Consider the following 235423-nt stretch of genomic DNA (forward strand, 5'->3'; position numbering starts at 1 on the left):
ACACACACACACACTCCACTTCTTCCTAGCCGGCGGTGTCTGTGGGCACGGGGTGAGGGAGCACTATTTGCCAGCGATGTGATGTGTTTGAACAGCTCTCACCTCCAGGGGATGAGACAATGAGGTGAGGTAGTGGTGTGAGAGAAAGAGGAAGATAAAGAGAAGTATTTGCCCCCAGAGAACATAGTGCACACCGATGTTACACAAAAACAACGTCCAAATCCAGTGGGACGCTAAATGATGGCGTCTCCTCAATAGGACAAAGGCGGTATTGGTTTCATGATGTCATCGTGGAATTTTACCTCACACAATCAAGTAACATCTCTCCTCAAACAACACATCATTCCCAAAGCTCCAGCATTTGGTACCATCTAGAACAACCACTGTGTTGTTCTAGATGGACAAAACACACAGACACACACACACACACACACACACACAATCACATGATCCTTTTTTGGTAGGCACAATGCTGTCTTAATGAGCAGAGCCCAATAGAAGTGTGTGTGGGGGGGGGGGGGGTGTAACCCTTTCTGGTATAAACACTAACCTTATCAGGACCTCTGGTCCTCATGCAGTACAAAGTAATTTATGAGTTCTTGGTTAAAGTTTCAGTAAAATGTGAATTGAGGTTAGGTTAGGGTTCAGCATTAATTGGTTAAGATTATGTTTAGGACTAGGACTTGGGTTAGACTGTCCTCATAAATGGAAGTCAATGGAATGTCCTAATAAGGATTAAGGATAGCTGCACAAAGCTGTTTGTGTGTGTGTGTGTGTGTGTGTGTGTGTGTGTGTGTGTGTGTGTGTGTGTGTGTGTGTGTGTGTGTGTGTGAGAGAGACTTTATTTTAAGGCTATCATGGGAATTCCCTCTACACTGTATTCTATTACAGGCTTTCCCTCCTTCACTCTGCCCAGCACACTGCTGCACGGGTTTTTCACCTGGACCATGATGGATAATCCTGGCACAATATGCTTCCCCTGAGTGTGTGCTTGTGTGTGTTTGTTATTCAAGGTGCCCTCACATTGTACATGGATCTGCATCTCTGATACCTGATATCTCCTCTACGTTGGGCAGGTTTCCTGTTGCTATCATTCAGAAATAGAAGTGTCTTGTCATAATATTATATCCCACCTTGCTTCAGTGCCTGTAAAAATCCATTAAGCTTAAAAAATAAATGGCATGTTAAAAAAATGTATTGCAGTCAGACCAACACCCCTGACACACAGGTCTAATCTTTAGGCGGAGGACGGTGAGTAAAAATGGCAGCAACTACTTGGCTGCATCTAATCTGCCAGTAACTCCAATAAGATTTCAACCTCTAAAGCTGGAGATCTTCTTATTTGTTCACGTTTACAAAATTCTATTTGGATTGAAATCTTTGAAGTGCTTCCAAATGAAAACTGATAAATGCGATTCATTTTGAATTTATTACAAAATGTAATTAAGTAGATTCATAGACTTGATTAAATGGGCGTGTGACCCTCGTGGCTTTAAGTCATATTTTCATCAGTTTCCAGCAGGAACTTGTGCTCTGTTCACGAAAACGAATGTGGTCCATGATGTTTACAGTCAGTGGCCTGATGTCAGTGTGTATAGAGAGGAAACTCGAGGCCACACACTTGCTCTGCAACTAAGTAAATGTTTGTGTACGGATACAAGATTTGTGTGTGTGTGTGTGTGTGTGTGTGTGTGTGTGTGTGTGTGTGTGTGTGTGTGTGTGTGTGGGAGCTACATTTAGATGTTTGTACCGTAGCGCACACGTGTGACGTATGTCTGCCTTCGTGTGAATATGAGCGCGTGCTTCAGGAGGCTCACGAAGAAAGAAGCAAAGTGAAATGCCTTTGAACGCGGCAGCAAAGAGAAGCCTATGAATGTATGGTAGTCAACATTCTACTGGGAGGGGACGGACACGGTTCCTCAAAAGGAGCCTTCTCGTTTCTTGTTTTGATGATGATGAGAATGATGATGGCGTTTCATTCACTTTCATTCCCATAGCTTCTTCGTTTCATCTTATAATGTCTCCAATGCAATAAATCTACATCTGCACATTTGTATGAAAGCTGTCTGTACAGACATGATACATTTGATATTGTCACCTTTAAATGATTGCCTGAGTCATTTTTTGACACTTTTTTTTTTTGCTTACAACAGCAGCTCGTGATGTTTTGTCTCAAGTTTTTCTGTGTTTTCTGAAAAACTTGGAAAAAAATGACTTAGGCGATTATTTTAAGAAGGCGACGATATGCAACATTGAGTGTTTCATGCTGATGAAGCTCCTTTACATGATGCATTTGTATGCTCCTGAGTGTGTTGCATATGCGTGCGTGCATGGGAGTGCATCCTCCCTCTCACTCAGGCTGATGGCTACCAGACGAAGCCACTCTGAGGGGCTGCCTGGCGCCTGGTCCTTCTATATGGAAATGGTTAGGAACTGTTACGTCAGCACGCTGCAGCACTTCCAGCTTTTCCACTTGCGCACATGTGTGCATTTGACACACGCAAACCTATTTTTACAGAGCATTCCCACTTTTTCTCTCTTCTGTACTGCCCATTTTGGCACACTTTAATCTCAAACACACACCCCTCACAATGGGTTGCTGCTCAAAAGTTGCGTCAGCACAGAATTCCACACTTTTCCATGCGTCACCAAGCATGACTGACTCCATACAACATTTTTTTGCCCTTTTTATTCCATGGAAAACTCTTGTCCTTATATAACCCTGAATTTGGCAGCTTGCTTGTCCTACTATTTCTCTCTGTCCGTCTCTCTCACTCCCTCTCACTTCCTTCTCATCCCTTTCCATCTCTCAGGAAACAAACTGGTTTTGGAGGGCCGTGATAGTTTCCCCTGCACTGGTACGAGCACATCCATTCCTGCTGGGGCAAGCGTGTTCATTAGTCTGCTGTCTTCTCTGAAATGAGCTAAATGAAAACAGGGAGGGAGACCTTGTGTGTGTGTGTGTGTGTGTGTGTGTGTGTGTGTGTGTGTGTGTGTGTGTGTGTGTGTGTGTGTGTGTGTGTGCGTGTGTGTGTGTGTGGTGAGGATGACTCCCTGGTTGGCTCAGCCCAGTAAGCTTCAGGTAATCCATTTTAAAGCAGTTAGCGTTGTCACAGCCACCTGTGTATTACAACACTGCAGCATTACCACAAGACTGGAGGGGGTGTCTCGACGAGCAAATGACTGGAAAACAAAAAGTGGTTGTGAGGGGCTCACGTTCTGTCTAGAGCTGTTAATATCAGCAGAAATGATTCAGTCAGAGCTCCATATCATTTCTACAAGGCGATAAAGTGTGTTTGGTTGAGGATTTGTGCTTAGAACAGCAACATAGAAGCATTTTGATGATCAGGCAGCTAACTGACTGCTGCCACCTAGTGTCAACTCTCTGTTAAACTCAGCAGTTTGTCCCCTGACAGGAAGGTGAGAGGCGATCAATGGATTTGTTCCATCAGCGAAGGCAGCAGGAGGCTGAAAGAGCATCAGGACTTAGGTTTCATCTCTCTGCAGCAGTCAAACTAAATGAATGATCAAAAAGACAATGTGCATCTGTGTATTCATACATGATGGAGGCACTCCCTCTACGCTGTCACTGTGTGTGTGTGTGTGTGTGTGTGTGTGTGTGTGTGTGTGTGCGTGTGTGTGTGCGTGCATATGAGTGTGTGCATGTATATTCAAAGTGCTGACTAAAGCAGCTGCTGGTGCTGACATCTGTCTCTGTCTTTCTAATGGTGGAACAAACAGCATCTCTCTCTCTCTCTCTCTCTCGCTCTCTCCCCCCCTTTCTCCCTCTCAGTATCAACTCCATCACCGGTCAAAACCCCACCAATGCATCTCTCTCTCGCTTTCTCTCTCTCGCTTTCTCTCTCTCTCACACACACACACACGCACACACGCACACACACACACACACACACACACACACACACACTGTTTCTGCTACTGTAGTCAGCATTACACAGCACACAGCAGTACGTATCCTATATCTCAGCATCGGCACCTCCTAAACCACATCCTGGACCACCATGAAAGAGGACATCACTTCAGGTGGATGACACAAGGTCAGAAATTGGCTCATCTCTCTGGATGAACAGAAAAGAAAGAGGACCATGATCTTGAGTTTGATGTTGACACATGTGTTCTTCTCAGATTGTAGCAGTAAATAACTTTGGAGCCAACTGGTTTAACCAAAATCCAAGATTTTATTCCAGTAGGTCTGTTTAATCTGTGTGTGTCAAGTCGCACAACACTATTCCAGTCCATCAGCAGTGGGATGCTGACACACTGTCTTTATTTATTGTCCATCTCTACTTTGCATTTTTAACACAATATTTCTGGAACAGTGTTGAGGAATTTCTCCAAAATTGCCACAGTAGTCCACCGAGACCCAAGGATGACTCAAAAATATGTTGGTGGTCAAAGGTCAGGGTCACAACCTGTGACCGCAATATTTCAGGAAAGGCCTTGCGAAAATTTCTTCAATTATGGTACAAACAAATATTAGGTCACTACAATCAGTTATGGTGTTCCACAAGGGTCTGTGCTTGGACTAGTCTTCTTCACTCTATACCTGCTTCCTCTAGATCACATTATTGGGAAACACTCGATTAATTTTCACTTCTATGCAGACGATACGCAGCTGTACTTATCAATGCATCCACATGAAACAGATCACCTGACTAAACTGGAGGCCTGTCTAAAGGAAATAAAAACATGGATGACCCATAATTTCCTTTTATTAAACGCTGACAAAACTGGTCATTGTGCTGGGCCCAAAACACCTTGGGAACACCTTATCTGATGGATAGGTCCCCTGGATGGCATCACCCTGGCCCCCAGCACCATGGTAAGGAACCTGAGAGTTCTCTTTGGTCAGGATCTGTCTTTTAACTCCCACATTAAGCAAAACTGCAGGTCTGCCTTCTTTCATTTACATAACATTGCTAAGATCAGGCACATCCTGTCTTAAAAAGGTGAAAAAAACTAATCCATGCTTTTGTCACTTCCAAGCTGGATGACTACCCTCCTATCAGGCTGCTCCAATAAGTCCCTAAAGACTCTCCAGCTGGTCTAAAATGCTGCCACCTGTATGTTGACTGGAACTGGTAGAAGAGACCATGTCTCTCCTGTACTGGCTTCTCTGCATTGGCTCCCTGACAAATTCAGAATAGAATTTAAAATTCTCCTTCTAAAGTCCTCAACAGTCAGGCACTTTCATATTTGACAGAGCTCATAGTCCCCTATTATCCAGCTAGAACCCTTCGCTCCCAGGTTGCAGGGTTACTGGTTCCTACAGTTTCTAAAAGTAGAATGGGAGCCAGAGCCTTCAGCTATCAAGCTCCCCTCCTGTAGATCCATCTACCGGTTCCAGTCTGGGAGGCAGACAACCTCTCTATGTTTAAGAGCAGACTTAAGACCTTCCTTTTTGATAAAGCTTATATCAGGGCTGCTGAGGCTGGCCCTTAGATATGCTGCTATAGGCTCAGACTGCCGGGGGATCTCCCATGGTGCACTGGGCTCTCATCCTCTCTCTCCTCTTTGTCCTCTTAAATTCATATCTGTTACTAACTCATCTTCGTCTCTGGAGCCTTTGTGCTTCCCCACTTGCCAGATCCCTGACTGAAGCTGCTGCTGGAGGAGGCTACAGACCTGAAGAGGCTCAAGCTGCCACCCATAGCCCCACCTGCTCACGTCCCCGTCTGTCCACCAGTCTCTTCTCTTTATCTCTGTCCCTCTCTTTCCTTCTGTATATCTGTCTTCCTCCATTATCTGTCTTTGTCTCTGCCCCGCTCTCCTGCTCTCTTCCCCCCAACCAGTCAAAGCAGAGGGCCGTCCCCACTGAGCCTGGATCTGCTCGACGTTCCTGCCTGTTAAAAGGAAGGTTTTCCAGATCTGTATCCACGTAGCCTCCTTGGTGGAGGTATGCTCTCTTGTGTTTCCCATTTCCAAAGTCATATGTGTCATACTGGCGATGTTCTCATCTGAGGAATTACACATAAGATATCAAAAGATATAACCTGCCATTTTTCTTTCCTTGTTCTTTGTACATTTTCATCCAGCAGCATCAGGAAAACAACACATTTCTTTGTGTTAGCCTGCCTCATCACAAGTACTTATATTAAAATGCATATAATGTGTAGTAATTAAAACACATGCTACTGTTTTTTTTACAGCCTTTTAGATCAAATCCTGTCAGATTCCTGTCGTCTTTTTGGTGAAACAAATCAACATTTGGTTGAAGCATTCTCGCATCTGTCAGCTCATCGTGTTTGTCCGCTCGCTCTATTCTCACCACATCTGCTCCATTTGCCAATTTAGTGATGACTACATTGGGGGTTTTCACATTTAAAAAAAAAACACAAAAAAAAACCCTGTAAATGCTATTCAACAGCTGAGGCTGGTGTTTGTGGAGTGTTGGTTTAGCAGACACACCATCAGGGTGACTTGTAGCTTGCTGAGATGAGGGCAGAATCTCTCAAATGCAGCCGACTGCCTGCTGCTGACACACAGTGTCTGTGGCTGCTCTTCTGTTATCATTTCTCTGCCCATGAGCTCACAGCCACATGTAAGCTATTTCTGTTGTCTTGCTTCTGGCTGAAAATGACTTCATGTCTGATTTGTTTGTAAGCGAGAGAAGGGGGAGGAGGTCTGTATCACTGTGATCATGGAAAATGTAATGCATTAAACTAGCATGCTCTGTCTCTTCCGCTTGTTTGTGGGATGGTGTTTGATGCACCAGAGGCCCTCTTCTCTCAACTTCCCTCATGGTTCACCAATCTTTTTGGTTTCACTTCCCTCTTTTCTTAAATTTATTACATCCCCTCTTTGTTTCCCCTCTTCTCTCTCCTTCATGCCTACGGAAACTCAGTTTTCTTAACTGCACCAACACATTCCGTCTCCATCCTCCTCCTCCTCCTCCTCCTCCTCCTCCTGCTCCTCCTCTTCCCTCCACCTCTCTTCTTCTAACCAGGATGAGAGTGCTGGAGCCAGGTAGATCTGCAGACATGAGTAATGTGGCTAAGACTGACTCATACGCCAAGACATCAGCCGTCAGTGTGGAGCCAGCAATGACACAATAACAAACACACACACACACACTCACACACTCTAGAGCAGCGACATGGAGGCGGACAGACTCGGCGGTGCCGACAATCTGAAACCCAGTCATGCAAGTGGCCATTAATATCATCACCTTATATGATGTGATCGTTACTGAGAAACTGCAAATGAATCCATCAAAGATGAGATCAGGCTGCTAACAGTAAATATCACACAAACACACACACACACACACACACAACCCTACCTGTGTGAAGCTGGTTATATTCAAATGGTTATGTAAAATATCAAAGAACATAATGTACACAAATTAGTTGAATGCTTTCTGCTATACAGTAATAATGATTCAATATTCATGAACCGTTGTCTGGAACAAAGCTTTTACTTTATTTTTCCTTGAAGATGTGTCACCTGAATATTAGTGTATTCTAAAAAAGCTGAAAAGTTTTGTTTTTCAAAATGAACAATTACAATGAAAGCTCTATTGTGGGTTCCTGAAATCATACAAATGGTTATTTTAAAGCTACAAACAAATGTCAGAACAAGCAATTGAGTAATTTATGTGGATTCAATACAGGCATGCACACACACACACACACACACACACACACACACACACACACACACACACACACACACACACACACTCCTCATTACATCTATTAAACATTTATTACTCAAGCAAGAGTAATGTGAGGTGTCTCCATTTTAATGCCTCCTAATGGCTTTTTGAGTTACTGCTGCCAGCAATGAATAAATCATATAAGTCAGGCCACAGTTGATACATCAGCCCCGTACAAGTGATCTGATCTATAGGTATGTTATCATCAATGTGTGTGTGTGTGTGTGTGTGTGTGTGTGTGTGTGTGTGTGTGTGTGTGTGTGTGTGTGTGTGTGTGTGTTATCATTTGTTTTTGGAGGTCACTACAACTGGGGACATTAAGGGACACAAGCCAAAAAAAAAGGTGTAGAAGTGATGAATGATCAAATTTATGTAGATTCAGGATTTTTTGAGGATCCTTGACCATCGGGAGATCGGTCAAACGTTTTAGTCACTTGGAGTCGGCACAGTTGGCCTTATTTCCTGTTCTCCTGCACACATTTGTTCTTACATATTAAGGACTTTTTTTTTTAGCCCTCTGTCGTATCTTATGTCTCATGTCTTGCCCGGTGGCTATTTGTAACTAATTGCTCCTTACATCTATTGTGTACCTCTTGTTACATTAAAGTCTCTGCGAGCCTGAAACAAGACTTTCACAACAAATGTCAAAAGAAAAGAATTACAAATAGCCATCAGGCTTTTGCTTCCTGTCTGTAAGCGAGGGGGGAAAAGTCCAAATGTGTGTAATTTCTCTGTACGAAAATTACATCAATGAGGCCTAAGGTCTTAATGATATCCAGTAAATATCACAGACTGGTTCCAGCCCTCAATTTATGTGAAGTCTGGAGGCACATTTATACGTCGTGTACAGTATGACACCATTGTCAAGGAATTAGTTGAATGTTTTCTGCTTCCCGTATGGTGCTGACAGACCAGTGCAGGTCTCTTAGTGTCTACTCAGTGGCCTTTATGCTCTGCGTCACCTTGTTGTTGTGTCTACCAGTATTACAAACGCAGGTCAAAAGAACTTCCAGTCCTCTAAAAGTGAAAACAATGGCACGCTGAACTGCATTCCACTTTGGGGGATTTTTCAACCATGGCGGATGGCTGTGCAGTTTTCTACTGTTCTAAATTGGATGCTTTCATTTCCTACCAGTGTCCTGTAAATGTTATGCAATTTGTGACAATTTAAGATGACACCAATGTCCAACAAAGAAGAAGCTATTCAGCATATTCCAACCCACTGGGTTTTTTTGGGTTTTTTTTTTTTTGAGCCAGTATACCACATTGGGACCAAATTTTATATTTGTAAATACAGTTTTTACAGGCCCATTAAAATGATAAATAACTCTTTCATTACCGACACGATGATTTGGTATAGTGGAAATGTTGATGCCATTATCAGTACTAAAGCAGGAGTTCAGGGTGGTCCTCACGGAAGGGTTAGAGGCACAAGCCACCGTTAGTTAATATCATCCACTCTTCTCCTGTGGTATTGACTGCACTTATAGTTTAAGCGTAAAATTGTATCTTTCTGTTCTCAGCAGCCTTCTATACCTACATGATCTCTCTCAGTAGCTGCAGCGGGATGGAAGTTGTGGAATGGGAGCATATCGACCTCTGCACGGCGCGTTATTGACAGGTGGATGGATTTCAGGAAGTGACCTTGGCTAACTCAGACGAGCACCTGATGAGAGCCCAGCTCATTTTCCCACAGAGCACATCTCTGGCACCAGCTGCCTCTCTGTAAGCAGACTGTAGGTTATCATTGTGAGACGTAAATACTGCTGATGTACTACTACTTATATACTGCAGTAATAGGAGTTAGTCATAAACATCGGTTGTTCGCGGAGAAGATTAAGGGACTGAGACTGTAACTGAAGTATCTAGATGATCAATATCTTTCACTGCTGGGAGATTCATGACAGCTAGTGATTAAAAAAAAAAGTTTGCTTCACTTAAATGAAAACAAAAAAAGTGTAAGTTTTTCCTAAAACAGTGCCCGAACTGTTCGGAAGGATCCACACAGCATCATGTCAACAGTTTTCCAAGGGACAGTGTCTTTGCTGGAGAGGATCAGCCACAATAACAGGGACATTAGAAATATTGCTGCAGGCTCTTTGTTTTTAATAATTAAATGCTATGAGCTCCACAAACAGAATTCCATCATCTCTATTAGATTTCAATGACATCAGAAATCTCAGGGACAGATTCTGTCGACCTGCTAACGTAAACCCGAACTGACTGCTGATACTGTTGAAGAAAATGTGAAGCCTTAACATTCACCGTTGCAGCTCATTTCTATTTGTGCATAAACAGTGATTCAAAAGATACCTCAGGTGGAATCTGGAGGTGGAATCTATATAGAATCTGTATTCACCTCTGTCCTCTTACTGGGAATAAAAATATTAAAATCGCTGTACACATCTTTACAGGCCTGTTATCAACAAGGATCCCACACTGCCACTGTGTGGATTTTTATAGTATTACATCCTATTTGAGCATTTTCACCATCATCTTTTCAATCATTTCTGTAACTCCACCCCTCATAGAATGATTGGTAGTCAGCAAGGCGCTGGAGTGTCAAGGAGCCAATCATGAGACTCTGCCTCCTGTTCACAGGGCTCCTATTCTCAGTGCCCCCTATATACCACTGTTATTTATAGAAGCCTGGGGATGCAGGATGGAGCTTTACAGAGGAGGGGTGGAAAGAGGAAGAAAGGAAGGAAGGAAGAAAGGAGGAAGAAAGGAAGGAAGGAAGGAAGGAGGAGAGGCTTTGACAGACAAAAGGAGTGTTTGGACTTGAGGACGACCGCATGTCTTCCTCTAATGGTCCTTCAGATACCCTTTCACACTGGACAGAAAAATCCCAGTCACATGTGGCTTTTGTCTGCGGTAAGAATGGGATAGTAGGATTGACACTCGAGGCGTTTATTGGCTCCACCTCTGATTAACAGTGAGGTAAACACTCCAAAAAAACACCAGCAGGAACTGCTTCCCTTTCCGGTCCAATGCTTGCCCACAAAAATCATGAACATACCTGTCACCTTTCCATCACTGTGCTGTTCAACCAGAGACCACACTTTACTTTTATATTATTCTACTGGGCACCTACAGCGTGGCACAATAGTGCTAAAGATGCTTGCTTGCCGGCACGCAGGGGTTCCTGCAGGAGCTGCAAGAGTGAACGCAGCCAGGAAATAACCTTTAAAAGCACATGTGCACTGACCAAAGTGTCTAACAAGGATGCTCAGACGCTGAGGAGCACCAAGCTGGGGAGAAAGAGTCAAGAAGCAGTGTGACTCATGAGGGACTATGTCTGTTGACACTGAGATAAAACTCAGTGATTTATAACCAGTGGGTTTATTTGGATATAAAATGGTAAGAGAGGCAGGAAGTGGAAAAGGAGCCCATTCAAAACAAAGCAGATCTCATCATGGCTAACTGGACCTGTCTGATGGGTGGTTTCCTTGAAGACGGTTAGCATTTTCTTGTTTCATACAAAATGGTTGGACACCACAGCTCTGCTAATGTACCCGGTAATTTGATGTTGTCAATACTACGTATTGTACCTTCAGAAGGAAAACAGGTGAAAGGAAAACAGGGAGTCAAACAAAGAAAACTACTTAATAAAACTATAAGGGTTTAAATAAATGATCAGATTAAGGATATTTCTTTACAAATAGAATCCAAAAGTTTAATAAAATGATAAAGGGTGAGAGGTCCATATGATCACTTGCAAAGTTGGATTTATTTTGCACACATCGTCGTCCATCGTTGTCTTCCGCTTATTCCTTACTAGTAAGGGTCGCGGGGGGCTGGAGCCTATCCCAGCAGCCTTCAGCGAGAGGCGAGGTTCACCCTAGACAGGTCACCAGTCCATCACAGGACCAACACATAGAGACAGACAACCATTCACACTCACAGTCACACCTACAGTCAATTTAGAGTATCAATCAGCCTCGTCCCCTCTTGATGTCTTTGGACTGTGGGAGGAAGCTGGAGTACCAGAGAGAACCCACACAGGAACAGGGAGAACATGCAGACTCCACACAGAAAGATCCCGCGCCTGAGCTGGGACTCGAACCCGGAACCTTCTTGCTGTGAGGCCACAGTTATTTTGCACACATATTTGATTTTTTTTTTTTGTAATGCATTGCGACAAAAATTCTTCTGTTGATTTCTTGTGATGAATCATATGTTTCAATTGTCCAAAAATAGTGCAAAATTAGTTCAACAAAACTATACTCTATTTTCACTGCAGACAGACAAAATTGGACAAGTTTCCACACTGACTACTTGGATCACCTCTATTTGTACCTGTATTAACTGGTTGTCTGAATGGCTGAATGAGGACATAAAGCATACTTTGCTCTGCTGGAGGACAGACGGTATCTGAGATCGAGCAGAACTGTAGTTGGTAGTGTAAAATCATTTAAGTGATACATTGTCCATTACTGGAACTGCTGTGCAGCCTGCTCCAGTTCACAGTCAGAGGTCAGTGCACACGAATGCCTTCTAACGGAGAAATATGGCCCCCAATGACATTTCTCTGGATCTCGTTTGAATGATACTTCTTCTTTGCACTATGGGAGGTGGGCCCAGGGCCAAAGATTTGGTGTTGAGTGGGGCTGCTGTATATTTTGTCATCTACAAGTTACCATCAAGTGCACTTGCACGGTACATCAGGCAACATATGGCAGCTTCTTTACAACCTCAGACTCAAAAGAAATGGAGTGGATGAAAATGTTTGGGAGTTCCACTTTGCGTGAGGATATTATTGGACTGGAGGTAGCTTTGAAAATGTATTAATTCAATTACAATTCAAAAAACTTTGAAAAGTTGATATTGGCGAGGGTCGGCACGGTTTGGGGGTAGAGTGGCTGTCTAGCAACCGAAGGGTTGCTTGTTTGATCCTCATTTCCCCTGGTGACCATGTCCAAGTACCCTTGAGCAAGATATCAAACTCCTAATTACTCCTGATGTCCCCGCGACAGACTGTCAACCCGTCCAGGGTGAACCCTGCCTCTCGCCCAATGTCAGTTGGCATAGGCTCCAGAATCCCCACCCTGTGACCCTTAACAGATAAGTGGTATAGAAAATGGATGGGTGGATGGATTGATGGAGGTTGATGTTGGCACATTTCACCTCTACAAATACAACTGATTGTTTAGCTATGTAGAAACGTTTAAAACCATGCTACAGCTCAGATAGCAAAGGATAGAAAAAGGTGTCAGTTTATGCAATTTCTTGGCTGCCGATGAGCAGTTGGGTCACATGGGAAAAGATATTTGTAGGTGACTGGTGATTCCTCAGATTCGCCTCTGCGTTCCTTCCTTCACAAATACGATTTTTAGTTTTCATAAACCAGGTCCAGGTCGAGTTTGGTCAGAACTCAGTGGATGTAACCATCCTCCCATTCATTGTTGAGTAAAATTCCCTGCCTGGACCTTTTTCAAACTGATAATTACATATTTTATTTTGCTTGTTCTAGTTGAAACGAAAGTGGGGTTAAAAAAAAAACAACAAACACGATTAAACCACGCAATGTTGAAAAGACTGCATAAACCTATGAATGGGAGGAAGTAATTTAATTTTTGATGAAATATGTTGAATTATAGCAGTAAGTAAATACATGAGTTTTAAACCACCAAACACGAAACTCACTCGTGTTTGTATCGTTGCATCCATCCATGCATGAGACGCATGCACAGGAGAGGCAGAGTGGGTCGGATCTGTGTTTACTTCCGGACTCCAATGAGACACTTGCTCAGAAAGCAGCAGCTTCAGTGGTGGCTCCGGCTGTCAGCTAGCGCGGTAGCCATACAAGGCTTCCTGACAGAGGTTACCGGGTTGACCAGCGGTATCCCAACAGTCAAGCCTCGCTCGGCGCCACTGCACCCCGGACACCGCGGCTCCAGGCAGAAACGTGCCGCTGCCCCGCTCGCCTTCGTGCTCAAAGTCACTTAATGCTTCCCTCCCGTTACCAGCCAGCACACTGATCTGTCTGTGTTGATGCCACTTCATGATCCGCGCTAACCGAGGAGCAAAACAAGGACAATCGCTCAAAGTTTAAGCGGCGTTTCTATCTCACCGACTAGAATCCAGCAGCTGGGAGAGACACTGACCACCGGGAGAGCAACGGCACTCGGGGGCAAGACAGCCCGGGCAGCGAGGGTGGTGGCTGGATAAAGTAGGGGGTCGCCTCCGACTCCTGGTGATATTATCCCCTGCCAGCTAACATTAGCTAAGCTAGCTACAAACACCATGGACTGGTTAATGGGGTGAGTACACACGGCTAACTTGCCAAGCTAGCTTACTCTCCAATGACAGGTCAACTGCGCAGTCTTTCCGAGGCTGGCAGAAAAACTACCGCTCGGTGGCTGACACCACCAGAGTCAGCATTAAACAGGTGCACTGTCCATTAATGCGCTTACATTTTCACTTCAACACATTAATCTACCTGTAAGCGGGTAGCTTGTTCACTAGCTTAGCCTAGCTCTACGGGGCTAGCATGGTAGCAAAGCTGGCAACGGTCTCCACCTGCAACGGTAAACCGACCTAATGTCGGGTTACCCAGGGCCAGGCGGTATATTTGGGTATTTGTATGGGCTGCAGCTATTTAGCCAGTGATTGCAGCGCCCACATTAGACCGTGAGAATATATCTGTGGAGCCCAGTTTGTTGTATGGGAAGCTTATTTATAGCAATGCTCATCACAGCAAGTGGGCTAACGTTAGCAGCCCATCAGTGATGCTAACGCGGCTATACCCGGTTTATTCCGTGTGCAAGGTGCGCCTTGTAGGGGAACTACCATTCGCAGCCAAAAACACCAAACGTGCTATAATTTTACACCTGGGACACAGACTTAGTCTCCGGTGCTTTTGGTTAAATATTTCACAACACAATTTATATTTAGTAGTAAAGCGAGATTCGCAGCAGTCTGATTCAAAGAATTAGATAAGCTTTTTGAAGTTTGTGGCTTGACATGTTGAAGGTTTAGAAGTTGGTGAAACTGTTTTGCCACGAACTTGGTGGAGAAGTAGTGGTTAGGTGTGTGTGCATGTCACCTGACAATGCAGTGATCATTGTATTCAGGACTATCAGTGATTCAGTTTAAGCACTGTCCAAATCCTGCTGGCCCGGTCTGCTGTCTGAGAACTGTTGTGTGTCTTATGAATTTCTCAGTTCAAACTGAAGGACACAGATTTCGTCACATTTGCCTGTGTAGAAAGAAGTTAATGAAGTCTTTGTCCAAGGTGTGTGAGTGCTTTCAGTGCTGTATGAACACATCAGCGATATCTGTACTTTATTTTTTTGTAATTTCAAGGCATTTTGAATTTAGAAAAGGGTTTTCTCTGCATACTGAGGTGCTGTGCTGTGAGACTTTTGGCTTCCTGGTTACTGTGGTGTTTGGCTGCAGCACCGTGCATGCAGGGCAGGACAGAGGAAGGGTGGAGGTCTGCTGTCAGGGTGTTTCTCCATGCTGACACACTTTGACAGACAGATAAGGATTCAGTCTATTGATACCCTCAAATGTAATATCAGCTGTATTGACTAAAGTTTTATTTTTGGCCATATTAAATATCTGCTTGTGTTCTGATGCATTCTTACTCAGAATGTCTGAACTTTTGATGTACCAAGAACAAAACAATCCATTGCTTGTTGCAGGACATCTTCTTCTTGATTAGACATGGATTATGTTATTTTGGGATTTAAGAAACAGACCGACTCCAACCCCACAGAAAAATACATGTGCACGAGGCAGTACATCACATGGTATATTGCAGTTTAAAACGTTTTTTTTGAAATTATCATAAGTGGAACAAGTACAAAACATATTTGATAAATATTTTTTTGATACAAGTTGAAACATTACTACAAATGAATACTATAAATATAGTGGCAGAAAGTGGTGACAAGTTGCGGGGAGTACTGGCCTGGTTAAAAATCTCACAAACAAGCAAAACAAAACCTCCAAACCCCCAGATGTCTTTGGGTGCTGCGTTTGTATGACAACTATATTTTAACAAATTCTTCAACAGACTTATTTTTAGAGGCTCATAATCTATTTGTTATTATTATTAATTGTTGATCATAATTTTCTCTGTGAGCACCAATAATGCTCGTCCCTATAATTCGGAGGAATGAACTAATAATTGTGTCTTCCTACTGTCACTAGTCTCTGTTAGCCTGTCTAGAAATAAATGCAGAGTGGAAACGGGTCCTTTGGCAGAATAAATTCAGTGCTACAGTTCTACTCATTGACATCTTCTGTTCATAGACACGGCATTGTCTAGTTTCTTGGCAAGCTAATGTAGCCGTGCCGAAGCTTATATGCCCGTCTGAACAATTTCTAGAAGGGAGAATGGAGAAATGATGAAACTGTGGTTTGTATAGTTGCTTGAACTGCCAGTGTGTCTCTAAAATGTACCTGCCATTGACATTTCCATTTATCAGCCACAGAAACACAGATAGCCTTTTATTTGCAATTTCCTTAGCTGACATGATAACTTATGTTTTTAGGTATTGGGTTCAAGTTTTCGTATTTCATACAAACTGCCATAATTCCATGATTATCTGGGTTTTCTTTCAACTTTGTGATTTGAGACAAAGGTGCCAAACCTGGAATAACAGCCACAGTATGTGCATGCACTTCTAGAATGCACTCAATGAAAAAAATCATGATCTGATGGATAAAAGCACCTGTTGGGATTTAAAACTCATATCAAAATTACAGAAAAGCTTGAACGAAAAATTAGGTTTTGACAATGTCCTGCCTCTGTGGTAGTTTGAATGCTTCCTGTGTGCCGTGTATTTTTCGGGTTGTTCATTCATCCCATTCTAATTAACGTGATATCTTGGGAACACCTGGAAGGAATTTCTTCAAATTTTGCCTCAAATGTGCACTTGGACTTAGGGATGAAGCGATTTCATTTTGCCGGTTAAAGGTCAAAGGTCACTGTGACTGCACTGACCATAACGCCAGAATTCTCGCTAATATGACAAAATTTCACACGTCATAACATTAAATGATTAAATGATAATGTTTTGTATCCACAAAGTACTAAGTGCTAATTCCAGTTTTTCCTTCTGTTGCTTGCTTTCAAGTTTGGCTAACTGATGTCTTGAGTTGCAGTGACTTGTCTAAAGTTGCATCATTTCTTTCAGTTGCACAAGTAATATATCTTGACCCTATCCTCTTTGTCTGTCGCTCACTTTGAAATAATAATTAAGTTTTGGGGCTGTCAGACTGGTTTGCTCAGTAATTCAAGAGCAACACCCACTTATGTTTTGATGTTAGAGGAGGTGACTGAGGAAAGCGAAGAAACACATTTCAGTAAAAGCCTGTCTTTGTTTGATAAATTGGGATTTTATTTGTTCTAATGTAGTCGATAGCCACACATCGTCAATCACAGAAAGTTGTTTGATTTTTTTTTTCATAAAGTGAAAACCCTTATTGTGAAGCTTTTAGCACTGTCAGAGGAATATGAGTCATGCTTGTTTATGAACCACACCTGCCAGGTAAATCCTGTTGTGACTTCTCCCCACTGATAATGTGTGTACACGCCGAGAGTTTGGGTTTGCCAGCTAGTTGTGTATTGTGCGTAGCCATGGGAAGGCGTGTATATACGCTGAACGCATTGGAAGGGAGCAGCCATGAGTTAACCAAGCATGTAATCACACTGAATACAGAGCCAGGCTGTAGAACACCACTGTCAAGACCGATGGAGGGAGGAAGAGGAGAGATGTTAAGAAAGATGGAATGGAGAATGAAGCTGATGTGCGTATAAATGTGGAGACAAAGGAAGGTCAGGGCTTGACGAATGATAGAAAGGGTTCATGAGAAGACAGGGGTATGGGACACGTCATTTTTCTGAGCCATGCTCGGAGGAAGGAGGATATGAATGCTTTTGATGGAATGGTTGATTAGGCAGAAAAATGGAAGAAATTAGTAGGTGCAGGGAGGGAAGGGGATGGAGGAGGCATTGAGAAGGGTCAAGCTTCAGGGCTAATGAAATGGAGGTCTGCAGCGTTATGGTGGCTGGATTGAGGGAATGAGATATGGAGACGGTGATATGGGAACTGGTGTGGGACAAATTTGGTTTCAGCAGGAGGCTCAGCATATGTTGTGTCGGATAGATGAGCCCTCTTGTCATTAGCGCTGCAAGTGTATCTCACACGTGCTTGTCTAAAATGATGGCCACAGTGACTGAATTATTTCATGACCTCATTTGTCCGGATCCAGAGTCGGACATAAAAATCACTGGGGAGATGCACAACGCCTAAATGTCTCTGTCCCAGCTCGGTGAAGTGGGCTGGCTTTGACAGATGTTTAATCCCCTTGATTTTGAGTGATGGATCAGTAATGCCGAATGAGGGGCGAGTGAATGGAAAACTTTAGCAGCTGAGTGGAGCCTGCTCCAGGCTGCCTGGCCCGAGCAAGAGTCCGATTTAATGCACACTTAGCTGGCACCGCATCACCCAGGATTTAATGGCGGACAGACAGTGCATCATTCAAGCAATGCAAGTAATAAGACGAAAGATTCCAATCATGATGGCCTTGTTTGTTGTCTCCTCTTATTTGTGGATATTTGTCTTCAGCCTGGATGTATAGAGTTCAAGTAATCTACCGTTCAATACCGTTCACGTTCAATCAATGAGTTGTGTTTAAAATTTTGAAGAGAAAATTAGTATCATGCTCTTTCCAAATCCCCAGACTCAAAGTGGTAGTTTCAGATTTCTTCTTTTGCCCATCTAATAAAGACTTCATTGTTGTTACATACAACAAGAAAAGCAGGAAATGGTGATATTTAAGTCTACACGTAGAGATGTTTTGATACCATTCATAATACGTGTCTTGTTTACTTCTTCTCTGCTCAGATATACTTTTGGGTTGACACATCTGCTGAAAACTACACTTTCGCCCCTGTTGCTAGTGCCATCACACACAAATGTTGCCAGTTTGGTCTCAGCTGTACCCTTGCTTTTCTTTTTTCTTTTTCTTTTTTTTTGCAAAATGTCTTGATGGACTTCCTTCAAATTTCTTTTTCAATTGTCCAACAACAACAGGGTACTTCATTTGAGAAATGTATGAAAGACCATGTTTGATTATTTGTTTTTGCCAAATATCCGTGATTGACTTTGTGCATTGTTAGCTGTTTATATGTTTAAAAAAAAAAAAAGCATTGTTTAAGCTATGATATTGGCACAGTTTCTCAGCAGATCTCTTCAAATGAGTAGTTCCAAATGTGAGAAGTCGACATGATTTTATTACATGGGTAATTCAAAAGGGGAATTCACAGGAGTTTCTCATAGGTTGAGTTTTCTCTGCAGCGGAAAACATCACTCTTGTGTTTAACCGCTGTGGCGTGTTTTCACATCTCATACCTTTCTGGCTTGTGGTTGCACGTCAACTCATCAACATCGGGCTACATCCATCCCGGCGCAGTCAAATAAGAGGTTAGTTCTCTGTGTTGAACCTGAACTCAGGGTTCCTGCAGAAGAGGTCCCATTCTTTTTTCATGTGAGGCGGCAGGTTATGGGAGCATTTCAACACATTAATGAAACATGAATCTGAACAGTTGAGTCTTGATCTTCAAATGACAAAAGGTTCTCTACCTCTAAACTCACTACTAAAGCTCTTATTGCTGATTTCTGCTAGGACCCCAGAATGCCTCTGACACACTGCTTCGGGTCCAACGATTAAAACATTTCAAATGATGTCTTCCTGTGTGGCAATTATAACAGCTCAAACTTGAGTTTCGAGGAGGCTGGGAACACTTTTCTACTCTCTATCTAACAGGAAGTGCACTGTCTCAACCCAGGCTGATTCCTAGCAACCATTATGAAATGCTCCACAGAAATTATGTTTTTCAAAGAAAGTAGAATAAAAGATCACCCTCAGAAATCTGTGTATTTGCATATCAAGCAATCCAAGGGGGAGAAACTCTGTGGTAGCACTTTGGGGAGTGGTGGTTATAGTTTTGAAATCCCTTTATGCTTCTACTTGTGCTGATGTTCCCATTTGGGATTTTTATGCCCTGCAAGGCTGTCCTCATGCAACCTCAGTGCCTTTTTTAATGTTTCCCTTCCGCACATATTGCCCAGGCTAAGGTGCTGTTTCTGTTCATCACACCACAGACACAGTGCTGATGATAGTCAGTGGCAAACCACCACCTCAAAGCAGTCACCTGGTCTAATATAGCAGCTCCATCCCTGGGGTGCTCACTCTGGACCAGGAAGTTTCCCCAGCACACCAAATATCTACAGTGCTTTTCTGATAGACTGTTTGGTTAGAGTTGTAGTAGTAGTTGGACCCGGATCGGTCACAGGTCTCAGAATCTACCGGGAAGACAACCATTTATGTGATGGATGCATAGTATTGGATTTTTTGCTAAAACACTTTTTTTTTCACATCTGATTTGACCAGTTGCAAATATTTACAGATGTCTATATTATCTGTATGAAAGCTTTATGACTTTTCATGAAGATAAGTCATAAAGCTGCTGGGAATCACAGCGCGTTTGTGAAGGACAGCGCATCAGTTTAGTTTCAGTTTAAGCAAGAAAAGATCCACTAACCTAGTGTATATTGTGGGGAAGGTGTAAGAGTAATATTTTCTATAAGTATGAAAATAAAAGTTTGCATTGAAGGAAATTTCCTTAGATGTGTAACTTCTAAGAATTAGCAAAAATCTGTATCGGCAGGTTACGGCAACAAAAAAATTTCAAATCGGAATCAGGCAAGAGAAACGCATTACTGCAGGACTGGCTCTATCAGACTGGATGATGTTCAGGTCTGAAAAATCTGATTTTAATCATCTCGACTTATAAAAATTCCATTTTTGTTTTCTTTCTATTGTTATGGATTGAACACAATCAAAGATTATATCATTGTGGTTTCCTTTCAACAGTTACTCTGGGAATACTAGCGCTTTACGAATCCCGTTTGACTCCTTGGACGCTTGTGGCCCAGACACTGATCTCCATTAAGCCGGTTAATAATGCTTCACAATATTTATTCCAATACTTTCTATTGGATTGCAAAGGCTGTACAGGGATTTCCATTTTTCTCATTGGTTTATTTTCCTTGGTTGCCAGTTGGAACTAAGATCAACTCTGTGTTGATGGAGGTGATGGAGAGGCTGGCTTCAGGCTATTCTACTGTGATGCGCTGCAATTGCTGACAGATGGGCTGGATGAGAAGATGTCTTGTTGGTTATTTTACTCCCTCAAAAGGGAATCTTAGTGCCTTTCAACCAACCTAGCTCTCTGTTTCATTCACTGGCTCATTGTGTGTGTGTCCTTCTCTCCCCCTCTACCTCTCAGGACACTGATGTGCAGAGACGTTTGCGTGCTTGGCTGCAGCCTTAGCTGGACTGTTCAGTTGTAGAAAGCAAGGCAGTGTTGAGCAGGCCCAGGGCAGCAACAGCCCTTGATGAGAAATATTTAACCACAAAAGCTGCTTTGGTGTTGGCTGTGAACACAATTGAGCATGTAGGACCACAGCCTATATGACAAGGAATATTGTACAATCCACTAGCATGATGTTGTAGCTTGCTAGACTCATGTATTTTTGAGTTAAGGACTGTGGAAGAAAACATTGGACAGTGAAGCAGTGCAGGATTTGCAGGTTAGTGAGTTTACTTCAGGTTGACCTGGGTTGTCTGTCTCATGAAGGTAGTTCACTTGTCAGCAGCCTCTATTGCCATGGTGAATTATGATGTGCACCTGACCTGCTTTAGGGCAGGCTATGTTCAAGACAACTGAGCAAAGGAGCACTCTTTAACCACCTCTCTCCAGATTAATTTGTTTCCTTCTGGCTGCAGTTTATTTCACTGACATGTCATCATCTTTTAGTCTTTAAAGAAGAAAAAAAAAAAGGTTTAAGTCTTTAAGAGAGATTAAACCCTCATACTTTTTGACCTTATTGTAAGCTTATTTACACATTTAAAATCTGTATTCATATTTATTCTTCACTCACTCCCAAGAAAGTGTAACAGGGTTTCAGGTAATATTGAATTCAACGCCATAAGAATGCGCAGCTGTGATGATCTGTTTGTGCCGTTGTGATGGAGCAGTGATATTGATAAGCCTGATTGATTCCTGCATTTACACAGGCATCCTGTCTTTGGCTGCTGCACTTATGTTACTTTTGGGATTTGTTATGGATTTATGGTCTTTATATTTGCGGAAGAGATTATGGTTTGTTTTTCTTGAGCAAGGTGTGCAGCTCTAGAGTTCTCCTTGTCTGTGACTGGTCACCTGGGGCCAGTACTCTCTCGACTACTTTGGTGTTTGTAGAAAAAAAAAAAAAGGCCAACTTATGCATAATTATGATTGTTGGGGTCAGTCAAGCCAGTTAAGAGAGTCTCATTGCTATTGTTGAGTGTGTTGTTCATTTTCTCATCAAAGCTTCACATTTATTTTAGGATCAGTCAGACAGATTCTACCTTTTTCCCATAAGCTCCACGGCACAAACAGTCAGCAGCGGGGAGACACCACACCGTACTGGCTCAGCTGTCATAGTTCAGAGGTGTTGATGACTTTGGATTTCACAGGAAGAGGACACCTTGTAGCTGATCAAGTAACAACCATAATTAGCATCTCAAGCCCAACACCAAGAAGGGCTTTCATTCACTACAGACAGGTCACGTCTGTGATGTAAAACTGCCAATTTCAGACAAGTAAGAACTGGTGGTTAGCTGGTTAAAATATAGTGACATGTTTCTGTGGGTCCATGTGAAGTGAATCTTCCTCAGGCTGGAAGTAACAGTTCTGTGTCAGGGAGTGCCGTGTGCATCGTCGAGGGAGATATGGAGGTACTTGAACAGCACAAATACAGTAAGACATGACTTAAGCCCCTGGTTTGTGTGTGGAGATGCTTCTATCTCCCTGTTTCCTCTTCGTTTTATCTGAGGTTGAAAATGGGACAGGCCTAGGAATAATCATGACACCACAATGACTCTGCAGTTTGCAGTGTAAGTGGCGTTATTTTTGCTCTTATTTTTGAAGGACAGCGCATGCTGCTGTTTGAGTATGGTGCAACCACCTGATACCACGTTTGATCAAGAGTCTACATGCAGCCCAAACTACATAGAGCTGGCTGCACTCATGCAGCTTCTCCACCCACTCAAATAGGTCCTGACCTGTTCAGATACTTGAACAGGCAGCATTTTACAACACAAACTGTATAAATTGCTGACATTTACCCAGCAGGTTCTTATTCTTGTGATGTGGTGACAACATAGGTTTTGTTTTTGTCAAACATATTGATCTCACTTCTATGTTCTGCTCATTTGTACCCCACTATTTTGTTACTCCTGGCATGACTCGAGGTGTATGAGGGTGTTTGTGCTGCGCCTGTATTTTATTTGGCAGGAGAGTGGCACCATGCTGTGACTGTGTTTAGTCTTTCATAACAGTCTGGTCAGCCCTGTCCCGGCCACAAAACTGGCCCTGCCAATGGACTGAGAGAAGGTAGGAGCTCATCAGCTGCTCTGTCTTGCTGTCTCTCCTTCTCAATCTCACACATCATGTTTTTGATTGTAACAGTACATTTGCGCTCCAAATATCCAGCCAAAAGTGCCACACACATCCCGGACTCCCTGGTTCCCCCAGTTGCAGGACTGGCTGCCATAGGCCCAGGAGCAGTTCCTGCTCTGTCAGAGAGGATCATAGTCATAGGCCCTTGCTGGCTAGAGAGGTCTTAAGTTCATCTAAAATAAGCAGAACCCCTTGCAGCAGGATTTAGGGTTGCTGTTTCCCTCCACCCACATGGGAAACCTATCAAAGCAGTTGGCTGCAGTTTGGTTGCACTGTATCAAATTCAGTCCTGGCTATAAAATGTTTCTTGTGCAATATAACCTGTCCATTTAGATGTTTCAGATATCTTTATGGGGCTACTTGAATTTTATAGTATTAGATTTCTGAGCAGTTTCATCCATCCATCCATTTTCTATACTGCTTATCCATTAAGGGTGGCGGGGGGGCTGGAGCCTTTCCCAGCTGACATTGGGCGAGAGGTGGGGTTCCCCCTGGACTGGCTGCCATTTTTCTGAGTAATTTCTAAGCAATAATTGACATTTTCACAAGCCTACAAAATCGTAACTTTTCACAATTTTGGATTAATGTGCAAAACTTGATTCAAGTCTAGCCTTTCAGTGTACTTTGAAATTAGTTTTTTTGTAAAGCGTTTGGAATATCAAATTGCCTTTTACCCAGGAATACAGCGCTGACGTTTACTACGGCTGACACAGTTTGCTGTGAAAACCTTCTATTCCAGATAATTGGATCATCGGAATTGCCTCAAAACAAATATGTTCAATCAGTCAATTATTAACGTGAAGGCCTGAAGCAGCTTGTCTTGTGAATGATTGAGTTACTAAGGATTTCCCAGATCAATTGGCTGCTGATCATGATCAGCTGTTTTTCATGAAGCATATGTGATTGGTAGATTGGCATTAGTGCCTCTGGTCACCGAGCACTTGCAGTTAATGGTTGGTGTCTGCAGCTGAGAGAAGCTAGCAGCCCAGAAAGGTAACGCCTCTTTAGTTTGCATAATGCAGAGGAGTTAATGTTCTAAGACATATTACCTTGCTTACTGCGTAACCTATTGAATAGGCTTGATATAATTTTCCGTCTGTGAATAACTGAATAACTAAACACGTGATTAATTATTTGAATGTTTGATTCAGATGTTCTCACTCTAGGGTACTTTTGCATTGCATCTGTGGAGTTTTTATACTTCTCTTTATAAACAAACTAATCAACGGCTAAACCGGCAGCTATAAAGAAGATAAAAAATGATCACTATCAGCCAATTTCACTTAAATGTACTTATTATCTGCGGTAAGCTAAAGAAATGTGATCAGGGCATGCTTAAAATTACTAGATGAGGGCTTAAAAAAAATTCCCCTCAACCCCTTAAATACGTGGCCTTTATTTTCTTATTTATTCCGTAAATATAAAATCATGATGTTGGGTGAGGTAATCATTTGCCGTGGGAAACCTTTGATATGTCAGGTCATTGCATCAAATTTTCCTCAGACGTTTATGCGCTACTCTGTGAAATTGTTTAAAAGCAAGATGGAGAACTGGGATGGGAGATGTAGAAGGAAAAAATAGGAAGGTGGGGTAGTGGAGCGGGGAAAATTGAAAACACCAGGAATAGAAAGGCAGGACAGTGGAAGAGAGGGTAACTGATAAGTCGAGGAGATCGACTGGAGAGCGTGGGTAAAGATCAGGGGAAGAGGGAGAGGATAGGTGAGATATGGAGATAAATGGGGAAGCAGCAATGTGGGTCAGAGAGTTAGATTAGAAACAGCAGAGGTCTGCAATAGAGGACAGAGAGGGAGATTTAACAGCAGGGGCCCGGGTGGCTGGTGACACACAGAGAAATTGTGTGTGTGTGTGTGTGTGTGTGTGTGTGTGTGCGTGCGTGCGTGCGTGCGTGCGAGGGGATGTTTAATTCTGGAGTGAAAACATGAATCGTAACAGTGCACTGAATCCTTCGTTCGGATCCCTCATCCATCTGGTTCATTCACCCTCCTGTTTTTCCCAACTGAAGACTAGGTTCTGATTTGACTTGGAGCAGGGAGCAGTTAATTCTGGGGGCTTGTATTTAATTTTTCCTCTCAGAATGTGGTCAGCATCATGGGTGAGGCTTCAGCTGAGCGGTGAGCTGCTAAATCTGTGCAGAGCCAGTGGGCTACTAGCGTCGATGTAAGCTCGCTGGGTTTGTCCTTGGTGGCTGAGGCTAGGCCGCTAGGCTGGTCTGAACTGTAATTGGATTAGAGATCTCTGCGTTGCATCAGGCAAGGCAAGCCCAAGATCTACACACTGACACACACTTTAAAAGCACTCACGCCTCAGGGAGACAAGTTCATCTTGATTCTGGAGGCAGTACACCACCATGTTTGCTTCATTTAGTGTCTCTCTTTCATTGGCATCCCTCAGTTTTACTTATTCCTATTTAATCACCATCCAACCTACCATCCAACCCATTACATACTTATGTGAAATTGTTTGTGTGTACGTAGATCAGTTATGCATTGGATGTCCACTCTGTATGGGATGGAGAGCTGAAAACACACTGGCGATTAATTGACAGGACGAGTCATACTCAGCTTGATGAATGGGCTTCTTGCAGGTGGCAGGGAACTTAGTGTTTAACAGCTTTTGCACAGGATGTCGAAGGTGATATCATGGTTGGTTTGCATTCTGATTGCCTCATGTAACATTCAGTGATCAGATCTGTGTGGCGATTCCTTCAGTTCCTGGGGACGGTGTGTGACTTATTATGTATTCACCTGCATGCTTTGAGGGCATCAAGAGTTGAGTAATTTAGCTGATGCTCCTATCTTTGAGAGTCTTGCAATACTTGGGGCGTTAATGGGTAAATTCCAAGGTCGCAAAATGTCCATAATCTTTGCTGGCGCTCAGGAGGGTTCGGTTCCATAGACTCTCACACGAAAGTGCATGTGCAGATCAAGGAGCAACGCGAGCACTGTGAAGGAAGAGCCAGTTTTCTAAAAGATGTTACTGACTGTAACACATGAGCAGGGTGTGGTGAGGTGTGTCTGACAGGTTTGAACATGAGGATGACACTGCTGAGCAGAAGACACAAAGGAGGGAAGAAAGCAAGGTTCAGTAACCCATAGAGGGATTTCCATCCATTTAGTGGTCCCAGTTTGTATGTTTTTGTGTGTATGTGTGCATTAGCATTCCTCCAGCACATATGGATGTGGTTGAGGTGAGAAATTAGACAGTCAGTACGATCAGAGGAGAGACAGGCCAGCACAGCAGCCATATGTTTCATATACGTTTGCTGATAAGCTTTGCCGTATGGCTCCAATCTGCCCAGATGGCCTGTGCATTGCCTCTCAACTTGCTGCCACCATAACACCGTGTGTGTGTGTGTGTGTGTGGGGGGGGGGGGGGGGGCTGTGATGTGGTATGAAAACAAGGATACACTGTGATTGATGCAAAGCATGTAAATGTAAATATCTTCCATTGGTGGACAGAGAATAGACAGATTAAAGTGATGAATCCTCCTTTACAATTTTAGCCTCAGGATTTGAATTGCTGACATAATGGACTTTTCCAGTCGGATATCATTTCAGGAAAACAGGGATCAGATGCTGATACTGACATTATTAACAGATGGGGGATTGGAATGATAGTGTTGACCCACGTTTCAGATAGGAAAGGCATGAAATGGAAGCAAATAGAAAAAAAATGGTGGGAAAAAGGGCTTTTGGAAATAAACTAATCAGAGGCCAGTTTTCAGAGAGAAACAATCATTAATGTATTCCAGCATGAAGTGATAAATAATTGATCAGTATATTAAAGTAAATCTTGGCTTAAACAGTTAATTTTGGATTCATACTTTCACAGCATCTATTTCTGTAGCAGCAGGACACAAGATTGTTTGCTTATACAAGCTACCATGTGGACTGCTCGCTGCCCAAGGCAACTGTATGAGGTGCTTTGCATCTTAAAAGGAACGTGCAGGAGGTGGGTGGAGATGTTTTGGAGGGAACAGTTTGGAATGAAGGCAAAGGGAGTACAGAGAAGGAACTGGTGTTCAGGGTCATCTGATTTCCGCTGCTGGGTTTGGGTCACTGTACGGGAGCTGCTGACTTGACTTCTCAGCAGCGAGGGAGAGACTCTTAAAGTTGGACACCACACAAAAACATACCACCAAATATTTGACCTTAAGCCTATGATATCTTCCCTAAGGACAAGTGTGTGTGTGTGTGTGTGTGTGTGTGTGTGTGTGTGTGTGTGTGTGTGTGTGTGTGTGTGTGTGTGTACACAGATAAGTCTGATTATTGAAAGCCTACATAGGGGTATGCTGGGGAATACGCTCCGTCTGTGTGCCATCCTCTTTTATACACGTGCTAACAGCACCTCATTAACATACAGTCCAAGTCTCGCATACTCAGCTGTCTAGCATAATGCCTTTCCTTCTCTCATGTGTACTTCCAGTAGCAGACCTGCTAAAGCCTTTTAATCCACTGGTGGGCTCTGTGGTGGGTGGCTTGTGATAAGTGCTCACACTGAGGTTGCTCTGGGAGCTAGCTTAAAGCTAGCTGTACTAAAAACTAGCTGAAAAACACAGGGTACTAGGAGACGATGTCCAGGCGTGGGAGTGAAGCCAACAGCTCACTTTGATACAATTTAATCCTATCTTTGAGGGTCTTGCAATACTCAGGCAGCAGGAAGCCAGTGAAAGGAAGGAAGGACCTCAACATGTCACATCCAGCTCACTGTCAACGCAAGTGTTGGCACACTGTCATTAAGTGAATTTGTTACTGATACGGTTGGGTTCAGTGTCAACCACGGTTCACACTTTGTTCTTATTAAATTTATATGTGTACACGTATGTTGTGTGAAAAAAATCATCATCTCTTCTGCTGTCCCCATCTTTCCACACACACACACACCCCCCCAGGGGAAAAAAAATCACAATGGAGGTTCTCTCCTGTGTTTTCTGTGAGGCCCGTTCCTCCTACCTACACTGGAAGTCAGAGAGGAGTGAGTCATACATCAGGGGGAGTGTGCAGAGCAGAACAGGGCTGTTCTGCTGATGTATTAGCAGCTGTTAGCTGGTTAAATGAGGCTAAGTGAGTTGGCCTGCTCAGGGAGGTGAGATGGAAGAGATTAGCCCACGTAAAGAGCAATGGAGGGAAAAGATCTCTGAAGTGAGGGGTGGCTCCTGACTTCAAGCACAAGGATCACCTCTCATAGTTCAACATTACATAGGGAGCGCTGGTTCTGTCTACTCTTTTGTCTAACACTTTATCTAATTATTTTGCTGCAAGTTAACTTGTTCTGTGCAACGCAAGATTAAGATATATTCAGATAACTGGCGGCATGTTATACTGATACTCCGGCTTCCTCCCACAGTCCAAAAAAGTGCATGTTAGGTTAATCAGCGACTCTAAATTGACCGTAGGTGTGACTGTGAGTGTGAATGGTTGTCTGTCTCTATGTTGGTCCTGTGATTGACTGGTGACCTGTCCAGGGTGAACCCTGCCTCTCGCCTGAAAGCTGCTGGGATAGGCTCCAGCCCCCACTGCGACCCTTAACAGGATAAGTGGAAGAAAATGGATGGATGGATGGATGGATTCTGGTAACTTACATACCCTATGTCTTTGAAAAAAAATTATAATGTTGCTCTGTGACTTGATGTTTCTATTGGGAGGCGTTAAATCTTTGATTTAATTTACACGTCAAATGTGTTCCCTAAAGATTCAGAAAATGGACAAAAGAAAGCTAGAATTTGAGTTAAGTGATATAAGGTCACAAGGTACAACTGTGTCTGAGCAATTAAGAAAATAATATTTTTTCATAATGATGGTGTGTAAAAGTATAATTTCAAATTAAATATTGTGGTGCTATGGAGACATCCTGCACCCACAATCCTATTTTACTGTATATTTGTTCGATACAGATTCCACAAAAATTACACCATTATCACTTAAATGGAAATCGACTTTCATCGAAAAAATAATAATAATGTAAAACTTGGCATTCCTTCTAATACTGTGAATTCCGCCACAAGTGCAATATCAGTCAAATAATTTCAGTTGGATTTTTTTTTTTTTGCAAACCAATTTTCCTTTGTCATTGTTTGCCATTTATATCGATAGATAGAGGATATAAGTTTCCCCTCACAAACCAGCCCTATAGTGTATTGGAGAGGTAGGAACCCAACAGCTTATGTAGTAATATTTCTTTTAAAACATTTACAGAATTATACTTAAGGAGAAATAAAACCATCCATCCATCCATCCATTTTCTTCTGCTTATTCCTGTTAAGGGTCGCTGGGGGGGGGGGGGGGGGGGGGGGGGGCTGTAGCCTATCCCAGCAACTTTCGGGTGAGAGGCAGGGTTCACCCTGGACAGGTCACCAGTCCATCACAGAGCCAACAGATAGAGACAGACAACCATTCACACTCACAGTCACACCTACAGTCAGTTTAGAGTATCAATCAGCCTCGTCCTCTCTTGATGTCTTTGGACTGTGGGAGGAAGCTGGAGTACCAGAGAGAACCCACACAGGAACAGGGAGAACATGGAGACTCCACGCAGAAAGATCTTGTGATGGAGCCGGGACTCGAACTCGGAACCTTCTTGCTGTGAGGTGACAGTGCTGACCACTGCACCACTGTGCCGCCCTGAGAAATAAAACCGAAGTTTACAAATCAGTGGAGTGCCTTGGCCATGTTGGCCTTTGTGATGCAGGAATGGATGGGAGTGAGAACTAGAGCCAGTGAGGGTCTGTCTATGAGGGTCTGTCTATGGGTCTGAATGAGGCTATATGTGTGCATGCTTGTGTGTGGATATCGGCTCTGTAAGCCATTTGGTTCTCAACCTTTGGATGGTGTGTTTAGAGGGTTTTTGTCATTTGTCTGAGGGAGATTCATTCCCCACATCCGTTTCATCTCAGAGAGGAACAGTAGGTCAGAGGTTCGGACCACTCGGTTAAGTTCATGCGTCTCTCTCGCCAGAGCAGAGAGGCAGAACCTTTCTCGTAATAACTCAACCTCAATTAGGTGGAAGCCACGGTCAGTGAATAAGTCAGTGTTGTTTTGAGGAAGTTATGGAGTTAAGAGTCTTGCTGAATGCCAAAAATAAAAGAATTTACAGATCATAAGTCATGGGTCACGGGGAGAACGTTATTTTGGTCTCTTCCTCTTTTTTTCTCATCGTACTCCCAGTTATCTCAGTGCATATGTACACCTGTATCTGTTTGCATGTATTTTTTAAGTGTGTGTGTGTGTGTGTGTGTGTGTGTGTGTGTGTGTGTGTGTGTGTGTGTGTCACTCCTTTATCACCTTCCCCGCCCCGCCCTTTGTTTAGCCTTCCTCTTCATTGTTCTGCCACTCTGCCAGACCAGGGAGTCTGGTGCAGGAGCTCGCAGGAAGTCTTCATCATTCGCTGGAGGGAGCGCAAACACTGAGATGCACAAACACAGGAAGTGCTGCTTCCCTCACACAGGCTCCAGCTGGGCGTCTGTCACTCTGCTGGGTTTATCAGAACGCAGCAACGTGAGCTCCCTCTCTAACCACACGTGTCTCTCTCTGTGGTCAGGTCTCTTTAGTCAACGAGTCCTTTCTCTGTCAGCGCTCTGATACCGGTGAGGGAAGCATTCTGTTTCTTTTGCAAGCTGCATTCTCAATCAGCTTTTGTCATCAGTTTGACCGATGTTATCATGTCATGTAATGTTTTGACTCTGCTCTTCATTAATAAAATAAAGCTTCAATGATTTAAGGTGGATTTCTCCCATAAGGTTGAGTTTTCTCATCTTCTCTCACTATCAGAGCCTAAAATCTTTAATAACACACACACAAATTATTTATTTTGTCTGCTCCTCTGTGTTCCTTGAGGCAGCTGACCTCTCCATATTATGTCTTATTGATTTATATTACAGCAAGACCTTTTCTGAAGCTGCTATATTAACTATGTGGGTAGCATCTTTAACAGCTGAAAGGTGGGGAGCTGTGGTGGAAGGCAGTTGGAGGTGACTGGGCCTTCAGAGCTCTGCACTACACTGAGGCTGGATAATGCGCATGCACACACACACACATCTGAAGAAGTCATACTTCAGGTATGTGTGTGCTTGCGTGCGTGCGTGTGTGTGAGAGAGAGAGAGAGACGGTCCACACATGCATTAACAGAATTAGTGTTTCCAGTGTGATGGTTCACTACCTAAACTTTAACGTGCTCCTTTTGCTCAGTAGATGCTTTCTATGGTTTTCTTACAACTGTGTGTCTTGGGATTGATTTAATTCTTAAAGGGAATTGGATTTGAGTTGTAATGATGAATCGAACACATTTATATATTTTAGATAATCAGATAAGATCATATGTCATTGAAATGTCCTTGAACCTACTTTGCAGATGCGTTGTGGAACCTCACCATAGGCATTCATACAGCCTCACAGCAATTAGCTTCTACTGTCTCTTGATCATATCGGGTATCACGTTGCAACAGGCTTCAAAACACAAGACTCGAATAACAGGGAAAATATCTTGCTGATCACAGAATTTGGATGTAGTGCGTCGTCATACCACAGGAGGGCAGCATATCTCCAGTCCACATGACTTCCCAGTCAGAAGCTGACCAGAAAATGATTAACTCTCAACAATTTAGTTAACTTTGTTCTATCTGTGTTATTGATCAGTCAAACATTTACCGGGAGGAGGTGGTGTGTATCTGAATGGTGGGTCAGCTCAGAAGCAATGGAGGAGACACTCCGTGGCATATGGAGGAGAGTAGATAAAAGTAAAGGACAGAAAGAGAAGGAACGGGGAAAGAGTGATCCATTGAGCATGAAATCAGATCTTGTTGCATAATGATGGCTCGCAGGCCTTCCTAGTGTGCACCAGCCTCTGTGGGCTCTTTCCCAGCCAAGTATCACATGACCGTGTCAAGCGGCTGCAGTATTGAACCAGCAATACTAGGCCGCCACAAGCCAGAGGCGGACAGAGCAATCAATAGTTCTGTTCTTCTCTGTGCTGAGGCCTGCTCTTTCATTTTTCTTCGAGGATATATTTTCAAGTTAGGAATAGGACTCCATGTATTTTATTTCAAGTTTATTCAACTGTTGAAATCATGATTAATCATGCTTGAACTCAGCCGTCTTTTTACGCCAAATATAAATTGTAGATGAGTGTTTTCTCCTATGTGAAAGCTATCCAACAATTATTTTCAAAGAGGCCTCCTCAGAGCCATCAACTCACCACATTTTGGTTACAGCACCCTCTAGAATGACCTTGTGACTCCACTCCCTCCATTATTTACATACCCTCATTAACTTTCACATACCAGCAATACCGGATATCACTAAGGCATCATCCTCGCCTCCTGCCTCCTACCGTCTCTTTGTTCACATGCCAGCAATACCAGAACACATACCAGTCAGCAGGACATCAGTGACTGACCACACCTCCCCCTGCAGGTTCCTGCCTCAGATCAACATCCCCCCCCCCCCCCCCCCCAGTCTTTTTTCACTTCCTGCATGTATGGTGTGTTACTCCTGGTCAACACTAGGTGGCAGCAGTGCCATTATGTTCACCAGTCCCTCATAACAGTTCTTGAGTATGTGGATGAAGCCACTCATGACTTCCCTGCTAAAAGGCTGAAAAACATATAAATGCACTTTTCATATTTAATTATTTGCTGTCAGACAGATGGATTGTAAATATTACACACACACACACACACACACACACATATATGTGTATATGTACATACATACATAACATACATACATACACACACTGCACCACCTCTCAATCTGGCCCTGGCTCCGACCTCTCCCTCTGTCCAGTGTGTTTCTTTGTGTGTGCTGAAATATATTTAGGGTGGACCCACTGTGTGTGTATGGTTCAGAACTTTATTTCCACTTCACTGCTCTTAGTCTGAATAACAGCCTGTCACTTGTGTGTGTGTGTGTGTGTGTGTGTGTGTGTGTGTGTGAGAGAGAGAGAGAGAGAGAGAGAAGCGTCTTGATGTTTTGCAGCCTAACTTTACACATAAAATTGTGTAACAAGTGCATGTTAGTCATTTTATATGTACTTTGCCGTCTCAGCGGGGTGTATGGCACAGAGTGTGTGTCAGCATCACATCTGTGCTGTCTCTTTATAAAGCTGACATCTCTTCTCGTACATGCTGCATGTGTCTTTGCACTGGGCTCCAACATTTAGTTTGTGCATCTTATATTCCTGGAGAGCATGTGTAAGAGTGGAGGGGTCAGGGCTACACAGGAGTCAGTGGCAGTTTTCCTGGAAGCTTTGGTGTCACACACACTGTGTGTGTTCTTTTACTGTGAGGATCTGTTATAAGACCTTCAGAAGGAATCTACAGCTTTCCCTCTTCAGGTTATTGAAAAGAGGAGGCATTGAGCGGCATGTGTTTGTAATTAGTATGCAGAGAAAGTTCACATCCTTCTTACACAACACCAACAGGGAGACTGTAGGAAGGTACTGAGCATGAGGGACAGGAGGGGAGGAGAAGGGGCTCATGATGCGAGGGAGATACGCAAGAGGAGGGGAAAAAGCTTGAATAGCAAAGGAAGAAGAAAGCACAAATTAGCTTAATGAAGGGGCTGCAAAGGGAGCAATAAAATCAAGGGCAGTTGAGGTGGACACAATGAATAAGTGCAGGACAGAGGAATGGATTGAGACTGAATGGAGGGGTGGGGTGGGGGGTGAGCTGCATCAATAAAGCACAGGCTAATTGGTCTGCAGTGTTCTTCCTCTATTCCTTCCTCCCCCTGCATCAGTCCGACAGTATTCAGGGTCAGTTTCTGCCTTCTTCCCGTAGTGGTCCACCTCCTATTGCCTGCATCTCCTCCCCCCGGTGGATGGTGTGTATCTCCACAGTGACTGGCTGTGGTGCAATTGATCAGCAGTTCTGGTGCCAGGTTGCTCTTATTGTAATAAACCAGCTCAGAGCCTTTAAACCAACCCTGAGTGCTTTTGCGGGAGTAGAGGAATCACACACACACCTCACTCCCATGACGTAATGCTGAATAACCCTGAGTGCTTTTAAACTTACTGCTCGCCTGGACTGCTCATTTTGTACTTTTGCCTACTTAATCCCTCTAGTCATATAAACCCAGACAGCTAACATGCTGCAGTCATGTCCTGCACTGATGGCAACATTTCCCTGAGGTGGAAAGTCACTCCTCCAACTCCAATGTGTTCAAAAACTGGAAACAGCAGATGCTACAAAGAAGATGTGTTGAGTTTCCTCGCTTAGAGTTCAGACAACGTGCTCATAGCAGTTTCCAGTATGTGACTGATTACTTTCCTATCTAATCTAGAAAGCTGTACATACCCAAAGTGAGGTTCACTTTGGCCTACCATTTGAAAAAGAGCAAAATTTTGAAAAGCTAAATAATAAAACTACAAATTAATTTTAACAATGATGGACTTTGTGAGGTAAAATGATCATGGTAGACTGGTGTGTTTACTTTTGGCCCACCATTTAGTTTGAGTTTGGGGACCCAGCTTTAAAAAGTTATGGATTACTTTATAGATTACAACAACATGTGAGCAAAAACTTCATATGCCATACAGGAGTTAATAAATGCTCTTACATGAATGCAACATTTGGTTTCCTCCACTATTTTGATGGTGTCACAAGTTGTCAACTTTTCTATTTTCACAACTGGGCCCTCAAATTTTTCAATTTATCGCACCACCACATGAATTTCCCATAATTAGTTTTTTGTTTATTTTTTTAATTCAACAGGAAGTTTGGGATATTGGTTAAAGTCAGGAAATGGTAACTTGCCCTTTAATTAATCTCTTTTACTGTGGCGATATTTTGAAATTATCAGTGGAAAACAACTCAGTTTGCCCCAGGTTATGTTTCTTACTTTCGGTTAGCATTGCAATGCTCCCAGTAACTTCATTTTGGGATGTCAAAAGCTCAAAAAAGTACAAGACACTGCATTGTCCTGGATTTTGAACCTCTTTCCCAGAGCTCCCGACCATTGGGTCTTATTTAAAAAAAAAAAAAAAAAAAGAGAGTGAGAGAGAGAGCGAAGACGCCACATCTGCTCTTTCCATTTTGAAGTCTTTGTGGTCTGGCCCTCTACTCAACAAATTCAACTCTTACCTCTCTCGCCATCCTTTTCTCCTCCTCATCTGCAATGTAGCAGATTTTATTTTTTTCTCGGCAAATCCAAACTTGACTAAACACGAGCTTTGGGTTGTATCTAGTGTACACACACACATGCAGCAGTGTGACCCCGAGGACATGTATACACGTGGTCAGGTGAGCTGAGCTATAAAGATCACACTTGATCATTGGAAAGTCATTTGAGTGTCACCTCTTCGTCTGCTTCTCGCTTCGCTCCCAGTTCAACATTCCCACAACTCATTTCATCGTCACCCCTCGCCATGTTTGTCAGAGATGACGCTGTAAAGGCTACAGTCACATTTCACCATAGATGTTTTGGAGCACAGACCAGCTCAAACAACAAGGCTTGATTTTGCCCACTGGATGTAGAAAAATTGAATAAGTAATAAGAATAATGTGTTTAAATACGGAGTATCCTTAACAGTAATGTGATAATAATTTGATCAGGCTGTAGAGTGCAAAGAGGAAAGAAGAAGGGGCAGACACAGTGGTACACTAATAAAAGGCTTTTTGGCACACAATAGGTGTTGCCCACTTCCAAAGGAACATGCCATTCTTTGGGAACTTGCTTTTTATCCTCAATATTTGGTTCCAGACATTACACTGCTAGCATTGATTGTAGCTAAGCTAAGCAGTAGTAACCCAACTAGTGGAGGTCTGCACCTCTTTAGTGCACACAAGGAGGAGAGAAGGTTTTCTATCTGCTTCTCTTGAAGAAATTGACAACAAGTGTATTAACCAAAAAGTTGGCATGTACCTGTAAGTTTAAGCTTAAGTACATCTTCAAGCATGTTTCCCAGTTTTGTGGATGATAACAAAGTTATCATTCGTGTGCGTCCATTAGAAAGACACACACGCACTTGGAAAGGCTACTTTGGATTTAAACGGCATTAATGGCTCCTCAGCCCTATTCTTAGCCTCAAATCTGTCTCAGCCTCCGGGCGCTGACAGGAGCGGAGTCGGAGTGGTGGAGTCTGGTTTGTGTTCAGTAAACTATGGAAGAATATAAACGTGTGTGTGCGGGTGCATGTACATTTATATATAGCTCCTCATATACGAAACACTGTTGAACCACGAGAGCCTTCCCGGGACCGCGAATGGAGGCGCTGGCTCGTGTCGGAGACGGTCTTTCATGAAAGGACCGCCGGCTTCGGCTTCTTGTCGCTGCCTGCTTGGATGTCAGGGAAGGATGTCGGAGTGAATATATTGGAAAGAAAGAAAGGTTCAAGTTTCTTGTACAGGGCTTTTTGGCGAGTGAAAAGGAGGCGGGTTACGTCAACGAACCTCTTCCAGACTCCTTGTTCATATCAGCGGACCCCCCCCCCCCTTTTTTTTTTAACCCCCGCCCAGAAAAAAAAAATCGCCGCCCCGTACTGCACGCATGTCACCGATACGAGCTGTCTCTTTGTCGGAGTCGCTGCGTCTGGAGACTCGCTAACCCTGCCCCGCGGAAACTACATGGAGGAGGGGGTGGAGAAGAGAACCGCCAGATAGAGGGACGAAAGGTGTCGAATGGTGAGGGAGAGAGAGAGAGAGAGAAAGAGATAGAGAGAGAGAGAGAGAAAAGGGGGGCTGCGAACCATTTCTCCGCGTTGTTTGGTCTGCAGCCGTCCAGACCCCCGTGCTTTTTCATTTGAGGCACAACAACAAGCTGAAATCTCGTCAATTCTGGATTTCTTTCTCCGCTTCCTGTCATCCAGGATGAGGTTTAAACGGAACGGTTCCTACACGTTAAATAGGTAAGAGTCCCTGTGTGTGCTGGCAGGGGTAACTTGTTCATGTGTTATGCATTTGGAACCGAGAGAGGGAGGGGGCAGCTCTTTTCATGAATCAGGTCTGTTAACTTTTTATAGTTTTTTTTTTTTAATCTCATTCATGCACTTTTTTCTGCAGCACACACTCTGTGGCATCATTGAAGTTGTTTGGAGGATTCATCTGATGTAGAGTCACTTAATAGGAGTTATTGAGAAGTTATTGGTAAGCTGAAGGAAAGCACTTTATCAGGGGTTGAAGATCTTCCCCAGGTGTTCACATTCCACCAGTGTGTTGTCCATGGCTTCTTAAGTCTGTGACAAACCTGTCCTTCTTGCTTCCAAGCGGGTGGGCTCCCTCTCTCTCTCCTTTGTTTTTGTCTAACATTAAGGAAGAGATTGAATGATTTCCCTCTCCTTGCTTTTTTCCTTTCTTCCATTTCCTCAGCGAGAGCCCCTCCTATTACCCCCTAGAGAAATGCTCTTACTTGTGGTGCCATCACCTAGCAACTTTGTGCAGCAGCACGATCTGCCTCATTCCCTCCTAACCCACTTTCACTTGTCATGATTGCAACGGCCTTCGTTGGTACTGTCGCGTTTCTAAATGTGGTCACGGGTTGGGTTTTTCCCTGGCCAGTGTTTCACCCCTCTCTCCCTCCCTCTCTCATCATAGTTGGACATTCTTTCTTTGTCCTCCTGTCTCCGTTGATTTGTAATTATTACACCAGATGGTTTGTTTTTATAGTTTTTTAGATGATATGATAAGGGACAAAAGTTGAAGGAAGCACACACACACACACACACACACACACACACACACACACTCAGGCCAATAAGAACTGGCGCATATTGTCTTGAGTGATAGTTGATTTAATGGCAGTTTCACTCCTTACATTTTTCCTGTGGCACTCCTTTTCCTCTTTTGCCTTGTTGCAGGGCACATGGCCTTCCGTTGGGCTCCGCACATACAAAACCCACATCCTGACTTTTAGATGCTGGGACAATGCTAATGAGCGCTAAGGTCCTAAAGCCAGTCTTTTCATCTCACAGCTGAAAATGTGAGAATAGTGTTATTGCCATCTTCCCTTCTTTTCACCCAGGGAGAGAGAGTGCAAGAAAAGTGTGTGTGTGTTTTTATCCTTTCTGCAATGATTGTTTGTGAGATGTGTGGAATTGTTGCAAGTGTGTATTCACGTGAGTTTGTGTGCAGGTGAGAAGGATGAGGTAATTAAAAATGCGATAGTGGAGGTGTGTTTGCTGCAGCTCCTGGTGACAGGCCTCCAGGGAGCAAGAGGAAGAGGAGGAGGAGGAGGAGGAGGAGGGATGACATCATTGGATGTAAAAGTGCTTTGTTGTGCTGCTGCAGTTGTTCTTTGTCATCTTTTATCTGAAAAGAAAGAGTAGGAGCTGCTGGATAAGGTGAAAATATCTAGTTACGGTTAAATCATCTCGATGGTGAAGGGTTCTAAATGAGTGCTCCTTCCCTGTCGCGGTTAGATAACTGTCGTCTTCTGAAGGTGACTGGCTTCTGTCTCTGTTGTCTCTCAGGCTGTTTCTTGGCAGGCTGCCCTGATTTGTCTTCAACGACAGAGCAGAGTTGGCTTGTTTGACATTGAGCGTCATGCCCGGTTAATCCTGTGTTTGTTTCTGCCGAATTCAGTGTTAATCAGACTGCAGCCAACACACAGACCTTTACATCTCCATGACCACTGCAGTTCTGCACAGTGTTGGTGTTTTTTTTAATGTGTAAAGCAGCAAGTCATTACCGTCAGGCTAAAGAAAGTGATTATTGAATGGTGCTAGAAGATGTAATGAGGCCCATAATTAACTCAGTGTCCTTCAACTTATTTGCCCACAACAGAGCACAGAGTCCACCGCAGTGATTGGCTTGCTTCCTGGGGGCTCGTCACAGCTCTAGCCCCTCCTGTCCTGTACCTCCGCATCATATGTGTGAATGAGGGGCTGTGGTTATTGTATATGTTTGTAAAACAATGTTTATTCCACCCTACGCTGCATGTTTGTTTGTTTTTCACAATATCTCCCACCCCAGCATTGACTTTAGAGCTGACAATTATCCATCTGCTGTTAAAACCAGGTTACCCATCACCTTATGTGCATGAGGAGGTGGTCCTCCCACAGCACTGATTAACTTTCAGCACAGGTTTGACAGGATTTGACTCAGATTTAGCAAACAAAATATGTGTACATGAGCACTGGGCAGAGAAAGGATGTTCAGCCCTTGTACTGGATGTATACTGATGGCTAAGATTGCTGCTCTCTCCCTGGCTGTCCCTTTGTCCATCTCTCTCACTCCTGCAGTCCACCCTGTGCTGCCCAACAGTCAGCAGTTTGTTTATGGGACTCTGTTTGCCAAGCTAATCTTCCCGCCTTTCAAGTGAGAGCCAGCAAGCAAAGGAGAGAGAGGGAGGGAGAGAGAGAGAGAGAGAGAGAGAGAGAGGGACGTTGGGAGGGAGAGAGCACACAAGAGTGTGAAAGAGAGGCAGCAGTTGCAGTAGTTGGGAGGCAGAGGGGATGAGAAACACACTCAAAGAAGTGTGTCTAGTTTTTGTGAATGATTTTGTTTTCAGTAGTGTGTTTTGCCACCATCGTATGGCTGACTGGCTTAACGGCCCGCATGCATCCGTCCTGTGTGACCCGTGTAAAGTGAAAGGTCGTCTCAGCAGCTGTATGATTCCACAAGGTGCGCTGCTGAAGCTCGGAGTTGCTGCCCTGCTGCACCTGTAGCCGAGTGTGCGACACAGAAGCGCAGACAGGGAGGTGAGAGAGGAAGGGTCTGGCCTGGCTCTGCCTCACCACCGCCTGGATGGGGGTTCTGGTGTGCTGCGACTGCTTCTTCTATAGGTAGTTAACTCAGTTACTTTTTTCTTGTCTTGTTTCTTTTCTTGTCTTACCTCTGTTCTCTACTTTTGTTTCATTTGCATAGTTGGCTTTTTTGGCTTCAGTGTTTAGCTTGTCAGTATGATTCCCCTTCTCTCTCTTAACCTTTCCTTCTTCTCTTTCTCTCTCTCCCTCTCTGTAAGTGCGCCGCAGTTTGGAGGAGACATTTGAGGACATTGCTGCTGTAGCAGGCGAATATTCTGCTGAAGTCAGACACAGAGTGTCTTGACTTGTCGGAGAGGTGTGGAGTGGAGGAGGAAGGAGGGTGTTAAGGACAGAGGGACAGTAATGGCACATAGACAGCCTCCTACAGCTGACTGCAGAGGCTGAGTATTAGACGTTACTGGTTAAATTTTAAGGCTAAGACCAGTTGGAAGAATGGCATGCAGCCAGGAGGCTGCTGGTCAGTCATGCTGGCCCAACTTTTCCTCTCATCCCCCTGTGTGCCTCTTGGCTGTGCAGTGGTGTTTATTTGGACACAGTGTTCTCGTCTAAAGGAGCAGGGATGTGTTTCCTTTTTTTAATGTTTGTTTGTGCAGCATTGAACTTATCAGACTTTGCTCTTTTTTCTGGTTGTTACCACCTGAATGCAGTTTGAAAGCAGTTTGATACAGATCGCTGCCCTGATATGTCAGAGAGTCAGTTTTGTTTGTGTTAAACTGGGACTCACTGGCACTCGTGTAGCCGGCCATTGTGCTTCATAGAAAAGCTAGATGATTTAGGTTAGGCTTTTTGGCAGTCTCTGCAGAAAGGATCTGGTTCTCCTCTCTTGTGGTTGTGGGGTTAGCCAGCTTGAGTCTGTCTTATAAAGTGTAAATATAACTTGAGTTCTCTAAGTAGCGTTTTTGGTAAGGGTGAAATTGTAGTACACATACACACCACAGCTGTTTTAGATCAGGCCGCACTATGGTTCTGAATTTTGTTTACACTTCACTGCTCTTAGTATGAATAACAGCCTGTCGTGTGTGTGTGTGTGTGTGTGTGTGTGTGTCATATGTGTTATATACTGTAGGCTGTGAAACACACAGAAGCCTTGTGAAGGCTAGCTGTGACTGAGGCCTCAGTCATTCAGTCATGATCAAGGTGGAGGAGGGACCTGCCCAGCATGCTGGTACCTCCTGGGCTCATTAAGCCAAAATGGGCTGTCGAGTCTATTTATAGAACTTCCTTTCCCTCTGCGTCAGCCAATCAGATCGCTTAGTGGTGATGTTATATGGCTTGATTGATGTGTGTTTTTGGAGGCACACCCATCCGAGTAGGTCCTCATTGACCTTAGCCCAGGCCAGCCCTCCATCCCCTGGGCTCTGGTGTTTCAGCTTTCAACAGTAGCATTGTGTCGAGTAGAAAGTGTTTGCCAGCTTCCCGTCAAAGTGTCAGCTCTAATGTTGATCATCCTGTTTTGCATGACGCAAAGTAAAAAAAAATATATAAAAAAATGCACTTAACCTTGATTTCTTAGCCTCCATAATGTTTTTTAACAATTAGGCAGAAAGATTTTTCAGAGAGTGTCCTGCTGTTCTTTATGTTCACTTGTACACTCCTGAGAGTCAACCAATATAATTGGTGGGTCTATAAGTGCGTAATATTTCATCTGTTAAAAAAAAAAAAGGAAATAAAAAGCTAGTCGTTGTGCTGCTAACCATTGCTTTTGACCCTGCTGAGGCTCGCAGATGACAACCAGTGCTTGTTGTTTAACATATATTGAGGGTTGTGACACCTGTTTTAATCTCATGTGTTCCATGTGGTTGCTGTCTGTCGACAGATTAACCAGTCTGGTTAGGATTTAAGGGTGTGCAGTCTCTAGTTCATAAAGATGATTGAACTGGCATTTATTCAGTTGAGGATTTTAAGAATACTGTAATAGAGGCCCTTATTTCACCCGATATAAATGTGAATCCTTTGTGATTCAGTTGCAAATGAACAACTTTGAGTGCAGGTGTGAACTTCAGGAATCATTGAGATCCAGACCACATTCAAAGGGGATCTGGGTTAGTTGTTGCTACATTCTTTTAGCAGTATCAATGCAAATGTGACCTTGGCCACAATAAAGGGCCGCCAACTAAACTAACATCCTTGGCATAAGTAAAAGTACATTATCAATCACAGACCAACTGCAGCATATGTCATGATGTCTAAGAATTTCATGAAGCCCCTTGAGTCAACTATGGTCAGCTGAGACAAGTGCCATGTGTCAGTATAATTAGGAAACATGTAACATGAAAACAAACTGCCCAATCTGTATGTTCTTTGTTTGAATTTCCAGTAGACTCTTCACTTCAAGTGTATTGCTGCTTCTAGTTAAAAAAAACAACAAAACCTAGGGAAATGATATGTGCCATTTGTTTCCATATAAGGTTAGGATGTGGGTTCCGATTAAATGTTGTTCCTCAAGATGCAGATGAACTCACACACACACGTATTAATGCCAGGTCTGAAAAGGACCATTGGTGAGGCTTTGAACTGTTAGCACTTATCTTAAACTTAGCAGGCAGAAAATATTGTCATGTGACAGTGTTGCTGCTGTTAGTGTAAACAGATGGATTAGTGGCAGTGCCTTCCAAGGCAGTTGGAACTGTATTCAGCTTTATTGCTGCGATGTTGGGATTTGCATGAACTGATGTGTAACTGAAATAAAGCAATGAAGCTGCTTAGTTTGACTCATTGGTTTTCTGACACCAATGAAAATTATCTTTGGATCCTCCTCACTTTAATGGTTAGGTGATGCATATGCGTTGTCATACACACACATGCTTTTATGGGATTGTTTTTCCGACTCTTCGTTCAGCAGAACAGCCCTGAGGCAGCTAGCACAGTTGGATTTGTATCCCGGGTCTTTTTCAGCATTAATTTATTATGTGCCTTTACTTTTCTTCCCTTCCAATAACATCTCTAGTTCTAGTAGTTGTCATCATTCCTCCATAGACAATTGCAGCATTCAAGAGAAAATCCTTCCTTTTAACCCAGTTCGGAGGTTCTGTAGCCATGAATGTATTGTTGTTGGGAGGTAGTCTCATTCAGCGCTGCAGGCTCTGTCACATAACAAGAGGGTTGTGCATGTGTTTGCTCATAGTGGATCAGTTGATACGGTTCTTAAAGTGTGGCATGGAACAGTAGTTTTGAATGTATCATCATAGTGCGTGCGTGCGTGCGTGTGTGTGTGTGTGTGTGTGTGTGTGTGTGTGTGTTTTATTAGCGGAGTAGGCCATACTGTTTGCCATGTGTCTCTCATTAAGCTATCTTTGGCAGGCCTGGCTGTTTCCATACAGCAGAGACATGCAGCTCAACAAGGACACTATTCTCCCAACCAACTCCCTCCCCTCGGCCAAGCAGACTCCTCTCTTGTGTGGCTGCCGGTCACTCACATGAGCCTGAAAAGAATCAAGCTGAAAAGCTTTGCTCTTTTGGGGAAATTTAACTCAAAATTTTGGGCTGCAGCTCTAATTGATGAATAGAAATCCCATGAAATCATGACTTACTGAAAGTCTTTCCCTGGAAGCTTTGGATGGTATTCTTTTCTGTGGCTCACACACTGTAGTCTTTGGAGGAACAGGCCCAGACATTTAACTAAACAATTTCAGCCTTTTCATTTTCAAATAAAGATGTGATGGTCCATTGAAATTGTACTTCTAAGAAGATACTCTAGGAAACATATTGAACAACAAAATTTTAAATTTGTGTACTCGTTGTGTTTATCCTCTTCTTAAACTTGTGTAATGTTGTTTCTACCTACACAAATGGGGCATGGAGTGTAGAATCAATGAGAAGGATTCAACAGAGACTTGTGCACTCACACTATCAAGCTAATGTTAACAGTTGCACTTACAAGAGCACGTCAGGCCACAATGTTTGTAGGCATTCCTAATCACCCGGATGTTTGAATTTCCTTCACTAGTTCTGAAAAATATGTCCCGATATATACGTCCTGATGTACCTTCCCCACTGTGGTATAAATACGAATGTCTGTAATCATCAGGACAGATAAAGTGTATGAATTGTGTAAATTAGGAACTTGATCCAGGTGGTACGTGTTCAACTGGCTGGTCAGTGCACAAATGATGAGGTCTGTCAGCAGCAACCTGACTGACTGTCCTCTGTTTTCACCTGCCCTCTACTCACTGCAGAGAGTAGACCTCACACATGGGGCCAGTTGCATAACACTGACACTGCGCTGGTTTGCTTTCAGAAGCAGCCTCGTCCTGCTGGCTCAGGAGAAGGAGAAAGAGATGGCCTTGCACTAACCTTACCACTACATTTAGATACATGCAGTCAGCAGCACACACACAGCCATGCATAAATGAAATGGCATCTCTGCAGTTTTTTTTTTTTAACCAAGATATGTTTGTTTCATAATCTGCTAAGATGAATCAAAATGATGCTTGTTTTTATTGTTTATGTATGTGGATCAGTAAGTATTAAGTAGTGTGTGTGTGTGTGTGTGTGTGTGTGTGTGTGTGTGTGTGTGTGTGTGTGTGTGTGGCAGCAGATGCCCTGTGGCCATGGAAAAACTCATTATTGTTGCTTGGTGGCCCAATTGGCAACTGGATAATGGCTCCATTGTGTTTGGCTGTGTTTGTAGGTTGGTCAGGTGGCAGGAAAAGATTTAGACAGACATCAGTAGGAAAAAAACGGTTGTGGAGGCTTTGCTGGGGCTGTGAAGGTGGCAGGGAAAGAAGTTGCCTCAGCAGCCCACGGTTTCTTGGTTGCCGCCTCTGGGAACAAGAGGCCCATTTCATGGGAGACAGGAAGTGCCTGGGCGCCTCACTTTCTGTTTATCAAGCTTGTCCCAGGGGAGAGTGAGAGGAAAGGGTGGTTTGGTGCAGTCTCACAGAAGGGACAAGATGGTGGTGAATAGGTGTGTCCACCTTATTCACTTTCTGTCTCAAAAAAAACATGCCAGAATGGTAGTGCAGTTTCCTCTGTTCTGCTGTGCCTTTGGCAGCTGTGCCTCATTTGTATGAATTGTCTACAATTTGGCTTGGCTCTGTTACGAAGGATAGACAAGAAAAACAGACATGTTTTCAGCATCCAGAGAGGAAACTCTGTTCTGATTTCACACCTGAACAGCACTGCTGAATCGATGTGATGTTCACAGTTGTGAGACACACACATACACACTGAGCTTCGTCCTTGCAAGGGGATTACATTTAATCAGCGAGTAGCTGGGTTGAAGAAGCACCGCAGCAGCAGAGGTGCTGCAAAATGCTGACTCAAGCATGTTCTAAGGTGACGTAGGCAACATTTATTACAGTCACTTACAGCCAGACATAGACTAACCTTAGATACCCTTTGTGCATCACTGGAGTATGTTATGGCTTTTAGGAGCAGTCATTTTCTATTTGGAGCAGTGTACAGTTAACATTCGAACTATTTGATGATACCTGGAATTGTTTTCTGTCCATAACTCTATAATGAGAACCTCAAAGGTTTTGGCTCTGACACAACTGTGCTGTTTCATTCATGGTGGTTATTCACCCAGATGTGCTCTATGGTAAAGAAGAGCGCCAATTGATAAATGCAAGTCCCCCTAAAGTGCAGAGTTTGGTAGCCAGCCGTAGAGTTGCAGTTTCTATTGTTCCTTCTTTAGCAACCCTGTTCATCTCTTAGATAGATGATGTCACTGCAGAGGCTGGTCCTCCTAGAGGGGAGGCAGTTACTCTCTGCGCTCTCAGCCAATCAGAAATGTGTTTACACCTGAATCCCTTGGTGAAGGGACACGTGCATTCTGAACTTCATGGTGTAAAGCCCTGCTGATCCAACCTGCTCATTAAAGGATCCATATTGATTGTTCTCACCCCAGCTCATCCTTTACAAGCCAGAGGATAATGTGAATATCAGAGCTCGTTGGTGAACTGCTGTCACAGCGGTGGAGGGGCACACGTCTCTCCCCTGGCTGCTCCAAGGACGTGTATTGATTTGACCTTTCTTGTGTCTCCTTTGTATCCAATTGTCTTTTGTTTTCCCAGTCTGACAACGGCTGCAGCTGCCTCCGCCCACTTCCTTCCCTCGCTCATTGACAAGCCATCTGTAGATGACAGCCCTGTTTTTTTTTTTGGGACCACATGTGTTGTATGAAAAAATTAGTAGAGTCTGTAAGTGCACATAATGGTTACTGGTTGTGTGTGTTTGTGTGGTTCCCTAGCTTCTCTGCAATGCCCTTAAGCAGCAGAACATATACCTCCGTTCAGGATTCTCCATCGTACATGGAGTTTTCTCTGTCTTCCAGCCACCGCAGCCCATATCCTTCTCCCCTCTACGTAACACAGGAACGCGTGATACTGCGGCCTTGTCTTCTCCTAGCTCTTCTTGTGCTCTGACTTTGCCAAACATGTACACACTGGTTTCCCTCTGATTTACTTGGGGAGACTGATCTTTACTCACATCATTACATGCTCTGCTGTCGTAGTTAAATCCCTGGTTGTAATGTACCTTCTATCAAAAAACACACCAATCTGTGGGATGGGACTTTGTGGCCTCGACATCGTTACCTCCTGATGTTGCTGCAATGTTTGTGTCATGGGCACACGACTTACACCAACAATCATCCAGCAGTACAGTAATGTTCTCTCCCTTTGAGGGATCAGAAGAGGTGTTGCTTGTTTAAACACGCATTAACTTACTTTGTACACCTCTTGAGCCGGTTAGAGTCACATAGATTTTAATAGAACTTCCTATGGGGCTGCTAACTCTCATGTTTTCCATCAGATTGGTCTTTCTGTCTTTCTGTCTTTCTTTTATAATATTTTGCTCTCCTCAAGTCACATGCTTCTCTCAAGCAAAGCCAAACTCTGGGTGTGACCACTTCCTACACCTTCATCCACTTCCACTTTAATCAAACTCGGACAATGGACCAGAGTTTCCTCTGCAATCAGATGGTGGCCAGATCTCGTCTAGTCATCTAGGGGGTGCAGGGGTTTTATTCTTTATTCTGTTATTCTCTGTTACACTCTCATGCCTGATTCATTGCAGTCAGAGGAGAGACCCAAATAGGCCATGATGTTGATTTACAATGAGTGAAGGACACTGGCTGCTCTCTCCTCTGAACATGTTCTTGGTGCTGTTGTTTTATCGTCAGCGTTATCGTGATAAGCTGAGCAGCAGATGTGAGTGGGATATTTTGAGGGAACCAGACTCGGAGAGTTTCTGTTGTCGTGACGACTCCAGTGATGCTCCCCAAGATAAGAATGTGCAAAAGACACTTTTTATGTGACCACCCGATCTGAAGAAAGTGTTTTTAAAGGATAATTAATTTACCTTGTTTTATATATTAATGAAGAAAAATCAGTTAGGTAAAACCTTGGGGGGGGGGGGGGGGGACATACAAAAGCATAACAATTTGTATGTCTACACAGATGTCTAGAAAAATTCTAAAATTTAGAACGTAAAGTAAAATTCAACGGTTAAACTTTTTGAATTTTAAAAAATTGAAGGTCTTTCACAAACTAAATGCTTCAAATTATGGAGTCTCTAAGGGGACAAAAAAAGTGAGAACTAGAAACACTCTGGCTTCTGGTGAGCACCAGATGGTAGTTTTTTTACTCTTATCCCCTCACTATTTATTATTGTTTTGATGTGATGCATCGTTTATTTTCTGTATTCTGTAAAAAAAAAAAAAAAAAAAGAAGAAGAATTTTGGACTTGGTTTGGAAGTTTCTATTTGAAAGAATACTATTAGAAATGTATTTCAAGTGCAGCCGCCGAAGATTAAGTTTAAATCTTTTTGTACCACTCAAAGTTTCGACCTGCTCAGTTTGTTCCATGTTCTCAGGGTTCAAGAGCTATCAGGTCATTGGTCGTTGGTCGGGGCAAAATAACAACTCAAAAACGGGCACTGCTCTTTGCTCGCATGCCAGACAGTCTGGTGGAGCTCTGTGTTTGCTCAAGCAGGAAATGGAGAATATTCTCCTGGGAAAAAGGGGTGCCCCCCCCCCCAAAAAAAAAACCCCTATCCCTTAAGCTTTTAACCTTGTTTTGTTATTGTTTGCATCTCCCAGGCCGAGAGAATGTGGCCTCGTTGCAAGAATAATGTAACACACCTAGAAACATGCTGGTGTGTGTTAAGAAGCGGATTAATGTGATTTGCCTTGTGCTCTTGGGGCAGCAAGTTGATGCTGTCAGGGTGTTTAAATCCTTATCAGTTGCGCTGACGTGATGCTCCTGTCCATCAGGTACCCGTTGCAAAGATACTAATTTTTCACATAGTTGCCCTCATCGCAATGGCCACACTCTGAGCCCGTCACATGTGGAATATGAGGGCAAATCAGAGTGACTATAAATACCACAAACAATACGTCGCACAAGATAACAGTAGAATCACGAAACAGCAAATCTGCAATTACTGATACAGTTCAAGACCGTTCATCTGTAGTAAATCATTAAAGGCAAAAGGCAAAAAAAAGGTATTTATCACGGCATTCATGTTACCCTTACTAAATTGAAATCTGAGATGAAACAAACAGAGTGTATTGTCTTAGCTTAGGGCCACTTCAACACACACACACACACACACACACACACACACACACACACACACACACACAAACATGTATTTATGAGTTTTGACATTCTTTCCCACCTCTAATGGGAATAAACTAAGTCTTTCGTCAAGCACTGATATATTTTCATCTTATGAAATCGATCAGTTGCTCATTCAGTCATCGTGATGTTTGGTTTTTAAACACTCATTACTCAAGTTTCCGTGTTAAAGGAACATTGAGTACATTTTTGTCAAGTCAGCTTAACATGCAGTTATGTTCTGGGAACCATAAAAGGTCACGCACATTCCCCTCAGTAAGAAATTTGTGACTAAACACCCTCATTTAGGGGTTAATGAGCTGGATCGGGGCAGGCGAGCACAGCCGTTAAGCAGCGAACAGGAAGCCTCGCCTGACATTTTATCTCAATCATTGGCTTTTAAAACTCAGCGAGTTTTTCATGTGTGCTTTGTTTCTGTCTCGTCTCTCCGAGGGGCTAATGGACTTGGCAGCTTTGTGCCATCACTTATTTTATAAGCGGCTTCTGTTTTTTTTCAGGGTGAAAAGGGGACTCTGTTCACCCTGAAGCCCACATGGCCCGCCCCAACATGCTCCACCTCCCACACAGATACATTATTATCCATGCAAACATGAGTGCCATGAAAAAAAAAACAAATCCTGCCACCCCCTTCTTAGCTTTGATTCTTAGATTCCATGATATTCCTCCTATATCTGTCACCTTCTACCTAATTCTAAACAGTGCTCTTTCTCTCTTTCACACACCACCTCTTTTACTGTGTGCAGTTGTCAGCCCATTTTTGACACCCCCATTCTCCTCCAAATTGTATGACATACCAAACCCCAGCTCCCCTCTTGCCCTCAACCATCATCTTTCCTTCATCAGTGATGTCATCAATACTAGGGCTTTTTAAAATTTGTCACACTTCCTTTGCTTTATATTTCTCATATCTCAGTAACAAATAATACCCTGCTTTAAAGGGTGATGGTGCCTATAGTCTAGTTTTGGAGTCACAAGAATCACACATTCACTCACATCTGAGGGTCCACACCCTTCTTATAAAACCTTAAGAGAAAAAAAAGCAAAATGGAAAACATTTGTAGCTGTGAGGTTGTGAAAGTTTCAGACAGGGTTTATACTCAGACACCCTTTCTAAGCTGGATGCTGTATGTCAGGCCCCCTGTTAACTGTCTTCTCAGAAAAAAAAAGACAGTTGTGCAGGTGAACCAGCAGGTGGCAGCATTTCTTTCACATCCAAACAAAAGAGTGTGTGTTAGTGTGTGTATAAAGGACAATAAATATTCCACTCTACATACACAGCACCGCAGCCAAGCCGCGTTACACAGTGCTGTGTTAGCTGGATGTGTGATCTGTCGGTAATGTTTTGATTTGGTTCAGAAATGTTGAGAACTTTATCAGCAGTTGGGAATGTAGGCAGATCAGCATGTTTAGATTCGGGTCCGTGTGTCTGCGCGCTAGCATCAGTGCCAAGGTTATCATATTCCTCCCAGGAAAAGCTACATTCTTTTCCTTTCTGAGGTTTATTAGAGTTCTGGGAAGCTTTGAGGAACCTTAACTGTTTCCTAAATGGAGGCATTACACATGAAGTGTGTGCATGTGTAATGCCTCCATTTAGGAACCTTAACTGTTTCCTAAATGGAGGCATTACACATGCACACACTTCATGTGCAAGTCCAATAACGTGTATCATGACAGACATTAACTCATATACGTTTCAAGGATTGTACTTAAAATGTGTTGTCTTTCTACTTGGTACAAGCTGTACCACGTGTTATCAGGACATAGTTCAAACACTTTCCCACACAGTCTTTGCACCTCAGTCCCTTTTGTCATGTGAATGTTCTCATGACTTTGATGCGATGCCCCTGCAGCCATTACCAGGACAGAAAGATGCATTACAATTCTGCTTTTATCTGCAGGCCCCACGACAAGGTCACTGACACGACATTCTGATGGTGTTTTGAACACCTGTAATGCGGCAGTATGTCACAGGTTATTCAACAGGTCGTCAACCTCATCTGTCTCTCCACTCCTTGACTGCCCATCCGTCACCTCACTACTTCGTCAGTTTGTTGACAATCATGTCATAGGTGACCTTGCACCTGAGCTTCAGGTATGTGTTTGCATGTTCTGATCGATTTGACAGACAGGTGTTTGACTGCCCAGGTGGTGAATAATGGGATGGATAGACTCTCCCCTGTTCAGGAATGTAGGGAGGAGTACAGTGTGCGTCCAGGGCATGCTGCAACAGCCTCCCCACGTAGAGCCAAACTCTGCCTCTGCTCCTCATCACTGTACTCTTTCACTGTCACTTTCTGCTCTATTTCCTGATTTTTCTTCCACCATTACACTGATCCTTCTTTCTCACTTCCTCCCTCCATATCCGCTGCTTTCTCCTATCTTTTGTCCTTCTTGTGTTTCATTCTGGCTCTATCCTGCTGATATGAGTAGTTAATCTGAGTAGTGTCCATGGAGATGGTGATTTATAAACATCTGGACATGCGTCTGGTATTTCTCATCTCCTGTCCTGTCTCCCATCTCGTTAGTCTTCAATCATAAACCACGCAGAACATGGCCTCCCGCAGTTCAGATGTTCTGGGCTAATCTTTGCAAATGTTCTTTAGAAAGTACTGCATGTGGAAGCTGTTTAATATTTCAAAATGCAGCTAACTTGAGTCTTAATTGGATTTTGTGTGCAGCAGCAATTCCTTAACCAAGTGTATTACTTGGTGCCATCCCTGCTGTTAAACGGAGCAGTACTGTAAGTCAGGTCTTAGTTTGTTTTCCATTTAAATGCACATCTACCACCCAACAAGATAAGCCAGACATCTTACATCTCCTGCTCTTGACCTCTTTCATTTCATGTTGCTCTTTCTACACAGCTCTTTGTTTAGCCAGGCTGTGTGTGTGTGTGTGTGTGTGTGTGTGCGTGCGTGCGTGCGTGCGTGCGTGCGTGCGCGCGCAGAGAGGGATGGCATGTCTTTGCACGCAGCCCTTCCCCTACAGGAATGCAGAGCAAAGGCGAGATGAAGCTAGCGAGAGAAAACAAGCGTACAGCCACTTTAATTCTCAGACATTAACTCCACAGATTCTCTCAGGCCACACACACACACACACACACACACACACACGGTCCAGTCCAGACTACAGGTTTGTAGAAATGGAATGTTGCTGTTGCAGCACACACCGGCTCATTACTTTTACAATATTTCATACCCAAACATAGGCATTTTATGCAGATGGGAGGAAAGATGTCTAGTATGATGATGATGATTCTGCTGGTTACATTTATGTCGTGTAGCTGTTGCAGCTAATGTGGTGCTGGTTCTCTTTGTGTGACTAAGGAGGTTGATATTACTGTCCAGGTCACTGGGTTCAGTGTTTGGAACTTGTCTCCTGGCCCTGCTGACCTTTATCCAGGCCTATAGAAAACCCCCAGGCACTAAAGACCTTCAGTCTGCACTGTTTTCTCTGGCTAAGACCTTACCTAAACACACACCCAGAACCCAGCTCCAACAGAAGGCCTTACAGAGAAGGGCTGGGTGATAACACTGAGAAATTGATCGCAGTGAAATATTGAATTTGACTATATCAGTCAAACTAAGCTTTCACAATGGCAAGCTAACATGTCCTTTTTTTAATTCGCACTTTCCTCACCGTCTTTTCTCATTCTCTCACTGGTCTGTCCCTGAGTCACCTGTAGATGTGACTCACACGCGTGGGAACATAAACAGCAGTACTTAAAGTCCAAAACTGCGACCTTTCCTGAAGAGCCTTTGTGCCTGAACCAGCCAGGAACACTGACGTGTCATAAAATATCATCAATATTTCATATTGCAACCCAGACTGTCTCAGGCAAATCTGCATACATTTGCAACAGTGTTGATGAAAAGGTCTTTTAAGGGGAAAATGACTAAATTTTTTAGAAAGTTTTTTTTTTCTTACATTCAATTGAACTGCCCTTCCTTTTTTCAAAAATGACTAAATGCACAAAATAGGAGATGGAGACATCTATTGTGCATAAGCTCTGAGAATCCTAAACACACTCGACTGATCAGATGTTTCCACTGCCAGCGTCTTCGTGGGTATTCCCAAGTTTCTCTTTATCTCCGGACAGTATGTTGCATGACCGAGATTGCACAAAGGAACGGGCAAAACTTGTCCAACTGAATGTAATTCCTCTGTAACTGTCCTGTGGAGGGAGCACGCCCAAGATTCTTCGTGCAACCATATTGAGTGCGCTCTCGTGGCATTGTGCATTCAATGGAGCCATCAGATGTTTCTGGTGAGCAATTTTCTTAGTGTTATGAATAGCACTGATTTTGATTTCATTATGCTTTCAAAGTGGTCGGGCACTTGACTTGTCTGTCCTCCTGATTGAGGTTGTGATTGGCTGGCGATTCACATGTTGGAGGCTGAGCTGTTGCCGGGCCTCAAGGCGCATCTGCTGTGGTTGTGACTCAACACCTGCTGGCCTGGATTCTGTGTTTTCTTTGTCTTGAATAGGTGGAATGTCCCTTGATTGTAAGTCCCAACCTGTTAAGCCAGCCATCAGTCCTGCTCAGTAGTCCATCACACTTTCTTTTTCACATTTGCTACCCATTTTAATATCTTAATACCTACATTTAGGTGTTCGGTGTTGCTTTGCTAAATTCTTCAATAAGTACTACTGTCTCTAAGTTTTTAACATTCCAGAATAACGTTCCTTCCTTCATCGCACTGCCTCTGGACTGTGGCGTTATGACGTCAACACTATAATGATTGGAATGGCTTGAATTTTTCCCCTCTGCTGTCTTTGTCTCTACGTGTTATCTTATCTAATGGCCTGATCTGTCTTTGCTGTAGCTACTGTCCTTCAGATTAAGACTCAACACATCAATCTGTCACAAGGCCAGTGACATCACAGCATTTTCACTGACCCACTATCTTTCTCCTCCCATCACTTTAATCAATGACTAATTAAATGTGGCCCTTTGCTGTGCGTCTGGTTAGTTATCTTCCGATGCGCTTAACATACTTCCAGGCGCTTGTAAGTACTAATTGATTTGAGATATTCTTTACATCTCTAAAGTGTAATTTGACCTCATGTATATAATACATCACTAAAACACATCACCACTTCAGATCCCGCTCACCTTTTCTTTCCTAGATAATTAAAGATGATTAATTCTCTCTAAATGTTCTTACATAACCCTTTCATTTTAATATGATTTAAAGTAAGTCCAGCCCACAAACTAATGAGTAAGTAAACATACATGGGCTGTTTTTCAGTTGTATCTGTTCCAGTTGTTAATTACAACACACGTCCCTTGCTATTTTGGGCTGGCCATGAAAAGTTCCACAGTGCCATATTCATCTGTGTAACATCTGGTTTGGTACAAGCAGGTGGCAGAGGATGTCTGCACAGAGGAGAGGAAGGTGTGTGTGACGTTAGAGAAGGAGGAAAGTGTAAAGCTGTGTGTGCCAGACAAAGGAATGCAGCCACTGGTTTCCATCCACGTCAGACGTTACGTAAGACCTCACTGACAGATCCAATTTGTGTAGCTCAGTGGCACCGTTTGTCTTCACCTGGTCTGTTTTAGCCTGCACCTCACATCACATAACCTGACAGGTTTTAAGTGTGAATTCTACACAATACCTTTGTAACGGAACAAAATCCCCCCCACCCAACCACCTCCCCTTTGTGCCTGATTCATTCAACCACTTTGCAGTGAATGTGGAAGTCCAGTTAAAGCTCCAGCGGTCCTGAATGGATGTCTATTTTCAGTGACCGCACAGATCCAATAGTTAGAGGCAAATTAATGGAAAGTTCCCTGAGCGATTTCCATCACAGCAACAAACTGCTTCCTCTTGGGTGGACATGAATAGTACTGGGGTACTCATGCTTCAACAATGATCTTACACTGCAGTACCTGACAGGAGCAGGTATATTTGATATTTCAGCCTCTTTATAAGAGGGGTACCATTTAAAACTGTGTGAATGATGATTGTGTGATGCAGTAAACTAGTTCCACATTTTGGATTAATAGAAGAGTTAAACGCTCTCCGCCCTCACACCTGGTTGCAGTGATCTTGATCCCTCACCTGTTTACAGAGACACTGATAAAGTCGCTTACTTACTTGTTACACACACGCACGCACACACACATGTCCCCCACCCTCTCCCTCTCACAGCACAGTTCTCTGTATTCTTTATGGGCTCAGCCAGGCAGGCTGATGCTATATTTAGCGCCAGGGAAAAAAGTCAGTGCCTTGTTCTCTCCACAGCTCCTCCCTACTTCTACCAGAGCAGGAGCCACTCACGGGGCCCCTGGTCCACCCAGCTCCTCCCACCAAACCCCAGTCCAATAACCCCTGTGCTGGGAGAAGCATGCACCCCCAGTCAGCTAAGCAGGAAGCCAGTCAGTCATGCAGGATGAGGGTGCAGAGAGGCGCCTGTCAGTCCCACTGTCCCTTTGATTCTTTCAGATGGTTTCATTGGATCACATAGGGGCTTTTAAACACAAACAACCGGCGCCTCTGAGGGACCGACAGTCCACAATAAGTATGGCATGTCTGAAGACGCCCACACACACACTCATACAGACACACGTTAGCACCCACCCTCCCTATCTTTTCATCTCCTCTACTTGCCCCCACCCAGATGCATGGAGAGCACATATCTCCTGCGATCCCTTAGATAAGTGGGTCTTTGTATGTGTCCCTGCCACAGCAGCCAGCTGGTGCAGTTTTTCCTTACCTCTGCAGCTGTGCTGCGGCCCCACAAGTTTTGTCTGAGACAACAGGGAGGAGAACAGACCTGACAATGAGAGGGTGAGGCGAGTTAAAATCAAACCCAAGAAAGGAAGAGAAACGTGTGAAGAGGGAAGAAGAGAGGAGTTTTGTTGAGAAGCAATAATTAGAGGGAGGGAGGGTGAGGGACTATTGCTGCCTCAGTAGCACAACTTGTGAGTGTCATTTCCTCCACTCCATTTTGTGCTTAAGTTTATTTAGCTGACCTGTTTTTATGTAATGTACCATTTTCCCCCTTGTGTCAGATTTTGCCCACAGTATTACATATCTACAACTAAGTGGCAAACAATTTCCTCAGGTGAAGCTTTGGTGAACCCGCTCAAGCATGCAAATGAACCCTCAGATATACGTCCAGATCTCCCTGTCTGCACAACTTTTGTTTATTCCCTCTCTGGTTGGTCGGCCGTGACTTGTTTAAACATGCCTAACTGCTGCTGGCCTGTCATAGTTGGACTCCAGGTGAAGTTCAAAAACAGCGAGAGGAATGTCGCTGCACCGTCCCAGCATGCACTTGGTGCTAAACTAGGCATGCTCTCACACCTGCAGAAGTGACACACCATACGTTTTCAACTGCAGGTTACAGAATGCAGCAATGCAGAGGTGAACCTGCTTGAAACTACATTTAGAGCCTCATATTATCCACTCTTCATGTGTATGCAATAGTCATGTAATAAAGAGCATAATGGTTGCACTGATTGCCCAGTCAGTGGCCGGAATCGGACAGTTTTCAGAGTGCCCAACATGACCGGTAACCAGTCGGTCCGTGTCACCTGCTTTAGATTAGCAACTTGTTACTTGCCTCGCCGCGCTGCTACACCAGGAATAGCGATGAGTCTGTTTTTGACAGACAGCACGTCAATATGCACAGAGCAGATCAAGCCAGACAGGACAGCTCCACACGAATGGCATAGTATATCCAGGGAATATTAGAAGTAAAACCTAATGTGCAGGCTCCCGTTCACAAAAACAGAACTGATATGCAAAAATTATCAACGACAGATTCCACTAACAAAAAAAACCAAAACAAATCGGAATTTGGAAAGAAGAAATATGCAGTCAGTGCATCTTTAAGTATGTGTATCTGACGTGCTTTTCTCTAGAAAATTAATCACTTACCACATTAACATTTCACCCACTTCTTCTGCCATTAAGAAAATCCAGATTAAATGAATATTCAATCGTTTTTCATTTAATGAGTTGAAGCGTAGAAGATGAGTCTCTGTAGAATTCATTTTCAGTGATTTTGCACCGGGAGGCCTCCATGATATGCTTGTGTGTGCTGAACATTGGAGCTCAATCAGCTTCCAAACTATTTGTGATGTCACAAATTGTACTTGAAGAGACGGCACCTAAAAAAACAAAAAACAAAACAGATTTTCATTGAGATCAAAAAGAATCTAGACCAACATGAAAAGAGCTGAGAACTGTGCATATGTATCATTCGCCAAAGTGAAGCTCAAGCGTTTAACTGTATGCAGAAGAAAGCACATTTGTGATTGGAGGGGGAGTTTTTGAGATATCGATCCTCCCTTCTGCAGTTTTCTGGACTGTTCTGTGCAGGTTTTGTTCATCACTTGCACATTAAATGTAAATTCACAGTATGTGCAGTGCTTGGAAGCACGGAATGGATAAAGAAAGGCACACTCCATTCTCCCCTAGGTTAACGTCATGTCTATCAGTTACCCTCCTCCATGGAAGCAGATGTCAAGTGAGAGGGCTGATAAACCCATACACATGAGTCACATGACTACTGCAGCGTGTCCTAGCTTGTGTGTCTGCAAATCAGTGTAATTTCAAAGCAGAGTAACAGCAGGTATATAAAATGTAGTAACACCTTTTTATGTCGTTGTAATCCTCATTTAATGGCTGACCACCTGTTGCTGCATTGTAACGAACCACGTCCACATGGGCAGACTCTGACGTCACCTCCGCCCGCCTCCTGTGCACTTTCCCCGTCTCTGATTGGACTAAACTCCGCGGAGTGGGCGGACCTGCTAGAAAGACTTGACAAAGTTTTTCTTGCGGCTGTACATTGTGGCTGAGTTACAGAAAGATCTGGTGTGTGGTGACTCGGAACGGTTTGCATGTGAATACTAATCTGCAGGGGGATATTCAGCCTTCATGTGTTAAACTATGGTCGGAGATTATTGCTCTTTCTCTGGAGAGAAGAAGGACATGCACTCTCAGAGGAACTCCAAAAACGGACTAAGCTGCAAAATGGTGCTTCAAGCAGTCGGGAAAGTTTTAAGGTAAAAAGTTATGAGCTGTTAATTTGCATCTCGGACAAAAAGCGAAGGCTAAACCTGCTTCGCGCGTTTATTTATTTAATTTTTAATTCAACAGGTTCTTCTCGTTTTTAAATTGATCGTAGATGTGCTTGAGAGTGCGTTGAACTCACCTCCGCTACACCACGGTCTCTATTACAAAGTAGAGTATCAGTGAAGGTTTATGTTTTAAAAGCCTTTGGTATGCGATAGAGGTGGCGCTCTGAGTAGTAATTACACCGATATTGTCCCCCTTGGTTCCGGTGTCACAGCTGTGTGGCAGCCGTTGATGTGCGACCTGTATCCGGGGAGCCTCGTCCACTCCTCCCGCGTCTCCAGACTTGAGACGTACCGGAGAAACGTGGCGTCGTGTCCTCATGTAAGTCCCTTAAAACAGTACCCAAGCCCCTGAGCGTGTTAATGAAAATAACTGAAAGACAGTTTTCAAACCAGAGATACATTGTCATAAATACCTTCAACAGTGATGACGAGTGTATCTCAGAGCATCCAAACTTATCGACTCAATAGATTTCAGGCATTCTAAGGAGAGGGTTCTGCTTTTTTACTTCGGTGTTTTAAAAAGGTTGTTTTAAATTCCAGTGGCCTTATTGAAGTGGACGTTTAAAATGACATCCTATCACGTAGCAGTGTGTCTCATTGTCTGTTAATGCATATAGAGGAAGAAGTTTTATTGAATTTCATGTGTCATAAAGCCCTATATTCCATGATGTCACTTCATTTTTTTTCTCGTTTTTGTTGTTGTTGCATTTTTAGGTGAGAGACACCCCCCCCCCCCCCAATGCGTTCTATCCAACAGTGATTACAACTGAGTGATTCTGGAGGCTATATAACATGACCCAGCAATAATCAAAAGACTGTGAGACCCATATATGAGTGTTACAGTGAGTTTGTGTCTCAAACAACAGTGACCTCAGTAATAATCACTCCACAGTGAAAGAATGTAGCTCAAGAAAAAACATGCTGCGTGTTTGCCTTGTTTGTGTCATGGGATGAAGACGTGCTGCTATCATGAGTGTGTTCCCCTAGGGGACAACTTGTCACCTTAATACTTTGTTGAAGTTTCCTCTTACCTTTCAAGTTTGGGGACAGGTGTCTTCTGGAGGAATAGCCCACGGGGCATCGACCTGGACCTGTTGTGTTCTGTTAAGAGTGAGGGAGCGGAGAATACCCACCATCTTAGAATCTCCTAACCCATGGAAATGGATGCAGTAGAGACTGCTTTTTGATATGTCTGTTGCAAGAGCTGCGACAGGTAGAGACGTGCTCTGCCGCACCTTTTTGAATGGAAACTGAAGAAGTCAGCAGGTTACTCAGGAAGCGCACATGAAATTATTTTACCTGAGGGGAGACAAAGGTTTTTTTGTTTTTTTTCTTTTTGTCTCATTCATGCACCTCGAGGAAAGAGTGAACAAAAACACTTCATCAGGGTTAACAAGGATGCATAGTTTGGGGTTTTACGGGGGTGTTCTAGACCTGTTTATAGCTCCACTTTAACCCACTTCCTCCTCCAGTGAGTGGTTGAGTGCTCTTGGCGTAGACACAGGTATGGACGCAGCTAGCTTGTCAGTAGTTTACACCCCTGCGACTGACTAAACAAAATTTTTCATTTCTTCCCGGCTCAGATTGGATGTTTGAATAATGGAAAAACTACCACCACCACCACATCGTAGACCCCACCTTCCTTTCTCTTTGATTCAGCGACCATTGGTTGGTCGATGAATGTAGTCTCATATCACTCACACAATCAATGGTGGTGCTAACCTTTTTACCATGTGCTCAACCAGGGAGAGTCTCCAGTCTTGTGTCATAGTGCGCCCCCCCCCCCCCCCCCCCGTCACACATGTGCGTTGTGATGTTGATGAGGCTCCATTATAGTAATAGCAGGGGGTCCTCACTCTTCTTTCTAGGGCTGAGAGTATCTGAATGGGGTTTAGGACAGGACAACCATGGGAAGAGGAGTTAGCCGGGTGAGGGTCAGGGGTACATGTTTGGGCCTGTACCCAGGATACAATTAGTATTTACTGATTTACAGTGCTGCTGACGCCCCTGGTGATGCTACTGATTGAGCGGTGGCAGCTGTGCCTTCTTTGTGTCCTTCTTATCTCTTCCCTTCAGAGCTCAAACAGATGAGTGTTTGTGCTGCAAAGGTGTTTTTCAAACAGGCGCAGAAACTTAAGCAACAACTTTGACGGAGCTTTACTCTGTAGATTTAAGCGCTGCAAGGCTGAACGTCTGGTTTTGTCCATCCTTAACTCAGTCTCTTTTTAGCCCCATAATGGCCGCTGTGGTTATGATTTGGTGTGCTCAGACTGCCTGCTTTCTTCTCCCTGTGGTTTTTCAGGGAAAAGAAGCATTTAGTCTATTGAATTTGAATCCTGAAATAGATCATGAGGCCCAGCTTGGATAGAACTCGTCCTTCTGACTGAAGCTCCTCTTACAAAATGGCAGTTACCTCACTCAATTCTTGTCTTATCACAAAAGATTTGACTGATATCCTGCCTCTATTGATGTTTTATTATAGTCGTTTTAACCCTTAATCCACTGAAGCCCACGGTGAGTGAGTACTTCCTGACTGTCCATTGGTTCTTCCTGACATCTCAGGTGTTTAAAGGTCACATCAGCAAAGTGTTTGATTTCTGGCCTCCACTGTTGTGTGTGTTATCTTTCATATCCTTATCATAGCCTGGAGTTGTTTTCCAGTAAACTGTGATGTATTAGGACCAGTGGAGATGAGACAAGCATGTTTTGGAAATGAGAGGAGGCAGAGAGAAGACAAAAATGGTTGTGTTGCTGCCTTCTAGTGCCAGTACCTGTTTGAGTATGATGTTTTGCACTTACGATTAATAATAACTTCAAGTCACCACCTTAGAGGAGACATTAAAGATCTCTGGATGGTTCCATGTGCTGTTCACGCCTCACTGACTGTGTTAACCCCATCCATATGTCAATGGTTAAATTCCTCTGCAATCGGGAAGATCAGTTTAACAGTTGTGCAATATCTGGCTTGTCAGGAGGTAAAGTTATTTCATAGGTTCAGTAAGAACTTAGTCAGAGTTGAGTTCTAATCACAGTTCCTAAACAGACCAGACTTTCCATTGTTTTCCTCACAGTCCTTGCGTGGCCTCATATGCATGAGTCAAACTATTATAATGATCGTAAATTAAATATTCGGATAATTCAACAACAACCTTGTGGTAATAATTGTAGAGATATTGCCAGCAGGGCGAATGAGTTCGGATTCGGTGTAATGAAGAGACCTTTTGTTGAAATACTTCAGATTCTGGATATTCTGAATATTACCTAATCTGTAAAAAGAAAGAGGAAATTAGTCTCCAATAACAATATCTTGTTACGTAACAGGTTAGTCATGTATTATTCATTCCACTCTCATTCTAACCACATGCAGAGAGAGTAACGCTATGATTTTTATGAATTGACAGTATTGGACATGATTTTATATGTCCATCTTTAAGAAATATATATTTACTTTCAAATAAAACACCCATGGAATCAGTTTGTGTTCTTTCATGCATGAACTTCTCTCTTTTGAAGCTGTGGTGTGTGTTTGAGGGAGGCAGAGAGAGAAGAGGTGCTCTTTCAAAGCAAATCATAGTATATTGAGTGAAGGCTATTAAACTACTTCTCCTGCATAGCTGTGTATTGTGGGCCTGAGTCATTCCTGGGTTATTTGGAACAAGGTTCTGGTAGTGAAATGGGCTTGATGTGTACTTGATCCTCTTTAACTCCAAATATTCAGAAACCTTGCTGCCAATAGGTGAACGTACGTACGTGCGTGTGTGTGTGTCTGTCTGTCTGTCTGTCTACCTGTGGTCTTGTACTTGCTACATATTCAGGACTAGAATACCTATTTAACCAACAGAGTGAAGACATTTTTGGAAAGTGAGGACATTTTAGCCGGTCCTCACATCTTCAAAAGGCCGTTTGTAGGTCAAGACTTGGTTTTAGGGTCGAGGTTAGAATTAGGTTCTGGTTAGGTTTAGGGTCAAGGTTAGGGTCAGGCCTCACAAAGATATAAGTCCAAGGGTGTGTGTGTGTTTGATAGAGGACAAACTGGACACACACTCAGATCAGACAGGACTTTTCTCAAGGATTCTTATGACGCAGCTAGCAAGGCGTGTGACGCAGCTGTCCTGACCAGCTGGGTTGGCCATGAAAGGGGGGGGGCTACAGCGAGAGTTGTGCACTTTTTTTGAATATGTGTATTCGAAGCCACAGGTGTGTATGTGCTTGACGTAGTGATGGTGGCGGAAGGGTGGTGATTGAAGACAGCTTGGGGGGGGGTGGGGGAGGTGATCTGGGAAAAGTGAAAGGGGCAAGACAGTGGCTAACAGATGGAATTGAACAGCTGTTGGGTCAGGCACTCCACAGTGCTGCACCGACGACCTCCATGTCACCCAGCTACACCACCCGACTTCTTTATTGGTTTAACTCCAGATCAACTTCAGCATTTCCTTCTTCCTGCTTCTCGTCCTCCAACTTTGCTTTCGAAGTACAGCTCATAAACATAGCACGTCATGGCTCTTAATGCAATAACAGGGTTGTCTGGTCCCTGATCCTCCACCCGAACCCTGGTTCCTATTGGTGGAGACATGTGCCCAGGCTTGGCCTCAGTTCCCCTCCACTCCTGATCTGGTGAGACGAAAGAGGCATCTGCTGCCTTTTATGGCAAAGACTTGCTTGAGAGAACTTCACCAAGAACAGACGTGTGTGTGTGTGTGTGTGCGCGTGAGTGCGCACGCGTTCACGCACATGTCAGCAAAGACAGACTATTTACGTAGGAGGGGAGGAATTCTGGCATTGAGGAAGTTTTATTTATCCTAAAATAAACGAACGGCTCCAGAATTTCACCTCCCCTCACCACACAAATGTTCACTCAGAGATGAGGAAGCGTTTGTATGGAAAATGCTAAAATTACAGAGGGAGAGAGGCAGGAAATGTCTCAGTGAAACAGAATGTTTTCAAAAGGAAAAAGGAGGAGGGGGTAGCTTGAACCTTTCACGGGAGCCGAACACTTTTCTGAGGAGCTTAGCAAAGCCTTTGAAAAGTTGCGAGAGCTGACGCTATCTGTGGCTCTTTTCTCTGGTAAAGCTCTCTCACATGACGGAACATGTAGTTCAAAGCATAAAACCACATGGACCACATGAATCTGTCTCTACCTTTGAGTACATTTAGTCTATTTTGGGGAGGAGAAGGAAGCCGAAAGAGATAAGATCGAAATAAGGGAGCAGGGTTTGTTTCTTTCTTCTTTTTTTTTTTTGGTTTAAAAAGTGTTAATCAGAGGAGAGGTCAGGAAAGGAATGATGAAGGGACAGGTCAGAAAAAGATCAAAGGACAGGCCTGAGGCTTCGGACCCTGAACAAAAGGTTGTTTGGACAGGTGAGGAGGGATGAAGGGGAAAAAGAAGGGGATGATGAGAAGAGAGAAGCAGCGGAACAGGAGAAAGTGTCCAGTCATTAATAATTAGCCAGCGGTGTTCTTTCAATCAGGCAACTCAAGCTTGGGTGCAGCCTCATAGGAAGACCCTGAGGAATCATTACCCAACTAACGAGAACTTGAACCGTGGTGTGTGTGTCAGTGAATGTCATGATGTTGAAGTGTTGTTCAGTGAGCACGACGATAGTCACGTGGTGGGGTGGGGGGTCTTTTACACGAACAAAGTCAAACTCTGCATGCATCCACATGTTCACATGCCTTCCCTTGTTTGTTGAGGTGGAGAGCAGGGCAACGCTTCCTGGAGAGTTGAATTAAACTGTGGAGGGCTGTCGGCCAGGAGGCCTCGTGCTCCTCTGTCCCGTCAAGTGTTTATTAGTTCCCATGGATATCAGCTGGGCTTGTGTGCATCTACCGCCTGCCCTCATTACTTTAACTCCCTGTGCTCTCATTCCTCCCCATCCGCTCTCTCTTTGCTCTCTTTCTAAATCTGTCTCTATTCTGGATGCAAAGCCCTTTTCCTGCAGAAAACCAACTGTGTTCCCGTAAAGTCCACAACTCTGTCATCGCAGAGGAAGAGTAGAGGTGAATGTTTGTAATCCCTCGTTGTGAGTGCACTTAGAGCAGCTCTCACATGTCCAAGAGTCGCTGCTGCCAACTTCTGTGAATCAGGTGATCTAAGTGGTGACTGTGGTGTGGAGAGAGGAGCTATGTGAACAGAAGATGGAGCCAGCGAGTGAACAACAGCGCAAACGGAGGTCAATTCAGGCCTGTTTTAGCTCAATAAAGATGGTGGGAAGCAGAAAAAAAGGCCCTCCACCAAAGTGTTTTATTTCTCTCGCTGAAAGCGGCAAGCACTCTCCTGAAAGCACCCAGCTGGGAGCATGTGACAGAGCTTTGGTGGTGCAGCATTTGGCTGCCAGGATACGGAATATCCTTGGAACTAAAAATGCCGGAAAAAGGTACTTCCTCTTTCATTCGTTCCGGGTAAAATAAAGACAGACCCACAGAGGGATAGAATAAAGGAATCATTTTAACCAGTGGCAGTGGATTTGTGTCCCGCCCCTCCTCAACTGTGATTGGACGACTGTTGTAATGTACCCAAAGTTGAACATTTTTCAACATACAGCGACTGAGCGGCCAGTGCTCGGTTCAGAAAAGATGCTCAACACCTCGTCACACTGCTGCCATTTGTGTAAAAGCACAAGGTTTAGTTGAACACAATTAAAAAGATGCACCGTCTGCAGGACAAAGACTTAAGCTCTGCACCGGAAGTGAAATGCCTTGAACACAGTGATGCTCCTCCATAACGCTCACATTTCTGCAGAAGAGTCATTACATGTGTCTGTGTTGTGTAGCGTCTGTCCCAGAAACCTCAGCTTTTGTTTTTCAGTCTCAATCATGTATCAAGCCTTTCAGCCTTTGACCCCCGATTGCACCGCCTGCACTGAGACAGGGTGGGGTGCTGGTCGGGGGGGGGGGGGGGTATAGCCCTGGAAGAGTGTGATCTGACATGTCGGTGCTAAAACTAGCAGTGGAAGTACAAGGCGCTGGGGACGGCAGACTGCATTGAGGCTATAGAGCCGACATGAGGTCAAAGGTCAGAGTTGAGGGTCAGGTACAGCAACAGAGGACTCTTTGTTTTGTCTGTTTAGGCTGGTGGAAATTAATGTTGATAAATCTTGGAAAGTTCTGATCATTGTCTTTCTGTAACTTGAATTAGCGGTTTAAATGAATTTAGTGATTCAGTTTCTTATGTTTTAAAGGTGTGTGTGTGTGTGTGTGTGTGTGTGTGTGTGTGTGTGTGTGTGTGTGTGTGTGTGTGTTGGAGATGCTAAATAACCCGCACTAATTTCCCCTTTAATCCAAACGTTCTTACTGTATTTGTTCACGATCTTCCCGGTGTCTGTCTGGTTCTTCTTCTACTGTATATATGTATGCTGCTCATATTTATGGCTGGAATTTTAATTTCCTGAGAAATTATGTTTTTCATCAACCCTTATCTGCCTGCCTTTCTTGACATGTCATCCTCTCTCTGTTGTAGGAAGTCAAAGACGAAGCCGAATGGAAAGAAGCCTCCGGCAGAAGAGAAGAAGCAGTACTTGGAGCCAGAGTTCACAAAAATCCGTGTGGTGGACTTTGACCTCAAGGAGCTGGTGGTGCTGCCCAGAGAGATAGACCTCAACGAATGGCTCGCCAGCAACAGTGAGTGATTGTGGAGGACCAGATGAAAAACAAAACCAGAAGAGATGTCAGATAATGAAGGGAAATTGGAATGACAGCTATCAGAAACCACAACTGCAGCATCTCAAAAGCGAATATAAACAGTGTTATTACATCGTTCAATTATTATCATGTGAAAAGGTGCCAGTTATCATGTTAGAGACGTAAAAATCCTCTGTTGTACTGCTCCACGGGGGTTTGGAGTTGTTTTTCCACATTGGTATGCATTTGTCATGTGGAAATGACGAGATGTTCCAGTGGTGCTGGAGCTGCAACGGATACCCGGCCAAACTTTTAACGTCTTCCAGGCCTGGCATCGTACCGCGCCTCTTCCCAGTAGCACCGCACACCGTTCGTCTAAACACTGCCGCTGACTGGCAACCCCATGTCGTGTTTTAACCCTTCCAGCTGTCAGCACCACTCCTGGAGTTCTGTAAGCTGCCAGGAACCAAGCGAGCTGGTGGATCTTGTGGCCATCTTTACCTTGTCGGTCCCCCTGTAGTTGTTTCGCTGACGTATTCCAGACAGCCAGGTGCTTGGAAGAGGAAAAGAGAGAAGGTTGATAAAACTAGCTGATGTGGAACAGATGATACATGTTCTCCATCATGACGTTCTATCAGATAGCTGAACCTCAGCACGTTAATATTGACCCTCAGCAGGTTTATTTCACTCCACATTACTGGAGATTGAGACTCGCTAAGGCTGCGGGTCACTGACGGAACCCTGCTGCCTCCTAAAGCTCTGGGGTTTTTCCTGCCGCCATATTTGCCACCACCAGCCCACGTGTTTGTATTGTGCTGTGCTGAAGTTACCATTAGTACCATGAAAAAAGTATGAGTAAATTAGATCACGCTCTTCGTTCGTATGTATCATTTACACCATGACATCATGCGAAGATGATGCCTTTGTCGCAGAGATAAGTGTTTCAGTTTAAACGGCTGCTGAGACCAGCGCCGCCTCCCCTTTTCTAGAGTTATTTCAAGGATGCAGTGACGTGTTTGAGGAGTATGTGCAGGTGACAGACTGTCACACTCGTGAGAGGCAATAGATCAGTGTAGGTGTGTCCTCATCAAACGTGACAAAAACAACAAGGCTGGCACTTTGATGTCCCGACACCATTTATGACAGAGCCACGTTGCAGAAATCTCTGATGAAATCACACTATTGGGCCTTAAAAGAGAAATATTCTTTAAGAATCCAGGCTGATCAGTAGAAATGGAATAAAAATGTTTTGTATGTCAGCTAAAATGAAAGCTGGCTGTTAAGATCAACGGTTTCACTTTGATTGACTCATCAAATCAACTGTATGTAATTATTGTACTGTTATAATCTGTACCGTTGCTAATCCAGAAACTACATTTATTCATACTGTTGTTTTTGTTGGGTTGAATTAATTGATATTAATTCACGTTATTTAAAAAAAGCTGTGACAAAATGCTTTCGAGTATCAGAAATACAGAAGGTTGTTTTATAGTTTTATAGTTTCTGTTTATAAACAGAATTTTGGAAAGAGTGTATAAGTACAGAAGGTGTGTGTGTGTGTGTGTGTGTGTGTGTGTGTGTGCGTGCGTGCGTGCGTGCGTGCGCAGCAGGAGACACACCCTGATTAACATGCTGTGACGTCTATTCTTGTTTGTCCTTCAGCGACGACATTCTTCAATCTTATCAATCTGCAGTACAGCACCATCTCAGAGTTCTGCACTGGGGACACCTGTCAAGCCATGACGGCGTGCAACACGTAAGTTACCTGCCCCGCTTCAGTCCTCCCTCACTGCCTGGGCCCCAAGATCTCTTACTCGTTCCCTCTCATACCTCCTCGGCCATGGTGTTATGTAACCATTTACTGGCCAGGAAACATCATGACATCATGATAGAAGATGAACTGATTTCACCTCAGGGCGTCTGCTACTGGTGTAGCTTCACCCTTAGAGCCCAGTGGTCCCAGCTAGGACTGGTGCTATCATCTGAAAGCCGTTGATGTCATAATGTCTTGACATCACACACACACTGTGACTACAGGGGTCTGCCTCCTTTATTCCTGTGGTGAAGCCCTCTGAGCCTCACCTCTGAATTCATCGGACTTGCTGAGCTGCTGAAGTGCTCCTGTGTTCAGCAGAGGCAGCATAGCTCTGCAGTAGCTGAGGTTTGTTTAGGCTAATCACAGCAGCCAGCTCTATTCATGCCTGTTAACAGAGGGGAGGTGACTAACTGTAAGTATTTATCCAACTAGTTTGCCCTGTCAGGGCCGGGTGCCGTCTCTATGAGTGAGCCCTTGTCTTGAGAGGGAGGCCGTCATTCCCCCTGTGTATACTGACGGCTGGAAAAACCAGATTACCCACACTTCTGCCGGAGTGCCTCACGTAAAACTGGAGTACACGCACGCACACACACACACACACAGGACAGAGGTAATGACAAATATGACACAGATGTGACACGTTTAACATGAGAGACCAACCTGTCAACTAAAGCTCTTGTCAACAGTGGATTTTTCCACTGCCGTCACATTAAGCTGCTGCTAACCCCCAACCTCTACCCCTCCCACACACAACCCCCCACCAGCACCACCACCACCGTGAGAGAAGCAGAAGACACCTGAGGTGTGTGAAGACACAGATATGTTTAGTTTGCGCTGTATGTTGAATTGTGGACTGCAGTAGAAGCAAAGTGTCAAGAATAAAGTCAGATATGTTTCCACCACCGGCCAACACACCCCACCCTTTCCTGCCTGTGCAGGGCCTGGCACCCGCGCCCCCCTTCTGTGGTGAAAACTGACTGAGCCACAGTCACAGCAGCGTCAGCGCCCCTGCCCAACACACAGTCAACACTATTTTTGGAAGAAAACTTTCCATGAGCTATGAGGGAGCGGAACCATTTGGTAGCTATTTAGACCCATTTTGGAAGGGGGTGTGTGTGTGTGTGTGCGCGCGTGTGAGAGAGAGAGAGAGGGTGGGAAGGAGATGTGTATTAACTGTTTATTAGCCTGACAGAATCAATGCAATTGGTTAATTCACAAAAGTTTTAAGTAGATATTTGATATCCGCAAAGAGCATCTGGTCATGCAGCTGACGAGCAAACATTCTCAATCAGATATCACCAGAATTCTTAAGACTTGAAAACAAATTCCCACAGGGAGAACTTTTATGTCCTCTTAAGACTACAGAGGGTCAATCAATCATCAAATGATAACCAGAAGGGCCCTCCAAGCATCGCCAAACTGGTTTTTCCTTGGAAATTTTTGAAAACGTCAGAATATTGAATATATTGTCAAAGTAGTTCTGTTGGGCCCATGCTTCTTCTCCTCCACCCACCTCCAATGTACGATGCAGTTCCGACTTCACGAAGAAGTCATCATTTTCAAATTAAGCACAATAAATTATTGGAATCATTTCATCAGTTGCAATTTTAAAATAAAAGTAAGTAATTTCATAGCTCAAACCTGGAGGTAGACTAGTGTGTGTGTGTTTGTGTGTGTGTGTGTGTGTGTAAGTGTGTGTGTGTAAGAGTCTGGTCTGGCTCTGTGGTCACTACGTCCCCCTCTCGGCTCATTCATGTGGGAGTTCTACATTCCTCAGGATTTGTAACGTCTGGCCCGCTGACTCTCAGACCGAGACCATTCATTACCTTCACCTCCGCACCTGCAGCCACTCCTTCTCTTCCTCCTCCTCCTCCTCTTCTTCTTCTGTCAGTGTTGGCTGTCACCTTGCTGGTCTCCTTCTCCGTTAGCCGCCTGCTGCTCCTTTCTGTGCATCTGACCTGCTACCGCGCTGTGACTCAGCTGAAAGTGGAGCTATGTGGGTCAGAGTCTTGGGAAATGTTTGACCAGCAGCAGGACGGCCCGGCGTGGAGACCAGGAACTCTGGTGACAGCAGGGAATTTGGTTGACGAGGAAGTTAAAGCTGTGAGCTTTTGGTGGGGCAGGGGGTCGTCACCAATGACCTAGAACACAAACATGAGGGTAGTATAAGAATGTGAGGTAATGAGATGGAAGTGATTGTGTATGGTCACATGACACTACTAGGAACATGGTTTTCCCCCAGTTAGGAAACAGAGCAGTGTGAGGTCACCTGTGTTTCACCTACTTGAATGAATCGTTTCACCATCTACAGTCCTGCTTATTCATTCACGACACTACACATTCACAGTAGTCGTACTACTGCTAGTCGTAGTAGTAGTAGAGGTCCTCATTGCTTTTGTCTTGTGTCTTTCTAGAATATACTACTGGTATGACGAGAGGGGGAAGAAGACAAAGTGCACTGCTCCACAATACGTCGACTTTGTAATGAGTCTCTGTCAGAAACTGGTCACAGACGAGGAAATCTTTCCTACTAAATATGGTGAGTAAGAGTCTGCTGCCCCCTGCTGCCTCACAGCTGGAAATACAGTCATAGTCTGCTGAAGAATAAACAGTTGGAAATCCTCTGTAAATAATGGTTCAGTAACATTTCAGAGCTGCTCCCATGGAGTCCCTGTGGACATGTCTGGAGGAGATTCCTGACCCTGATCTTCTGCTTCCTTCTGTCTCCACTCAGGCAAAGAATTCCCCAACTCCTTTGAGTCCTTGGTGAAGAAGATCTGCCGATACCTGTTCCACGTACTGGCTCACCTCTACTGGGCGCACTTTAAAGAGACGGTGGCTCTGGACCTGCAGGGCCACTTGAACACTCTGTATGCACATTTCATCGTTTTCGTAAGGGAATTCAACCTGGTCGACCCCAAGGAGACCTGTATCATGGACGACCTGTCCGAAATCCTCTGCACCCCCGCCCCGCCATCCGCAGCCTCACCGACCCCCTCAGCCCCAGCCTCAGCGCCCTCCCCTTCTTCACAAAACCACGTGACAGAGAGATGAGCAGGGGCGGCGGTGAGATACCAGCCCCCGGGGTGATAGAAGATCAGATAGAAGAGAGAAGGAAAGACGGCCTGGCCCCCTTCCTTGGTGCCAGCAGGACTTAGAGACCTTCCACTACCCTTGTATTTCGCTACGACACCAACCAAACAGCCGGAAGGAAGGGGGTAGGGTTTAAAGGGGGGGTGGGGGGGTGTTTGGGGTTGCGGGGAGGGGTTTGTCGCGCCAGCAGGAATTGGCGTGAGCGTTCCTCCCAGGGGCAAATCCCTCCCGTCTTCTCTGCAATTTAAACTAGGAACAAAAATTGATGTGTATGTTTTATTTTTGGTTTTATTTCACTTTTATTTTTGTTGACGTTTTACTCCGTTTTATTTTGTGTCGTTTGGTGGGGGGTGGGTTTGTTCAGCGTGTCTGTTGGCCCGTCACCTGCCCTCTATCCTCCGCCGTACTTCCAGTACAGGAGGGGGGTTCTGCTTTGCTTTTACCTACTATTGTACAGTGTTGTTAATGTGTGGAGAAGAGGCGTCTCTGCAGCCTGTGGCCCCCCCACGCTGGCCAGCAGAGAGCCACGTTACTGCCTGACGGGGCCGATCCCTGTTCGGGTCGTAGATGTGGGGGTTGATGAAAGCGCTTCCTACTCAGGACCGGAGAGAAAACGTCACTGCTGCCACAGAGGTTCATTCTCCTCAGTCTCTGTCCCTCATTCACCACATGGCTCAGTCCTCCAGATGTTTTACAGATGTTGATCATGTATAACTTCACTATAATCATCACCTGGTGTTCCCCTAACAAACATGTCCTGGCGTTTACCTGTAGAGGGCAGCAGAAAGCAGGGAGGAAATTCTAAAGATTGTATATTAGATATTTAATCTGATCAGAGATGAGATGTTGAGTCAGACTGGTGCCCAGTCCGAGCTGCTCACTGGTGCTCGGCACAGCAGACCACCCCCCACACACACACACACACATACACACACACACCTACACACCTGCTCCAGCAGCACACACGGACAAAGACATGATGGAATGTCTGCAGGCCCGGAGACGGGAGGGTGGAGGCGGGAGGAGGGGTGAGCACGCTGGCGCCAGGCAGCTCTGCTGTGCCGCAGCGCAAACCAGAAAGCTCCTCTGTTTTTGTTTTGTTTGTTTTTACACGTCCCTTTTAAATTTGCTTTTTAAAAAGATTATCAGAGGAAAGTGAGTTTGGAAATATAATAATAATGGTATCAATACACATCTAGAAAATCCAACGTCTGCTTGGACTCAAGTGTACAAAGAATTGCAAGCAGGGTCTGTCAGACATTTTCTATGGAGGATTGGGTTTGTAATTCTACTTTTTTATTTATTTTGATTTTTGTTTTTGTTTTTGCAGGGTTTCTTCAGTTCTGGCTCTCGTTTTTATGTATTTTAATTATTAACTAAGTTAAAAGCAATTTAATATTTCAAGCTCTGCGGATTATAATCTAATAAAAGAGAGAAATGCCCTCCTGTCTCAGTGTCGTCTGTGTTCGTGCGTGTGAAGGCGTTACACAGGAAGAGAGTAATCCCTGATGAGGTCATTATGATGTCATCAGTTTTCCTGGTTGGAATTTACAGATCAGTTTTTGTTGTAAATTTATGTTTTAACCTGGACGTGTGATCTAAAAAAGGTTTGCTGTCAGACTGCATCGTGGGAAATGTAGGATCCGGGGTTTGTACTGAGAATAAAGACTGAAGACAGCAGAGCAGCTCAGAGTGCAGAAAAGGTAGAAATAGGAATCACAGCGTTGTTGTCACTAGTATTGATGTTTTCATCTCTAAAGTGCGTCATGGTCTCAAAAACAGAACGAACCATTCAGGGCATATGTCCAAATTTGGCAACTGTACAATTTTGTAGGGTGTTGTGCAACAGTCGTGAGGGATGTTGTTTATGTATGCAGACACTGGTCACGTGGTGAACAAACCCCGCACTAAACAGCAGCTTTAAAAATAAATACTTTCATTTTATTAGTTCTCAGATCTAAAACATGATTTGCTCCTGGTTCACTGGCTCTCCATCCTGGACCGCCGGACCATCTTGGACACCCGCCGCCTTCTCACAGACGGCCGCAGGGTGACGCCCTCGTTCAGTTTAAACTGGGCGATACCCCCCGCGTCGTCCAGCTTCTTGGCACTGCAGCAGGGGGTCGGGACCCTCATGGTGTTACCGAACTTGGAGTAATCCACCGCGTACATGCCGTCCTCCTCAGACACGGTGGGCACGAAGCGCTGCCCCCACAAGATCTCCTCCGACACGTAAGAGGTCCTGGCCTGCGTGGTGATGCCGGTGGTCTCCACCACCCCCTCCAGTACCACGATCACCTCCACGTCATCGTGCTCCAGGTCAAAGGCGGACATCTCGTACAGGGGGCTGTCCTTGTCGATCACATGGCTGATGATGAGGGGGGACACCAGGAAGACGCCGTTGGTACCCACCGGGTTATCCATGTTGATGTCGATCTGGTCCAGAGGCACCACCTCACCCTCCTCGGTGGTGGTTCTCCGAACGACCTGCATCCGCACGGTGGCGCTGATGATCATGCTCTTCCTCAGGTCCCCGATGCGGACCATGAAGCAGAGCTTGTTGTTGCGGACCGAGATGACCGCGTGTTTGCTGAAGATGAGCGTCTCTGCGCGCCTGTGCGCCTGCGCGGTTTTCATGAAGATGCAGCCGAGCATGATGGCGTTGATAACAAGGCCGACGATGTTTTGCACGATCAAGATGATGATGGCGGACACGCATTCCTCTGTGATCATCCGACCCCCGAAGCCGATGGTCACCTGCACCTCTATGGAGAAGAGGAAGGCCGAGGCGAAGGAGCGGATGTCCGTTACGCACGGAACGAAGTCGTCTCCTCGCTCGTCCAAGTCGCCGTGCGCAAATGCGACGAGCCACCAGATCATCCCGAATAGAAGCCAGCTGCACAGGAACGACATGGTGAAAATCACAATGGTGTGAAGCCATTTTAAATCCACCAGAGTGGTGAAGACGTCCTGCAGGAACCGGCCCTGTTCTCGGATGTTGGTATGCGCCACATTGCAGGCGCCGTTCTTGGCTACGAACCGAGCTTTCCTCGGCTTCGCTTTAAACTTTGGCTGCTGCACATCCTCAGCCAAGCGTGTCAGCAAGTAATCCTCAGGAATGAGTCCTTTCCTGGACAACATAGCGCTCCCATATTACTCTTCCAGAGCCGTTTTGGCTTCTTGCGCACCGACGCGTCTCTGCTCGGCGTCTTCTCTCCCTCTCTTCCAGTGTCTTTTCGTCTCTTTCACTTACCGGGTGCAGCTGTCAAGGTCCTGGAGTTATGTGTTCACGTTCCTGCAGATCAGGCGCTTCTCAACTGCGAAGTCCCACGAGGAGGTTCCTCTTCCAGCCCCGCAGCTGCCGCCGTCAGTCAAAGCACAAACCGCAGAGAGGAACGGGGACCGCTGGCAGTGCGCACTGTCAGGTGCCGAGGCGGGCCGGTGCAGGTATATAACGGGTCCCTGAGGGAGGGGGGGGGGGGGTACTCTCACCTTCGCAATTGAATTAGTCGCGAAGGAGTTTATGTACTGACTCGGTCCCCTCACTACGGGTGAGGTACGTGAGATAGAGTTGCTGGTAGGTGGAGGCAGTCCCTCCCTCCCAATGCCACCTCTGAGGTGCCCTTGCCCTGATTTCCAGTACAGGACCCTTCAGTTCACACTCTCTACTGTCCGGTGTAGACCAGCAATCTTCCATTTTACTGTGAGAAGAAAACGAGCTCATAAATTCTTCTCTCTTCTGTGACAGTATTTGTGAGGATGGTCATCTAGAGGCCCACCCATGACTCACTGACGTCCAAACATTTTTACCATTTTCACTTTCCATCATTTCAGTGAAAACCACAAATCTGACTGATAATTTATTTTTTATTAACAAAGAAATAACATTTCTATGTACAAATATAATACAACGTGATTAAAAAATAAAGGAATATATTCCGTGGAACAATTGCACTTCGAATGTCTTCCTTTAAAGCTTTCCCCTCCTTCCTCCTCTTGTGCTACTTGTCTGCTCGCACGAAGGAGGCGAAGACGCTGTCCTCCTTGTCCAGTAGGGCCTGGGGTCTGTCGTACTCCAGGATGATGCCCCGCTTCATCACAATCACCAGGTCGGCATTCAGGATGGTGTGGACGCGGTGCTGAACGAGAGAGAGGGGGGACACACCGGAGAGAGCTGTGTACACACTACAATCATAGACATCTGAGTGAATTAAACTGGTTAAGGGGCTGCAGTGGTGGTGTGTGTGTGGGGGCAGGGGGTGTACTCACTGCTATAGTAACCACAGTTCGGTCAACAAAAGCAGTCATCACCACTTTCTGCAGGATGCTCTCCTGAGGGAGAAGAGGTTGAATATGTGAAACAAAAGATTCGAAATAAGCTTCCGCTGCACAACACACACACACACACACACACACACACACACACACACACACACACACACACACACACAGTGTCCTTCCTATCATATTGAAACACAACACACTCCTCGAACAGTTGTATGATTCCCATCCATCATGAGCGTCACATGATCTTCTCCTCCTCTGAACTTGCTCTCTGTTCAATTTTTTAAACTCTCTGTCGCCTCGTCTGCTCGCTCGTGTCTCCTGCGGCGCTGCCCTGTTGTAAACCAGCTCTCTGAGGCCCGTCATTCATGAGAGGGTCTTAAGTAAGAAGCATCTATTTGTGGACTCAAGGTGCCCTCAGGGAGAGTGTGTTCTCTCTCCCTCATGCACACCTCCTTCACCACCACCTCCTTCTCCTCCTCCACAGCATTTCTGTTATTGAAGTTCAGCTGAGACGATCAAACATTAATATGTAACATCTGAATGGTTGAAAATCACACACTGGGTCTCTACACTCCTCATAAATCTCTGCGTCTGTCTGCTTCTTCCTCATTGTTGCCGTGCCGACAGATGAGAATTACCCAGTGACCTCAGCTTCACCCCCTCACACTCACTGCACCTCCTCCCACCTCCACACCCTCGCGCATCTCTCTCTCACTCTCACTCACTTAGATAAACACTCACTGACCGTTGCCATGTCGATGGACGCCGTGGCTTCATCCATGATGAGGATGCTGCTCTTGCGGACAAACGCTCTGGCCAGACAGAACAACTGTCTCTGCCCCTGGCTGAAGTTTTCTCCTCCCTCCGTCACCATGGCATCTGCAACAGTTCAACGTATATTTAACCACAGCAACACATCTAACAAGAGCAGCGGCTGATTGTGTTTGGAATGACGGAGCACGAGGAGGTTCATGTCAGCGTCAAGTGTGTTGTGTTGCTTGTATGCACAGACATACTTGGCAGTTCAATCCTTTTTCATTCTGATTCTGATCTAACCCCTCACACTGCTTTTGCTTCAGAAACAGTTTTCCAGTGTAAGTTAGGATTTTAAAAAGATATGGTTCCATTAACAGAGGCCAGATTTGATCATGTCCTCTACTGACCTCCTCAGCTGGGCCCTCTGAGCAGAGGAAGTGGCTTCTTTGCCTGATTAGGTCAGGAGGGCAGTGCTCTTCACAGCTGACCTGATAGGCCATCAATGAGGAACTACAGGGGTTAAATGCTTTTATTACACAGTGAATCTTCCACAGACCACAGCTCCCCACTCAGTATTTTGTTTGCAGTTTCAACTTATCACACAGGATGCGTGAAAGCCTATTTTCTCACTCGGCAGCAACTGAAGCAGAAACTCATTAAGAGGGACGAGTGACAGCGGCCTATTAATCCACCGACGTGGCGGAGCTCGAGTCCGACACTGATGGCTGAGTGATTAACTGCTGCCTCAAGTGGGAGGATGCGTCATTACATCAGTGTACAGAGCATCCTGACGGAAAGACTGCTGCTAAACCGTGTAGCAACACACACACACACACACACACACACACACACACACACACACACACACACACACACACACACACACACACTAACCTGCATTCCAGCTATCATCGTTGACCTACCTCTGTCTCCTTTTAGAATCTATTTTCATGGTATTCAAATTTGTAGTTTTGCAGCACTGGAACAAAACCTTTGTGCTATAAATAAATAGTTATTTTTAATCGCAACCTCCCTTCCACTCAGTAACTGTTAGCGACCTCTCGTTTCATGTGCAGAACATGAGTGCCCACACACGGTACAGCTCCAGCACAGGTTTCACAATTATTCTGAGGTCAGATACTTGAGCAGCAACGTATGCGAAGATTTTTGAGACCCAGATAATCACACAAAAACTAATCCTGTTTCCAAAGCGAGTACACAGGGAGATTCCCTACTGATTAGTCATCATGATTGACGACAAGTCACCACACCAGAGAGAAGGTGTCATAACAGCACCTGAGAGTAGCATCCTGCGCTCGTACACAATCTTTGTAAGCTGTAGTGGAGGACAGTGTCAATATCTCCATGGTTACAAATTTATATCTTGTGCTTTGGTCTACTTTTCAAACTAAACAAGGACTGATTGTAGCGCCTCCGTGAATATTGTCAACAGCAGTGCTCCCACCACGTGTCTATGTGGGTCTGGATGCCAGCTGCAAATTATTGCATCCACCCGTTTTTTTTGTTCCCATCAATGCTGACACGAGCCGAGCAGCCGTATCTTCTGCAGGGTCATGTGACATGGGACTGACTGCTGATTAAAGCTGCTCCCACCGTAGAAGAACCCCGGGTGTAAGCAGGTGTGAGTGAGTTTCTGGCTGGTGGGCATGGAGCTCTCGTCTCACCCAGCCCTCCTGGAAGTGATTTAACGACTGGCTTCAGCTGAGCGATCTCCAACGCCTCCCACAGCATCTCGTCCGTAGCCTTCATCTCTGGGTCCAGGTTGAACCTACGCACACACACACAAACACACAGCTCCATCAGCGTGCCAGTTGTCCATCAGTGCTTATTCCTGTTCCTGTTTTCAGTTCTTTTGGTGTCACTAACCCTTGTAACCTTAAAAACAACATCCCCTCCGTCAGAGCTCAGATCTTCGAACCTGAACATTAAAACCGCTCAACTAAACGTGTGTTAGCTTTTTCTGTCAAGGGGAAAATGATTTGCACATGTAAAATAATACACTTGTATCTTTGCAGGTTGCCAGACTTCGAAAAGGAAAAGTTTTCACTGACAATTCAATAAGGTCTGACATCCATCAAAAATATTTAGTTCTTTGAAAATGTGATCAATGTTCATCACAGTCGTCTCTAACAGCGGGAAGTGATGTCATGACAACGGCTCAGAGAGCCCTCTACAGGTTGGATGATCACGAGCATCAGTGACATAATTAGAACATTCCACACCACTTCAGTAACGATGTAACATTCCAATTAGATCGCTGTCGTGATGTTTACGACCATCCCACCTCCAGAGCGTTCCCTGGGTTGTTGTCATGACATCACTTCCTGCTTTTTGTGATGGCTTCCTTTGTGATCTAGTTAAAAGGAATCAGGCGTGTCAAATTTGTTACGCTCTTGTCAAAGTCTTGCGAGCTGGATTCAGTTTCCTGATCCAAAACATTGTGTAAATCTTCCACAAGTCTGTGTAAACAGATGTTGACTATGTCCTGGATCCACACACACACACACACACACACACACACACACACACACACACACACACCCCTCTTGTGGCGACTCATCTATTCTGTACCTGATACAACAAATCTTTTTATGGTCAGTGTTCTACTGGGGTCTAAAAATAAAACTCCTATCATCAAACCGTCTGAAGTGCTCAGCTGGACCAGTCAGTGGAGATGTTCTGCCTCCCTGATACTTGAACTTGTACTGTCACCTGTTCTAAGTGACTTCAAAGTGACCTTGGTCGTACCGAATTGTGCCGCTGAACAGGATGGGGTCTTGGAGAATGATGGACAGGCGAGACCTGAGGGTCTGCAGGGGCAACTTAGCGATGTCAATGTCATCAATGACGATCCTTCCTGTGAGGGAAAACAAATATTACACACACGAGAATACTGAGTGTGCATTATCAGTATTTAAGAGATCTAGTACGTGTACAAGTATTTCTGCATCCTGGTATTTTACCCTCAAACATGTCCACCATGCGGAAGAAGGCCAAGGAGAAAGATGACTTGCCACTGCCGGTCCTGCCACAGATCCCCACCTGGAGACAAATCAACGTGACACCCTCCTTGATTCAAACTGTCCCTCTCTTCTTCTCACACACTCTTTTCCTACCTTCTGTCCTGGGTTGATGTGTGCGTTGACGTTTTTCAGCACAGGCTTCAGCGTGGCGTCATAGCGGACACTCAGATTCTGGATCTTGATCTCTCCCTGTTGCGGCCAGCCGTCAGGGACCTGAGACGCAGCTGAACACAGACACAAAAACCATCAGTGGACGGGGACCCAGTGTCAGGTAGCTGACTAACGTGGCTGAGAAATCACAAATCTCAGAAACTAGACGGAGAATCTTTGTGTGAAGGAGTCCGACTTACTGAGCAGACCCTCGTAGTTCTCTGGTTCGGTCTTGAGAAGGCCATTGATCCTCTTGACGGAGCCCAGCTGCACCTCCATGTCTGCCAGGTTCCGCACCATCCAGTTCATGTAGTTAGAGACCTGATAGATGAGGGGGACGGGTAATACTACTGTGTACGGCTAATGGCAGTGACTGTATCCTGTTGAATACTTTAATTTAATCATCATTATTTGAAGTTGGCCCATTTAAATTCACAAAACTTCTTTCTCCTCACTCAAGAGACAGATAATCTACAAGTAACTCATCATGTTGAAACTGCTGGGTCGCTGGTTCCATCCTCACTCCCCCCGGCGATCATGCTGTAGTACCCTTGAGCAAGATACTGAACCCCTAATTGCTTCTGATGGCCCTGCGATGGACTGGCGACCCTTCCAGGGTGAACCCCGCCTGTCACCCGATGTCAACTGGGATGGGCTCCAGAACCCCGCAACCCTTAACGGATAAGCGGTATAGAAAATTGATGGATGGATGGGGTCTATGACAGCACCGCCATCATTGTTGTTGACTATCAGTATAGCAGGTAAGTAAATGCTCACACACACACACACACACACACACACACACACACACACACACACACACACACACACACACTGAGAGTCTTACCATGAGCGCGTAGGTCAGGCCCAGTCCCACCAGACCAGTGGACAGGTGGTTGTAGAGAGAGTTGGTGATAGACGCCACAGCTGCCACCAGCACCACACAGGCGCCGATGTACTCCTGCAGAGAGGTGCACATGCTACCGTTACAGCAGCCCTGGATCATCATCATGCCACAGTGTTTACTGTCAACACGCGATATAACGTCTATAACAAGTCTCACTCATCTGGGAACATACACATATGGAGCTCATCTCCACTGTGACACATGAGGAGCCACACGAGCCGAGAGACTCGATGCATAAAACATCACCGCAAGACGGCGTATCATGATAATAAGAGAGTGGAAAGTTCCACAGACAACGGCCATGAAGCGTCTGACTGCAGCAGAGGAGCAGGACCGTTCAGAGGAAACCCATCTTTACCATGCGGACCTCCAGCCATCGGTTAGCTGCGGTGAGGAACAGAGAGGCGATGTTGTTGGCGTCGGTGAACTGTAGTAACCTCTGTCGGAACCTGGGCTCGTACCTGCCAGAGAAAGAGGACACTCTTTATAGGCGGGCTTGTAAAGGTGATAAGATTTTTTTTTTTTTTTTTTTAAACTGAAGAAGAATGTGGTGCTGGGTTTGTTCCATGAGCCGCTCATAGACCGAGGTAGTGAAACATGCTGGTGATCACCTGAGCGCCCTGATGGTGGTGAGACCCTCCACTGTCTCAGAGAAGTGGGAGAGTAAAGGAAGCTGGGTGCTGTCCTCAAGCTGCTGCAGGTCCCTGACCAGAAGACAGACAACACAGCAGAGAGGGACACGTCAACTGAAGCAACATTCACGTCTCAGCAGGCACGCGGGCGGAAGAAGGGGACGGCTGCAGAGGACCCAGCACTTTTGAGCAGGTTTCTATAGTTTAACTGATGAGCAGGATGATCTTTGAATGAGCTTTGAATTTGGGAAAAAAAGTTTTTAATCAAGTTAAAATGAACAGAAGTTTAAAGAAAGGCGGAAAACACAAAACACAGTAAATATATATATATATATATATATATATATATATATATATATATATATATATATAAAAATAAATAAATACATTTGAGTGTAACAAAGAACGTACAGTAAGAATGTAAACACTGACCAGGAACATGACCTTAGACTCTCACCTGGACGCCACCCGGAAGTATTTCTGAATGAAGTAGCAGGTGACAGCCAGTGGAAGAAGGGCAATAAGGAAGACTGGGGTCACGTAGGAGATGACACCCAGGGCGGACACACACAGCAGGGTGGAGCGGGTCAGGCACTCCAGCGTGGTTGGGATGTGCTGGTCGATTGTGTTCGTGTCCGTGGAAAACCTGTTGAGGATACTGCCGAGCGGAGTGGTCTCAAACAACCTGGCGGGAGGAAAAAAATCAAGACACAACGATGATAAATTGTGTTGCCTCGAAAAGTTGAATGCAAATTAAAACACAAACAAAAAGTAAAACTTACAAGCGTGGTGCCTTCATATGTATATTTAATAGTCTGAATACTAAAAATGTGGCGAGGTTTTTATACCACTTAGTGATACAGGAGTAATTTATCCAATAAAACTAATTTTGTATAAATATTTGAATTAATTCAGTCTGATAACGTGATAAATCCAGAGATCTCCACAGTGGGACACAAATTCAACGTGAACTTGGTCAGTGGTCTGTTAACTGGTTCACATTAAATTCTCTCATGTGAAATAAATCTGTTCATTCACGTGTGTGTGTGTGTGTGTGTGTGTTGTGTGTGAGTACACTGACATTAAATGTGTGTGTGTCTTTACATAAGTGATGTCTCCTGGGTTTTGCGTGAGGAGAGCAGATGGTGCCTTGACTAATGGGGCAAAAAAATGTGCTTTTATCTGTGTTTCTGCTTTTAAATGATCTGTTGTAACACACACACACACACACACACACACACACACACACACACACACACACACACACACACTCTCTCTGTTCATTTCACACATCATAACCCAGACTACCTCATAGGGGCCAGTATGATCTTGTTGAGCAGGTTGTGGTGGAGCTCCTTGGCCACCTTCAGGCCGGTCCACTCCACTGCTACAGAGGTGGCCAGACACAGGATGATGCCCAGGCAGCACAGGACACTGAAGATGGACAGATACCACGAATGACTGAAGCCACAGTCCTGCTGGGAGAGAGGGGCGAATGATGAGTGAGAGGGAGAGTATGTACGTGTGTGTGTGTGTGTGTGTGTGTGTCTGTGTGTGTGTAAAGAGCTGGGCGTTCCTGTCACTCAGGTTGCTTGTACTGTAATTACAAGCATAATTAAACTCTGAGGCTGGTTAAAAATTAGCTGTCTAATGCAACAAGAGGCTCTGAAGCTCTCGAAGCTGATTTAGCAACATCAGAACAAACCAGAACTTCAGTCAACAGGAAGTATTCCTCTGCCTTTGACCACATCAGCGCACTGATGAGTCCAGTTGAACATTTTTAAGAATTCCCTTGAAGCGTGTCTGACACATGATCCTACTTACCATAAACATTTTATCCCTTTCGCTCTGCTTATATATTTTATTTTTCTGATAATATTTTGTCACAGAGGCGGTCAGAGTGATGAGGGAGTCTGGTCTCGTCCTTCTAAAAACTAAGGGACAAAATAAATTAAAAATGACTCCGTCAACTCCCAACTGTGTCTCATGGCCATCTGGTGACAAGCCGGTATTGAACAGCAGGTTTCTGCAGCTTTTCCTCTGAAAACAGCTGCCCACTCAGACTGGAACGACACAACCAGCCCGATGAAAGTCCTTACAGTAAAGTAAAGTAAAACGCGGACACGTAAGGACAAAGACAATGAAGACTCACCACGACACACCTCCTGATTTCTTTCCTCTTTCATCAACAACTTCAGTCGGGAGCACACCTGAACCCAACTATGGTTGAATCACAGATTTAACCAGGAAACTGGAATTAAGCCTCATTTGCATTGTAGGCAAATCTGATTGATTTCTCCTGGCAGATCTTTTTCTGTCCACATTTGCAAGATCAGATTTGTTGTGTCCAGTTGTGGCCAAGACACAAATAAAAACAGCACGTTTTCAACAAAAGGGCCGCGAGTCAAAAGATTCTTTGAAATCCTATTTGTGCATCCAGGCTGAAATGTAGGACTCAGACTTTTCAATATCAATACACAAAAAGCACATTGGCCAATTAATTGGTTATTGGAATTTTTGATTCATTAATAATGATATCTGCATTGCCTTGGTTGGGCTTAGTCTGGATCAGATTTGCAAAAATTCGATTTTATGTTTTTTGTTTTTGTTTTTCTTGCTGTCCACACTGCATTCAATCAATCTGGAAACAATCTGGGTACGCCAAATGTGTTGTTTGGGTCAGGAGTCTGAAGGAGGCCTTAGAATTCCAGGAATAGATACTCACACTGATAAAACACACACACAAACAAACACTTGAATTATCAAAAATATCCTCCCGTGTTATCCTCTTCACAGTTAAGTGAGTGTGTGTGGGTTGGACAGCTGCAGGACGCGTTTGGACTGGACTTGTGAGTGTCCCCACATGATTTGGTCCCCAACAGAGAGAGGATTAGATAAAGCTGGCAAAGACACAAAAGATGTCCGCTGGCATTTAAATGACTTTATATCTGCACTTGAGTGGACATGAAGTGTGTGTGGAACAGAGAGAGAGCGAGAGAGCGCGAGAGAGAGCGAGAGAGGTGGGGATTTTATTGCTGCAGTTTATATGTGATGGAAGGACGTGGTGCCTTTTAAAACTGTCTCTGTCTTTAACCCCTGCCTGACCATGTGAAATGTGAGCTACAACCTGGCATTTCAGTTCAGGACACACACATACACACAAATGCTCCTGATAACAGGGCTGTTTCACCTGTCCTGGAATGTGATCATCTGCCAACAGCTGGTGTGACCGCAGCATGTGAACGCCACACCTCACCCTTTGCTAGTATTTCTATTTTTTCCTGTGTATGTGTTAGTGTGTCTGTGAGAAGCTATATTGGGGAGGGGGCCAGCACAGAAGCATGTTTACAGCTGAAGAAAGGTTAAATATTGAAGACAGCAACATTCACACAAGCCTCAGATTTCATCGGTGTGGTTGCTGCAGTTGTGAGGACCAAAGTTAAGTGTGTATCTCAGCAGGACCTTCCCTCAACTGCACTTAATATCCACACACTCTCTCCTCCATCATTTCTGTGCCTTGAATGAAAATGAAGTTGCATCAGGGGGTGTTAGCAAATGTTCCATCTGGAGCTCAACTGAGATTCACAGAATTAGCAGTAAAAATGTTATGCAACCTCCTTGTGGCCTGTTTGTCAAAATGACACAGATAAAATTGGTAGTTTTCAATTAAAACAAAGACAGACAGTGAATCTTCACTCTTATTCTTCTTGACTTAAACCCTGAAGAAGCTGCTGTTGCCCAACTGAGAGAGAATAAGAGAAAGTTCGTACTTGTAGTTACGTCTTTAACGCCACTATCAGGTGATAATGGATTGTTTCGCCACATTCTCACTTGATGTAAAAAGATAATGGGACATCTAATTGTTTTTCAAGAGATAACAAGCTTTGTTGTCTCATAAAAACAAGATAACCAACCTGTTATCTCAAGATGGGGAGGGGAGGGGGGTGAGCTCTGGATGGAATAGTGTGATCATCCAACGTGCAACATCCCAGACCACCAGATGAGAAAGTGTGACTGACAACTCTACATGTGATGCAGGGCACATGCGGTGGCCTGCTGTGCTCCCCACACCAACAAACTAACAAAAGGAAACACACATACAAGCGTTCTAGGTTTCAGTTCGTCCAGCTTCCTCTCAAATGTGAAACTAATTAGTCTGTTTGTGCGCGATACAGATTTAGAAGGCTCTAAAACCTGCTGGTGACCCTGTCACCGCTCACCTGAACAATTGTGCAGTTCCGTGCTGTTGCGTCGATCTTGGCTTTGATGACGTGTGATGTCCAGTGTGCCAGCCAGTAGTCGATAGCAACCATGAGGGAGTGTTTAAAGAGCTGTGATAGGAGGAGCAGGGTGAGGAGGAGGAGCCCGGCGGAAGACAGGTAGGTGCCACAGGAGCGCCAGGGTATGGTGGCTCGCTGACGCATCACTTGCGACAGGTTGTCATCGTCATCACTCTCCAGGGATTCCTCTGAAGTCAAGACAGAGATGTAAAACTAATATGAGACTCAGAATAAACTTCATTTCTGAAGGCGATCTCCTCTGCTGTGACTCATCACTGCTCGTATTCCTCCAACTTCTCTATCTTTTAATTTTTTTTCACTCTGTATTTTTCCCTCTGTATCGCTTTCTTTGACATTTTTCTCACCTTATCCCTGAAGAACATGGCTTTACGGGTCAAGAGCAAGGAGAGAGCAAAAGGACAGACAAACAGAGAAGACGCTGCAGTATTCATTCAGCTCCCCTGAAGTTGTCACAGCTGTTGGCCAGACTGGAGGGTTTTAGTGTACAATAGAATGACGGAAACACCTTCAGTGTTTCTAAATTATATTTCATGTGCAGGATTTATAGTGGGATCAGATCCAGAGAGAACAAAATAAAAGCTCAGGAAACCTGCAGCCGTCACCAGTGTGTTTTTGATATATTTCAAATAGATTTGAAAATACATCAAGACGGATTGGTCTTCATCAGAGGAGCGAGACACCCGCCTTGGCACAAGCCCCTTCAGCCATACGTGTTCGAGCTTGACAGGCCGAGGCTCATTCCAATGAATACAGTGTTCAGCAGGAGTAGCAGAGCACCCATGACACACTGACTGGGGGGGGTGAGGAGCTAATATTAACCTCCCACCCCCTCCATATCCCTGATGCACATATATATCCCATCACATCATGCAGCAAGCTTTGCAGCATGAGGCTGCATGTGGGTGTCTGTGCTCCAACAAGCTGGAGGTCAAGAAGAAGCAGGAGAGGGAAGGGAGGTGGGAAGGAGAGGGGGAGTCTGCAACTACTACCATCATAGTAACCCTTCATGCAGGCAGGTTTTGAGGGGCAAGGCAGAAAAATGTCCAAGGGGAAAAAGTGAAAGAAAAATGCAAAATGGGATTCTAATACGGTGGAAAAACGGCGCCAATGCTCACAGCGTCACAATGCCACAGACATTTTTGCTTTTCTTTCTGTTTCTCAAATCATGCGTTCTGGTCACACCTTCTTGATCGAACATGGGGGCAAGACCTGGTGCTGGAGCCATCGCACAAGTCCACCCAGGGGTGTCATCAGCACACGGGAAACAACACAGAACACAGATAAAGAGTACATCCACTGCACCTGAGCACCTTCCACCATGTTTACACAGTAAGGGCACACACACACACACACACACGCACACGCACACATACACTACAGGATCAGATTCATCATCACGTCACAATAGGGGCCTTATAGAGAAGAGATGCTAATACACACCACGCCCCGAGAGAAGAGCGAGAGTACTTAACACCACAGCAATGTTTGCCTGAAGTAAATGGACAAGAGACAAATACAGGAAATGTGTAGTCATTCAAATCACAGCAAACATAACCACAGGTGAGCATTGATGAAAGGCAGGTAAGTTTAAGGTTTCGTGCTGTACACAGAACACAAGAACAACGTCCAGCGCTGAGATCACTTGCAGTTTTGTTTGTGTGTGCAGAAGAGCTGGGTGAAACCGAGTAAAGACGTAAAGGTGGCGTGATTAATCCTCTCTCACGCAGTTTCATAGAACAGATGAGACGATCGCTGATCAGCTCACAAAGGCAGAAAGAGATTCTCGAGGAATTCATTCTATTTTCTGGATTAGACTCAACCTATGAATTGCTGGTGCCTGGAGGAAGTGCGGTGCAGGGGTCTGCAGTCTGAGATGAAGTGATTCTGTCAGGAGTCTGATGTCAGTGATGATGACAACCACCAAGACGACGTGTCGGTCATTGAGACTGAGATGTACCATGACTGCACTAAGTCTCTGTGTGAAGAGTGCCGGGTTTGAGGTCAAAGAGGGTCTGGTGTCTGAGGGTTTAGGGACCGGGGACAGACAGGACGCTGGACCTTTGAAACGCTGACACAGATATCAAGGTAGTGCTGGTTGCTCCCCAACACACACACACACACACGCACACACACACACACACGCACGCATGCACACACACACACTAAAACTGACCTGAAATAAGTGAAAAGCTAAGTGCATCACTCATGTTGTTCCTACCAGTAATCATGTGACCTCTCACCTTCCTCATCCTCCTCAGTCCTGACAGCCTCTCTGGAGTACATGGCTCTCCGCAGGTTCTTCCTCTCCAGATCTGTCATACTCGCTGCCACGGTTTCCTGGAGGTGAGACCATGACCAACATTTGATTCTCCCCATAATACGGCCCACAACAATCTGTTGGGGTATTGTGGACCAGGTACCACAAAGTCATTCCAGCCAGCGCTAGGGGTTTGGCCCTGGTGCTGCACTGGAAACAATTATTAAAAGTTTTCTTCCAGAGGCTCGCACCTTGAGGGCCTCCCACCCTGTCGAGCAGAATGGGTGTAATTGCACCGATGTTGTGGCACACGTTCGCTATTTCAGGATTGGCCTCCTCTGTTTTAGGTGGACGAGCTGCCCCAGAGGGCCGATCATACAGACAGAGCAGCAAGTCCATCTGACAAAGAGTTGCCGCCCCAGACTGGGGTGCAGCTGAGTTTGACATCGCTAGGATTGGCCGTCTGTGTTTGAGCACATTGGCTGATTCAAGAAATAATTAGCGCTTTGTCCCGTCATAACTCACCTTCTCAAATTCCTGGTCCTGCCTGTGCATGAGAGACTTCCACTGTTCAAACAGCTCCGGTTCAGAAGTCTGGATGTCCTTCAGAGTCCCTTCAGTCTGGATACTTCCATCTTTCATGGCAATAATCTAATAGCACAGACACAAGGAAAACAAGCACAGACTCTGAAGTATTAGCAGACTGGAAATCAGTCCCAAATGCCATCAGTGGTGGAGTTTGATTCTACAATTTATTCACTCACTCACACACACACACACACACACACACACACACACACACACACACACACACACTCACCCAGTCAGCATGTGGGAGGTACTGAAGTTTGTGTGTGACCAACACCACTGTCCTCTTCTCCTCTCTTAGGAGCTTGAGGATGCCATCTTGCATCAGATGGTCACTCAGGTGGATGTCCAAGGCAGAGAAAGGGTCATCCTGTAGGAGGAAAAACCAATATAAAGTGTCTTAGTCTGTTGTTGAACCACCTCAAACATCAAGATGAGCTTCAATGCATCTGGGTATAGCTTCTACATGTCTGCTGGAACTACACTGGAGGGGTGAAGTAAAATAAGTAAAGAACAACAAGTGGGCCGCACGGTGGTGCAGTGGTTAGCACTGTTGCCTCACTGCAAGAAGGTTCCAGGTTCAAGCCCCAGCACTGGATCTTTCTGTGTGGAGTCTGCATGTTCTCCCTGTTCCTGTGTGGGTTCTCTCTGGTACTCCAGCTTCCTCTCACAGTCCAAAGACATCAAGAGGGGACGAGGCTGATTGATACTCTAAATTGACCGTAGGTGTGACTGTGAGTGTGAATGGTTGTCTGTCTCTATGTGTTGGTCCTGTGATGGACTGGTGACCTGTCCAGGGTGAACCCTGCCTCTCGCCCAAAGGCTGCTGGAATAGGCTCCGCCCCCCCGGTGACCCTTAACAGGTTAAGCGGTTGAAAATGGATGAATGGATGGATGGAGAAAGATGAGCAGTAGCAAATGCAGGCGGGCTACAGAAGCGTAAATAGAGCACCAAACTGATTATGGAGACAGGAATTTGATCAGCTGGCATGGACGGGACTGGCATGGGAACCAGCTGACGTGGCCATGCCCGGCATTAACCAGCTCTAACTGATGAGCTACACTTGTGAGCTGAGTACATGGCCTGCTTGAAATAATGCTGTATTCAATATATAACAAACAACAAAAAAGTCAAGAGTATGACTCAAATTAGTTAGTATGAGGTCCGGCCCGGGGGTGTCGACTGCACTGATATTTGTAAGACCTCCTTAAACCAATCTTCTACCCCTTTGAGGTTTACTGTCACTGTGTATTAATCAATATTCCAATCACGTTTGCATTATATTTCTTTTGCATGAGCAGCTTACTGGCACTGAAAGGGAGATCAATCAATCCAGACCGTTCACACTTACCACTTCATTACCAAAATGTCAATATACTTCAAAAAGTGTGTTGCAAACGTTTGACATGATGTATTTCCTTTTTGCTGACAGGCAGTAAAATCAATCAGCAGCTGACATTTTACAAACTAAAGCAAAGTTAGCCCTCGGCACTGCAGCTGAGATGAAGAAAAAGTGTGTTGTGTCTCATGGGAAGGAAGTTCTGCTTAATAATACACTTAAGTTACTCTTTGGATTGATGACTCACCAGAAAGACCACATTAGTCTGCTGGTACAAGGCTCTGGCCACACTGATACGCTGTTTCTGTCCCCCTGAAAGGATAATACCCTGTGGAGGAAAGCAAGTACATCGTTGTTACATCCGTACATGTGAGGGGCACTGAGTAGGTGCAACTGCAGGGATCATGGTTTGTTTCCTGGGGCAGAAAGAAATCCAACATGACAGAATTTGGCATAACAAGGTCAGTCCAACTCCCTGCACATCTAATCCTCTCTGCACAGTAAAGATGATGAATGACTCTGCAGTGCAGCGAGCCTCATTGAAAGCAATCTAGAACATAAAAATGTCCGCAGAGGAATTCGTAGAAAGTATGCCGTGATACTGACCCGCTCTCCGATCTCTGTCTGGTCCCCCTGTGGAAGGATGTCAATGTCGGGCTGAAGAGAGCAGGCCTCGATGACAGCTTTGTACCTAGAGACAGAATATGGATGAGGATGAAGATCTGCTTATACTAGCCAGAAGGAAACTAGAACCCAACCATGAAGACAGAAAATGAAAAGGGAGTTTCAGCACTCTGACTTGAAAGATTTGGTCCCAAGACTTCGATTAGCCTCGCAACGTCAGACACAGAGAACGGAGACATGAGAGAAAGATTCCTTCACAGACACTTCGGAAAGCCTCAACTATTATTTGATGTGTTCTCTGCAAACATGTACATCCTGTGCCGATGAGGCCAACCGACCACTGACTGAGGTCCTGACGTTTCCTGGCATTATGGCCGTATTTAGGGGATGGTTATGGTTATGGTTCCAGGCGGTCGGCAGATGGTACTCTGTGTGTGTCATGCGTTCAGTGTGTATTCAGCCTAATTTTGGTCAGACGTGGTCAGAGCAAAAACCACAGTGCAAACAGGCGGTCATTAGACACCTACTTTATTCATAGGTGTACTTTAGGTGTGACATCACTCAAACCAATATGATCAAGAGATGTTCAAAATGGAACAGGAAAAAAAATGTGCTGCATTGTAGCAACTAGCAGGAATAAAGAGCATGAGAAGTCATCGACAGGCAAGCAGTTGAAACAAAATATATATTCCTTTACATCTCAACATGTTGGAATGCAGCACATTTTTTTTCCTGTTCCATAATTGCTTAATTCAGTTTATTTCTCTAGCACGATTGAAAACGGCCCCCAACTGACCGATACGCATTTCACAATAATAAGAATATTTCACAGAAAATGTAGAAAATCTGTTGACACGAATGACACAGATTTACAGAAAAGCCTGTCTATAAGAGGAAAGGCTTCAAGAATGCTAGGAGACAGCGTGGTCAGTGAGTGGAGAGAAAGACAGAGCAATTAGAGGGACATGTTTGCCTGGGCAGACATCTCTGTTTTATCAGAGATTTCCACAGCAACAAAGAACAGTGGTCCATTAGAGGCAGTCGGCTGTTATCATAAAAGGACACATCTGACCTCTCAGGAGGGCCATTTGTTGAGGATTATAAATGTGTACAACTTGTATTAGAGTGTGTGCCAGTAAAAAAATTGTGTGTGTGTGTGTGTGTGTGTGTGTGTGTACATGCATGTGTGTGTGTGTGTATATGTTTGTGAGCCAGCACGCAAAAACTGTGTCTGTTGTAGTGAGTAAAGCTGTAGACTCACTGTGGTGTGACAGAACACAAACTGTCAGCCGAGACCAAGTCTGACCCCAGATGTTTACGCGAAAAGTCACCAACTTGTTTCTCTAACTGGATCTTAACTGCTGACTTAATCCGGCATCGACAGATCCAATTGAACCCGGTGGCCTCGGGGAGCACACAGGCCAATCTCTCTGTTGTGGTTAACAGCTCGGCTCGACCGCACATTGACTCTGACCTCTGCATGTTGAATTCAAATTGAACATACAGCTGCTTTTATTGTGATTATGACAAAAATTAATAATGCATCTATTTCATGGCAAAAACTTGCACTAGGACCAGTACTTGCCATAATGTACATGCAGTATTATGGAAAAAAATAACATTTATCTTGATAACAAAGAGTGCGTTTATTAACTGGACAGCTCATCAACTAGTATTTTATGTATATAAAATCCAATCAGCAGCTTCTGTCCTATCCTGTCTGTTTTTTTTTTCCTTTACTACCCTTTCATTCATCCATGTGAGTGAATAACCAGTGAGCGATATTCATGACTGGGATGCCCTAGAGGCTGCATCAGTGAATCACGATGTGTCCTGCTGTCTGAGAGGGCCGGAGACCTTTGCTGCGCGTCATCCTCCTTCTCTTGTGGCTAAAATTACAATCGACTCTCTAAGAAAAGGCACACAATCCCCTGAAAAACCTTTGAAAAAGGTCCTTTATGTTTGTTTCTGCTTCCTGTAGGCCACCCACTCAACACCTGCACCCATAGAGAAGCACGGCGGGGTGTAAAATCTGAACACATCAAACAATCGTACGATCATCAAAGATGAGCTTACCTGGGTTTGATCATGGGCATCTCAAATGTGATGTTCTCTACCAGGGTGGCGTTCAACAGCCAGGGCTTCTGGGACGCGTAGGCTACTGCACATCTCTTCCTGCATATATAGAGTACAAAAACAAGTGTCAGCCATGTGGCTTGAGGTGGAAACGTATCTTCTCCTGGTCATGGTTTCCCAGGGAGGACTGAATCAAAGACTGATGAGGTGAAGATGGAATGACTGAGGTGTGATTGTGAGGTCAGTATTCAGCTGAGCGATATCATGTTCTCTATTACCTTCAATGTGTGTTTGCCACTAACAATGACAATACGTCTCCTGGAGGAGTGAGATCTCACCTGATGTCTCCGTCGCCTGCTGCGTCTCTGTCTGTGGGACTGCAGAGAGAAGATCAATGTCAAACACATCGAAATCATGGAGGAGTGTGAGCTCTGTTAGGATGTAACCTCAGATAAACAACAAAAAACACACACACACACATTTCTGTTTCCTCACTACTGTACGCCAACTATGTCCCTGCTCAGCAACACAAACACAAACAGACCCTACAGGAAAACATATGTCATTCACTGCCATCTTATCCTTCACCCAACCGCCATGTTTCCCCCTGCAGTCTGCATCTTGTATGGAATCAAATTCTCTGAGGGTCGGATTCCTCCAGCTGAAATATTAGTTGCTCTACATTGGTATCTTGGTCCTCTCACGGATGCCCCTGATTGTTAGAAATCCTAAAACTGTTTGTTGAACAAAAATGGGTTTGTTTCCACAAACCTGCACACACGATAAACCTCCTGAAATGATGTGAAATGTACTGTATACATGACATCAGACTGTTGGGAACATTCTGTCTGCTGTACAGACGCTGCCGCTGATTCTTCACCCTAACAGACAGCTGCAATCCACTAAATCACCACATTCTATCAACCAACGGCAACAAAGGACAAGAAATAAAAATTTGGTTCATGATTCTGAAAACTCATCCTGAGAGGAACTGGACGATGGTAACCAATAGGACAAGAGAAAGGTCAAAACATACATCCCTATTTATTATTGTAATCATGTAAGTGGTAAATTCTTCAGTTGAATAATTAGATAAATACCTGCGACAATTATTACATAGTTTGCAGTTATGAGGCTGCAATGATTGTATTTTGTTATTGTTTGCATATGTTGGTACCAAAATAATGAATCAAATCATCCATGATCAGAAGAACACACCTATCTTAACAGCATTTCTGTTATTCGGACGCTCCGCCCACAACACGATGCTATCAATAGACACATGGCGCTAAGAGGTTCATGTTCTGTCAATGACGGCTTGGACAGGAACAGTGTTGTCAGCTAGTGTCAAGACACCAGCTGTCTGGTGTGTTCTTGCCAACAGCAGTGCAACATTTACAAATGGACAAAATGACCCAGAGTGTTCTAAAATAAAACCACTGAACATTAAGCACAGACAATTATGACCTGTCAACAGACCTTTATTTAAAAAAGGCACTTGTGATGTCCAGGACTAAAACCAGGACCAACAGCGCCTGGCACAAAGTTCCAGAAATACACGGTGGGGTGGTAGCACAAAGGCTGGGAGATGTTGGTTTTGTGTGTGTTTTTTCACCACTCCAATACATTTGACTCTGCCATCAACAAATGTGACTTTAAAAAAATCAAGTGAAATTGAACATGTGTGTTGTAATGATGTGTGCAAATGATACTGGGCTGAATTTGTCCTGTGAGTTTTTTTTGCATGTGAGTATGATTAGGAGTGTGTGTTTTTAATCACGTGCGGCTCTCACCTTTCGTCTCCCTCAGACTCCAGATTTGGCAGGCTGTAGAAAATACATAGAGAAAACAAATATGAGTGGAGGCGTTCCTAACAATCCTAAAACGTCACCTAAAATGACTGTGTAGCTCACATTTTGTCTCAAAGCGTACTTATTTGGCCGCTTGTGGCTTCGCACGTGTTCAGTAGAGGCCGAATTGAATTTTGAGTTTTGACAAGCTGACACGTCTCCTGAGAGGACGTCTCTGATCACGGTGGAACACAACTAGACAGCACAGGTGGATTTACACCAATAAATAGGTCAGCCGTTGGAGCAGAGACCCCAGCTGTTCCAGTCAGAGGTCAACGCAGCCCTGACATGCAACACACAGAAACAGCTCAGGACTTTGGAGCGCTAAGTGGAACTAAGCATCATTTTCTATTCATGAGGTGTAACAGAGAGCTTGTATCAGAGATTACAATATTTTACTTTCTTTAAGTGTGTATAGTTTCAAAAAAAATCAATTATTTTATCTTACATTTAATATAATTTTTATTGATGTTATGGAAGCCTTGGATACAGTTTCAACTGGTGTGTGTACTGTATGGCTTTTGAACTCTGAATGTGCTCAGTTATTAGAGCTCAAATGAACACCAAGCAAAACGAGCTCCTCAGATCTCATCACCTAATGATACTTGAGAGACAGAGAAGCCAAAATGAGCCACTGATTGCTGCCGTCATTCTGTCCTGATAGTGACGACTCAGCTTTCATCTCTAGTTGAGACCGCAGAGGACAAATTCCCCCTCATGGAAATCAACACGTTGAAGACCTCGGGGTCATCACGAGGGACTCACAGAGGGAGTGTCTATCAGCAGCAAGACGCTAGGGCGTGCAATCATCAAAGCCAGGAGGTGGAATTTCCCACAGTTTTGTTCCTGCGTTTAACAGAGTTTCATCTTAAACATCTGTAATTAAGTCTCACTAATGCTGACGGGCAGCAGTGAAGCATGTTCAGCAAGATGGCCGTGCCTGATCATGACACCGTCAGACTCTTACTGCTCAACAACTTTCACATTATTCTCCACAAAGAAACCTCACTTTTTGTTTTTCACATGAATAAAAAATTATAGTCAGACTAAAAAAACAATTATAAATTCCTTACAATGAAGAGGTTGTGTCACCCCATTCCGGAATCTGGCCCCCTTTTTTAACAGCTTGTTACGATTCAGCCTGCAGCCCTTTTACTGAATCTTGAAGTCGGTATAAAAACAGTTAACGCTTTAGCCAGGCGCCCCTGCTCCGGGCCATATTTGGAGCAGACAGGAAAGGCAAGGAGGGAAGACAAGACGAGGCCAGAAGGAGCAGGAGGATGGGTGGGGGTTGTCCCACTAAAGGAAGCGACAGGGTGTGTTTTGGGAAGTAAAGTGTGTGTATATTCATCACCCATCCAAGAAAGATGCTGCCCCCTGTGACCTGTAATTGAATCGACTCACAGCCTTTACTTCATCAGTGGTGATGGAAAATAGGCTATAAAAACATTCACTGACAGTTACTTCTTCTGGAAAAAAAAAAAAAAACTTTTTAAAGTATCAAGAACTGTCAGTCTCAACTTTTCAGCCAATTACTGAAGCCATCGGCTAGGAATAGCACCTACAGGCAACAGACCAAATTTCAGGGGTTCCAGAGAAGCCAGGGGTCTCGGCCAAGACTTCTTGTTACTTGTGACGTTTATACTTCTGATTAGTAAACTGAGCTGTGAAAATGTAAATAGAAAACCTGTATGAGTGGATGGTTGGATATATCACATATGAGTGCAAATGTAAAATCCAACCACTGGGGACAGGGGGGTGGGGGGGATTACATTTCAGCCAGCATGCCAGTTGCTCTCAACATGAACCCTTCACCACTAAAACATGATTGGTCAATGAACCCAAAGTCTTCCTCTTTGCTTACAGATTCTGAATTCCATAGATGAGAGGTCCTGAAGTGCATCAGACAAGTCAACAAGACCGTGGAGACCCACTCAAACTCCCTCCACTTCAGTGTTTCTGTCTGCTGGGTTTCGTTCTGACAGGGTTTTTTTTTTTTTTACAGTGATCCCAGTCCTTCTGTCACATGCTGCACAGTCAATAATCAGACCCTTCAACCGAGCTGACACAACAGTTCGACCATGGGAGGATTCAAACTTTCCCTGATGAAAACACAGCACAACAGACATGGTGGAAACACGTGGACATTCAACCTGAATACGTCAGGATGGCAAAGTCAAAAAGACAGCCCCTTGGTCTCTCCCTGGCTGGGACGCACGGGGAAGTGAGAGGGTTTGGCAGGCGACGGGTGTGCAATCCAATTTAATACGACCCTGGCACGAGCACAGAGGCTGGAGCTGTTCGTCAAGAGGGGGGAAACGAAGCTTCTGTTGACAAATGGCAAGCGATAGCATTGCTATCCTGGGGAGGGGATGATGCAGCACACACTAATGATTCCCACCATTTATACGGGCAGATACAAAGCTTCAATTTCAGCTGAGTTTTTTTTTTAAATAAGCCGTGCTTGTCTAGATGCCTCGTTGGGTTTACTTTAGCTGAAACCTATTATTGGTCATCCACATTCTTCAGCTGTCATTTGACTCCAGAAATTACAAAAAGCAGGACAGACAGCAATGTGCTCCAGTTACTCAGACTCAGACAGTCCAAGCGGATGATTCCTGTTAGTCACTTCAGGTGCGCGCGCACACACACACACACACACACACACACACACACACACACACACACACACACACACACACACACACACACACACACACACACACACACACACACACACACACACAAGACATCTGACATATAGTGGAACTATGAATGTAAATCTCACCAGCAAGACACCTGATTTAACACAATTTACCCACTAGATTAATTCTTTTACAATTCCATTTATCATACAGGAATTTCTACCAACCCATTACACAATAACTCGACTATCCTGTAAATTCAAACTAAAATGCTAGTAGTGGTGGAACACAACGAATAGAGACGGTGTTCTCGGTTCTTTCCTGTACTGCATATATATTCTTAGACAGTGAGGTGTGAGTCGAGCGCTACCACAAAGTGTTTCCCAAATGTTTGGTCAAGGGTGCATTTAAAATCTCGCGTTCCCCCACGCACCACATATTTCCCACTTATCAAACATAAAAGCTCTATCAGCTGTGTCAGGTCACTGACGTGTAAATCCACTGGTGTTATATTGCCGTCTCTTGGCAGGAGGACCCTTGTAGGTCTGATTTCAATGCTAATTACATTACTCTGTCAGGCAGGTTGAATTTATCTCTGTATGAAGGCGCATAAATAAAAACAGCCAGCTGTTCCGAGCAGGTCAATTCCCATAATCTGAGAGTTGCACAGGCAAAATTGACCAGAGGGGTTGATCGACTAGAGGTAACCTTTCACCTCCGGACTGAATTTAATTCTCTGTGTCACACACAGTGCACCTGTTACTCAGAGGGAGGTTTGTTACTTCGCTTTCAGATCGAAGAGCTGTGGTGATGACACGTGGAGATGACGGTTATATTGATGCTGTTGCTTTCAAAAACGTGGATTCTCTTTGTTGAAGAAAAAGAGGATTTTTTTCTCCATTTTAAATGACACTGACACTGTACACTGTGAAAGAAACCTCTGACAAACGGCTCATTTCACGACCATAATTTTATCCGTTTGCTCTGATCACGTTTTGAATGTGTCTGCGAGTGCATGATTCAATTATTTATCCACAATGATTAGCAGAGAGCTAACCAGGAGTAGCCAGTTCGACCGGTCTCTGTGGCCATGCTTTATTGTGTAAGGGGCGTCAAAAATTAACACTCAACCATTCAAACCAAGTAAACTGGTTTCTTATTACATGAAACGCAGAGATCTGTAAACGCTGGATAATCAGCGAGCTTGACACTGACCTGTTCCAGATGACTGTCCCTGAAACTCGCTGCATCTCCCCCAGCGCTGCCAACAGCAGAGATGATTTCCCACAACCCACTTGGCCCACAATCATAGTCAGTTTACCTGTGAGAGTTGATGTTAGTGAGAGACCAGGCCAGGCACAGACAGAAACATGATTCTGAAGATTAATGATGCTCACCGAAAGGAATCCTGATCTCCACATTAGCGAGTGTAGGCGGTCCATCAGTCCAGGTGAAATATCCACTACTAATCTGAGGAAACAGCAGAAAGTCTAACACCATTCTCCAACAACTACACTGCACAATCATGCAGCGGGAGTCGCAGGTAGGCAATGAATGTGGCCTCAGTTATGCTAAAAAGAAGGATAAGAATAAAATGAAGTATTTCCCTGTTAAACCTTATTCTATTTCATAAACAGAACAATCCAGTATGAGCCTGTAGAAAGCCAGTTAAAATTAATATTAAAAATAAAGTAAAGCAACAAATCAATTATAAAGCCTGTATCTTGGCTGTTTGCCACTGAATAATAATTTTTAAAAAAAAAACTGAATAACAAACCCTAACATCAACGTGATATATATTTTTATACACTGTTTGTGGTCATTTAAAACTTAATCACAAAAATAAAAATGAAAAGCAGTTTGTTTTTTTGTTTCGTTTTAATTAAAAAACACTTTGCCATCCACTTGCAGTCCCTTCTTGGATCACCAGGGATCTGAGTTAGCAAACGCCAGCAAGATCATCAGGAAATGTGAGAAAACGCTTCCTCTGGTGGATGAGCGTGAGCACGAAAGACGGGTGTTTTTTATAATATGGAGAACTAAAAGCAATCTAGAACAATATGGCAGTATAGCAGCAGAAAACATACAATATGTTTTCCCTTTGTTCAGACGTTTTTGAACAATCACAACTGCTGACTCACCTTGATACAGATGTCTTGGTCCAGTAACTGAGAGGACCCATCACCCCCCTGGTCCCCTTGTGAGCTGTAGTTGTTCCAGTCATCCCTCGGGGGGCGCTTCCGGTTCACCACCTTCAAGGGCTGGAGGTTTCGGGACAAAGAGGAGGATGAGGATGAAGGGAGAGGTTTAGAGGATGACTAGAAGAGGGTACAAAGAGGTCACGATGAATCAACAGGTCGGTGATAAGAAGAGCAAAGACGAGTCCGAGCAGGTGAGACAGGCTGGATGCAGCAGCAGGGGAGGCACAGAGACACCCGCGCAGATAAATGTGTGTGCATGCACTTACCACTGCCTGATACTTATTTTGGTTGTGGTTGCTGGAGCCTGAGGTCAACATGGCCCTGGGCTCCTGTTCATCTCCAATCTCATCGCTTGAGAAAAACTCACTGAGCTTCTGTACACTACAGGTTCAAGAGACAGAGACATTAGAAGGGAACCATCGATGGAGCCATGTTGCAGCAGCGTGGACAGCTTCGTCAGACAGCATTTAACGAATGGAGCTGGCGTTCCCACAGCAACATGCTTGAGTGACACAGACTGTGAGGAAAACACTGCAGCTACATCGTTTATTCAGTGAGACAAGCTGGAAAATCGACTGAGCACGCTTGACTAGGAAAGAGCGGAACAAACACTCGAACTTCTCTACATGTGTGGATTAAAATCATTTATTTCCTTTTCATTTCCCAAATAAGATGATGATGTGCTGATTTTTTTTCCTGGTGTCTGACAAAGTGTGTCAGTTCACACAGTCTAAAATTAGACCTCTCAGAGGATCAGAAGCAGCTTCCAGATTCAGTAAAGACTACTAAGGCTTGGTGTGATGCTAACTCAAGCATCATGGTAAGGGATGGCGTTCTGAATGCCCTGATAGAAAATATGATCATCCTTGCTTTGACATTTCTAAATGTGTAATTTATCTTTTTTTTTTTTTTCAATTAATTCAAGGCAACCTAGACAAATTCATCACCCTCAATTTGTGATCTGCAATCATTTCCGAGAAACGACCTGGTAGCAGCTGACATGACCTCATTGGCTGCTCAGTTTTCTTAGAGACGAGAGTTCTGCATCTCTGACTCAATCTGCAGATATCTGACATCTTTGAGGGAGCAGTTCAGGGAGGCAACTTATTACAGACCAGCCAAGTCTTGAATATTGCCAGCGTGGATTCTATGAAAAATAGCTACCAATCCATAAACCTGAACATAATAGGAATACCGGTGAGAAAGAGCAGAAGGATGGTAGGATGGAGGATTATTGACCCTAAATCTGTAGCTCTGCAGCAGATTAATCACATCTTAGCTGTGTACCAAACTGACAAACTAATCGTGAAGTAATACTTCAGTGTCGCACACCAATGTATTGGAACAGAGAAGAAAGGGAGGCGCTTTACTGCATGATCTTGGAGTACAGCTCCTGCATCTGCTGTACTCTGCTCATTCTCAGTGGTGCTACTCCCCAAAGCCCCCAAGATCCTCCCAACATGATTAATTTCTGACCTTTCCACAACAATAAACACACTTTCTAAATGAAAAAAGAGTAGCTTGAGACTGCAAACCTTCACCAAGGCTGATGACTCACCCAAAGCTAATGTAAGTCAAGATGTAGTTTTTGCTGAGAACCAGCATGAAAGTTTGTTACTACATGAAAAAAGAAAAACAACAGGGTCTTTTTTAAGGCAGTGTATCTAGCTGAGATGGTCCTTGTTAGGGGATTCTGTCTATATATATAATTATTATTGTTATTGACCAGAAATTAATCAATCAGTGTGGACGCAAACACATGCAAATGTTGATCTTGAGCATGGTAAACCTGCTTCATGGCATTCTTCGTGCTCAGAAAATGAGATATAAATGAAAATATGCTAGAATAAACATCCATGACAAAATGAACCAGAGTATATTGAAATGAAATGAATGGCGAGCAACTGCTGTATGTGGTTTGACACAAACAAAATGAAATTAAAATGATCTTTTCCTAAGCTTTCCAGTTTTATTTTGTTTTCCCTTAACTTATCCGGGCCTATAGATCGCTATTTTCAAACTTCACAACTTTTTTTCCACGATTGTGGGAACTCAGCCAGGTATCATGACTCAAAATGATCAACACTTGATGCTGCAGCCCCTTGGTAACATGAGTGTTCATTCGTCTGTACTAAGGTATATTATCTCTGTCAGCAGAATCCTAGTCAAAGTATCTTAACAGAGCACAACCTTTTTCTCCAGTTCTAAATATACCAGTTTGCTATAAATGGACCTGAGTACCTATGAGCCTTTATTCTTTGTCCTCGTGTATATTATGATAGTGTGAATATATTTTTAGGTCTTACCTGACAAGAGCCTTGACAGTGGAGCGCACCACACTGGAGAGCAGGAAGAGGGGCGTGACCAGGATGTGAAAGAGGGAAAGAGAGGCAAAGGCCACAGCTGGGGACAAGTCAGCATCCTCGGAGATGTGCACGTGAACCACGAACGTCTGCAGCAACGAGGAGGGAGGGAAAGGAAGTGTTTTGACGAGCTGCAAGTCACATGACTTGATCAAAGTAAAACCACAGGGAAGTCAGGAAAACTTGTTCCCAGTGTCAAAATGCTGTGGAAGTCGAGCTCGAGCCTATCAAGGTGCTGACAGCGAGGAAGAATCACATCAAAGATGAATCTCTAGTCTACATTCTGCCCTCTACAGCCCATCTCCTTGGTATCTCTCACTCAGTGTTACAACCATGAAGGACCTCTCTATAAATACAGTCAGTCAGTGAGGCCTGTCAAATATCTCTGGGCATCTCACTCTCAGACTCCATGGCCCTCCGCGCTTTGTCCCTCACCAAGGTGAACAGGGTGCACTCAGATCATGTTTATAGGTGTGCACAGCAGGAGCAACACATATTTATACTCACCGTCAACACAGCTGCAATGGGAATAGCTGCATTCATGAAGACTGAAAGAAAAAAGGAAAAACACCGCAGAGCGTGTGAAACAGTGTTTCTCAAGTAACAATATGTGTGTGCGCCTCTAGGGGTAGTTGATAGTACTGCAAGGGTACGTGAGGATATTCCAGAAAAAGTATATATAAAAAAAACTTACCCCAAAATTGCAACACCCTGACATAAAATAGATTGATTAGGCTCCATATTGCATTGCATCTCTGCCCATTTTAACGTGATAAATACTTTCATTTGATGGTGTAGCTTGGGCTGTTGATTAGTTCACAAGGGAGACAAAGGAAAAGAGTGGGACGAAGACGCTACTCAGCACTGATGAGAAAGTAGATGTAGGAACAGGAAAAACGGTCATCAAAGCTAAAAATGCTAGAGGACATCAAATGGCTGTTTCTTACAGTGAAAACACACAATCAAAGAAGTATGAGGAGTACACTCAAATATTCTGATATTGATGATAAATACAGTTGTCAGCTTTTATCACTAACGTAAGGATTGCTTGGCTGCTCATGGGATGAGATGTCTCATCCGTTTTGACTTTCAATTAACAAAATGAAATACGTAAATTGTGTGTTTACAAGTGTGTACAAAGTCATCATCACATCCCGATTGAATACAATTTTCATAGTCTATTTCAGTATAATCCTCTCTTTTATTACCTGCCTTGCCTAAAAAATAGCAAGTTCAAAATGTCAAGAAAAAAACACTTTGACTTTGTTGTCTGTTCCTTGACTGTCATCAAATCTCATCTTGAATCTTTAGTCATTGACTTTAGGACCATGGATTTCCAGGACCGGAGCCATGTAGCCCCCGGCCTCGGTGTGTCTGAGAATATAGAGGTGATGACCTGCAGGAAACCGTTAGCATGACTTGTGGAGGGGAATCGGCTGAATGAATGTGTTCAAAATACGTATTTCTATACTAATGCTCTAAATTCTAAAGTGACTGGCAATGGGAAGGTTCATAACAACAGGAACTGCAGAAACGAATGAGCAGGTGTTTTATTTCACATTTTTACCATTTGAAAAGATCAAGTGTCAATAGTGCAAAGGGTCTTACTGGATATGGATGTGTAAAGAGCAAAAGCCTGCAGGCTGGTGAGCTCTTTGCCTCTAGTCTCCTCCACACTGTCACAAAAGATGCGTTCCCAGGCATAAAGCTTCAGCAGCTTGATGCCTCGCAACAGCTCGTTCGTCTTTTTTAGACGCTCGCTGGAGTATTCCTGAGAGAGGAACAGCAGAGTTTAATACAACAGTGACACAAATCTGACAAATCAATGAGAGCTGGTGGGACAGAATCATAATCACCTGATGCACTGCTCAATTTGCAGTGTATTTCTTTGTACAGAACCACGCTCCACAGTCTCCAGGACAACAGTATCATTACGTTTGACTGGTCTTATTGAATGGTAGCTTTGGTGCCAGCAGAGGGCCTCAAAGCAAGACGCGCATTTTGTGTGTACTTGAAAATGTGTTTTTCCTGGATTCAGAGTTTATAATCCCACAGTGAAATGTATAGTTTTTGTGCACGTGTGTGTGTTTGTGTGCGTGTGTGTGTCTGTGTGTGCGTGCACGCGTGTGTGTGCTTATCCGAGATTCAAAGTGCATGTGACATGATTACATTCACTTCATTACCTGGAAAGATGTGGACAAGCCAATATTGACCAGCACTATTTGTCACGTTCTGTATGGTCTGTCAGGTCAGAGTCAAAGCAATCGTAGGAACCATTTATTACTCAGGGTAATGTTTCAGAATAGTGGAATTTAAAATGTTCTACACTACGATTTGTTGCTATTAGTGCAATGTTCTTTGTAAACTTTGACGAGGACTCCTGCTTTGTCCAAACATTTATCATTTTGCAGCACAATAAATTCACTGATTTGACTGTGTGCTCCAGATGTTTTCCTTCATGATGCCACACACACACCTTTTGCCTACTTTGGCACAACACTTGCATTTGGGCACACACATTGGGGGGAAATGATGGTCCATCCCATTTGCTTGTGTCCGTTAATATTTTCCCAGGTCGAGATAAACCCACGTGTGCCACGGTAAATGAACTGAAGCAGATGTGTTTGTACGTCCTTTGAAATGGTTACACAGTGCAATTTGTGAGGCTCATGTAAATATGCTTCAGTTTATTCCAGCTCAAGTGTCAGATTGAGAGAGTTTATATCAACATGTCTGCTTTTGTTTGTGTGAATCTCCACTGTTAAAACCATAAAGTGCCTGCTGCTGCTGCTGCTGCTGCTGCTGCTGCTACTGCTGCATAAAAGTCAAGGAGCACCAGTCATCACGATTTATTCATTAAAATGGGGTACGAAGATTACAAAGTTTGTGTCAGTTCAATAGTTACATGTCAAAATGTCACTGGATGAAAATGTTGCGGTTCCTCACTCTGGAAGAAAGTAGTGAGCTGACCTACCAACTCGCATGTACTGTACACAACCGAGCAGTAGCAACAGTGGCGTTAAACTCAAATTGTATAAGTAGTGGTCAGTTTAAAACAAAAAAGGCTACAACAAATACTCACCAGCGTGCTCTTTTGTGTTTGGGACAGCTTTGTGGCCACAAAATATTGAACAGGGGCTAACACGGCAATGACAGTCGCTCCAATCAAGGCACTGATTCCCAAGAGGTAGTAGAGCAGGATAACACCCACAATGATCTGAGAAAGGAAGGTACAGAGAGGCGGCCCGATATCAACCGGGATTAAGATATAAAACTCTTCATAACAAACTTAAACCCTGCTCGCAGGCAAAGCTTTGTGCTAAAGGCTTGACATGCTAACATGCACACAGTGACATCAATGAGACAAAACAAGTGGTAAAACTACACACATTCTTTACTAAGGCAGGAATGTGGATGTTTACGTAAAAATAAACACTGGTTATTTATTCAAATGCAAGTGAAATTTAACAAAGGCGTTTCAGTTGTGTTTACAGTAAGTACATGTAAAAAAGCAGCCTTCAGACAGCATGTGAGATAAAAAGCTGAAGGTGAACTGATAATTAATACACGTAACACCCCATATGACACGCATGCGTTCCGTTCATTTTGCATTAACGATCAGATTTTGGTGTTGCTTCTCTTTTCTATCTCCCTTCGCTGCTGTTTCTCTGTGAGTGACAGTTTGTATGAAGGATACGTTTTTTATATATATATATATATATATATATATCTTAAAAAAGAAAAGCACTGAACTGGCATTTAAACTGCCAAAAAGGACCATCTGGACAGGTTTACTGTAGGTTGTCTGAATGTACTGGACAGACAACAATTTGTGTGAGAGAAATAACAGTGAAACCCAACTGAGACCAGTTTTGTGGGAGTCACAGTAGATAAAAGTATACATTAATAGAAGCCACCATTCAATACTGATTTTTCTGTGAGTGAGTTATTGTGCCTGTAGTAGTAGTAGCCTGTATTTGCTTGCGGCTCTGTCTGACGGATGCCAATGGTTGGCTGTCATTGTCCTGCCAAAGAAAAAAAAAAATCAATATTTCCTAAAGAGCTCCATGAGGGCCTCCCTCCATGGTGGCCAACCTGATCCAAGCAAGCATGTAATTTGCACACACTCACACAGGAAAAGTGGCATATTGTACCATCTCATGGATGGATCAGCCAATAAGGGATGGTTGATGAATTAAGAACGATCAGATTTAAAGATTTATGAGGCGATTGTTATCACTCCCTAGCGCAGGGGTCCCCAAACTTTTTTTCTGCGAGGGCCACATAACTCTCCCCTTCTCTGATGGGGGGCCGGGGTCAGTTTGTAACAGAAGAAGTGTGACGGTGACAGGGGTGCCTAAACGTAAAAATGTATTGTTTTCCAGAAAGCCACACAACCAAATAACCCTCTCTGGGTTCTTCACAGAAAAAAAGTCAGGAAATCTATAATGACACCACCTAATATCCCTCTCTGGGTTCGGGTCTAGGATTTTTTTCTGGGGGTTGCCCGATAGGGGCACAGACTGCAGAAGGGTGGAATAGAATGTCACCCTCTATGCGTGTATGAAATAGTGACTAACTGCCTGTGTTCACACCAAACGCAACGCGAATTTTCGCGTAGCTTTATTCGCGAATACAAACATTGAGATTCCAGCGATCAAATTCACACAAGTAAAGTGACGTGAAAATTCGCGTTGCGTTTGGTGTGAACATTCGGGCTGCAACTAACGACTGTTTTAATAATCGACTAGTCACCGACTATTGAAACGATTAGTCGCCTAATCGGATAATTATTAATTTTTTCTTAAATTTAGCATGAAGTTGATTTAATTATGTGGCAAATGATAATAAACAAGAAAGATGGGTACAATGAAAAATACATCTTTTATTGAATTGATTAATTTAAAACACGTTTGTCAGGCACAGTCTGGCATAACGCTCAAGCTCTCTTTTATAGTGTAAATACGCTTATAAAATGTACAATGTGTGTCATAAAAACCGTACTGGCTTGAGTGTTACTTGATCCTCACCGAGGCGAGTCAGACTCCGTTTTGTTCAACTGCCCGACGGGCTTTCTCCTCAAATGTTCCTGTATCACCGCCATGACACCAAGGTCTGCTTTGCAACCTTTGCTAGTAGTCTTTTTATTCGCCGTATCCAGGCAAAAATGCCACCAAACTTGAGAAGTTTTGTTATGCGTACCTGACGTTGACGCCGCCATTTATGTACGTTACCGCTCAGAGACAGAGACGCTATTGCGCATGCGCGACTCTCGGCCGAGATTATAATCAAGTATGATGCCTCACTCTGCTGGAAAAACGCGTCCGGCGACAATAGTCCATCCATCCATTCATCTATCCATCATCGTCTTCCGCTCATTCCTACACATTAAGGGTCGCGGGGGGGGGGGGGGGGGGGGGGGGGCTGGAGTCTATCCCAGCGTCTACGGGCGAGAGGCGGGGTTCACCTTTTACAGGTCGCCAGTCCATGGCAGGGCCAACATACAGCGATGAACAAGCATTCACACTCACATTCATACCTAAGGTCAATTTAGAGAAGGCCACAATAGTCGACAATGGAATTCATTGTCAACTATTTCCATTATTGATTTTTGTCGACAACGTGGACTCATCGTTGCAGCCCTAGTGAACACACCTTAATAGTTATTAATGAAAATAGTTCACAGCTAGTTATCAATTTTATTATCAAATACAAATACACAAATGGAAAAAAAAAATCAAAATGCATCTCTGGTATTGTTCAGGGGGCTGGGCCAAATGTGGAGGCGGGTCGTATCTGGCCCGCGGGCCGTAGTTTGGGGACCACTGCCCTAGCGCATCTGCCTCTGCCTGTCGTGGCTTGTTTCCAGCGTCGCAGTGAACTCCTGCTGTTCTGGCGGTACAGATCACCAGGACACACAGGGGTTGGGATGTGACATTTCAGCCTCACACCCTCTCATTCATCTATGACAGAAAAATGTGCCACTGGGGACTGGCCGTCTTTATTATTATTGACTGTCTTCCCTCCATAATGACCCTGTCAGAAGAAACACTTTCTATAGCTTCTTCTTCTGTCAGTTGATAACTCACACCTTAATTAATTAATTGATAATGTGGGTTTTTTTTTGGTTTCATGATACAATCGCCCTCCAGAATTCACCAGAACTACTGGCTCGCCTCAACACCTTTTGAATTTGGACACTATTTTAAGAATTAATGACTCGTGTAATGTTGCGGCACAGTGGTGCAGTGGTCAGCACTGTCACCTCACAGCAAGACGGTTGCGGGTTTGAGTCCCGGCTCCATCACAGGGTCTTCCTGTGTGAGTCTCCATGATCTCCCTGTTCTTGCGTGGGTTCTCTCTGGTACTCCAGCTTCCTCCCACAGTCCAAAGACATCAAGAGGGGACGAGGCTGATTGATACTCTAAACTGACTGTTGGTGTGACTGTGAGTGTGAATGGTTGTCTGTCTCTGTGTGTTGGTCCTGTGATGGACTGGTGACCTGTCCAGGGTGAACCCTGCCTCTCGCCTGAAGGCTGCTGGGATAGGCTCCAGCCCCCCCGTGACCCTTTACAGGATAAGCAGAAGAAATGGATGGATGGATGGAGTCATGTAATTAACCTTTCTGACTAAAATACCAAACCCTTCCTTCTTAATATCAGCATTTTCAGCTTTTCTCCTTTTCCCTCTGTTTTCTTTTGCTTTTAATAGTGACATCTCAGCGCTGTGCATTTGTGTTGCTAACACATTAAGCTTGTACCTGCCAAAGCATAAAAAAAACATTTCAAGACATTTCCATTGATTATTTGATGAAGTAATGGTCAGATGAGCTGCAGCCTGAAACACAAGAGGCATCCTCACTGAACAGACTAGAAAATTGTTATTTTAAAATACTTACATTTTCTGAAAAAGTAATCCAGTATTTCAGTTCAGTTGAGCTGTCGATAAATGATGAAGGCTAATCAAGATTTCATTGTCTCTCCCCCTCAGGCATCACAATAAATAAGGATATTAAAAGAATTCGTTGTTTTACTGTCAATACGAGCCTGTGATTACTGAACCCGTTGCTCCTGAATTCATCCCTCTCTTGCTTTATATCATCTTTGTGGCGTTTCAAACTGAAAAAGTGCTTCCAGACATTCCATGAAGGATTGGTCGATAGTCAGATTATTCAAAACTCAAGTCAGTATTCTAAAAATGTGATGATGCATATTCATCGTATTAAAGATACAGTCAATAAATCAGATCTCACTGTCTAGTTCAGGCCAAAACGTTTTTACCTTTGATTGATTACATGATTAATGTAGCTGCATGACTCTGGATGGAGCTGACAGAAACATTCTGAGACAGTAATTTTCCAGTGATATTACATTTCTATGAGGGATGGCCTTCCAGTGACCTCTGGGGTTTGCTGAAACGGTTGTCAACGCTAATGTCTCCTGAGAACCTCACTGTACGGCGTCATTGATCGTACAGTGTTCTCGCGGATGACACAGTATACTCTCAGGACATTTCAGAGCATGAGGGTCACAGGCTGGCGACACCCATTTGAAAGGAATCTAATTCTATCTGCATCGAGGGCTGCAACACCTGATGCCCGGTTTCAGCCGTCAAGTCTCGGTACGTGTACTTTTATTCCCACGATCATAAAGGCAGCTTTGTCCTACACTGTAAGAGCCTGATAGGAATAGAAGCAGGACACAGGGGAAGGTCGGCAGGAGGGTAGAAAACACAGTAACACTCTTTATATCCAGGTTCACAAAAAAGTGTCGGTACATGACCGATACACTGAGCTATGGTGGAAGCGCCTGTTAACGACTCATTACTATCAGTTTGTTCCTGATTAATTCCTTGGTAACGCTCCAGAATTTTGTTTACCTTTGTATTATAAATCGTTATCAATAAAACACAGAACAAAAACACAAAGGCAGCGTGCCAATACATCAACGATGCACAAGAACGCTACACAATAATTCATCATACCACAACACACACTTGACTATGTGACTGGGCTGACGGATGTTTCTTACTTGCACTGGCATGGCCCACAGGTTAGGACAGAGGAAGAAGAACCACATGAGCTGGTTGGTATCTATGGCGACCAAGTTGCAAATTTGAGCAACAGTTAACTCTCCCATGGACATGTTGGACGTACACAAGCGCATGATCTTGTTGTAGATTTTTGTCTAGGGAGAGAAGAGCCAGATAAAGATCCATGTGGATTAAAGTTAAAAAAAATCTTTCAATTGTTTTAATTGTTTCTGCTAAAGTAAGAAGGAGAAGTTGGGAGGTGCTGTACCTGTATGGCCCCGCGCAGGTTGATGCCTGTTTCAATGGCAACATAGTAAGAGGCCTGGAGGAAGGTCCTCTGAAGGAGCAGGGCGAAGAAAAGCAGCACGGCCAGTACATACGCATTTTCCAGAAACTCTTTGGAGGAAATGAAATCGATCTCCAACAACCTCATCTGGAAGAACAGAGACGGAGAGGGAGATGAAAACGTTGCCTGGTTTATCTTTATAAGACCCAGACCAAGTCAGTCACACAGGTCAAACACTGCAGGATTGGAGTGGCTGCTTGAAAATGTTCCTTTTCGTCAATTCAAAACTCAGTGTTGAAATGAAATTTATATTACACAGCAGGTAACACATTACTGTTGGAATCCAATCTGCTGAGCAGAAGTGGAGCCTTCTTAGCACAGCCGACGGGAGGCTGGAAACCAAAGACGAGCGTTGTTCCGCCACAGTGAAAGGATCCCTATAGCAGAACATCCCAGAGACGCTAATTAATTCTGCATCAAGTGGAGATCTGTCTCCCGAGAAAGATTACAAATTATTGATTCGATCAATACCACATCACACCATTGAAATGTTTCATTTGCTTTTCATCCCCAAAACACTAATTTTTCCCCTCCGTGCAAAGGCATGTTATTCTTTTAGAGGATCACACGGCCACTATTTGCAAAACGGTCTATTTTCAGCGTTCAAACTGCCCCATTGTTAAAAACATTTAGTTTGACTGAAGAATCTTTGAACTATTTTCAAATGATATTCCACTGTAAGTGGCTGTCCGCGCTGTGGGAAATCTAAGAAAGTGAGACAGCTCCTGCAGCAATGAGTCTCATAAATATTTGACAAGTCTTAAATTAGTGCACCGTCAGAGCAGGTGTCCCAAGGAAAGAGGGCATCATAAATGTCTCAAGCTGTGACTGTGACCTTTGAGAGGGGGGAGGAAGCAGGCTGACATCTCTGTCATATCTGGAACCATGTTTGTCTGTTTCTGAATCCTTGTCTGGGTTATTGGTGTGTTTCTGACATTACCGTCTTCATATGCTGTTGTGTGACTTGTAACTTCTCATTGCTCTTATGACAGCCACAACAACAATTCATGGACCAGGACCTCCGATGCTACAGGCCGATCTGGCATCTTTGCCTACAGTCTGGAAGTCTTTAAACATAGCTTCTGCCTGGAGAAATACATACATGCGATTCTTCAAATGCAAGGTTCCAGTGAGCTCATTTCACCTCTCAGGCAATTCAGAATCAGAATCAGAATCAGAATCAGTTTAATTGGTCAAGTATGTTCACAACATACAGGGAATTTGACTCCGGCCATTGATGTCACTCATGGAATTCGCAGAATAAACATAAAAATAAACATAAATAATAGAAAGTATATACATCTATAGAAAGAAGATATGTACAAAAATGCAAGGTCCACAATGTAGTGCAGACTTAAGTGGGTATCCAATTGAACATGAGTGAGTGACCACTCAACAGTGCAGCAGGTTAACAGATCAACTGTTTAGTAGAGTACATTTTCTTCTGCTTATCCTGTTAAGGGTCCCGGGGGGCTGGAGCCTCTCCCAGCAGTCTTCAGGTGAGAGGCAGGGTTCACCCTGGACAGGTCACCAGTCCATCACAGGACCAACACATAGAGACAAACAACCATTCACACTCACAGTCACACCTACAGTCAGTTTAGAGTATCAATCAGCCTCGTCCCCTCTTGATGTCTTTGGACTGTGGGAGGAAGCTGGAGTACCAGAGAGAACCCACACAGGAACAGGGAGAACATGCAGACTCACACAGAAAGATCCCAAGCCAGGACTCAAACCCGGAACCTTCTTGCTGTGAGGTGACAGTGCCACTACCAATCAAATCTAAATGTGTCTTATTGAAAATATGCCTTCCCTACATTGCTGCAGTTTATCTGGATCTGAAACAAATGTGAAGATGGCAGAAGTCTCTGTTGTCCCTCAATGACCCTAAAATATAAAAGCAACAGCAACAAGACCACTACTACTACAATAACAGCAATAATAATAACAGCAATAATAATAATAATAATAATAATAATTTATAATAATGAAACGATTTTATTAATATTATTATTATTATTAGCACAAGAAGAACAATTAATGTAAAATTAATATACTCACAGACACATCTACACATAGACATACAAACACATTTACACAAACCTGGTATAATCTGTGGTACATGTGACGACGATTGTGACCAACTGTTCTGCAGAGAGGCTCACGTCAAGGCCTTCTTTAGCTAAAGAATGTTGTCATTCACAGCAAATAAAGGAAGCCCCATCCTTGGAGTTGCATTCACCGCAGCTCTATGGATAAATGGCTGAGGCACCAATTCTTTAGCAACTTACACTCCGCTAATGTTATATTCTGCTATTCTATTCGTGGCGGTGCGGATACTCACTCACCCGGGGCTGAATGGTGCCATTGCCTTTGCTGATGTGGTGGACGATGCCAGAGATGCAGAGAGGGCCAGCGAAGCCCAGCAGGTCAGCCAGGAAGCGGAATGTGATACTGAGGATCAGAGGTCTGCCGAAAGCTTTCCTCAACGCCTGCCAGATCCACTTGGGGCCCGGCGGTGCCGTGCCCTGAGGCCTCTGAGGAGAGGTAAAAAGAACAAGTCGGGAAATATCAATGTTCAGTACAAGTCCATGTTGTGGAGCGATACGCTTTATTTTATTTGCCTATTAATGCTGTAATAGTGGTAACAAAAAAATTAAACATTTGTGTGCCCATGAGGTCGTCACGTCTCTGTTACATCATCATAAAATATCTGGTTCTATTTTCAAATCTAGTTGAGTGTTCGTCTTCCTAAATTCTATAATCAAGCCAGACTTCATCAAAAATATCCTTGACTTTTGGAGTCAAGCTGCTAACAAACAAACAGACAATCTACCGCCAGTGGGCACAAGACGAACGTGTCTGTCAACAAGTGGGTTCTTCCTCGGCTAAAGTCCCATCACCCCTAGTTTAAAAAACTATGTTGAATAGTTCTAGGATTATTCTGCTAACAGTTTGAGAGACAAATCAAGACCAGTGATCACATGACCTCATTAGCAAAGGAAGTAGATAAATTAATAAATCCAACTGCACATTTCTATTGAACCTTTAATAATACAAATGCCTGTGGTTTATCATGATGATAAATCTGGCATAAGTTTCCAAGAAATAAATACAAATCTGCAAAATTGTTCCAGTTCCTAAAATTCTGTTTCTTTATTGGGATCCACTGAAACATTACAGCTTGTCAGAGGTGATAATTTGTAGAATCCTTGATGAGTAAAATAACTGCAGCCTAAATTGAGTTCATAACAGCAGCACAGCACGGCCTTTTCACTGCTCAAGCTAGCAGAAAAACAGAAAATGCAACCCTGCTCCCAGAGCAAGTAGAGGTAATTGCTTGAACATAAAAGCTGAATCAACGCTATTAGGAACTGGCTGGAGGTGGTGGACCATTGCAACAGAAAACTGAAAAAATGAGGTCATATTCACTGCTCCCCACTGCTGTTGCTGATGCATTATGAGATACGGTGATTAATGGTCATTCTGTGGCCAGTGATGCCGAAAAATCATGCAGACGGGGAAGATTGTTGATGGTTATTGATGGTTTTCTGCTGACTTTGAATTTCAGTTTCCATAGAACATGAAAACAGCCAGAGCGCTAATTTATTTCAATCCATGTAAACTGCACAAAACATATAATCGCATACAACAGCCATGAGTCAGTCAGCAGTGATGAGAGGAAAACATCTGGACTGTCACAGAGCTGAACATCTTCACTGAGTGTGTGTGTGTGTGTGTGTGTGTGTGTGTGTGTGTGTGTGTGTGTGTGTGTGTGTGTGTGTGTGTACGGGTGCGCTCATCTCTGCAAATATGAGTCACTCTCATCGGAGCTGTGAGAACAGACGTGACAGTGATCATGCGTCTCTATCTTTCCACTGGAGCTCATTGAACACACACACAAACAAACACACACACACGCGCGCAAACCGCACATATTCACACACACACACACTCATCCAGCTCTCTACCTTGGGTTCAAACAAAAAGGAAGGACAGTTCATTCTCACACACGCAGAGTGAAGCTAGCTTCCCATGAAGAGCAGTGCCTTCACCCCCGCAGGGGTCGGGATGTCGCCTCGTTCACAGTAGTATGGGAATGACCCAGCGCCTTCGGGTTCTCCTCTAAATGCCCCCTCCCTCCCTTCCACCTCTCCACTGGGATCTCTCAATCTCTCTTATCTCACTCTGTTGCCGGAAGGAAGTGGGATAGCATTCACACCGGACGCACACGCAGCAGTGACGAATATCTGTGACCTTCCAAACACTGGAAAACAATGACCCTGTAGAGGAGGCCCTCCACCTCTGACCCGGGACACGTGCTGCCCTGAAAGTGAGACAAGGAAACATCCACAACTTGGACTGCTTTAACCAGACTAGAAGAAAACCAATGAAAGGAAGAATCAACTTTACAGAATTACATTCATATGCCCTCCTCCTCAGAACCAGACAAGAAAATAGATAGAATTCTCTCCTCGGTGTCATTACCAGCTCAATGAATGATAGAGGTCGGGCTGTGGAGCATAGCTCCATCAAAACTCATCAAATACACTTTTCCCTAAAACGGTCTTTGCCTGTGACCGCTACCACTAATCACTTTGTAAGAGAGGATGAGGAGGATTAGCTCTGGACAAACCCAGATCCTGATCCTGATCTATAAGAACCAGAATACACAGAAGAGGTTTTGGCAGCCGAGCAGTGCAAGACTGAACTATGCACCCCAGCCCATCCACTCTCATTCATCGTGTTAAGCTAGCTAGTAGTCAGCCGCAATCGAATCAGGAAGGAATCGAGTTCTTAATGGACTGTGGGATTGCGTTTTCAAATCAGGTCATGAGGGATGTTAGTATTGTCATCCTGTATCAAATCGTCAGCTGATAAAACTGGAGGTGATTGAATCAACACCAGTAAAAATGTGTCACTTGAGTAGCGCTGAAGTATTAACTGTGAGAACCACGCTAAATAGTGACCTGGGGAATATTTCGTTTTGGTCATGCACCATTTACTTGTGCATGTTTACGGGCAGTGACATGTCATTGTTTACACTCTTGGGTAATCATTTCTGTGACGTCTGAATAGAGGTTCTTGATCCCCATCCAGCCAGGGCGGAGACATCATAGGACACATAGAGGATTTTTTTTTTTTTTTTTTTTTAACGAGAGCAGCTGTATGAGCAAAAACAAAAATTACGATTCTCAGATGATGCGCATCAGCCTGACAACGGCACCCGAGGGGACCGAATGTGCTAAAGTACGCTATATGCTTATATCCTCTGTTTGAAATAACAATTTACCACGGGTCTTCATTGTTTATGTTCTCAAAATTCTGTAGCAGAGTGGGGAAAAACATCAAGTATCGAAGCTTTACGTACAGTAAATCATTCTGCAAACCATTAAATGACACCCCAAAAAAAAGAGACGTTTTTAACTAAAGGGGGAATTTAAAATGAGATGGTGCAGGACTGTACAAAGCCAAACAAGCTGCCCTCTAAGCTCTTACATAAATACTTAAAACCTTATTTGTGTGAGTCAGTGGAAGATTGATCCAAGATGACAATCACCACATTCAAAGACAAACAGCGGTCTTCTCCTGTTTTGCAATCTGGTTTAACAAGATATGTTTACTTGAAATGAGACAAGGACTCACTTTGATACAAAATCCTGAAAAACGACGAGGGTACATCGAAGAAAAGAACAGAGTGGTTCTGAGGAGAAACAGCCAAGCATTGCCTTCTGCATTCTGCTGTCTGCACTCGTGTCTTATCCATGATTATCCATTTATTCAGCATCGGTGATGGAAGAAGGAGATTTTCACTCCATTACTTACAAGATCTCAGACTTTAGAAGGTGATATTAGCCCAGATGCTAAATTCGTGTCTCATCTCCTACACAATAAACAGTCCTTATAGTCTGTTACACCACGAGCTGGTGCCCATCGATTTCTCTGCGAACGCCTTTCATTTCATGGAAAAATAGCACGGTGCTCTCATGTAATATTTACTCAAGCAACACTTTGTCTTTATTGAATGTTTCATGTGGGCTTTTGATGCCTTTGTAAACTTCCGTTGTTCAAGAAAGGAAAAGGCTGTACCTTCTGGTCCTCAAAGGCCTTTCGCAGCTTCATGTAGTTGGTGAGAGCTCTCATTGCGATGGGTAGTTTTCCGATGACTTTGAGGTCGATGGGTCGTCTGTGAGCGGAGGTAATGAAGGTGTTCATCCACCAATAGGTGGCTTTGGACAGCAGGTTGACAAAAGGCTGCAGGAAACGCACGCCTAGGTCCTGAAGGTCCTCAGGAGGCTTCACTTCTGTTGGGTTGGCGAAACACATGTAGCGCTGTGAAAGAAGAAGGATAGAAACACCAGCGTCGTTACACGTTCAACGTTGTTTTTTCTGTCGTGACAGTGGTCACGTAGAGTTTCTAGATGAGCAAAACGCAGGCCGGCTCATCCTGTCATCACGCACTGATGATGTGAAATCCCTTCCTTGATAATATATCTTCCTCAACTGGATATTTGCTTTCATAAGAATCTAAAAAAATACCATAGGCATATTATTACTGTGGACCGGCCTTATGAGTGTCCATGTAAAATTCTGTAGGAAAGTATCAAAAATGTTTAAAAAAAAAGTTTAAAAAGAAATCTCTGTCAATATAGCAGAAATGTTAAAACCCTGAATTGTCTTCACCCACTTACTAAGTGACTTACCCACTTAAATACCATACTTACTAACTAATTTACCTCCCTACTAACTTACTTGTATGCTTATTACGTTATTTTCCTACTAACTAACTTGTAATGATAATATTAATACTACTAACAATAATACCTTTATTTTATAAGGCGCCTTTCATGGCACTCAAGGTCACCATACAGCAAATCAAAAATACATTCATTAAAACACGCTTAAAGTAAAAGCATCGACTTATCCACTTACTTAATTACTGTTTAGTTCCCCATTTAGTGGTTCCTCCTCCTTAGGAGGCAACCGCTGATTAGACATTCAGGAGAAAACAATCATCCGTGATGAGGGAACACAAACACTGTCATTTTCTTCTTCCTGCCTAAGGGAGCTACAACATAATGGATATAGCAGCTGAAAACGTCTGATTTGTGGGTTTAATTGTAGCTGGTGCTAAAACTAGATAAATTTTCAGACATCACTATGGAAATTGCTGTATGCTGGCAAATGTTTCACTCGGATGCTTTAGTTTCAAGGCCATTATAAAAAAAACACGGACGCTGGACTGGAGCTTATACAGCAGAAGAACAGACACGACGCAACAGACTTAGTTTAAAAAGAGTGGTTCCAGCGCAGTAATACCTCCACTTACAGTATTCATCGAGTATTAATCCTGCAAGCGACATGAATTTGTGAAATTTATCAGCAAGGCATCCAATCAAAACTGAGACATCTCAGTCAGATATACAAACCCGATGGAAGCACTAAAGAAGCTGTCTGGGGACGGCCAAAGACTGTCGACTGCATCCTCCATCTTATAGTTGAGATATTAGCGGGCTATGATGTGGACTGAGAGAACTAAAAATCAACAGACTACACAGCTATGATCCAATACTTCAACAAACTGCAGTATTTGCTTCAACAGACAGTAATCGTTTGGCGGTTCACCCAGAGGACTCTAACTCAATATCATGAGTGTACTTGGTGTGGAGGTTTACAGGGTCAAACACGCTCGAAACTGACAAGGGGCAAAAGGGGGGAAAAGCAGTGTGACATTTTTTCCATCTGTGTTCAAATATCCAAAAATCAAGTTGGTGAAGTTCACATTGGCCTCAGAATCAGTTTCCAATGCATTGTAAGTCACATTTGAACGTGGTAATAATCGGGCACACCTTTAAACCACTACAGCCATTTGGATTTCAAATGAGGACTAAAGCTAAACACAGGCAACAATGTGAAGGCTAAACATGCCTGTATGCACGTGAGAACACACACACACACACACACACACACACACACACACACACACACACACACACACACACACACACACTCACCCTGCCCAGGATGACATTGATCTCTACAGCTAGTAGGAGTCCATAGAGCAGCACCAGCAGGCCAGTGATGCAGTAGCGTAGCTGCCTGGGGCCGATGCCATGCTCTGTGTATTTGGCAAACTTGATGGTCTTCATGATGAAGGCAAGTACCCAGTAGATCAGCAGCGCTGAGGAGATTTAACAAGGAGGGACACCAAGTGAGACAAGCCCAAAATGATTCATGGTAGTGTCCTTCAGGAGCCTGATCATATTAGAGCCTGAATGAGTATTCGTCATCTTTATTAAATCAGGCTGCCTGGATGACATTATTTTAACATTTTGTTTTGTTGCATGGCTTACAAGAGCGAAAAGAAAGTCAAAAGATAGTATGTTTGCTGCATTTATGGCTCTGGTCTGCATCCGCCCCCCCTTTTTCTCCCTCCTCTCATTACAGAATGATGCTTCAGCGATGTACATCCAGCAGCTTTCAAGGTCAGCACATTTTCATCCAGTAATTCACAGGTAAGCCTCCTGTCTCCCTGTCTTGTCCATCTCTTCCAATTGTGCTTTTAAGGATTTACTGCAGTAAATAAAGCGAGTGTCAGATTACAGTGTTTACGTCTGTCATTTATAAATAAACATCCATAAAATGCCGATAGAGACAGCGAGCTCCATTTAGATGTTCAACAGTCTCCATTTAGCGAATGCCAACTCCCTCTCGAGACCGATGTGACAGGAGAAGTGAGCAGGAGCAAAGGCAGGCCAGCTAATGACGCAGGGCACGGGAAGGAAAACTGTGTGGGGTAATGCGGTGATCGCTGCCGGGGCGAAACGAAAATAAAAAAGGGTTCAATTGATGTGAAATAGAGTTGACAGATGCATCAAAAGCAAATGGCAAACATGGATTTCTAGATATTCAATAGGTTTGGTTGATATTTATGGAGCCGTGGAGCATTTAGAGAGAGAGAGAGGAGCATGGATTTGAATATTACAAGCTATAATTTGGTTCCTCAGCTACATTAATTTATATCCAGAAGATCAACATGTTTCCTCAGTTACTTATTTTGAGGCAAGGAGACACAACATTTCCCTCCGTTTTATGAATCTGTGGCCACAATATATAGTTTGTTCCCTCAATTTAATTAGTTTGTGGCCCAAAAATCTAAACTAATCTATTGTGGCAACAAGATCATAAATAATGTGTTTGACACAAGTCCGGTGGCCAGAAATTAATTGAATTGAGGGGGAAAAAAATGATATGTCATGGCTTGAGAAGTTACACCTCAATAATTTGAGTGAACAAGTTATGTTTTGTGGCATCTAAATGAGTCAAATTGAGCAACCAAGTGGAATCTTGTGGCCACATTATTTCCCCTGTCTCTCTATGGCCATTTTTTTTTCCCTCTGTGGCCACAAAATATATTTTCTTTTCTCTCTATGGTTATTCCAGTAGATTTCTATGTGGTCTGGAGTATTTCTACCTTATCTAAAAAAGTTTCCATGGGGGTTATCAGAACATTGTAGCAAGAGAGAAATTAAAGGATGGTGATGCTAGTATTTCAGCTAACACTCCTTCTCTGAATGAAAAGAGATCATCGCTGTCTCCTCAGAGCTTGTAACCATGCCCTCAGTCGTTATGTAGCCTCATGCGCAGAAAACAAACCATTCATTTGTAAATGACTGCAGCAACGCTGTTGACCTTTTTATATAATCACATTCGCTCATTGACACTACAGCTGTTCTAACATAAAGCACTTGGTGACAAAGGTCAGTTTTCTGTAACACAATGCACTTACTTCAGGCATTAAATTCTAAAATAGGCTCTCAGAAATACTCTATTTCTATTTTGAGGCTATAGAAGACTTGGCTATAGAACTGGGTTCAGTGGATCTTTCCTCACATGACCAATGCACATGCTGAACATCTTCACTGAGTGTGAGTGTGTGTGTGTGTGTGTGTGTGTGTGTGTGTGTGTGTGTGTGTGTGTGTGTGTGCGTGCGTGTGTGTGTGTGTGTGTGTGAATGAGTGAATATGTGAATAATCAATAAAAAAAAGTGATAGTTGAATTGAAGAATACTGTACCCAGCAATAACTTGGGGAAGTTGGAGGTCTCTATGTTATGATAGTAGACAATCGAGGTGATGCCAGCCATGAAGGCCAGGCCAGCAGGCATGTACAGGTGAAGATGGGGGGATTGGCTGAAGCTGCAAATAGACAAAGGATGAGAAGAAGCATTATATGATTGGACTATTTGTAATGATGTCCTCAGCACATTCTTACTATTTCTGTTACAGTAGAGTGTTTGAACAGCTGAAATAAAGCACATCAATCCCTTGCCTTTCTTCACTGTTCTCTACTTCTTGTCCACCTGCAGTGCAAAGCCTGCTAAATTTACAACCGCCCCCATGTTCACAGCTGTTCAGGCCTATTTAGGAGCGATAATAGAGTGTGTTTGCTAGAAATTATTCAAACATACTGGTGAGAGAGACCTAGAGCTCTGGGGTCCTGGGTGGTCCAAAAATTGCCTGCCTATATTGGGCAAGATCATCACTAAACATAAACATGTAGCTCTTTTACTCCAACGCGCTCTTCATCTCATGACTTTGTGTTATGAGTGGGAAGCTTTAAAAACAAATCCCGCATTGAAGGTACGGGAGGATCAGTTTGGAGATAGATAGTGCTATTTTTACAATTTTGTGTCTGAGGTTTTCAAGGTAACATTTTATGTGGTTAAGAGAGCAAAACATCTATATTTGGCCGTGCTAATTAGATACAAATTAATTTCCAGCCAGGGAAATGCTTCATGGAAACACGAAATGATGTATTGCTTCATTTCTCCTGGTTATGTGATTATGTTCACCCACTGTGACCCTTTGGTTTGTTCTTCATCTTTCATAAGGAGTGTTCTCTTACCAACTGTCTCAACTACCCATGTTTACTCATGAATCAACTCAATCGTTAAAGTCTGGTTGGATTCAGGAGAAAACAAACGTTCCTATAATGTTCTCGGTACTGCGTTCTTAGCCAGTGGTACAGTTAGCTTTCCAGCTCCCAATGTATTTTTCCAATTCTCAGTGCTAAAACTGGATCGTGCTGTCCATGCCTAGCTCGAGCTAAAATAATGTATGGAAGGAATAAATAAAATAACGGATCGTACAGTTTAAATAGTTGGTCTTTTTAAAAAATATATATATATTTTTTAAATTTCTTTATCTTTATTACAAAATTGTGACAATTAGTTCCAGTGCAAACAATTAAGCATTCAGCAAACCATTACCCAGCTAACTGCAATTAATTTTTGGAAAAAAAAAAAAAAAAGACTGAGAACTCAAGTTAAACAAGTTTAGCAAACACCTTTTTAACTTAAAATATCAAAACTAAAGCATAGTAACACAACTTCCCAAACCAACATTTTTCCAGAGATTTGTTGTGTGTTGTGCTAGCATGCTAATGTTTGAGTTCACGGGAACGTAAATATAAACACATAACTTTAAAAGCTAAGCTTACATGCTGTAAAAATGTTTGCTATTTTGAATTTAAGGCACTTGTGTTTACTTTTATTATACGAAGACACAACCTTTGTCTTTATCCCCCTATCCTCCCCAGGCCCTTCAGTCATTGCAGTTGTTGCTCTTAAAGGCTTTCACCCGCAATCTCATGGGTAAAGTTGATTAAATGATCCTTGAAGAAATCAATAATACCGCTGACACACAGCAGGCTAATCTAGTCCCAGCAAAATGCATACACAGAATCTTTAAAGGTCGATACATTTCTGAAATAAGATTTTGTTACATCACATCACGAGTTCAAAGATAATACATGACAAGCTCCACACGGAGGGAGATGAGTTAGTCTCAGAATCAAAAAAAACAACAACCTACCCATCTGAGACGATGCCCTCTGCGATCTCACAGACGAGGATGAAGAGCAGGACGAAGGTGAGGAGCCAGCGCAGGTTATGACCGGGGAAGTGAAGCCAGGTGCTGTGGTGGATGTGGACCTTGGAACTCTGGCTGCCCCAGCCTCACACGGGAAGAACAAAATCAATGGTGTTTCAGTTCGAGTGCATAGAAACAGTAACGATGAAAGAAGGTCCTGACAAATCTACTCCAGACAGGAGTTAAATATCGAAAATTGGCAAGAACAAGGAGATTCTATATCTTGACCAGAGTTCCATTTAAAATTAATTTGGGGGTTGTGGACTTCCAGTGCAACCTGGAATACCATGAGCATGAATGAAGAGTTGGCCTTGCAGAGACGATGGCAGCCTGCCAGTGTCTATTAACTATTCAGAAGTGACCAACAGTGTTTTATGACCAGCTTCATTTCATTGCCTACTGTTTGGCAGGCAAAGCGGTGACTGACTAGGCACCTGCTGACCGTTATGTCAATTAGAACAGCTCTTATTCTGGACAGTGTCCCCTCTCCCCTCACTTAGCCAGGATTGGGTCCCATCTCTATGCAATGAAATAAGCACCAACTTGCAGATAATTCAGTGAAGGGAAGTTGCTGCTGTTCCTACTGAGTAACTAATTCTTCAGGTGTGGCACAAAAAGCCCACGCTCGTAAATTAACACCATCATCAGCTGCTTTGTTTTGTTTTGTTTTTAACCCAACATCATTGGCAGGCAGTTGCTTGGCAGACCCAAGCAACTGCTGGCATCTATAAATGTGGCCTATCCAATTAAATATCTGTCAATATTCATGACGATCCAAAATTTAAATTTAATGGACCGTTTTATACTGAGCATCCTGTACCACCTGTGACTCTTGGTACACACTCCACCAAAGATCAAACGCCATTACAAGCATTGCTCACACTGAATTACACAAGAGTTTTCAATGCATTTCACACCCACCAAAGGTGAAATCATTGCAGTGTTTACATCCAGTCAAAAGCTTCACACTTCTTGATTGCTGTCTTTGTTTTGTACTACAGCTGACTGAATGTATCTCAGAAAAGACCAAGAAAAAAACACCAGTGGAAATTTCTAAACAGACACTGGGCTCTAATAAAGCAAAGTAAACATGGTGCAAGCTGGCGCTCAGTCAAGCGCAAGAGTCATTGCTCGTTTTAAGGTGCAGCATATGACATTTTCACATCGAGCGCCCTTGCCCTTTAACTATCAAATGAACATGGGCTCTGTCTGCTCTGACAGGTGCTGAAGTATGTTAAGGAGGTGTGGTCTGGTGAAAAAACGTTCACACCATGGACCAAGAAGAGGCTGGTCTTTGGTCACTGGCGTTATGTGTGAAGCGTATTAAAGGCCGAATCAATCAGACGAGCGGATGCGCGTAAATGTAATGTTGTTCGATTGATGCCCAACAACGTGGAAACACCGGCCGCCACCTCCTCCCAGAACTGCTTCATCTCTGATGGCTTCAGTGGATTCCTGCTGCTTCCTTACATAAACACAAGACATACGGCGTAGGGAGAGGTCCGTTTCTCCAGATGAGAAGCGTTCTCGTCTCCTCAGTCCTCTGATTACACTCCCTCTAAATACCAAAATGAAGCTGAACACACCCTGGCTCACACGTAACACCGTACAGCCTGGTACCACGGGTCATTTAAATAGGGCCCATTATATCTGACAACAGGCAAGAATTCATGTTTGAAAAGTAAGAAACTCATCTCTCATCTCTGGGATATTCTGGTTTCTTTTGACAATAGGGTTATTATGTTATGATAACAGCATCAGAAAAAAAAATTATGATTATGGCCATTCAGGGCTTCCATATTGATCTGATTATCTTGACTAAATCAAGCAATAAGAGGTCGTGGGCTCCTTCAGGCTTTTCGTCTGGACAAGAATAAGTCTCTCCCTCTGGCTTTGTCTTCGCAGCATCATTGACGAGCCAGCAGGAAGTACAGGACCTTGACTCTTTTGTCAAACATCTCAAGGTAAACAGAATCCTTTTCAAGGCTTTCCAGGGTGACAAAGTGAGAGCACAACAGCTGAGAGTGACAGAAGAGAGAGAGGAATAGCGTGCAACTCCCAGATGGGTTCTCTTCAACCACGCAGTTTCAGAGTGTTTTTGCCTTTCCACTCAGTCTGCTCATTAGCATAATTTGGTTGGTCTGTGTTGCCATGTAATTGAATAGGGAAAAAAATTATTCATGGAGAAAGAAAGAATTCTAAAGGCTTCTTAGAAACCTTTTATCCCCAAACAGAAACATATTGACAGTAAAAACAGAGATGAAAATGAGGAAAACGTGATAAAATACACAAAAGAATAGCAAGTTCTTATGTTCTAATATAGATTAATATAATCTAGGGACAAAATCTGGTGTAGGGTCAAGATAAAGTTAGGGTTAGTGAGATATTAGGGGAGTTAGTTTAATATCCTCTGAAAACATGCAAACAGCTCTGTCTGTGTGTAAATGCTGGTTTGCATGTTCTTGCACATCCTCAAACACACTGTGCAACAGGAACATGGTGTCAAAGTGATCGTGGGATGATAAAGTGTTGCTTTGCTTGAAAAAACACACTTTTCTGATTTGAAAATGGTCATGTGCACATGAACATGAACACACACTCGCTGCCATGAGAGGGCAAGGGTGACAGTAGCAGCAGCGAGGCAGCACCAGGCTGTTACACACTGATGACGACACTGATTGGAGGGCCAGCAGCCAGACAGGGAACGGAGGATGTGAGATGTGTAAGCCCATGCCAGGATGACGGCATCTGGTTGATTCTGTACCTTTCATTAGAGGGATCTCTCTCTCACACACACACACACACACACACACACACACACACACGCTCAAGGGCCTCATATTTCTACCCACAGAGAGTGAAACTAACTCATTAATAAAGTAAAAGTGTATTCATGTGTTTCAGCCTTATAATTTGATGTTCTCTCAGTAGTCCCATGATAAATAACAAAAATAGTAGCTGTGAAGATAAATAAGATGAACTGATACAAGGACAAGTAATGATACTGTCAGCAAACCCATCAATCTAGTGTTCATCTGAGTGTGTGTGCGTGTGCGTGTGCACGTGCACTCGTGTGTGTGTGTGTGTGTGTAGGTTGAGCATCACACCTCCTTGCAACACTCACCAATGAAGAGGATGGGGAAGGTGATGAAGAGGAGGAAGACATGTGGCACCACATTGAGCGCGTCCAGGAAGCAGCTGTTGTTTAGAACCCCCCTATCCACATTGTAGGCCGTTGAGTTATTCCCACAGAACGCCAAGGACATGGTGGAACCAGAACTCTGCATGGAACCGTCCGGAGGAGGGAGAGGAATAGGACGAGGGGGAGGAGGAGGAGGAGGACCAGAGACAGAGGAGAGACAGACAGATGTAAAAGATTGTCTCTCAGAGCATGTTGTCTTTTCAGAGAGTACGGCGCCCTCAGTGGATCCTGGCAATTCCCAAAGTGACCTCCTTTTTAGTCCCTATCAAATCCAGCTTCCAAAATCTAGATCCAGAGAGAGAGAGAGAGAGAGAGATAGAGATAGAGAGGAGACAGAGGGAGGGCTGGGGGAGAGACGACAGTCACAGTCCAGTGCAGCAGCAGCAGCCGCAGCCGCAGCTCCCTCTCCTCTCTGGCAGTCTAAGCAGCTTTCTCGGCCATGCTGGGGAAAAACATCTGCATCCCGTCCGCCTGCAGTCAGCAGACATCCTCTGAAACTGAGGCTTCAGTTGCACAACGCTGCGCAGTTCCACTGGAATGCACTCACACCTCCTCGCATTGCTCACACACACACTGACACACACACAGTGGCGGCATTCTGCAGTACACCTGCTATTCCTGTCTCTTTGCACACCAGAGCTCAGAGTCGACCTTGGAAGACGAGAGCACAGTGGCAGAATGTGCAGGCGAGCTGGAGGACTGAGCAACACAGCCACTTGGAGGGTGAAAATGAGCGGGGGATGGGGTAAGGAAAATGCTGAATGAAGGAGTGAGTGAGAGACAGAGAGAGAGAGAGCGAGAGAGAGAGGCAGCACAGCTGCTGAATGAACAGTGCAAACGTCATACAAAGGTACGTATGTAGGATGAGCAAGCGCTATATAATCTTAATCCCAACAGCACGTTTGCAGGAATTACATAACTCTTCCCTTCACTCATTTACCACACGACATCCTACATTCCTCTTCAAGATCACCGCAACAAGAAATAAATAGGGTGCAAAGGTGCATAAATGACATAAAATATGAATGAATTTGAGGGACGGATGGATTACGCCCGCTGCAGGCAACGACAGATGACTTGTTCAGAGGGATCAGCCGGACCCACATGGGACCAGAATTTGATAATCCACGTATCAACAGGGATGGGTGCATGGCCTTTTCTTAGCAGTTAAAATGATTTTGATATAATCCATGGCTTGGTGACCTTCACATCATAACAGGATAGAGATAAGCTTAAATGTAATGAGCAGTTAACATGATTGTTTACACAAGCAGCCATCAGCGGGTTCACATTAAGAATAAACACAAAGATAATGGAAATGGATGTTTGTCTCAGCGTTGCCAGATATGTTGACGCAACGATCAAACAATCAATGTCCCCGTAAAGTTGTAACATTTGGTATTATTAGCAGTAATCATTTCAATTTGTTGAAACTCAAATAATTTTAAGCAGGGAGGGATTTCTGGCAGGAAGCCCCTTTGTTTCACTAAACTCGCCGCTCACTGTAGGTGAGCGCTGGGCGCTCTCCTGCATTATATCTGTGTCCGAATCTTATGTCTTGCTTTGAATTACAGTTTTACTCCTCTATTTTATTCATGGAATCTTTGAATAAGGCATCAGATGTGTGTTTTTTTTTAATCAATTTTCATTGTTCTTGTTGCTTCTCTATATGTTCAGGGAACAGAAGTCCGCTGTCTTTCCAGCCGATTAACCCTCCAAATCTCAGATGAAGAGCATGAAACAGGTCGTGCTGGTATCATTCAATCTTGAAGCATATCATTCAAAGTACCACCCGCTAGTGACAGGAAATGACATGATTTTGAAGCTTTGCTCTATTGGATCGACCAGATGCCTGTCAAATTAGGTCAGAAACCGCATTACAAATTGGTGAATGGTAACGAGAAGACTGGGAGTTTTCTCCCCCCAGTTTTACGATGGCAATGTAGCAAACATCACTCGATTTAAATCAAAATACACGTTGTTGTTTTCACATGATTTAGAGAGGCACAACATGTTCTTCTATAGGGCCACCTAGTGGACGCTGGAAGTCCAATTTGCAGCATTGGACTGTTCCCTAATGCACACTTAATAACTGCCACATGCTGCAATGCACTCAGCGGTGCGAGGCCCAGCTCATCGCTGCTTGCAGCTTTAATTGGGGCAGAGCGCAAACATGCGAGCCAGAAGTTCAGTTCGACTCAGAAATATAAGACATTTTGTACCTGCATAGAAACATTTTCCTAAAAACACTATAATTCGAAGACCCTGGTATGACACTTCAACAATTCCTACCTGGCAATACTGGTTTGGTGTCCTCATTAGTCTTTGCTCCTCCAAAAATTAATTCAAACCCTCCTGTGAGATGTCCTCCTGCCATCGCGCTAAACATACCAGTCACCATGGCATCTGCTGTGCTTTGCACAATAAAGGATTATTTTTTTAATATTTGCCATTATAGTACTCCATTATTCTGGCAGCAGAGAAGACAGATGGCAAACTATAAGGTTGAGCAGGTCAGAAATAGGCTTGTGATGCTCTCTTCATCAGCATGGGATGAATGACTTTGTCCGTATCACTCACCGCTGTTGCAGAATCCAAAAATAATAAGAGTAAGTTGATGAATATTTCAGAAGCGCTGAATTGTTAGAGCCGTCTGGAAGTAAGGAGATTCTTGAGGAGGAGACAGCAACTGTAGCCTTGTCACCGTTCAAATTGCTCCTCACGTGAGGGACTTTACACCTCTGGGCAGTAGGCGGCAGCTAAACCTTTGAAAAAGATTGTTTAAATAAAACATATATTCTGTAGGGGTCTATATGCGAGGTTATCGTCATACATTACTGGACTGCACGAGGAGAATGTGCAGGACAAAGAGCAGCAGAGAAAAGCAAGGCACAGTTTTTAGGTCAAAGCCAGTAGACTTACAGCACGGTCCAGGAACGATGGATAAAACCCTGAAATGTCACAAAAGAGTAGATGTGCAGTCGTGCAAGCACTCAGATGCAGACAGAAGTGTGTGTGTGTGTGTGTGTGTGTGTGTGTGTGTGTGTGTGTGTGTGTGTATGCACGTGTGAGAGATGAGTTTGTCTGTGAGAGTAAAGTGAGATGAATCATGCATTTGCTGGTGGAGCTTCCCCACAGATCACTTTCTCTGTGACAGAGGGAGGACGAGGGTCACTCCATCTGCATCCGAGCAACTCTCTTCTATACTTCCCGAAAAAATCATCTCAGATGTACAATCTGCCATCCCAGGATACGCAGGGCTTCTTTCTAAATTAGATTATTAAGAAGGCGATCTGTATCCAACTCTGGTTTGTAGAACTAATCTCCACTGGTGGAGAACATATCGCATGTAACTAAGGCAAGTCGTGTCAAAGCATCGGTCGGCGGGAGTGACTAGGTGACACGTCCTCCACTTACCGGTTTATATCGTGAGATCATTGTGATTCGGCCTCGTTTCCCGGACTCCCTAAACCCTCCTCAGCACTGTCACATCCGTGTCGGAGCTGTCAGGGACCAAAGGACGTAGTCTCCCAAATGTCCGTTTCTCATGTGCTCAGAGAGCAGCCGACCTCTTACCGTCCAATTTTGGATGTGACCGCGCAACCGAGGGGAGCTGTCCACGGTGCTGAACCCGGGTACCGAGGAGGAGGAAGAGGCGCTGGGGGGAGGAGGAGGAGGAGGAGGAGGGTAAGAGGGCAGATCCTCCGGGACTCAGGGCCACCCCTGATCTGAACCCTGTCGCAGGCTTCAGGAGCAGGGGGGCGCTCCACGAAACACACCACGGCGGTCGATGTGACGCTGAAACCGGCCGCAGACAGTAGTCACGTAAGCCATGATGAGAGGAGAGAGTGACTGCATACACAGCTGTTACGTAACACACATGAACACACATCACATCGTCTTGGTCCGATGTCTCTTTGTGCTTTGTGACCTACAGTTTTCTCACAGTTGAGCCGTTTCCTGTGACCAGAGAGATAAACCAGGCCTATGTTATAAACCCGCGGGCTTAAAGGCGGAATGAAGGAATGCTTATAGCTGACGTTCAAGAAGGAGCTCTGTTGCCCCCTGTGGACATTTAATTATAAAACCACTTAACTTCTTCAGAAGAGGAATGTAATGGAGTCTTTTTTTTAACTTTTGTGAATTGTACTGTTTTTCCACATTAATAAATATCAGTCACAGGAAACCATACATGCTTGTAAAGTCACTCAGTAACACACAGCTGCACTTATATTTTTTTGTCTTTCCGTGGCAGCACTAGAAACAGAAGAAAAAAAGCAAGAGACTCAGACGGTGCGGACATTCCTTTATTAGGCTTCAGGAGGGCCAATCAGAGAGGTGATTTCACTCCTCCTGCATGAGACCAGTGAATAAAAAGGAGAGACCAGCGAGGGCCTGAACGATGTTTCATGACAAGGCTCCTCAGAAGGGACGAGGAGGAGACAGCAAAACGGAGACATGGCATGAAGATCACGTACTGTTAGGATCTTCCTTTTAAAAGACTCACAGTAGTGTGAAGTATTAAAAGAACATCTTAAGCTTGTTTGTCCCTACACAGGAAATGGTGTTATTCTGGTGTAGCTGAGAAGCAGATCGGTCCTGAAGGCGTCATCGTGAATTTAAAACTTGCTCTTCTTTATCACGCTGGTTGTCTCAGAAGGTTGTTGAGACTAGAAGAACGTTCTGTGGGATGAAATAGGAGCTTTACTTCACTAACTTGCCCTTCACATTCAAAGTTCAGAAGTTACCTCACATCTGTTAGCCACAATGAAACCAGTAGAAACGTCCTGTTAGGTTTACTGAACATCCAAGTAATGAAGGCCCTTCAAGCGATACTTCACCTGAGAAGTCTATTTTGGGAAGGTTTCCCCCCTGCATCACTTTTTTTTGTGATGCCAGAATGCAGAAAGGGCCAGCTACGTACATGTAGCCTGAAGCTAATAGCGCCCAAAAGCACGCGCATCGCCTGGTCTTCCTGACTCAGAAGTACATTCAGAGACTGTGAATGGACATTTTGGGGCAGTTTTGGTGGCGTTAGTGCTATGACGCCTTTAGCTTCAAGCTAAATGTGAGTGACTGTCTCTGCATTCTGGGCTCACAAAGAAATGAGCCTGCTGTGAAAATATCATCTTTGTGAGTTCAAGTCAACTATTTGTGAGTACTTGAAAGGCAAAATACACTTTTTGGGTCAAGTATGGCTTTAAGTCACTGCAAAACAGACCAACACACATGCAGGTGAGAAGTATAAGTCCAAGATAAAGCAGGAGCCCAGAACTTCCTTTTTTTTCTTCTTCTCCTTTTCAGCCTGAGCGTATCGATATCTTTATAAACCATCATTTATCAGAGTATCATTTAGTTGGAGGCGATGTACTGCAGAACATGTCGCAGTCCCCTGGAGCAACATCAATCAGAACAACTGCTGAGGGCTTGCAGGGGTCTGGGCTACTTTCATGAATGTCCATGACCTGATGACGCCAGGCAATACCGCAGGGGCTACACGTGGACTTGTATGTTTAAATACAGCTCAGTGGGTTGACAGATTTATGCTTGGATGGGTCACTGATCACTTTAGCTGTAAATGGCTTCACCCAAATAGAACAACACATGCAGCAGCATTAGAGGAACCATGCCTTGAGTCATACTAGTCCAACATGTAAGCGCTCTATTCATTCACTGTCACGCTACAGTGGCTCCTCCTGGAAATAGCCCAGCCATGAATCTGACCGTTTCACAAATGATACCGAAATATTCCTAGGGGTTGACAGAGGGACAGTCATATGTGCTTGAGGCCAAACCAAAACAAATGTCACACCAAACATCCCCCCCCCCCCACCACCACCGCAACTCCATCTGATGAGCACAGACGAGGAGGGGGTTTGAAAGTCAATTACCAGGCGGAGGGGCTAGTGCTCAAGAAGGTAGCCGTGTCTGTACAGAGACGCACTGCCTTCAAACATCTTTCTGTTCACAGTGGGACTGACTGATGCTGACTTAGGGCTGCACACACATTCACGCGCACGCACGCACGCACACACACGCGCGCGCACACACACACACACACGCACACAAACTGTACTGTCATATTCTGTAAACTCAGGAACCACACTCTTCTCCACTTGTTTCTTCAAATAGACGTGAAAATGATTGCACACATTTTGAATGATTTACAAATTACTGAAGCATACGTACATTTCATCCTCGTAGTCTTTGGGTGGCGACACCGCGATCACCACATCAATCCAGTCCTAAAATCAAAATTAATGCTCATTAAAAAAAAAAGGCATCAACCTTGCTGGGGTGGAATATTCAGACTTTTTCAAGAAACTGTTTACATCATTTGCACTGGTTTTTGCAGCCACTTCCTCAACGTAATGGTTCAATAGAATTTGGATGGTTTCATTTAATTACGTCAACGCAAACAGTCATTAGAGAATATAAAGTTGCTGAATCCAAGGTTTTTGCTCCTGGTTTTCAATTCAAAACCCATATACATCGATCTGGAGGAATTTTTTTTTATGAAGATATGTTTTTAGCTAAATGGCCCTGACCAAAATATTTATTTTCTTTATCTTTCTTCTCAATCACATGTAGCCGGTGGCTCATGCCTGCTTAAGTAAGGAAGTCGTAGACTGAAGCGTCCTGCATGCCGGCTTTGGGTGTGACAACGGTCGGTTGTTAATCAATCCGTCAATGACGAATGATGATGGGGTTGAACTATAATCAACACACTGCCTTGCTCTTGTAGCGACTGAGATAAACAATATTTATTCCAAAAAGAATCATACCCCTCCACTGTTCCAGGCTCGGGCCAGAGAGTTTTGTCCTTCAGCTAATGTGGCGTCAATCAGGATCTTCCCATTAACAGCCATGAGTTCATCTCCAGGTACGATTCCACCTGTAGACATCCCACAGTTCTGGAACACTGGCATCTCCACGTCAGCTCCAGTAAATGGTAAACACATCTCCAGTATCCTAACTGTATGTACTGGAACGTCTGATCCTGACAGTCAGCCAAATGAATCGAGAATTGCTCCTTTCATAAAGATGTGAAAATGGGAGAATATGTAAGTCACGTTCCAAACGGAAGCTGTATCCTGATGCCAACGTTCCCCCGAGAACATAGCATGCAGTCGTAAAGCTCAACATGAACTTTTATGGAGTTTAAATTAGCTTGTGAGGTGATTCAAATATAGAAATGAAACATCAAGTGACCGTGCTTGTCTGCAGCGCCGCCCTCGTACACTGAAGACACCACCAACTTTCCCAGGGGGGAGTCAGCGCCCCCCTCCAGAGCCAGGTCCAGCTGTCCCATCTACAGAATGATGAACACAAACATCCTCTCCGTAAGTCTTGTTCTAAGTCTTGACTCCTCTTATTAGTCGACTCAGTTAATGACGCCAATACCTTTTTGATCTTCAGCAATCTCACATCTCGGCCGGCTATCTGCTCCGAGGAGAACTGTTTACAAAGAAAGGGAGAGGGAAAAATGAAGAGAACAATGTAGAACGATAATCATCCAAGGCAAGTGTGTGATCAAGTATGGAGGCTTTTATCGTCCACTTTTATCTACAAACACACACTTGATTAGATATTGTGATTTCACTGGGGACACCGAAGGGCATCGTCAAATCTGAAAATAATACTCCGCCGGGAACTACATTACAGGAACAAACGGAGGAGGATTTCAACCACCAGCTCACACAAGTTGAAGGTTAATGAGTCACAAGTTTCACATTTAGAAAAGGAAAACTACTGCATTTGAAGATTGGAGTATTGTGAAGGGTAATCTTTTAATTAGTTGGGACCGGGGGCAGCCACTAGTATGCTGCCTTAATCCTGCCTCTAAGCCTTTGTAGTTCCATAAATTCACAATATTTGCAGCAGCCATAAAACGGTATTATTGTATTGGTGAGATGCTGACAAGACCAGGTATACCATACCATTGAGTAGGGATCAAAATCGTCCACGTGTTTCTGAAAGCCCTGAAAGAGAATCAACGCGTAGTTGATTATCTGGTCAGTTTAGCGACAGATAATTAAAAGAGGATGCAAAACAACCAATTTGTCAGATTTCCTTTGACAACAACATCTGTAAGGTACAATACCATGCAAAGGGAAACCATGGAGACACACACCCACTAATTCCACACGCACAATGGCTTTCAAGACATCACACACATCAGCAGAGACAAGAACAGTTCACAGGAACGCGCTGCTGCACAGAACATCCCCGGTAATGAGCCCTGACTGGGAGCAGCTCTGTCTTTTCATTGGAGTGGGGAACAAAAGACATAAAAGACAAAGACGTCATGTCCATCCAGCAGCTCGCTTCCTGCTCATGTGAAGACATTAAATATATATAAAAAAAAAGAACTGATTATCTCTGCTAAGGATGTTTCTGGTAGCAACCTGTTTGTTGGTCAGCAAGATTACACTGATTTTCACCAAACTTACGGTTGAATGGATCAAGGACAAAGTCAGTCAATTTTGGGTCAGAATGATCATGGCGCCACCTATTGGCAGCCAGATACATGTGTACTCCTCCGAGTGAGTTGAGCGTACTTCACATTGTTAGATCTTTTCCAAGCTTCACACATTTGTTGAGAATCTGAAGACATTGACAAACTGGTTTTAAGTCATAGCGCCACCTAGTATTTACAGGAAGTAAATCATAAATATTATTGCGAGATTATCAAAATTTTTACGAAACTCTGTAGCTCAGTCCCTGGGCAGTTTTCCATCAAAGCCGTACAACCAGACCCACGTAAATATGGATCGCCTTCAAACTTCCCTTTTAAAGTATCAGGACTGATGTGGTCATGTGATGTCATCTGTCAGATCGACCACTTATGGTTGTTTGAATATTGGCTTTTCAAAGGTGGAATGTGGGGCAGATTTCAAATGCACACATTTCCTGGTAGTGTGTGATTTATGAAGGCAATCAGATGTAAGATGTGTGCACATTGTTTTATAAATAAAGATATTTTAGTTGGCAAGCAATTTCTTTGTTTTCAGTCTGTCAGCCTTCCTGCACCCAGTCTTATAAAAGAGGCCCCAGAACACTGACAGACCACTTCAATAAAAGCACAATCATGCAAAATTACACGACTGAACCGGAACGCACTGAGGAGAACCCAGAGAGACATGATGGAATGAAAATAAATAAAGGAAGGCCCATCACTGAGCTGATTTGAATCAGCCATGAAGACGTGTGAGCATGTGCAGGAGGAGGACGAGGACCAGTAAGAACGAGGAACTGGAGGTTGGACGATTACTTGTCGTTTGTTGTTTGATTTAAACGACGAGTTGAAAGGCACCATCCGCTTCAACATCTCCGGCGGCTGGAAAACAGGATCGCATAAATCAGTGAACACGCAAAAACAAACCCACATGCCTCATTTCCAGGTTCCAAATGTTTTCACACATTTAAAAAAAAAAAAAAAAATCACCACCAGGCTACACAAACAGGGTTCCAAAGATCTAAACCTTTAGCTCAATTTCACCTCTGAGCCCACGGCTGAAGGGCCTGGTCATCAATGAAGTCACTTCTACATCATCCAAACAGTGAGCCAACAGGCTACTGCAACACCATCACTGTGGGTTATGCGTGAAGGTTATTCTCTCTAATAAAACAACATTAGCATCCAGAACACAACATTATAAAACATCATAAAGAACTTCGGTCAAATTCAGAAAAATCTGATTGCTGATATCCTGAAGACGTACATTTTCCATTAAATTTTCCACAGCCATAAATTCTCTGCCATGTCTGTCAACACATTAAAGATAAGCAAAGAAATCTATGTTCAAATTGACAAGGACATATTTCGCGAAGTTCAGTCACAAGCTATGTGTTTTGACAGAACAAACAACTAGTGAATAAATAGGAACAGGAAGAGATTTTTCTCCGTTGATCTGAACTGAGACACAAATACTTTAAAACGCACATATTGGTGAGGAGAAGTTTCAAAACTTTCCTAGCTTTATTTATTTATCCTTTTAAAAACAGGGAATTCCTGGAAATTTTTCATTTACTTTTCACAAGTTTTTCGTGGCTGTATGAACCCTGCAGCCCTGAGTCCCATTTTACATATTAGAGACAAAACACTGATAATCATTTTCATATTTCTACAGAACAATGACACAAATGCAAAACTGCAAACTGCTGTGGAAGATGCGTATTGCTAATGGGTAATTACACCAGCGGGACAGTATAATCCTTTTTTTCCCTCTGACAATAACAAAAAGAATCATTGTGTTAAGCAGTAAATGTGTTTATTAGCATGTGTGCTCTGTGAAAACATCCTGTCAGCGGAAAATGGAGGATTTAAGGTGTCGCTACTTCAGCTACTACTAGCGCCGTGCCGGAGGCGGCAGCTTTCTGTCTCAGGGTGTCAATATGTCATTCTAATCATATGAGATATGCTGGCTTGTTCCAAATAAATGCATGTTACAGAATAAATAACAGCAAGCACGAATGTCTGGCCTGCCTGATCTAACAACCACAGTTAAATTTTTGGTGAAACAGCCGGAGAGTCTGGAAGACTCCACAGGACCCGGAATGAGTGGCAGAGATGAATGACTCCACCGCTCCACCTCACACTGTGCCAGCTGGCTGAATGCTTTCCAACCTGATTACTGAGGGTGAGACTTCAGTGTGTTGCATACCAGGCCATCAGAACGCAGCGCCGTTCTGTGTGGATCTGGTCGCTGCGTCTGTGACTGGGGCAGCATGACGGGCTTCGACATGATGGGGGCCGTCTGACGCCGCTGGTTGGGGGGACTGGGAGCCAGTTGCTATTGGAGGAAGTTTCCATTGTGTTTACAAATGAAGTTCATTATACAGAGCAGTTTAGAACAAACCTTGAAGAGGAGGGTGTTCTACCAAGACAAACTCACCAAGGGACTGCTTGAGCTGGAAATACGACTGGCATGGGACGTATTTCTCATTACCTGAATCATAGTAAAATACAAGAAATCTTTCAGCCTTCTCCAAGACTCATGTTCTCAGATGCAAGAGCAAGACAGGGCTTTCTAAAGCAAAGCGAATCCAGCAAGAAATTCAATTCACACCTACTTCTTTGATTGCATCCCCCCCAACTAAAGGGAAGTGCTGCTAATACCACCTATCGCTCTCTCCCACTGTATAAAACATGAAAGCACTTAGAACAGAACAAGCCTAGAACCGTACTGATTAGAAGAACTGCTGCCTGCAGACTCTGACACACACTTCTGATGCTACTTTTCTTCACAGATGGGAAATAGATAGATTACTTAAATAAGGTCCAGCTATGATTAAACTAATGATTCAAAAAGGAAAAGCATGGGAGTGAGGCTTCTAACCAGAATCTAACCTTAGGACTGGGGGGGTAGGACATTTCGCTGGTGTTGGAGGAGTAAAGCCCCCCTCTGGGGAGATAGCCGCCTGACTCCCACTCACTCCTGTGCTCAGGAGGGCTGGAGGGGTGCTGGAAGTGATGATGAGGATGCTGGCGGTACGCACTAAGGTTACCAGCTCTTTCTTCAGAGTGTTGTGGAGGTGGAGGCGGAGGGGGAGGTGGTGGTGGAGGAGGAGGAGGAGGGGGAGGTGGTGGCGGAGGTCTAGGGGCAGGCTGAGGGGATGAGGGGGGCCGTGATGACTGGGAGGGAGGAGGATAGTGGGAGTGTTGGAGAGGTTGATGGTGGTGTGGGTGAGACCGGCGACCCTTGTTGGTCAAAGTAGACGGAGCAGAGGGAGGTTTCTTGGCACTGGGTGGAGACGGGGGCTGCCGCTGTGGAGACACTCCGGGTGGCGGAGGAGAATAGTTGGGGATGGTGGGGTTCAGCTTGGGGGAAGGTGGAGGGAGGGGCAAGGGTGGAGGGGGCTGGCTAGTGCTGGGTTGGGTGGGGGCCAGTCTCTTCAGAGGGCCCCTCAGGCTCTGATCCAACTCATCCAGGTTGATGTCATCCAGATCAGTAGTGGCCAGGTGGAGACCGCCAGGGAAGCGCTTCACCCTGGGCTCAGACGCAGGGGAGCGTGGAGGCGACAACTTCAGGGTGAAAATGAAAAAGAAAATGTCACTTGTTAACACAAAGATAGACACTTTTAATAAATTCTCTGTGCTTTGTTATTCCAAACTGCTTCAACAAAAATGACGCCAACGTTCTACCGTGTTTTGTTCCCATCAAGAAATGGTACAAGGCTACCACACGGAGACAATCGTCTCCATGTCGAATAGGAACTGGGAATGAGAGATCGTGAGCAGGCATTCCTTTTTCGTTTTGTGCTACGTAACAACTGATTCTAAAATAGAACAAAATAAATCAGCACTCAAGCTGCCCTCCTGTTCTTTTCTACTGGTGACCAGTCCACTACTGCCTTCTTGCTATTTTCAAAATGTCTACTACACATTAACTACAACTATATATATACTACTAAATATGAGTGTGTTTTCCATTCTGATCTTGCAAAGATCAAAGCGTCATTAAATCCACATCAACCGCCATCATCCTTAATGTGCACCTGAAGCCGTAATTGTCTACTCACGGGAGTTAAAATCTTGCTTATGAAGCAGTTACTCAGAAAGACAAAACTCTCTGTACCTCAGGTGACTCGTTCTCCACGCAGGAGATCTGCTCCAACCGTGTCTGACAAAGACGCTCCACCCAGTGTTGCACTTTCTCAGACTCCTCCAGGTCTTCTCTCTCAGTCTCTGAAACCTGGCACGGACGCAGGGCGATGCAGCGTCAGACAATGACCCTCACATGCACGCACACACACGCCTGTCAACCAAACAGGAGGGCCTAGGAACTCAACCGTTCATGACATTTACTGAATTTGCATTCTGCAAAATGAATGGTTCAATATTGACAGTATTATCTATATATGATGTATAATATCTATACACCTCAATACATCTTTCCACACAGTGACACATCGCAGTGATATGGAAAGAGAGTTTTGCATGTGAGGGTCTTGTCGTACCTCCTGAACCAGCCTGCTGATCTTCAGCTGCTTCTCTCGTTCGTACATCTCCTCTTTCTCTTTTGCCAGTTTCAGCTCAAACTCCATCTCCTTCTTGTTTTTTCTCTGCTCCTGCAGCGTGTCTATGTTGGAGACTTTTTTCTTTTTCTTCTTCTTGTCTCCTTTCTGAGGTTGTTATTAGTTAGTCAATATAAAAATCGGTGCGTTACAACAAACTTCATTGCACCACATGCAAAGATAGTTGTAGCAGCAGCAAACCGGTTGAAAAAAACGTCATGTTCATCGAGGGAAAACTTCTCCATTCTGAATAAGCAGTCCATTCTGTAAACTTTCTCTTTATTTATCTACTTTCACTGCAAACAACACAAGCAGACGATGATACCTTGCGGAGTGACGGCAGTTTCCCCTCATACCGGTAAAACCAGCCAAATGCTAAAAATGGAGATGAAAACAGGTCACTTTCATTGGTATTGTTTTTTTCAAGCAGGGAAGGCACCAACCACCCCCTTTACCCCCTCTCTAACACACACACACGCACACACACACGCACACACACACACACACACACACACACACACACACGTACATCCCTCAAGAGATATAGTATAACTGAAAGAGTGTTATAAATCCAATTTGAAACTGACAGGGGGGATGAGAGGACAGGCGCAATTACAAATCTGTCTGCTACTTCACCACCATGATTTATCAATGCGCTGCTCAATTAAACTACTGACATTCCTGGGGGACTTGTATTCTTAAGCAAACTGCACTGATGGACACAGACTCTCTGCAACTGAGGGATGAACCAGGCTGGTGAATTCTGGTCATTTTGCAAACAAGCTGCACCCCTGAATTGCCTACTGCTCTCACAAATATATTCAAACTAGAGCTGCACCGAGAAATAAGCACACTTGTTTTTCAGTTGCCATTCAATTCTGATACCGTTTTCTTGAATAGCATCATCATTATTGTTGGCGTTATGGTTCAAGGTTAAATCATGAGGTTCTAGTAAACCAGACAGTACCTCTCATTAAAATAACGAGGAATATACAATAATACATTCAATTAAATATATTCAAAAGTATTTTTTAAACAACATGAATCAGTGAAATGTTTTATATACCAACGGGTTTACAATCCAGCACAAGTTTAGGAATGGAATCTGGATTGGTGTGTGCTTGTGCAACATCATTCTGATATCTGATCAGAAAAATGGTCTGTAAATGAAGCCAGTATCTGCGCCTGATTCCGATATATCCGCACCAATATCCCACCAAATTTTCAATAACGGGTTTCAAGATAGCAAACCAAAGAGCCACAACACAGCACACAAAGAGGAAAACTGAAACACAAACAGACTGATTGTTTCTAGTCCGGCCCTCAGTGTAACCTTCCAAACATAAATAGCAACCACCCCGAGCTTGATTGTTCATCATTCATTTTTAGCAACAGACAAAAAGAGATGTTCCATGGTTACATTTTGGTTGTCAAAGGAAATCTGACATGAGGCTGTTTAAACATGTGAACATCTTCCCACTGCTGCTGGGACACTGAGCAGCTGGGACCCCGAACTCACGTGTCTGTCCTGCTCGTCCTCCTTGACTTCCTGTGTGAATGAGCTGGCGTCATCAGCTTAGAGGAGGACGGCCAGTACACAGCACCACAGCATGCACGTGCGCGCACACACATACACACACACACACAGAGGGAGAGAGCGAGAGAGAGAGAGAGAGAGAGAGAGAGAGAGAGAGAGAGAGAGCATGCAGAGAGGAGCAAGAGTTACTTCTACATCTCTGCAGGTTCAGGAAATAAGAGAGTAATTTCATAAATGTCCATGCAGTTTTGAAAGATGGGCCTAACAGGGGCTCTTACGAGAACTCTTAGCCTTTGCACTCGGGGTGGTTTTGATCTCAAGTGGCGCGGGGGATGGGCTCTTTGGGGTGCGAGGGCTCTTGGGGCTCTTGGCGCTCTTGGGGCTCTTGGGCCTGTCTTTTGCCCCCCAGTCTTCCTCCCAGTCCCTGTGGTGTTTCTTCTCCATAGCCTCAATCCTACAGAGGATGACAAAAAAAGTGCACAGATGATATTTTAAACATGTTGAAATGATGCTTGTTTGCTATTATATGATCATTAAATCAACAAAATCAACTGATTACTTCTCCATTTCCTTCCTGTATCGCTCCTCCTCCTCTGCAGTCTTCTTGGAAATCTCCATCTTTCTCCTGTGAAATATGTGATCGGTTCATCACATCATTCATCAACATGCTACACAGAATGTCTATAGTTTATGGCCATGTAGTCAGATCAATCAGGCAGAGAAAAGCGAGCATGTAACCTGATTTACATACACCTTGACACAAATGGTGTCATAAATTAAAGAGAAAGGTCACTAGGGAGCAAGGCTAATATATGTATCTCTGTAGGCAATTCTGAGTTTCTCTCTCCCTGCTAATTCTTAACTCCCGCTGTTGGCTGAATGTTCCTTTCAAAGCTGTCATGAAACCAGTTCCTCTTTTGTGTTACAAGCCGAGTCAGGAACATTCAGCAAAACAGCAGAGAGCCTTGATCCACAAAAGTAGAGCAGAGAAGCAGGCTAACTTCAGGATTTGCTGGTGACTGACAGGTGTTGGGAGCGGTGGAGGCTGCCTTTGAAGGTAGAGGGCTTTTTTGGTGTCATGTGAAAACAACAGTCGCTCTTAGATTCACTCAAACTTGTTTTTTTCATGCTGATATTTAGACAACAGCAGTAAAAATGAGTCCCCTGGCCGGACGCTGAGGAATGGCTACTGGCACACGTGGGCAGTATTCCCGTGCCAATCAGTTTCCTGAGAGATTCTTCCCTTTCGTAAGCAATTCACTCTGGCTTTCTACTTCTCTTATTTTCTCAGTTAATTGTCCCAATTTCGGGGTGAAAATGCAGTAATTGTTTGGTTATTTGAGAACGTTTAGAGAGAAAACGTGTAAATGAGATATGAGGCACTTGCCCATTGATGTTAAATAGAAATTGTCATCCCTGTTGGCCAGAGGTTCAGTGTCATTTCAATCACCATAAACATTAACACGAATTAATGATCAATAATATAATTAGGGTTTACCGTTTGAGCCGTCTACTACCAAGAGTGGACTCACTGTCTCTCCTTCTCCTGCTGCTCTTTAAGGATCTTGTTGGTCTCCAGGGCCACCCTCTTCTGGTGCATCAGCTCCTGCCTCTCCAGCTCTCGGCGGGCCTCCGCTGCCAGACGCTCCTCGTCTGTCATAAATAGTTCCCTACCCTGAGAGAGCCACCCAGCCAGGACAATCATACAGAGACATTGTGGTTAGAGGTTCTAACCACCTCAGCAGGAGAAGAGACGGTCACACATCTTGGAATCACGTCAGAGAATGAAGTACAGAATCATGGAGCCCTGGAGGGGCCAAACAGAGGAAAACTGTTGTCTCTGGCCATGAGATATAGCTTGTCCCCCTCTACTTGGGTTTGTTTTTAATGTTTTGTTAGATCGTAACATATCATATCATATCATATCATATCCACATACTATATTGTACAGTATATAAACATTATTAAGGCTGCAATTCTCTGTTTCTCCAGACAAATCCTTTGTTTAAATGTGAGTTAAAGTATGAGTTGAGAGTTAATGACGCATGTCAAAAGGACGGCACACTGACATAAATAAACGCATTAGTCAGTCAGGCACCAAGGAAAACAGTAAATAAGACAGGCCTGCTTGTCTCAGTTAAAGAGTCGTCCTGAGGCAAACACTCTGGTGAGTGACATGACTGATGATGCTGCGGCAGAGAGGCAGGCTGGGGCGCCTGCTAGGTAATGGGATGCATCCAGAACAACACGGCGCAGTACACAGTGCAGGAACGCAGAGAAGAGAAGGCCCTTAGTTCCCACACCCATGTTGCAGAGGGATTCAGTGAGAATTGCACAACCACAAACTGAATTCAGGATCATTTGGATGCCTTCATACATCTGATGTAGAGTATCTGGATTGATTTAGCAAACAACTGAAGTTAGTATTTACTTACAGCTCCTGTCAGAACAGTTATAGTCAGACTCCTGCTGCTCTTCAGGACTCTCACAGCCTGGAAATAGAACAGCACAGGACCCAAATCCATTACTTTCACAATATTAAAACAGGAATTTAAAATGTAGTGTCTTAAAAAGATGGCTGTCCACAGTAAGCATAAGACTTGTGTTAAGTAGCTGAGAGCATTCACTGGTGTTTGAAATTAGCACCAGCTCCAGGTAAATACGGGTCCATACCAGAAGCTTTGCTCCCCCCGTTAGCCAGTTTGACAGGTTGCCTTTTGTCCCTAATGGAAAATTTTGGCTTGTTAAAGTCTGATTTGGCCGTTCAGTGCGTAAATCTCTGAACAAACACTGGTGCCGATGAGAGTTTGAAACCAATGTTGAGGATAAAGATTCGCATCAACAGATAAAATGGCTGAACAACTTCAATTACAAGTGGGCAAATAATTAACTGTGTGTGTACATAATTCACCTCCTTGTGGTCCACATTGGTGAAATCTACGCCGTTCACCTCCACAATCTGGTCTCCAATCTACGTTTTGAGATAAGACAAAGAGGCAGTTGACAGCGGGCGGGCGTATGAGCATCAGAGAGCCTGTGGTCAAGAACTCACCTGAAGTCCAACCTCTGCAGACAGAGAGCCTGCTTTCACATTACTGATGTAGATGCCAGGTTTCTGTGTGGGCCCACTGGAGATGCTGATGCCCATGCCCTTGGTACCCACCAGGCTGAGGAAAACCTTCTTCTCCTTGATCTCCTTCCCTCCGATGGACGCCAAGCCAGCGACGCTGCTTTTTTTCTCCTACAAAGATGAATTAAAAAAAAAGAAAGAAAAGAAAGATGGAACAGGTTTACGAAAGAGACACAGATGGTAAGGAGAATCCAGCTGTGGAGGGTGTTGCTCTTTTTCAAGGTTTAAACAACCAGTGTGTGAAATTTACAGGGTCTTTGTCATCATCGTGCATTCAATAACTCTAAGTTTATAATCCCCTGAAACTAAGAACCCTGGTTTCAATGGCTTAGACTGAAACCATCTACACACGGAGTGGGTTCTTCTCCACAGAGCCCGCCATGTTGTACCTCCATGTTTCGAGTGGCCCAAAATGGACGAACCAAACGCTGTAGATGATGGTTCCTACACTGTGTAGAGTTATGCTACGTGTCACACAATGACAGGGGTTGAAACATACGAAACTATTGTAGAGCAGCAACAATTTATTGATAAATCAATTACCCTATCAAAAGAAAACTAGTTAAATGTTTTCCGTGTTTTTTTCAAGCAAAAATGTCACACATTTGCTGATTCCAGGCTCTAAAACAATAATTAATTGATTCTTTTTTTCTTTTTTTTGCATTCATGACAGAAATAGAGGAGCCCATCAACTGCTGGATGAGGAGCCCACTTGTTTTTGGGCTCTGACAAATCAGGATGAGCATAGTTACTCCACTATGATCTACGCCCCTGAAGTTTCTCCAAAAGGGAGGAGCAAAGGGCATGGGGTTCAGTTGGTTGAAATTGGTGACTTCACCACTAGAGGCCACTAAATCCTGCACACCGGTCCTGACTGACCCTTCAGTGACGCTCTCCTCCCACTAACCGACAAGTTAGAGAAGTAAATCTTACCCTGGATTCAGACACAAACTGGTCAAAAAGAAGAAGATACAGTGTGTGCAAGTGTACTGTGTTGGATGTATTATGGAGAGACACACAAACAAACCTCTGAATCCAGGGATTAGCTAAGAGAGAGAAGTAACTCTTACCCCGGATTCAGACACAAACTGGTCAACAAACTGCCACTTCAGGGGCTCGTCCGATGAGCTGGTGAAACGAGGGATTACAATGATATCATTGTGATGCAACAGCAACAAGATTTCAAGGCAAAACACACCAGTGATTTTTCACACTACAACAGTAGATAATCAGTTGTTACCTTTTAACTGGGATCATCCCCACATCTGGAAAGACACAAATGCACACTCATGTAAATGATGCCACAGCTGATAAACAGTAGCTCAGTGAAGCTGCAGTGTGTGTGTGTGTGTGTGTGTGTGTGTGTGTGTGTGTGTGTGTGAGGGAGCAAGACAGAGAGAGACACAGTGAGAGGGAGACGTACGTCTAACTTTGAGAGACACAATCTTCTTGGTCTTGATGAGACTGATGACCTCCTCGTGGATACAGGAGGAGATGGAGTAGCCGTTGATACGGACGATCTCATCACCAACCTGCAGGCCAACAGACGATGGGATGGTTCAGTGTGTTGATGATTCATGTATTCTTCCCCCAACTATTAGCCTGTGTGGTTAGGTTTCAGGGGTAAAACCCCATTGTTAATGTTCTTAGCTGAACCGTAGGTGACCTGACAGTTACCACCATCTAGTGGATTAAAGTATTATGACAGAGAGTCCCTACTCAAAAGCAGGTGGCCTGAGGATGTTTCTATCCTATTCTATTCTATTCTATGAACTTTTATGTTTATTTCTGGCATATAACTTTTCTTTTTCACCCAGTAATTGTCTGTAATATGCAATAAAAACTGTAAAAAAAAAAACAGCGTGTTGAAGTATATTGTGTTGGATGTATTATGGAGAGACACACTAATAAACCTCTAAATCCAGGAATTAGCTCAGCTGCCGGTTAAGGATTCTCCATTTAGTTTAAAGTTTTGCACCGTAATCAGTAGTCAAAGACCAAACTCCTCAGGATTTCAGCCTAAGAATTATGTAATAACTGTAAATCAGGTAAAGAAACTTTGTTACATGTTCGGGGGGGGCGGGGTGACTTCTGTCACTTTGGAGGGAAATATTTCATTTATTTAGTATATTAAAGGTGCACTAAGCGTTGTTGCCTGAAGTCACTTCCGTTGACCTTCATTGTAAATCCCAAACAAAAACAGACCAAGCTCGGCTCTCCCCCGTGTTTCTCTAACTGTCATGAACATCAACATGGACAGTGGACCTACGCTAATGTCACAAAGATGAGTGAGCAAACTCCAACTGTTCAGTGGGTAAATTTATATTCTAATGTCTTTATACAATATCTTTAAGATATTAGGTTATGAGGGCGGCACGGTGGTGCAGTGGTCAGCACTGTTGCCTCACAGCAAGAAGGTTCCGGATTCAAGTCCCGGCTCGGGCACGGGATCTTTCTGTGTGAGTCTGCATGTTCTCCCTGTTCCTGTGTGGGTTCTCTCTGGTACTCCAGCTTCCTCCCACAGTCCAAAGACATCAAGAGGGGACGAGGCTGATTGATACTCTAAATTGACCGTAGGTGTGACTGTGAGTGTGAATGGTTGTCTGTCTCTATGTGTTGGTCCTGTGATGGACTGGAGACCTGTCCAGGGTGAACCCCGCCTCTCACTGAAGGCTGCTGGGATAGGCTGCAGCCCCCCCCCCCCCCCGCTACCCTTAACAGGATAAGCAGAAGAGGATGGATGGATGGATGGATGGATGGATGGATGGATGGTTATGAGTTACCACTGATATATTGAAATTTATTTTATGATTTTATGCAAAAGAGACACTTCTTGTAGATTTGTTCTTCCTGGAATCAATGCTAGTGCTAGCTAGGACCTATAGAATGAGCTAGGAATTACTCACTATTACACTGAAAAATGGCTGACGGTGTCATAGCTGCTACGCTACTCAATCAACTTTGCTTATTCCCGAATGTATGCACCCGCACTAACCGTCCCCCCAACCATCTTGTTGGTGATTGGCTTGAACATGGTTTTTACTTTTATGTGAACATCCTGTGCACTCAGTGTTTGTTTAACGTTTCTCAGCCCTGTGTTGTCTCCAGAGACTGGACTTTTTCATTGTGTATTCAGGGGGCAGGCAGCGAACAGATCAAGGGGAGACGCCTACGATTTGAGACAAAAATGAAATCGCGCCGACACCATGATACAAGGCTTAGTGCACCTGTAAGTATGAAAAAATCATCCCAGCCTGTCTTCCTGTCCAAAGGGCGGCGCTATGAGACCTTACAGACATTCTTGTTCGGGATAGTTTTAGCTAACAGACTTACTTTGAGAGAGATGATGTCTATTTCATCTATGATTTACAAAGTGACTCAGCAGCATGATCGCGTTACTATAATTGGAGGAGTTTTCTCCTCAGGGGTCCCTTCACTGCAGACAGAGAAACCAACTCTGCAGCATCCTTTTTTCCATATTCAGCACCCCCATGTATCACTACACAGTTACCTTTGATAACACACCCCAGTGGATTTCAACCTATCCAGACATTTTGATGCTGAGGCTGTGGGGACGGGAGATCCATTCATTTTGCATCATTTTGGCTACTCTCAGGTGCGAGAGGGTGTGTTTATGTTTGTCTTTTTTGTCTTGACTGAATGTATGCGAGGTTTTGACTATTATAGTTACAGAAGTGACAGCAAAATACATTAAAACAAAAGGAGGAAAGGAAACAACAACAACACATGTACCTGAAGGTCGACATTCCCAGCCTGACCATCTTTGACAATCTGCGATATGTAGAGACCACAACCAAACTCCAGCCCCCCTCGGACACTCAGACCCAGGCCATCACGATGTGTCCGATCTAAGCGCACCTCTTTGAGCTTTCTGCGAAATCCAGACAAGGCCAAACATGTAGACAGCAGGATGGATGAGACACTGAACATTTAGAAAAACCAAGGATGCAGTGAGATGTGACGCACATTGAAGCTCTGGGATGCGTTGAGTGTGTGCAACACTCACCGGGACCTCTTGGGCGTGAGCAGGTCATACTCCACCTGGTGTTTGAGTGGGATGAGTGGTCGGATGGCGTCAAACAGGGGCAAGCGCTTTGGTTCATTGATGACCAGTTTCAGGTCCCCAACGAGCACCGGCAAGTCCATGGACCTGGGACGGACGAGGCAGGAGAGTTTTAGTTTGACTTTCGATGCTACAAGAATCTGTTCCTTGATGCTGCTTATGGGTGAAAGGTTTCCTGTGAGGCTTCACCGTAGACTGTCAGCTCTTGAAGGTTTGGGACTGAATATACGCAGTTGTGTGTTTTAATGATGTGAGCCAATCATCATGGCCTTTGGCCTTTAACCAGATTTCGTTTGGTCATCCTTGAGTCCTGGTGGAGGTTTTTTCCATATTTGAAGACATTTCCTCCAGGCTTTCTAGACATATTTTCTTGCTGTACGGTGGCAGTAACCTGGATCTTTAACCACCAAAACCTTTTAGTTCATTCTTGAGTCCCAGTGAATGTTTGTGGCAATTTTGGATAAACATTCCAGATATATCACTGCAACCAACCTGAAAACAGAAGGCCTCGAATCTGTGTCTTTCACCTGTCTGGAGGCATTAAAAACCACATTCTGATGGAGAATAAAACACTGTGACTTTTCTTTTACAATTTCAAGGAAAACAAGAAACAACCGCAGCAACTGAGTAGAAGCTACTTGACAAAATCTGTCCACCTGGCCTCCCCCTTTAAATATTAATAGGTGCCATTTCAGACCAGTTCAAAGGATGAACATAAAAAGGGCTTTTGTGAGTAACTGGCCAGGCTTGTCGGAGCAGAGTGGAAACTGATAAGCAGCTTAACCAACAGGCCAGGGGCTCTGTACAAAGAAGCCTGGATATGTAGCCCCCCCCCCTCCCCCCGCCCTCCCCTACACCTGTATTCCCTGCCTCCTCGAATCTGCCTGCTATCAGGACACCGAGTTCCAACTGTAGGTCAGAGCACAAGACTAAGACATTTTGGATATTAAAAGTCAAATGTTGGCAGTTTGAAAGAGGCTAGTTTTTAAGACTTCAAATGCAGCTTTAGTCAAGGTTTTCCAGGCTTTTCAGCACTTTTGTACATACGCTCATAACATTCATAAAAGCCACAAGACAAGACAAGACGAACTAATTCAATTTCACACCCATCAACATTTGACTAAAATTGAAATATAAAGGCCGTTTAAACAAATGTGCATGCGTACTCACTGGTGATACATGCGGAGAACATCGTACAGGTAGTCCTTCTCTGCTTCATTTTCGATCAGCAACTCCACCTGTTAGAGGAGACAAACATCTGGTACCATCCTGGTTCTTGCTGCTGAATCAGAGGAACACACTACACCTCTCTCTCTCTCTCTCTCTCTCTCTCTCTCTCTCCAGCTGAGTGTGTGTGTGCGTGTGTAGGAGTCGTACACACCTGATGGTGACTCAGCTGTAGAAGGATGGTTTTGAGGAAACGCTTCGGCCACTCACAAATGTAGCACATGTCCTTGTTTCTGACTTACCCTGTCCCAAATTAGTCTGGAAAATTTGCTCTCAGCTTGAGTGTTTTAGTTTAATCAGAGGAAAAAAAACTGAAGAAGATGCTGACGAGGTAACTGGCTGCTCTTCCTTAACCATCAAACCTCTGGGAGGGAATAACGCTAGAAGAGCTGAGGAGGAGGCTGCTGCTATGGAAAGGTCAGGAGTGTCATCTTACACCTCAGACACAGAGGTGAACGTTCACACTCAACCTTTACACACGCCTCATTCAGCAGTGTGCACCCACATGCAAAGCTTCTGTATCATTTTATGTACACATTAAAGCAAAGGCAGCCTCCTCTGGCCTGTGTGGGCCCTGCTGAGAAGACTGGAGGAGGGTGTGTTTGTTTATGACTGTCATAATCGCCACTCCTGCAGCCTGAACAACTCAGACTTTGACACCATAAACAAGATGACACATCACTGGTCAGTCGCATGTAGAAAAGGACAAAAACTGGCTCACGACTATTGCAATAAATCAGAAAAGCTGATGGACTCAGTGACCAAGTCACCATGATAAACAATGTCCGAGAGTCCGTGAGTCAGAGAAACAAAGACGGATTGTGTGGTGTTGCCCCGTCAGCCTCTAATTAAAACCATAAAAGTTCCTGTTTCATCCGCTCGGCTGCTCATCTCTAACACAGCCAACATTATTGCTGCGTTGCCCTTTATGAAGCCCCTTCAGTCCTGGCCCCTGGGTGTCTGTGTGCAGAACAGATGGCTGCATGCTCTCAACATATCATGTTCCCTTCCTCTGTTATCATCATTGTCATAGTTACCTGCCCAGCACTTATTGCTGTGACCACAAAACATTGTGTAAATTCAGATTATTTTGTAAAAAACTGTATACATCTATATGTATTGGCTGTTATTAACCATAAAGTAGAATAAGACATGTACTTCCAATATGGCTCCTTAGAATAAATTGTAGCTGTAATAATCTTGAAATTACACAAGAATTTAACCACAAACTATGACCGGTATACTTAACAATACAAGAGTTCTGCTCCACCTGCAGGAAACCTATGAGGTGAGTTCCTAAGAAGCTGTGTTCAGTTGAAAGCGCCAACGGGATAGTTGGCAATAAATAAACATCAGAAAAGCACTCGATTAAAACGAAAAAAAGAATGTTTTATGATAATACTATTCCTTTTTCCTGAGGCTCGGCCTGTCTGCGCAGCATCCAACAGGGAGGCACCTGCACTCGTCAAGTTTTAGTGAGACAGGTGTGTAAATTAAAAACTACTTATAAACGGACCCACCTCGAGCAGAAGGCTGATATTTACCTTGTGTCTGAATTCCCGGGCAACTTTCCGCTCCATCGTTGAGAAATGGACACCGACAGTCCAATGAGCTACCTCTGTGTGGGCGAAGTTTGACAAGAAGCGAAGAAGCGAGGGTCAGTGGGTCAAGCTACGCTGAGTTTAGTGCTTCCGGTGGGGATTTTCACAGTAAAATATAAAATGCGACCAAAAGTTTGGGCATCGGTAATGGATGGGGTATATACTAAACTCTATAGCCTACCTTACATCCATGCTTTACATTACATCAGCTTTACATTACACCTACTTCTCTTCTTCACATAATTGTACATGTAAGCTTATATTTTGAAGGGAAAGTCTCGTCATGTATCTGATAGTTTCCTAGGGAGCTTGACAAAAATATCGAAAACTATGCAACTGATGTGCAGACCTTATTTCTGACTATTAATAGCTGTGCACATTTAAAACAAACATCAACAAAAGGTTTCCCAACCCTTGGGACTTCCCCTTGGTTGATTTTTAGCATAACTTCTAGAAAACTTCGCCAAAACTGGTCCCAGTTAGGCGGACAGCCGGATAGAGACGTGTTCCAGGAACCGTCCAGTCCAGTTCAGTCACACACTATCTTACAAAATGCGAAATGTAAATCATTTCACTGCTCTTGAAAATGAAAATATGTGCTCACACATTTAACTTTCTGTCTTTTGTTTCACGCATAGCTAAAATGTAGCTTTATGGAATTTTTGCCATTATTAATAATTACGCGTTTTAATAAAGAGAGTAAACTGCCCACTGACACACACCTGCTTAGGGGCAGTAATTTTACAACTAGTACCGCTGGCCGGCGAACTTATAAACACCCAGCCTGATACCAACGAAGAAGACGACGGGGCGTGAACTTCCGGGTTTTAAACGCTTGGTAGCAACGAACTGAACGAAGGATTTAGCTGCGAGACAACTGTTGACGCCTCGAACGGTATGTAAATAATACGAAAAACGTTTAAATAAACAGAACCACTAATAACTACATATGAGTAGTGACGGCCAATGTGAATTTGACGGGTTGAGCTCATACATGTTTACACATATACACATAAACGAAGGTTTTTCAACAGTAAATCGCCATTAACAAGTCTGAGATACTAACATTTAAAATACTCTTTACATTTCGATTCAAGCAAAATTTTAAGCTGCCCTAGGGTATTATGTTGTTGTTTTTTTTCGCTGAATGTTTGCAAGAACTTGAAATATTGTTGTTTCTAAGAAATTCTGCCCCCTGGCGCCCACTCACATGCAAAAATTCGAGAATAGAGCAGCCCCCCAAATTAAATTAAGTGAATGAAAATAAAAAAAAATAAAAAACACGAAGTTTTAATCGCATTCTGTCTTTTATTCTATATTGATTTTATTATTGTAAACTATATTAAGTAATTTTAATTGGAAATGAAGTGAAATTTGAATACATTTATAAAGTGAAGGTGCACTTTTAATTCATATGTTGTCTTTGCAACTGTTTTCGTGGTAACATTTGTAAAATATGATTGTGTACTGCTTTTTTCTTCAAAATAACAACACAATTGAGAGATAATCTGCTCATAACATAATTATGAATGTATACTGACTTCCTTGTAATGGCCAATTTAGAATAAATAACATTAAGGCAAAAAATAATAAAAGGTAGTTATAGTTGGAAAAAGGTGGTACCAGACTATTGCTGCACACATAGCCATAACATAACCAAGACTATTTAAGTACCGGATACAGACGTTGTGTTTCCACTGTCACCAGTTGAGGATCCATCCTCAATGTCTCACTTGTTTTCAGTGTCTGTTGCTGGGATGAGATCTCCAACCAAAGCCACACCACCACACAGGTAAATGCAATCTGCATTTAAACTTTCTGTAGGATAAACTGTTCTAGAAGTGGTTTATGTGGAAGAACTTAACCTGACTTATGGTTGATGGAGTTATTTTGTTAGTCTGGTAAAGCCTGATTATTTATTCATTTGCAGATTGTGTGCCGTCACTAGAGGTCACTGTGGACACAAAACAGTGTCTCTTCCTGACTTTGGGTGTTGCATTGTGGAGCAAAGAAAAACACATGCTGCTCAAATATTCAGTCTTTGCCCAGTAGGTGAAGACTGAAGGTTTTGTTTGTTTTTTTTAACCCACAGAACCAAGATTTCTTCCCCTGGTCAGGACCCTGACTCCCCTCTTCCCCCCATCCATGAGCGTCTAGCACACTTGCGTCCCTCGAGGGAACTTCTGGAATTCTACCGACAGAAGATCGCCCAGTTTGACGAAGAACATGTGGAGCTGCAGCAGATGTTGGAGAAGTACAGAAGCGTCACAGAGGACCAGGTGAGCAGCAGGGACGTGTCACTGACTCAGTCTGTCCAGCTCTTTGTGTCTGCACTTCACCAGAGTGTATTTTCTAGGGCAACTAGTGGTCATTAATTTATCCCATCAATCAACAAGTCATTCCAAGTTTATTACTGCATAGTTATTTCCTAATTATAGGTGGTTAATTATAGGAAATAAATATCGATGGTCAATGGACTGTTTTTTATATAAAGGCTTTCAGCCGAAGCGGTACTCAAAGCACTTTACAATATTGGAAGATTCGCTCACTCTTACTTGGTGGTTGGAGTTGTGATCACCATGACTGAACCATCGACCCCTCAGTTACTACGCAGCCACTTTGCCATCCCATTTTCCAGGATGTGATCAGAAACAGTGTTAAAAGTTTGATATTGATGTCAAAGCGCAACACAGAAGGAGAGGCCTGCGAATGACTCCTGCTTGAGATAAAGAGATCAATTAAATAAAGTCTGAACTTCTGCTTCTCTGTAACGGAGGTGTCACACAATCTCTCTAATACACTGATGTGTATTTGCCTCAACATCAAATACGAGATATTGACTCTGTTTTCTTCCGATCAGTCAAACCTTCGCTTCTCATCGATCGACATTTGCTCAACCATCAGGGGGCAGCCATGTTTGTTTCTGTGTGAGCTGATCTCCTCTTAACTCCCAGTCGCCTGTCATCCCAGCACAAACTGCAGCGTGAAGTGCAGCAGCGTGAGGGAGAGATCGCAGAGCTGCAGAACGCTCTGAGCGACATGCAGGTTTACCTTTTTCAAGAGAGAGAACAGTCTCTGAGGCTCTACGCTGAAAATGACCGACTGAAGATCAGGTGGGTGCGCGGTTTAGAGCGTGATTTTGAAAGTGTTTGTCCCAGAGCTAAAACCGATGAGTGATCCAGCTTTCCATGACGGCTCACTGAGCCTGCTACATGATTCCTGCCATTCATGACAAAGAGCGACACCGACATTTTAAAATGTCTTCTTGATGAAAAGTCACAATGATGCCAATAGTGCAGCTGAAGCAGCTAAATGGAACTTAGCCATCATAAAAGTCTTGTCTTCCTCTGTATTTGGGCCTTCATAAACAATGACCTGCGGTCCAGAGAGCTGGAAGACAGGAAGAAAATCCAGCACCTTCTGGCTCTGGTGGGGCCTGATGCGGGCGAAATCACCTATTTCCACAGAGAACCTCCTCATAAGGTACTTCGCCAGAAATTTGTTGAGCAAATGTTCCTATATTCTATATTCCTAAAGTGGTGGTCGCGTTCCATAATATATTCCAGATCTGATTTGAAAAGATCAGGTTCTGTCTTGTGGCTTGTGCTGTTCACGCTGCGGCGCTGTGTGAGTGGAGCCCCAGTGAGTCTAAATGGAGGACAGGTGTGATTATTACACCATGTTGAATTAAAAATCATCAGCCATCAGTTATTATGATATATTATTTCAAACTCTGGCCTTGACAGTGATTACAGGTTTGGTGTGTTCAAGGTCCAAACTATCACACGTTTGATATTTACAAATGTTTAACTTGTTTGAATATTTTGTCATGATTTGGTGAGCATTAACAAAATTACTGAGAGTGATCCACTTTTGAATTCACAATGTCATAGTAAATAACTTAAGAATGATTTTTTTTTTTTTTTTTCCCCCAGGTAACTATCACACAGAGGAACCCTGAATCCAGGCTGGAGGAAAATCTCAGTCTCAGGCCAACAAAGTTGAAACCTGCCGCTAGCAGGAAAGGTCTGAACACATTTCTATTCCTAGATGAGACATTTCTGATGATATTTTTCTTTCAATGTTGTTCATGAATGTACTGCAGAGCGGAACAATTTTGCCAGGTGCAGTACTCAAATCAAAGGTGGGTTAAGTTGCTAAAGGTCAGATGTGTGTAAAAAAAATAACATTGCAGATGTGGGGTATTGTGATGATGTGGAAATATCCCAGCATGCATGAGGAGAACATTTGTCTTTGGTGAAGGAATCCTGCCAAAAGTCTCTCCATTTATCCCTTTAATGTGTGTTGTTGTTTTTTTTTAATGAAAATGTCAACAATGAAACAAGAGTGATAATCCCTTTTTAATGGTGTGAATCATATTGCAACTACAATATCAGTCAAAATAATCACAATTGGATCATTTATCCATTTCTTTGAACCCTAATACATAGTGAGGAAAATTAAAGAATAAGGGGATGTGAAATGTCATATAATAGAACAGGATAATGTGTGATGGGATATTGAAAATGTTGATTAAATAAGAATATTACTAAACCCCTCAATGCTGTATTTTTCTGACTGTGCCGCATTTTTTGTTTGTTTATGTAGAAACTGGTAGCAGGAGAGCAAAGATAGCAAACGGGGAACATGGAGAGAGTGTGGAACAGCTCAAGAACGACAACCAGACTTTGCTCCTGCAGGTGAGGCGCTCGTGCAGGGGGACTCGAATACAAATCTTAAAGGGCCACAAAGAATTTTTTCCAGTTTTGTCCATTTATTGAGGTCAGTTAGGCCAAATGCAATAATACTGTGATATTCAAAACAAACGAACTAAAATAAAATGTTATTTCTATTTTGATATATATAAAAATAAATAATTGGATAAAACAAAACATGACCCCTGTCATGAATCCAAGACAAACATGTCAGGAGGGGGTAAATAACACTTTTTCTTTTGAAATATAAACACAAAGAACCAAAAGGAAGAAGGAAAAATGTATTTCTGTCCTATGGTGAATCAGGCGTCTCCAGAATTCCAAACTAACATCGACGCTAAAATCAAACCAAAGGTCCCTTTCAGTTTAAAAAACTGATAAAAAAAAAAAGTTAAACTCCACTCCTAAAACGAAAGTCAAAGTGAGGAAATTGCGCTCCCGGCAGTGAACGCTGAGTGACCCAGTAACAGGCTGTCTGTGTATCGTTGGCACAGAGACAAGTCCTGGCCAATATATTGTGTCCTGGGGGGTGGGCGTGTAGGTGAAGTGCAAGTGCGGTCGCTCGTAGATTATCGGTGTAGCTGTTCTGACACACTGCGTCTGCGAGGGCAGGGTGTAATATAAACACAGTGTTTGGGGTCACAAAGGAATCAAAAAAGCTCCACTGGCCATTCGGAAACCTCCTGAACCTCCTTATGGCCACTTTGCCTTCTTGTGCTGACCCAACCAAAAAAAAAGAGTTCGGGGGCCACAAATAGGCGGCCCTGGGGCCCTGAGGTCCACTGCTGTAGTGGTTACTCTGGCAGACCTGACTACACATCAATACAACTTGGTTTTTGGTGAAGGTTTTTTCACTCTTTAGAAAGAACTGTGTTTTGGTTTGTTTTTTCCTAATTGTTTTTCGAAATGACCCTGTAAAGTTTTTGTCGTAATGATTTTGTCACCTTCCCAGGTGGAGGCTCTACAGGCACAGATGGAGGAACAAGCCCGTCTGGCTAAAGAGCAGGTGGAGTCTCTCCTTGAGGATCGTCAGATAAAAACAGAGGAGGCGCAGGCACAACGACAAGCAGACCTGCAGCGTATCACAGCTCTGACGGACAAGTGAGTCAAGAAAACACCTGGAAAAGTCATAGTGTTTTAATATTGAATTTAGTTCACGTTTATGTTGTGTCAAACCCCGTAGCTTGTCATCACTTTGAGTCAAATGTAGGCAGGTACATTTTGGTATGGTAACATTTTCCTCCAAGGCACTGAAAAATCATGGAAATGTGCTGATAACGATGTGTCTGAATGCTGGTTTCCCTCAATGTTGGTCTCCACTGTTTACCTCTAAATCTCACCCCAGGCTCCAGCACACCCAGAACCTTCTGTATGAAAGCACCAAAGATTTCCTTCAGCTAAAATTCAACACAAGGGCCCATGAGAAGAGCTGGATGGTGGAGAAGGACCGATTGCTGCGGGAGGTGGACTCAAACCGGACCCGCCCGAGGAAGGGTGGGCCTGCCGTGGGTGAGCTGGGGCGCCCGTGTCAGCCCAGCAGCAGCAACAGCCACGTAGCCCCGCTCCATCCTCGGCCACAGCAAGAGTCAAAGCAGGCACAAAATCAGGAGCTAAAGGTCGCGTTTGTTAGTTATAGAGCTTTACATTTCCTCTGCTGTTCATTATGAAACCAACATCTTATTTGTTCCATTTCACCAGGCGGTGCAGGAGGATCTGAAGCAAGCCCGCCGTCTGGCTGAGATGTACAGAGGGCAGTGTATTACTCTGGAAACAGAACTGTCCCAGATCAGGGAGAAGGGGGATGTAGGCCGGGAGATATTCAAGGTGCATTTGTTTTATTGACGTTCTTATTTCTCAAACCCTTTTAAAGCCCCTAAAGCTTCATGTGGCTAACAGTTTCCCACCGTGTTCAGGAGCGTTCAGACAAAATGGCCAAACGGCTGCAACTGATGACTCAGCGTTATGAGGCGTTGGAGAAGAGGAGAGCCATGGAGGTGGAGGGCTTCAAGACTGACCTGAAGCACCTCAGACAGAAACTGAAGGATGTGGAGAAACAGCTGGTCAAGGTAAGAGACAGAGAGGCGGATGTCCAAACATTTGTGCTCGTTTTGGGTGTAGCGTCACCGCAACACAAGCCATAAACATTGTTTAGTAAATCTAAACATTCAAATTGCCCACGCCAACTTACTGAAGCACCTGGTAGTGCAGGAGGAGCTTCAGTTTGTTAGTTAAATAGCGAGGGCGCCATATTCACTGGCTTGAAACTGGCAATGGGACTCGACCAAGCGCCAGCTTGCACTTGGCTGTAAATTGTGCCACAAGTCTTCAAAGTTTGGAAATGCTTCTCGATGTACCTGTTTTGTGCTGCAGGTAACTCTTAACATCGGACCCAACCAGGATCTTGCTATTCTACACGAGGTTCGGCAGACCAACACCAGGACCAAGAAGGTCCAGGGAGAGCTGATGACTCTAAAGGCCAAAATATACGGACTTGAGAATGAGCTGCGGTTCAGCTGAGGAATGGAGCCTAGATGCTTGACGTTATTTATCTTAGCAGTAGCGTCCTTTGTGGGCCTCATTCCACTCTTCATTTGCACTGTGTACTACTACGTTTAGTACTGCAACTGGGAATTTGTATTTTGAACCACTGAAGAATTTTTGCCAATAAAACTCAAAAAGACAAATTAACACACTTAAAAGTTCTGAGGATCAAAATGCTGCAGTCTCCAGTCCCACCGTGCAGGGCTGAGTGTGATCGCGTCAGACCAATTTAATGATTATTCATTTTGACAAGCTGGAAAGGTAGGTAGGTTTACTACGGACCTATTTTTACAACTGATTCATGATCATTTAGATTTTCACATAAATCACTTTTTTTGTTGTACATTGTTCCTCAATATATAAAAATAATCTTTTGGTTTGCAATTCAATAGAAACTTCCCGTGAAATTCTGTCACAAGGAATGAACTCGGGCTTAAATCTACACCATGATAGTCAATAAAAGTGGTTTAATGGGGTTTCAGTTAGAGAGGAAAGATTGCAGTCCTTGAAACAATTTCTTTACCTGCAGTAAACAGGGTTAGGGTTTGATGGGCCAAGATTGCTACTAAATGATGGGCAAGAGCAAACCCGTGTGGTGTTGGTAAATGCCTTTTTGTCTGTGCATCACTGTTTCATGCTTCTTCAGCCCCCCCCCCCCCCCCAAAAAAAGGATTATTTAGAGCATTTTAACCTTCCTAAGAGAAAACCTAAATAGTGATATCATTTTAGTTGTATTTTAGTTTGTTTGTTTTTTGCCTGGATGTATTCATTTGTATTTGTAGGCGAAATGTAGCTTTTTACGCTGGGCCATATTTGGCCCCTGAGCCCCACTAGACTGTGTTCCCCTGAATTTGGTGGCTTCGAATTGGAAACGGCATCTTTTTCAGGTTTTCTAGTGTTTTTCTATGCCAAAACTTTTTCATTAAAGCAACCAGTAACTCATATAGATGTGTGTGTGTAAAAAGTCCCATGAAAACAATACTCAAAGTACAGATACCTCACCATTGTACATATAGTACTTGAGTGAATATACTTGGTTACTTTTCACTCCTGGCAATCACAAATCAGTTCATTTCAATGTTACTTCTTTAATTTTGTGTTAACAGATACAAGTAAAACAAACATAATAGGGTCTTCGCCTGAAGTACCTTCAGGCTCAGGCCCTAAAAAACGGAGGAAAACGTGGTAGTGGTTCAGTCCAGGCAAAAAAAACGAATCTATCAGTTTGTACTGGAAAAAAACCGCAAAACATGAACCCGCTTGGCAGGTGTTTCCGTTGAGCGGTATGACGTCGCCTAGGTTCCGTTTTCATAGCGCATGCGCGTTCGTGGTCATCGATTTTATGCTGATGAATGATGGCTGCTAGCCTTAAGACAAGACGACAATGTACCTTCGAGTATTGAGTGACTGTTCGACAGACATGTCCCATTTCTCCTGTCGTCAGTGTGTGGAAGAAGGTAGTTAGCATTAGCCTAGGTGGAGCTAGCTCAGCTGTACGTTCAAGGGTCTCTTGTTTACCCGTTGGTGGCCTTCAGACATGCAGAGACTCCGGTCTGTGAGAAGCGGCTGGCAGCTGCTGATGTCAAGCTGCGAGGGAGCAGCGAAACATGTCAACATCTCGTCTTCCAACTTTAGAAATCACAGCCGTGTAAGTGTGTCATTCCAACTTTACTGAAATACACCAGAAAATGAGGGTCGAAAAGAAAATCGCAACTCTTCTTCAAACCGCTGTCTGAAGAACGGTTTCTTGTTTCACATGAATGGCTGAAGTAAATCACAGCACCACAACCAAAATACCATACAGTTCGCTTGGTACTCTATTCAGTACTCGACGTGGGTAGAGCTGTATTAGATAGTTACATTAAGTATCTAGAGTAAAAACAAAAAAGTACACGTTGTACATGACAAGCGTGTAATCCAGTGCTTGGGCATGTTCAGTCCTGGAACCATTGACCTCTAAAGGTCATTGTAAAGTGGATTTGTGTTCCAGTTGTGCTGCTCTGAGTGTTTCCTCTTGAAATGATTGGTATTCACATCAGAAAGTACATCATCTCCATCAGGTTTTGTGTTCTTTCTTTTTTTTTAATCTCTTCACAGTAACTGATGGGTTCAAATAAATGTGGTGGAGTCAGAGGTTCAAAGAACTCCTTCATAGAAATACTCACAGTATGACACCTTAACGTTGTACTTAAGTACAGCACTTGAATGAAAAATACTTTAATACTTCTTAATACTGAAGTTATATTCCACCGCTGGCCTTTATGATACCGCAAGTTTATGGCCACATTTATTACCATCTTATTCACTCAACACTGTAGTAGTTTTACTCTCTGGTCCTGCGTGCGTTCGAAAAGATAACAGCTGCTCAGCTTGTAGTATCACAGTTAATGAACAATGACGTGCTGCCTCTCTCCGGCCCAGCTGCCTCCTCAGGGTTCCTTCGGGCTCCTCTTTGACATCGATGGTGTGCTGGTGCGGGGCAGGACCCCCATCCCTGCAGCCAAGCAGTGCTTCAGGAACCTTGTGGACCACCAGGGGAAATTTAAAGTGCCTGTGGTGTTCGTTACCAATGCAGGGAACTGCATGAGACAGACCAAAGCGGAGCATCTGTCCCATCTGCTTGAGGTGGAGGTAAGAGCAGCACCTCCTCAATCGTTCTGGGTATCCTCAGCGGCTTTCTCTCACTTTTTCCTCTCTGTTTCACCTCAGGTGTCACCGGACCAGGTGATGCTGTCCCACAGTCCATTGAGAATGTTTACCCAGTTCCACAAAATGTGTGTGCTGGTCTCAGGACAGGGTCCCGTTGAGGAGGTGGCTCACAAGTATCCTGTCTCAGTATCGGTGACTCGTGCACTCCCTCTGCATGTTGACCTTAGTGTGTGCACGCTCTGTTTATTCATGTTCCACTTTGCTATCAGGATTTAATCTTTGTACCCTTTGTTCCCTTCGCTTGTCACCTCACTGTTCTCTTGAAGATGTTTTGTCATCAGTGGAGTTAAACGTGAGATCAATAAGCTTTTTGAATCCAGGCTGATGCATTCAGTCCGTCCAGCCTGATCACGGTCATTTTGCTGCAGTCCTTCTTTTAATTTTAATTGCAGAGATTTAGAGGTTTGTACCTGAGTGATGGTGAGGTTCAGAAACTTTGCACGTGTTATAAACTGGTCATTTAAATGGAATTTATACAAAATACATTTACCGTGTACTCTAAATTGACCGTAGGTGTGAATGTGAGTGTGAATGGTTGTTCGTCTCTCTATGTTGGTCCTGTGATGGACTGGTGACCTGTCCAGGGTGAACCCTGCCTCTCGCCTGAAGGCTGCTGGGATAGGCTCCAGCCCCCCCACGACCCTTAATGTGTAGGAATAAGCGGAAGATGACGATGGATGGACGATGGACATTTACCGTGTGATGGGGACATATATGACTTCTATACATGAGTTGAACTTTAATTGATTCCGTCTTTGGAAGAAAGAAAACCCAAATTCCGGAGCTTTAGTTCCCATGGAAAATTTATGGACATTTACCTCTGCGACTCTAGCTATGACCGCTTCATCCTCTGCTAGTTTATACTCTGAAATATAAGTGATAAAAATTCAGTTCTTCAGACAGTTAATTACACAGGCCAAGTGACGGATTTGCGGTAACTGTGATTTATTTTATTTCAGTGTGTGTTCAGTTGCGTGTGTGACTGTGTGTTCATCTTAACCCACCAAACCACAGCCTGGGCTTCCAGGATGTTGTTACCATAGATAAGCTCCGAGAGGCGTATCCTCTGCTAGATGTTGTGGATCACAACAGAAGACCCAAAGACGGCGTAAGTTAAACTTTTGACACATACATGATCAAATCAAACAGGAGACAATAACAACCCTGCGTCATGTTCTATAGGTCCCGCCCACCAAAGGCTTGCGGCCAATAGGAGGTATGATTCCATCTGGAAGTGAAACACATTAATAATTCAGATGCAGGAATGGAGGGATTTATATGATCTCCTTCTTGCAGCTGTCATCTTATTCGGTGAGCCAATCAGATGGGAGACCAACCTCCAGCTTATAGTTGACGTCCTTCTAACCAACGGAAACCCCGACAACCCCTGGAGTTTGATACAGTATCCTCACATCCCAGTGCTGGCCTGCAACATGGACCTGCTATGGATGGCTGAGGCCAAGAATCCCAGGTACAGCGAAAACCAGGTCGTACATGTGTGCACATCTGGATTTGTTCCGCCAGGGTTATCAAACCAAGTGTCCCCGTCCCCCAGGTTTGGCCATGGAATGTTCCTGGTGTGCTTAGAGAGTCTGTACAAGAAGGTCACGGGTTACGACCTCAAGTACGAGGCTCTGATCGGTAAACCCAGCGTGGTGACATACAACTACGCTGAGCTGCTGGTCAGGCAGCAGGCTGAGAGGCTTGGCTGGACCACACCGGTCAAGAGGCTCTATGCCATAGGGTGAGTTACTTGGTCACCCACAAAATCATGTAGTTCATCTGAACAAGAATGATTCGATCCGTCTCCTCTGTCACAGCGATAACCCCATGGCTGACATATACGGAGCCAACCTTTACAACCACTACCTCCAGGCTTCCCGGCACTCTAAGGCCCAGATGCAAGCCAAGAGTTGTGGTAGGAGTGCAGAAGCGGCTGATGCCCCCCCAAAAATGACATCAGCAGAGCTAGGCGGAGCTTCGGGTGTGTACGGGTCAGAAGGGGATCTCCCCGAGGGGTGCAGCTCCATCTTGGTTTGTACTGGGGTGTACAGCCGAGACCAGGAAGAGTTGCTCTCGGACACAACCCAGACGGTGACAGAACAGCGCATCTTCCACGGCCACAGAGACTTTCGCTTTGACCCCAGCCTCACGCAGCCATCCTTCGTGGTGCAGGATGTAAAAGATGCGGTGGAGCTGGTATTCCAGCAGGAGGGCTGGCCGCTGGAGTAGACGTCACCAGCTACCGTAGCTGAGCCTCTCTGGTTGTGTTTTTCTACCACTTTCCCTGGTTTTGCTACTCAGATTAGCGACATTTCTTAAAGTGCCGGAGGTTAAACTCCAACAAGCAACAACAGGCTTTTACACAACTCACAGGCCAATTAGGAGTATTTGCTATGGTAATGTGTTACAGTATTTTTTCAGACATCACCATCTGTAACAGCCCTGCGTATGTTCTCTGCCGCACCTGGTCATCCAACGCAGTCTATCAGGGCTCCGTCTTTTACTACACACACAGTTTAAGAATTGAGATGCTAAGTCCCGACATTTTTACACTTGATTTTTCACTTTGAACTCATGGTTGAATATTGAAGTTCACGCAGTTCCACCATAAGCTGGACGATGTTCTGATCCAGAGAAACATTATATAAGATGCACGCGTTGTCATTTGTTAAAGACGGTTTTTATTCTTTATGCAACAGCCTACCTTTCTGGGTCTTCTCGCCTTTTAATATCCAAGCCCCACACCCTTGTTTAGATCCTTGTAGTTTTTACTGGCATCATTTCCTCTTGGTTTATGCTCAACTCTACATGTTACCACTTACGCCAATAAGATTTACATCGCTGGGTTTCACTGTAGTACCTCATCATTTTTATTTTAAATCTAATGTTTAATGCTTTTTAATTTTAAAAAGGAATTCTGTGTAATTTTTGAACATACCATTGGAACAAAGATTAATTTCTATTTTCCAGCGAAGCAGAAATTTTAGAGCAGAAAATATCATATTGTGGCACCAGTTAAGATTTCAAAAGATGCGCGTTCTGTTTATTTTAAATGTTAAGTGACAGATATAACAATGTATCATTTCTGAAAACATCCATATAAGAAATACTGAATGAAAACATTAAAAAAAAATTATGAAACACAAATGGTTGTCGAGTGAAAACTCCTGGCTACACTTAAACCCTTCATTATGCTGATGATGATGATGATGATGATGATGCAGAACAATTTAAATATTAATTCAGAACATACATTCACACTCACATACTACAAGCTGTGTATTTTCTCCTAAAATTTAGTCTGTAAATGACCAAACAAGGTGACTACTTAGGCCACCCAGTCAGCACCCGCACCTTTTATCTGACGCCACTGGTCCATGAACCGGGTGCGAGGTGTTACTGCTCAGCATGAAGTGAGGTGCATCCTGGGAGGCCTCGTCCACCATGGTCATGCCGTTCCGTGCCAGCAGCTCCCGAGCCATGAGGATGAAGGCGGTATCCACATTCTGAGCCTCCTTAGCCGATGTTTCCAAAGCCGCCAGCACATTGTTGCTTTCTCCCAGCGTGCACGCGTCCTCGAATAACACCTGCCTCTGAGCGTAGAGGTCCGACTTGTTACCTGCAACCACAAACGGAGGAGGAGAAATATTGAGCCACAGCTGCTTTCATTATCTTTTGATCAGCTGATCATTGTCACAACTGTTGCACATAGAAAGTGAGACAACAGCAAATGCAGCGCAGACAACCCAGAACCCGAGGTTTTATCTGACTAGAACTCCCAACACGTTCACTACCATGTGACAGACTAAAGTGTGGAATCATCACATTTAGACACTGGGACTGTAAAATGTAATTTTCTTTATAAATAAACAGATGTATTTTGTCAGTCAGCCAGCTCATCCATTTCAGCCCAGACCTTTCATTTACACATGAGGGTTTCCCAAAGTGGGGCCCAGGGGCTAAATTTGTGCTGCTATAAACTTGGATTTGGCTGTCCAGATGTAACCAAAATAAAGTGGTTTACCATCAATTTGGGAGCGGAGCGACACTTTGCACAGGATGTTAGTTTGGTGAAAAGCCAAAATATCAAAGGCCCAACATTAAGTTTGAGGTTTGCCCCCCCCCCCCCACACACCTCTTCTCTAGATCAAATCTCATGCAGCTCATCCAAATATGGAGCTCCTTTTGTGTCGAGGGATATTTGATTGTGTAAATAGGAATGAAAGCAAATTTTGTCTGTCCACCGGCAGGATGACACAAAAACACCAGAAAGAAGAACCTGTCCTGATGCTTTTTGTTAGGACTCCGGTGGAGGTGGGCTCTCTGTTTGTCCCTCTAGTTGGATATTGTGTCCAATACTCCTTGCTAGTGATGCGACATTGCAAACCATCCTGTTCTTTTCCAATGACTCTTTGCTACAAACAAAGACAATGTTATTTCTGTCAGTGTGTCAGAACCTCCCTGCCTGTCCCCGACACCCCTCCTGTTAAAGTGAACCACGCAGATCAGTCTCAGGTGGCTTATGGAGCCAAATTCAAACCAAGAGTGGCATTTGGATGCAGTTCAGTTTGGTAACTCTGGTCAGTGACGGTGAGGAGCACTGATGCTGGGTGCAGTCCTGTTGGTTATCGATGACGAATCTGTTCTCCTGAAACTATGGGTCCAGCTATGAAGAGAAACAAATGTAAGAAGTACCACTATATACTTCAAACTGGTCTTACCAATGACGAGGCTGATTGATACTCTAAATTGACTGTAGGTGTGACTGTGAGTGTGAATGGTTGTCTGTCTCTATGTGTTGGTCCTGTGATGGACTGGCGACCTGTCAAGGGTGAACCCCGCCTCTCGCCTGAAAGCTGCTGGGATAGGCTCCAGCCCCCCCCCCCCCCCCCACCACCACCACAACCCTTAACAGGATAAGCAGAAGAAAATGGATGGATGGATTGATGGTCTTACCAATCAGTATCAGTACCACACTGGCGGCTCCATAATGCTCCACCTCTCTGATCCATTGAGGAACAGATTCAAAAGTGGCGCGCCTTGTGATGTCATAGGCAACCATTGCTCCATGTGCGCTGCGGTAGTAACTCTGCGTTATGGTGCGGAAGCGTTCCTGTCCTGCTGTGTCCCACACCTGCAACTGCAACAACGCACAAAACACTAGTCTAAGTCTCAAGAGTGTTGGTACAAAAAAAACTAAACGGACTTTTGATGAGCTGTCACACTCTTTAACGTTTGACTTGTCCTTTTTGTTGACCGGCATGATCAGCAAAACAACAACACACCCATAGAGTAAACACACACACACACACACACACATCACTTGAGCCAGCCAATCCTCTTCCTCTGAGGACTAAACCGTTCAGAGAGAGTATTTACTTTGAGACATGAGTAAACTCAGAAGAGCAGTTTAATGCGCGTGTGTGGACTTCATCCCAGTCCGATGAGGTGAAGACTGAAGTGAAAAACTTTAAAATGAAAAGAGCAAAGTGCACGTACCTTCACCTTCTTGCCATCGATGTGCAGGGTGCGAACAGTAAAGTCGACCCCGATGGTGTTTTGCTGCTTCTCCATAAATATTCCAGACTTGAAGCTCTGCACCACGCAGGTCTTCCCTACATCCGAGTCCCCGACTAGGATGATTTTGAAAAGAAAGTCAAAAGAGTCTTCAATCTCCGGCTCTGCAGGCTGCATGACGAAGAGAGGAATATACACAAACAAAAGGCTTCAGCTCTTGATCCAAGAGGTAAAAGAACAGGTTCCTTCCAAGTTGTGTCAATAAGAAGTGTTTACAGAAACTGTCCTAGTCAGAGAAGCAACTCTAGTGAATCCACAGGTCAGGTTTCTCTTCTAACATGATCATAAACCCCACTTCCATGATGGAGTCTCTCCCTGACGAGCCACAACTTGCACTATTTTGGTTCCAGAGACATGTCACATCAGCTTCAGTCTTATTCCTCCTCTTGTCCAGAGTCACGATCCCCAACATACCGGTCAGCAATTCTACCCTCTCCACCGCCCTCCTCACCTCCACCCACTTTAAACTCTACATCTCACACACCACACACCTCCTACCTGTCTTGGTAGGCGTGATTTCAAACTGCCGGCCCACCTGTACCACTGCATCTTGGGATATGGAGTCGAGCTTTGTGATGAGAAACAATTGGGAGAAGCAGAAATAGAGGTGAACTGAAACTTCACCTTCATCTGGCTCAGGTAACTGAAATTTCGTTCTTGAGTGCTTGATTGAAGCTTTCATCCGATTACAAATTCTCACAGTCTGAGGGAGCCTTTGAGCAGCACTTGCAGAGATAAGACTTTGCAGTGTAAATACCTCTTCTCTTAACACAGTGTTAACATGTCTACCAGCTGTCCTTTGGATTGTTTTAACTCCTAACAATGCTCTGCAAAGTAAGCCATCACCCCCCCACCCCCCCACTGCTGTCAACTCACACATTCCACAGTTGTCAACAGCAGAGGGGGTGAAGTGTTGATAACGCAAGGCGTGATCGTAGAAAGCTTTAACTAGTAAAGCTAATGAGAAATTAAGCAAAGTAAAATTAAAATTAGTTTACCTTTGGCTTCATACATTCACACCACAGTTAAAATGTGAAGGCAGGACGGGTCTGCGATGGATCTGAGTCGCTCGCTCGCTCTCTCTCTCTCTCTCTCTCCACCCCCTCACTCATTTCTGTCGTCATCTCAGCCCACAGAAGAACGAGGCACAGCTGGACACAGAACAATGTGTGAGGGGCCATGGGATTGGGGGGGGGGGGGGGGGGGGGCGGGGGGCGGAGTGGGGGCACTATCTTTATCTGCCAGCCAGCTTCTTTCTGCTGCCTTATAAATGTGTGTGATACTGGTGTGTGCACAATAAAGACAAGCACAACAAGTGAATTAAACTCTATTGATCATGAAATTCAAATCACATTAAAGGAAATTCTAAATATGCTACACAATATGTGTAAACTCGCTAATATATGACATCTTTGTAAAGACACAAAAAAAACAAAAAAAAGATCTAAATTTTTAGCCTTTTTCATCATTAATACAAATCAAAACTACAGTAAAATAATACGCTAATTACTACAGTTCTGCTCTGCGGTGACATGAGTCGGGATGATTGAGTCCGTCGTGTCATCTCCTCTGCAGTGTCCGTGCAACACTCGCTGTGTTTCTGAAGCCTAAAGCTGCGCTGGAGCTCTGTTGACCTTTTTTCTGTTTCTGTGCTTTCCTGCCAGGTGTTTTATTTGGTGCCGTTTCTGGAGGAGGGACATGAATGGGCTTCCACGGGACGGGGTTGTAGAAGCTGGGCGACGGGTACGACTTGTCATAGGCACCTGGTGGAAGATAAACAGCCACAATAATCCCACACGAGGCCGTTTAAAAGATGTTGATTTTTACACTGTTTATAACTGAACTTACTGACTAATAGAGTTTATAGTTAGTAATTCCTGGACATTAAAAGAACTTACTTGCTGGCTGGCGGGGTGTTTTGGGACCTGCTTTGCTTTTTTCATTAGTTTTTGCGAGCCATTCCTTGAACTTCTCCTCTGCCCTCCTGCGGCGCTCCCTCTCCTGCTCCTCCTTCAAGTTCAATTTCTCCTGGAAAAAAAAGGCAAACATCTCTTATTATGACGAGTGAGTAAAAACGAAATTTAAAACTAGAATCTCCTTCCACCGCTAATCAGCTGTAAAAAGAGCCCAGTTACTTTCTCCCTCTGTTCTTCTATTAGTTCCTCTTGCTTCTTCTTCTGCAGCCACTCTCTGTACTTTTGCTCAGCTTTCTGTTGAATCTCCTTTCGTTTCTCCTGCTGCCTTTGCAGCTCGTCCTCCTCTTTGCTCTGTTTCAGCCGTTGATCCTCCCTCTCCTTGGATAAAAACAGGAATAAAAATACTTTGTTGAGACGATTTACTATTAAAGGTAAATTATGTGTAAGTTTACTAACTGGCCAGAGTTAAATGAGCCACACCCCAACTAAATAGTGACCGCCTACCTTCAGAAAAGCTCCAGGTTTGGAAGTAAAATTCCCATTCAACTGACGTTTCCGCAAATTATTTGAATAAAGCGTTTTAGAGCAGAAATGTGATTCAGCACTAAAAGAGAACAGGACAACTGAGACAAAAGCAAAGGTACAAGACTGTGTCACGTTGTTTTAATTAACTACACATTGTGACCAACCGACCATTTTGTTATTGCTAGCTAGCTTGGCACTGATGTCAGTAAACATACAACAGTATCAATATATTAGAAGTTTCTCGTGAGAGGAAAGTAATGTTTCTGCAGATAGGTTCCACGGAAATGACTGCAGGTGCTCGGAATGGCCGGGGAGCAACGAGGGTAGGGTGGTAATTCTCAGTGAGGTTGATGGTAAAAACTTGTTTTTCTTAAAACAAGGCTGATATCCTGCAAACAGGAGGTTTCTACAGGGGGAGACAAGAGTTGTTTCTCGCGAGGTGAGTCAACCTAATGATCGACTGCTATCTCGAGAATATTAAAGGGTTTTCCACTTCTGGAGCTTCTGGTCACTGTTGAGCTCTAGGGGGCAGCATAGTACCAGGATGTACGTGTGTCAATAAACAACAACAAACAATAAAGGAAATGCTAACTTTCTTGGCCTGAGATGGAAGGCAAAGCAGTCGGTTTATTAGTCAATTAAGGTTCCAACTCAACGCTGCGATCAGAAGCTCTGAGCCGTGACTGCGAGAATGAGAACGCAGACGCAAGCGGCCAAAGTGAGTTTCCTGTGTGGGCGGGTTGAGCCGCTGTTCATTCACGCTATCACCACTCACTATTGCCTCTTGAGGTACAAAGTACTTCTACAAGATGAGGACGGAGCGGCATTAGCTTGTTTGCAAACTTAAATATCGCACCTTTAAAAATGTAACTGTTGTTGTTTTTACCTTTTTTCTTTTCATCTTCAGCCATTCCTGGATCTTTTCCTCTGTGATAATCTTTGTCTTCTTACGTTCTATTTCTTCTTGTTCTTTTTTTTCCTCAAGTAGGCATTCCTTAATTCAAAAGAAAAAAAAATTAATTTCGTCAGATGAACACAGCAGTTGAACAAAGGTGTGACTATCAAACAGCAGATAATTGGTGATGGAAAAACCCCGGTGGAAAATACAGGTTTTTGACTGTGACATGGATTGTGTGCTCCAGTGTTTGTCGTGTCTGTGTTGTGTTAAACCACTTTGACATCATGTGTTTTACGGTGTTTAACATCCTGGTGTCATGACAGTAAGATGCCCCAACTGTTAGAGATGAAATCATGTCATGTGATGCACATCAAATCATCAAATACATTTTAGGAGAGCAAAATACACAAGCAGACATTGAAATACACAATATCTGAATTACCTCAAAGAGCACGGACACGTCTGACAGTATTAAATGTGTTGACTTCCACATATCCTCAACTAATTTCTTGTCAGGTAGACAGATATGATGTGCATGTCACAGTCACTACAGTCGCCTCTCATTTCATAGACTTACTGGTAGGCGGGTAAGTCTTTGAAGGACAAAATCAGGGGCACATTCACACAAATATCACCGCTTAAAATTGGAACATCGGATGAGATATTGACCAAAGTGACCACAGGAACAAAAGACAGTACACGCCCTTGTAGTTCCACAACGCTCAAACAAATCAGCTTGCCTCCTCCATCTTCTTTTCCAGTTTCAGCCGGTCCTCTTTGGCTTTGTTCACCAGCCACACCTCCCATGCACTGAGAGAGGGTGAGACAGCAGACTCAACCGCTGGACTCAACATCTGCTCTGAGGGTGTTTCTGTAAACTCGCATCTATTAAACAAGAACAGACCAAACATCATGCATACTCTATGATTCTGTTTGTATCCAGTAGTCTAGTCTTCTAGTAAAATCTGCAGAAACTCGGGAGTACCTGACAGGAGAGTTGATGCGCAGGGAGTGTTCACTGCGCCCGGGTGATGTCTGCTGACCTGCACTGAGTTCCGGGTCTTCCTCACTACTGTCGAAACTGTCATGGTAGATGGGAGACAGCAGGGAGAAAGTGTCTTCATCGTCCGATAGGACACCATTGTCCATAACCTGGGATATATGGACGTGTTTTCCATGGCTGGACTTTAAGGGAGTGGAGCTGAAGTCCTCGGATGCAGAAGCGGGACAGGAAGGCATCCTGCCTCCAGACATGATTTAAGGGTCTCTACTGTGGAGACACACACACACACACACACACACACACACACACACACACACATATATAAATAAGTCTTCCACGCAGAATGCATGCGGGATATAAAGTAATTCAGTTATAACAGTGAGGCACATCTTATCTAATTTGCTTAAAGTTAATAAAAGTTCTCTTTTGGGCCAACTTCAGTTGCACAAACGTTAGCAGATAGTTGAGGACTTCGGCGCAAACGCCGAGGTAACGCAGCTAGCCAAGCGCTAGTGAATCCATCTTCCCGACAAGCTAACTTGTTTGGTTTAGCCAATGCCGCCGTGTACGTATTGGGTACTCTGACTTACTGTATTATAACTTTTAGTTAGGACAAAAGCCTCCGTCGGGTGTTCTGGTTATCGCTGCTTCCACTGCTACTTCCTAACAACAGTTTTCCCATGAGCCACCACGTCACAAACGCTTTAGAAGAGAAGATAATTCACTCGAGCCCGGTGCACACTTCCGGTCTGCTCAGTGGGCGAACACATAGTGAACCCAGTCGTGGTTTCACGTTTAAATCCTTTAGTTTAAACAAAAAAGGCCTGAGAATGTGTTTGTGTTCACAGCGCTCGTGTGTGGTCGTCAAACACAGCATCAAAAAGGACTCCATCTTTAGTTTGGCAGGATGATGTTAACCGCACAAACGTGCCGGCGAACGTCACAACACCATCAGTCTGGACAGTAACAGTAGTAAACTAGAACTTACATAAGCTGTATTTGAATTCTGAAAAAACTCTTAAAATACTTCAACAAACTATGTTGCTGAAGACAAACCAGAATCGTGGGGGCTGTAGGAACTCGAGCTCTGAGTGCTGAGGTGCTTAAAGTGTTCAGGTGTTCTGGTGTTGCCTCTTTAAAAGTGGTCATCATACCGAGAAGTAGCCCCACTGCACAAAGTTAGTAGATATGGAGGTATTTAAGCTGGTATTACTGCACAGTATTTGCATATGCAGGAGTATGTTTCTGCCGTTGTAGCAGGATCTTGGGAGACATTGTTGTAATTTTCCTCCTGCTTTGTCTGACAGTGTCATGGTAGAGTCAGAGTTTTTGGAAGACACATGAGTTGGGAAAATGAGTCAAATACTTACTTCAGTAATTATGAAATAAAAGATCACATCTACTTCATTTCCTACAGTGGAAAGACAGAACCTGCTGCTGCTGTGGTTTCTACAGGGGCGGGGCTAAAGGTGAGGATCTGTGACGTAGGGGGTATGGAAAACGACTCTTCGGTGCAGAGGCGCGGTATCTCTACTCTAAACCATCTCTGGAGCTTCTTCGACTCCATGCTGTTGGTTACCATGGTGCAGCGTGACGCTCTACACGTCACACCTCATGTGTTGTTTTGTTGCAACCTACAGGAAGTGAGCATTTTGACTTTTATCCCTTTACATCATGACAAGTTTTTGTGTCCAAAAAAGGCAGAGTAATGTAGCAATATGGACATTTTAAAAAATAATGTTGATCATTTCTTTACATTAAGACAAAGAGTACTTTTATTAAGGTCATTTTCTGAGGTTTTTTTTTTTTTTATTTGGTCTGAGCATAAAATGCTTATTTGACATAAATACTGATAATATTTCAATAATTAGATCAAGAGGGAGGGATTTTTTCCCCCTTATATTTCTATTATTGTACTGTATTTGGTATTCACGTTATTTTCATATTTACATTCAGTACTTTTGTATTGTTTTTTTAAATTATATTTTTTACTTTGACAATCTAAGTAACCTCGATACTCTGTAGCTGATGCATCGTCCAAATCCTTGCTTGAGAGAATTCAGTTAAAATTCCGTTCAATCTTTAGGGCTCATGCTTTATAACAGTGTTACCCCTGATGAGGGATGCTTTGTTGCTCTACCTTCTACAAATAAAATTCATTAGGCCGACGGAAATCAATCCGTCACATTTCAGATGACTCATATCTTTATCCCAGCAAGTCTTAATTTTAAATCAAGATCAATTTAAATCTCTGTGTGATTTCTGCTTTTGTGGACGGGCCGAGTTGTTATTCTGGTATCCAGCGCTGGCCTGGACTGTGTTATCTGACAATGCATCACACCATAAGTTTAGTGGTGATTGTTCTCAGCGTCAGTTGTTCCGTGACTCTGAACCAGTTGGTTCTAAGCTGCCCGTGCACCCCGTCTCCCTCCCATGTATCACCTTGACTCTAAATACGGCAGGTGTGTCAAAATGAGCTTGTACACCGAGGGGCCGCTTTCTCAAAGTACTGCGGTATTTTGTGAGTGCTTAAAATAGCCTACAACCTGAAGTTGATTCTCGTTGTTTTTGATTTACATTAAAGCTGAAAACTTTTGCAATTTTGTTTTCCTGAAGTCCAGGATTGTTACATTTGTGCAACACTGACAATGATGTCTCAAATTTAATGTGCAGACAGTGTAAAACTGCATTCATGAATACAGTGGTTGTCCATAAACCACAAAAAGAAAGAAAAACAAGTCCACGTGTGTATTTTGTTGGTAATTATAGAACTATTTCTGGGATGCTCTTGAAATAGTTCCGTTAATGTCCATCCGTTAGGATGATGTGTCAGATGACTAAGGTGTTCGCTGGAAGATCGTGACACAGGGTTGAACAGGCAGCGGCACGTGCCAGATGCACGTAGTTATGTGTCCAGTCCAGTTAGTCACATCAGGGTGTGGGAGCCTGGCCCTAGCCTCTGCTGCTGCAGGAGTAAACATACTGAGCAGCTCAGTACTGACAACATCCAGTCCACAAAGAAGAGTGACAAGCTGCAGGTGGAATGGTAGCAGGTGATAATCAGAGACTGCCTGATGGCGGAAACCAACGCCCGCGCCGGCTCTCTCACTCCCCTCTTCAGGAGCAGAGGCCAGCACAGAAGTCCCGCAAGAAGCTCCAAGTGATCATCTGTGTTCTGCTGGTGGAGCTGTGTGAAAGATTCACTTTCTTTGGCATTGTATGTAACATGATTCTCTTCTGCACGGTGAAGCTGGGCTACAACAACTACCTGGCTGCTACGGTCAACCTGTGCTTCATAGGAGCCAGCACCCTGACCCCGGTTCTGGTGGGGTGGTTTGCAGAAACCTGCTTAGCAAGGACCAAAGTGCTCTACTTGTGTTCTTTCCTTCATTTCCTTGGTAAGACAAAGGAGAAAACATACACTAAACGTTCCTACAGTTAGGAAAGCTATGTATATTTTTAATTTTGCACTTGAAATATGTGAGTGGCATTGTGCCGTCTCTTCTTTATTTAATGACAAATTAACATAAATAATTGCAATTGTTTTAGTTATAGATTTGATTTATATTTTATAAAATTCTGTTGTCTGGAAAAAAGTCTGCAAGGAACCCACAAATTTAAAATACAAGATTAAAAAACGATACTGAGATGCAAAGTCTTTAAACATCTCAAAATCAAGCTCATTCTCCAGAGCTGGTCTCACTTCTGTGTGTGTGTCCTCGTGCCCGTAAGCGTGTGAAGTCTCACTCGTGTCAGAGGCCATGACCTTCACCTGGCATTGTGCTTTCTAGGCACCGCGATGCTGCCTGTGGTGGCTTTTCCTTTCGAAGATTTCTACATTGACACTCATCACATGACCCATCAATTGGAACCTCAGGAACAGCAGGTCTTGTTCTACATCGGCCTCCTGGCTGCGGCGCTGGGCATCGGTGGCATCCGGGCTATTCTCTGTCCAATGGGAGCGTACAGCCTCCAGGGGTACAACCAGTACCAACTCCTGTCCTTCTTCAACTGGTGAGTGATGCTTCTGCCTGGATACACTCATTCACTCTTTCAGCCAATGATCAGAGTCTGAATCTTTCGAGTAGCACAAGAACTAAACTATGCCTCTAGATGTTTTTTGTGCGAAGTTGAAACTTTTGGCAGTGCCATGGAGGATTTTATGGATAGTCCAAGCTGGAAGGGATCGTTTTCTGGGGAGCACGAAAGTGATTATGTTTAAATGTCATAACGATCCAATCCACATCCCACATATCTGCACCACCTAACACCTCCTCTGTCCATTTCCCCTCTGTTAGTGTGCACTACGCTGTTCACTGCTAATTACATATTGACTCCATTCGTCTTTTTATCTTAGCACTGGGCTTTGTTGCGCAATACTTCGTCCATACTGTCATCCATTTATGTGCAATACGAAACGAGCAGTAGTGTATATTCTTATCCTGTTTGTTGTTAATTATTATTTATTATTATTATGAATGGGATAAATACAGTTTATCTTATCTTATATCTAAACTAAACAACCATTAATTTACCACATAAGTTGCGCTGCACTGAAGTGACGGTAAGGTTGCAAACTTGTCCTGATGTTGGTACTGACTTGATGAGAAAAGTTGTTGCTCGGCTACCAGATATGATGGCAAACTGTGTTCAGTGGCTAAACCAATAACTGTCAGTCCACTAATAAACCATTCCCTGCAACCGTAACAGTAATTTGTCTACTTGCACATCAGCTGATAACATTTGAAATTACTACCTTTGATGACTTAGTGTGGTGTTTGTCTTCATTACGTTCAGGTTCTACTGGTTGGTTAACCTGAATTCCACTGTTGTGTTTCTGGGTATTGCTTACATCCAGCAATCTGTGGCTAAAAATCTTGGTTTCCTCATCCCCTTCACCTCTGTGCTGCTGGCACTCATTGCCATACACATGATGCGCAACAAACTCACCTACAAACCCAAGAAAGGTAACATGAAGTACGCACCAGAAGTGAGTACGTCCCTGTGTGTTGTCATTCAGGTCAAATCATTCAAGATTGTGTCCAGTGATGAAAAACAAATGAAAAATGTGGGTCTCAAAGAAGAAACTAAATTCAACAAATGTGAGCGCTCCACCTCCCGTCACTGAGATTCAAATCCTCGTTTGTCCACCTCTAATTTGAGGGCTCAGTCCTGCTCTTTTTCCTTTCTTTCATCCCAAGAAACCTCTGTGTGATTTTAGCGACGTGCTTTAGATTATTATCGCGCCGAAATGTTCCTCTTCGTCCAAGTTCGTCTACGAGTTTCATCCATGACCTCACCCTCCCACCATATGATTTATCTCATTCTTCTTGGTCTCATACGACTGAATAAGACAGTTCCCACATCATCAGTCTTCTTTTCCTGCTCTTTAGCCAAGTTTAATTCTGCAGAGTTGTGCCAAAGAGTAAGGTTTGTCTTTAATGGAAGGGAGCTGCAGAGGTTTACCTGGTGAAGGTTCACCTGCTGTCAAGCACCTGCCCATCTGTCTGTCAGAGCTCTACTATAGAGAACAACCCTCCATAGTGTCATTATAGGAGAACAGCTACTGCAGTCAGTTAGTGGACTACGGCCTGTTCTGTACATCCTGAATACTGCTGCGACTGGTGGTTGTGTGTGTGTGGGGGGGGGGGGTTATCGATCTTTTTGATCTTTTTCCATCTTTCTGAAATTTCACAATCAGATTTTTCAACGTGGAGCCACGATGCAGACTTCTGGCGTTCACCGGTCAAACCATCAAGCTAATGTGCTAGTTAGAGGAAATCAAAGGTGTTTGACTACTTTATTGACAAAGTATTTGTTTTTGTTCATAAAAGGAAGTAACTGTATTAGTTGAAATAATACAGTTATTAAGAGGCGACACAATTTGGAATCCTTTGACATTAAAATGATACTGCACTTGGTTGGTCTCACTTCTAAGACCTACATACCCAGCCTACATGCAGTATTTGAACTTACAGAAAACACCAAGTACCGACTACTGCTTGTTTTGGTCGAAGGTGGATCCTTGCTGACCACACTGGGAGTTTTCCTGAACTCTCTCAAGATGTGCTGCCTTCACTATCGCCACCTGAGTGGAGATGTGGCATCCTGGCTGGACCGTGCCAAGGAGAATAACGGCGGCCGCTACAGCGAGACCCATGTAGAGAACGTTAAAGTCCTGGCCAAGCTCTTCCCTCTGTATGGGCTTCAGCTGCTCTACAGAGCCTGTGTGACACAGGCAAGTCGGCAGGGATACAATGTGTCATGAGCACAAAGCAGCAAAAAAAAAAGGGCCGTTTCGATGTTTTATTGTGATCCTGCAGATTCCCTCAGGTTACTACATACAGACGATGAACTCAAACCTTCACCTGAATGACCTCCTGTTGCCGATTGGTGCCATGAATGTGATCAGCATCCTGCCTCTGCTGCTGCTGGCCCCTCTGATTGAGTGTGTGACCGCCTGCTACCTCTCCAAGGACAAAACACCCCTGGCACCCACTAAAGTCATTAGTGAGTATTTCCATGTGCACCCCGCCAGTATAGGTCACATAATTTCAACATCTTCACCTAAATATCTCTCTTGCTCTCCTATCTTTCTCATCCTCCCCCTTGTAACGATTTTCTCACGACTCCCGTTCTGCAGCCCCCTCTCTCATCATCCCGGCCTTCTATCCTCCCCTTTACAGCTCTTGGACATGCATGTGCAGCTCTGTCCATCCTGGCAGCAGGTTTGTCAGAGATGCATAGGAAGTCGTACCCGCTGGTGGAGCAGACGCTCTCAGGGAGGGTTCTGCAAGTGTCCTCCATGCCGTGTTTCCACCTGGCCCCCCAGTACATCCTACTGGGTGTAGCCGAGGCGCTTGTCACGCCTGCATGTGAGTGAGGCCCACTGTCCACTGAACAGTGAAACTACACGCAGTCGGTCATCGAGAAAATTGACGCTTCACCTTTACATCTCAACCAATCGGTGGCATCTGCTTCATATTCAAATAACAACATAGGGATGAACGTTCTCTGAAGTTTCTCCAAAGGGGACAAACGTCCTGAACCTTTATAGAACACTTGGATGTTCTTATAAGGAGAACAGTCTATTTAATGGTCACGTAACAATTTGAGACATTCCCACATGGTTCCCTGTTGGTCATATGAAAGTGTTCCCTTTGGGACTTGGGGAGAAATTCCGTATTTATAAATCTTACATTCCTAATCTCCTGTGAACTCCCCTGTTGCTGGAGCAGACGACATGCTTCGTCCCTATTGGCATAACTAAAAGTTCCACTGTCATCCATCTTCGGCAGGTTCCCTCATATCTTTCCAGCTGACACCGAGCCACATCAGAGGGATCTCCCTGCACTTCCTCACTCTGTCCTACGGAGGGGGCTGCTTCCTAGGAGCCTTCAGCGTACAGCTTGTGTTCTTCATCTCCGGAGGTAAAGTAAAAAAAAAAAAAGTAATAGGAACAACTGATTGTGTCTCATTGTAAACGAAAATCACAGTGGAATCATAACAGGAATATTATTAACAACAACGATAATTGCAGGGAACTTCTACCCAAACACATTGCATGATGGGAATCTGGAGCGATTCTTTTTCCTGCTGGCAGCTCTGATGGCTATAAATACATTTGTGTTTTGGAGTATATCTTACAGGTACACCACTACCTCTTATTAGAGAATAAATATAATCATGTTTGCATTAAAGTGAATGACAACGGCAGATTCATGAGCCTGTTAGTTTAGTAAGATTTAAAAGAAACGACAATATATATATATATATATATATATATATATATATATATATATATATATATATGGTATATGATATACTGTATATAAACTATAATGTCCTGACCGCCATACATTACTTGTTGCTTTGAGTATAAAAGTGTGTTTTCTTGCAATCCTGATGGTGTCCAGGTACCTGGACCTGAGCGTGCAGGGTAAAGCTCTGGGCATCAGTCCTCTAACTGAGAAGCTTCAGCAGTATAAAGCCTGTCTGCAGTTCTACGACACGATGGATCGCTCCTACACACACGCCTCCATTGAATCTATATTGTAATGGTGGGACCTTCAGTGGGACCTCTGCTTTGTGTGGCGCTGGCGCTGCATGTTGCTGTGTCAAAATTTTCTCTGTGAAATAGTTTGAACGTTCATTTTTAGAGTTTGATCATTCCTGATCGCATCATTTGAATTCGCTTTTGGGTTAAAATTATATTTTAAAATTATGTCATTTTTAAATGTAAATATAAAAAAGCACAAAGTACACAATAAAGATATATTATCAGCATGAAATGTGTTTATTTAGTCTTTGTGTCAAATCAGTGCAAAGTAATTATTAACAATAAGGTGAATTAATTCAAGTCATTCCATTTTTAACGGTTAAGTTGAACAATTTATCCGGACAAATAACACAACTGCTTGATAGAGAATAAACTATTAAGACAGAAACTATCTTTCTGAGATTCAAGAGAAATAAAACAAACATAAAATGAAAAACTCAAAACAGTAAGAAGAACACTGACCCATTCTGACTGACTGAACAATAATCATGTTTCTCAATCAGTTAAAACAATTATTCATGAACAAATGTAATTACCCAGTGCATGGTACTATTGTCATGCATCTCTCTCTCTCTCACTCTTCCTTACTCCTGGATACACACAAACCATTCACGTTCCTGCAGCTCACAAGAGTATATTAGATGTTGCATATTTTCAGCGTTGATCCTAAATCAACACTAAACCCAGGGTAGAGGGGCTTAGTGAAGGTGGTCTTGATTTGGTGCAGCACTGTATGGCTCCCACTATGAGAAACACCGTAGAAACACAGGATTCCTGCTTGGAAATCAAGGTGAACTCCTATTTTACGTGAGGAAGCTGGACGGATACGGCCATTGTGAAGATTATTGTGCCAAAAGCTACAGTGAGATGGGAAACATACCAACTTCCAGGAGAGATCATTGTGTCCAAAACTGCACTCTTTCCCTGAGCCCTTTCTTTCAATGTCTTTGTATGAAACTGCAACCTCAACGATGCCGCCGTCCCATTCCACTTCCCAGTAGTGGTTGCCAGTCAGACCTGGTTTGCACAGAGCTTGGTGATAGTAGGTGAATCTATCAGGGTGGTCAGGATGAGCCTGGTCGATGCCTCCCCACGATAGCTCTCTGTTCCTGTCAGACAGACAGAGACATGCTGCAACTGTGTTGGGGTCCACCTCCACGTCTGAGTCTGCAGGGAAAGATGAAAAATACTTATTTAGAACCCTGATGGGATGTTTGTGTAGTTATCCAAGAAAAATAAATTACCATAATACTCACTTTTATAGATTTTCAAAAGATGTTCCCTTGATTTTATTCCCTCATGGATACTGGGGATTTTTGACACTGTGATACAAAGAAAAAAGCTCATCAGCTGGAAAGACAGTGATATTGTAATCTCTAGAAACTGGTCCCACTTACTTATGTTTTTCTCAAGATGACATGAGAATAGGTCCTTTTCTTTATTGCACATGTCTTTCATTTTGTCCTTCTTTTCAGTAACAAACGCAGTCAGCATGTCAAGTGATTCATAGGAGTCTGTGCTGTCAGGGAGGTCATCCAGGGCCTTAAAACCCTGTAAAACAGCAACACAGCTGACTTTTTTCACACTTTAGAGACAAAAAAAAAAAAGAATAATCAGAAAACATTGTACACTTCCAAACAAACTGAGGATTTATCACCTGAACAAACTGCATGGGATCCTCTATGAGTAAAAGCTGGTCGATCTGATTCCATCCCTTCCTCAGCATTAAGACTTGGCGCTCCAACTGTCCATGGCAACTGTTGGTCCAGTCCACTCCAGCTTTCTCTGCTTCTCCCACCTTCTCTCTCATCTCATAGCACTTCCTCTTCATAGAGCTAGCGTATGAGCAGATGCTTTCCTCACACATTCTCTCAAAGTCATCACACACCTCCCAGGCAGCAACCTTGTGGAAGACAAGCACATGTCCTTATTAAAGGGACCATGTGTCAGTATTTCAAACAAACAGGGGCAACATTTCACCTATGTGTCCTTTACAGTTATCATTGAAAGAAGCTAACTACAAAACACGAGCGCGCAAAACTGCGGTCACCCTGTAACATACATGGGTTTTGTCAGCTTATAGTTTATGCTGTCTTCAGCTAATATTTTGGTAAGAACACAGTAGTAACCAACGAGCCAAAGTCAAACTATCTGTGGGTGACTTCTGAATGCCCTTCAGTGACGTTTGTGTTGTTTTTAGCTTTACTTAAATTCTCTTTTTAAGTGTTGAAACAAGGTCAGTGCACCTGGTTTGTTTGTGATCAAAAACACCCCCCTCCTTCCTCCTCTCATGTTGAGGATGGTAGTGACTCGCTGTTGCCTCCTGAGTTTTAAAGTGATAACATGTTCATCAGACACAAGAAACAGGCTGGAGACTCACAGACGGCTTAACCTGGACCGCTTTACTGGACGTCCAGGACAGATGTACAAGGTTCGCTGTGAGATGAGATTGAACATCTGTGCCCCCCCCCCCCCCCCCCAACACAGTCATACTTACAATGCCTGGCACTACCCTGTAATATTGAACTAGATCAGTGGTTCTCAAACTTTTTTCAGGGTTTTCCCCCCTTTGAAATATTTTTTTGTCAAGTACCCCCTGACACGCGCAAAATATTTTTGGTAGAAAATAAAGGGGTACAGTGCTGTGGCATCAGTGTCTGATTTATTAAAGTTAAACAACTAATAGCAATGATTTGCTAGCGTTGGCTAATTGCTCCTTGCAAAAAAAACACAGTGCCTTGGGTGCCTACTTCCGGTACTTCGTCAGCTCTGGTTTCGCCTCCTTTTTCACTTGTTTGTCTGTATTTTCAGCCGCATTGCTGCTGCGCTTTAGCCACATCTCCATCGTTACAGTGCATCGTCATGGCAACGGCAGACTTAATTATTATTAGGATTACTGCTTTTGTTTAAATATATATATTTTTGTAAAGCTTCACGCACCCCCTGGAGTACCTCCACGTACCCCCAGGGGTACACGTACCCCCATTTGAGAACCACTGAACTACATCATTCTGCACAGATGCGACCTTCACGTAGTCTAAACACATACATCATCACTTCCAACTGCAAAAAAAAAATCAACACAGTGAGAGCCAAAATACCCAACTGGAGACTTAAAAGCTGTTATTTCACTTGAAATTATGTCGATAATATTAGTTCAAATATTTAAAATGTAACATTTCACACAGTAAATTCAGATGGTGGCGTACCAACCTGGTGGCTCAGCTTTTAAATGTGAATTATAAACACATTTCGAGTCTGCTGAAAGGTTGTTGTTAGATTCGTTTGGCAATTGGGCAAATTTGGTTATTTGTTGTCTTGCGGCGAAATGATACAACTTTTTAAGCCTGAAGCGCACACAAAGCCACAAACAAGACACCGTTTGTTTAGTTGGCATTGCTGCAAGTTTGAAGCCTTATCAAACTCCCTGTAAACCCACAAGACTGAAGCTTTACTACATTTTTTTTTTTGCTATGTAAAACAAACAGGACTGAGCCTTTTCAAAGCAACCATATTCTTAGCGACTAATATTAATAATGGCTCTGTACCACCAAGGTAGGACAGAGTTTTACTCGCTTACTGGACTAAATAGATTGGACTAATAATTGAATGTATTAATTAGACCCGTATTTACCTGTTCTGACATGTCATAATGACTGCTGTCTAATAGCTTACTAAGAGGTGAGATTTTTCTCACCTACGGAAAGCTCCAAGCTTGCTCTTTGCAGACTTTATGCTAAGCTTATCATCTCCCAGTGAGTCCCTCCACTGCAGCATAGATGGCTTTTCTTGCCTTCTCTTGACAAATTTAACAACATGTTCAGACTCACTCTGGCTAGATACACCATCACAGTAAACATGGCTGTGAAATCCTGCTTTCTTTTTTGTTCTTCGCGGCACCAAAGACAGAAGAGGAATTTCCCTACAGGAGATGAACAGAAGTTGCCTCACCACTTATTGTCTCATCTGTATCCTCTTTTCTAGGACATTGCAATTTGCAGGGCTGAATGAAGTCAAATTAGCCATTTTAACTCCCTTAAAGATGTTCAGGTAACGGGCGGCACAGTGGTGCAGTGGTTACACTGTCGCCTCACAGCAAGAAGGTTCTGGGTTCGAGTCCCTGCTCAGGCACAGGATCTTTCTGAGTGGAGTTTGCATGTTCTCCCTGTTCCTGTGTGGGTTCTCTCTGGTACTCCAGCTTCCTCCCACAGTCCAAAGACATCAAGAGGGGATGAGGCTGATTGATACTCTAAATTGACCGTAGGTGTGACTGTGAGTGTGAATGGTTGTCTGTCTCTATGTGTTGGTCCTGTGATAGACTGGTGACCTGTTCAGGGTGAACCCGCCTCTCCCCTGAAAGCCACTGGGATAGGCTACAGCCCCCAACCCTTAACAGGATAAGCAGTAGAAAATGGATGGATGGATGTTCAGGTAACAAGAAGCATCTGTGGGTGATACTCACTCTTAGAAAGTCTGCAGCATGCCTCAGCTTTATCATTTTCTCCTCTGAATCCAGCACTCTGTTTGCTATCTCCTTCTTAGTCTTCTCCAGTTGTCTCTGACACAACACAAATCAACAACCTCAGTGACAGCAAAAGGACGAGAAAGAACTTCAGAGAATGTTTCATGAAAGAGAGCAGGGTTAGAATTTAAGAGAGAAGCCAAATTGAAAGGTTCGCAGTTTACGCACTGCAATGAAAAGTTTCTGTATCACCATTGTGGAGTAAAACTGTGGAACAGTTTGAGTTCTGAAATTGAAAACATTTCAAACATAATTTAAAAAAAAAGAATCGCAAAGAAATGATTCTCAGAACAGATTCCAAATAAATCAAAGTATAAACAGTAACTTATTTCACCACAGAGGAGAAGTAAATTACCTGCATGTCACACTTTTCTGCTTCAACTGCCACTGTTTCATGACCTTTGTGCTCATCCATCGCACACTGGAGGCATATGAACTTCTGATCAGTGCGGCAGTGAATCTCCAGGAGTTTGTCATGACGGCTGCAAACGCTCTCTCTGATCCTGGTGGAGGCCTGGATCAGCTTGTGCTTCCTCAGTGGTGGCACCTCAAAGTGAGGCCTCAGATGCCTGTCACAGTAAGACACCAAACACACGAGGCAGAACATGCGAGCTCTTCGCTTTAACCCCGTGCAAGCATCACATTGCACATCACCAGGGGCAGCAAGGGTGTCAGAAGTAGCAACAGCAGCAGTAGCAGGATTATTTGGACATGCTGTCTTCCGGTGCTCCTCCAGTAGATCAGCCAACAGCGTGTTCCTCCTCAAAACAGGCCTGGGGTTGAACGTCTGCCTGCACTGAGGGCAGCTGAAGATTCCTCCTCGGATATTATTTGTATCCCAAAAAGAATGAATACATTTCATACAGTAACTGTGGCCACAGGCAGTGGTCACGGGATCTTCGAGTAACTGTAAACAAATGGAGCAGTCGAACAGTTCCTGATGGGCCATTTTCCCCCGCTCAAGCTGGAGTCACTTTCTGTTTCACAGGAAGAGGAGTGGCTTGTTGATAGCAGGGGAGGGTGCTGGTACTGGGAGTCCGGGCTCTATCGTCAGCCTGTCTGTGACATACTACACCAGGCTTTTTGTTCGAGTTCTGCTCCTCAGTTTCTTCATTGGTCAGAAAAGTGGCTTGGGCAGCAATCTGGAATGAGACTGTAACTTGTCTGTTTATTCAAAAGAGAGACACTTATTTGCTTTAAAAATGAAATGCTTCCTGTTTCCTCGGAGCGTAGAAGTGCACAGTTTTGTTTACTTTTGAACAAAAGTTTAAAGGGCACTTTCTATTGTGCAATTTTAAAAATAAATTGAAAAGTGACTTGCGTTTCGCCCTAAATGTATTCGTTTTTTCAGACGGTTTGGGGGGGGGGGCTCTGTGAATGGAAGTGACAACATTATTTTTCATCAGAGAAATGTCATGTATATTCAAAATGTATGGGATTTGATTACAGATATGTTTAATGATGGAATAGTTTTGGGTTTGGGGAGTCTACTTTCACTGTTTTTCTACTTTCCAAGAGTCAAAAACTAATAAATGAATGAGGACAGAAGGTATTCATGTATTTGTACGCAAAGGTTCTATAAACCAGCAATATTAATATTAGACGAACTTGGCTAAAGAGTTTCCTGTCTCTGGAGTCCAATAACGATCCTGTGTCGAAAAAAAACTGCCTATTGTAAGTGGAGCGCCCTGTTTCAAGCAGACCGAACCTCACGGAGAAAAAGGGCAGAAAATTTTAAAAAAACGATTGCGAGATTTAAGAGGAACGCGAGATTTCGTCGGTCGCCAAGGAGACGAAGAGGGTAGCGTAAGTGGACGCGACTGTTCTCCTGATGCTAGTGCCAAATATTTCACGCAATGGATTTACCGGTGACCATCAGAAAACATTTGGAAGACTTTTCTCGTAATGTTTTATTTGACCAGAGTCGGACTCAGCCTTCATCAAAAGAACACGACGTGTATTTACCACACGGTAAACCCCTCAAGCAGCTAACGGAGTTAGCATTGCTGTTAACTTAGCTAATGATTGCGAGAGGAAGACTGGGCTTTATGTTGTTTTCCCTGAACTTCGCTTTTATTCATATTGAGTATTAAGCTGGGTTCTGTGTCCTCCCCTACCATAGCGTTGTGTTTCGTGTTTGTTTCAGACAGACGGGTTCTGTCCAGTCTCCCCCTCCAGATGTCTCTGTTCTTTAACATGTGGTTCTTCCCCCTGTGGTGGATCAGTGAAACTGCCATGCTGCAACTCAAGGTAAAGACTAAGAATTAGGAGGCAGTCACTCTGTAGGTTCATGATTCAACTTGTCTTTACCGACATGTTATTTTTATAAACACCGCACTCAAGAATAGAAAAAAATCCTTTGAATGTTCATGTGAGAGCTTGGGCTCGACTCTCGACTCCACAGATTATCAGTGTAAAATATTGAGTATGTGAATTCTTATTTTCTAATTTGCTGTTCCCTTTAATTACAACATAAATAAAACTTATCTAAGGTGAAACAACATGGTGCCTGGAGGTCTGCAGGTCTATTTTGTCAACATCAGAGCTTTGTACATTGTGTTTCATCTTCAGGTATGATCAAGGGTTAAGTTACGACTGTAAAATTCAAATAAATTTCAAAAAAGGTATAAATATCGGAAACAAGACAGCCTTTGCAGCATGTCATTATGATTACAATAAGAGTAGTAAGGTGAGTTATTGATTCCTAAAAGACAGATTGATGAATCGTTGTGAACAATTGGTTAGGAATAACGTGGAGACAGGAGAAGAATGTTTTGATGAAACTGCTGTCTTGTATTGGTTATTTCCACCAGTATCCTGCTTTGCCAGACTACTACAAGTTCATCCTGGTCACTGTTCTCATCCTGATGACTCTTATTGAAGTCATTAGACTCTATCTGGGTTACACGGGGAACCTGCAGGAAAAGGTAGCACATCACTCACACACTACAAAAGCATGGATCAAGACACACACTCAGACTGGGAATTTTGACGTGACTCACAGAGCGTTAATTTCCCCTGCTGCCTACGCATGTGGAAGGTTCCAGAGTTGGCTGGATTCTGGCTGCTCAGCATCCTGCTGCAGTTCCCTCTTATCCTGTTCCAGCTCTTCAATGAAGCCATTCTCATCCAGCCTCTAGAACGAGGCGTTCACATCGTTCTTGCCTGTTTCATTCTCACACAGGTAGGATTACCTTTGCCTTTCCACTCCAACCATGAGAATGTTATTTCATTAATGTTAGAGTTTTTTGTTGTTTTTTTTGTTCTTTCCTGAATGATGCAGGCTCTGTCTGGTTTTCTGGCGCTCCGGGACATGGTCAGACACACGGAAAGTCAGTTTCTTCTCCAGCAGTTTGACTGACGTCCGAAGCACTGACCTCCCTGAAAATATCAGGATGTGTACAAAAATCGGTGCCATATTTCATTGCAGAACTCTTATTTACATTCCTCACATTCCTGTAATATTCTCAAATGCACACACTAACTGCATGGGAATGACACGAAAATGTATGAATGTGAGTCACTGTATAGATCTGATTGGTAATGTTTAAAATTTTGAGCAGAAATGAGTGTGATAGTGTATGAATGTGTAAGTAAAGTGTGGATGGATGTAAATCTAAGATATAAATATGAGTCAAAGCACATGAAACTGCAAGTGAAAATATGAGTGGAAAAAAATGAACTGGTGAGAGAAACTGTATATACAAGTGAAAATATGTAAATATGAGGTACGTTTATGAATGTGAGGGGAAAAATATAAGAATATGAATGAAAATCTATAAACGTGAGGGAAAATGCACAAATATTGAAATTTTGTAAATGTGAGTGAAATATACTTGAGCAAAATTGAACATCTTTTTCTGTTTTATGCATTCAGTTCATGGGAATGTACTATTTTTGTAGATTTGTGAGTAACTGGAGAATCACTTATTTTTTCAGTGATTTAAATCTTTATGACGTCGACACCCATCAGAAAACAGATGAACATGAAGTTATGCAAAATCCATTTTAATTGAGTTCATAAGAAAACTGAAAAACATTCATACAATCGGACATCATAGTGTCACCTGAGAGTCGTGAGTAGTTGCCCTATGAGCTGCGTGCTGATGCTTCAACATTAGTGAAAGGTTCGTCACTGAGAGAAGTGACACATCGAAGTCCTATCTGTAGTTCCCAGTTACAGTGGGGCGGACTGTGATGAGCGTGGGACACCCAGCTTCACTGGACCTCTGCTTATCAGCGTTGCTCTTCCTGAGTGGCGGTGCCTGATCTCAGACTGAAGCTCACCAACGGTGCCACTCTGTGCCAGCGTCATGAAGCCTGAGGGTTTTGACAAAGGAGGTAAAACACCCCTCAGCCTCGAGTCTCCTGAAGTCTCCCTGCATTGTCTGACGGCACAGAGGAATGAAAGGATGCACACTTAAGGAAGTATACCGCCTTTTTTTGCCTCTCTGCAACACAAACTTGAGCTTTTGATAACAAGAGGAAGAGAATGACTGAGAGAAAGAGAAACCAAATAAAAGAACATTTTACCGGCTTCCTTGTAGATCTGAGCCCCTCACCACCGCCTCAAACACATGATGTTGGCCCTCAGTTTCTATCAAGGGGGCATCAAGGGTGGGATCTCTGTGGTTCCCCTCTCCCAGACGTAGATATTGAAACTGTGACAACCCCACTAAATGAATAATAACATACAGAAGAAGTTAGCTGACCACCAGTGAGAAAACTTCCGATGTGAATGGGATATGAAATGTAACCTTCCGTGGGATCTCCTTCCTGCCATTCGCTTTTGGGTCTGTCTGTCTGTGCAGTGGACAGATACGCAGGGACAAAGTGAGGTTCTGACAAACGTAAAGAACGTCCGTCTCTGTAAATATGTCGGCCATTGAATGGGTCTGTGGTGAAGCTGGACAGCAGGCACTTAGCTGGAATCATGTCAAACATGGACAAAGGAGACCTGTGAGAGGCTGCGAGCGAAGGTGTTGGCCCTGAAAAAGTGACACGAGGCAAGCAACAGGTTACCTACAGTCACAGGTAGGTATGAAACTCTAGAACTAGAAACTAGTGTGTGTTGATCAAACCTCTGGAGACTTTACAGGAGACAAAAGACTGTCGAGGGCAGTGATGGTGATGGTGATGGTGATGATGACGTGTGGATTGTGTGAAATTTGGAGGAAGAGGAAGTAGAGCACGTAGGTGCAGCAGCTGTGAAGAACATCTCCGCTGTCCTGAGTGAAGCCGAGACAAACAAATCGCCATCATACATTTTCCTGAAGGCTGAAGCCCTGTGGGAGATGTTCAGGCCTGCGCAGTAGTCAGAACACTTGACCATATGTTCTCTGTACCTGCACAGACACATTCAGGAAGGATGAGCATCCACAGTTCACTCTACCTGCAGGTGACACTGCTGTGCAGGCGTTTGGATGCGAACCTTCTCTTCCCCCACGATGGAGGTTCGGTGCCCCCACGTCTTCCTGACATTCATCCTAAAACACACAAAATCAGGACAAAACACCAAAACATGAGAAGAAATTGTTCAGCTATCGCAAGCAGAGGCAGCACAAAACGTCACAATGTGAATCAGTAGTGAGTTGAATGACATATGATAGTGCTGGTGACCATTAGGACATTTTAGATTAGATATGTTACTGACACCAGAGTAACTCAAACACATCATGATGGGGAAATTCAAGTACTGTCATGATACCTAAACCAAAAATACCCTTAAGGCCTTTAGTGTATCTGTACTGTATATGCAGCTGCTTTACACACCCATTATTTTACCAGCTGTTCATGTTAACTTTGACAGTGTATCGATCAGGATTACTTTACACTCACTCGTTTAGATGACAGGACATAAGAGATATTTCAGGGTTGGTTGTGCTAAAGTGATTGTGTCAGTGAAACAACAGATGATGACAAAAAAAATGTATATTTTTCAAGGCGTATATTCAAATTCACTCATTCATAATCTTGAATACATAAAGGTTCAAGGTTGAGCGTTTTCTGTGTGTGCTGTGAGAGGACGCGATCATTTTTACCTTTACAGGCCCGCCGCCCTGCCACAGGGTCACCTGACCGATCTCCCCGGGGTGACTGGTGACTACAGAGGGCACGGTGTTTCTCACTGGACCATTCACCTTCACAAGCAAAGGGATGTTTACAGCAGTAGGAAATCTTCTCTGACCGCTGACATCACTCCCTTACCTGCCACTTCCTCCTGCGTTGTCTAACAGGCTTCTCTTGGACACCGTCTTTAGCTTCATTCTCATTGGGCAGGTTTGTCTCCTACAAAGACCAACCACTGGTTGTGAGACATGTTTCAAGTTAATAATACATGACTCCTAACTGGGCTGTGTAGTCTCATACTATGTGTTTGCTGCTGCTCTGCAGGGCCATTTTTGTCTGTGTGTTCCTCCCGACTCTCTCTGGTTGCAGCCTGTTTCTCTCTCTACGGCTCCTCAAGCATTTTTTCTTCTTCTTCACTGGGGTTTGCTGCGGAGGAGAGCAGCAGCGCTGACAGATCATGTGATACGAATGTGGTAATAACATCACACATATATAACATGTTAAAGTTCCACACCTCTGGATGGACCGTCTGAGGCTGGTTCAACAAATGAGCCGGAAGCCCATCAGAATCAGAACTATTTGAACCGCTGGTGCTGTTTAAGCAAGAACACAATCTTCACATTCAAGCTGAATGAGAAAAACACCTTTAAATCACAGCATGTGGTCACATCAGAATGTGTTTATGAGTCCTAAACTCAGTAAAAAGTGATGTTTATTATTGTATTTCCTGATAATATTATTATTATATTTCTCAATCATCAAGGTGTGTCATTGTAAAAAAGTTGCAATAACTCTAAAAACCTGGTTTCGAAATCGGAGACAGAGATTTTACAGTCCGATTCATTGCCGATCCTTTCTCTGGCCTCCTTTCTCAACAGTGCTGCCAGCTCTGTTAGACAGTAAGTGATCTGAAACACACACACACACACACACACACACACACACACACACACACACACACACACACACACATCAAGATCTCTTCTCTCGTCCATTTTGCCTCAAAACCTGCCATTTTGTCTCTCACCTTTGATGAATCAGGATCAAAATAGTCAAGCAAAGTGTCACAAAAATAAAAGCCAAGTGACTTCAGGTCTCGGGTGGTAAAATGTGTTCCTTTCCTGTCACCTGATTCAAACAGACGATAACTTGTCACACACAAGAAACACAGGCATTAATACGCTAACACACTCCATAAACTCACCCAGGGTGGAGCCTCCAAAGGTGGCCTCCATAGTGTAGCTGTTCCTGATGCCAAGTCTCCACATGGCGATCCGTCCTGTTCCCTCTTTGCCCTTCTGCACCCGGAATTTACAGCTCTTGAAGGAGAACTAGGGGTAAACGATGATTTCATTGTGTCTCTGCTACATAGTGTAGGCGTTATCATTGCAGCAGGAACAGAGGATGTCACCTTGTTGCCGGCATTTTTGCTCATCATTAGTGGGAAGACTCTCTCGTCAAGCTTGAGGGAAGCACCGCCGCGGCTGTTACAGCCATACATGAAGACGTTGTTTTTGCGATTGTGGCCGTGAAAGTCGCAGTAGAGAACGACATCAGTCTCAGCCATCAGCCTGGCAGTAGATGAGGGTTTGTCAATATAGTCCATGTACTTATGTAGGTGAGAAAGAGCATGCTAATAGAAACATGGGTCATGTTTAGGAAGCTACAGATAAATGACAAATAGCCCTATTGAAGTCTGAAAATGTACCTTTAAACATAACAATGTTTGGGCTTTTGAAAATTAATTAAGAATAACATTTCTTCTATGTTATTAACTGCTTATGTGTGCATAGCACTACTCTTCACATGTGCGTAACAAGCAAATACTTGATTGTTCTCTTTGCAGTGTCTGAGATACGCAAATTCCTTATGAAACCATAGTTTGTCTTTGTGCCTTCATCCAAGCTACATTGTTGTTTCACTCAGGTTTAATGAGCTCCTCCCAGTTTGATCACCTACACCAAGGAGGTAAATGTCTTGAAGCGGTTTGTCTCTCTGTTAGAGGGCTTACAAACTCTGGAGTAGCCGGCTGGGCCGATGTGCAACCCATTCCACTGCAGGAGTGTGGAATAAAGTCTGTCGAATGACCAACAGGAAGACAGAGATGGATGTGTTGAATCAAAAGTGGCGTTACTAAGTTCCTTGACACAATCTTGCATCTTTGCCTTTGTCTGGTTATGCTGATTTCAACTGCAAGCCGACTGGTTAGATGATAGTCTTCTCAGAGTGGGAAAGTCATTCACATGACTTGCACGCATTCACGTCTTTTTTTATTTGGCCAATTATTCCATTTCCTGATACTTGATTTTACCTCTTTGTTAGCAAATCAACAAAGGTAACTTGTTGAGCTCCTGTCACTTCCTCCAGGCAGATCCAACTCCCCCAGTTCACTTGTATCTAGAAATCCCATGTGCACTTCCTCATAAGCAGCTCTTATAACAGAAAAACCCACCACTTAAAGCCTCAGTCCAAAATAGCAGAAAATCTTGGGCACTGGCGTTGCAATACAACAACCATTTCGCTTTCACGTCTGTCAGTGACAGCTCTTTGATCAGACTTGCCTTGTGTCGTGTTTTACTTCCTGTGTGTTGATCAGCTGTGTGTGATGAGTTAATCAGCCCTGGTCCAAGAGTCTCTAAACCTGCCGACACCTGTTCATCATCTCATGAGTTATGCTGTATTCTTGGCTTGTTGTTTTGTTTAGTTTTAGCTGCCTGCTCTGCTATGAAACCTCTCTCAGCAGCGGAACTCCAGTTTCCCGTCTTACCTCTCCACCATCTTTCTTGTGTACCATACACAAGGAAAGGAATCTTTCAGCAATGTCTTGTAACTTCTATTGAGATCCCTGCCAGCTAGGGAACAGCGGTAGTTGCCCACCACCACACCATCTGGGTTCAGCATCGGCACCACCTGCAGCATCAGAGAGGGATAACAACAACACAGGGCATGTTTGACAGCAGGACACACCCTATAACACCCTATGATTTATGGTGTGAAGCAAACAGCTTCCTTACCTTAAAAACAAAAGTTTCCCGGAGTAGCTGAGCATCATCTGAGTCCCCCAGCAGGAAGTCAAGGAACCCCTCCATCATCCAGGACCCATTGGTTTCTCCGGGGTGAACTCGGGCCGTCACCACCACAGCTTTCTTGCTCTTTCCCTCTAATTTGCTGTCCCCCCGGGATGTTATGGTCACCACGTAAACTGCGTTCCCGGCAAGGCTGTGACACAGCACCCGCACCTTACAGTAGGACACCACTGCTGGGTTGGAGAAGACGCGCCTCAAGTAGCACTGCAGGCGTGAGTACGTGTAGGGGTAGCAGTGGGCCAGGTAGCACGTGTCTGAGTCATGAGGGAACTGGAGGGTCCACGTCAGCGAGTACAGGGTGATAACTTCGCTGCTGTCCTTCGTATTCTAGAAAGAGATAGTGATGGAGCACTTAGGGAAGAATCTGAGAATTTTTCCTGGAGGTGTAATTATCTAAGGGACACATATTCTAATGTTAGACAGAACGGAGGAGATTCTTAGACCCACTCCAGGAACCAGGTAGCTACTGCCTTAGTACAGAGACACTCTCACCATTACTGAGCAACTAAGTTGGGAGTTTTGGAGAAAATGTGGTCAAGACTTCTGTAGTACCTAGAGGGGAGAATACACACATATCCAAACCTGCAAGGACAACTGATGAGCTGAGAACAAGAAAAACAAAAGAACAAACATCACATCATGATTCCACTGAGCACTGGTGCCCTGCAGTGGGACTCTTTTTTTTCTGCAGTGCTCTATAAATCTGTGGCAAAACTACTTAGAATAGAGGTGCAAATGATAAAAAAAGGAGAGTTACACATTTACGTCTACCAAAAAGGTCTTGCTTTCAGTTGTGTTTATGTGTGTGTGTGTGTGTGTGTGTGTTAGCAGGAAAATAGCAGCTCCCTACATTTTTTACATGATTTAACTTATAGATTTTGTAATTTATTAGAACTATTGCCTGTTTGTGTAAAACACTGTAATATGTAGAAGTGGAATGTGGTTAAAACCATTTTATCTGTAGCCACTTCAGGAACTCGTATCAAAAAAGACTGGCTGAGATTTAAGAAAAAGAAAAAAGAAAAAAAGGACTTAATGAAAACTTACAAACGAAATCCTACTCAAAATAATCACTGTGGTAAAAGAAAGTCAAAAAAAAAGTCTGATGACCACTAGGCCTCTCACCAAGCTAACGAGTGCCACCGCCCACATCTACGTGACCCCAACTCACAAAAATCAGCAACAAATGAAGCGCAATGTCATGGCAGAATACCATCACAAACCTTATTATTACTAAAATTCATTATAAACTCATCTACGGCTCCAACAGCATCAATCACGGGACATTGGTGACAGCAGCACTTTGTGTTGCTGAGAAAGGTCATTCAGGTTCATTCCTTCATTAAGCAGATGCCCTCCTTCCCTTGCTCTGGGCTACAGAGGCTCATTTCTTGCACATAAAAATAACCTCCTACACCACAGGACTGGACAGGATTATATATTACGGGAAAAATGTACTTTAACCTGCATTACCCTGCAGTGATGACTGAACGCTCACTGAGATGGATTACACGTTTATGTCAACATGAACAAACTATATAGGCCCTAGAGGAAGGGGCTGACTTTTAACCTTTTAAGAAAACAAAACTGTATGAAGTGCCCCTTTAGATTTTTTTGAAACTGTTAGTGTTGACCACTTACCTGACAACACTTGCGATAGTATCGAATATTGGAGCCAGCACGTTGCCATCCAACATCTCTCTCTGTAGCATCTCTCTCAGAGTAGAAGAGGGGTCTCATGCCCTGCGAGTACAAGCTGCTGCTCTTCATCAGGTTAACAATAGTGAAGCGGTACGTCACGCTGGCCTTCATGTTTCGGACCCTGAAGTAAAACCACTGTGTGTGCTTTGTGGTGTACAAGTCTGTACGTAGGGTGAGCTCATAGTCATAGGCGCCCCTAAAAGAGAGAGGGGGGGGGGGGGGGGGCGAGCTGAAGTAAGAACAATGTTGTGCAGGACTCTTCAACCACGTGTGACGCAGGGACCACTATCTTTTTACCACAATTTTTTTTAACCCTTAAAGTCAGTTTGGCTTTTCTATGTGTTGAAGTATTTGCATGAATTCTTTATTTAAAAAAACAAAAAACAAAACCTCAGTTGACAATAAAATGTGCTTGAAAAAAATGTTCAAGCTTGGGAGGGGCACACTGTATGAGTAAAAATGATATGAATCAAAAGTGTAGACTTGAAGTCTCCTTCAAAAAACTCCAGGACACACAATAGGATTCCTGCAGAATTAAAATACCTTTAACTAAAATGTCGTAGCAATTATTCTTGCATTCTCAGGGGAAAGAGAAGAAAGCGTGCTTTTCTTGCAATTTACATTTTGGATTGAGATCATTGGTGTAATTCACTTGCGGTACCTAAGAAAGATCTGTATGTGACCATCGCAGAAAAAGGGCAGCACCCCTACGTCAATAGTGACGAGACTCACACTTGTACAGCCTTCTGAAGGTTCCCACTTTCGAATCGTGACTCAAATTCAAGTGTGTGGTTGGTGTGATTGATGTCAAAAGACGTGGCACTTTTAATGGGCCCCCTTGATCCTCCAACATGAGAGTAGGTGAAACAGGGACACTTGGTGGCTTCAGAGAGAAAGAACAAGGGAGACATTGAATACTAAATAATGATCAGTCAAAAGCACAGTTCAAAAGAGCACAGCAAGGTTTATATGAAAAGAAGCTTCATATTAGCCCAACACAAACAGGGGCAAAGTTACCATGGTCAATGCAGTACACTACTTTCCTCCTTTCCTCTCCATCCGGCATCAGTGCCCTCTCGTGTTCTGTGGGATGGTAGAAGGGCTCCGGTTCTGGGGGGTCCCACTCTAAAACATAACAAGCAGGACAAGAGAGGAGCATTCTCAGTTTTCAAAAGAAGGATTTACTCTTAATGTTAACACATGAGAATATGAACTGGATCACATTACCTATGTGATGGATAGGATCACTGATGACCTCACACTCAACAGGCCAGCGGGGGCGGGATATAGAGGGGAAGTTAACCAAGTCCAACGGTGCCCTGAGACTCAAGAAAGGTCGACGTCCATTGAAGTCTATGAGCAGCTGCCGGGTGCGAAGTGTCTGACTCAGGTTAATGGACACTGAGAGGACACATGAATCACCCCAATTAACTCTTGGATCACGCTCCGGTGCTTCCCATAGTACACTACGGATATACATTTCTCATCAGGACAGCCTCTTCACCTCCTTTACCTTTGTTAATTTTAGACCCGTGATCACCCTGAACCTGATTGCTTTAATGAGCTCAGCAACAAAAGAGCGCTTTTAATAAGTAACGACCTAGCGTCAGGGATGAAGTGCTACATCTCCCACCTTAAATGTATCTTGCTGTGCATGGTGGTAAGTGACACAACAAAATGGAGTCAAGTGATTTATAAATACATGCACTCCAAACACACTAATATAAATGTGGCCTTACGCCGCCTCCTCCCTGCGACGTCCTCTTCTTTCTCCTCGCTGTTGGAGTCATTGCTGTCAGGTTTGTCCAACTGGTAGTTCGTCCACCAGTTCCTGATTGCAGAGATGGCCATGCTTGATAGCTGCTCTGTTAAACTGGAAAAAAGTAAGTCAGTAATTGAAGTGTATTGTAGAGCGTCTCTGGTGTTAACCATAAACACAGACAAGACACAGAAATGTGTGAATGAATATTCTTTTTTTAACAGAACTTATGAATCAGCGACACTAATTATCTTGTGGTATTTCATATCTCCTAAAGGAATGATGATACATTCTGTTTGTAGTCACACATGTCAGTATTATTTTGTTAAGCAGAACTAAACCAGTCAACAAAGACAGACACTTGTCCTCAAGCTCACACACACATTGCTGAAGGTCGGTTCTCTCACTGGCATCTGACTGCAACTCTGTTCAAAACATACAGTCGAAAAAGTTGCTCACTGACAATAAAACACTTCCCAAAGGGATGGTGTTGTGTCGCATTATCCCCCCCCCCCGGACGTCAGAGTTAGAATTAAGGTGCAGGATGAGGTAATGGGAAACATATCGACGGGGAAGCAGAATTCAACACAACACCAGCGTCAGCTCATGGAAGCTAGCTAATTAGCTCAGACACGAGCTTCTAACATGTTCGTCTTCCATAAAATATTTCTGTGCTATTTTGTTATAAAGCCAGCAGTCCTCAGTAGAGCGAGCTCATACTGCCGCCTCCGTAAATCATGACAACTTTTCTTAAGTTGAAAATTTTCTCATTATTTCAGTCTAACCGCAAACACATGTAACGTTATCATTCAAAACTGCATCTACGCCTGACAGGCACTTACCTCGCTTACATTTTAATTGCACAGATAATCCTTGAGAAAAATAGTTTTAGAATTTAGGATGAGAAGAAAACCTTGAGCCGCTTGCGATAGCTGCGGGGTCTCACGAGAGGCGAAATGTTGCTAAGCAACCGAACGTCAACACCACAAAACGGTTGCCGCGGAGACGGCGAGCCACTGATAAAACTTAAATAGGTACATTTTTTAAACAGAAAATGTCAAATATATAATGATTCGTATCCATTTGGAGTCACGACATTTAATCTATTACGGAAAAATCGCAATTTACCATTACATTATTCAAATGCCTGACTCGTTTAATCTTGATTTAGAGAAGCAAACCCTCATTAGAGGCAACAATATTAAAGGAGAAAATGATTTTGGAAAAACGGTTTAATAATTTTTTACAAAATGTACACATTCAGAGACATACCCTCCCCCTCCAAAACATGGCTTATCCAATTATACATTTTATGTACATAGTTGTAAAAAAAATTAAAAGAAACAATCCGTCCAAACTGCGGCGGTCATCTAAAAGAGCTATACAGGTTTATGAAGTATTTCCGGTAAACTCAAGACATTTGGCACATTTACATTAGCCAGAGGCTACAAAAACAGAAAGAGGACATTCAAACCCTTCTGTTGAATGGCCTGCCATGTAAGGGCCTCGAAATGTCTCCATTGTGAATACAGAAAATAGTGATGTCCACAAACCACTAACCAAAACTTGTCTAGGAAGAAGGAAGATTATGGAAATAGTTGAAAAAGAGTTTTGTTTTTTTTTTTAAAAACACTGATTGAGCTGCCCGTGCCAGATGTTACGTGCTATTCATCATCTTCCTTTTCTTCAGTCGCTCCCTCCAGTCATCAGGAAGTGCCTCAAAGTTGGCGTTCTTTGAAGCTTTGCCCCTGGAGAGTAAAGTTAGTCAGTTAGAAGAGTTACTTTATTGATGCCCAGCGGGAAAGTCAAAAGGGGGATGGGACGTACGTCATGAGCTGCTGTTGCTTCCACTCCTCGATGCTCTTTTTGTTAAGTAGGTCCCTGTCTTCATCACTGGAGCTGCTCTTCTCCTCCTCCTCCAACTCTTTCTGGATACTCTGCCATTTCTTCACCAGAGAGGGCATTTTGGTCTTCCCCTTCTTCAAACACGGAAGCACGACAAGAGTGTCAAATGGGAAAAATACACTGCGGGTTCTTTAAACCATAGAATACACACAGAGAGACTTTAAACCACTAACCTTGTCCTTTTTAGGTTTCTTGGTCTTGTCTGTGGTCAAAACCTTAGGTGCAGGAGGTTCAAAAGGTGGCTGAGGTGGCGGCAGGGGTGGCTGGGGGGGCAGAGCGGGGATTGGTGGGACAGGCGGTTCAGAAGGGACCAAAGGGGCAGTGACAGCCGGAACACCCCAGTAGGCGGTTGCTGCCATTAAGGGGGCTACAGAGAAAGGCAAATCTTACTATTAGTCAGCTCCCAATGAGATGCTTCAAAAACTACATTTCTGAGTGTGAAAGGAACTAAATGTTTCATTCCATCGCGTTGCTGTGCAAGTGAGCGGCGATCAGACCTGCTGACTTACCCAGGGAACACATTATTCTATCAGCCACAGCGATCTCCTTGCGTCCTTGTGTTCATGAGTGACAGTTGGAATGTGAGCTGCTGGACTGACATCAACTTCAGCTCAGTTTAAGGAAGTTAATCTTTCTTGGGGTTTTTTGGTTGTTTTTTTTACAGTAGGGGTGGACACCCCAACTGTCCGGTCACATTGACTGTATGTGCCTCACATAGACCTGAAACATGTGAGGCACCAGCTTGTGGAGTTCAACTACAAAGCAACTTCAACAGCAGCAGTTTTTGGATGTCACATCAAATCTGAAGTTCTCCGATTTTCACCGATGACCGACTCCCTTCCTCACATAATGTTCAAAGATGCTGGCATGTCATCTCAGTCGAGAACCCACAATCATATGTCATCTTTTTAAAAATGGAGAAAAGCAAGGACAATTTGTCACCACGGTAAAAAAAAAAACCTTTTTTACCTGCACTGGCAACAGGCTGCGTGTAGAGAATGGGACTGCTGCCAATAGTTATGGTCTTACTCAGCTGACCAGCTTTACGTTTCTGACCCTTCCCCAGTGGACCTGAAGACTCCAAAACCTGCTCCAACCACAAGAAATACAAGTTTAAATCTTCTAGTTTTACGCACAAGCCCCGATTAAAGGGTGCAAATATCAACAGGACGCTATTCAAAAGAAGAACATATTTCCATACCTTCATGCTAGCAATGCCCGGAGCAAGAGACGGCCACTCGCTGCCATCTTCTTCAGTTCCAGGAGCTGGGGGCTCCCCATCATTATTGTCATCATCATCATCCATCTCCATCTCCACCTCCATGATCTCTCCATCACTGTCAGGAGGGGGAGGAGGTGGGGGTGGTGAGCCTGGGGGGAGAGGTGGAGGAGGGGGGTAGTCGGAAGGCGGAGGCGGGGTGTCAGGAAGAGGGGGCTGAGATGGTGTCCAGAATGATGATGATGCACTGGGCTGAGCAGGTGCCGGTGGGGCAGCAGGGGCACATGCAGACAATCCTGTGTTTTCAAAAAGAAAAAATTTGCACTGAATTGGACGGCACAGCAATATTGACTTGGTATCTTCTTAGAAATCCTTGCTTCAAGCCGTCTGCAGACCTGCGTTAGTGGTGTACTCACCTGTGATCCCGCCAGTAGATGCAGATGATGTTTTGGTGTCCCCTTGGCTGGAAGACAGTGTGTGAGACGCTTGGTTTCCTTTCAGGTCCGTTTCCTTCTCTTCTGATGGGAATTCCCACTGGGACGCACTTGTCAGGTCGTTGACATAAAAATACCGCCTGTGCTCTCTAAAGAGTGGGACAACAGAGATAGACGACAAGAGTCTCAACGACTGGCCTCGCAACTGGCTGGCTGGCATGAGACCCTGGGACAGTGGGCAATGGCAAGGGAGTGGACATAAGAGCCACAGGAAAGGGCGAGTGAGTTGGTATGGACAGCGACTTTCGCTATCCAAAAGAAGGGCCCAATTCAAAGAGTGATTATGGATGTGGATAGGGAACCCACCTTGCTCTCTAAAGCAATTAAAGCAAAACAAATCATCTCTGGGTCCTGAATGAAGCATTCAGCAGCTCACACCATGGTTGTCACATATGTTCTGTTTTAGACAACCATTCCCTCCTAGACACAGGAAGACGCCAGGGGGGCAGGGCGCGGAGGGAAGCACCATCATCAACAACCATAGGTCAGAAAATTACAAGCACACAGTCAACTTGTTGTAGATCAGAGATTTCTCTCAATCAAGAAAATAAAAAAAAACAAAACAGGAAAACATGAAATAGAGTTGGTCTGACCTGCTGGATTCCCGTCATTGCTCCATCTTCACCTTTTATGTGATGCGTGACACTCGTGGCTTCCAGGGCATCATCTGTCTGCATTGCATTCTGGGGGCTGTAGTCCTGTAAAGTGCAAAGCTCTCCCACGCAACCAACCTTCCTACTTTACCTCCCCTCAAAATCAGTCTACAAATGCCCTCGTGACCAAGAGCTTTAGAGTCTGACATGGGGACAGGGATTCCTCTGTGTTGCAGGTCTATTTAACGGGAAGGAGGCTGGCCCTGAGAGGATGTGCCCTTATCACTACGTGATAGGCAGAAAGCTAGGACTGCATCACGGAAACCTGAAGAGTCTGTTTTGTATTATGGTCCGCTCGCACTGGTTAAGCTTCTCCTCAAGTCATGTTACACAGTCTGCAACCTCAGGACTGAGGGGCGTGCAGTCACATGGTAAGATTTTTGGGGGACGAGGGAGTTTAGAGGTGTGAAAGGTAAGGAGCGCGTACCTGTCCCAGTGGCAGGACCAGCCTTTAGGGGTGGCGTTAAGTTCGTAATATTTTATGTGTTCAGCAGCTTCCTGCAGCCTGCGGCGGAGATAGACCCCATTCAGTGCGCCTTCCCTCCAGTCAGCAATCCGTGTCTGGAAGAGAAGGATGGGACAGAAGAATGTGATAAGACAAAGGGAGGACATGATGCTAACACATGCTGAGTCATTATAGTAAGCTCAGCAAACGATACTTTGGAATGGATTATAATGAAAGTTTTAATTATTTAAGGACTACCAAATGGCTATGTACAAGATGATGTGACAGAAAATGACCCATGAAATATTTTTAAACTGTAGCACTGACAGTGAACTCCTCACCTCGGTTTGTAGCAGAAGCAATTGAAAGTTTGAGATCGCCTTTTTGTTTATGCCCAGGAACTCCATTTTGCTAGTTAAGGTGTTAGCCAACTCTCCAATCTGAAACTGCATTTATCAACCATTAAGATATAAAGTCTTACAATGCAGATCTGCACAGTTAGGACTGCTTCTATGGTGACATGTTACCTTGAGCTCAGGTGTTTCGATTTCTTCTTTTGCTGGAGCTTTTGAACCTGGTTTCTCCTCAGAATCCTCCACGTCCCTGTCCTCTCCTTCAGGAACACTCTCTTGGACTTTTGAAAGTGCTAAAGGAAGCAACAGAACTGTTTAAGTATGCAAGCGTTTCACACAACCTTTACCTTAACAAACATGTTGACAACTCACTGGTCTGTGCGCTCTCCTGAAGGTCTGAGCTCCGGCTGGTAGAGTCCGGACTGGGAACGGTGGGGAAGGCAGTTTTCCAGACTTTCTTCTTTAGTGCTCCTCGAGAACCCGAAGCTTCTTGGCTTGCCTCAGAGCAAGGGCTGGAGCCCCCTGCACTTCCATCTCCATCCTCCAGTGCCCGTAGCTCAGCCTAGGAAGTCAGAGTTAGGTTATAGTGCTGTCTACACAGAACCAACTTGAAAACAATTTCTGGTATTTTTACCTTTTTCCGCTCTAGAGCCAGTTCCAGCTCCACTGTGTCTTCCTCCGTTTCCTCCTCAATGTCCGAGCCTTCTCCTGGATGCTTTTTTGTGCAGAGATCTTTCTCAACAGTTGGGATTGAGTCTGAGTCCCGTGCAGGAGTAGCGGGAGATCCTGGAGGGCGAACAGCCTCCCCATCAGAGTCCCCACTATTCGCAGTCTCATCCAAACCTTTAAGCAGCCTTTTTCTCCATTTCTCCTCGGCGTCTTTCACTTCAGTGGGGATTAAAGGACCGAGCAGAGATTCAGCCACTCCACGGCGCTCCTCCTCTTCATTTGTGAGGCCTACGACACTCTCTATGACCTCCTATCACAAAAAAAAGGGGGGGGAATTATGACACAAAATAATATGACGATAATAAGCATGATGTGAAACAAGAATTACAACACCCTTGAATCAATTCAACTCAATTAACATCTGGCTGAAACTTGCCTTGACTTTACTCTCTTTAGTTGATGTTGGGGCAGCAGCCGATGTAACATTTTCATCCGTGTAATAACTGGCATGGCCTGTCCCATTGCCATTGACACTGGCACTACAAAGGAACATAAAACACAGATGTTCTGTTACTTTGGCCTACATTTCTATACCAAAGACAACACAAGGACAAATAAAAACATGTGAACTTGTGAGCCTGTCGCAGTCAATAACTCCTACCTGTTGGCAAACTGAGCCATGCTTTGCATCTGATCAGCTAGATAGTGAGGCAGCTCCCAGGACACCTCATTAGTTGTTGTGTTCCAGTAGTAATAGCAGCCAGAGTTCTCGTCCCACACCTCCTGCCAGTCCCCCATTTCCACGCCCACTGGAAGAAAAGCATATAGTACAAACAAGATGATTTAGAACCACTCCCAGGATATTTCAGGCAGAATAGAAAACATTACTGAAGGGTATCATGAGGTGATGTCAATAACAAATACTACTGCAGTAACAAAAACCTTAACGTAGCAGTAAATACTGAGAAGCATCAACTACCACATATTAAAGCTGCACAATACTGCATCACTCATGACACAAAATTAGAAATCATCCCTATGATAGGGGTGTTTAACGTAAATAACATGCAACTATAGAGATATTTTAATGAAGCCTGTCAGTATTTGTTCATTACATTTTAAATAGTAATTCTTAGTGAATCGTGATGTATTGTGATAGAGTTTAATATATAGATAAATCGATAGAGATGTATAATCTGTTTAGTCCACCTTTAACTGATAACTGATTAATCTGCTTAACTCATTTTTCCAAACAAACTGCCAAACATTTGCTGGTTCACGCTTCACAAATATATGGATTTTCTGCTTTTGGGTAAACTGAATAACCAATAATAGTTTTTGACTCTTAAGTCAAACGTTTGAAGACGTTACCTTGGGCTGGAGAAAAATAAACCATACAGTATTTTTCTATATTTTGATACACTTAATAATCAGATAGTTAATTATGAAAATATGTATGAGTTGCAACTTTATGTAGTCCAAAAATAAACTCAATATCTCACCAAAACAAGTGTAAAATGACTCTAATAATCAAAATTGATTACTACTCTATTCTTCAGAATATTATCAAAAAGGTGTGAGGGGGCAATGTCAACAGTTTAAGTTTGAACTAAAAAATATTTTATATTTACAAAAGCAAGTGGAGGTGGGTTAAAAATGTCTATATACCGATATTTTATCGATATACATTTGTAGGAAAGATAATCGATACATAAATCCCAGTATCGATCTTTTAAAATGTATTACATTTTACCAGTTTATTTTTTTTGTTTGTTTGTCCCTTTAGTCTCGCGTGATTTAGTGCGTAGTGCAACGTTATTGCAGTCAGATTATCAGATCTCGCGAGATCCAGGCCATGTGCCTCCGATCAGAGAGCAACAAGATGGCGGAAGTGCAACTTTAATCTCCGGCAAATTTAAGTGCCCATGTCTGGCAGCACTTCGGCTTTAAGAGGCAAGAAAACTGCACCCAACTTGACAAAAATAATGCTGTGCGCAAAATGTGCAAAGTAGAGGTTAAGTACAACGGAAATACAACTGCCATTTTACTTGGCATCACCAAGAGTCAACAACCAGGAAACTACAAGTTACTGCAACAACCCTCGCTGGAGAAAGCATTTGGGATGAAGTTTCCATCCACGCCTCCATGTGCAGAGAACATCACTTCGGCTCTGGCAATCTTTATCTGCAAGGATCTCTACTGTGTGGTAGAAAATGTAGGCTTCAGACACCTCGTCCAGACACTGGAACCACGCTATGTGCTACTGACACGGAAACAACTGAGTCAGGTCACAATCTCAAAGATGTTAAAAACAACGTCGCAACTGCAATGAAATCGGCAGAGAGAGTTGTCATCACTTGCGACAGGTGGACAAGCAGAGCTCCAGATTCCTACTTGACAATCACCTCTCATTACACTGACAGTAACTGGTCCTTCATGTCCCACGTTTTACAAACGCGGGCGATTGAAGCTCGCCACACCGCGAGTCATCTTGCTGAGCTGTTTGTGGAAGTCTAAGTTGCCCTTTTGTTTTAAATGACGGTCATATTTTTAAATAAAAAGTGCATGATGTTGTATAACTATTATTTAATGGTCAGTTCTCAATGTAAATATTAATATTTAATTATGCAGCAAGTTAGAGGGTTACTTTTACAATTTAATTTACAGCACTAGTCCTTTGAGAATCTCTTTCATTACCAAAGCAAAATTGGTATTGTAACTAAAATATCGTATCGTATATTGTATCAAATCGTTTCGAAAATCGTATCGACTTGGGACCTAGAGTATCGAAATCGTATCATATCGGGAGGTCAGTGGTGATACCCAGCTCTAAAAGCAAGACAGCAATTTGAATCCAAAAGCAGAAAACTACTAACAGTTTCATAACAAAAACCAGAATAATTACGACGCAAGTGTTTTGTTCTTGCACAGAAGCTGAAGAGGTTCTTTTAAGAGTTTTTGCAAAACAAGTACATCTTAAACACAGTGCACACAGTTACCTCCAGCTAATGAGTACTGAGTATTGTACTCAAATTCTGTGCTTTGTTGTCCTTCACTGGCCCCTGGCTGCTGAGCACTGGTCTCAGGTTTGGGGGGAATATTTGCTGGGACTGAAGGAGGATTCGTTGCATCGTCTGAACTTGGCTGAGTTGTGATTGCATCTATTTCCTGTAGATACAAAATAGCGAAAAATGACTCCGTTATCATTCTGAAAACAAAAATGCGTTCTTAGTTTGGATTAATTCCATTGTTGTTTTGGTGCATTAAAACTGGTCTGACAACATTATTTAATGTGGCATCACAGTGCATATCAGTGTGAATGTGAATCTGCTGCAGGTAGATGCCAATTGGTGTGTTATGAAAGTCCCAAAACAACACAGTTTGATGTTGTTGGATGGAACATTTAACAGACTGCTTTACTTTTAACCTTCATCTGTATAAAAAGAACTCCTAACTGTGGACATTGCACCTCTTTTGCAGCTTAGGCCATGGTGCGGTAATGCAGTATTAGGTGGGGGGGTATCAGAGTATGTGCCCATGGTATTGGACCAAATATCAGTATCAGTACATCCCTACTTACAGACAGGTAAATGTTAGTAATTCCCTTCTGCTGACATCTGTGGTGAACCTCTTACAACAATCTCTAAAGCCATAAACAATTACCAGTTGCAAGAGGTACACAATTGATAAAAAAATAATTCAAATGAAGCTCACTGACATCAATGTGATTTCCTAATCTAGATTAAAGCAGATGACAAAGGCACTCTACTTACCGCCATGAAATTGGCTAGTGTACTGTCAATGTCTGCTGACTGATTATGTTGAGGTTTTGTAGTTGAGCTCTGGGAGTCTCCAGCATCCTCTTCATCACTGTCTTCATATGCTCCAAGCAAGGACAAGCCCTCTACAGGCAGAAAGACAGGCATTTAGTTCAATCTAACAATATTTTATCTGACTAGCAAAATTACATGTGTAATAGAAACAGGGTGAGTACAGAAAGACAAAAAAATAACACCTGTGGCCTTCACGGAGGGGGCCTTCATGTTGACGTGTCTTTCTCTCAAAAATCGCTGTCCTTCACCATCCTGCTCATCTGCGAAAACAATAGCAAGGAGGTTAACGTCAGGCTACTGGTTTGCAGCAAGCTAGGGCTAACGTTACAATAGCGGCCAGCTAACATTCATTACCGGCAGCTAACGTCAAAAACTTCAACACAAAAGAACACACATAAGTCACATCCAAGACATTAATTCCACCTGTCTCCCTAGTCAAATCATTTGTCAAAGCCCGTGCAGGCCAAACTACAAACGCTATGTTGTATCGGCTAGCCATTGGTTTAGCACGTTAGCCGTTAGCTGTCGTGAAAACCCACCTTATGCTATGCTATAGCCATTTCCTAACTTCAGTAACAGCGATATCCATGTAAGCGAACGACTCTATAAGCAGCGGTGGATAAGTATTGTTCGGTTTAGAGTTTTTGGCGAATTCTTCCCACCTCGAGCATATAGCATTTAGCTAGTCATTCGCAATACCGCGTTAGAAAAATACCGTCTGATCCCGAGAGTGCTTCTTCCCTCTCTCCAGTATTCCCACTACGGAGCCCGGGGGGAGAAAGCTGAAGAATCGTTCTCCGTCCGACTGCTCCTGTGAGGCGAGTTTTCTTCCTCATCATTGTATGTTAGTGTGGGGGGCCTGCTCCTCTCGCTGCCGTCGTCTTCTCTGTGATGCGGGTGCCGCTTCAGGCTAGCATAAAGGAAGGTGGAGTTAACTTATCAACTTCCGGGGCATAGGGTCGTGTTTGTGCAGCAGCAGGCTTAATCGAGTGCCACCTAAATGGCTAATGAGCTTAGACTGCCTCTGAATAAGTAGCCTCAGAACATCAACGTCAGGAACCTACGTTTTTTCCGACTTACTTTCGTGGAATTACCAAGCTTGTGAACCAAAGCAGCTGCTAACGGCTAACATGTACAAGCTATGGAGCGTTAGCTGAGCAGACTTGGCATGGGGAAGTGAAGAGAAGCAATTACACAGTTTCGGAGAGGAACCGCCCATCGATGTATGAACATAAGGACCCACCGCGGGAGCAGCAGCCCACAGAGCCCCGCGGAGGACCAGCTGCCCAAACCAGGACCAGGAGCACGGTGCGTCCCGGACCTGACACTATGGGGGCTACGATGGGACCGTCAGTCCTGCATTGGCTGCATGACGTAGCAGCTGTGACTCTCCTCAAAGCTCGGAGGACTTTATTTCAGGCTGCTGTCCTTTTGTGTGTCCTGGTTCTGCTTCTGTGGGTGTCCATCTTTCTCTACGGTAGTTTCTACTATTCCTACATGCCCACCGTCAGCTTCTCTACACCTGTGCACTTTTACTACACTTCTGATTGTGATGCCTCTGAGTCAGCACTTTGTTCATTCCCCACGGCCAACATCTCCTTCATGAAGACCGAGCGGGACCTGGTGATGGCATACGGTCAGCCTTATCGAATATCTCTAGAGTTAGAGATGCCTGAGTCTCCAGTGAATGAACAGCTGGGCATGTTTATGGTCAAGATGTTATGCTATACTAAAGGTGGAAAGCCAGTGTCATCAGTTGGAAGATCAACAATGTTGCATTACCGCTCCAGCCTTCTGCAGGCCCTGAATACTTTTGCCTTCTCTCCTTTCCTTCTGACCGGGATGGCCGAGCAGAAGCAGCTCATAGAGGTTGAGCTGTTCTCTAACTACAAGACAAACAGTTATCAACCTACTGTTGGTGCGGTCATTGAGGTCCAATCCAAACGTGTGCAGATCTACTCATCTCAGCTTCGCATCCATGCTTACTTCACTGGTATACGTTATGTTCTGTACAACTTCCCCCTCACATCTGCAGTGGTCGGTGTGGCCACCAACTTTGCCTTCCTCGGTGTAATTGTGCTTTTCAGCTATCTGCAGTTCATTTGGGGTGGGCTCTGGCCTCCAGATCAGGTGCGAGTTCGAGTTATGATGGGAGACAACACCCGCATCCAGCAGAGAAGAGAGGAGGCTCGCAAGCGTATGGAAAAGGAAAACTCTCAGAAGGAACTTGATGCTCCAAAAGTGATTGGACCGAAGAGTGAGGCATCTGATCTCCACTCCAATGACACGGTGGCAGAGTTTTCATCAAAGAAGCCCTCAGTGATCTCAGATGCCCCTGGGGCTGATGTGTCAGATACCAAGAAGGAAGGGTCCCATGACTCTAAACTTCCAGAGAAGGACAGTTCAGATGTTGTGGTGGGTGGAGGCCTGCTGTCTGACCAGGGCGAGACAGCTCTCCGCCAGAGATCTACTCCAGGGAAGAGCCTGTGATTCATAAAGCTGCATGCACTTAGAGTACCTCTAGTACTGCATATCCTATGGTGTTGCAGACCCACTGTTTGAGGTGATATAAATACAGATGCATGAGAAAATAGTACACATTGTTTTTGCTAACAAACCACAGCTTATTTCCCGTCTTGGGTTGATAATTGTTTCCTTATTGTGAGCATCTTATTTTGTGCAGTTTTGATGATTCCCACTGGTGACGGCACAACATTCCTGCTCTGGTTTGTCCCGCCAGTATTCCTGTTAGGTATCAGCCAACACACACTTTACGATAACCTGCCTATATTTCAATGCCTCTGTGTCTGTTGTGTCACAGCCGACCTAAAATAGTGGCGGTGGACAGACCAGTTTAAAACGTTAGAAGATTTGTTTGTTTTTTGGTGTTTTTGAATCCAGCTGGCATGTACTTGAAACATATAGCGTGGATCACATCCCATCAGAAGAGGCCCAACAGAAGAAGCCTTGTGATACCGTACTTTCTCTCAGAGGCTCTTTGAGAGAGATTGGATTTGGAGGATTGTCTGAAAATACTGTCTTTGTTTTTTTTTTAAGTTCGTAGAAAGGCCCTGCCTAAGGGCTTTTCATTGAACGAAATAAGATGTTCAGTCTTAGATGCAGTGGGTAATGCAACGACTGGAACACATATGCCTCGTTCAGACTGCAAAAAACTTGGATAAGATCATTTCCTGTTTACACAGTAAATTGAAGAGATACGGTTGGTTGTGTCAGGAGACATTGCCAACCACTCAAGAGACACAAACTAAAGGAATTCAATATCCATGAAAAAAAAAACGGGTTGTGAGTGACACAAATGACATGTTTAAATCCTATTTTTCTCTATAAATCTGATGTAATTCAGAGTCGACACCTCTGTCAGATGCGATTTGGAAAACCTTATCTTATTCTTGGTTGTCCAAAATGTCTATAATCAATCTGGATTCACTAAAAACCTGATTTGAGTTGGCCTGGGTTAAAGCTCCAGTGTTTTTATCAAAGTTGAGCCCATTCATGGTGGTATCTGTTACAGTGCAGTTTAATATTGTGTAGCAATTATATTTATTGTTTTGTCATCACAGAAAGGTACCAGCGTGTTTTAGATGTGTAATTTAAGTGATTTAGGCCTGCTAGCTAAAAAATATCTGCATTTAAAATGACAGGGTAGGACAGCAAGTGGAGTAGTGACTATGGAGGCTGATTGGTCGAACAAATGAGGTGAAGGTGCAGGCTCCGCCCCCAGTGTTGGACTTAAGTTTATGAAAGGGTTTTGCAAGTTTTATGGATTTTGTACCAAAAGATATTGTTAAATGTGCTGCACTGTTATCTTGTTTTCTGTCTGGCGGAATGTCTGTGTGTAAAAAGTTACATGATAATACTCAATAAAAAGCTAACACACGCACATACACAGAGTGTTGCCATTCTTTATTGTTTAAGATTTAAATATGTCAGGTCAGAATATCCAAAAATTGTGTTGTTAGGACTTAACAAAGATTTTATGAAGTCAGTCTTCATATTGGATCAGATTTTGTGATTTCAATCGGATAGTAAGACTTCCTGTAAAAGCTTGACTTACTATGGAGAAACTCGCTGCTTCCATCATGCAGAAGAAAATGCGGGAGCGTCTTCCTGGAACATTTTACGAGAATATTTGCATATATAAAGTGCCACTCCCAGACTTGGCATAAACACTTAAATGTTTTCAATACACCAAAAAGAATTTGGAGCATGACCAGTGAGGGTTTTTGCATTTGTGTTCTTTACAGTCCAACAGAATCAGCGAGTGGATTATACTTGGATGTAAAGTTTAAAAATGTTCGAATGATAAACAGCTGTAAGTCTCGCTGAAGGTTCAGACTGAAGAGGGGAGGCTAAATAAGCCCTCATAAATTCACTTATTAATCTCGTCTCAAGGCGGCACGGTGGTGCAGTGGTCAGTGCTGTCACCTCACAGCAAGAAGGTTCCGGGTTGGAGCCCCGGCTTGAACACGGGATCTTTCTGTGTGAGTCTGCATGTTCTCCCTGTTCCTGTGTGGGTTCTCTCTGGTACTCCAGCTTCCTCCCACAGTCCAAAGACATCAAGAGAGGACGAGGCTGATTCATACTCTAAATTGACCGTAGGTGTGACTGTGAGTGTGAATGGTTGTCTGTCTCTATGTGTTGGTCCTGTGATGGACTGGTGACCTGTCCAGGGTGAACCCCGCCTCTTGCCCGTAGCCGCTGGGATAGGCTCCAGCCCCCCCCCATGACCCTTAACAGGAATAAACGGAAGACAATGGATGGATGGATGGAATGAACCTTGTCTCAGAAGAAACTATATTTAGTCTTATTCACAGGAGATTTTACCGGTAAATGAAGAAAGTTCAAAGCTGCTTCAAATCAGAAACTCACAGCAATGATACTCAGGCCCATTAGTGGTCTTTAGTCAAAGCCACAGCCCCCATCTATCTGATGAATTATGCATCAGTCTGCATAACGAAGTGCTCCAGTTGGCTCAAACCATCCATCATTCGTATTAAGAGCTCACTGTATTTTTAGGTGCACATGTGAGTTTTCTGCAACAAGTTTTTCATCTTCCTCTTTGTCTCAATGCTCATCCTCATGCAAAAAACTCAACGTATAACAATCATGGCTGGGTGCTCATGCTGCTAATTTATTTTGTTCATCTGTTGACATGGAGAGTACCTTAAACAGAACACTGTACGATACTGCCAAAACGAGAAAATCCTGCATATTCAATTTATCATTGAAGATTAATTAAGGATAAGAATATTTCAATATTTTTTTCTCATGCAAAACATCACAAGTATTTATGAGTAATGTTTTTTTGTCTCAAGTACTCATTATAATCACATAATATCAGTAGTGAAACATTATATAGTTCAGTATTCAAATTTCTCAGTTTATTAGCTAACAATCGCTGTGTGTCTTTCAGCTCATGTCACTTTGCCTTATAAGGATCAAGTACAACACACCACTTGGGGGTTCAAGTGTCTTGCATGAGTGGCGTCCCGTCCCGCCAGGCCTCACCGCAGCTGAAGGTCACTTTGTTCCGTGACCTTACGTGTTTTGCTCCTCCTCAGGCTGCACCTCAATGACCTCGACTGTAGACTCGCTCGCTACTTTTGACCCGTCATCTTCCTGCTCATTGTCTGAGCAGTCTGCCCAGCGCCCGACCCTTCTGACTCCCTCTCCCACCACGGGGGCGTTAACACAGGGGTTATGGTCATAGATGACAAGTTTCAATCCGTGCATGTGGGCCAGACCCGGGAAGTGGTGTATTCTGTTTCGATCCACATCAATGACAGCGAGGAAGTGCATTTCCAGCAACACTGGTGGGAACTCTGCCAGCTCATTCCCAGCAAGCCAGATACTTCTCAGTTCTTCAAGACTGCTAAGTTCTCTGGGTAAACTCCGTATCTGGTTATAGCCAAGGTGCAGGGTCTTGAGATTGGGGAGCTCACAAATCACCTTAGGGAAAACAGTAAAGCAATTAGTCTCAAGCCACAGAGTACTAAGTTCCTTGAGCTCTCTCAGTTCCTTTGGAAGGTGGTAAAGCCGGTTGTTCCCCAGGTAAAGGGTGCTGAGCTGGGGCAATCTGCAAACAGCTGAAGGAAATTCCTCAAAGCAATTAAAGTCTAGGGCCAAGAGCTGCAGCTTCTTCAGGCCCTGCAGCTCAGCTGGTAAGCTGCTGAGGTTGTTGTCACTCAGGTAGAGCTTCACCAGTTCGTCAAAGGCACAGGCAGGAACAGGCAGCCGGCGCAACTGACGGCTGCTCAAATCCAGGGTCCGATCAAGTGGCATCTCCTTCAGGTCCCCCACCAGGAAGCGTTGACAGCGCTCTGAGGGAATGAAGGCAATGACACCTCGCATAGCATTCCCCATTTTTCAATCTCTCCGCGGGAATTCAGTGCCCGACAAGGCAAGTTGGCCTCCTCAAGTACATTTCATGGTGTGTGGTGTGACTCTATTGATCTTGACAATGTGTAAAAACAAAACACATTTGTTACAATGTCATTGATCTGACAATCAGTTGTCAACAAGGAGACAGGAACCATAATCAGCATGAGAACGAAAATAAAGAGAATATAAAAACACCTACTTTCCAGTGTCCCGCTGCTAGCATCCATGACTCTCAGCATCTCCTACAGTTAGCATTGTGTTTTTCCAACTTAATGAGCTGAAAACATATTCTATTCCCCGAGCAGATATCCCCCAGTGAAGTCCTCCCACTGTCTTTCAGTGGCTCGGAGCTTTGCCCCGACTGTCAAGGCGGTAGCAACCACGAGCTGTTCTCTCCTCCCCATTTGTGCCTAATGACTTTCGCCACTTCTTCTCTGAGATGACAGAGGTGGGTGAGAGAGGGAGAGAGAGACACAGGGAGGGGCAGGATGCCATGGATAAGCATAAGAAGTGTGTTCTGATGGAAGAGGCAGCAAAGGTCATTTACACTCAGGCAGTTCACTGTCTGAGCCAAACGAGTTGGAAAGTGACAAAGGATTTCCCACTGTTGTCAGGGAGCTAAGAAGATGTGACTTAAAGAAAAAAAATTCACATCTGAAACAACTGAAATGTTTCCATGGGGAAAAGTAAAGTAAATGTTTGCTGGAAGATTTGACTTGTCAGCACCACATTCTAGATGCCTGTGTGTTAAGGGGGCTTGTTTCTTTGTATTTTATGATTTTGTTCACTTTTTTTTTCACAAGTTTTATTCCAGAATGGTGAGAAGAGGCATTTCACCCCTGACTGTTTGAGGTGTGCTATCTTGCATACCTTTTATTAGAGCTATTTTCTGTTGAGATAAATGTGGGAAGGAATTTCATTTTTGTTATCAGAAGAGCCACTGGTTGCCCCTCCCCAATCTGTTTTTGTTCACTGACAGATTGTTTTTAGCGCTTGTCCCTCCCCTTATCCACCTACTGAACGGAGGCCACAGACAGCAGAGAAAGACCCGTTTTACTGCCGTTGACCTTTTTTATGACACTTAATTTTAGTATATCGTAACAGGAAAAACAAAGATAAAAATAAGTCTTCTGAGAGGGAGTTGATCAAATTCTTCATGTTATTTGTTTATTATCATTCCACACAGAGAAGCGGAAACCTCCGTTATTGATTTGTGTACAATAACCACACACTGTTGAGCCTAAAATACACAAATAAAGCCAACTGGTGTTTGCATACAAGCTAATCATTCCAGGCACCTGTATTTAAGTATTATCTGACTTGAACACTAATAGCAGCAGGCCTCTGTGACGCCTCTCAGTGTCTAAACCCTCCGTGCACTGTATACGATGAGAGGTTTGGTGCGTGGAATATCGATTGAACATAAATTCATCTAAATACAAGTGCACGTATGAACTGAATTTAAGGTCTTAAAACGGTTTAGCCAAAGATCGAAAGAGGATCTAACTTAACACTTATTATTTAGACAAACTAAAGCTTCTTTGGTAATCCAGTTCTTATGGCAGCTGGAGTCAAGTGAGATTAAAACCTTAGGCCTATTGCAAACGGTGAAATCAATTAAGTGTCCATTATTGCAATCTTATTCTCTCATTTTAACACAAAAAACATCAACTTCAGTGCTGATTCTGCCAGCGGGAGCGGTGGAGCAAACGAACACCAGCCAGGTTGAGTTTTGTGTACGGAAGTGTTCTGCAGGTTGTAAGGTCAGAGGGTAAAGGCTATTCCTCTTTCGGTCGAGAACACAGCCATCTTGGATCTAACGAAGAGAAGGGAAATTGATGCGGTGAGGTTATTGGGCTTAAATTTTTATCTAACCAAAACGGTTTGCTACACATTTAACCCGTCCGAAAGAGCGACTAGTCTCGCTGTTTCTCCATGTTTCCATATTGACCGGTTCTTTAGCATTTAGCTTCTGCTGATTCGCTGCTGGTCCGGCTGCTGCTGCTGCTGCTGCTGCTGCTGCTGCAAGCGGAGCGTCAACTGAGCCGAGAGAACAGGCAGTTGTCTGGGGGTGCAATAGGCTTAGAGGGCCAAAGTCATGCTTGGTAGTGACTACAGCACGCCAGTGTCACTAAGGTTAAATAAAAAAAGGAAATATTATGAGAAAGCTGCATTAACGTGACTTGTTTCCGCGAAGAGAGGTTAAGCTAGCTAAGCTACTGAAGAGTGATTACAAGTAGCTAGCCTGCTGACGTTCACAGGCTAGTCAACACTGCTGCAGCTAGCTAGCTTGTTAGCATTGTCTCTGTTGTTTTTGTCTTTAAAGTGTGTCTTGAAGTACTTGTAATGTAGTTAAACACATTATTGTACGAGAAAGCAGTAAGTTGACTAACCGCTGTAGTGAATTTGATTGTGTTGTTTTATTTTTGTGACTCAACTTTATCTTCGTGGTCACGAACAGCTCCAAACTTCATTTTAAAACTTTTAGATGCTAAATTTTACATTTTTAGCACTAGATATTGATTTAACGATGCAGTAATATTTTCACAAGACAAACATTGGTTCTTCAATGTGTCCTTTAATGTGATTTGTGTGTGTTGTGCTCTCAAATATTAACTATGTTTGTTGTACTGCATTTTAACAATTTCAGAAGAAATTTAAAGAGGACAATGGGGACTGAGTAATCATTGAAATGTTAGGACACATCTTTTGTTGTTGTGAGGTGCCCTACTGAAGTTCATTGTTTGTTAACATTTATTCAACAAGGGTTTGTCTTTCTGCAGGTGACAAAAGGCATGTTTGGTTCTAGAAAGAAATTTGTAGAGTTCGTTGAGGTAGTGGACAACGACTTTACTGATGAAAGCATGTACTACAACCAGCCGTCGATGTTCCCACATCGGTCGGACAAAGATGTGAGTTTTAGTTCCTGTATCAACACTCCTTCTCCGATTACGTTAAAGAAACCCTAACGAGAGACATTTACTACCTGTCTTGTGTCCTGTTCTTAAATATTTCTATTTAGATGCTGTCCTCTCCCTCGCCATCATCATCAGGTCAGCTGTCGCACTTTGGGGCGAGTTTGTACGGTCCACAAAGTGCGTTTTCTCGACATCACGTTTAGATATGTAACATTTGCAGGCATTTCTTGAACGTTCATTTTTACTTGTTCTTCTATGCAGGTACACTTGGCTTTTCGGTAAGAGGCATGGGGAACAGTACACCTCAATTGAACCGAAATTTAACACAAGGCACCCAGCTACCAAGTCATATCACCCCCACAACTGGGGTCCCCTCCATGTCCCTCCACACCCCTCCATCACCAAGCAGGTACATGTGAAGTCACGTTTGTGTCATAGCAGGGTGGAACACCCGGATGTGCACTAAACTAAATATGATGATGTTTCAAAAGGGGGAGCTTGCCAATGAACACGAGGAACATGCTGAACCACTCTCAGGTCGGTCAAGGCATTGGTATGAGCGGCAGGACCAACAGTATGGGCAGCTCGGGGCTGGGCAGCCCCAACCGCAGCTCTCCCAGCATCATCTGTATGCCCAAACAACAACCAGCACGCCAGCCCTTCACTGTCAACAGGTACACTGATATAATCTTACATATTTGACTGGTCTTTGTTTTCACTCCACTTGTTATTTTCCACATTAAGGAAAGTTAATGTGATGAGGACAGCTTTTTCATTTTCTTTTGACTCTCCACCACCTCTGTAGCATGTCAGGATTTGGAATGAACCGCAATCAGGCTTTTGGGATGAACAACTCATTATCAAGTAACATCTTCAATGGCACAGGTGAGCGTGTTTTCATCTAGAGGTTCACACTTTGGATTTTTAGCAGTCCAACCTGTTGCTGCGTGGTGAATCATAATGTCTGCCTGCTCTATTATACACCCCCAAAAAGAAGAAAAAAAATTTTTTTTGCTAAGTACTGCAAAAATGACACAGATTTTAGTTATTACAGTTTATTTAATTTCAGAAATCATTGGTATTTTGAAAACTAATACACAGATGTTTCTTTTAGTATTTCTTGATGCTAGTTGAATTTTGTGTGTGTCAATTGGGAAATACACTTTTCAAAATGATCAGGAATTTGTGTGCCTTTTTCTTTGTAACCAAGCAAGCAGAATCACGATACCATTTGTTTAGTATATGGCTGTTTGGAATTATCACCAAATCATTTAGCACTAGTGTAAAGACTTGTGGGGGGATAACTGATAGAGAAGGTTACGGTTCACCGTTATTGAAGGAGGGGTGAGCTGCTTTCTGATGAAACAGTTTTAAAAGTTTTCTTTACTCTCCTGTTGCTGCAGACGGGAGTGAAAACGTTACGGGTTTGGATTTATCGGACTTCCCCGCGCTAGCAGACAGGAGTCGGAGAGAAGGGACAGGAAACCCAACACCGGTGCTCAACCCGTTGTCTGGAAGGGCTCCTTATGGTAGGCCATTAGACTGCAGAATGTCTCTTTGTGTTGCACACATTAACCAGAAGGATTGGAAAGGAAAGCTCAGCTTGTTGACTGGAGTCTGTGTATGAACGGGAACATTTACATACTCTGATCAGCGGCACATCTGTGTGTTCCTGGCGCTTGTGATGTGGCGCTGGGGCACCATGTGTGAACCGTTCAGCTCCACGAGCCTCAAGGTGTGTTGACGCATCCCAGACACCTCACAGATATCTAAATATCGGGATCATCGCAGGAAGGACTTGGTGTAATTATAGGAAGTTTGCTTGTCTATTTGCAAGAAAACAATGCTTTCTAGGTTGGTGGCTCACCGCAAATCAGAACACATCTTTGATAGATTGCCTTTTTTTTCTGGAGAGGAGATAGCATCTTATTCATGTGGATTCTGTCGCTCAGAATATTGTTGGAGGTCAGACTGGCTGGTCTCCTGGTTGTTCAACATGTGATGTGTTGCTGCTCAGTCGTGTGTAAACCGGGGACGCTCGTCTCTTCCTGACTGATAGCAGATGCACATGAACCTACAAGATTGTTGATCCGCTCTGGGGTTCGTCTGCTCTCAGACAGGTGACTGTGAGGCTTACAGCAGCCGAGACCTGATTGGACCGTACCAATGTCCATACGATGTAGGGATGGATCTCACTAAGATGGCCAGTCACAGAACAAAATCATTTTTGTAACTGTTGAACCAATCATATGAATGGTGTGTTGACTTTGGAAGTTGTGTAATAGGAAGTTGAATTAAGTCACTAGAAACAAGAATGTCTGATGGTCTTGGTGTATGTTGATGTTTTGCTAATGGCGTCTCTGTTTTATCCATCATCATCATCCTGCTTATCATCATTGTCAAGTTGGCATGGTAACAAAGCCATCAACTGAACAAACACAGGATTTCTCAATCCACAACGAGGACTTCCCTGCACTGCCTGGCCCAAACTATAAAGACCCCACGTTGAACAACGATGACAACAAGACTGTGAGTCGACGTGATTGTGCATGCAGGCTTCCAGTCAGAGACGATCGTTTCCAGTTGATTTACGCATTTACACATTTTCATTTTAGAACTTGAACTCCACAAACAAGAACACATCCAATGCAGATGGGCCCAAGTTCCCAGGAGACAAGACGGCTTCAGCACAGAACAACAACCAGAAGAAGGGGATCCAGGTGTTGCCCGATGGTGAGACCTCTCAGCCAATCGTATCGCTCCAATTCCACTGAGACATCCCTTCCTAATCACACATCTTGGGTGAGACAGTTGGGCTCCCTACACTGCATTTGGGGTGATTACACAGACCACCATCATTTGTGCGTTTGTGACATTAAAGACTAATTGGCTTGGTTTGCTCTCACACGAGCACTCAAACTGTTAGAATTGTGGAGGTAATGTATTAACAGGATTTACTGTAGGCCGCTGCTTTGTTCTCAGCAGTGTGTTGAACTCTTCTGGCTGCAGGCCGGGTGACGAACATTCCCTCAGGAATGGTGACGGACCAATTTGGCATGATCGGCCTGTTGACGTTTATCCGGGCGGCTGAGACCGATCCGGGGATGGTCCATCTGGCGCTAGGAAGTGACCTCACCACACTGGGACTCAATTTAAACTCACCTGAGTAAGACAACTACTCTAAATGATGCTTCAACTGAAAACTGCGGCCTTATTTCGTTGCAATAATTCAGCTTGTCTCTGCAATCATGCAACAAATTAATATAAAATATGAAAAAGGTCACGTGCTACTTTTGTAATATTTAGCTTTTTCTTTTTGAAGTGACGTTATATTCCTTTCCTGACAGAAACCTTTACCCCAAGTTCGCCTCTCCGTGGGCCTCAGCACCGTGCCGACCGCAAGACATCGGTAAGTGTGTGAGTGAAGTTGTGTGTGTGTGTGTGAGAGAGAGAGAGGATGTTTGTATTGATCCACTGTAAAGATCTGTCAGTCAGGGCCAGTTCTAAAGACAGCCTGTGTGATGACGGACAGGAGGTGCAGGTTTTTAGAGGAGTAGCGGGGACACCACCAGATTAGTCTTCACATGGCTGTACAGTCGGCTTGAAAATCAATTCAAACATTTGCTTTATCTCATCAACGGTTTTTCCATCCACACTGCATGAGATCTGCTTGACTATTAAAATGTCCAAAAACAAGGCCAATATGCAAAATACTTGTGCAGCTTTAAAACTGAGTAGAACACGCAAGAGGAACGTCCCCTCTGGCATCTATGAGAGAAAATGATGACAGCCCTCTCTGGACCAAAGTGTCCTCTTAATAAGAAATCAAGAAGTTTTCTTACTTTTGATGTTTTCTACAAAGACAATGAAAAATATTCCAGAGATATCAACATCACCTTTATTTGTCTTATTTGTCAGACTTCCACGTTCCATCGGAGTACTTAACCAACATCCACATAAGGGACAAGGTAACTGTCAGCATGAGAACAGAAACCGTGCCATCACGTAGCGCCGCCGTCGTAGCCACTGTCCTGCTCACCTTGTTGTCCCCCCCCTCCAGTTGGCTGCTATCAAGCTGGCTCGCTATGGGGAAGACTTGTTGTTCTACCTGTACTACATGAACGGAGGAGACTTGCTACAGCTTCTGGCAGCAGTAGAGCTGTGAGTACTTCAACTCTTCATGAAGTTTTTCTTTTTGGAAGGAACTTTCTGACTCACGAGCTGCTAGTCAGTATGTGTGAGGATGTTGTTTTTTTTAGGACAAATGGAAAGGTCACAGTCTTGCTTCTGTTTTTTAGCTTTAACCGGGACTGGCGGTACCACAAAGAGGAGCGGGTTTGGATCACGCGGGCGCCTGGCATGGAACCCACCCTGAAGACCAACACCTATGAGAGGGGAACTTATTACTTTTTTGATTGTCTTAACTGGAGGAAAGTAGCCAAGGTGAGACTCTGGTGCTCGTGTCCATTGTTGCTGGGCTCCGTCGTGGGTCAGGTGATCTCTCATTCTAAATGTGTGTGTTTGCATGTAGGAGTTTCATCTGGAGTACGACAAGCTGGAAGAGAGGCCTCATGTGCCCACGACCTTCAACTACAACCCAGCCCAGCAGGCCTTCTAAGGCCCTACCTGTCCAAAAGGCTCCGGCTGTTCCTGCACATGATGCTGTTGTCCAGGGAGGGCGCTGTGGTTCACAGCTTGGTTTTTATTCCTCGAGGATTTGGCTGTTTTGACTGCAGGCGGGAGGGGGAGGGGAGGGGGCCTTGCCACCATCGCAGCTGCCCTGCCTTTCTAAATTACATGCTGCCCAAAAAACACCAACACTTGTTCCGTTTTTATTCTCTCTGTTCCTCCTGTTTTTTTTTTTTTCTGTCTTGTTTTGAGCAGGGTCTGTGTTATGTTTACGTCTCTGATTCTGAAGCCTGTTTCCTCCCAAGATGGAGGACTGACCTTGTGACACAGGACAGTGATGGAACAAGGATTACGCCTCAAGTGTCACCATCAGAAAAAGAAGGCGGGGAAAGCAAAGTTAACATCCTCAGACGCCAGTGAAAGGGTGAAAGAAATGCAATGTTTATTGTTGCACTATATTTAGTAATAAAAGAACACAAAATTTGTTTGTGCTTTTTTATGTGAACACTCCCTTACATTTTTTTCCTTCTAGTTTCCTTTGGGCCGAGGGGGGTGTACGTGCTACTTCTCCTCAGGCCGGTCCCCTTTCACCCTCTTTCTTTTACTTCTGTTTCCGTTGATTCCTCTACTTTTTCATTTGCACCAACAAACTTCTCGGTCTCATTCCCTGTTTCCTGTCATTGTCTGTCTCTCTGAGTTTTGTGCAAGTTGAACTTGGACACAGATCTAGTGGACTACTTTGGTCCCTCCACAAATGTGGGCAAATCCTCGCAGAGGCTAAACACCGACACGATGATGCTCCACTGCAACCGAAACACTTTCCAGTCTTTGTTACAATTTTGTAGGAAATGTGTACATTTTGTTTCTTTGCATCACATAATTAGTATATGTATTTACAAATGTGTATATATGATTGCTATATATATATATATGTACGTGTATATATATATATATGACATCTATTTTGGAAGAAATTTTGCCCTGCCTTGTGCCTCGTTTTTATGAGGTGAGCATGGATGCAATACGTGGACGTAACAGGACTTTTCTGGATCTGCTGGACAGGGTGTCATGTGACACTTTGGGCACTTACATCAAAATAATAGTTAAAATGACATGTAAGGAAATGCCTGATTCTCAGCCAAAACAATCAAACACGATCACAACTCGGGTTTTGAGTATGGAGCAAAGGAAATGACATCTTTCAGTTCAAGCTGTTTGAACAGCAGGATTTCATAGGAAAAAGAAAAATGACTGTGGAGAAAAAAAAATCCAGACCTTTCTTGTATTTTCTGAAGCGGAATGCTTCTTTTCTTTGTATTAAAGCAGAAAAGGCTTTCCTGAAACTGTGTGTGTATGTGTGTGTGTGTGAGTCTTGTTTATGGGTCTACCAAGTTCAATCCTATCCTCAATTTACAGCTAAATACTGGAAATGGCAGAAGCAAAAGTACACATTCCTCAAAAAATACTGGAATACAAAAAGTAAAACATGGCAATAAAGATTTAGCCTACATACTACTGTAAAAGTAGTGGACTGTTGAATGACAGAATGTTCACTTAAGTTCTTTTTTTAACTCTTAAAATATGACACAAACTGGATATTTAAAATTGTCCAATGAGGCACTTCTTAAGGTACTTTTTGTCTGTCGTGCATTCGAACCAAAATAAGCCTATTAATAAAATGCAATGAGACGGATAGAAATTTAACATGTTCAGAAAAAAGGAGTGAAGTACAGATCCCTTAAAATACACTCAATATTTGTCCTTTGCAATTTCTCAAGTGTGGATTTTTAACAGTTTGAGGGTTTCCAGTTCACTCAATAAGGCCACAAGCTCTCTTTTGAAAGTGCAATTTTTATTACAGATTTCTTCAAGCAAATAAATTCATGGAATGTATCGTGACCGCCTGTTAACACGTACTGGCAACATAAATCTGGGTGGAGGCCTCTCTAGCTCCGCCCTCACCACCACCACTGAGGAACCTGTCAGCGAGGCCCTTGACCCCTGCTGCTCCAGCACAGATGACTGGTTGTACAGATCTGCTTCCAGGTAAGAATGTGTGTGTGAATGTGATGAGAGCTTCAATCTCGGTCAACCTCCTCTGACTTAATTAAAGTAAAAAGAAAGAAAATCAGATCAGCTGTTTAAAATCAACTGATACACATCCAGAGGAAGAACACTTCCTGCTGGGTTGTCTGGTTTAAAGTGTTAATTCTACATAATTTTGGGATCAATTAAGAAAATCTACAGTTTAAAAAAGGCACATTCACCTTCATTTGTGTTGACGGGTCAACATAAAGTTTACGGGAAAAAAATTATGGCACACAGACAGAAAACATCCATGAGTAGTTTGCTACTGTGCAGAGGCATCAAGAGCAGAGCTGCCATGATGGGCCGCCAACAATCATGAGTAAGTTAGAAATCAAACAAACGCAAGTTAGTCAAAGTTAAATCTGATGAGCAATGGACACTCATGCAGGTGAGGCTTCTACTGTAGAAAAATAACCGTCTATCCACCATGTGACCGCTTCAGTCGGCGGCAGCTTGTGTTAATGCTACAGTTACATCAATGTCGGTGGAATGAAAAAGACACTTGAGAACACATTCCCTCACATGTCTTAAATCTTCTCCACGCTCTTAACGATCCAACATGTGCTCGCTGATGTCACGGGGGTCATTTGGATGCAGAATCCAGGGGGGTGGAGCCATCTGAAGATCCTCCTGCTTTGGAAGCGTCTTCAGTTGAAAATACAAAAAAAAAAAAAACAGTCGTGAGATTTCCCGAAGGCTCGAGGAGGACAGGCTTCATTTACAAAAAGGTTTTCAATGAAACATCATGCAGGACGGGCCGGGTGCGCTGCAGACTTGTCACAATCATCACACGCTAACCAACCTTTCTCTTTCTTCTCCTGACTCTCCTCAGCTGCAGTCTTGTCAGCTCTGAAGAAGATCCGGGCACTGCTTAAGGAGAAGTGAAGCAGCTCAAACTCCTGGAGAAGATCAGAAAGTACGGTTCAACATCCTCCGTAACAATCACACTTTGTCCTTTCAAGTTGCTCCTGGACGTGTACCTGCAGGCAGACGTCCAGCCTCTTCTGAGTGAGGTTCATAGTCTGCAGCAGCTTCTCATCCTGGCTGGCAGACTGCACGTTCTGCTCCTTCACCACTGCATTGATCTCCTTCTTGTACTTGTCTCGGACAGCCTGGAACCAGTGCAGGGAGTCAAACTCCAGATATTGATCCAGCAGCTTCAGAATGTACGCCACACCTGAGAGAGAGTTACGGTGGGGAGAGGAAGAGGAGGTGTACAGGGTTTGGTTAATGTGAGCGGTGCAGTATTGAGTGTATGCAGCTATTTATCACTGAAGTCCACTTGCCCATAGCAAATCCATCATCTGTGAAAGCTGCTCCACTTTTGTTCTTTTTGTTCAGTTTTTCTTTACAGCTGATGGAATGCTCCACAAAATTCACCGTCTAAGGAACAACAGGAATTGTGAGTATAGTATATCATATTATATATATACATATATATATACACACATATATATACATACATACATATACACATATACATATACATACATATATATATACATATACACATATATACATACATATATATACATATATACACATATATATACATATACACACACATATATATACATACACATATACATATATATATATACATATACACACACACACACATATATATATATATATATATACATATACACACACACACACACATATATATATATACATATACACACACACACACACATATATATATACATATACACACACACACACACACACATATATATATATATATATATATATATATATATATATATATATATATATATATATATATATATATGCACTCATTACGACTACTAGTAGTAGTTATCTCTTTATTCATCTGTCACATTTCTACACACCTGGTGAAATCAAATGTTACCATGGGCCGAATTTAGCCCTCAGGCCCCATTTTGGGGCGGCCCTGATTTAAAAACTACAGAAACACAATCACTGATCATAAACTACTTTTAAGAACTTCATATAAGCCAAGAAAACTTTGTGCAGAGAAAACCAGCCACTGTGTAACGGAACAAGCTTGGCTTACAGAGGGTCTGGAGTTTATTCAAGTCAAGTCTGAGCGTCTAGTCTTAGGTAGACAGGTTGGACTTGATCCCTGGGTTTAACAGAGTACTTCTGACAAGCAAGAGGAGACTGGACCAGTAAGAGGGAGTACAAGTGGTACAAGTAAAACAAATGAAAAGTTCTGACACTGACCAGAGGAGGTACGATCATGTAGAAGTTCCTCAGGTGCATGTTCTTAGCACTGCGAAACTCTTGTGCAAACACTGCCACCAGCATCTTGAAGTACTCTGTCCCCTCAGCAGAGTTGCTCGTTAGATCTCCCAAAACGGAGTCAAGCACACTGGGAATGACAGACAATGTCATGGCGGTACAGAAAGAAATATTGAGCCTTATTCATGACGTCCTCTTGAAAAAGGCCCAGTGTTTCCTCTACATTTGTCTGTGACACCCCCTGTGGGTGTCGAAACAGAAAAACTGAAAGTAAGCTTAAACATAACTAACTCTTATAAGTGCTACCTGGCAGCTCTTTGCGTCTCCTCTGAGAGCCCCTCCTCTTTCACCAGCTCTTCAAAGTTGACTATATCCTCCAGGTCAGGGACGAATCTGGACGTACAAAATGAAGAATCTGGTCAAATCAGCCTGACTTCAGTCGCTCTCAGAGTGAATCAGCTCAAGGCTGTGAGAGCTGAACTCTTGACCACAGCTCTCTGTTTACCTGATAGCGCTGCTGCAACAGTGGAGTCCTCCAGAGCGGATCATGCGCACATACCCCATAGCATTACCTTGAATCAAATGTTAAAATGCTGTTAGCTGACGTTTTCCTGTAACTGCACTTCCTAAAACTGTATGCTCAGATCACGTCTCACCAATCTGGCTGATGAGCTGTCTGAACTGATCCAGGTAACTCTGACCATCAGGAGTGATGCCCAGCTTCCTGATGCCACGGTTAAACTTCTCTGCTCGGTCAAATGGGTACTACAACAAAAACAGTCCCATCAACAAGGATGTTATTACGGAGGGACTGTGTAGCTGAGGGATGAACACAAATGTAGAAAAGCTCTTGTTTTTTTTGTAACTACGGCACCTTCCATCATTGGTGCTCAGCAAATTCTCAGGTTCTGGCTGATGTCATGACCATTTGCATTTCCTACCTTCTGATCAGACTGGTCCTTTGTTTCTCTGAAGAAGCGAATGTCCTTGATGAGTCTGGATTTGATGTGTTCGTCATACATGAACTGACTGAAGATGTAAAACTTCTTACGCAGGAACTGGTATGTGAAATTCACCTGATGAAAGCAGAGAGAAGTGAACGTGAGCAGATGTCCTAGACGACCTCGGACGCACGCCATTACTGCCAACTCACCGTGGTGTTCATGATGCCCGTGCCGTGGGTGCGGATGGAGTTGGCGATGTGTCGGATGTTGATGGTGTTCAAGTGTTTGTTGTTACTCGCCTTCTCGATGAAGATCTGTTAGAAAACAATTATTTTATTGAATCTGTGCAGGATGGACATGGAATAATCGATAAAACATGGAGGTTACCTGGTTGTTGAGGTTATAGAGGTAGCGTGAGACAAAAACATGGATGTTCCTCATGATCTCCAGAACGTCCAAACCCTGATGAATATACACAGATGATAGACCGTTTGACTATTTAGCACCTACTATTAGAACCAGTATTTAAGATGACAGTCATGTGGACCTGCTCCAGGGTCTGGCTGGGCAGGTGGGCCTCCGTCATGGTGAGGCCGTAGCGCTGTGTGGCAAGGTTTCTCATCTCGCTGTAGGTGGCCCAGTCGTGAAGAGCAACAGTAGTCAGGTTGTAGAAAGTTTTATCCAGGTAGTGGGTCACATAGGCTGCAAGGACATTTAAAAATGTAAGTCTTACAGCTCCAGCAGATGGCAGCACTGAGAAACAAGCTCCAACAACATTAAATCTTTCTCATCTGGTGGTTCCCGACTCACTCAGAATACATCAAATCCAGTCTAATCCAGTCTGAGAAAACGGCATGTTCTCAAAATATCTGCGCACCTTTGATGTGAATGAAACGGTTGAAGAATCGGATGGGCTTAAGTGAGAAGAAGTGGGCCAAGTCCTTCATGCCGACTTTGAAAGGGTTCCTGTCATCCAGCTTCAGGTGAGTGTGAACAGAGAGACGCAAGTCCTTCTCAATCTCCTTACACAGCTTGTCCAGCAGGTGCTGCACCACAAACAAGGAGGTTGAAGAGGTGAATGCTGCAAAAACAACCTTCAACACCACGCTGTAGACTTTCGTCTCACCTCATTGAAAACGTCCATTATCTCCTTGTCATAGCTCTCCAGCAGCTGGTCATATGACTCCATGTGTTTGGTGTGCAGCATGGCGGGCACACTGTCCCTCAGGGCACTGAACATGTACTGCTCCCACCAAGCACAACAATTGGCACAAGAGGAAGTCACAGTTAAAAACAAACCAGACACAGTAATGCTGGGGGTCCATTCTACTCACATGTATACGTGCCGCGTCAACTGCATTGTCGTAGACATCATCGAGGTAGATGGGAAACACCGCGCGATGCCAGTACAGGAAACTACAGTCACACTGAAGCTTGACCCTGAGAAGGAAAAGACAACTGAACCGAATCCAGAGCTACGTCAAAGACAGTGTCGCAATGAAGGAAGCAGTTGGACCGCCAGCTCCAACCAAAATGTTCTAATTTGGTTTACTAACTACAGTGTAAGCACGTAGCATGTTTCCTATTTCATCCAGTAACAGAGCCTTGTTACCAAGCAGCATCCAGTACTTTTTTCTCTGTTTACACTTTGCTTTGTTTAGTTTTTATGTATTTTTGGGTTTGTTTTGTATTTAAATGAAACTGTATGAGCTCTCCAGCAACCATCTTGTACTTCAAAAACTGACCAAATATAAAACAAGCGGTGCCTTCGGCCTGTGACTAGATGAATAAATATTTTGCAAAACATTATTTCCATTTGTTTTTGTGGTTTCAAATTTAAAATATGGCCTGTGGCATGCAATGGCCTTCAACGCTTCTTAAGTGGTTTGAGTTCTAATTCAGTGAGGCTGCAGAAGTTTGTTTACTCTTGAGCAAGTGACACGAGGGCTGTTTGATGAGTGTGTAGAGTGACTATTTGAAGCTGTGGGATGACAGTGTGTCGCATGTCATCTGCATCCTCCCCTACCTCTCACTCAACTCACTAATCAGGTCCAGCTTCTTCAGCACCAGCTGCAGTGGAAGCAGCTCCTCATCTTTGAAGGTTTTCTATGAGTAAGCACGAGGTTTTGATATCAGCTCCGTTTCATCAAACGAAAAGGGGAAACTAAATCTGTCAGGACTACTTTTGATGCTGACTCGTCCTAACATACCAGCTGGGTGCCAACACAGAGTGCTAGAGACACCACAAGGCGTCGCTCCTTTGTGCTCGGTCCACTGAGAACGTTCTCTGCCAGGACCAAAGACGACAGCACATCCAGCCGCTGCTCACTGTACTTCTTGTCAGAGATCACCCTTTTCTGCAGGAGGTCAAACCCAGCAAGACATACAAGATAAAGACAACCACACGCCCACTGGACTCATTACTGGTATTTGTTGTACCTTGGCGATGCCAATGGCATTGAGGGCCTGAGACTGCAGCTGCTGTGTGATGTGAGAGACGGAGTCTGCTACCACCATGGAGCGCCTGTGAAACGTGTGCTCTACAGCCTGAGGGGAGAGTAATATGTTAGATTTACTGACTCCAGCCCTCAAATACACACCCGAATAAAATATGGAAACACACCTTCAGCAATTCAACCAGGCGACACAGAGCTTTGACTGAGGTCTTGGTCATGGGCCGCTGCATTGACATGTACATGTTCATGGTGGTCTTGATGATGGTGCTGATGCTGTATGCATACAGGATGCCCTGTGAAGGTAAGAAAACACAGAGGGAACTGAGGAAGAAGTCATGGACTGAAGATGTCCAAACACTCATCTGCGCATCACCTTCCTTCCTCACAAGTATTAACTGCTACAAATCAAAGGCCTGTTCATTTCTATTCATCATTATTATATATCTTTTTTCAAAGGAGAAAAATATGCGGGCAGCAGGGTGGTGCAGTGGTCAGCACTGCCTCCTCACAGCAAGAAGGTTCTGGGTTCGAGTCCCAGCTCAAGCACGGGATCTTTCTGTGTGGAGTCTGCATGTTCTCCCTGTTCCTGTGTGGGTTCTCTCTGGTACTCCAGCTTCCTCCCACAGTCCAAAGACATCAAGAGAGGACGAGGCTGATTGATACTCTAAATTGACTGTAGGTGTGGCTGTGAGTGTGAATGGTTGTCTGTCTCTATGTGTTAATCCTGAGATGGACTGGTGACCTGTCCAGGGTGAACCCCGCCTCTCACCTGAAAGCTGCTGGGATAGGCTCCAGCCCCCCTGCGACCCTTAACAGGATAAGTGGTGGAAAATGGATGGAGAAATCTGTGCCTTAAATGATGATAGATGCAACTGTACACCTTTGCCATCTACGCTATATTTCATTACAATTAGTTGTAGTTGTTCCATCATCCTGGGGACAGGTTATGACTTTCTGACTGGCTCATCAAACACACTGACCCCTGCTACCCTCCTCTGTTGCTATGCAACAACTACACGGGGATGATGCAGGGTCAGTGTATTCGTCTATAATGAATGAGTAACTGTACTCAAATAAACCTGTAAATTACTTGGTATTTTTGAAATTTTCAACCCTGACTGGCTTAATTTCGGACCCCCAAAACTTCTCTAGGCTTGGAAATTGCCATTTTCAGGTTCCACCAATTTTGCCGTTTTTTTTAGGACTGTATGAACCATGGGTTCCAGAATAAGTCTGGTGGCATATAAAGAGCACAATATTGACACGTTTATAAGTTTAAAAATCTGATTTTCAAAATGGGGGACCTTAATATTAGCAATTTAAACCTGATACCAGGTCAGAGGTATTTTGTCAATGAACTATTGGTAGAGTATAATGTAGATAAATAAAGTATATTGCAAAACATGTCACACACGTCCTACTAGAAAAAAAATTGCAAAATGTTTGTGTCTATGCTGGATGCAGATTTGGGAGGCACTGCAGAGACACCTTCATGGTAGTGAACCAGGCAGACTGAATAAACCATGTATACTTGGAGAATATTTCTGGATTAAAATGTATGTGATGAGCTGCTCTTTCAGTTCTTACCTGTACAAACACATTACACCTGCTGTTGAGGTCATCTGCCAACTTATCGCTTTTATGCTCCTTACACAAGATGGACTCCATTTTCATCATCCAGGAAGTAACAAACACATAATAGGACTGGACATCCCTGAGGACAACCAGACAATCCCAATCTCAAATTAAAAAACTGGTATTTACCCTCCACCCCTTCAAACCAGACAGCGAATTAAAACACTACTGACTTGGTGAGAGTCTGAGCTCGCTGCTGCAGGTAGGTGTCTCTGTGTGCTCTGAGGGCCTGAACACTCTTCTTATCCAGCAGTTTGGCTGCTGCTGGAACCTTAGCGATCAGGAAGATGTCAGGAAACCAGATGATGTTAGCAATTAGGGTGACAGCAGGAACCTGGAAGAGCATCCAGACACAAACACACATGAGGAAGCTGTGGACACAGATCAATGTGAAGTCATAGAGGCGGAACATCGCATTACCTTTTTACAGACGTCTAGCAGTGATTTGTAGAGCTTTTTATCGACACTCCTGAAAATGTGAAAGTGAAGCACGAAGAGGCCACAGACGCCGGCGTATTTGTCTCTCTGGTCAATCTCTGAAGGTTCACCTGGAACAGATGTAAAGAACTTTGAAATTGAAACAAAGAATAGTCAAATGTGAAACTAATCCATCCCAGGAAGAGGAACACACCGATCTTAGACTCAACATGGGTGAATATGCTACGTATGTTGAAGGCAAACTCCTCCGCGAAGGCACTGTTTTTGGCAACAGCAACTCCTTCCCCAGGATCATCGAATCTCTGCTCCACACATGCCTGTCACACAAAAATGCGTTGGCGTTTACGATCCCACAACCCGACCTGCATGTAGAATCAACCAGAGAACAAGAATTCTACCAAATAACAAAGGACAAGAGAAACTAGATCACCTGCAGTATCATGCCGTCAAGCAGCTGTCCCTCAAGCTTGAGCAGGAGCTTCTCGAACGGTTTCAGTTTCTCTTCAGGAATGGAAAATTTTCCAGGATTATGGTGCACAGATTTCAATAACCTACAACAGAAGGATATTTATTCAAAAACATTTTCATGGGTTTGGTTGTTTTAGTTGTGTTTGATATTACAACAAAACTAGTCCATGATATGACTCCTTTTCCGATGAATGAGTAGCCTGTCTGTTTTTCCCCTCAAGTGCTTGTTCTACATCACAAATTCAGCGTAACGCCACAAGTCAACTGCTCCAATGGATCTGCTGTGTCTCTCTGGATCACAGGTCGGTGCTAGTGTCAGTGTCAGGGTCTTCATATGAGACACTTCAGTGAGTAAATGTGCGGTTTTATTTTGTGGCATCACTCAGCAGCACCAGATAAACATCTATGAATACTGCAGAGTCTTATGACCCGGGGAATGAATGTGGATACAGTACATCTTTTCCCACACATGGCAAAAACCAGATGATAGTGGGCGTTTGTCCCGTGTGGAAAGGTTATTCATGTGATATGACGTTCGTGCAGTTAAATTCTAGAAAGATGTTGTCACATTCATCTGCATGTGGAAAATATCCCTGCTTAAATGTGAGTTGATGACGTGTACAAACAAGCATGAATAGGAACATCTGTAACTAAGGGGTTGGGTCTTAGATGTGTAGGGAGTCTTAATAAAAGTAATTAAACGCTGAAACAAATCACTGACTTCACATACTTTATTGTTAAGAGGGATAACACAGAACAGAAAGTAACAAAGTTTTACTAAACTGTACTGAAAAAGAGGTTTTTAGGTTTTAAATTCATTTATATTCTATTACTTGTGATTCCAAGTGAAACAAATATTGTGGAGAGTGTAATCAAAGACAAGTTTAACCGAGCTAGCAACTCTGACTGGTTTGGTCTTCCAAGTTTTAATTTAAAAATTTTAAAGAAACACAGCAACTTTTGGGGAAATACACTTATTGTCCATTAATTTTAGAGCCAGACAAGCAGACAGATACAATTCTCTACTGTCTGTGTGCGTTACAGACCCCCACCAGAACGCTGACCGTGAAGCAGCTTAGCTAGTAAGCTTAGTTGCTAGTTTAGAAGGCGCCTGGAGCTCCATAATGCACATAGAGAAGAGAGGATATCTGTCTGCCTATATGGCTCTAAAATTGATGGACAGTAAGTGTGTTTCCCAAAAATTTGCATTTTCTTTGGACAGATTTGGGTTTTCATCAGTACTAAAGAAAATATTGCATTTGTGTACCTTTTATACATCTTCCAGTGATCTTTTAGTGTGCCGTGATTTTCCATAATTTCATCCAGCGTTAGCAGCACCACCAACAATTCTCCGAGGTGTTCATACACAATCTACAGATGGAAAGAAAATACATGTTTAGAGAGAGAGAAAGAGACTAAATAAATAACATTGGTGAAATGTCGAAATGCACCTGGAAGTGGACACCCGACGACTCGATGATTTTGGTTGCAGCCCTAAGACGCGAGAGGAGAAATGTGTTGGTTTATTGCTTCTATATGACACTCGGCACTGCAGATCTGGTCGGTAAATTCGAGCATTCTCCTAATAAGTTTGTAAACAAGGAACATTTTAATTCTTATTAGAGAGAAAAAAAAATTGCCCTTCAAGCTGCGATGTCAGGAAACACGTATACAAACAAAAACCTCCTACTTCCCACAGGTGAGGAGGTAATCCTGCATAAATCCACATCTCATTTTATCCCTTTTCTGGATGGAGGCCCAACTTAAGTGTAATGCTGACGGCTTCTGTTTCTTCCTACTTGTTGCTGTTGTAGAGGGCAGCCAGCTGATGAATAATGTTGACAACCACTTCATAACATCTGGACACGAAGCAGGACAGATCCTATGAAGAAGAAAAATGAGACAAGCCATCAGTGTCATCACAGGTCAAACAGACACCGGAAGCGACGTAGCAAGGGAGGGTGGCGACTGCTGACCTGGAGGAAGGAGATGAATCTGCCCATCTGAATTTGAGATTCTCCTTCAACGACGGAGCTGTCGGACACTGAAACAGAAATACACTCATTTCATACTCTCATTTTTAACAATAACAGCAGCTGGGTTCAGGCAAAGTACCAATGGCTGATTTATTACCTCCCTCTCCGTAGTACAATAGGCCATTATAGAACTTGGTTTCTGCCTGACAGGAGACATGAACTGAGTCAGATCACGCGTGTCCTGACATCTGAGAGTCTGTTTGAATATAGTCACGACAAAACACCACACAAAATAATCTCACCTCACAACAAGGCTTACCTCATACTTGAGCTTCTTTACTTCACTACACAGTGCAGCATATACGGTGATGACCTTGTTCAAAACCTGCATTTTCACAGCGATTAATAAAAGATTGATATGTTTGCGGGTATGAGATTAGAACAAAAACTGTCTTTACTTACCTTATTGTCTGTTTTAATTAACTCCAATAAAGAAGACTGCTCATATGGCAGAAGCTGAAAGAGGGAAGGGGGAATTGGGAAAGACATTACACAAGTTTAAATTGTTTCAGACTGGTGTATGTTTGTTGTATTTTGTACCTTCAGGGCGATGGGGTCCAGAGTAAAGTCCCACACATCGCCAATGGAGTCATCCAGAGCCTCCTCGATGCCCCTCAGCTGCGAGGTGTACTCCTCCAGAAACTTACTGTAGTTCTTCAGTTGAACCTCTGTGTGTATTTCTGAAAGTATAAATATAGTATATCCTAAACAATACGGAAAAGCTGCTGCCTTTACATTCAAATTGAAATCTCAGACTTGCAGGCTGACAACTACTGATGAGAACTGTTTATCTGATGAAGGTCGAGTGCTGAAATGTCACAAACAGATATTGTATTGCGAGTTACAGTTTGCGGAAGCCCTCTTTTTTTTGCAACTCTGAAATCTCTCTATGTTGGTACAGGCTAACAGAACCGGTTGCTGCTCTTCTCTGTTCAGTCAGAGTTGACATAAGAAAAATGTCATTCTCCTGCAGTTCACATTACTCATGGAACGTCAGAAAAACACCTTAAAATGTAGATTCACTACAATAGTGTTTTTCTCAGATTGTGTTTTAACGAACTGTAAAAGCCTTAAACTCCACGCCCCTCCAGCCACGGGGCTCCGCTCAGCTCACCGGCTGCTGGCACTAGTTTTACATTGAATGGACAGACATGAGTTGGGATAATCATCTTCTTCTCAGGCAGAATCTATCAAATTTTGAAGTTTTCAGCTTTGAGTACTTTACCAAAGAAGTTAGCTACTTCTTCACCAAATGTCAGAAGCATTTTACTACTTTAACTGCCTGACTGACAATTAAAATCACTACAACCATAGTTACTGGGGGAGATTAATGAGCATAAATGAGTAAGAGTAGATATGCACACCGACAGTATAGTTGATTGAATTATTTGACATCATCACGTTTGGTCTATATGTACTGACTAATTATTAAACAAAAGCGTTGACCAGTTGGACTATTATATCAAATATCAATTGCATTTTTCTGAGAAGAAGTTGTGTTTTATGTGGTATTATTTAGTAATAATGGTGTGTTTACCTGTGGTAATACTCAGGCTAGTTACACAAGGTGAAACTATTATACTGAAAGAAAATGTACAACTTACAACATTTTGACCAAAATTACAAGTGAAATATACGTAAACTGATACTAAATCGCCATCACAGGCTGATTTGAAACGTAAAGTAGACAACATGAGCGGTCCAGTGAGCCAACCTGCGGGCTCATAGATCAATACATCATATATATCAATATTTATATACACATAGATACATATTAAAGCCGTTAACGCTATATGTAATTCAGATTCACAAAAACAGTGAAGTCATCCAATTTTAGAACATCTTTGATCGCATGAATTGTGCGTATTTCAGTACCAGAGGTTCTCCTGTCAAACTGAACAGCTGTTTGTGATGGATGGTGGTGGTGACGTTTAATTGCAGCAAGTTAGCTAACTTGGCACACTAACATACATATTTATTTTTAAAGAATACATTTTTAGTTAACCCTCCTTGAGCTGCTGGTTGTTGAATTTAAGTAACTACCAAGTAAATAGTAAACCTGCTGTCGTTCATTTGATGCAAAAGTGTTTGCAGTTGACAGGAAAAGTTGATCCATTCCAGCAAATACACGGAGCCTCTTTGGCAATGTTTGCTAGCAACGTTAGCTACGATGGTATGCTAATGACGTCAACGTTAAGGGTGAAGACAATAACTTACTCTGCGAGCCGTCGTCAAAACGGTCAAATTCCCAGTCAGGTGCGATGCTTTCAACAGCCATAATCCCAGAAACGGTCCGTCAAAACACAGAATAACGTTAGTGACATGAGTTACGTGGGCCCGTGATGGGTCTCATGATTTTGTGAATGGTTGCTAGTGCTCATGGGAAAGGAAGTCCAGAGGAGCTCTCATGCTAGATAGTTAGAAAGATAGATAGATAGATAGATAGATAGATAGATAGATAGATAGATAGATAGATAGATAGATCAATAACTGCGCTAAGTATAAGATTTGGGGCAATCAGACAAAGAATTAATTACATTTTTGTGATTAATTTATCAAAATTAATAATATATACAAATGCTGGCTATGAAAGGTTTTTACATATTGCAGTTGTGAATTTTATTGTGAATAAACGAATGGATCAACTTTACGTGCGTGGGATCAACATGCAGACACAGCATATTGCTGGCCTGATTCCTCTCCACTTCCAAGCTAAATCCATGCATGAGGTCAAGGGTGCAATTAGTAGCTTTTGTGTATTTGAGTGTTGTTTTTTTGTATGACCAGTTCATTGGCATTGATTGAACATTTAGCCAACATTAATAATTAGAATAAATGATTATTTTTGAGGGGTGGCACGGTGGTGTAGTGGTCAGCACTGTTGCCTAACAGTGAGAAGGTTACGGGTTTGAGCTCCGGCGTGGGAACAGGATCTTTCTGTGTGGAGTCTGCATGTTCTCCCTGTTCCTGTGTGGGTTCTCTCTGGTACTCCAGCTTCCTCCCACAGTCCAAAGACATCAAGAGGGGATGAGGCTGATTGATACTCTAAATTGACTGTAGGTGTGACTGTGAGTGTGAATGGTTGTCTGTCTCTATGTGTTGGTCCTGTGATGGACTGGAGAGCTGTCCAGGGTGAACCCCGCCTCTTCAGCAATTTGGAGTATTGGGTAATTTTTAGTACCAGTGATCCACTAATGAAGGCTGTGCTTTTCATTGAAAGACACGATTTTTGTTGCCGTGCTTCATGTCTATACAAAGCCAGCACATTTTAAAGTTCTTTGGTGACAAAAAAAAAATGGCTAAAACATGGAACTTAACACATGAAAAACACTTGAAGATACAGATTCACCGCCAGGAGGTATACAGCTGCTGCCTGGTAGCCAGGAAGTGCAGATGCAGTCTTTCAGCAGTTGGATACTCTGCAGAAATACAGACAGAATGAGGATGACATCCCAGGACCTTCAGCAGCAGTGGTCAAACCAAACTGGTGGTGGAGGTTTTTGTTGTGTGATCAAGTATCAAAGAAAGTTCCTTAAATGTGGTTGTAGTTCTGTCCAAGTGACAGTATTTGACGTAATTCACACAGAAATAAAAGTAATCTTTGGGTTCAATTCATGTGTTCAACATGAAATGGATCTCACTGAGAGAGTGAAGGAGTACATGGAACAACTCGAATAGGAGCGACTGGAGAGAGACAGAAAAGAATTGGAGCAATATGAGAGTGATGAGGAGATAGAGGGAATTGAGAGAGAGAGGGAGGAGGAGATGCAACTCCAGAGAGAGAGGGAGGAACTGGAGCAGTTCGAGAGAGATGAGGAGGAGATCGAGAGAATGGAAAGAGAGATGGAGGAGATGGAGTGACTCCTGAGAGAGAGGGAGGAACTGGAACAGTTCGAGAGAGATGAGGAGGAGGTAGAACGGATTGAGAGAGAGAGGGAGGAACTGGAGCAGTTTGAGAGAGATGAAGAGGAGGTAGAATGAATGGAGAGAGAGAGGGAGGGGAGATGGAGAGACTCCAACCAGAGAGGCAGGATTTGGAGCATTTTAAAAGAGCTGAGGAGGAGCTTGAGAGACTGGAATGAGAGGAGGAGGAATTGGAACAAACTGAGGAAGAGATTAACACACTGGATTTAGAGAGGGAGAAACTGGAGCAGTTCGAGAGAGATGAGGAGGAGGTAGAACGAATGGAGAGAGAGAGGGAGGAGATGGAGCGACTCCAGAGAGAGAGGGAGGAACTGGAGCAGTTCGAGAGAGATGAAGAGGAGGTAGAACGGATTGAGAGAGAGAGGGAGGAGATGGAGTGACTCCAGAGAGAGAGGGGGGAATTGGTGCAGTTCGAGAGAGATGAAGAGGAGGTAGAACGGATTGAGAGAGAGAGGGAGGAGATGGAGTGACTCCAGAGAGAGAGGGGGGAATTGGTGCAGTTCGAGAGAGATGAAGAGGAGGTAGAACGAATGGAGAGAGAGAGGGAGGAGATGGAGCGACTCCAGAGAGAGAGGGAGGAATTGGTGCAGTTCGAGAGAGATGAAGAGGAGGTAGAACGGATTGAGAGAGAGAGGGAGGAACTGGAGCATTTTAAGAGAGATGAGGAGGAGATTGAGAGACTGGAATGAGAGGAGGAGGAATTGGAACATAATGAGGAGGAGATTAACACACTGGAAATAGAGAGGGAAGAACTGGAGCAATTTAAATTGGATGAAGAGGAGATAGAGAGGGAGAGAAAGAGAGGGAGGAGATGGAGTGACTCCAGAAGGAGAAGGAGGAATTGGAGCAATCTGAGCGTGATGAGGGGGAGATGGAGTGACTCCAGAGAGAGGAAGGAGATGTAGCAACTCCAGAAAGAGAGGGAGGAATTGAAGAAGAAGAATGTATAAGAATGAATACAGTTTGCACAAGAATAAGATGATTGTTGTTGTTACGTTATCTTAAGATTTACATGCGTGTTGCAAGCAGAGGGAGGAACTGGAGCAATTTGAGAGGGATGAGGATCAAATAGAACGAATTGAGAGAGAGAGGGAGGGGAGATGAGAGACTCCAGACTGAGGGGCAGAATTTGGAGCATTTTAAGAGAGCTGAGGAGGAGATTGAGAGACTGGAATGAGAGAGGGAAGAACTGGAGCAATTTAAGTTGGATGAGGAGATAGAGAGGGAGGAGATGGAAAGAAAGAGAAGGAGGAATTGGAGCAATCTGAGAGCCATGAGGGGGAGATGTTCCATAAATTTACATACAAAATTAATTATGTTATTAAATACATGGCAGCTTTCCAACTGTCCAACTGCTCTGGCTGTGTGAAAGGGAGCGTTACTTTAAAATACATGGACAACGCATCTCCACACAAGAACTGGCAGCAATTGGAAGAAGATTCTGTGGTCAAATGAGTCCAGTTTCCAGCTTTATCTTCCTCTTGCTCATGTGAGGGTAAGCAGAAAGCCAGGCGAAGCATAGTCTCCAGCATGAACGATACCTCCTGCCAAGCATGGTGGAGGCAGTAGTTTGGGGATGCATGAGTGCTGCTGGTGTTGGTCGTCTCACTGTCTGTGATGGCACATTGAACTCAGCAAAATATTGTGCCATTCTTGAAACCTGTATGCTCCCTTCTGCATGTGCACTGTTCCACTGACATCTAAACTGGATGTTTCAACAAGATAATGCCCCTTGCCACACATCCAGGGCCAGCAGAACTTGGCTTCAGGAGCACAGTATACAGGTCTTTGAGAGTCCAACTCACTCCCCAGACATGAACCCCACTGAAAAAAGTCTGCCTCTAAGTCAGGGGCACAGCTTGTCAACAGGCAAGGTAGGCAACTGCTTGGGGTCCCGAGCCAACAGGAGGCCCCCGAGAGCTGGTCTCAGCACGCTTGCCGGTGGGACAAATCAAGCGAGAATTTCGTCCATAGAGACTGAATGATGGATTAGGTGATTTTGCTTGCTCCTGTCCTGTTGTACAAACAGTACATGTATGCTAAGCCCGTATAAACAGTGGATCCATGTTCACAAGAGTTCATAGAATCCACACTTTTTTTTTAAACCCCAGATAAGTGCGGTAACCTTAACGTTTTGGTTCCCTTAGCAACAAAGCTAACGTTCAGTGGTCAAGGCAGCTGCAGTGAACGAACAGACACACAGTTATAGTGATAATGAGAAAGGTTGTCTCATCGCAGTAAAGTAACGTGATACATACTTATCTAACCGACATGATGAGCACGTTTACTTTTCTTGGGGCCCCCACAGACTCCAGAATCGTTTAAACCAAAGAATTTAGAAGAA

At 43.8% G+C, this 235423-nt stretch overlaps 17 protein-coding genes and 1 long non-coding RNA gene across 45 annotated transcripts; 7 read left to right on the top strand and 11 right to left on the bottom strand.

The window, feature by feature from the left end:
- Nucleotides 1-13411: 13411 nt before the first annotated feature.
- mob2a (MOB kinase activator 2a) lies at nt 13412-71734 on the top strand. Of its 4 annotated transcripts, none has more exons than XM_086208415.1 (5): nt 13412-13941; nt 65058-65218; nt 66881-66974; nt 69449-69573; nt 69769-71731. In XM_086208415.1, the coding sequence occupies exons 1-5, from the start codon at nt 13925-13927 to the stop codon at nt 70086-70088; spliced, it is 717 nt and encodes a 238-aa protein (XP_086064541.1). In that variant the 5' UTR covers nt 13412-13924; the 3' UTR covers nt 70089-71731. The 4 variants fall into 4 exon arrangements, with proteins under 4 accessions (XP_086064541.1, XP_086064539.1, XP_086064540.1 ...); XM_086208413.1 differs by lacking the exon at nt 13412-13941 and adding an exon at nt 36750-37064 and having other exon boundaries at nt 69769-71733; XM_086208414.1 differs by lacking the exon at nt 13412-13941 and adding an exon at nt 39581-39938 and having other exon boundaries at nt 69769-71734.
- On the bottom strand, nt 56499-58768 carry LOC147258517 (uncharacterized). Its single transcript, XR_015116978.1, has 3 exons — nt 58015-58768; nt 57112-57928; nt 56499-56626 (listed from the first exon to the last, which is right to left on the bottom strand). It is a non-coding gene; the product is annotated as an uncharacterized LOC147258517 (long non-coding RNA).
- A 332-nt stretch (nt 71735-72066) lies between the features above and the next one.
- kcnj11 (potassium inwardly rectifying channel subfamily J member 11) lies at nt 72067-73498 on the bottom strand. Its single transcript, XM_086208411.1, has one exon. The coding sequence runs from the start codon at nt 73266-73268 to the stop codon at nt 72108-72110; it is 1161 nt and encodes a 386-aa protein (XP_086064537.1). The 5' UTR covers nt 73269-73498; the 3' UTR covers nt 72067-72107.
- Nucleotides 73499-73983: 485 nt separating this feature from the next.
- Nucleotides 73984-127454, bottom strand: abcc8 (ATP-binding cassette, sub-family C (CFTR/MRP), member 8). Of its 8 annotated transcripts, none has more exons than XM_086208405.1 (40): nt 127077-127454; nt 123582-123738; nt 120401-120542; nt 118602-118723; nt 116541-116707; nt 114616-114858; nt 110874-111062; nt 108448-108612; nt 108179-108334; nt 103231-103365; nt 101757-101919; nt 100656-100696; nt 100092-100237; nt 98052-98166; nt 97726-97902; nt 96982-97054; nt 96800-96905; nt 92883-92915; nt 91428-91466; nt 91090-91188; nt 88996-89080; nt 88637-88717; nt 87282-87419; nt 86987-87112; nt 86445-86541; nt 85387-85419; nt 84124-84371; nt 81212-81381; nt 80361-80588; nt 79883-79975; nt 79630-79732; nt 79212-79325; nt 78565-78685; nt 78308-78438; nt 78155-78233; nt 77940-78048; nt 76856-76959; nt 75160-75293; nt 74397-74459; nt 73984-74266 (listed from the first exon to the last, which is right to left on the bottom strand). In XM_086208405.1, exons 1-40 carry the CDS (start codon nt 127095-127097, stop codon nt 74129-74131), a joined length of 4884 nt encoding a protein of 1627 aa, XP_086064531.1. In that variant the 5' UTR covers nt 127098-127454; the 3' UTR covers nt 73984-74128. The 8 variants fall into 8 exon arrangements, with proteins under 8 accessions (XP_086064531.1, XP_086064529.1, XP_086064532.1 ...); XM_086208403.1 differs by having other exon boundaries at nt 85387-85455; XM_086208406.1 differs by having other exon boundaries at nt 85387-85455; nt 97726-97845; nt 127077-127453.
- A 502-nt stretch (nt 127455-127956) lies between these two features.
- ush1c (Usher syndrome 1C) lies at nt 127957-148333 on the bottom strand. Its single transcript, XM_086207711.1, has 26 exons — nt 148202-148333; nt 146601-146668; nt 145374-145517; nt 145100-145238; nt 142770-142878; nt 142587-142611; nt 142417-142474; nt 141269-141457; nt 141128-141187; nt 140652-140708; nt 139749-139891; nt 138776-138841; nt 138495-138670; nt 137005-137054; nt 136623-136787; nt 136241-136357; nt 135013-135687; nt 134558-134611; nt 134327-134455; nt 132934-132999; nt 131600-131641; nt 131064-131117; nt 130872-130971; nt 130445-130554; nt 129849-129904; nt 127957-128342 (listed from the first exon to the last, which is right to left on the bottom strand). The coding sequence occupies exons 1-26, from the start codon at nt 148235-148237 to the stop codon at nt 128330-128332; spliced, it is 2901 nt and encodes a 966-aa protein (XP_086063837.1). The 5' UTR covers nt 148238-148333; the 3' UTR covers nt 127957-128329.
- Nucleotides 148334-149035: 702 nt separating this feature from the next.
- On the top strand, nt 149036-156172 carry ccdc77 (coiled-coil domain containing 77). Its single transcript, XM_086208416.1, has 12 exons — nt 149036-149153; nt 150002-150050; nt 150351-150537; nt 151229-151371; nt 151645-151741; nt 152194-152284; nt 152867-152958; nt 153926-154074; nt 154319-154589; nt 154672-154797; nt 154887-155039; nt 155344-156172. Exons 2-12 carry the CDS (start codon nt 150016-150018, stop codon nt 155488-155490), a joined length of 1491 nt encoding a protein of 496 aa, XP_086064542.1. The 5' UTR covers nt 149036-149153; nt 150002-150015; the 3' UTR covers nt 155491-156172.
- A 613-nt stretch (nt 156173-156785) lies between these two features.
- hdhd5 (haloacid dehalogenase like hydrolase domain containing 5) lies at nt 156786-161379 on the top strand. Its single transcript, XM_086208417.1, has 8 exons — nt 156786-157162; nt 157936-158145; nt 158224-158336; nt 159238-159331; nt 159406-159439; nt 159520-159694; nt 159779-159967; nt 160044-161379. Exons 1-8 carry the CDS (start codon nt 157052-157054, stop codon nt 160453-160455), a joined length of 1338 nt encoding a protein of 445 aa, XP_086064543.1. The 5' UTR covers nt 156786-157051; the 3' UTR covers nt 160456-161379.
- Nucleotides 160883-164963, bottom strand: rab19 (RAB19, member RAS oncogene family). Of its 4 annotated transcripts, none has more exons than XM_086208419.1 (5): nt 164802-164963; nt 164302-164371; nt 163726-163914; nt 163183-163360; nt 160883-161845 (listed from the first exon to the last, which is right to left on the bottom strand). In XM_086208419.1, exons 2-5 carry the CDS (start codon nt 164350-164352, stop codon nt 161568-161570), a joined length of 696 nt encoding a protein of 231 aa, XP_086064545.1. In that variant the 5' UTR covers nt 164353-164371; nt 164802-164963; the 3' UTR covers nt 160883-161567. The 4 variants fall into 4 exon arrangements, with proteins under 4 accessions (XP_086064545.1, XP_086064546.1, XP_086064547.1 ...); XM_086208420.1 differs by having other exon boundaries at nt 160890-161845; nt 163183-163366; nt 163726-163859; nt 164802-164962; XM_086208418.1 differs by having other exon boundaries at nt 160892-161845; nt 163183-163366; nt 164802-164961.
- A 151-nt stretch (nt 164964-165114) lies between these two features.
- ccdc34 (coiled-coil domain containing 34) lies at nt 165115-168887 on the bottom strand. 2 transcript variants are annotated; one of them, XM_086208432.1, is made up of 7 exons: nt 168736-168887; nt 168128-168412; nt 167883-168027; nt 167131-167238; nt 165939-166097; nt 165702-165831; nt 165115-165566 (listed from the first exon to the last, which is right to left on the bottom strand). In XM_086208432.1, exons 2-7 carry the CDS (start codon nt 168394-168396, stop codon nt 165364-165366), a joined length of 1014 nt encoding a protein of 337 aa, XP_086064558.1. In that variant the 5' UTR covers nt 168397-168412; nt 168736-168887; the 3' UTR covers nt 165115-165363. The 2 variants fall into 2 exon arrangements, with proteins under 2 accessions (XP_086064558.1, XP_086064559.1); XM_086208433.1 differs by having other exon boundaries at nt 168128-168409; nt 168736-168881.
- Nucleotides 168888-169638: 751 nt separating this feature from the next.
- slc15a5 (solute carrier family 15 member 5) lies at nt 169639-176203 on the top strand. The gene is made up of 10 exons (XM_086207940.1): nt 169639-169735; nt 171184-171543; nt 171937-172159; nt 172943-173112; nt 174163-174383; nt 174469-174655; nt 174832-175020; nt 175444-175575; nt 175686-175794; nt 176062-176203. Exons 1-10 carry the CDS (start codon nt 169639-169641, stop codon nt 176201-176203), a joined length of 1830 nt encoding a protein of 609 aa, XP_086064066.1.
- Nucleotides 176204-176432: 229 nt separating this feature from the next.
- LOC147258526 (tripartite motif-containing protein 16-like) lies at nt 176433-182460 on the bottom strand. Of its 2 annotated transcripts, XM_086208430.1 has the most exons (6): nt 181082-182114; nt 180667-180762; nt 177862-178107; nt 177602-177755; nt 177461-177526; nt 176433-177371 (listed from the first exon to the last, which is right to left on the bottom strand). In XM_086208430.1, the coding sequence occupies exons 1-6, from the start codon at nt 181673-181675 to the stop codon at nt 176842-176844; spliced, it is 1686 nt and encodes a 561-aa protein (XP_086064556.1). In that variant the 5' UTR covers nt 181676-182114; the 3' UTR covers nt 176433-176841. The 2 variants fall into 2 exon arrangements, with proteins under 2 accessions (XP_086064556.1, XP_086064557.1); XM_086208431.1 differs by lacking the exon at nt 177461-177526 and having other exon boundaries at nt 177058-177313; nt 181082-182460.
- Nucleotides 182461-182484: 24 nt separating this feature from the next.
- tmem17 (transmembrane protein 17) lies at nt 182485-185267 on the top strand. 2 transcript variants are annotated; one of them, XM_086208434.1, is made up of 5 exons: nt 182485-182697; nt 182873-182976; nt 183540-183653; nt 183731-183910; nt 184010-185267. In XM_086208434.1, the coding sequence occupies exons 1-5, from the start codon at nt 182583-182585 to the stop codon at nt 184085-184087; spliced, it is 591 nt and encodes a 196-aa protein (XP_086064560.1). In that variant the 5' UTR covers nt 182485-182582; the 3' UTR covers nt 184088-185267. The 2 variants fall into 2 exon arrangements, with proteins under 2 accessions (XP_086064560.1, XP_086064561.1); XM_086208435.1 differs by having other exon boundaries at nt 182488-182697; nt 183767-183910; nt 184010-185263.
- agbl2 (AGBL carboxypeptidase 2) lies at nt 184727-194290 on the bottom strand. 8 transcript variants are annotated; one of them, XM_086208426.1, is made up of 21 exons: nt 194184-194290; nt 193322-193455; nt 192810-192945; nt 192600-192707; nt 192315-192465; nt 191523-191778; nt 189810-190208; nt 189563-189705; nt 188207-188366; nt 188000-188126; nt 187823-187923; nt 187597-187703; nt 187310-187388; nt 187096-187221; nt 186934-187014; nt 186768-186866; nt 186119-186212; nt 185808-185954; nt 185484-185714; nt 185260-185401; nt 184727-185114 (listed from the first exon to the last, which is right to left on the bottom strand). In XM_086208426.1, the coding sequence occupies exons 2-21, from the start codon at nt 193370-193372 to the stop codon at nt 184904-184906; spliced, it is 2949 nt and encodes a 982-aa protein (XP_086064552.1). In that variant the 5' UTR covers nt 193373-193455; nt 194184-194290; the 3' UTR covers nt 184727-184903. The 8 variants fall into 8 exon arrangements, with proteins under 8 accessions (XP_086064552.1, XP_086064550.1, XP_086064551.1 ...); XM_086208424.1 differs by having other exon boundaries at nt 188000-188114; nt 192810-192983; XM_086208425.1 differs by having other exon boundaries at nt 186158-186212; nt 192810-192983.
- Nucleotides 194291-194558: 268 nt separating this feature from the next.
- On the bottom strand, nt 194559-203846 carry fnbp4 (formin binding protein 4). The gene is made up of 17 exons (XM_086208436.1): nt 203628-203846; nt 203095-203172; nt 202853-202983; nt 202079-202247; nt 199741-199888; nt 199516-199618; nt 199045-199389; nt 198783-198972; nt 198585-198703; nt 198399-198503; nt 198040-198173; nt 196882-197048; nt 196448-196761; nt 196216-196333; nt 195420-195613; nt 195169-195320; nt 194559-195089 (listed from the first exon to the last, which is right to left on the bottom strand). Exons 1-17 carry the CDS (start codon nt 203749-203751, stop codon nt 194999-195001), a joined length of 2682 nt encoding a protein of 893 aa, XP_086064562.1. The 5' UTR covers nt 203752-203846; the 3' UTR covers nt 194559-194998.
- On the top strand, nt 203842-206808 carry LOC147258530 (seipin-like). Its single transcript, XM_086208437.1, has one exon. The coding sequence runs from the start codon at nt 204134-204136 to the stop codon at nt 205400-205402; it is 1269 nt and encodes a 422-aa protein (XP_086064563.1). The 5' UTR covers nt 203842-204133; the 3' UTR covers nt 205403-206808.
- A 1663-nt stretch (nt 206809-208471) lies between these two features.
- Nucleotides 208472-209296, bottom strand: lrrc10 (leucine rich repeat containing 10). The gene has a single exon (XM_086207941.1). The coding sequence runs from the start codon at nt 209294-209296 to the stop codon at nt 208472-208474; it is 825 nt and encodes a 274-aa protein (XP_086064067.1).
- Nucleotides 209297-211009: 1713 nt separating this feature from the next.
- Nucleotides 211010-218204, top strand: cnot2 (CCR4-NOT transcription complex, subunit 2). Of its 5 annotated transcripts, none has more exons than XM_086207712.1 (15): nt 211010-211157; nt 212098-212226; nt 212337-212409; nt 212494-212641; nt 212724-212906; nt 213038-213117; nt 213636-213761; nt 214637-214761; nt 214848-214965; nt 215242-215398; nt 215580-215641; nt 216151-216200; nt 216293-216393; nt 216531-216675; nt 216764-218204. In XM_086207712.1, exons 2-15 carry the CDS (start codon nt 212110-212112, stop codon nt 216848-216850), a joined length of 1572 nt encoding a protein of 523 aa, XP_086063838.1. In that variant the 5' UTR covers nt 211010-211157; nt 212098-212109; the 3' UTR covers nt 216851-218204. The 5 variants fall into 5 exon arrangements, with proteins under 5 accessions (XP_086063838.1, XP_086063842.1, XP_086063841.1 ...); XM_086207716.1 differs by having other exon boundaries at nt 212337-212367; XM_086207715.1 differs by lacking the exon at nt 211010-211157 and adding an exon at nt 211401-211419.
- A 496-nt stretch (nt 218205-218700) lies between these two features.
- Nucleotides 218701-231534, bottom strand: washc4 (WASH complex subunit 4). Its single transcript, XM_086208438.1, has 33 exons — nt 231373-231534; nt 229696-229835; nt 229558-229611; nt 229415-229480; nt 229253-229298; nt 229096-229163; nt 228919-229001; nt 228571-228613; nt 228387-228490; nt 227082-227202; nt 226845-226968; nt 226634-226761; nt 226387-226547; nt 226166-226292; nt 224746-224871; nt 224562-224669; nt 224333-224479; nt 224149-224228; nt 223457-223562; nt 223249-223365; nt 223000-223168; nt 222670-222824; nt 222510-222584; nt 222332-222436; nt 222120-222254; nt 221835-221943; nt 221684-221750; nt 221485-221571; nt 221161-221308; nt 220236-220332; nt 219930-220126; nt 219752-219848; nt 218701-219594 (listed from the first exon to the last, which is right to left on the bottom strand). The coding sequence occupies exons 1-33, from the start codon at nt 231431-231433 to the stop codon at nt 219533-219535; spliced, it is 3513 nt and encodes a 1170-aa protein (XP_086064564.1). The 5' UTR covers nt 231434-231534; the 3' UTR covers nt 218701-219532.
- Between the last annotated feature and the right edge of the window lie 3889 nt (nt 231535-235423).

The sequence above is a fragment of the Aulostomus chinensis genome, chromosome 7 (assembly GCF_037954235.1).
Source record: "Aulostomus chinensis isolate RoL2024-O1b breed Wild chromosome 7, RoL_Achi_v1.0, whole genome shotgun sequence".
In the NCBI taxonomy this organism is placed as follows: domain Eukaryota; kingdom Metazoa; phylum Chordata; class Actinopteri; order Syngnathiformes; family Aulostomidae; genus Aulostomus; species Aulostomus chinensis.

Excerpts from the sequence above, each read along its gene's own strand:
- mob2a (XM_086208412.1), top strand. The coding sequence starts at position 57,411 with ATGGTCGGAGATTATTGCTCTTTCTCTGGAGAGAAGAAGGACATGCAC. Across the intron at positions 57,527-65,057 it reads GCAGTCGGGAAAGTTTTAAG|GAAGTCAAAGACGAAGCCGA; the intron begins GTAAAAAGTTAT and ends TCTCTGTTGTAG. Across the intron at positions 66,975-69,448 it reads GCCATGACGGCGTGCAACAC|AATATACTACTGGTATGACG; the intron begins GTAAGTTACCTG and ends GTGTCTTTCTAG.
- kcnj11 (XM_086208411.1), bottom strand. The coding sequence starts at position 73,268 with ATGTTGTCCAGGAAAGGACTCATTCCTGAGGATTACTTGCTGACACGC.
- abcc8 (XM_086208403.1), bottom strand. The coding sequence starts at position 127,097 with ATGATCTCACGATATAAACCG. Across the intron at positions 98,167-100,091 it reads ACTGTCAAGGCTCTTGTCAG|TGTACAGAAGCTCAGTGAGT; the intron begins GTAAGACCTAAA and ends TTGAACCTGTAG. Across the intron at positions 89,081-91,089 it reads ATGCCCATGATCAAACCCAG|GTACAAAGCTGTCATCGAGG; the intron begins GTAAGCTCATCT and ends TTCTGTCTCTAG.
- ush1c (XM_086207711.1), bottom strand. The coding sequence starts at position 148,237 with ATGGAGCGGAAAGTTGCCCGGGAATTCAGACACAAG. Across the intron at positions 146,669-148,201 it reads CCCGGGAATTCAGACACAAG|GTGGAGTTGCTGATCGAAAA; the intron begins GTAAATATCAGC and ends CTCCTCTAACAG. Across the intron at positions 130,555-130,871 it reads CGGCGCTGCAGACAAGCACG|GTGGAATCGTACCTGGAGAT; the intron begins GTCACTTGATGT and ends GGATGTCTACAG.
- ccdc77 (XM_086208416.1), top strand. The coding sequence starts at position 150,016 with ATGAGATCTCCAACCAAAGCCACACCACCACACAG. Across the intron at positions 150,051-150,350 it reads AAAGCCACACCACCACACAG|AACCAAGATTTCTTCCCCTG; the intron begins GTAAATGCAATC and ends TTTAACCCACAG. Across the intron at positions 152,285-152,866 it reads ACCTGCCGCTAGCAGGAAAG|AAACTGGTAGCAGGAGAGCA; the intron begins GTCTGAACACAT and ends TTGTTTATGTAG.
- hdhd5 (XM_086208417.1), top strand. The coding sequence starts at position 157,052 with ATGCAGAGACTCCGGTCTGTGAGAAGCGGCTGGCAGCTGCTGATGTCA. Across the intron at positions 157,163-157,935 it reads ACTTTAGAAATCACAGCCGT|CTGCCTCCTCAGGGTTCCTT; the intron begins GTAAGTGTGTCA and ends TCTCCGGCCCAG. Across the intron at positions 158,146-158,223 it reads CCCATCTGCTTGAGGTGGAG|GTGTCACCGGACCAGGTGAT; the intron begins GTAAGAGCAGCA and ends GTTTCACCTCAG.
- rab19 (XM_086208418.1), bottom strand. The coding sequence starts at position 164,352 with ATGCAGTGGTACAGGTGGGCCGGCAGTTTGAAATCACGCCTACCAAGA. Across the intron at positions 163,915-164,301 it reads AATCACGCCTACCAAGACAG|CCTGCAGAGCCGGAGATTGA; the intron begins GTAGGAGGTGTG and ends TTCGTCATGCAG. Across the intron at positions 161,846-163,182 it reads TGTGGTACTGATACTGATTG|GTAACAAGTCGGACCTCTAC; the intron begins GTAAGACCATCA and ends TTGTGGTTGCAG.
- ccdc34 (XM_086208432.1), bottom strand. The coding sequence starts at position 168,396 with ATGTCTGGAGGCAGGATGCCTTCCTGTCCCGCTTCTGCATCCGAGGAC. Across the intron at positions 168,028-168,127 it reads CGCATCAACTCTCCTGTCAG|ATGCGAGTTTACAGAAACAC; the intron begins GTACTCCCGAGT and ends CTTGTTTAATAG. Across the intron at positions 166,098-167,130 it reads TGAAGATGAAAAGAAAAAAG|GAGAGGGAGGATCAACGGCT; the intron begins GTAAAAACAACA and ends TTTTTATCCAAG.
- slc15a5 (XM_086207940.1), top strand. The coding sequence starts at position 169,639 with ATGGAAAACGACTCTTCGGTGCAGAGGCGCGGTATCTCTACTCTAAAC. Across the intron at positions 169,736-171,183 it reads GTTGGTTACCATGGTGCAGC|GTGGAATGGTAGCAGGTGAT; the intron begins GTGACGCTCTAC and ends GACAAGCTGCAG. Across the intron at positions 173,113-174,162 it reads CACCTACAAACCCAAGAAAG|GTGGATCCTTGCTGACCACA; the intron begins GTAACATGAAGT and ends TTTTGGTCGAAG.
- LOC147258526 (XM_086208430.1), bottom strand. The coding sequence starts at position 181,675 with ATGGCCCATCAGGAACTGTTCGACTGCTCCATTTGTTTACAGTTACTC. Across the intron at positions 178,108-180,666 it reads ATGCTGCAGACTTTCTAAGA|GTTGCTGCCTGGGAGGTGTG; the intron begins GTGAGTATCACC and ends GTCTTCCACAAG. Across the intron at positions 177,372-177,460 it reads TCTTTTGAAAATCTATAAAA|ACTCAGACGTGGAGGTGGAC; the intron begins GTGAGTATTATG and ends CTTTCCCTGCAG.
- tmem17 (XM_086208434.1), top strand. The coding sequence starts at position 182,583 with ATGGATTTACCGGTGACCATCAGAAAACATTTGGAAGACTTTTCTCGT. Across the intron at positions 183,654-183,730 it reads CGGGGAACCTGCAGGAAAAG|AGCGTTAATTTCCCCTGCTG; the intron begins GTAGCACATCAC and ends CGTGACTCACAG. Across the intron at positions 183,911-184,009 it reads CCTGTTTCATTCTCACACAG|GCTCTGTCTGGTTTTCTGGC; the intron begins GTAGGATTACCT and ends TGAATGATGCAG.
- agbl2 (XM_086208422.1), bottom strand. The coding sequence starts at position 193,433 with ATGGCCATCTCTGCAATCAGGAACTGGTGGACGAACTACCAGTTGGAC. Across the intron at positions 192,984-193,321 it reads CGTCGCAGGGAGGAGGCGGC|TGTCCATTAACCTGAGTCAG; the intron begins GTAAGGCCACAT and ends GTGTCCTCTCAG. Across the intron at positions 186,867-186,933 it reads AACGCAGGAGGAAGTGGCAG|GTGAATGGTCCAGTGAGAAA; the intron begins GTAAGGGAGTGA and ends TTGCTTGTGAAG.
- fnbp4 (XM_086208436.1), bottom strand. The coding sequence starts at position 203,751 with ATGATGAGGAAGAAAACTCGCCTCACAGGAGCAGTCGGACGGAGAACG. Across the intron at positions 198,973-199,044 it reads TGGCTCTAGAGCGGAAAAAG|GCTGAGCTACGGGCACTGGA; the intron begins GTAAAAATACCA and ends CTGACTTCCTAG. Across the intron at positions 196,334-196,447 it reads CGGGCATTGCTAGCATGAAG|GTTTTGGAGTCTTCAGGTCC; the intron begins GTATGGAAATAT and ends TGGTTGGAGCAG.
- LOC147258530 (XM_086208437.1), top strand. The coding sequence starts at position 204,134 with ATGTATGAACATAAGGACCCACCGCGGGAGCAGCAGCCCACAGAGCCC.
- lrrc10 (XM_086207941.1), bottom strand. The coding sequence starts at position 209,296 with ATGGGGAATGCTATGCGAGGTGTCATTGCCTTCATTCCCTCAGAGCGC.
- cnot2 (XM_086207712.1), top strand. The coding sequence starts at position 212,110 with ATGTTTGGTTCTAGAAAGAAATTTGTAGAGTTCGTTGAGGTAGTGGAC. Across the intron at positions 212,410-212,493 it reads GAGTTTGTACGGTCCACAAA|GTACACTTGGCTTTTCGGTA; the intron begins GTGCGTTTTCTC and ends TCTTCTATGCAG. Across the intron at positions 212,642-212,723 it reads ACCCCTCCATCACCAAGCAG|GGGGAGCTTGCCAATGAACA; the intron begins GTACATGTGAAG and ends ATGTTTCAAAAG.
- washc4 (XM_086208438.1), bottom strand. The coding sequence starts at position 231,433 with ATGGCTGTTGAAAGCATCGCACCTGACTGGGAATTTGACCGTTTTGAC. Across the intron at positions 221,309-221,484 it reads GAGACGCAAAGAGCTGCCAG|TGTGCTTGACTCCGTTTTGG; the intron begins GTAGCACTTATA and ends TGTCATTCCCAG. Across the intron at positions 220,333-221,160 it reads ACATGATCGTACCTCCTCTG|ACGGTGAATTTTGTGGAGCA; the intron begins GTCAGTGTCAGA and ends GTTGTTCCTTAG.